General features: G+C 42.2%; 8 protein-coding genes and 1 pseudogene across 29 annotated transcripts in view; 6 read left to right on the forward strand and 3 right to left on the reverse strand.

Annotated features, from left to right (window-relative positions):
- Window positions 1–5,120: 5,120 nt before the first annotated feature.
- On the reverse strand, window positions 5,121–9,241 carry LOC113035730 (uncharacterized). The gene is made up of 2 exons (XM_026191375.1): window positions 8,900–9,241; window positions 5,121–8,679 (listed from the first exon to the last, which is right to left on the reverse strand). The coding sequence occupies exon 2, from the start codon at window positions 8,007–8,009 to the stop codon at window positions 5,121–5,123; it is 2,889 nt and encodes a 962-aa protein (XP_026047160.1). The 5' UTR covers window positions 8,010–8,679; window positions 8,900–9,241.
- A 333-nt stretch (window positions 9,242–9,574) lies between these two features.
- Window positions 9,575–20,593, forward strand: LOC113035903 (von Willebrand factor A domain-containing protein 5A-like; annotated as a pseudogene).
- A 3,886-nt stretch (window positions 20,594–24,479) lies between these two features.
- LOC113036018 (von Willebrand factor A domain-containing protein 5A-like) lies at window positions 24,480–49,168 on the forward strand. 5 transcript variants are annotated; one of them, XM_026192006.1, is made up of 36 exons: window positions 24,480–24,634; window positions 24,718–24,898; window positions 29,581–29,714; window positions 30,112–30,169; window positions 30,542–30,744; window positions 30,834–31,056; window positions 32,218–32,384; window positions 32,457–32,571; window positions 32,692–32,864; window positions 32,954–33,042; window positions 33,135–33,279; window positions 33,525–33,604; window positions 33,695–33,809; window positions 33,935–34,093; window positions 36,114–36,217; window positions 36,995–37,215; window positions 38,561–38,611; window positions 39,951–39,998; window positions 40,232–40,434; window positions 40,524–40,746; window positions 41,908–42,074; window positions 42,147–42,261; window positions 42,410–42,582; window positions 42,670–42,758; window positions 42,845–42,989; window positions 43,621–43,700; window positions 44,098–44,212; window positions 44,340–44,498; window positions 44,612–44,715; window positions 45,010–45,218; window positions 46,054–46,110; window positions 46,828–46,857; window positions 47,538–47,573; window positions 48,013–48,158; window positions 48,365–48,488; window positions 48,582–49,168. In XM_026192006.1, the coding sequence occupies exons 4-36, from the start codon at window positions 30,130–30,132 to the stop codon at window positions 48,659–48,661; spliced, it is 4,188 nt and encodes a 1,395-aa protein (XP_026047791.1). In that variant the 5' UTR covers window positions 24,480–24,634; window positions 24,718–24,898; window positions 29,581–29,714; window positions 30,112–30,129; the 3' UTR covers window positions 48,662–49,168. The 5 variants fall into 5 exon arrangements, with proteins under 5 accessions (XP_026047791.1, XP_026047793.1, XP_026047795.1 ...); XM_026192008.1 differs by having other exon boundaries at window positions 24,480–24,589; XM_026192010.1 differs by having other exon boundaries at window positions 24,480–24,898; window positions 30,122–30,169.
- A 4,648-nt stretch (window positions 49,169–53,816) lies between these two features.
- On the forward strand, window positions 53,817–157,007 carry rap1gap2a (RAP1 GTPase activating protein 2a). 8 transcript variants are annotated; one of them, XM_026191323.1, is made up of 24 exons: window positions 53,817–53,944; window positions 70,767–70,802; window positions 127,453–127,537; window positions 133,703–133,738; window positions 136,168–136,200; window positions 136,863–136,895; window positions 137,022–137,243; window positions 137,347–137,450; window positions 141,995–142,073; window positions 142,449–142,502; window positions 143,309–143,392; window positions 143,503–143,603; window positions 144,121–144,250; window positions 145,818–145,973; window positions 146,069–146,140; window positions 147,514–147,600; window positions 147,784–147,924; window positions 148,926–149,075; window positions 149,228–149,340; window positions 149,425–149,523; window positions 149,647–149,767; window positions 154,363–154,465; window positions 154,609–154,682; window positions 155,027–157,007. In XM_026191323.1, exons 1-24 carry the CDS (start codon window positions 53,826–53,828, stop codon window positions 155,033–155,035), a joined length of 2,241 nt encoding a protein of 746 aa, XP_026047108.1. In that variant the 5' UTR covers window positions 53,817–53,825; the 3' UTR covers window positions 155,036–157,007. The 8 variants fall into 8 exon arrangements, with proteins under 8 accessions (XP_026047108.1, XP_026047110.1, XP_026047115.1 ...); XM_026191330.1 differs by lacking the exon at window positions 53,817–53,944 and adding an exon at window positions 54,629–54,652; XM_026191326.1 differs by lacking the exon at window positions 53,817–53,944 and adding an exon at window positions 66,902–67,074.
- Window positions 157,008–158,847: 1,840 nt separating this feature from the next.
- LOC113035697 (uncharacterized) lies at window positions 158,848–160,854 on the reverse strand. Of its 2 annotated transcripts, none has more exons than XM_026191332.1 (5): window positions 160,473–160,854; window positions 159,605–159,946; window positions 159,264–159,497; window positions 159,134–159,162; window positions 158,848–159,008 (listed from the first exon to the last, which is right to left on the reverse strand). In XM_026191332.1, exons 1-5 carry the CDS (start codon window positions 160,522–160,524, stop codon window positions 158,901–158,903), a joined length of 765 nt encoding a protein of 254 aa, XP_026047117.1. In that variant the 5' UTR covers window positions 160,525–160,854; the 3' UTR covers window positions 158,848–158,900. The 2 variants fall into 2 exon arrangements, with proteins under 2 accessions (XP_026047117.1, XP_026047116.1); XM_026191331.1 differs by having other exon boundaries at window positions 159,264–159,509.
- Window positions 160,855–161,735: 881 nt separating this feature from the next.
- On the forward strand, window positions 161,736–183,799 carry blmh (bleomycin hydrolase). Its single transcript, XM_026192463.1, has 13 exons — window positions 161,736–161,876; window positions 162,225–162,389; window positions 164,431–164,628; window positions 168,013–168,122; window positions 168,800–168,941; window positions 169,193–169,281; window positions 169,398–169,490; window positions 176,166–176,321; window positions 176,428–176,586; window positions 176,680–176,747; window positions 177,505–177,622; window positions 177,909–177,975; window positions 183,493–183,799. The coding sequence occupies exons 2-13, from the start codon at window positions 162,380–162,382 to the stop codon at window positions 183,639–183,641; spliced, it is 1,359 nt and encodes a 452-aa protein (XP_026048248.1). The 5' UTR covers window positions 161,736–161,876; window positions 162,225–162,379; the 3' UTR covers window positions 183,642–183,799.
- Window positions 183,800–186,944: 3,145 nt separating this feature from the next.
- slc6a4a (solute carrier family 6 member 4a) lies at window positions 186,945–210,526 on the forward strand. Of its 5 annotated transcripts, none has more exons than XM_026192712.1 (15): window positions 186,945–186,993; window positions 189,463–189,549; window positions 197,089–198,004; window positions 199,166–199,300; window positions 199,760–199,982; window positions 201,109–201,247; window positions 204,447–204,581; window positions 204,736–204,839; window positions 205,078–205,205; window positions 205,355–205,467; window positions 206,539–206,670; window positions 207,081–207,180; window positions 207,391–207,491; window positions 207,694–207,861; window positions 208,804–210,526. In XM_026192712.1, the coding sequence occupies exons 3-15, from the start codon at window positions 197,533–197,535 to the stop codon at window positions 208,876–208,878; spliced, it is 2,025 nt and encodes a 674-aa protein (XP_026048497.1). In that variant the 5' UTR covers window positions 186,945–186,993; window positions 189,463–189,549; window positions 197,089–197,532; the 3' UTR covers window positions 208,879–210,526. The 5 variants fall into 5 exon arrangements, with proteins under 5 accessions (XP_026048497.1, XP_026048495.1, XP_026048496.1 ...); XM_026192710.1 differs by having other exon boundaries at window positions 186,971–187,100; window positions 189,402–189,549; XM_026192711.1 differs by having other exon boundaries at window positions 186,971–187,100.
- Window positions 210,527–220,958: 10,432 nt separating this feature from the next.
- On the forward strand, window positions 220,959–252,462 carry ssh2a (slingshot protein phosphatase 2a). 2 transcript variants are annotated; one of them, XM_026192429.1, is made up of 15 exons: window positions 220,959–221,157; window positions 223,680–223,723; window positions 242,625–242,737; window positions 243,100–243,164; window positions 243,661–243,782; window positions 244,016–244,081; window positions 244,211–244,276; window positions 244,727–244,921; window positions 246,815–246,908; window positions 247,903–248,031; window positions 248,188–248,234; window positions 248,379–248,525; window positions 248,672–248,872; window positions 248,955–249,831; window positions 250,296–252,462. In XM_026192429.1, exons 1-15 carry the CDS (start codon window positions 221,095–221,097, stop codon window positions 251,925–251,927), a joined length of 3,861 nt encoding a protein of 1,286 aa, XP_026048214.1. In that variant the 5' UTR covers window positions 220,959–221,094; the 3' UTR covers window positions 251,928–252,462. The 2 variants fall into 2 exon arrangements, with proteins under 2 accessions (XP_026048214.1, XP_026048213.1); XM_026192428.1 differs by lacking the exons at window positions 220,959–221,157; window positions 223,680–223,723 and adding an exon at window positions 235,420–236,062.
- The window catches only part of ankrd13b (ankyrin repeat domain 13B), a 50,288-nt gene continuing 14,125 nt past the window's right edge, over window positions 252,196–288,358 (reverse strand). For 3 of the 5 annotated variants that reach the window (XM_026192436.1, XM_026192435.1, XM_026192434.1), the window contains 14 exons: window positions 274,142–274,277; window positions 273,057–273,181; window positions 272,107–272,155; window positions 271,726–271,869; window positions 270,687–270,927; window positions 268,096–268,162; window positions 267,272–267,353; window positions 264,460–264,524; window positions 263,429–263,565; window positions 262,386–262,543; window positions 261,939–262,127; window positions 259,829–259,992; window positions 257,566–257,642; window positions 252,196–255,556 (listed from right to left, as the gene is read on the reverse strand). In XM_026192436.1, the coding sequence (XP_026048221.1) occupies window positions 255,355–255,556; window positions 257,566–257,642; window positions 259,829–259,992; window positions 261,939–262,127; window positions 262,386–262,543; window positions 263,429–263,565; window positions 264,460–264,524; window positions 267,272–267,353; window positions 268,096–268,162; window positions 270,687–270,927; window positions 271,726–271,869; window positions 272,107–272,155; window positions 273,057–273,181; window positions 274,142–274,277 (1,836 nt within the window). In that variant the 3' untranslated portion in view covers window positions 252,196–255,354. The remainder of the gene's footprint in view (window positions 255,557–257,565; window positions 257,643–259,828; window positions 259,993–261,938; window positions 262,128–262,385; window positions 262,544–263,428; window positions 263,566–264,459; window positions 264,525–267,271; window positions 267,354–268,095; window positions 268,163–270,686; window positions 270,928–271,725; window positions 271,870–272,106; window positions 272,156–273,056; window positions 273,182–274,141; window positions 274,278–288,358) is intronic. The other 2 variants (XM_026192438.1, XM_026192439.1) reach the window with 2 other exon arrangements.

Below are 288,358 nucleotides of genomic sequence, written 5' to 3' on the forward strand. Positions count from 1 at the left end.
TGTGCCGTTCTCGGCTGCATCAGTAACACTCGAGCTCCCGGCTAGCTATCGAGCTGGTGGGTAGCAGACGTCTCCGAAAACGTCGAAGCACTTTTGCAAATATGCGATATCTTGATAAACCGAGCAGATATTTGATGTTTACACAGCTACTTTCTCGCCTGAAAATATGTTAAAAGTTTATTTTGTGACCCAGAAAGATTAGTATGAGTAATTTTAAAACTTAGTAGCGGCCGCCATTGTTGGAAACTGGAGTTTGGCTGGGCCACGCTATGAATTCTGGGATATGGTAGGCCATGAAGGACACACCTGACCCATCCTTCAAATTCGGGGAAAAGGAGGAGGCATTTGTAGGCTGCATTCGGAGGAGTCTACGAATTTGGACAGCCTTCGGTGCGTCGCTGTGACGTAATCGGTCTACAAATGCGTCCTCAGGAGGATGCAGCCCATGAATTTGGACACGACAATATTCTCTCCTGTGCTATCCGGTTGTTCAGTCTGACGTCACTAGCCGTGTCTGGGTCTAAACTCCGCTGCAATAAAAGTGATTTGATTTGATTTGATTTGATATATCAAACGATCACTATGGCATTACTGAGAGTTGAAAAACTGTCTAAAGTCTTTCATCTTTAATAAAATGATCAGCGTTCTGCTCTACCAGGTGTAACAATTGAGTTTAACATCCAGGCATCCATGAAAACGGAATTTATGACATTTAACGGAGTTAGAAGTTAGCAGGGAGTTAGCTCGCTAGCTTCTATCTAAATACAATATAGCATGTCCTGACTGCGGGGTTTTGGAAACAAATTAAAACGTACAGCTCTGTTATCACTTCCAGCATAAATGAAGACAGAAAACTAAACAGCAGTGACGTTTGTAGGGTTACTGAAGTTGGGCTAGCTGGTATATAATGATGTGCTACGTGACCGCTAGTGACACAGCTATGTTAGCATAATATAAACAAGCTAACTTTTTTTCCACTCGATAAAAGTTACCGTGAGTGTTCTCGGTGGTCAGGAAAAAATGTAATTGCATGGCAGGATGCTGTAAAAGGACCAAACTTCAGCCAGGAGAACAACTGAGATAATCCATCCACAATACGAGGTTCGTCATTCATATACTGCTGCATGGGCTGGGCTGTAGTTACATCCTAAGGTTTTAAAAACTGAGCTTAAATAAATGATTAGTGGTAATTGTAGCTGCCCACTTGGAATTACCACTCGTGACGCAGAGAGCTTCGACTGATGCAACTTTATTCTCTCCTCTTTAAACCACCGACAATATGGCACCGTGAAAACTATAAAGATGCACAAACAAATACCATTAAACATTTACGTAAAAAGTGCAGAAATGTTCACATTTTACCATAGAAAATTATTTTGATTAACTCAAATAGTGACATTGACATAAATCAATAGTTTTTAAACTACTTATGTTACAGCATTTAATAAAATGAATTAACAACAACCATTCTGTCTCTTAAATACATAAACAATCATTTGCAATCATTAACCAACCTCTTTCTGCTTCCAAGGGTGCTAATCATGCTGAATCAGCTAGCCAACCTCCTCCATGCACATCTCTTAGCCAGTCTTTCCACACCACAAACAAATGACATGCATACACAATAAAAACGAATTCAACCACATTGAGTAAACTTTCAAAGTTATAGCATGTGACAGATAAATAAAACACATAGTTTTGCATGAGTACCCTCAAAAACAAATGCTTTTACTCACTCTGAAGCAACGTGTTTGCGTCGCCTCACCGAGAACAGAACAGGAAGTCTGACACAATAAAAGAGGAAGTGCTAAGGTACTCTTCAAAATAAAAGTGCAAAGTAAAGTGGCTTTGCCGGCATTTACACTCCCACCAAATCCTGATACAATGAACGAACAAATTCACAAAGCAAGTGAGTTGTACAGGATTTCTTATACTAATAAATGACTGAATTGAACTATCAGAGTTATACAGGTAAGTATACTTAATGGATTAAGGTAGTGTATAAACATAACTAGTATTGCCTTAACATATTTTGTTTTATTTAATTCTCAAGGAGTAGTACTAGTTTTTGGATTGGTCTCTCAATTACTGAAGGTTTAGAAGGGGCATCTTGCTTTCTTTGAGGCTTTCTCTCCCCAACTCGTACTTTGACTCAAGCCATCATGGTCTTGAAAGGTCTCCACAACTCGACCTAGCTGCCAATGGTTTCGTGGGAGGTTGTCGTCCTTGATAACAACGATATCATTGACCTTGAGGTTACGCCGAGGTAAGTGCCATTTTTGCCTTGTTGATATGTTGAGCAGATACTCTCTTTTCCAGCGGTCCCAGAACTGTTCAATAAGATATTGGACTCTTCTCCATCTTTTTGTAGCATACACATCTTCCTTCACGAACACTCCGGGGGTGGAAGAGCAACCTTTGTTTTCATCATGATGAGATGATTCGGCGTTAAAGGTTCCAGTGCATGAGGATCATTGATTCCATCAACTGATAACGGGCGACTGTTGACAATAGCCATGGCTTCATATAGCAGCGTTCTGAGGGAGGCATCATCAAGCCAACCTGGGCACTGTGCGAAGGTAGCATTCAACACATTCCTAACCGTTCTTATTTGCCTTTCCCAGACACCTCCTGCATGGCTGGCAGAAGGGGCGTTGAAGACAAATTCGCACTGTTTTTCAGATAAGAAGGTCTCCAATTGCTTGGCGTCGCATTGCTTAAGTGCTTCCTTGAATTCGTTCCTAGCACCAACAAAGTTGGAACCTTGGTCGCAAGGCTTGGTTGTAATTGTTGGACAGCTCCTCTAAGGCTGATGAAGCATCTCAATGCATTGATGAAAGAGTCTGTTGACAAATCTTCAAGCATCTCAATATGGACAGCTCTTGAATACAGACACGTGAAAATCAGACCATATCTTTTGTGCTCTTTGCGTGCTGTCTTCACAATGAACGGGCCAAAGCAGTCCATGCCGCTAAATGTGAAGGGTGCTGAGGCTTCAAGACGTTCTTTAGGGAGTTCAGCCATTCGTTGGCTCTCTGTAGGTCGTCGAAGTTTCCTGCAAAGCACACAGGTGTGTATCATTTTGGCCACCAGCTTGCTCCCACCAATGACCCAGAATCCATTTGCTCTAAGCTCCATTTGTGTCTGGCTTCGACCTTGATGGCATGTCTTAGCATGGTAGTGGGACACAATGAGCTTGGTTATATGACTGTTGCTTGGTAAGATGAGTGGGTGCTTCACTTTGTGGCAAAGAGACGACCACTTTAATCTCCCACCAACACGCAAGAGTCCATCAGACCAGATGGGGTCAAGACTGAAGAGAGAGCTTGAGTTTGGAAGGTCCCTTTTGGCTTGAAGCGTTTTTATTTCATGAGGGAAGGCGTGCTGCTGTAAGATCTTTATCACTGCTTCAGCAGCCTTCTCACGCTCCTCGATCGTTGCATGTTCAGTATGCCTTTGTTGAGACCTCAGTCTTTTGATTCTTGCAACCACCTTTATGAGTTTTGTCCAAGATGAAAACTGATTCAGGCGATCGAGAATATCATTGAAGGTACTGATGTCAGTTGCGAGCACCTGAATTGTCTTGACTTCGGGATCACCAACAAGTAACTCAGCTGGAGTGCTGGGTGTTAGACGTAACTTACGTTCCCAGAGAAACTTTGGTCCTTGCAGCCAGTTTGTAGAGTGGATGTCTGAAACATGAAGCCCTCTGGATGCATGATCTGCTGGGTTTTCTGAGGTGTCCACATAATACCATTGATTGGGATTGCTGTTGTCTCTAATGAGTTGAACACGGTTTGCAACAAATATGTGGAACCTGCGAGCGTCATTGTTGATGTAACCAAGGACCACTTGGGAATCGGTCCAGAAGAATTCATCATCAATTTTCATGTCAAGCTCAGCCTTTAAGCTCAGCGGTGGTTTACTTTTGCAGAAACCACCGCCGCTGCGAGTTCAAGCCTCGGGATTCTTGTGACCTTTGAGGGTGCCACCCTTGCTTTTCCCATCACAAGGCTGCAGTGAACCTCATCCTTGTCATTTTTATATCTCAGGTAAGAACATGCACCATATCCTACGCAGCTGGCGTCCGAAAAATGGTGTAGCTCTACTCTGACAATATTTTGGAAGTCGTGTGGGTGGTAACATCTTGGAATTGAGATCTCATTCAACTTGAAAAGACCATTTATCCATTTCTCCCACCGTGGCTTCACATCTTCTGGGAGTGGGTCGTCCCATCCAATGCCTCTGTGACAAAGCTCTTGTAGGATATGTTTTCCACTTAGGCTGAATGGAGCGATAAATCCAAGTGGATCGTAGAGTGAGGCAATGACAGACAAACAACCACGGCGGGTTGAAGACTGATCTTTCAGGCTGGTGTTGAAGATGAAGGTGTCTTCCTTTATCGACCACTGAATGCCAAGAGCACGTTCTGAAGGGGATGGGTCAAACCCATGAGGTTCAATGGTTGCTGCTCTTTCAGAAGGGTCTAAGTTGGAGAGAGCAGCTTCTTCATTTGAGTTGAATTTGTGAAGGCGCAGGCCTCCTTTTCTGCACAACTCTTGTGACTGAATGATCAGTTCTTTGGCTTCCTCAACTGATGAAACGCTGGCTAATCCATCATCAACGTAGAAGTTTTTCTCCACAAAGGCTGATGCTAGAGGATAGTCGGTTTGATGTTGTCGTGCAAGATGCTTTAAACCGAAATTGGCGCATCCTGGAGATGATGCAGCTCCAAACAGATGAACTGCCATTCTGTACTCCTGAGGTTCTTTCTCCAAATCACCTTCTTTCCACCAGAGGAATTTCAGATAGTTTCTGGATTCAGGGGTGACAACGAATTGATAGAACATTCTTTCAATGTCGCAGATTACGGCCACGGCTTCTTTCCGAAATCTGCAAAGCACTCCAACCAGAGGGTTGATGAGATCAGGTCCAGTTAATAGGGTATCATTTAGAGAGACACCATGGGATTTGGCGGAACAATCAAAAACAACTCTTAGTTTGTCCGGCTTCCTGGGGTGATAGATTCCATGATGTGGCAGGTACCACTCGGTCTGCCCCTGAGATGCTATAGGAGCAGGCTCTGCATCACCCCTGTTGATGGTTTCTTCCATGAATGTTCAGTACTGATTGTAGTATTGTTTGTTGGCCTTTAGTTTTTTCTTGAGACACTGTAGACGTACTGTGGCTAACCTCTTGTTGTTTGGCAGGTTGGGTGGGCTGTTCCCTTTGAAAGGGAGAGGCATTTCGTAATGTCCGTCTTCCCTTTGTGTGATGTGATTACTGAGGAACTGTATGAAATGGACATCTTCTTGGGACACATATTTGTTCTCATAGGTTCTCTCAGCAAAATCTGATTCCAGGGCTTTTAGAACATCTGTCGCTGATGGAACAGGCAACTCTTTTACTGTGAGCCGATGCACAAAGCTCTGGTTTCCTTGTCTGTCTAGGTGGGGATTTGATGAGCCAATTATACTCCATCCTAGTTCTGACCTTTGTGCGAAGGGTTCATGCTTGTCACCTATGATGACTTCAAGAGGAGCCAGCGCAGATGGACAGTCATATCCAATCAGGAGCCCTACATCACAATCTTGGAGAGGCGGCAACTTATTTGCCAAGCTTCTGAGATGAGGCCACAGTAATGCTGTTTCCTTCGTTGGGATGTACGACTTATCAACTGGGATAAAGTCGCGGCTATAAGCCTGTTGTAGTTGGATACAACTCTCAGAGTGGAGTCCTCTAACTTGTAAACTATGAACACTCTTACTCGAGATGACTGTGTCAATAGCCGTCATTGTACTGAGTTTCAGTTTTACTGGTTGGACATCCACATTCAGCTTATCAAGTATGTCGTCCAAGACAAATGTTGAGTCACTTTGTGTGTCTAACAATGCATAGGTGAGTATTTCTCTGTGTGGCTCTTGTACAGAAGACACAAAGACTGGGACAATACTTGAGGTAGCCGAAATGCGTTGTGTTGATGTATGAGACATGACCTTGTGTGTTTCCTGGCTTGCAGGTTCTTCTGTGGGAGCGGAACTATTTGTTACTGCTTCTGCAGGGCTTTGCTTCCTGTTTTCGTGCAGGCAGGTTGGATGACGACGTTCACAAATGTTGCACGTGTGTCGCCTTTTGCAATCTTTGGTGATATGACCTTTTCTTAAACATCCAAAGCAGAGCTGGTTTTCATGGATGAATGCCTTTTTATCTTCAACACTCTTAGCTGCGAAGATGAGACACTTTGAGATTCCATGAGTTTCACTTTTACAAACAGAACAAGGTGATTTTGGTTTACTAATGTTTGTGTCTTGTTTCTCTTGAGCGGAACTCTTTGGTTGCCTGTTTGTGTTGAAGACTTTGGCTCTCTTTGGGATTCGATCATCTACAGGTCTGAAATTCATAAACAGTGGAGAAGCTATCGGTTTGCAAGCTATCCGTGCTTCTCTACTCAGGAAGTCTGTGAAGCATGCAAGATTTGGATAGGTGCCAGATTCGTCAAGTTCATCTACAACAATTCGACTCCACTTGCGCACGATCCATTCTGGCAGTTTTTTGAGCAATTTGTGATTTTCTTCACAATCGTTTAGGATAGCTAGTCCTTTGACATGTGGGATTGCTTCAGAGCATCCTTTGAGGAAATCGCCAAACTCTCGTAGTGCTAGTGGGTCATTTGCGCTGATTTTTGGCCATCTCGTGAGTTTATCACGAAATGCTTTCTGTATAATGAATGGGTTCCCATATCTGTCCTCTAAGACTTTCCATGCTCCCTTGTATGCATTTTCTGAATCTTGGTAAAAGAAACCTACCGCTTTGCGTGCTTCTCCTGCGAGATAATTTTTCAGATAAAACATCTTCTCGCTTGCTGGAAGGGGTTTTCGGTCAATCAGATTAATGAATGACATTTTCCAATCGGTAAACTGCAAAGGGTGCCCACTGAATGTGGCAGGCTCAGGGACTGGCAAGCGATTCATACTTAATGAGCTAGCGATTGCTTGTGCTAAGCTGACAGACTCCTGGGTCATTGTCATTTCTGGAATTGCTTTGTGGGGTTGGAATGATGCGGCATTTGGATTCAGCTGAGGTTCAATTTGCCTTCTGTAGCAAGCAGAGCTAATTTTACTATCAATTTCCCCATTGTGGTTCTCAAACCCTTCAAGGCTGTTGTACGCTTTCACGCGAGCTATTGCTATAGCAACTTCTTTGTCTGCTTGTAACTGCTGTAGTTTTGCTCTTTCTTGTTCCAACTGTTGTTGCATTTCCACCTCTTTTAGTTTAATTTCTGACAACATTTTTGCCTCTTTGAGTTTCCATTCACTTTCTAACTTGTGAAGATGTGCTTGCTGTGCTTGAATTTCTTCCATAGCCTTTGATTGCTCCAGCTTGGCAGCAAGTTCTGCTTCTGCATCTACTCTACTGTTGCGGGTACAGGATGAGCCAGAGTGACGGCTCAATTGCTCTGACAACTCTATAGAGCTTGCAGTTTCCGTTATGCTGTCGCCAAAAACAGACCTATATTCGTTCTTGCTTAACACTTCTCTTACTCTTTCTTTCTCAAGATGGTTATTATATTCCTCATGAACAGTCTTTAGACGGTCACTTATGAGGTTACATACCTCCTTTGTTAGTGTAACACAGGCGTCCATTTTGTTGACAATGTCAGGTGTGGTGTTACTGTTACGCAGGATAGGTTCATACTGTGAACTTACAGCGTCGTGCTTTGCTTCAATATTTTGCTGCAGTTTATTGAGGTCTTCTGCTGAGCAGAGGGATTTTAGTTTTGTTCTAGTTTCCCTTGCTACGAGCTTCCAAGAGTCATAAGTCTTGTTGAATGATTTTTCACGCTTTCTGATATCATGCTTTTGCATCTCTAGGCCTTTCTCTGTTAATTTTCTCTCACGTGAGCTAGATTTGCATGGTGCGTTTGTAGGGTTGCCTGTTTCTTCTTCTGATGAGCTGGATTCGCATGGTGTCCTTGTGGGGTTGTCTGTTTGCTCTTCTGGTAGTGACATTTTGTTTCCGTAGCTGCCTTAAGTTGATTGTAGCTTTGATTGCCTTACTGCCTGACTATACTTTAAAGCTGTAGTTAATCTTTACCACAGAGTAACGCTGTGTCAAACATTTACTGATTATGGACATTCAAAGGTATGTTTAGCGTAAGACAGCAACAACAAATGTTCATAAATTAGCTAATGAGCTTCACCTTTTAAACCTTTTCATAAACAGACATCCTGTGAATTATTATTCCACAAAAAACACATTTCGCTCACCAAGAAACATTAACCAGATTCAGGAATATTATGTGTTGGCAGTCCATGAATTAATTTGGCCTCGTAACATTATATAAAGACTTTCTAGTTATGCGTTAAGCTTGTGCATGTGTGTAAGCAGTCCCATGTTTCTTCTTGGTAGTCAATGTCTCTTTTAGTATCTGGAGTCTTGAGCTTTAGTATGCTGTTCTTTCTAACCTTGCGAGTGGAATCAGCTGGCTGGTAACAGGTTGGTAGCTGGATCTCTGATGAAATGGTGTCAGGATCTCTGCAGGGATGGCAGGTCTCTTGCAGTCAAAGAGTTTTCACTGTAGCTGCCCACTTGGAATTACCACTCGTGATGCAGAGAGCTTCGACTGATGCAACTTTATTCTCTCCTCTTTAAATCACCGACAATATGGCACCGTGAAAACTATAAAGATGCACAAACAAATACCATTAAACATTTACGTAAAAAGTGCAGAAATGTTCACATTTTACCATAGAAAATTATTTTGATTAACTCAAATAGTGACATTGACATAAATCAATAGTTTTTAAACTACTTATGTTACAGCATTTAATAAAATGAATTAACAACAACCATTCTGTCTCTTAAATACATAAACAATCATTTGCAATCATTAACCAACCTCTTTCTGCTTCCAAGGGTGCTAATCATGCTGAATCAGCTAGCCAACCTCCTCCATGCACATCTCTTAGCCAGTCTTTCCACACCACAAACAAATGACATGCATACACAATAAAAATGAATTCAACCACATTGAGTAAACTTTCAAAGTTATAGCATGTGACAGATAAATAAAACACATAGTTTTGCATGAGTACCCTCAAAAACAAACGCTTTTACTCACTCTGAAGCAACATGTTTGCGTCGCCTCACCGAGAACAGAACAGGAAGTCTGACACAATAAAAGAGGAAGTGCTAAGGTACTCTTCAAAATAAAAGTGCAAAGTAAAGTGGCTTTGCCGGCATTTACAGTAATAAAAGCCGAGGGAGGTCAACAGTGATCACTGACTGTTTTAGGAGCTTTTTGAGATCAAATAGAAGAAAATACATAACATTAAACGTGTTAACAACACAAAAGCCATATTAAACGCAGACTACTTTAGACCCGGAAGTAGGATTCGTCACATCATCACTGAACAACCGGATTGCCGCCCCTCCCCCCTCTTCCCAGCGCAAAGCACAAGGGTCGCATGCGGAGGGAAGTGGAAATAAGTGCCATAGAGAGGGTGAGAGAAGGAAGAAAAAAAACAGGACTCCCAATAAGGACCCGGCTCGCGTCGTTCACTTCAAAGAATCGGCTCTTATAGCCGTTTCGTTCGCGACCGACACATCACTACGCCACTGGGTGCTCTCGTACAAGAAAATCGAGCATACCCGGTAGCAGTCTTGTTTCAGTTAGGTCAGTGTTGTTAGCGAAAACATTACGTGTTTTAACACCATTCTTCACGTATTTAGAGGAGGGGGCTGCAGTAAAACTGTACCGGAAACATCAGTACATTCTTTGAGGTAAGTCTGTCCGTTATTACAGCAGCTGGACTGACAGGAAAACCTGAAAGCTTATCGCTGTCATGTGGGTGCTGTCACACAGAATCATGCACGGTTTATGTGTGTCTACAGTCATGCAGTGGAGAAAGTCCACAGGATTATACAACAGACGGCATGTTTAATGTGAAAGTGAAAGTCACGGTCAGAGGGACGCTTGGCTGGTTATAATAATAAACAAGACTGCAACAAAACCCGAGGCCTCTACAAAAAACTCTGATTAATGCGTCAGCGAGCTGTTCCCGATAGTGACTCTCCTTTTAGCTGCTTACATCACCAAAGTAACTTGTACTCAAAACATAAATCGGTCAGGAGCAATTTGTGTTACGAGTTTCGGTTAAAAATCGACCAGAAGCGCCATGTTTACAGTGATTCCTTTATTTGATGAAGGTTTATTTTAGGCACAGAGCCTAAAAAAGAAAGTAGTTAACGGAGAACGTTTATTCCCACGGTCGACATACCCGTTCTCTCTGACTGCGGCTATATGTTTTGAATGTTCCGTATTTGTAAAGTGTAAAAGTTTCAGTATTAAGTGTTCTTGTTTTACAGGTAAGATAATGGATTGCTGTGGTCTGCTAACTCTTCAGAAGGAACCAGGTACTGATGGAAAAGAAGTTAATTAAAACAACTTCAAATGTAGATTTTGTTGTTGTTGTAATGGCACATAATAATACCCTGATGTATGGTTTGTATTTATTCTAATATTATTTTTCTATCAGTTCCTCTGAAGAGCATTGAGGTGGAGCTGGAGGTGAGGGACCATGTGGCTACAGTGGTCTCCACTCTGAACTATGAGAACAAGGAGGACAAACCATTAGAGGCTGTTTTTGTCTTCCCTCTGCCTGGAGATGCTGCTGTCTGTCATTTCAGCGCTCAGATTGGACAGACGCAGATTGTAGCTGAGGTGAAGGAGAAACAGAAGGTGAGCTGGACAGTAAATATAACCTGATTATAAGTGAGCTTCAAAATAAACGCAGTGAATGTCACTGACATGTGTCACCTGTGCTTCAGGCTCGTGAGGAGTATGATGATGCTCTGAGCTCCGGTCAGCAGGCCTTCCTATTGGAGGAGAGTGATGAGAGTCCAGATATATTCTCTCTGCGTGTGGGCAGTCTGCCTCCAGCAGAGAGCGCCTCCATCAGGTTGGAGTACGTCACTGAGCTGGCTGTGCAGGCTGATGATGGTCTGAGGTTCTGTCTGCCTGGTGTGCTCAACCCTCGATACCAACCTCAGGGTAGGACAACTTCAGAATACTTGGACCAGAAATGCTTAAACTATATCAGTCAAAGTCTTGAACCACCTTCCAACCTTCACACCACTGACAGAACACAAAAAAAACCATCTTCCAACTTTGCCAGTTACTGTAAGATGTGAACACAGAACCAGATATGAAACTGTTGCCACATACAGGAAAACACATACAGTGCGAAAAATCTGGAAGATAATTAGGTCAAGTTTCAACTTGATTTTCTGCAAGAAAAAGGATTCACTTCTCATCACATTGTGATTACCAAATATAAAAAGCTGTGAAAAGGAAATGTTCCAGTCCAGTGAAAAGCTTTAGTGCATCCTCAGAGAAATTACAAAAAGCCCAAAAGCTGTATCTCAGACTCTACAGGCCTCAGCTAGCATATCAAATGTTAGATTTCGAGGTATTAGAATAAGACTGAACAAGTGTGGCTTATTTTTTAGGGGTTGCAGGAGAAAACTTCTTTTCTCAAAAAGACATTGGCAGCATGTTTTCAAAGTTGCACCTGAACCAATCACAAGACTTCTTGAAAGATGCCCTTCTGACAAACAAACCCAAAACTGGAGATATTTGACCGTAATGCATAGCGTCACAATCAGAGAAAACCAACCCCAACGTATCAGCACAAACACCTCATAAAACCTTGTTGGGACTGGTGTGTTTATATGGAGTTTCCCTTATTTTTTCCAAAAGTTAGATAGTAAACAGGTTTATATACTTAACACTATTTAATTCTCGCTGACATTAAATTTTATATCACCCTAACAGATTTTTTGTTTTTTCTGAAGAAGGAATAGGCAAAAAATGATGTTTGTGTTTTGTTACCGATATGGTTCATTATTCCATCCGTAGGTCATAAAAGTCAAGTTATTCCTTTTCTGTCACTTTTTCATTGTTTTGAATTAAAACAGCTGTAAAGTAGTTTTGTTTTTCCTGAGCAAAATGCTTTCCTCATTTTATCTGTACTACCATGTGAACCAGAGAGTCTTTACAGCCTAAATTATTTGATTATATTATACCTCATTAATTACAGCATATTTTACCTGATGCTGTGTGCAGGTAGTGAAGGTGCAGGTGTCCAGGTGACTTCTGTTCCAGCCTCTCTGGTGCCCTACAGTCTGTCTTTTTCTGCCCGAGTGTCCTCTCCTCGTCCAATCTCTAAAGTAGAGTCCAACTGTTCCCTGGACCCTCTGCAGTACCTCAACACTGATCAAACCCAGGCCACGGTAGGTAGAGTGCTGATGTGTCTGCTGTGTGTGGTTGTTACGTGTTACTGATGAATAAATATGAATGTGTTTGTGGTGTGCAGGTCAAGCTGGCTGCAGGACACAAGTTTGACAGAGATGTTGAACTGCTGATTTATTACAAAGACGCCCACCAGCCCACTGCTGTGGTGGAGGCAGGACAGGCCTCTGCTGAGCCGGGTGAGAGCAAATGAGAGAAGTCATTAGTTTGCAAATAAAAACTATTGTTCTTCTTCAACCTAAAAGTTAATTGTGTTGGAGCTATTATGAAATGTAAACTTGACATTTTTCTGTCCTTTTCATGTGTTTCAGGCTCTCTGATGGGTGATCCAGTGGTGATGGTGAGTCTGTACCCTGAGTTCCCCCAGTCTGTGATGTCTTCAACGGCTTCATGTGGAGAGTTTGTGTTCTTAGTGGATCGATCTGGAAGTATGGACTGTGCTACGAATAACACTGAGCAGCAGGAAACTCGGATCAGCAGTGCCAAGGTATTTATGATGTGGTGTTAGTGTTACAAAATATTTCCTTAAATTGTTCCTCTCACACAGTGGCCTCACCATCTTTTCTCTCTTCCCTGAAGGACACTCTGCTGCTCCTGTTGAAGAGCTTACCAATGGGCTGCTATTTCAACATTTACAGTTTTGGGTCCAGTTATGAACACATCTTCCCGTGAGTTATATTCATATGATCTCAGTGATATCACTTTTCTGTCACTTTTTACTGTAAATGTGTCATGCGTTGTAGTAGGACTCAGGCGCAGAGCAGAGTTCAGTGGAAACAACGTTTATTTAAGTCACCAGGTGCAGATATATACAGTGAGGTGATAGTGGGGGTCCTGGGTCCAAAAGGGAAGTCCGGGAAGGGAATCACATACACGCTAGCTCCTCTTCTTTACAAAGGTTCAAACAACGGGTTGGTCACAGGTCCGGGGAAACTGTGCACAGGAGAGAGTGAGGTTACGCAGAGATCACAGCAAGTTCACAGAGCTTAAAGATACAAGGCTGAGGTTCACTGACTTGTCTAGCACAATCATCCAGCGATAAGGCTGTCTGCGTCCTGGCCTTAAGAGTCCAACCCATAATTAGAGCCTGACGAGAAGCAGGTTTGTGTGCCAAGGGCGGGAGCCTGCAGTGAGCTCCATCCTGACGGGGAGGAGAGAGGAGAATGTAAACAAAAACACATGTGGCCTTGTGGAGCCGGCCGGGCAGACATGGGGACCATGACAAAATGTGTGATAAGATATCTTCCCTGCTGTTAGTCAACATGTTGCCTTTGGATGATTCTGCAAAACTCCAGGTTATGTTTGATCTCACTTGTGTGTTTGTCATGGCAGTAAGAGTGTAGAGTATGGTGAGAAGACCATGGAGGAGGCTCTGAAGAAAGTTGAGCAGATGAAGGCTGATCTTGGAGGAACAGAAATCCTGGAGCCCCTCAAACATATTTACAGCCAGCCCTGCATTCCCACTCAGCCTAGACAGGTAACACACACACACACACACACACACACACACACACACACACACACACACACACACACACACACACACACCTTGATGTCATCCTTTTGTCCTTCCTTTTTTCTCATTCATTACTCCAACATGTAAGTTGACCATGAACCAAGCCCTGTATCAGTCGTAACATATCTCATATAATCTGCTAATTATACATGAGTTGATCTGTTGAGTGGTTCCTACTGTTCCTCTCACTCTTGCTTAAAGCTTCTTCTTTTCTTTTTTTTACTGGTTAAAACAGTTTACTGACCGCATACTTGATTACATATCAGAGAGTTGTGTTTCAGGCCGTGTAGATGAAAAACTGTGTGTAAACTCTCCTCTCCAGCTGTTTGTCTTTACTGATGGAGAGGTGGGGAACACCAAAGAAGTGATCGATCTGGTGAAGAAGAATTCAGGCTCCCACAGGTAAAACAAGAAAAAGATGATGACATGTGCCGTGTACCATGCCTGTGTGTTTTAAAAACAGCTGTTGTATTGCAGGTGTTTCTCTTTTGGGATTGGGGAAGGGGCCAGCTCTGCTCTCATTAATGGGATGGCCAAGGAAGGAGGAGGTCACGCTCAGTTCATCACAGGGACTGACAGGATGCAACCAAAAGTAAGACAATGACTCATAACAATTACAGTAAAAAAAAAAATTGTGTTTTTAGTTTGTTTTATTTGTTTTTAGTTTGGATGGAAGATATGATTTTGGTTTTTATACTCATCAGGTGATGCAGTCGCTGCGATTTGCTCTGCAGCCAGCTGTGGAAGATGTTTCTGTTACATGGGATTTACCAAAGGGATCAACTGTCACCGTCCTCTCTCCACCAATCACAACCATTTTCCAGGGTAAAAGGTCACTGATTTATGCACAGCTTACTGGACAGGTAGGAACAGCATCTTCTCACAGTGAACAATCTCTGTGTTTATGCTTGTCATGTTTTGAAATAAAATGAAATTGGTTTGACACTGTAATTCTGTGTCAGAGCTCAGAGGCAGCAGAGGGCTGTGTGACGGTGAAGTACAGCCTGGCAGGTCATCCCTCTGAGAACCAGCTGCACTTCAGTCTCAGACCTGCAGAGGACACTGGGTAAATGAGCTGTTAATCCACTGGTACAATTACATATTTACTTTACAAAAGTTTACTTTTTATGTCTGTATGATCTAAAAAATATTGGTCATTGTGACCATGTCACCATACCAATATTTTCTCTTGTCTGTAGCTTAATAGTCCACAGGTTAGCTGCTCGGACTCTTATTTGCTTGCTAGAGATGGAAGCAGAAAACAATGAGGAAAAAGAAGAAGTAAAGAAGAAGGTGGTGCAGCTGAGTGTCCAATCAGGAGTGAGCAGTTCTTTCACTGCTTTCATTGCTGTCAATAAAGACAACAACAAGGAGATTCAAGGACCTCTTCTGCACCGAGATATTCCAAGTAACAAGAATAATTAGCAATCCTATCTACTTCATATTGTTCTTGGGGCATTCTTATCTTATCTTATCTTATCTTATCTTATCTTATCTTATCTTATCTTATCTTATCTTATCTTATTAGTGGCTGGTCTAATGGGATTTGCTGCTACCCCTTGCTGTCTAAGAGCTAATATTTCCAGTTTTTCACCTGGTGAGTACAAGGTTTGTTACCTTTGCAAACACAGTGTGAGTACTTCTACAAACACAGGTGTGTGTTTGTGTGTGTGTGAAAAAGAATAATTAGTTATAAGAACAAATTGGAGACTATTAAATACATATGACTCAAACCACTTCAATGCACTTTTTTAAATACCTTTTGTATACAATAATACAAACAAAATGAGAGAACTTCGACAATCATACGACCCCTATGAGCAAGCGCTTTGGTGACTGGGAGGAAAAACTCCCTTTTAAAAGTAAAAGTGCGCACGCACACGCTGACACACAAAATATATAAAGAATTCACCTATTGCCCCTGCGGAGAGTCTGTCCTTCAAGCTCACATCCTCTTCCAGAGGCCTGGGAGCTTGAAAGTAACGTATTTTTCAGACCATTAGGCGAACTGGATTATAAGATGCATTAAGCACTGAAGTTTGGTCCGTTTTCAGCGTCCTGTCATTTGACTGCATTTGTCCCTAACCCTCACTTTAACTTTTATCAAGTAGACAAAAGTTAGTGTTCATCCTCCAGCTTCACTGTGTTTATGTTATGCTAACATAGCTGTGTCGCTAGCAATCACTTAGCACATCATTATCTACCAGCTAGTCCAACTTCAGTAACCGTACAAAAGTTATTGCTGTTTAGTTTTCTGTCTTCATTTATGTTGGAACTGATAGCAAAGCTGTACGTTTTAATTTTTTCAGAAATTTCATGAATTCTGTTTTCATGGATGCCTGGGTGTTAAACTTAATTGTTACACCTGGAAAAGCAGCAACGCTGATCATTTTATTAAGAATGAAAGCGTTCAGGCAGTTTTTAGCTCTCAGTGATGCTGCAATCTTCGTTTGACTTTGGGACCTGAAGCGGACAGAGTTTTGGACCCAGATTACTCCGCGAGGCTCCTGAGTAGGCAGCCGTAATACTCCGACAATCCATCAAGCAGTGCGGCTTTGTAGGTTACCAATGTCGCACGAAGACATTTTTGACTGATTTTTGAGCCGTGTACAATCAGTTCAAGGTCGGTAAGCACAACCAGAATTCATACATAAGGCACACTGCCGATTTTTGAGAGAAATTAAAAGATTTTAAGTGCGCGTTAGATTGCGGAAAATACGGTAAAGTTCACTGGATGAAGCGTTTTCAGTGGGAGTAATGTTTGATCACTCATCCAAGTGACTTCTTCAGTCTGGGGTGGGTTTTTGTTTTCTGGTAGTTAGTTTTGGGATTGCTGACACAGACCGAGTTAGTCTGAGTTATATAACGTCAGATGATTTGCTCATGCTGACAAATTCTCGTCAGACAAGTAAAATGAGATCCCACATCAGTTAAGTTTCTACTAAATTTTGCATGCAATGAAAGAAAAATGTTTACTTGTGTTTTCATTGGGAGTAGAATTATAAGTGTGTGTGCTCACTGTTGCATTTCGTTTGAAAAAGCAGGTCTCGATTACTATTGTGCAATGGATGACTCTGAAGGTATTTGTTTTGACTTCTTTGCTTTAAATGGACACACTTGAATATGTAGTGATTCTTTTCCAAGTGTAATTTTGATTTTTCTACTATTAATTTTAACTTTCAAAATTTTAAAATACAGAGGTTTACATTTTGTTAAGTGTTGAGCATGCTACTACATTCAGTGTGCAATGAGGGGAAAAATGTATTGATTTTGATTACAACTTCCAGTGTGTGTGCTCAGTGTTGAATTTCCTTTGAAAAAGCAGATTATGAGGTGGATTATGGAAACCCTCTAGAATTCGAAGACACGTCCTGTTACAGAGGTATCTGTTTTGACTTCTTTGCTTTAGATAGACACGTTTATCTTTAGTTGGACATCAAAAGTCATCTAGACCTTAATATCTTTAAGACATTCCTGTAGTTTAATTAGTTTGTGTATTTGTTGTGACTTCTTTGCTTTAAGTGATTCTTTTCCAAGTGTAATTTCGATTTTTCTACTATTAATTTTAACTTTCAAAATTTTAATAAAGAAGCATTTACATTTAGTTTTAATTAAATGTTAAGCATGCTACTGCATTTAGTCTGCAATGAAGGTAAATGTTTTAATTTTGATTACAACTTCAAGTGTGTGTGCTCAGTGTTGAATTTCCTTTGAAAAAGCAGATTCTGATGTGGATTTTGGAAACCTTCCAGAATTCGAAGACGAGTGCTATTACGAAGGTATCTGTTTTGACTTCTTTGTTTTAGATAGACACGTTTATCTTTAGTTGGACATCAAAAGTCATCTAGACCTTAATATCTTTAAGACATTCCTGTAGTTTAATTCGTTTTAATTCGTTTTGTATCATCTGGTTTCATGGGCTGAGAGTCATCTGCAAAGCAATGCAAAAGAGTTCAGTGTTTTCTAATAATACTGCCTAAACAGGTGTAACATAAGAAGTATTGGTCCTAGTACAGAACCTGGTGAAATTTATAAAATACCTTTTGTATACAGTAATACAAAAAAGAGAGAAATCCAACAACAATATGACCCCCTATGAGCAAGCGCTTTGGTGACTGTGGGAAGGAAAAACTCCCTCCTGGCTGCAACAGGTTGGGATGAGGGTAGGAAGACAGGACAAAGACACACTGTGGAAGAGAGCCAGAGAGGAAGAATAATGCAGAGAGGTGTATAAACACATAGGGAGTGAAGAAGGTGACTGAAGAAGAATTACTCAATGCATCATGGGAATCTCCCGGCAGTCTAGACATAATGCAGCATAAATAAGGAAGGAATTAGGGTCACCTGATCCAGCCCTATCTATATGCTTTATCAAGAAGGGACATTTTTAATAGGGCTGGGTATCGTCACTGATTTCTAGAATCGATTCAATTCCGATTCACAAGGTCCCGAATCGATACGATCCACGATTTGATTTGATTCGATTCAATTCGATTTGAATCTGGGAAATTTTGACAGTCAGAAATATTATAATTCAGATCAGTAGATTTACATATTTTTGTATCTATAAAAAGGAAGCTGACACACGCAAGACTTTATCAAAGGTGTGAGCATCACAGCAGATGCCTTTGTGTCAAAGTAGCTGAACATAAAAACAGAAAAACATGAAGGTGATTTTCCTGGCCTGGGATTTTATGAACATATTCTGCAGTACATCAAAAACAAAAGAAAACCATTAATCAACATATAAACGTTACCTCTGACGTTACAGCAGTTTTATTAGAGACACGGCTAAGCGTTTTGCATTTTGCACAATTTTAGAAAGTTTAAATTTGTTCAGTATTGAACGGCAGAAATTAGGTTTTCTCTTCGGAAGTATGTAAAAGAAAAAAAAACCAGCGACCCAGTGCGCTGTAAACAACAGTAGACTTGTGCGTAACAAGCAAGCGAATGATGCAGAAAACAGATTTTTAGACGGGACAGTTCTTGAAGAGAGAGAGAGAGAGAGAGCTGTGCATGAAGTGTGGTGGAAGCAAAACAGCAAAAGTCAGAGGAAATTCATGACGATGTTTTCGTGAAGCTTAGTTTGGATCTTCTTTTGCTGCTGGTTCGGTCAATATTGTTTGGAGAGAGATAAAACTAACAGCTTTAGAATCAGCACAAAAAGGGCGTAAACACAAAGCGCGGACCCGCCGAAACATCAGAATCAGCGAGCTGTCGGCTTTCAGCCCCGACCGTGTCCGTGCCGTCAGGTGAGAAAGGCGACATCTCACTGATTCTGATCCGCGGGTCCACGCTGTGTGTTTACGTCTTTGTGCAGAATCCGTGTTCCTGCTCTCATTTACTGTCTTAGCTGTTTGGTGGTTGTTGAAATTTTCAGGTTTCACCAGAGATTCTGGCATTTCGGGCAAAATAAATTTATATTAAAAAATCGATTCAGGATTTTAATGAATCGATTTCACGTTATCCAAGCCAGAATCAATTTTAATCGATAAATCGATTATAAAAACCCACCCCTAGTTTTTAACATAGTCTTAAAAGTACAGAGGGTGTCTGTCACCCAAATCCAAACTGGGAGCTGGTTCCACAGGAGTTAAACACAAGAACAGCTCAGTCAGAGAGCGGCTGATACGATACTATAAAGTCTTTAATATAAGGTGGAGCTCGATTATTCAACACCTTGTATGTGAGGAAAAAAAGATTGCAACATGTGGATGCTAACCGAATCAATGGAACTATTTTCTTAATTAACTAAACTCTTTTTCTAAAATATTGCTCTGTTAATTCCCCCCAATTAAGATGATTTTATTAACTAAATAGAAGGAGAGTGATCAGCATAAAAAACTTTATGAATGTACTTGTATTTAAATTTCCCCTTTAGCACTGCCGGATGAAGAATTTCCACCTGCTAAGAAGCCACCCAGAGACCCTTTGCTACAGTTAGTCTCCCTCCAGAAGGCGTCTGGCTGCTGGCTGCTTGATCCAGCTCTGGCTGCTGCACTGGGAAAGACCAACGAGGAGGTGGAAAAGTCAAAGCCTGAAAAGGTGGGCTATTAAATAAATAATAACACAGTAATAGTGGGTGTTTGTAACGTATTCATTAAAATGATTTCAAAATTGAATTTTCAAAATTACACACTCATGTTAACGAACATCTGCATGCTGCCTCACTTAATTTAATATTTAACTACATGACTTCTGATTCTATACGCTAGGCCAGCAGTGAAGTGTGGGCCACCATTCTGGCTCTGATCTGGCTTCATGGTTTCAAGATGGATGCAAAGGATGAGTGGGAGCTTCTGGCTGCAAAGGCTGTGTCATGGCTCAGTGCGCAAAAAGGTAGTAAACACAAAAATAAGCATTCAGTTTGTGATGGCTATACTGAGTTGCTACAGTCGTTAAGATTAATGCTAACTGGTTATTTTGTTTTGTGTGTTCCTTTTTTTTCCAGCACCGTCTGTGACAGAGTGTGTGGAAGCCGGAAATATATTGTTGGGCTGCAGTGTGCAAAAAACTGCCCTTGGCCTCTGAGGTTTTTATAAACTAACAACTTCTTTATGATTCATACACAGAAGCAGATTTACTTCATACTTCATCCACATTAATCTTTGCATCGTCCAACTTTATTATCTAATGTGCCTTATTTTATGCTGCATGTGTCCAAAGTCAGCTTTGTAAGAGTACCAGAGATTATTGCTTTTCTATTCTAACTTTAATGTTGCTGTTTGCTTGAAAGCATCAAATATTAAACAAATAACAACACACATGAGTTTGGACCCATCATTCCTTCTAATGAGTCACCATGAAAAAAATAAATAATTAAATTTTAAAATATTTAAAAAGACCAACACACCTGGCCAGTTCTGTCTTTCAACACATTTTTTAATCATGGTTGAGGAAAATATGCAGCTTAAATTCAAAGTCATAGTGAAGCAAAATTCTTCCTTATTCCAATGCATATCTTTCATTTTTTAATTCATGTCATGTAAGTAAACAGCTGGACATAATTTCCACTAACAAATGAGACCTCATCATCAGCCATGTCTCACAGCGAGTGAAATCAAGGCCAGCAGAGGGAATGCATAGCTAGATTTGTTCTGCAGTCATGAGCCATCCATCACATACTCTTAATACAACCACAAACAAACTATAACTTGTTCATCTGAGTAATGGCTGCTACAACAAAGCTATTTTTAAACCTCCATGTTTTACATTTTGAAACCAGGAACCTTTGCCCAGAAGGTAGAAACTGAAACTCACTATGCAACAGGTGTGAGCCATCAAGACAAATCAAACCAGCAAACTGCTGTAACGGTCTGGTGTACAGGGATGCTCGGCTCAGCTGTGGATCAGCCTGCTCAACCACTTAACAATTTGATCGAGTGAGTTTCTGTTTTTTACATTTAAGTATCCAACCAATGACCTTAAATAAAGATCAAACGGATTCAATGAAAGCGCACTAAACTAAACTCATCACGGTTGTATCAATGTGGAAATGAGATCAGAACATGGTTTCTTAACGGAGGGCTGCAGGCCTGGACTGGGACAAAAAAATCAGCCCTGATATTTTAGGTCCAGGCGTTACCATGTTCAGTCCAAAGTGAAAAAAACAAAAAACAGATGTGACACGTGTAATGTGATCATCAGAGAATATGATTTTTATAAAACATTTATTATTACTTTATAAAGTTTTTCTTACACTGTGCTTAGCTCCTTGATGAATGTGTAATCACATGTCTTTGATAAATAAAATATTTAATCTTGGATTTGTGTAATTTGTGGCTATTGAATAAAAGTTAGTCATGTATCCACTGATAAAAACAGATGGCTGAAAGAAATGTTTGATGTAAAAAGGAAACACAGTGTTGTGCTGTTGAACTGTGAGTTTCTAAATTACCAATGTTTAAATGCCGAGAGGAGACTAGCAGCCCTGAGTCTGCATGTAAAACATTAAACTCCATAGCAGTGATACCTGTTCTTACACAGGTATGCCTATTCTTTCTTATGGGACTTTACTGTCCCAATGAAACAAGAAGATCTTGTTTTAAAGTACATTTTTTGCCATCCCGTAATCTCAAGAATGTTTATGTTAGATTCTGTTTTTAATCAGGTTGTGATCTTAGAGTCAATCTCATAGCACTCGGCCTGTGCTTCAAGGATTCTGATAGTTAGTATGACTCCGGGGTTTTGACTCATTTAAGTCGGTGTTTTGCTGGGAGGAGAGAAGAGAGGCATGTAAGACTGCAAGTCTGCTTCTTGATCCCAACTCTGGATAGTCATGTTTTTAATATGTGTTTAATAAATTGTATTTAGAAATAAATTTCTAGAAATGAGAGCGGCTCCATCTAAGGAATGTTGTCTCTCCTAACAAGACCGGGTTTCCTCTGGAAAGTTTCCCAATTATCTATGAAGCCCACATCGTTTTTTGGACACCACTCAGACAGCCAGCAAGGAGAACACGCGGCTAAATATGTCACTCCTGGTCTGACTGGGGAGGGGACCGGTGAAAACTACAGACTCCAATATTGTTTCCAAAGTTACACACCGATTCAATATTCATTTTGGTGACCTCCAATTGACGTAACTGGGTATCATTACTGCCGATGTGAATTATAATTGTACTGAATTTATGTCACGATCCTGGGTCTTATGACCCAGTGTTTTGAGTTTAGTTTATTTGGATGTTTATATAATTAAGCTCATGAGTTTTTCTAGTTCTTTGTTATTAGATTCCCCTTGTGTCTTCCAACCCCTGTTAAGTCTCCCTTGCCCTTCAGTGTTTCTAGTTTTGCTTCCCTTTCCGTCCAACCTGATTACTTCCAGCTGTGCTCTCCTTCTGTCTCTCATTCCCTCGTTATCCCTCAGTGTATTTAAGCCCTGTGTTTCTCTTTGTCAGTGTCATAGTCCCCCTCACGGCTGTGTTTCCTTGTGTGTCAGTTTATCCATGTCCCAGTTTAATTTAGTTTACCATGCCATTCTGCAATAAAGCAGCTTTTTGAATTTAATTTTGTTGTCGTGAGTTTTGCGTTTGGGTCCTTCTCCTGCCTGTACACAGCTGAAACATGACAATTTACGTTTACCCTTAGCCAGCAGTTTTAAATTTTCCTCAATGTCACCTTCTCCGGCCCCTGGAAGATAATTGACCATGGTTGCTGGTGTCTCTAACTTCTAATGTCTCAGAACAGAATCGCCAATTAAAGAAGTATAAAAGTTACGTTTCCTCAGTTAGAATACACAATTTAATCAATTGGTAATGGAGTAATGCTTAGTTAAAAAGCTGAGTTAAATAAATGTGTGGTGAATAATTGTTTAAATTATGTATCTTCAGTTGCTGCAACTCTGTTATTAGTACATTCAAATGATGATGAATTACCATCACCAACTGGTAGAATATGGAGATGAAGCTCATCAGCTATTATTTGAAATAAAAACTCTCAAAGTTTTGATTTTAAACAGAAAAAAAGAATCACTGCTTAACCTTCAATGTTTTTAGGTTTTTACTTCCCATCTCTGCTGATATCAGATATCTGATGTCCACAAAATAATAATATAAAAAGAACATCTGACATCAAGTCAGTATCTGATTGGTGCTCTTATAAAAACCTTTCCCTAAATATTAAAAAACCAAAAGTAGTCATTGCTTTCAGGCGACAGAGAGGGGCGCTCAGGCCACTGGAATCTGGAGGTGAGGAGGATGAGGGGGTGCTTGCTTTATATTTCTGGGAGTTGCCATCAATGAGGTCCTTAAATGGACAACGAATGGTGCTCCTATTATAAAACAGGCACAACAGGGACTTTATTTCCTCAGAATACTGAAGAAGCCCCACCTGTCTGCAAATCTATTAGAGCATTTCTACTCTCAATATAAAGCATCCTGCTCAGCAGCAGACAGCGAAACTCTCTAGAGGGTGATAAAAACTGCTCAGGACTTCACTGGCCAGCCTCTGCCGCCTCTGGAGGACATCCACTGGTCTCTTCCCTCTGGCCCCCTCTAGGCAAACGGCACAGGTTACTGAATTCACCCACTGTACCGACTTCCACAGTCGCTAGAGGCCGGGGATGAAGCCTGCCTATTTGCCTGACGCGCTGTCAACTTTACGCAATAATGCGAGAGGTGGAATTGTTTGTTTGTTTATTAAAGTGCTTTGAGAGTTTACAGAGTAATGTCATCGGCTCCTGATTCAGACTCTTACAACGTCACAGGCTCTAATGTAACAAGGCGAAACATGTTGTGCAGCGGTCAACAAAAAGTACGGCTACCCAGCCCTCCTCTCTGTCAAAATCAAAACCAGTGAATGACAGACTGACAACGCCCATTTATGTCACCGCTAGCACCCACGTGACTCCCATAACAACCAAACAAATAAAAACCCAGTGATCATCAAAATTACAGGCTGTAATCAGCTGATCTGTTGCTCTTTGTGGATGCACACAACTGAATTCAACAAGATGTAAGCAGATATTTCATAAGTTGTCCTAACTGTTTTTCATCTCTATACACTGACAGTACACTGTTTATGGTGTCTTTAGATTAGACAATATACAGTTGGAATTCAAAGAATGAACGTCAGCATCATCAGCTTAATGTCATGGTCGGACGGTCCTGCTTGTGTGTGTGTCTCCCTCTCCTCCCCTCCCCCCCTACTCCAGGTCTGGCCACGCCTCCGGGAGAGAATGGCCGACCCCTGACCGGGAAGCGTCTCCGCTCGGCTGCCAACACACCACCCAGCTGCTGCTAATCTTTCCTCGCTTGGGCTGAGGTATTTACCAGACGGCAGTCGACGCTGGATTGTACTTGAAGCTTGGTAGTTTAGTGTGCTCGCAATTCTGTGACTTAGCATAGTCAGGCTAGCCTTCTCATCAGATGTTGTTGTTGCTCGTCCATCAGGTGGAGAAGTACAGAGCGGAGAAAAGGGCTCGCTGGTTTTATCACTCGGGAGGAGAAACACACACGGAAGGAGCACACACGGATTTTCACTGAAGAGTAGTGATTAGTGGTGGGCAGATCGATCCAAATATCGATTATATCGATACCAAGTTGGCATCGGTATCGAATCAATACTAGGCTGGTGAGATCGATTCTTTACTTTTAAGTTCCGCTCTTGTTTGTAATGCTGTGCTTTTAGCAAAGGTCGCTGGACTTGCTGCTCCTGTGTCAGCGCAGAGCAGACGCACTTTGCTCCCTCTTCCCCCTCTTGTGTTGACATGTTGCGCTGTCACTTGACGTGACTTAGACAAGTTGGGGGTTGTTAAGTTGTTTACATATTATTTATATTTTTATCAGCTGTTATTGTTGTTGAGAATTTTAATTGTAAATTTTGTATTATAGTTTCCCAGCAGTACTTGTTTTGATTTGTTTACTGGTTTGCACAATTTATTGTAAATTGTTTATTAAAAAAATAAAAATAAAATGAGTAAACCGCCACGGCAGACCTGATGGCATTTTCATGCTTCACAGCATGATTTATTCTTACAATAATCACATGGCTGCTGTAACAGTACATTCTGCTCCAGCTCTCCTGCTGCCAGCTGTACACATCACAATCAACAACAACACAGAACACAGCACAGGTTTTAAGCCGGCGAGGCATGATTGTAGATGCCGTGCAAGTGAGTCCATCTCAGAACGTACCCCGCCATATACCCCCTTTGCCCCTGAGACAGAGCCTAACCTACTCGCCCCCTCCGCGAGCAGGCGAGGGAATCGGCCCGGACCATCGGCGCCCCAGGTAGCCACCCATGTGGCAAACAGCAGCGGGGCAGCAGGCATGGAAGTGAGCCGGGGCTCACAGGCAGCTGAGCAGGTGGTCGGCGCGCAGTACCACGCAGCGTGCCGGCCTCTGTTGGAAGAGAGGCTGGACCGGACAGCACGCTGCCCTCGGATGTGGCAGGACCCCCCCGCACCTCCGTCTCCAGCTTGGCAGGTCCCGCCAGCCTCCAGCTCACCCCGAACCGGTCCTTCCCGTGCGCTGTCCACCGTTACAATAATCACACGATTTCTCTAACAGTACATTAGTACAACGGCTGCAGCTCGCCAGCTGTACACATCACTAACAACAATACAAGCAGAGCACAGGTTTTAAGCCAGCCAGGCGTGATTATAGACGCGGTACAGGTGAGTCCATCTCACCTGCAGTGGCATCGCAGAGCAGCCACAATAAGAAAGCATTTTCTATTTAATTATAAACTTTATCCTAATTATGTCCTGGGTTTTAACTATTTAATAATAAAAAATGAACCATCACAAAAAACACTTAAGGTTATAAAAATTAATTGAGACTTAGCAATTCAATGACGTATCCACCTTATTTATTGAAAAGTATCGGTATCGGCATTGATATCGGCAATACTGGCCCGCATTTACTTGGTATCGGATTGATACCAAAATATGCAGTATCGCACACCACTGGTAGTGATGTGCGGATCGATCCTGAAATATCAATTCCTCCGATACCAGTAATTTATGTTCTATAATCGATTCTCACATTAAAATATCGATATTTTAGTAATTTAGAGTAAATTTGTAGTTTATCATTAACAGGAACACAGTGGAAAGAAACTATAACATTCGGATTGTCTACATTCAGAGGAACTACTTCCTCTTCCGCCTTTCATAGTCATGTGCGAAATATGGCTGTATAAATGTCTCGCAGCCCCTTGGCGTGCGCACTCACAACAATGGCTGAGCGTAATTGTGCGGACGTATTTTACCTCCACAAACAGCTGAGATGTGGTTTGCGATACATGTGGCAAAAAAAGTGCTCCAAGAGTGAGGTGTTGTGGCCATACTAGGGAGGCATTCAAAAGGGCTGTTGGGGGGTGATAAATACATTTTACAGGGTTTATTGATCGGATAAAATACGTTAAATGTCACCATTATTATTGGCCGGCCCGGAAACAGCGGGGGTGTCCAAATTCAGAGGCTGCTTCCACCTGAGGACCCGACCTTGGCGGTCTAAAGAAAGTAGTAGGGTAGTACGTCACAAGCTCCCTCGGTGGAGTGAAACTCTGCCGTCTGCTCCTGGCTATCTAATATATAACCGGGCACTGGCGTAAACTCTTCTGTTTAATTATTGTTTGATGTTTATTCAGCTGTGTGAAAACCCTGGAGGAACCCTCCCGAGGGATTAATGAAGTTAAATTTAATTTAATCTAATCTAATAACTTTAATCTCAGCCAAACCGATTTAGTCACGAACAAATAAAACACTGAAAAAGCCAAACAATAACATTTTGAAGTTATCAAAGTGACTTATATATCATGTTTAACCCGAGTAGTGAAAGACCGTATCAGTATCATCGATACCACCCTGAATATTACTTGGTATCGGATCGGAAAGGAAATCAGTGGTATCGCACATCACTAACTCATGTGCACCACCTTCGGGAATTGGGAGAAAATCACCTTTGGACAATTGCCCTTCTTTGTTTAAGACTGTATTTGAGCACTGTAAATAAACGCACTGTCTGCTTTGTATCCAGAGTTCTGCGCTTGAGTCCATGCTTTCCATTAGCCGTGACACTTAAATTCAAATTCAGTTCTGCTACAGTTAATATAACCCTTTGACCACGAGGACCTTTTGAGGTCTAATCAGGACATTTTCACACGCATCTTAGTAAATAAGTTACCGTGTTCTGGAGTTGATATAGAAGCCCTCATAACAATTATTGTTATTAGATTGGACAAAATCCAAGATAAATTAAAGCTTATCCATGAAATTCTTGATGTCTGCTGTACAATCATTCGATCCTCGAAAAAGAAATGTGCAAACAAATCATAAAAGGTCGCAAATTATCATGACGTTCATGTCTGTGATAAGTGTATGCAGCTTTCTGATGTTTTTGTGTTTTTTCTGTTTAATTTGATTTCCTTTAATTTGTTGATTTACGCTACCGGTGATGTGTGGGCCACTATTCTGGCTCTGATCCGGCTTCATGGCTTCAAGAGCTTCTGGCTGTGAAGGCTGCCTCATGGGTCCGTGCTCAGAATGGTAGAAACCATGATAATAGCTGATAAAGTGTGTTTATTTTAACAATATGCCATGGCTACGATCAGCTGTTTTTCCACATGCTTTCTTGTAATAACTGTGTTTTTAGCACTGTGTGTGACAGAGTGTGTTGAAGCTGGAAAAGTCCTGTTGGGTTACAGCATCAAAAGAGAAACTCTGGGGCTCTGAGGGTTTGGTTTACTGACTTCATACTAGGGCTGGGAGATATGGCATGAAATCCATATCGTGATATAATTTGAAGCACGTGTGGTAACGATATATATATCCCGATATATTGTTTTCTTCTGTATAACGTATTTTCCACACTATAAGGCACACTTAAAATCCTTTAATTTTCTCAAAAATCGAGTGTGCCTTATGTATGAATTCTGGTTGTGCTTACTGACCTGGAACCGATTTGGGCGTGCAGAAATCTGTTCAAAAATGTTTTGATGGATTGTCAGAGCATTACGGCTGCCGTAGTGAGGAGCTTCGCGGAGTAATCTGGGTCCAAAACTCCGTCCCTTCAGGTCCCAAAGTCAAACGAACATTGAGAGTTAAAAATGGTCTAAATTCTTTCATCTTTAATAAAATCATCAGCGTTGTTGCTTTACTAGGTGTAAAAATTAAGTTTAACAACCAGGCATCCATGAAAACAGAAGTTATTAAATTTAACGGAGTTAGAAGTTAACAGGAAGTTAGCTTGCTAGTTTCCACCTAAACATGACACACCATGTTCTGACTGAGAGATTTTTTAAACTAATTAAAACATACAGCTCTGCTACCACTTCTGACATAAATGAAGACAGAAAACTAAACATCAGTGGCGTTTGCAGGGTTACTGAAGTTGGACTACCTGGTATATAATGTTGTGCTACGTGATTGCTAGCGACACAGCTATGTTAGCATAACATTAGCACAGTGAAGCTGGATGATGAACGCCAACTTTTTTTCTACTCGATAAAAGTTAACGTGAGGGATTCTGGTGGTTAGGGACAAATGCAATCGCAAAGCAGGATGCTATACACGGGGCAAACGTCAGTCAGGAGAACAACTGAGATTATTCATCCACAATACAAGGTAGTTATTAATGTACTGCAACAATATGGGAATAGAACAGCTACGAGAGAATTCAACATTAATGAATCAATGTTACGGAGGTGAAGCAGAGTTTTTGGCTTTCCCAATATTTCAAAAGTGCTTCATCTCTTTGCTATGACTGTCTCCCGGCTTAATTTGCAGATGATAACGGTTGTAGCCGCTGTGACGCTTTCGACCAAAACAGGCGCAGCTTGATGACATCATCAATATGCGCTATGGCGATACAGCGGTATAGTCAAAATCTCTACCGTTGGCCAAATTTATATCGTTTGTATCTTATATCGTTTATATCGCCCACCCCTACTTCATACTGCTTTAAATTTAGTGTTGTGCCATAAAATCCATCCTGATTTAATTACTTTTTAATTTCATGTTTTTGGTTTCTGATTTTTGTGTTTATTGTAAACTGGTATTTGGTAATTGTAACAAATTAGGGTTTTTCATGCAGTGCATAAAAAACTTCGTGGAAAACACAGTGACTTTTTCTAACACCGCACTGTGTTGCTGTTATGTGGCTGTTGCTTCCTCTCTGCTCACTGACGTTAATTGATATTAACTGCGCTGGTGAGCAGCAGCTGGTAGATGCACTTGATTGCTTCGGCTGGCTGCTGAAGCCTCGCCCACCTGACTGTCCCAGCCCTCAGAACTGTGTTTTTTCCACAGCTGTCTGCAGAGCACAAGTGGACATCTCTGTCTTCGGCTGGACCTTTTACTGCGACTGTTTTAGAAACGAGTGCGTTTACGTCACAAACAGCAGGAGGAAAGTATTTGCTGGACCAACGTCAGTGTTTTAAGAGGTAGGAATTTATTCCATGTGTTTTATGAAGGTTAAGATGACGCATCAGAATCTTTGATCGAAATTAGCCTTCTTCATAGATCGTAGTGTCTCCACATGGTGGGTCTTTTCCATTTTATTGCCCGTCAGAGTAATATCTGAAAAAAAAAAGAGAGATTTTATTTGCCCACACAACAACAAAAATATCTTTCAAAGTTTTTTTCAAGTTATAATATTTCCATTTATATCTTTAAGGATGATTGCTTTTCTTTGTTTTTATTCTGATATTTTGAAAATGACCTCAGGTTAAGTCTTTCAGATATATCTTAATCACTTTATGTTGTATTCAGGCTGGCTATATTTTAATGAAAGTTACGTGTCAGTATAACGATCATGTTCAAATTAAATCTCTGATTTAGCTGTGAATAGGTACAAAGATGGTGTTCTGTGGTCTACGCAGTGTCCAGATGGAACCAGGTAAAACATCACTTAATAAATACAATTTCATAGGAGATTGGGGGGGGGGGACGGCTGTAGCTCAGGAGGTAGAGCAGGTTGCTTACCAATTTGGAGGTTCGACCCCCGTCTGTTGCAGTCTGCATGCCAAATATCCTTGGGCCATGTACCAACCCCAAGTTGCTTTCTGATGCATCTATTGGCGCATGATTGCCTGTGCACTTCCATAGAAAGAGTATAGAAAAAAGTGCTTGTGCAAATGGGTGAATGAGACAAGTTGTGTAAAGTGCTTTGAGATAGAGTAGAAAAGTGCTGTATAAGAACCAGTCCATTTAACTGGTTTGACCAAGTTAAGATGTGTTGTAAATTTGGATGTTTCTGTTTGACTGTCAGTTCCTCTGAAGAGCATTGAGGTGGAGCTGGAGGTGAGGGACCATGTGGCTACAGTGGTCTCCACTCTGAACTATGAGAACAAGGAGGACAAACCATTAGAGGCTGTTTTTGTCTTCCCTCTGCCTGGAGATGCTGCTGTCTGTCATTTCAGTGCTCAGATTGGACAGACGCAGATTGTAGCTGAGGTGAAGGAGAAACAGAAGGTGAGCTGGACAGTAAATATAACCTGATTATAAGTGAGCTTCAAAATAAACACAGTGAATGTCACTGACATGTGTCACCTGTGCTTCAGGCTCGTGAATTGTATGATGATGCTCTGAGCTCCGGTCAGCAGGTCTGCCTATTGACAGAGAGTGATGAGAGTCCAGATATATTCTCTCTGTGTGTGGGCAGTCTGCCTCCAGGAGAGAGCGCCTCCATCAGGTTGGAGTACGTCACTGAGCTGGCTGTGCAGGCTGATGATGGTCTGAGGTTCTGTCTGCCTGCTGTGCTCAACCCTCGATACCAACCTCAGGGTAGGACAACTGTAGCTTTTCTTTTGATCCTGCTTGCCTTTTGTGTTGTTCTCTGTCAAGATAACCTTTGTTGCCACTGATTTTCAGTCCACCTCTTGTGTAAATTCGTATGCCTCGAACCCTTTTTCCCTTTTATAAGAATGGCTTCTTGATAGCCACCCTCCTTTTGAGAGCGTTTCTGATGAAGCTTCAATGAACAGTAAATGGATCAACTAAAGACCCAGATCCATCCCTCGGGTCCTGTTAGCTGTTCGCTGGATCTTTTTCCTATTTCTTAAGGACATGACTTTCAAATCATTATGTGCTGTAGATAGTTTGTTAGGCCTGGCACTTCTTCACCTGTCTAGTTTCCACAATGTTTTAAGGACACACTGCACAGCTTACCCAGATATGTCAAGTTTTTATCTAATAGCACTTTGGCAATCATCTTATTGGTGCCAAAATATTATTTTATAAATGTCAAAGTGTTATTTTTTTACTTTTTCATGGTTTCAGCTAAAGAAATGGGAACAACTGATGTGTACTTGCAACAGGCTGCCTAAAGATACAGTTTAAAATTGTGTCCACTTTGCTAAGTTGTCTGTTATGTGTAGACACAACACTGGTTCCTCCCTTGAGTTGGGTGCCCATGAAAAAGGCACCTAACATAATATGTACACAAGCTTTTATTACTGCACCTTCTCATACCTGGGTTTACGTCCCCCTTATGTAAATGTGTATATGAGGGAGATTTACAGAGAACATTAAAAGTCAACATCCAAATATATGGCCCTGCAGATGATACTTAGCTTTATCTATTGTTGAAGCCAGATGGCAAACAACAATTGAACTAAATTATGCTGAAAAACTAGTTCATGCATTTATTACTGCAGCGAGAGTACTGACTGGGCCTAGAAAAAGAGAACATATTTATCCCATACTGGCTTCTCCTAATTGGTTCACTGTCAAATCCAGAATCAAATTTATAATTCTTTTACTCTCATGTGACTTTTGTTTCACTGTGATTTGGTACTATACAAATAAAACTGAAGTGAAATGTATTAAAATCAAATAACAATAGAAAGAAAACCAGAACATGAGGTTCAATTAATTTTTCTGTGAACCTTGAAGTTGATACTGTAACAAAAGATTTACTTCTAATCAGTCTGATACTGTGTACAGGTAGTGCAGGTGCAGGTTTCCAGGTAACTTCTGTTCCAGCCTCTCTGGAGCCCTACAGTCTGTCTTTTTCTGCCCGAGTGTCCTCTCCTCGTCCAATCTCTAAAGTAGAGTCCAACTGTTTCCTGGACCCTCTGCAGTACCTCAACACCGATCAAACCCAGGCCACGGTAGGTAGAGTGCTGATGTGTCTGTGTTACTTGTTACTGATGAATAAATATGAATGTGTTTGTGGTGTGCAGGTCAAGCTGGCTGCAGGACACAAGTTTGACAGAGATGTTGAACTGCTGATTTATTACAAAGACGCCCACCAGCCCACTGCTGTGGTGGAGGCAGGACAGGCCTCTGCTGAGCCGGGTGAGTGAAAGTTTTTAGTTTGCAAATACACATTTCATTATCCTTACTTTTTAACAAACAGTTTATGTGTTGGAATAAAAAGCATTTATGTAATTTTCTTTTTCTGTCTCTCATTTTCAGGCTCTCTGATGGGTGATCCAGTGGTGATGGTGAGTCTGTACCCTGAGTTCCCCCAGTCTGTGATGTCTTCAATGGCTCCATGTGGAGAGTTTGTGTTCTTAGTGGATCGATCTGGAAGTATGGGATTTAAGAACCACGGATTTCCTCGCCAGACTCGCATCCACGGTGCCAAGGTATTCATAATAAGTTTACTCTGAAATCTTTAATTTCATGATGTGCCTCTCACACAGTGGCCTCACCATCTTTTCCCTCTTCCCTTAAGGACACTCTACTGCTGCTGTTGAAGAGTTTACCAATTGGCTGCTATTTCAACATTTACAGTTTCGGGTCCAAATATGAACACATCTTCCCGTGAGTCTCTGCCTCACATCAGTCAGCCCAACAAAAGTCTGTTTTTGATACGAAGTACATGTACTTGTGTATTGGTGTTTGTGTAATGACAGTAAGAGTGTGGAGTACAGCCAGAAGACCATGGAGGAGGCTCTGAAGAAAATAAAGAAGATGAAGGCTAATCTTGGAGGAACAAAGATCCTGAAGCCCCTCAAATATATTTACAGCCAGGCCTGCATTCCCAATCAGCCCAGACAGGTAACACAGACATATACACTGACATTACACTGACTATTAATGCACTTTTTTTTTTAAACGCCCAGCTTGAACAGTTATACAAAGTTAGTGTAGTGTCCAGGAAACAGTTCTGCTCTTTTGTTTGCTTGTTTATTGTGTATTACCATGAAAGTATTTTTGTTTTTGAAACTTAACTCAGCTCTCAGAACTAGTTGTGTGTTTCTGGGTCTGATGTTATGTCCTTATGTGCCAACTCTCCTCTCCAGCTGTTTGTCTTTACTGATGGACAGGTGGGAAACACCAAAGAAGTGATCGATCTGGTGAAGAAGAATTCAGATTCTCACAGGTGAAACTACAAAAAAACTGTTATATCTACACAATTACCAGAATGTCCAACATGTCCTCTGTGTACTCAGCAAAAGCTGTTGTATTGCAGGTGTTTCTCTTTTGGGATTGGGGAAGGGGCCAGCTCTGCTCTCATCAATGGGATGGCCAAGGAAGGAGGAGGTCACGCTCAGTTCATCACAGGGACTGACAGGATGCAACCAAAAGTAAGACAATAAGTCATAATAATTGTCATCATAAAAAGACAACATGATGTTATTATTAGGACAGAATGATTAAAAAAAAAACCCCATAAATGTATATTTTTTTTTCTAATTCTTGTTGTTGTCAGGTGATGCAGTCGCTACGATTTGCTCTGCAGCCAGCTGTGGTCGACATCTCAGTCACATGGGATTTACCAAAGGAAGTGTCTGTCACTGTCCTCTCTCCACCAATCACAACACTTTTCCAGGGTCAGAGGTCACTGATTTATGCCCAGCTCACTGGACAGGTAGGAGCAGCAGCCTCTCATTAGGGGTGCAACGATACTCGTATCGATATTGAACCGTTCGATACAGTGCTTTCGGTTCGGTAAGCATATGTATCGAACAATACAAAATTTTTAATTTATTTTATCAACTTTCCTTCTGACGATGCTGTCTGTGTTGAGCGCTCAGTGAATCTGCACTCGACTGCTCCGCCTAGGCTGCACTGTCGAGTGCAGATCCACTGAGCGCAGGGCAAGCTAGCCAGACAGAGGTTAAGCTCTCGTTGCAACATGGCAAATTGAACCTCCCCCACCCTCATTCAGATCTGGCGTTTGGAACTATTTTGGTTTTCATGTGAAGTATGACCCTGAAGACAGTATGTTGGATGTGCCAGGCAATGCTCAATTACATGGGTGGGAACTACTGCGTTAGCGCAGTTAGCTCGTTAACGTGTTGGCCGTCCAGCCCCACACACGGGGCGATCCGCGGTAGCTCGTTAACGGAGATTTGCCGTGTTGTGGCGTTAACTTCATTTCAGATTAACACTGACAACACTAGTGTGAACACAATGAATATGACTGCACATTTCCTTCCGACATCATCCTAGTGCAAAGACAAGTGGAAGCAGACAAAAACAACAAGCACGCATGCTACAGACTTTACCAGAGTCATTTAGACAGCCGTTAGCACAGGATTCTCCTTATGGGACCTGATATCTTTAATATGCTGCTGAGAATATAGCCCAGAAGAAGCGGATAGTATAGCTTTTATTTTGGAAAGAGCCATTTCTCTGTAATAAACTCTCTTTTCCAAAGATGAGTGATTCCTCAATCAGATACAGGGCTTGCAATATCGCTAGCCCGACGTCCCGGGGCTAGCGATTTTCCCAGTCGGGCTACCAAAATCTATCTCTGCCCTGCCCGTCGGCCTATCGTAGGAAGGAAAAATATATGTCAATGCTTTTGCATTCTTTCAGAAATGTAGCTGGGTAATTATGTCATTGGCATCGGTGAGCCACTGTCAATATGTGACATATTGAAGTCGCGTTTGAATTTGCGCTTGTTTTGTGCTTTCACTTTGCAATCGCGCGAACTGTGTATAGAGAGCGACAGTACTGATTGGTGAGTGATGATAATTTGCGCACCAATTCCTCTGACATTGTCTTATCAATCGTTAGCTTACTATGCAAACATGACAAGTGAAATCTCCCGCAGCAAGCTTAAACATGTGAGAGGTTGATCGCGCAGAGAATCGCTGACCGTTATGTGTGTGTGTGTGTGTGTGTGTGTGTGTGTGTGTGTGTGTGTGTGTGTGTGTAAAAGCAGCAGGATATATATTTTAGTTCTGCTGAGCCAAATAAGACAGGTCAGGGTGAAGAAGTGACAGCCAAAGAAAAGCTTACCACAAAACGGAAAAGTTATGACAAATCAGACTATAAGGCAAAAAGAAAGTGCAGCTTTATGGTTTCATGGACAAAATAATTTCTGTGGCTGCAATATGACGAGCTAAATAACCAGGGCTGCACATAAGTGGTCCGCAGGTGCGCATTCGCTGTCAAAATAAAAAACGTGCACAAGATAATAAGTTGCAATGCGTGTTTGCGTACATAAGATTTTCTGGAGGAGGACAGACGTTTGTTTAGAACTCTTAAAGATGTCGAAGAAGCTCCTTTAAGCAATTACTGTGATGTTCCTCCACCTCCAATGAAATGTCAGGAGTCCGAACTACAAAAGAAGCGCGTATTCTCGGAAAAGTAGTTGCAGGAGGTGAGCTGGCTTCAAACAAATGATGAACGCACAAAGAAGTGGTGCAGAATGTGCTGTGAAAATTTAATAAATGACAAATTAAAAAGGCATGAACATTTTTTTTTTTTTTTTTTTTTTTTTTTTTTTTTTGTATCGAAAAAAATATCGAACCGTGACACCAAAGTATCGAACCGAACCGTGAATTTTGTGTATCGTTGCACCCCTACCTCTCATGTTGTTGTTTAGGTATTTGATGACAGTAATTAACGTGACTTCTAACACTGTAATTCTGTGTCAGAGCTCAGAGGCAGCAGAGGGCTGTGTGACGCTGAAGTACAGCCTGGCAGGTCATCCCTCTGAGAACCAGCTGCACTTCAGTCTCAGACCTGCAGAGGACACTGGGTAAATGAGTTCATATCTAGTGTCAGAATTAGATATGAAAACAGAATAAAGCATTATGCATATGTCAACGTGACTGCATTTGCTTTTAACTCAGAGCACAAGAGCACCTAACTACTACATGTATTTTTGTAGGATAAAGAAAAAAAGTTAATTTCATGTCAGATTTCTATGGAAGCCCGTTTCCGCCACTAAAAAAAAAAAAAAAAAAGGATCCATAACTCGAAATTTCGAGTTATTTTCTCGAAATTTCGAGTTAGCGCTGCCAATCAGTAATCTACGTGAATGACGTCATTTCCATGTTACCCGGAAGCTGAAGCCCTCAGCTACAAATGCTACAGCTAAGCTACCGGTATTACATCCAGTCGTGAATGCACAGATTGCTGAGTGTTTTCAGCCTGGCTTCACAAATGATGAAATCCCTGTGTTATTAGCTGAATCACATGGTGTTACTATCAGCAAACATACTTTAATTTGTTGGGATCCGTTTTTGAGTGCGCGGTCCTGCGCCATATGCTTCCGGGTAACAAGAAAGCGACCTCATTCACGTATATTTTTGATTGGCAGAGCTAACTCGAAATTTCGAGAAAATAACTCGAAATTTCGAGTTATGGATACTAGCTTTTTTTTTTTTTTTTTTTTTTTAGTGGCGGAAACGGGCTTCCATAGATTTCTGTTCATTAATAAGTTGCATTAAATATATCATTTTTGAATTTATTTTGGCAAGATGAAAGTGTAAGAAGAATCCCAGCTGTACTTCTTCTTTCTCCCTGTTTGCAGATTAACAGTCCACATGTTGGCTGCTCGAACTCTGATTCGCTCCCTCGAGATGGAAGCAAGAGACAACAAAGGAGAGCGTGATGAGGAAATGAAGAAGAAGGTGGAGGAGTTGAGTATCCAGTCAGGAGTGAGCAGTGCCTTTACTGCCTTTATTGCTGTTAGTAAAAGCAGTGGTGAGGCGATACAAGGACCCCTGATAAGCATAGAATGTCGAGCAAACCGTGAGTATTCACATTTATATTTTCTGTATTCTGAAACACTGAATGTTGTTTTGCTTGTCCTTTCAAGCCCTACTTTATTAACACAACATGAGCTCAGAAGGATGTACTGTGAAACATGATTATTAGCACCATATTTTGACCTCTGAGTTGGAGTTTTCATTGCCAGGAAGGTAGATTTCTTTTTACCTTGTTCATTCACAGTGGTAACTTATGCCGAACACTTAATTGGTCTTGAGCAAGTTATATTGAGAGTTTCAGTTCAAAATCACTCTTTAAAATATGCAAAATGTAGGCCTCTACTTACGAGATGAGTTTTACACATGTAGTCTGCAGAGCTGTATCTTACTAACACAGCTGAAGGAAGGTATGCATGAAGTCACAGCAGCACAAAATGTGCAGTGCATGCACATGGCCCCAGTAGTGCTCGCTGGAAGCAACAATAAGGTTGCCAAAGTCTTGTGAGAGCTCATTTGTTTTACCCATCACGAGATGTTTCTTGTGTGACACATTGGTAATGAGACACCTTTCCAGAGGCCATCAGTTGGGACTGAAGCAACTGATATTAATTTGCACTAAGTGTCAGAACTGCTTTTTAATTACTGATAGATATTCTTCTTTCCATGCCCTTTTGCTCTTCCCTTTCTTCATGCGTTTTTCCCCTGTGTCATTTCTCATTTTTACACAGAATTTATGGACACGTTTGGCTTGATTTCTTAGTATTTTTGGATTGGATGAGTTGTTAATGATTTTTGGTTAGAGCTTCATGTCAGTAGCACCTTTAAAAATACATTAACTTGGAAAATTGGTGACATGTTTAATACTTATTTTAGCCACTGTGTGTATGTGAGAGAAAAAGACTCTTCACCACCACCTGGTGGTTGCAGGAAATTATGAGCAATTATTTTGTGGAAAAGTAAAATAGAATCAAAGGCTTTACACTGCTGCGTCTCCATTTCAGACCCATTAGTTACATTTGTAAGTGTGAAAATATGACTATATACTATAGAAAGTTCAAATGGTTATTTTCGGTGACTTAGTGGAAAACGGATAAAACATCTGAGGTACTGCAAACATCAAATAAGGATATACTGAAATGAATACGTTTCATGATTTGGATAATGCAAAAAATGATATTCAGGGATTTTTTTTTTTTTTACATTTTGAAACATATTATTTTATATTTTGCATCTTTTTCCCGATTTTAACTCTCTTTTACAAAATTGTTATGGCTTTATGATTGAATTAAGATTTTTTTTTTTTTTTTTTTTGCTACAGCTTGTCTGTAAATACACTTCAAAGACACTGTTTTTAAATCATGATTATAACTTTGTCTTGTGTCACACAGTTTTATTCCTTCGCCAATACAGTTTTTCAGATTCCTGTGAGATCAGTAAAGGTAAGTAGTTTTACTGGAGCATGTGCAAACATAAACTGAAAAATAGTGTATAAGACAAAACAGAGTTCGTGCCACCTTTATTCTTCAGCGGAGCCTGAACTCCCTTAGAAGCTTTCTTGTAATTTCTTTATTTATTTAAAATTCAGGAATAGTTCTCCGCCTGGCTTGACTAACCAACAAGCAAATAGCATTCCTGGGAAAATGGTCGGGTACTAGGATTTATTTCTACAAGCATTCTGGAAAACTATTGCTTAATGCCACAAAGTCTGTCTTCTTTAAAGCCAATTTTTCAATTAGTCATTTTTTTAACCAATAAATTGGCACTTTTGAAGTTCCTCCACGGGTATAGCGGTTAAAACATATTCTCGGCGAGAAAGTGGTTGCTTGTTTAATTCCAGACAGACATAAATTCTACATTTGGGTTTCACCAGGAAGGACATTTGCAGAATAAGCCCTTAAGGAAAGGTAGTAGCTGGAATAAGATTTTAGTTAGCACTGTTTTTGGATTGTGTGTTTCTTTGAGTTTCTGTCTTAGTTTTTGCTATTTTCCATAGATTTTATTAATGACAGGTAGTATTTTGTTACTTCCCTGTCTTCTCTGCATTTAGTCTAACTTTAAAAAAAAAATTGATCATCTTTAAGTTTCAACACTTTCTTGTCACTTGTCAGTAATTTTGATCATTTTTATGAATTATGGGATAGTATTACTACCTTTCATTTAATTGATTGTAGTCCAATGTTTCCTCCAATATACCAGCTTCTGTCTTCCATACAGAAGGAAGTATAGTATGGAATTCCCTGTTTATCCAGCCTCATAAACCCCACCCTTGAGATTTTGTTGCTTTTTTTATTCTAAAACCTGACCTTTTAAAACCTACTGAGAATATTTTGACCAGTCATTGAATTTAACCAAAATTCTGATACTAAGTAAAATTGAAAATAATAATAATTTTGATATATTTTCCAACCATAAAATGGAAGAAATTGTGCTACTCTTTGAACTAGATAAATACAAGTTTTTATTTATTTATAGACTGTGACTCAGAGGGGATTGTGCAGGGACTGTCTACAAAGTGCAAGGTTGAAAAGAGAGAGAGATATTTTAATCTAACTAATACAATAGTTTTGTTTTTTTTTTTTTTTTAAATAACTTCCTGCTCTTCTGTAGGTTATATCACAAACTTTAGTTCAGGTGTTTTGTAAAAAGACCTGAGATTGCATCCTTTAGCCGTGTCATATTCACTTTCTGTATTCATTCTCTCAGTTTGCCTTTGTATGACATTAATGTGTAAATGTATCAGTTCCAGTAAACTAAAATCTATGATTTGTCTGTATATAGGTACAAATACAGGATCCTGTGGTCTGATAACTGCCCAGAAGGACCCAGGTAAAAAAAAAAAAAAACATCCGCTCCTGCATCTCTGATGGCATGAAGGTGGATTCAGTTGCATCAGAAAACAAAAAATACTATAAAGGCCCAGAATTGTTGAAACACTAAAGAAGTTAGAAAAGTAGGGAAAAAAAGTGGAAGAAGTATTGACTTAGACCCTACCTCTTTCATAATTCATTCATAATGTACCATCTGTAAGTTTGGATGTTTTGATTCTGTTTGTCTGTCAGTTCCTCCGAAGAGCATTGAGGTGGAGCTGGAGGTGAGGGACCATGTGGCTACAGTGGTCTCCACTCTGAACTATGAGAACAAGGAGGACAAACCATTAGAGGCTGTTTTTGTCTTCCCTCTGCCTGGAGATGCTGCTGTCTGTCATTTCAGTGCTCAGATTGGACAGACGCAGATTGTAGCTGAGGTGAAGGAGAAACAGAAGGTGAGCTGGACAGTAAATATAACCTGATTATAAGTGAGCTTCAAAATAAACACAGTGAATGTCACTGACATGTGTCACCTGTGCTTCAGGCTCGTGAGGAGTATGATGATGCTCTGAGCTCCGGTCAGCAGGCCTTCCTATTGGAGGAGAGTGATGAGAGTCCAGATATATTCTCTCTGCGTGTGGGCAGTCTGCCTCCAGGAGAGAGCGCCTCCATCAGGTTGGAGTACGTCACTGAGCTGGCTGTGCAGGCTGATGATGGTCTGAGGTTCTGTCTGCCTGCTGTGCTCAACCCTCGATACCAACCTCAGGGTAGGACAACTGTAGCTTTTCTTTTGATCCTGCTTGCCTTTTGTGTTGTTCTCTGTCAAGATAACCTTTGTTGCCACTGATTTTCAGTCCACCTCTTGTGTAAATTCGTATGCCTCGAACCCTTTTTCCCTTTTATAAGAATGGCTTCTTGATAGCCACCCTCCTTTTGAGAGCGTTTCTGATGAAGCTTCAATGAACAGTAAATGGATCAACTAAAGACCCAGATCCATCCCTCGGGTCCTGTTAGCTGTTCGCTGGATCTTTTTCCTATTTCTTAAGGACATGACTTTCAAATCATTATGTGCTGTAGATAGTTTGTTAGGCCTGGCACTTCTTCACCTGTCTAGTTTCCACAATGTTTTAAGGACACACTGCACAGCTTACCCAGATATGTCAAGTTTTTATCTAATAGCACTTTGGCAATCATCTTATTGGTGCCAAAATATTATTTTATAAATGTCAAAGTGTTATTTTTTTACTTTTTCATGGTTTCAGCTAAAGAAATGGGAACAACTGATGTGTACTTGCAACAGGCTGCCTAAAGATACAGTTTAAAATTGTGTCCACTTTGCTAAGTTGTCTGTTATGTGTAGACACAACACTGGTTCCTCCCTTGAGTTGGGTGCCCATGAAAAAGGCACCTAACATAATATGTACACAAGCTTTTATTACTGCACCTTCTCATACCTGGGTTTACGTCCCCCTTATGTAAATGTGTATATGAGGGAGATTTACAGAGAACATTAAAAGTCAACATCCAAATATATGGCCCTGCAGATGATACTTAGCTTTATCTATTGTTGAAGCCAGATGGCAAACAACAATTGAACTAAATTATGCTGAAAAACTAGTTCATGCATTTATTACTGCAGCGAGAGTACTGACTGGGCCTAGAAAAAGAGAACATATTTATCCCATACTGGCTTCTCCTAATTGGTTCACTGTCAAATCCAGAATCAAATTTATAATTCTTTTACTCTCATGTGACTTTTGTTTCACTGTGATTTGGTACTATACAAATAAAACTGAAGTGAAATGTATTAAAATCAAATAACAATAGAAAGAAAACCAGAACATGAGGTTCAATTAATTTTTCTGTGAACCTTGAAGTTGATACTGTAACAAAAGATTTACTTCTAATCAGTCTGATACTGTGTGCAGGTAGTGAAGGTGCAGGTTTCCAGGTAACTTCTGTTCCAGCCTCTCTGGAGCCCTACAGTCTGTCTTTTTCTGCCCGAGTGTCCTCTCCTCGTCCAGTCTCTAAAGTAGAGTCCAACTGTTCCCTGGACCCTCTGCAGTACCTCAACACCGATCAAACCCAGGCCACGGTAGGTAGAGTGCTGATGTGTCTGTGTTACTTCTTACTGATGAATAAATATGAATGTGTTTGTGGTGTGCAGGTCAAGCTGGCTGCAGGACACAAGTTTGACAGAGATGTTGAACTGCTGATTTATTACAAAGACGCCCACCAGCCCACTGCTGTGGTGGAGGCAGGACAGGCCTCTGCTGAGCCGGGTGAGTTGTTGGTTTGCACATTTTTATTTGCAAACTAACAACTGATGATTTAAAAACGTGTCCTCTTTCTTCCGGTGGGAGATAACAGTGTTTAAATATATTGTAAAATATAAAGTTTACATTCTTTTCCCCTTTTCATGTGTTTCAGGCTCTCTGATGGGTGATCCAATGGTGATGGTGAGTCTGTACCCTGAGTTCCCCCAGTCTGTGATGTCTTCAACGGCTTCATGTGGAGAGTTTGTGTTCTTAATGGATCGATCTGGAAGTATGGGATTTAGGATCAAAAGAAGGAGTCTTCAGACTTGCATCCACAGTGCAAAGGTAGTCATCATGTGTGACTCATGAAGTCTTTAATCTCTAGTGTCCCTCTCACAGTGGCTTTCTCCATCTTTTTCGTCTTCTGTGAAGGACACTCTGCTCCTCCTGTTGAAGAGTTTACCAATGGGCTGCTATTTCAACATTTACAGTTTTGGGTCCAGATATGAACACATCTTCCCGTGAGTAACTCCTTCACCCAACAGAAGTCTTCTTGTTTTTGCTAAGAAATACACGTGCTTGTGTATTGGTGTTTGTGTAATGACAGTAAGAGTGTGGAGTACAGCCGGCAGACCATGGAGGAGGCTCTGAAGAAAGTAAAGAAGATGAAGGCTGATCTTGGAGAAACAGAGATCCTGGAGCCCCTCAAACATATTTACAGCCAGCCCTGCATTCTCAATCAGCCTAGACAGGTAACACACACACACACACGCACACACGAGATTTAGGAGCTCACCCCAATCTTAATTACAACTAATAGTTGCATAAAGGTACTCTTGGAACATATATTTACCTAAAAATCTAAAGAGATAAGCTATGGTGACTTACTTCCTTTCCCTGTATTGGGCCTGTACAACTTCACATGACTGTTTTACCTTACCAACAAATACAGAAACAGATGGATGGGTGTTTTTGTTCTTTTTGAACTATTTTCACATTTGGCTGAATAAGGTACACAAATTTAGTGTAGTGGCCCAACAAACTGGAGAGTATAAGGACATCTGCATAGAGCCGCACATTTACTTTCTGATAAGAAAATATATGTCACACCATCCTAAATGGATCGCCATTGTTACACAAGCAGTATGTAATTTGGATTGACACACAATTTGCAGTAATACCGTATTACCACGTAATTCTAGATACTGTTTTTAAAAGCTTGTCAGGACCATTATTGTTCAGGTAACTGGTCTTCATACTAACTGTGCATTGTTTGTTACTCCTAAACCATTTGTGTTTCTAAAACAAAGAACCAAAAATGGCTCTAAACACAAACTGTTTTACTGTTTTACATCTGTTTTATGGTGAAACTCTTCTTTCTAGCTGTTTGTCTTAACTCGCGGATGGGTGAAGAACGGCAAAGAAGTGATAGATCTGGTGAAGAAGAATTCAAGTTCTCACAGGTGAAAACACAAAACATAACTACAAAATTGTGCAAAAGTCTTGATCCATCCCTCTTTTCTTAGTATTTTGCTTTTAAGGAGGCAGATTTTCTTTTCTTTTCTTTTCTTTTTTTTTGTTTGTTTTTTTTGTTTGTTTTTTTGCCATATTTAAGGTGGTCTTGGGGAATAGTCTTTCTAAAGGTCTTTAATTTGAACATGGTTGTGGCTGTTTTTGTTTAAGCCACATGACATTGACTTATGAGTCATTCAAGCATAAAAAGGCACTTGACTTAATATTTTATGAAATATAACAAAATGAGGGACGGCTTAAGGCTTTTGTGTGGTACCAGATATCTGCAGAATTCCCAGAATGTGCTAAAAGTTGTCTCTGTATCTAATGGAAACTGTTGTATTGCAGGTGTTTCTCTTTTGGGACAGGAGAAAACACCAGCTATATTTTCATTAATAAGATATCCAAGGAAGGAGGAGGTCACGCTCAGTTCATCACTGCGACTGACAAGATACAACCAAAAGTAAGACATTAAACACAATCAAAGTCAAATTAAACAAAACCACAGCAAATACTTATTTAATCAGAGAGTGTGATTCCAGTCATTAAAAAAAACAGCTCCTAACTCTTTGTTTTGAATTATTATTCAGGTGATGCAATCACTGCAATTTGCTCTGCAGCCATCTGTGATTGACATCTCAGTCACATGGGATTTACCAAAGGAAGTGTCTGTCACTGTCCTCACTCCACCAATCACATTCATTCTCCAGGGTCAGAGGTCACTGATTTATGCCCAGCTCACTGGACAGGTAGGAGCAGCATCTTCTCACAGTGAAAGATGTCTGTTGTGTTTTGAAATCTGATTAACAGTGATGTTCATGTGAAGATGTAGTTGGTTTCTAACACTGTAATTCTGTGTCAGAGCTCAGAGGCAGCAGAGGGCTGTGTGACGGTGAAGTACAGCCTGGCAGGTCATCCCTCTGAGAACCAGCTGCACTTCAGTCTCAGACCTGCAGAGGACACTGGGTAAATGAGCTGTTAGTCTGGTGGTACAATTAGTAGTATTAGCTTATACATTTGGTCAGGAGCAGTTATAAATTTTTTATTAGAGTAGAAATAAGTTCAGATTCAAAACTAATGATTCAATAGATTTGTGCATTCAATTTTAGCATGCACAGATTATACTAAGATTTGTTTGTATGCATTGTTTGTGGATGGAGCTAGCTGTGAGTATGTCATTGTTGTCATGTTATTAAACATTATTAGGATGATAGTGTAAGAAGAATCCCAGCTGTACTTCTTCCTTCGCCCTGTTTGCAGATTAACAGTCCACATGTTGGCTGCTCGAACTCTGATTCGCTCCCTCGAGATGGAAGCAAGAGAAAACAAAGGAGAGCGTGATGAGGAAATGAAGAAGAAGGTGGAGGAGTTGAGTATTCAGTCAGGAGTGAGCAGTGCCTTTACTGCCTTTATTGCTGTTAGTAAAAGCAGTGGTGAGGCGATACAAGGACCCCTGATACCACCACCCAGTGAGTGTTAGCACTGATATTTGATTTATTCTGAAATAGTGAATGTTCAAAGTTCTGCTGAGGTTTTTTTCTTTCAAGTCCTACTTTGTGAGCACAGGGCTGTACTAAGAAGTGTCATTAATGGCTCAGCAAAATATGTTGACATTTGAGTTTTCAGTGTCATGAAGATGGCTCGCTTTTTATCTGATTACATCACCATGGTAACTTGTGCTTAACACCTGCCCTGTCTAGAGCGAGTTACATCGTCTTAAAGCACAGAATTTTTGCCTGATTCTTTCACAACCCCGAAGTTGGGACGCTCTTTAAATTGTAAATAAACACAGAGACCAATTATATACAATTTAGAAAACATATCAAATGTTAATAAGAAAGAGGTAACTAAATAAAACAATAATAATAATTAAGTATTTTGGAATTTGATATCAGCTACACATCACAAAAAATTGAGACGGGGGAAACAAAACGCTGCAAAAATACATTTAAAAAGAAACAGCTGCAGGAATATTTTGCAACGACTTAGGTTAACTAGCAACAGGCCAGTAACATGTTTTAAACATTTATGTTCAGCACATCTAGTCTAATGTCCTATATAAATAAAATTGCCATTATCATTAGTGTCTAGAAATTGCTAGAAGACAAAGAATTTTTATTAAATTATCGGTATCATTTTTTTTTTGTTAGTGGTATTATTGCTTTTGTTGCCCTTTTGCATCTTTCTCCCTTTATTGTGACTTTATTTTATCTCGTTCTGTCCTCTTCTGGTGTTTGCGCTTCTGTTTGAAGCACTTTTTTAAAATGATGATGATAAAGATGATGATTGTTTTGTGTGACACAGCTTTAAAACAGTGTAATTTGGTGGATTCCTGTGAGAGTCAGCCAAGCATCAGTAAGGGTAAGTACTGTTACTTTTTGACACACACACACACACACACTTGCAACGACCTTGAGATTTTCCACAAATTTCACTCAATAGATTTTTTTATTTTATTTTTTTTTACCTTTTCTGAGAAGTGCCACAAATTTCCAGCTACACCCACATTGTAAGAGTCTCAAATGGTAAAGGCAAACATTCTGTGTACATGTTCAGTTTCTTAAAGCAGGATTGATGGTCCTGCAAATGTGTCTATTCCTGTACATATTAGTGTTTGAGAGGGCGAGGGGTTTCTCTCCAGACGCCTTCTCACACTGTCCACCAATATCTTGACGGCACATTGCTGGAAGAAAATGATGTAATCTTGTACTGAATACTGATTGGTTGATAAGTGGGCTGGAATAAAGATGGGAGAGACAGTTGAGTTTGCTGGAAACAGGAGAACTGTGAAAAAACTAATTTTAAAGTTAAAAAATTACGGCTGGCTGATGGACAAAAACAGAACAAGCAAGAGTGGCACACAGACCGGTTGTACCGCACACTTTGTGCGTTGCCTCCATTTGGAAACACAGCTTACTGCAGGCAGATGGGCAGTCCCTGATGTGGAGCAGACAGTGCATACGTTACCTCTGCTGGACATAAATCCCACTTAACATATAACTGATCCTTAGCCAAGCTCCATCAATGTAATGTTAAGGATGTAAAGTAACAGAAATTTTATGGTTTTTATCTCTGCAGGGATCTCTGTAACGGAGAAACTGAGATCAGGTAAAGGATTTACTCTTCCGAGATATTGAATCTCTGTGTACACACACACACACACACACACACACTTTCCAAGCTGAGTTCTGTGTATCCGGGTCTGAATTGGAATTTGTTATTCATGCCTTTTATTTAATTAAGGTTATTATAATTGTTCACTTCTCCTAAGTTCCTCTCTGGAACATCAGCAGATCGTTCAGGATGCCGCTGTGAGGCTTCTTACTAAGTATTCACACTTTATTGCATCAACTTCAGATTGCACTTTAAGATTCTGGTTTTGACTTTTAGAGCTTTTTAGAGCTCTGCATTGACAAGCACCAGCATAAATCAATGAAATTTCCCAAAAGATGGAAAATAAACCAAAAGCTAACCCAAACAAACCACACATATGCATACTGGGAATAGGAGAGGTCTAATTTTAACATCAACCCAACAAGTGTGCGTCCTCTGAGGATCTGTCTCTCACATCCTGCCCACTCATCACACTTACATTCTTGTCATTAAAGCTACCCTACCTTCCAAAAAAGAAAATTATTGTTATTACCAAAATTATTCACACATGTAAACTTCCAAAAGGTTATTTTAGACTTTTTTCTTTTGACTGAACTAAAAGTGAATCACACATTTTTCACATAGAAGTAAAAATACATCTTCATGGTTTGCCTGAAATTTTTCCCCATCAACAGCCTTCGGCTGCATTAACTGCTCACCTCAGAGGAAGGGTAAGTCAACAAGTGACACGTTTACTTTTTTTTTTCTCTTATTTTTGCTAGTACACATGTCAAAAACTCTATGAAATACAAGACACATACATGTGTCTGTCTGTAACAATAACCTACAGTATGTGCACTTATTTTGTGCTTTTAATGTTTTCTTGAACTGTTCTTTTTCTGGAGTTGCATGATTTTGTACAGAATACATCTTTAGTGCCTTAAAAACTAAGACATGGGTCCACAGGTTTTTAATCTAATCCACGCAGGGTCAAAATTATGCATGCGGGTCCATATTTATACACATCTGCCACTAATATTTAATGTGCATGTTGCACCTTGACTACACACTCTTTGTAGCCATCAACAAGCTTCTGGCATATTTCTGCTGCTCTTCTTGGCCAGGCCCAAAATTACCATGATATTCATGTATGTAACTTTCTTATCACAGCCACAGAGTCTGAGCTGTCAGTCAAAGACCCTTTGCTGCAGCTGGTTTCCCTGCTGGAAGCCTCTGGATGCTGGTTATTGAAGCCAGCTTTGGCCTCTGTGCTGGGGAAGACCAGCAAGGAGGTGGCAAACCTGAAACCTGCATCGGTGGGTAATCATCACGTATTCAGTCATAGATGTTTAAGCAGCAGTGCATTAGTAGTATTACACAGCAGCAAAAGTCTGGCAGACAAAAATAATGTATTTATTAATTTATTTAATTTTTACTCCTTTACTCCAGCTAATCATATCTAAGTGTAAGGGCAATAGCCTGCAATCTCAACATATGCACTGCTTTTAATTTGTGGAGTTAGGCCAGCAGTGAAGTGTGGGCCACCATTCTGGCTCTGATCTGGCTTCATGGTTTCAAGATGGATGCAAAGGACGAGTGGGAGCTTCTGGCTATGAAGGCTGCCTCGTGGCTCCGTGCTCAGAATGGTAATAAGACTAATAAATATTGAACTGCTGTTTTCTTTTTTGTGTTTTTGTTTTACAGTGTGTTCTGTTTGTGCTTAATCACTTTATTTTCAGCGACGTGTGTGACAGAGTGTGTGGAGGCCGGTAATGCGCTGCTGGGTTGCAGAGTAACGAAAGATGCTTTGGGGCTCTGAAGTTGCTCCTCCTTCAGAATTCAACTTTATGTATTGCATATTATCAGTGTTCACTAGAACCACAGACGGTAACATTTCAATGAGCAGCAGGGGGTGACTCCTCTGGTTGCAGAAAGAAGTCTTTGTATGCCTACGGGTAAACATCTTTGTTGTTTGCGGTATAAGTTTACACTTTCATAGAGGGGTTTGTCTTTCTGAATGCGGCATGATGTTCATTCACTAAATTCTGTTCCTGATTAGAATCAAAAAGGAGAAAATCACCTTGTGATGTGCCGTGTTTCTGCCAGTGGTGGAAACACTCAGCTCGATGCTTCACAACAGAACAACTAATCCCTAATGTAATGGTTGCTACAGTTTATGCATACAAACCAAAACATTCTGCACAATTGGTTTTTATTTTATTTTCTCCAATTGTCCCTGAGAGGCATGTGAATGAGTGATCAGCTATATCTCATCTATTCAGTTCAGTTTTATTTCTATAGCGCCAAATCACAACAGCAGTCATCTCAAAGCACTTTACATTGTGGGGTAAACGCCCTACAATAATACAGAGAAAACAGTCTTTGAGACGCTTTGTGCTTTCTGTGACACTCGCCTGCGATGCTTAGCTGAACCAATTATCAGTTCATGCACTTAAATATAAGGGCAACACTAATTGTTAGAGCATGTGTTAGCTTTTCCTGTGTTGATATAGTAATAAAGATAAATGTCTGATCTCTAATTGATGGCTTCTCTGGACGTGTTGATGTCTGTTGTATTTATCTTATCTTTCATTATTCTGTGGTTGTTCATCAGTGTGCGCATGTGAATTTGTAACTGAGTTTACTGTGCATTTGATAAAGATCCTCAACCTAAATGTAGTCTTTTTTTCTCTCATTGATAAACCTGTAACCTGTATGCCAATCAAGGAACCACATCTGCATTTTAGCGAGGCTAGAACATGTTTTAAGTGCTGTGTGGATTCACAGCTGGTGGAAGCTATTTTGCATATGCAGGTTGTTAAGGCATACCTGACTACTATTACACTTTTAATCACCATTTTATCATCATCATGATCAATCAATCACATCTCTGACTGGAGTAGGCGACGCTCACAGGGATCGTTTTGTGTAGCACAAGATTTTTATATAGGCGCAAACCAAGGCTGAAGCAGAAAAGCTTAACAGAGCTAGTTGATAAGCACTGTCGTGACACCTGTTATCTACAGGTGGGATTTTAGGTTTTGTTAAGCCAGCTACCACAAACAAAGCCTGGATGGTGCAACATATTTATAAATTTCCCCAATAGTATATCCTCAGGGTTAAATCACAACTCTTGCTCAGTGTTCTCTGGGATGGGCTCCAGCGTCCTCACAAGAAAACCGATGGGCGGATATAGCCAATTAAATACATCTACAACATCTTTAATACTCAAATATTGGCAAATATTGTTTTCTATTTTTATTTTTCCTACTATAGAGGCTTGTTTTTTCTGATGTCTGTTCTTTGTCCTAATATGTGTGGCTGGGAAGGGACTGTATGTTATCCCCCTGTCATTTATAATGAGTATTATCCACATTACTCCAGTCACTGAACTGAGATGATACTCCATGTTGTTTTACGTTATCATCTATACAACCTGGTTTTACCTGAAAAGCTTAACATTTTAATGACTTAAACCCTATTTTAAATGTGTCTTTGAAAACTGTGCCTGCTTCTTTAGTTATTATACTGAATACTGAATATAATGTACAAAGATATAATACTACAATACAAATAATACTTGTATTCTGGTTCTTAATTTGAATACCATGAAGACAAAAGAGCAGGAGCTTATCTTCTTCTTACACATCTTGTTTCTGTCCCACTTCACTCTTCCTCTCTTTGCATGTAACCTAATTTATGGCTGTATGACCTTTAGGATTAACATGCTCTTTTAATGCACTAGACCTTTGTGCTGCTTGTGATGACAGGTGCTCCTGTCTCCTATTTACAGGACTCAAACCCAGGCATTAATCTGGTATTACACATTACAAGGTCTTAAAGAGATCACTTTCAGTGACAAGATGATATTATCTGGCTTTGTCCAGAAACCCCCCAAAATCTGACATGGAATAGTTTCTGCATATCCTCAAGCAAGTGTATTGTGAGCTGTAGTAGAAAAAGATTTGTCCAAGTGAAAAGAATAAGAAAATTATAGAGCGAATATGATTGGGTTAGCTTTGTTTTGTAAAAAAAAAAAACATTTTAAAAATATGAGGCTTTCAAATGAAAGTGTTCCTATGCTGTCATTTCCCAAATTGCTGTAAATGTATTCATTCATTCTCAGCCATTTGCTTAACATGTTTCAATGGATTAAAATAAAATATAAATGCACCATATTGGATGGGCTATGGAAAAATGTGTGCTGATGGGGTAAACCAGAGGTAAAGAACCCGCTGCACCAAAAATCTATTGTGATTGTTTTGATTGCAAGAGGATCATCACAGTTTCCTCTAGTTTCTTGCACAAATTGTCCCAAAATAGTAGCTCAGTGGTCATACAGCTTCAGAAAGTGTGACGGTTTCAAAAACAAGTTATACCTCAGCCCTGCAGCCAACATGTTTAACAAGGTGCAACTCTTACTTTGAAGGCCAAAGATCTCAACTTCAGTTTGTGTTGCTCCTTTTACATTTGCACTACAGCTTGGAGAGCAGCTAGCCAGTGTTTGCAGACGAGTTTTCCACTTTAATTTAAACTACTCGCCCCAATATGCTAGCGGTAAATAAGCAATCACAAAGGGCGGTGGTTAGTCACAGGTCTCTGGACCTTTGTGACTGGGGCTTTAGCAATCATTTTCTGTTTTTGTTATAAAGGACGTATTAATTTAAATCAAGTGGTTACATTGAGCAAGAGCTTTCAGCTTCCACTTGCAACCTGTGAGGTAAGCTGTAAAAGCTTTGGCCACTGTTGTAGTATTATTGCACTATTGCCTGCTGTCAGGTAATACTAATTTTTACTTCTAACAAGTGGCTGATGGTCATTGACTGTGTGACTGTAATCTTATTCACTTGTTCCATGATTGTCACATGTTCAAACTGGCACGGACAGGCAAGTTAAAGTCACGTGGTTGGCGGTCACGTGTCTCAGAGAGACAAAGACAGAGAGAGTGTCAGCAGCATATATATGTCTGACTATATAATTGGACAAGAAGCTCCTGGCATGTGCCATAACCTCACCCTGACAAGACTCAGACATTTTGCTTGTTAGCAAAGCTCACAAAGACAGATTTAGGCCTTTGGGGGTGGGGGGACTTGTTACTGTGGCAGACAGCATGCAACACTGATACCTGCTGTCATATACCAACAGCAGCCAAAGCTCTTCCATCTTCCATCACAGAACATTTTCCCTCATGCATGTATGTAATGGCAGTAAAGTGAACCATGCAGTAACGCCATGTTCCATGTTAAACTTAAGAGAGCTGAAATTAGTTTGTTTATATTTCCCACCATTTAAAAAAAAAAAAAAAAAGAGGAACAAACAGCATCACTGCAACTACTTTCTGTTTGCATAATGCGCACAGTGTTGGTTACAGTGGGCCATAACAGCTAATCTTATCACAACCTTTGGCAGACCTCCAGCCAACACTTTCTAAACTGGTTTCCAAGGCAACCCCAACGAGCAGGACCAATTAGAACTGACAAAGGATCCGCAAGCATTAAACTGCCTGGAGATTAAAGGGAGAGACGGCAAACTCAACAAATGATAGGTGGGGTATGTCTTTATGATGTGTGTGGTGGGTAATAGGGGAGCACAGTGACTTCAGAAGCACCTGTAGGCTCACTTGTGTCTGCTTCAGTCTTTCCATTCCCCCCAATGGCAAGCTGTGGGGGTGAATTTAATTAAACCAATTTCAATCCTTCCTTCTCCCTATTTGGTTTCTTTCTCTGTAGGACTGCTGGGTGTTCATGTGTCAGTAGGGCTGCAGGCAGGAAACCAGATCAATAAGAAATACTTTAGAGAGATCAGTGTGTGGTTATTTTTTTTTGCTTTTTTTGCTTTTTTGTTTAGGGCCATCAGTCGAACACTGTGGCCTCTGAGCTGCACATCAATCACAAACCATGCTGTTTGTGCAGGGAGGTTTGTGTGCGTTTGAGATTGATTTGACAGCCTTTGTACTTCAGCAGGGGATCAACTTTACTGAATAACTGACACCCATGATCGCCTGGTGTTGGTAGGTTGTTGGATTTCTGTGTCTATTGGGGTTCAAATGCGTGTCACACTTCTAAATCGATGACCTTTCCTTTAAACCCTTTTAGTGCGCGCCTGTTTAAGAGTTTTATTCACGGAAACAGTAACCATGTGTTCGAAATCGAAAGTAAGTGTTTAATGTAAAAATGTCAGCTCAGTGCACTCACAGACCGTGTGAGAATCATTGACATCAGCCCGACACTCCCTGGTTTGTGATGTCCCTTTAAAATAAATTGAAATCTTATCTTAGCATTTTTTCTATTGCCACATTGGTTTGTAAAACCAAAGTAAGGGATGGATGTGACTGACCACACGCACAATGTGTCCACTAGTCAATCATGTTGTCACAGTCTGGCGGAGGACTGTATGTATTGTGTAGCGTGGACCCAAAACGCAGACATGAAGGAACTTGGACCAAAACTTGACTATCAACAAAAAGCAAGCCGTTTAATATGGCTGATAAGAAAGTACAAAAACAAAAGGCAGATGCACACAAGAAATACCCTAACTAGAACTAAACTGGGAAAACTAAATGCTAAACACAAAAGGTAAAGAACAAAACCTTGAACATTGCAAAAAAAACCCTAAACATGGAAAATCCTGGAAACAATTCATATCCTTTTCCAACAACTATTTCTTTGATCCTGTGGTCCATCCTTTCTGCCTTTGCCAAAACAAACATTTGCCTTAATTTTATTTTCAGCTCGAGTTTCTCTTCCGCTTTTTTGTTTATTTATATATTTTTGTACCTTTTCTTAATAAGATTGGAGGAGATTGGGTGTAGTCCTCTCCATGGTAACGCTGTTTCCCATTCTTGCACTCACTGTCGCTGTCTCTCATCACATAATTCTGCCCTACCCTGTGCTTTATCGCTGCGCCCTCTCCCTATATGCGCTCTCCCCTTACCCTCCCCTTCTCTCTCTCTCTCGCTCCTTGTCTCCCTTTCTCTCTCACATATGCACACACACATACACTCAACCTCTCCTCTGGTCCACTGGTCTCCTGCTAATGCTGCACCGTCCACTGACTGCGAGATGTTCAGTCCAGCTTGTAAAGGCTCTGCAGGGGAGCCGAGGTAAGGCTTTCACCCTCGTCTCTTCTGGAGCTGAGATGTTACTGCTGCTGTTGTTGGCTGCTGACAACTGCTGAGAGCCAAATGCCTGATGGGAAGAGCATTAGTGTGTGCGTGTTTGTGTGTGTGCTGATTTGTGTGAGAACTCACCAGCTGGAGTAACGGGCTTTTTGTTTGTTTTTAGGTTAGGTCTGGCACTTGTGATCTGCATACACGCACACAGCAAAGGAAAGTGATCTTACTTCCTTTGATATTCATTTATTTGTGGTCTTTTTTATGTCTTCTTAAACTTAGGAGTATGTTGTTGTCTGCATGCATGCAGGGAGTCCGCTGAGAAAGAGCCTTTGGAAATCTGATGGCACGCAGATATTCTTCCCTCCAATGCAGCAACAGTGCTGCAATGTCTTTTTATGGTGGTGCACTCTCTGGCGGTTTATGACACCATGTTGTGTTTATGTGTGTGTGTGTGCGTGTTTGGGGGATGGTGAGTGGGGTATGAAGTTCTGCATATGTGAGTGGGTGGACAAGAACAGTGCTTCTTAATATTTTCATAAATTCATCTCACTAACATTCATGCCACAGGAGGAAATCCAAGGCAAGCGATAGACGCTCAGTCATTCAAACACTCTTTTATGAGTAGAAGAAGAGGAAAATAGGAGCACCTGAATCATTTCTGAGATGTTACTTTCTGACCTGTGTGTCAGCCAACAGGTACGAGTCTTAATGTACTCATGAATTTTCCAACAATGTGCTGGTGGGAACTCATTTGTGCTCATGTGTGTATCACGGTGTATGTGTCCGAGTGTAATATGGAAATGTGATACCTGCTGAATGCAGTGCTAAAGGAGAAATGCAATAATAATATTAAAACCATTACTCTTTGTCCCTAAGAAGCACTGCTTGTTTATAACATTAGGCTCTCAAAACCTTTCAAGACATCTCACAAGCATTGTGCTGTAATAGTAAGGAAGGAGTAGATATGCAAGCGTCATCTGATGAAGAAATGTGACGCATTTCTGTTGTTCCTGCAGGATACTTTGTGAGGTGCAAGATATTATGTGCCTTTTGCGTGCTGCTCAGATGGAGGGGGTGGGGGGGTCCTCTGGTGAGATGCTCTGTCCTGCTAGATTTCACTATCACCATGATGGCACTCTGGGAAAAAAGTTATGGCAGTTAAATGTGTCAGATGTGGACTTACAGTAGATGAGGGTTTTTTTCCATGATGTTTTGCTGCTGAAGGGTATGTCTTTAAAAAAAAATAATTTTTTTAAATTTCACATCCCTGAGTGAAAGCAGAGACACCAGTGCCCAACACACAAAAGCTCCTTGGTTCGAGAGGGCACAAATCCCTGCCATGGTTTTGTCGGTAAAGGCGTCTGGTGTAAAAAAAAAAAAAAAATCTGCCAAAACTAATGTGTGGATCCATCTGCTGTGGGGACCCCTTGTGAATAAGGGAACAGCTGAAAGACGCTTTGGCAGCAGTGACACCGTCACAGTGTTGCTTTGGCCAAACAGTAATCCAAACCTTATTTTTAAAAAAAACACAGAAGAGAAAAGCAGCAAATATTTTATTTCTTCACGTTTTTGTTTATTTAATGATTACAGTTCTACTTCTGTGTATACTTTAATCTGTACTCATTTAGTGTACTACCTTCTGATTCAAGTTGGGTGGCCAAGATTCATACCCCCAGCTCCTCTGACTGGATAAACAGTTAAGACGATGGATGGATGGATGGATGGATGGATGGATGGATGGATGGATGGATGGATGGATGGATGGATGGATGGCCCAAATCTACAGTTACTGTATGAAGATTTGGGCCATGAAGAATTATAGGACCACTGGGTAATGCATTTTTGTCATGTGCCTTCAGCTGAACCCCTCCACCCCCAGCCCACTCCAGTTATGAATGGTCAGTGATGGCAGACTTTGGGATATTAATAGCTCTGGAGCTTCAGAATCGTCACATCAACCAAAAAGAGACTCTTGACACAGCAGTCCCAGACTAAAGCGCTTTACAAATCACAGTTCTGCTGTGTCAAGTGGACGACTGGTCCTGCTGGCAGCATTTCACACAATCTGCTGATGATTCAGTTCAAAATGCATGATGGCTAATCTGTACCTCTCAGGTGGAGTGAATCCAGGATTTGTCCCATTTTCTTAGAGCAAACACACCCTGCACACGGTGCATGCAGACGAGCTTACAGTGAGTCAGTGTCAGTCCTTTACATTTAGGAGTTTTTTTAACCTTCTTTTAAAACAGTGTTCAGTGTGAATAGTTACTGCGTTTTGTTCATCTGTTTTAATCCCACTGGATTTAAAAGGGTTTATTTATCATGTTGCCTGTCTCATATCTTTTGTCCCCGTATTATCTTGAGCAGTCCACTTGACGGCTGTTAAAAAATCAACCAACACCACTCAGAGACTTTCTTCTATCCTCACATAATTCCTGTCCTATTGTCTCTCATCTCCTCCTTCCTCTGCCCGTCATCATCACATCTATGAATCCCTCAATCTATCAACATTTCACATTCCTCTCTCCCTTTCTCCCTTCTCTCTTTTTTCCCAAAAGCTTTGGAAATACCAAGATTTCTGCACTGATTACTCACCATGTGTACGGATCTTCACCCGGGTCACAGCCATCGATAGTCTCACTAAACCAGGGGTGGGCAACTCCAGGCCTCGAGTGCCAGTGTCCTGCAGGTTTTAGATGTCCTTGATCCAACACAGCTGATTTAAATGGCTAAATTACCTCTTCAACATGTCTTGAAGTTCTCCAGAGGCCTGGTAATGACCTTATCATTTGATTCAGGTGTGTTGACCCAGTGTGAGATCTAAAACCTGCAGGATACCGGCACTCGAGGCCTGGAGTTGCCTACCCCTGCACTAAACTAACACATATTCATCCCCATTTTTTTTTTTATTAGAACACTTGAGTAATAACCCTCATTGCAACCTGTAAGAAGTCAACTTGAATTCTTGAACTGAATAATTGATAGACCCTTGTTTAGCAGCACAGTATATAGTTTCCTGTGGCGGTTTTTTGAGATTTGCCAATTTTTTCACCCTTTCTTCCAAGATGTTCCTAAGTTTCATTTACTTTTTTGGTTTTTTTATATCTCTTTTAACCATTTGGTGGTGTCCTCTTTGTGTGTTATGGGGAATTTTTCCTTACTGACCACAATACATTTAACCCCCAACCATGATGATCCCTCCACCACGCTTCACATTGTTCACATTGCCCTTTCCCCTCAAACGTGGTGCATACATTCTCACCAAAAAGATCACATTTTGGCTCATCAGCATTTTCCAGAGAGGTCTTTAGCACACATCTGATATTCTCTATGTTTTGTTTTGTTTTGTTTTCCACTGAAGAGTAGTTTTTGCTTAGTTGTCTTTCCATTAGCACTATTTTTATCGAGCGTTTTAAACGAGTTACATTGATAAGAGTTTTCACCTTCTGTAATATTTGTAGGATGTGTTCCTCAGCAGAGTAACAACAGTCCAGGGTTCCTTCCATTTGTACACATTTTGTTCACTTTTTGTTCTTTTTTTGTTCTAGAAATCTTTTTGTAGCTTTTTCCAACTTTGTGCATTGTTGTAATGCATCATCTACCCAGACTCAGACATTAACCAGACTTTGTGTGCATTTATTTATAGCGAGGGGCGATCTCATCTCCCTAGCTTTTAGAGAAGTTGTTGGCACAAAGATTCCCTTTTATTAGCATGAGTTCAAATTCAAGTCCAGCTATGTTATTTTTTTTAATAGAAAATGGTTTTATAAAATTGAGGCTTAGATGAAGATCAGACCGAAGTTGATCAAAAAACTTGTGATTCCAAAAAGTGTTTCGAGACTGAATTTTGCACCTTTGCTCCACTCGAACTCAGTTGTATTTTACTATTTTTCCATCGTGCTTTGGTTACAGTTGAGAATTATTTAGCCCTCAGTAAAGAACGATTACATTCTTCCTGTTTATTCCCTTACCTTCTTTGCTGATGAGATCAGCGCACACTTTAATACAGAAACACATGAGTCATCAGTTGCAGAGGGGATTTGCGTTAAACTTCCTCAGCCTGTGTTTGTATTTGTGTGTTCCCATTTAGTGGAAAATGAAATGCTGTGAGGAAATTGCCATGTTCTTACAGCACACCTGATTAAATTGCTTTTTTGTAGGCTGAGCAATTGCACTTGCCCCTGGTTGGTGTCTGGTTGTGTTTGCAGAGCCTTGTGTGTTTGGCATCAGGGACAGAAACGGGAAGTATGTGAATAAGTGGATTTTCTTTTTTCTGGTCAATGTTGCCGAATAATGGGATTAAAGAAAGGAATGATAGCACTGTGTCACCCGTGGGTGGAGGAGGCGCAGCACGTGCGCACATGTCACAGCTTATTAATTTGAGTGCATGAATGTGTGCATGTGTCGAAATTTATGAATGCATGAATGTGCGCCTGTGTGCACATGCGATGCCTGCTGTTTATGGATGTGCGCTCTCATCTCTCAGTGTGGGTGAATTGGAAGAGTGGGTGGATGGGTGGGCTCGCTGTCATTTTTACTAAAATCCACTAACAAAGCGATGAACCATGGGGGGCAAAAATGGGAAAATAAAAATAGAATAGAAGAAAAAAGGAAGGTTTATTGCGCAGAGACCGACTCAAGAAGGAAATGAAAAATATATCTACCTTCTGCATATTTCTTCAATAACAGTTCATATTGAGGGGGTTCCTAATGATCAAATAAAGTTTGTTAGATTTTTATCATATATTCAATAAAGTATGTTATCTTGGGTTCTAAATAAATTCTGTTAGGTAATAAAGTGCATTGAGTTCTATTACTCACCTCATCTGTTTTAGGCAAACACACATCTCCACAGAGGATCCAAAATGTGGAATAATGTTTCAGTCCCATCAAACAATATTTAGTACCTCAGTCACTAGTGCTATTCATTTCACAGTGCTTAGTTCAAAATAAAATAGCATAAGAATAATTTTAATAAGACTTTTATGTACACTGAGTTGGACCCCATTTCACCTTCAGGAATCCCTTAATTCTTTATAGATTTAAGAAGTTGCTGGAAAATTCTCTAGAGGTTTTGGTTCATATTGACGTAATAGCATCATATAGTTTCTGCCCATTTCTGCAGATCTGTCAGCTGAATATTCATAATCCAAACCTGTTTCACCATATCCCAAAGATCCTCTGTTGAATTGAGCCCTGGTGTCTGTATTGGCCCATTTAAAGTACAGTGAGCTCATTATCATGTTCCAGAAACCAGTTTGAAGTGGTTTGAGCTTTGGGGCTACACTGTGACTGTAAAGGGACAAACATGGTCAGCAGCAATACTAAAGTGTGCCAAGAAACTATCCCCCACCATTAAAAGCCTAGTTATAGTTGTAGAAGAAAATCCCAGTAGATCAACACTTCCTGAAATACTGAGACCAGCTTGTCTGTCACAAACAGCGATTCAGCATTCAGAGTGACTTAAAATCATCTTTCTTAATGACAGTTTGAACATAAGCCTTGATCATGGCAACATGCATATATTCACTATCCACCATGTGTTTGGCTGATTAGATGTTTGCATCAATGAGCAGTTGAACAGGTATACCTACAGTAATAAAGTGGCCGGTGAGTTTAAATGTGTTTTTAAAGCTCGCTAAAACCTTTAAAGGACATCAGCCGAATACAGAAACTCATCACTAGAAAACAGCTGTGCAGTACCAGCTGTGTGCATGTGATATTCAAAGACCAATATCCTATGAAAGAAATCCTATGACACATTCATATATTCTCTGGTAGTCGATCAATAGGCAGCTTTGGTTCTTCTGTGCTCTGTGTGCGTTCTAACAGATGGTGATTAATGTGAATGAGGCAGGAGCCATTAAGCAGAGCATCAGCTCTGTTACTAAATCAGCAACCCTCTGGTAAAACCTCATAAGACTAAGTAACCTATTAGTGGCACAGAATGGGAGGCCGGTTGGGAGGAGGAAGAGAGAGGTAGACGAAGAAAAGCGAAAGGTCTCTCGTGTCTGTCTGTGTATCTCCCCCTTGGGAATCTATCTAATGACTAAATACCTCATTACATGGCTGTGAGAGAGATGAAAGAGAGGAGAAGCGACACAGAAGGAATAAAGATGGAAATGTTGCGTCTCTTGTGCTGTCCCGCTGCCACCAGCTGCCGGGAAGAATTGCTACTGAGAAAGACACGAGGTACTAAAGTGAAATAAACAAAACTCAATTGATGGAAGAGAGAGAGAAAAAACAGAAATTGAATTTATAAAGTCTGAGATAAAAAAATTATGAGACATAAATATGCATTACTTTCACACATACAACACAAACATACTCAGTGACCACTGTGCTGTTTATGTTACAGTTTTTCTGACTGCTACAAATCCAAATGCCGTTTTCTGAATCCAGTGCTGGGTCGTTAATTAATTTATCGCCCTTTTGGCAATTTACACAATTACAATCACTGCTAACACAAAACAAAACAACATTGTTCACACTTGTATACATTTTTTTGAGAATAACAGCATAAGCATAGGTGACACCATAGACTGTATATAAAAGATGGTTGTACCTGCTGAAATGTTACCTATCGGTTTTGCAGCCTCAGCATTAGTGTTTTGGTCAGTACCATGTTATTTGTCATTTATTTATTAATTTGGGAGCCGGATGTGACAACAATTAGGTGATGGGGAAGTACTGTCAGCTAACGCTAGCAACTTTGGTTAGCAAACTATATAAATAAACTGTACAGCTTCAAAGCAAAGACACAAAAATCTGCTACTTAATAAAAGGCTAGAAATTTGCTAACCGAACATGACTAAGAAGTCTAGTTCGATGACTCGAATTGGTAGATGAAGCCTGTAAATCAAAGTAACCACATCACTATCCAGACTGATTGATGAGTTATTTAAAAGTCACCGCCTGTTGCTGGTGTTATGAAGAGTGAAGTTACAATGCTGTGAAAAAACACTTACCTCTTTCATGATTTCTTAGATTTTTGCATATTTTTTGTATTTGAGTAAATACAAAATGATGATACATGATTTCATTTTCTTAAGGAAGCAATGAGTAGCTTCCCCCTTAAGCCTGATAACTGGTTGTACCACCCTTGGCAGCATGAACTACAAATTAAGTGTTTGTGGAGAAATGTTGGTGCTAATTCAGCCACACTGCAGGGTTTTCAAGCATGAACAGCCTGTTTAAGGTCATGCCAAAGCATCCCAATCAGATCTAAGCCCAGACTTTGACCAGGCCACTCCAAAACCTTCATTTTGTTTATTTTGAGTCATTCAAAGGTGGACTTGTTGGTGTGTTTCAAATCATTGCATAGAACATATGCCTATAGATCATTATAATTTCATGTACCAGGTTGTAAATATAAAGGTTTTTTTAGTACTATAAAGTTAGACGTTTTGAAGTCTTGTGGTCTACGGGATTGATGCATTAGTACCATGTTTTTAACTGGCTACAAACATCTGAGAGGCAGAGAAAACTCGTTACAGTGAAAGGAGATTTTTTTCTTCTTATTCCTTTCAAAATCCAAAATGTCCCACACACATTTTTACTGACTGGTGTTTGTAATGAATACTTATACTTAAGTCTTATATATACAGAAAAGGGATGTTTTGATGGGATTATTTTGGTTTTGCCAGCAAAGGGGTTTTATATTGTCTTGTATTGAAACAGTCCTATGAGAAGAAAATATTGTATGAAAATTTTTTTTTTTGCAAACAGTTATGAGATAATGGATGCTTTCAAGAAATGGGTGCTTGAAACTGTGAAAACCAAAAAACATGTATGAAGTAAAGACGGTCTTCCTTTCCCCAAAATACATTTTATTGCAGCAGTAAAGTTCAGTTTTAAAATATGTCAATTTACAGGATTGCCGTAGCTTTAAAGGATTAATCATATTGATGCTAGGTTCAGCATCAAGTGTTCTTTCTTTATTATTTCTCACCTTGCTATCGACAACTAACACACAACATTGTAAATGCAAAAAAACAAAACAAAACACACACCCTCTTATCTGTCATGCAAAAAGCTCTGCTTTTTAGGTTGTTTCATCAGCATCATGTTAACAGAAGAGTGTTAGGAAGATGCTATGAACAGCAAACCTGTGCTGGAATAGTGTTGTGACATTAGACACTGATAAAGGATATTTATAAGATTGCAAATGACTCATGGCCTGTTACACAGATGGCCCACTGGTCTAGCTACACAGTCAGATCAGGCTTTACAGTTTCATGAGCAACAAAGAAAATGCAGGATGTGTTATACCTATGTATATTAAGCTAGTCTTTTATATGGCACAAAGTCCTGCTAGAAACAAGTCTTGCAACTTGGCAGCTATCTTGGAAAAAATCCCGAACATTTGAAGATTTGAGAGCTGAAGTCCTTGCTATAGAAATGAATGGAGATGGTAGGAGTCATCTCTTCAATGTCAGGGTCATAAATTGCATTTATATTAAACTGCCAACAAAATCTAAGTTTAAAAAAACGTACACAAAAAACAAAACAATAAATCTCTCCTTTTTCCAAAGGTTTAAATCACTTTTTACCACTGAACCATATTTCTACTGTGCATATCCAAAGTTTTACAACAATACATTACATTACAATCCATTTAAAGTGGTGTAGTTTATCATAATCTGATTTATATTTTCCAAACATTATATACACTTGATGTGTGTGTATGTGCTTCCTAGGAGGCAAAAGGAGTTCTCCAGGCCTTAGCTAAGTTTTAATTAATACATTGATAATTTATATATTTCTGAGCAAAATATAAAAACGAGGGATGGCTCAAGACTTCAGTACAGTGCTGTACATACAAATTTTGTACATAATCATTTCATGTAGCAACCACTAACATTAATTTCAAATATTTTTTATATGTTTTTATATTTTCGTCATGGGAGCATTGAACAAATGCCATGCTAGTTCATGTTTCTCTACATGATTATTGCAGCAACAAGGAGATATGCCGCCATACAGCTGATACAGTCGTGAACCTTCACTCTGCAGTCATCAGTGCATAAGTGTGATTGGCTAATGTTTCCCATTTTAGCTACCGATGTCACACAGGGATGGGACAATCGCCATCCTTAGCATGCCTCATGTCTCAGGTAGACCACAATTGTCTGAGTGCTATGTCTTCTCTATATAGGAAAATGTCTCTGGCACAACACAGTGCCATCGTCAGTCTTTATTGCTCACACACTGCGTACAATAAAAGAGTTTGAACAAATTAATGGAGTTTAACAGTTACCATGCACTTGGTGTTGTTTGTCAGTTGCGAACACTGTGGCGACCTGATGACATCAGCCAACTGGTTACTGTCGGGTGATGTCACCCAGCCCACTTACAAACATCTGTGGTGTTGTGAATGCACATTTCAGATCTCAAGGATAAAATGAGTGTGTTGCAGAGGAAATATGAGTGTCATAAATATCAGAATTCCCCAGTTTTTATAAAACTGAACTTGCAGTTTGCTCTTTCTCAGGCTAACGTTAAACTGGGCACGGTGAAATACCTACAGAATAGACAGATATTGAGTCATCGGGTATTAGATTTAACAAATGAAGCTGTGCGACACTAAACAAAGAGAAGATGATCCTCTGACTTAAATCTGCCAGCAAGTAGTCATACATGCAGCACACATGCAGTTACTTTAGCTCCAGATGACGCTTTATTAAAGCTATTTTTACCAAGAGAAACATGCTTATATTTTTGTGATCCTGTTTGCAGGGTGTGTACTTCACACAACCGCAAAATTGTGTCATCACTATAGTGACAGCTTTTCATGTTCATGTTGTAGTTTTGGCCAAGCAGTTAAGACCTGCAGCAAAGGTCTTGTCACTGGCTTGTACTTTATTTTTTACTTGTCCCTATTTTTTATCTTTTGTTCTTTAGGTTTTCCGATCATTCAGTAATCTTATTTTCTAACCTGCTATGGCATCATTCTTTTATTTACATATTTTAGGACTATCAATAGAAATGGGGGGAAATTTTAAATTGGTGTTAAAAGTTGTTAGTTTGCATTTGTTCAGGAGGGTTGATTTATCCTGTTTCATCCACAAAAATGTTTTGAAAGTAACATCTGGCTCCTCGGCTGCTGCGTCACCAGCTGCTGTCTAACTGCTCCCCTGTGCTGTTAGGTGCCCACTCATTTATACAGAACATGGATTCCTGATGTGTCATAAAACTTTGTGTGTGTGTGTGTAGCATAAAGACATGCCTCTGTTTTTTGTGCGACACAGTAATTTGCAGCATTTATTGAGCTTGATCTTTCATGATACTGGATACAAAAGACCAAAATTTTCAGAACCTTTAAGGTTTGAGAATCAAAGTATTTTTTCTTTGTCAGTCTGATATTTGCATTTTCTTCTTGCTGCTGTTGTGTTCATGGTTTCTCACATCTCTAAACCACTAGAGGGAGAGTGACTGACAATCTTAAAAGAGACTGAAAGCATGCTGATAATTGAGAATTTAATTGTGAAAGCATTAAGCCATCACATTCAACAGACTTCTAAAGTGCTTGTTTGGTTTCTTGTTCTCACTGGATATGTTATGAAGTGACTGGAAATGAAAGTAGCTCTCTTTGAATACAGAAGGACGTGTTGCCTATTTCAATGTGAAAAGAATAACTGAAACCATTCTTTTCAATTCAACAGAAAAGCCTTGGGGGGAAAATTGCATTTGAAATGATACTATGTCTGTTTGAATGGGTTTTATGTCATTACTTGTATTTATGGCATGCTTTGTGACAGCTTCACTAGTATGGCAGCCACAGCGTGGCTGGATTAGCTACTGTTGAAGACAGCATCTTGTCAGACCACGGCCTGTGAAATTAGAAAGCTGCTATTCAGTTTATTGTTAAGCTGGAACTGAAATAACCTCTTTATTATTTTACTTGTTCCAAATGGTAATTATTCCCCAGCTCCTTATCACCATATCATTATCTATACGTGAACTTTCATTAATGTTCCTGTTGCTGCAAAAAATGTCCATAGTGTAACTTCAGTTGACAAAGGTATGGGGGTTGTCTTTACTAACTGTTACTTAGCCCCATTTGGGATTTACATTTATTTATTTATATATTTTTTACAACTCGTTATTTCAGCCTTTTCTTTTATTTGCAAAACAGGCTCCTTACTTTAGAGAGTTATTATTTGACATCAACACTAAACCATATTTAAACTTTTAAACCTACATAACGTGACCGTCGCTACTGCTTATTTTACATGAAGAGGAAAGACACAAAGAATAAAAATCTAATAATAATAATGATGATGGGTTTACGCATCATTTATAGCGCTATACTCAGGTGTTACAGCGGACCGATGTTAGTAAGGTGTGGTACTTTAGCATCTAGCTAGCACCCACACAGTGCGTCAGCTAGCTAGCTAAAGGTACAGCTACTCTATTTTCCAAGGAGAGAGAAAAGTGTGCGATAACTGCACTCAGAGATGGAAAAAGATGTAAGAAAGACAGAATAGAAGACTAATTTTATAGGTAAGGAGTGGCATTTAATAGACTGGTCATTTAAAGCTTACATGAGATATTGTGCTATAATGTTAAGTTGTGGTAAGTTTGTTTTTTCAACTTTGAGACGTCCTGCAAAACAAATTGAAGTATGTTAACTTTGCTTTAGTCACCTGTCGCATGAAAATAGTGGGCAGTTTAATGCAGGCGAAAAGGGTTGGCGTTTGCAGTACTGTGGTGAAATTTACTCCATAAGGGGCAGTAAACCTCAGAGCAGCTGCCTACACACAAAGATCACTCTTGGGTTCCCCCACCTTTAAAATCCCACTTTAACCCCTGACTATATTAATTTTGCTGTGAGACTCTGTCTCCACACCTACAATGTAGGCAAATAGACCTAGATTCTTTTAAGTGTTTTTCTCTGATCGTGGTCTGCATAACAGAGTTCACTCATCAGAATTAGAATGGCCATATTCTAGTCTATTACTACTATTATATTATAATATTAAAATGGCCCAAGGTTAACTTTCCTTAAAAATAGCTGGTAAAAATGTTGTTTAAGTAGCTGCTTTTGATTTTACACTGCTAGTATATTTAACAGCCTGGACCTCTGCAGATCACAAACACACTGCACATTGAAATTGAACTGTTGAAAAACTGAGGGCTTGTAAATTCTGAGAGTGTCAACTCTGGAGTGAGAAGAAAGGGCGTCAGGAAGGACACTCCCTTTGGCCACAACATGAGAGGTTTCGCTGCAGTCTTTCTGCACAACTGTTGGGCTCTTTTTTTCTTTCCTTCAGAGAAGTGTCAATGCTATGTAGTGCAACAAAAATAATCCAGTTTGACTCCTCTGTTGAGCAACTGGCATATTTTCCATTCAACACAGATTCCTCTGATACACTTCTAATAGATTAGAAATAGGAATGACGCAATAGAAATATAGCTTTTTGCAGCGTTAACCTGAAGTTTCCACAATCCACATCAAAATGCTCGATCAACTTATCAACTTTGCTTATTCAGGGACATTTTTGCATGTGTGAGGGTAAACAAAAAAAGGGGGCAGTGCAGGCAGTTATTGCATTTCCTGTTGGACAGCATGTAAGCAAGAATACAACATACATGTGTTTTGGTTGTGGTTACTGAGATAGAGCTCGATGCATGTGTAGCCCTTTACACGTGTGTTTGTGTGGGAAACAAACCAGTGGTTGTGGCCCCTCCTCATTTGGCTCCTCCCCTACCCTGCTGAAATATGTGTACCTGTATCTCTCAGTGTGTCAGATTTGAGCGCGGGTTTGACAGACTGTGAACCGATGTTTCAGGAAAGTTGTTGACGGGTCAAGTGGCAAATTGGACAACAGCAGCTGTGGAGAGGCAGGTGAAAAAGAGCAGGGAGAGAGAAGGGAAGGCAAACAGAGGGGGAGAGGGTGAGAGAGGGAGTGAGACAGAGAGCCTGGGTCAGACAGAGACAGACAAAGTGCAAGTATACAGAGAGTGTGTGTGTATATATATATACACACTCCCATAGAGGAAGACTGTCAGCAGAGCACACAGTTCCCAGAGGAGAGAGGCAAAAGAGACTGCTGAGAAGGTCAGACTGACAAAATGCTGAGGAGGAGAAGTGTGTCATTTGGTGGATTTGGATGGTATGTATGCGTTTTCATTCAATGCTCACGTGTGTTTAGGAAAGTTTGCATTGTGCATGTCCATGCTCATATTTGTGCCCATTTACATGCAGTTCTACACTGTGTTTGAATCATTCCCATTGTGCTTTATAATCAGCTGTAGAGTGTGCCAGTTGTTGTTACTGTACAGTGTGCGAATGGGTGGAGTAGAAATGTAAACTTTTTTTATGAAAAGGAAGGATGGGTGGAGGGCTTAGCCTGCTCCTCTGTGTCACACCTCTAACACTTAGTCCTCTGTTTGTCTGTGTTTGTGCGTGTGTGTGTGTGTGTGTGTGTGTGTGTGTGTGTGTGTGTGTGTGTGTCTGTGTGTGATCATTTACAGTTTCACTCTGTGTTGTCTCTGTTGAGGGAGGGATTATATTCAACAGCCGACTTTGTTTCTGCCTGCTGGCAGTTGTGGTTGTTGTTGCTGCTGTGCTGGTAAAGGGACGCAGCTTGTTCTGGTAATGCTCTCCTACTGTATTGGCAGAGGGAAGTTCCCATGATGCAGCGTTAAAGAAGCTGCCAGCAAGCCCATTTAGCACTGAATGCTGTGACACACTCGGATGGAGTGTTTTTGTGCGTTTGGCTCCCTTGCTGCTAGTCATTCTGACACTGAAGCACATCTTCAGAGCACTTAACCTTCCCAGCTGGGCTGATGCAGCATAGGCCAGACAGGCTGCGATAACCTCGAACAGACAGAGCTGAGGAGCAGCAGCAGCAGCAGCTTTGCGTGCAATATGTTGTGTTTTGCAGAAAAAAAAAGCTGGACAAAAAAAAAAAAAGATTTCAGGTACACTAATTTTTAAAAAGAATGTCACAAGTCAATGGTGATTGCGAGAAAATAGAATTAAGTGGTCAGAAGGTTTAGATAAACCACAACTGCTTTAGTTTTGACTGATAATTGGTTACGGGTCCAAGTGCAATTCAAGTACAGTGCAGTCTCATGTACACTATGATAATTCCTCTGCTAGTTAAAATATCCTCTAATGTCTCTCTGTGATACTTCTCTGTTAGAGATCCAGTCTTTTTAATCCTTGGGAAAAAAAATATTTCCCTAAAAGAAAAGTTGTATCAGCATTTTCTTAAATTCTTAAACCAAACAATAATTCCACGTGTTAAAGCTCATGGAATAATGTCTCTAATTTTCTTCTTTTGAATGCTCAGTGTGAGATGAAGGGATATGTTAAGGGGGATTATTTTTCTTTTCTTTTGGATTGCTGTTAGAAATGTACAAGATTGAGTTTTGTATGCTGCTAAGATTAGGCAGGTGTGACGGGAAAATACACTTCTCACAGGTCTGATGATAATGAACTTGCAGCATCCGGTGAAATTCTTGTACATTGTCAGCTGTAAACAAAGAACATCAGCATATAAGTATTTAGATATTGTACAAATTGATTCTTCCGAGAAGTTGAACCCTCTTCATTTTGGGTGTGAGCTTAAATGTAACCGCATCCAGATGCAAACTGACAACATACTACTGTAAAGTTCCTTAAAATGCTGTTTACAGTGTTTTGCTTTTGAGCAGTTTCAAAATCTTAGTCACATTAGGTTTACCTTCTATCTGTAGTATTTAATTATCAGTTCATCTAGTCACAAATTTGAACATTTTTTGGTTCATCACAGGCGCAGATATGGATAAATGGAAGCTGTTTGAACATCTGCTAATCGGCACATTAGTAAATGTAAAATCAAATGTAGAGGTGAGGAGGACGCTGAGCTTACTGTTACCAAACAATGGTGACCATCTGTGACTTTCTTTGGATAAGAAAAATGTACTCACTGGCCACTTTGTTAGGTACACATATTCAACTGCTTGTTAGCATAAATAGCTAAGCAGCCAATCCCATGGCAGTAACTAAGTGCGTTTAGACATGTATACGTGGACATGATGATTGAGCATCAGAATGAGGAGGGTGAGGTGATTTAAGTCAGTTCTATGGGCCTTGCTAATGTAAAGTTCACAGGAGATTGGTCAAATTGCTTTAAGCTAATAGGAATGCAACAATCACTCAAATAACTACTATTAACAAACATAGTATGCAGAAGAGCATACTTCGCTCAGGCTCACTAAAACGGGATGATGTAAGATTGGAAAAAAAAAACAATCGATCTAATGATTATTTTTTGTGGATGCAGGGTCTGAATTTTTCCTAAACAACATGAAAGCATGGATCACTCCTGCCTTGTATCAGCATATAAGCCTGGTAGTGGCGCTGTAACAGTGTGGGGGATATATTCTTGCCACACTTTGATCCTCTTAGTACCATCTGTGCATGCAACAGCCTACCTGAGTAGCCTGAGCAGCCTACCTGCTGACCTTTATGACCACAGTGTACCCACTGTATCTTCTGTTGGCTATTTCCAGCAGAATAACACACTATGTCACAAAACTCAAACTGTATCAAACCGGTTTCTTGAACATGAGAATACTCACTGTACTCAAATGACCTCCACAGTCACCAGATCTCAATCCGAGCTCAATGGAGCATTTTTGGAATGTGGTGCAACAAGAGATTCACATCATGGATGTGTAGCTAGCAAATCTGCAGCAACTGTGTGATGATGTCATGTCTGTATGGACCAAAAATTGTGACGGGTGTTTCAAGCACCTTGTTAAATATGTACCACAAAAAGAAATTCTGGAGGCCAGAGGAGGTCTAAACCCAACGCTAGCAAGCTACACCTAATAAAGTGGCTGGTGAGCATATATAGTGGTCTGGTGATGAGATTTTGCTCTCATAATATGTTTTAACAAACATATATTATCATTTCCCCTTACCTGTAATAAATTGTATGATTTGGTGGATTATTGAGCCATAATATAGATGGTGTGTATTTTCAGCTGCTGCTCTGTTACAGTATGACTGAGGGTAATTCATCTGTCACAGCACAGTCATAAAGTCCAATAGTTGTTTTAGGAACATGATGAACTAACTGCAGCTAAATAAGAAGCTTTCTGTTCTGACATTTGAATATCAGCTTTTTTGTTGCATGACGGTGAAACATCACAAGAGCTTACAGTATTTATCTCTGATCTGATGCTGCTGTAATGCTGCACTGTTATTGATATCAAATAAGTGGTAAAACATTCAAATGATATTTAAAATGTCTCTGCTAGGCACTGCGTAGATTGCGGTAAGGCATGCATTTGCTGATAAGAACACACAAAATAAACCTTAAGTTAAGACTCTTGACATATTTATAGTTTCCTTTATGGAAAAGCCTCAAATGACTCGCACGAGAACAGCAGCACCAAAAATGAAATGTTGTGAATTGTTTGTAGTGTGGCCAGTGTGCAGTGAAGCACTGAGACGTCGATCAGTTTGCAGAGAGGTAACTTCGTTAAACGAGGCTGTCTGTCATAGGCTCTGGTCTATGCCAGTTGCTTACACTCACACTGCCGCAGCTATTAAGGCAAATAGAAGCAACCACAATTTTAATGACCCTTTCTTTTTTTAAAGCCACAGAAGCACAGGGGCCCCGTGGAGACATAAATCTCACTCCTAACCGTCTTTATCTGCCTGCCTTCCTGTGCTTATGTCCTTAGTAAATTAGGAGCAATTAGACTAAAGAATTGAATTGCTGCTTGGAGCAATTTGTATCAGAGACATGATCAATAATAATTTCCTCTTTATGTGTGTGTCTGCCTTCTCTTGCTTCTTTTCCAGGATTGACAAGTCCACTCTGTCTGCACTGAAAGCACGGTAAGTGTTTTTTTGTTGTTGTTCTTGTTATTTTTAGAGGTTTTAGAGGGAGGATGACATAAAGCAAAGGGCCTGGGCCGCTCTGGTGTGGTCTATTCCTTTGACAGCCTACATGAGCACTCTGGGTCATTTTGGAAATCTTATTCTCTCTTCTGAACCCAATCGCCCAATCACCACAACTTCCAGATAATATTCAGAAATGTGTCCGTCAAGCACAAAGCCATGTTTTCTGCAAACACGCTGAGACTGAGCTGAAGACCTTTAAAACATTGGATAAACATATTGTCCATCACACTGATGGACTTTAAAGTCTCAGCAGAGCTATGAATCTTTTTTTTAGACACATAAAAATTCAGTATACACCTCTTTACACAAATCTCCAACTCCCGGTCCGAGTGACAGATTTTCTAAATTGATTCCTGTCATTCACTCTCATTTACTTTCTCTTCACTGCCAGCTTGCACATGTTGGCAGGTCATACCCGTACAAGGAGGAAGTTTCTCATGCAGATACCTGTACTGCCAAGTACTCGAGTGAGTTCTAGGTAAATTCTGTGGTTGCACTGTGGCTCCCAGGTGTGACTGCAGTTTTTGAATACTATGTACTGGCATAAGCAGCGTACTCTGGGTTTTTCCATAAGGGTTTGTTTGGGCTGTACGATCTAAAAATAAGTAATTAAATCCAGCTTATAGCTCATTGCACAACGAATACAGACATTTGAGACACATGCTAGAATTATTAAAGGCATTATATTAACCTTTATTAAAGCCTTTAAGATAAATTTAAGATGTATTAAGGTTTTTTGAGATTCTTCAAGCACACTGGTGAAGGATGATACTAGGAAGAACCACTGCCTTTAAGAGGCATGGTAATTAATTGGCTGCCACCATCGTCCATCTACTGAGGGACTGAGATGTTCTCTGTGTGGATTTGGATTGCTGAATGTGGGTTGTAGCATTTAAATGTGGTCTAAATCTCACCAGGTGCATGAAATTTCTTTGCATGTACTGTAACAGACCTTTATTTTTCTCTAACAAGGACCTATCATGCAGCTCTCTGACCATTTGCTTTGTTTTTGTGTGGCTGAGTTGAGCTAAGATGGTGTTGTTAACTCTTAGATTGGATGTCTTAATTTTATTAATAAGAACTGACAGCATTCAACAAACAGTTATTAATTCCGGTTCATGTTTCACACCTCTGCAAGGAGAAGACAGAAGCTGTCTCCTGTGGATTTAAATGTGGGCAGTGACTTTGCAAATTTAGAGGAACAATGTTGTGAAAATTACACAGTGCTGTGAACTTTTGAGGTGTAGAATTACTGCTTCTGCTTTTACCTTTTTTCATTCGGGGCATGGGCAGAGAATGTGATGATGTGAATGCCATTTGCACAGTTGTGTACTTTATTCATGTGGCAATCTTTGAGGGTATGTGAAGCTTCTCTGTGTTGAAACAAACCACCGGCAAGCCTTGCTACAGGAAGTTGCCTTAGTGAGGACAGATGATGGGTTTTTGTGTGTGTCAACTCTATCTTTATCTATACCCCAAAGCCATCATATTTAAGCACATACACCATTTCTCTTTACCAAAGGAACCACACACTCTACTTTTCTTACCAACGTCTCTCTCTTTTCTCCATAGGTGCCGTGATGGCACCATCTGTTTAATCATGCCAGATGGATAGCCTTAGAGAACTGAGCATATTTTAGATATCTAAGCATGACTTTTGTTATTCTTGGTGGTGGCCAGACCTTGTCTGCATAGTCAGACATGACAAAATAAAACCCCTCCATGTCATGCTAATGATTCTGCATCTTCAAAGAAAAACGAACAAAGCATGTTGGAATCGCAGAATCGAGGATTAGAAGTTTGGATTTAACAAAATATCTGCAACACGCTGATTTGAACTGGAAACAAGTAGCCTGATAGCAGTGGCACATAGATATTTTTTCTATTCATGTTTTTCTCTGTTTTACAAACCCGAGTTCTGGGTTTATATGAACTTATGTGAAAAAAATTATTATTAGGATGCATTATAAGAATGGTTTGCATGAACAGTACTTGAAATGGTGGAATAGGGCTCCAGATGCTGCTATGGTAAAACCTTAATCATTTTGTTGTTCTAAACAGGAAAGTGAAAGCAGGTTAGCGCGTAACATGTAAAGTAGGGCTCCTCTTTTATCTGTTCTCTCACATACAAACAGCTGTGCACACTTTCAGTGTCTCCTGCATGGCCAGGTGTCATTAGATCATCTACTCTGTAGTGGGTCTGAATATCAATGAGTGAGTCGTGACTTCTGCTGGAGCTCCTGGTCTGCCCGAATGATGAATAAAACCAACCTGTGTGCGTGTGTGTTTGATCCAGGCGTTAGATGTAAGAAAACAGTGCAGAAGCAGGAACTGTAGGACTGGAAATAAAGGAGAAGACAGTCTGTACAAAAGACATTATGCAGTATCTCGATGATTTGTTGATGGGGACGGAGGTGTAGATGAATTGATGCAAGTGAGTTCATTACTCATGTGATCCTGGTGAATCATATCATTACAGGTCACAAGAAATGTGAGAGTTACTAGCATCCATCTACCTATTATCTTCCACTTATTCAATGCAGGTTGCCGGGCAGGGCTGGACATTATCCCAGCTGTCATAGGGCAAACGATGGGGTGCTGCCTCGACAGGTCACCAGGTCTGATCCACTGTTGCTGTTTTAATGCAAACAGCATCTTCCTGAAATTCCCCTTTAATTTATACTTTGAGGACGTGGACATTATTCATACATTGAATTCCTAATTCATGACTTTCAGGATATTCCTGAAAGTTGGTTTGCAAAACTTCTGTAATTAAAAAAATGAAAATGAAAAACCAAACCACATGCAGCGATATACAGTACAGGAGAGTAAAGCCACAAGGGGGGAGGAGAGAAAACAAGAGAATGGAGGCCAAAGGAGCAAAAACATCAGTTGGATTGCACACTTCAAAGTTTGCAGCAGGTGTGAGGGCTTTATTTTGTTCTCCTCTCCCCTTTCCGTCCCGTCTGCCCTTGGTTCAGAGTGTGCTATTTATTCCTCTGTTGCTCAAGCTCTTTCTCCCCATGTCTCATCTCTCCTCTGTCATTAATCCCGGTCTCCCTCTGCCTCTTCTTTGCTCACGGATGCTACAAAGGATCTCTCCTCCTTCACCGTACAGCCGTCACCTCATTAATACCTGTATAATCAAGCCAGTGTTTGTGTGTGCGTGTGTGTGCACACATGTGCGTGTGTGTGTGTGTGTGAGGGAGAGCAAACACATGCATCTGTTTTGTCTTCAAGTGGTGCTGAGGGTGAGTGAATATCACAAGTGGACAAACAGGGATAATAGAGGAGAGAGAGGACGAAAAGGGGGCAAGGTTGCACCTGATCGGCTTCTTAATACTGTGTGACGATGCCGCGCAAGCTGTGGTGAGTAAGCAGTCTTTTTCTCTCGTGGGTCTATTTTTCCTTATTACATTCTTAAATCAGATTTTTTTTCTTATATTAGCTCGCACTTTGTTGCGTAACACCTGAGATCTTATGACACCAGTGGAGTAGTTTCTCCTCCTTCCGAGAAGTTATTAAAGTCTGAAAAGCAGATTTCTGATTCGATTGCTATGAATAAGTTCATATTGCTTTTTTTGTCCGCTTAAGGTGCTCTGAGGTATCTGTTGGCCTAGTGAGAGCATCTCTCTTGTGTTGTCAGAGTATCTAATGGGGATCTAAACAGGAAATAGTGCACACACGGTGAAAACAAGCAGCTCTTGCCGTGTCTGCGAGTCTACTCAACTTCACATGGGTTGAAGTAAAGTAGCGTGGACTGCACTGAATCTAGTTTAAAGGGGAAGTTGATAAAAGCAGCACAGATCAGAGTGTATTGGAGCAGACTGTAATAAAACAGTGTCACTTCAGGATATTTGACGCAGCAGTCATAGAGCTGTTCATCGCATGATACGGATCAGATGATTGCTTTGGTCTGCATGAGGTGGATACCCAGGATGTGAAATCAGTCTAAAGGATTGATCTTTCTGTGTCTATTAGTGAAGCTCTGTGTCACAGTCATGGCTCCCGGCTTTCTCTTGTAAGACGCTTCAGCAACAGACGCTTCCACAGTGCAGTAAACCAAAACAAATGACTTGGATATCTTGTTTAACGTGGTTAACCACAGATTGTTTTATTGGCTTGTTTTGTTTTTTTCCTTAACAGCCGGCTGTCTGCTCGGCTTCTACTGTTGTTAGCATGCATGCGTGTGTTTGCGCAGAGGTCACAGCCACTTGCTGCTAATTATACATTGTTATATGTTATTTCCATTCATTCTCTGCTCCGTCTAAGTGGAGCAGCTGCTTGAATCCGAAAGCGCCTCCCAGCTCAGATGGATGGCTTATAGTGGATGGGATATGGATAAAGCTGTGATGTTCTCCAAGACTGTAACTAAACTGCACTTGTACATTTTTTAATATAATGTAGTTATTTTGCAAATATGAAAAAAGTTTACTTTATTGTCCACCCGGATTATTGTCCAGACTGAGAGGCAGTTTTAGTGGCACAATGAAGGCCGACGGGCTCAAGAGAGAAGAGGAAATATGAAAGAGGTCTTTTCAAAAGAGGGGACACGATAAAATGAAAAAAGCCCCTTCCCTTGTCGTTGTCTAACCTAGTTTTTTGGGGCCAGGTGTAAATGTTATCTGGTGGCCAGCATCATGGAAAAGAGCAAATGGGCGGCTGCTGCCGCTGCTGCTATTTCTGGAGCCTGGCATTTAATCTATCTCTCGGTGTACCTTCTATATTGCGGGGAACGACGGCGAGTTGTAGCTATCGAACAAACAGGAGACTGAATGTCCGCTGGTATTATATTTACTTTAGGTGACGGCTTATTAAAGCTCGAGGCTTTGCTCGGCAGCACGAAGAGAAGAAGCAGTGATTAGTCACAGGGAGGCTGTATACAGCCTTAATGAGCTGTCAACTTTATTGTGTTTTTCCTTATTGGAAGTCCTTGTTGATGCAGTGTACACAGATACAGTCTGCTACATAATTTAATATAAGCCTGCAATCACTGGCAGGGGGGGGAAAAGCAAAGAGCACGAATGAAGGACAGAAGTTCACTCAGTTAATATCTAATGCACAGCTGCCCACAGTGACTGTGACCTTCAGCTGGGGTTAATCTGGGAACCAGAGTTCAATATACGCAAGCTGACTGAGGTCAGGTGGTTCAGTTTCAGTTCGCTTCTTTTGGCAGCGCAGCTTCGGGCCTTGCCTGTGTGTTTTGTTTCCCTCTGCCTCAGACCGTGTGAAAAAAGGTTAGAGAAAGCAACCACACAGTTGCGGATGCGTTAGCAGCAGTATGATGTGGGAAGTGGTCGGACTCCACCCGTTCTCGTGCACTCAACAAAGGATGTCGCACTTCCTCTCATATCACACCTCCGGTTTCAGTGAAGCTACGCCATACGAAACCATTTACACGCTTTTTATGTGTGCCATCTAATTTTTCTAATGAAAATAACTGACAGCATCCACTTCTATTAAAAATCATTTAGATTTGATTGTTAAAAGTTTTGCTTGGCGTCCTACTCTTTTATATACTTACCCACCTATTTAGAGCTCTTGATATCTTTGTGCAGAAATGTGGACCAAGATTCATTCTCTCCTGTGGCCACAAGAGGGAGCCGAGTCCATGTGATTGTCACAAACTGACTCCTACAGCAGTGAGCAAAAATCTGTGCACTGCAATGAAAGCAGCTGAAGTGAAGTAAAAGATCCACTGGGTGGAACAGTTTCTCTATTAGATCAGTGCCGATGGCCGTCCCACCTGTTAACGTGTACCTGTTGAAAGTACTACTCAAAATGATATAAGAATAAATTATGTAGGTAAACCAATAAAGGCAATGCAAGCTAACCCACTAAAGTCATACTTAACAAATTGGTGTTTTTATTTTGCTTCTGCTTAAATATTTAGACGTATAAATTTATGTAACACATTATCAACATTAAAAAGGCACAATTCTGCATGATGGTCTCATCAGTTAAATTTCTCCTGATATAAACATGAAGTCCAGCAGGCTCATATCTGTACCACTGCAAGACAAAACCACAGCCATATTGTCTTCAACAGCCTATAGGGAGCCGTGGCTGTTGCCATGGCAGCAAGAACTGATGATCAGCTGATGGTCCAGCATGGCTCATTACCATGGTGACGAGCCTGGGTTGTCTCACCTTGCGACCGGACTTCATCGGCAACACATAAGAATACAACCTGCAGAAAGATGCCGTGACTTGTAATACGAGCGATCACCTACACTCGAAGTTTTGTTTTATTCATGAATTTGCTTATTGTTATTAAAAGTTAATAAAATGCTGGAGGTTTATGTATATTTCCAGTCCCATGGCATATTGTATTCGAGTCACCTCAATACATATGTTTTTTTTTGTTACAATAGACACTTTTTGATTTTTAAATGATGTAAAAAAGTACAAGTAATCTGTATATGAAACATCTTGTGTTTTACTGACCCAATGTCCTATTTTAGTTTTTTCTTCCCAAGCTCTAGTTTCCTTATATTTACACTTAATCTGCATTTGCTAAAATAAGCGCTTCATCACATTCGCCTGCTGTCTTACACATGGTTTAAGGCGGTATCAGTGAGAAACGATACACACAGTGAACATATGGAAACAGGACGTGTTAGCTGCTCTTAGCTACAGCAGCAGCAGGGAGGGGAGTAGTGTGGGTTCCCTGAAACACAATCACACCCCTGTGTAGTAGTACTGAGTTACTCTCAAAGTGGTCAACACTAGACTGCACCTCTGAGACGATCATTAAATCACCAGAGCGGCATTCATCAGATGTTGCGTTTCTGGTTACTGGGGCAATCTAAGTCAAGCACTTAGTCCCCTTTAAGTTCTTTATTAAGTCACCAGCAACAGAACTCTCTCTCTCTCTCTCTGACTCTGTTACATCACCCTTCACTATATTTACCAGCTGATTGCTGGATGTTTTTTTCTCCTTCCTGCTGTTAAGTGCCAGGTTTTAAGTATTCTAAGAACAGTGAGAGGGAACTATTAAGAAATCAGCAAAAAATGAAGAAACCAAAGCTGAAATATTTGTAAATTGTGGGGATATGTACAGTACATATAGCCATGTGAGCTATTCTTAATCCCAATGAGCTGGTCATGTTATAGCATATTTACATACACTAATCATAACTACACAAAAAACATAGCCAACTTCTTTCTGTTTGTTCTTCGTGTGCTCTTGTTTTACTTTCTATAATGGCTGACAGCAAATGAAACTCTAGCCTGAAGGCTTTACTGACACAGGTTTTCTTTTGATTATTAACAAGCAAGGAGTAAAAACAAATTGCTGTCTGCTTGTTTTCCTCTGTCCTCTCTCGCTGTCTCTTAAATGTTTTGTCACCGCATGTGCTCTGCTGCTTGTTAAAGCGACAGTTTTGTTACTCTAAAGTCCCCCAGACAGCCAGCTGCCTCTTTGCTTTTGACAAATATTTACTTCTTGCCTTCTCCCTGATAGTACACGCGCGCGCGCACACACACACACACACACACACACACACACACACACACACACACACACACACACACACACACACACACACACACAAAGTAGCTGATAGCGCACCATCTGGCCTGAGTGCGGGCTGTTAAGGGCTCATAAAAGTAGACCCTCACCTATTTAGAGCCATAAGGGCTCCCCGGGCAGGTACACAGCACACACACAGACACACACGCGCACATACACACACACATTTCTTCTGCATACATGTGCCCACGCACATTCACATTCAATATTCACATCCACTGGGGATGTAGGAGGTGAGACAGGTAGGAGGTGAGAGCATCAAAGGATGTACCTGGTCCTGTTCTGAGAATGTCTTCATAACTACTGGCCTCGCTGACTTGCTTTGAGGATAAACAGAGATTGATTCAGCAAACTTCCAAACTGACCTTACAGTTACATCTGAGTCAGTCCTGATACAGATGCACAGCTGCTAGCTTTGTGCGTGCTTGTTTTTTTCATCACATGAAAGTGACTTAAAATTATCACTAATTATGTAATGTGAGGCTCATACCTCATTTTTACCTCACAACCAGTGGTTGTCAGATGACTTTAGAGCGGTCTCTAGGCCTGTGTATCTTAATCTTACAAGATTTTACCAACAAGTTTGCGTTATGTTGTTAGCAGTGACATTAAGAGATGTTTCTTCATTCAGAGTAAAATGAGATCTTTGAGCAATATTGAGAGATTTGTTACACAACAAGAATTAATGTTTAGAGAAAAACTAACACATATGTGACTTTGGTAGTTTTTCGCAACCAAAAATTGCTAGCCAAAAAACTCAGACTGCTCTAAACGAACAGTTTCAGACAGTTTTTCCTATTCTTTGTTATAATATAGTAGTTATTTGCTTTTTTGCAAATGACAACCCCTCCCTTATTTAGGTCTCTTCCTGTTAGTTGGGAGTTCTTCTTTCCCACTGTTGCCAAGTGTTGCTCATCGTAAGAAAGTCGATTAAAAGGCGGTTGCCTTAAACCAGCGTTTCCCAACCTTTTGAACCACGGCACATTATTCATATAAGAACAATCACACGACACACCACCAAACAAAAATGTCACAAAAACCATATTGATAATTTTTCCCCGCACACCAGCTATAGCAGAATTGGCTCGGTTTGTCCCCAGTATACCCTTTTTCCTTTCTCCTGACCACTGCTCATGCTAGGGCCTTCATCTGGGTCGGAATTTTCTCCAGGACCCAGGTCAGATTGATTACATTTTGTTTTCAAATATCTATCTATTGCTGTTACGCACTGCATCGTCCCAGAGCATGAGTATTGTGTATTTTATTCTTCATCTTCTCTTTTACTGGCAGTTGGCAACCCATTTAATTAGAGCAGGTAGTTCTACTCCCCTCTAGTGGAAGAGAAGGTAATTGTTCTGCCCGTTACTCACTTACTCGCTCAGAGTACTAATCAGGTGGAACCAGCTAATCTTCCACGGCACACCTGATCATTTCTCACAGCACACCTATGTGCCTTAAACAGAGAAAGTTAGATACAGCAAGGGGCTTCACCAAGACCCAGTGCAAGCTAAATATACAATATACTCCATGTAAGTACTGTAAGTACTACTTTAAGTATGTTAGGAAAAAGTGACCTGCTGTAAATCAAATAATTTGAATAGTCGTTAATAACATACATTTTTGAGGAAACCAATAAAAACTTACAAGAATATGTCCACATTTTTAAGTGATAGGTGTTGGTATGTGTTATGTACTCTCTCGCTCTGTCTTGTTTCTCCAGGAGTCATTGGCTGGCACCGTTGCCATTAGAAACAAACTCAGAATAATTTTTTTTCTTTTTTAGGATTTTGTCTGTTGTCGATTTTTGTACACAAACACTTAAGACCTACATACTGGCAAATTACAGTCCATCTCCTCAGTCTTTCAAAGCAAGCAGAGTGATGCTGTGGAAAGCGTAGAAAATGAAAAAGGGAATAAGCGAAAGGATGGAGATGGACTTTGGGTTGTCTGGAGGAGTGAAAGATGGATCAAGGGCGATAAAGAGAGCAAGGAGACAATAATAGAGCAGGGGAGACAGATCCTTTCTGAGACCGAACAAATAGAAAAGAGAGGAGAAAGTTCGACCTTCCTTCCTTCCTTCCTTCCTTCCTTCCTTCATTTCTGGCACAGCTGTCCACCCTGCATAGAGGAGATGCTCTTAACATCTGAACGAGTAAAGACTGAAGAGAAAAGTAATAAGAACTGAAGGATGGAGGGACTGAAAAACAAGATAGCTTCTCTCTCGGGAACAATGAGCTGTGAACAGTGAAAAAGGAAAGCGCAGAAATAACAAAGAGGAAAAAATGAAGGAGCAGTGGGGCTGTGAAAGATCCAGTTTTTTCCCCTCTCTGTCTCCTAAAGTTCGACCTCTGTTAGTAAAAGTCTGTGTGCGAGAAGCTGCACGTGTCAGTTGCTTCTCTCTGCCCCTGTGAGGTCATCCGCGAGCGTCCATATGAAAGCTCTTGACAGATGGTTCAGCGCTTGGGCGCTGATGTTCATGTGATTCAGAAGCTTATTTAGAGGATTTAGTGAAACTGTTAACTTTTTATTTTTCAGTGTAAGACCATCTCTTAATCTTCCATGAGTATCAGTGACTCATCATGGTGGCTCAGCGTGAGGTTTGCATATTCTCTCTTTCCTTCTGCGGGTTTCCTCTGGGAGCTCAGGTTTTTAGCACCAAATAGGGGAGGTTATGTTCTCCTTTCAAATGCCCTTCACCAAGCCACTGGCTTTTATTCAGCTCTACGTTTTATATGCAGACGCATAAAAAACGAGCACACCCAACTTCCCTCCAACCGTGTCCATTTTGTACATACATCAGAGGCAGGGAACACGACCCTGTCAGAGCCGAGCTCAAATGCAATTGTCTTTCAAAGGAATAATTCATCTCCATATGAGCAACCTGCTGATACCCTCAGCTTAGCCTTGCTTGTTCGGCCCACACATTGTTAGGTAATGGCTTGTGTTGATAGATCTTTGCAATTTACCTCAGGTCACTACAAAATCACATCACGTGCACCAAGTGACAGCTATTTGTGCAACATGACTGGGAGAAAACATTTAAAGCAAGCAGATGGTGAAACCATTAAAACGGTTTATCAAGTCTTACCCTCTTTTGTTACTGTGCTATATCGATCCCGTTTTCTATTCTCACATGGTAATAATAATAATCCTATTTTTGAAATAATAGATTCTTGTAGCTGTTGTAGCTGCAGCAAAATGTCAGTAGACTATGCCTCTATTGACAAATGCTATTAATAGTGAGGTATAAAGCAGTTCTTTTCAGGATGGAAAAGCTAGAATCAGTGCAATTATGGAACGCCAGGACTGCCATAATGAATTAATTAAATACACCATTAAATAATTAATTAAATGTGGCAATAATTAATTAAAATTGGAATTAATTAATTAAATAAATAGTTATGACACATGTAATTAATTAATTATTGACACATTTAATTAATTATTTATGTATTTCACATTTTAATTAATTATTGACACATTTAAGTAATTAATTATTGACACATTTAATTAATTATTTAATGATATATTTATTTATTTCATTTTGGCAGTCCTAACGCCTGGCTCTCATCATGAAATAATTTTATCTGTCAGCCTCACCCATCAAACTCAGAGGGCGGGGTTAACGCTGATCGAGTCAAAACCATTGCTTTGGCCTGGTGGCCATTGTTTCTAGCACACAACAACCGGCATGTTGAAACTAACAGAACTGAGCTTTGAAAAACCCTGTTTGTGTGTCACCAAATACCGTTTTAATATTTTTTTAGCCGAGAATGTAGTGGTTTAATCTTCATGTGTCTGGTCGGTTTGTCAAGATACAGCCTCTTTGCAAAAGTGTTTCGATGATTTCGGAGATGTCTGCCCAGTCTCACGGCAAAGCGTGGGATAGACCCGCTCGCCTCGCAAGCAATCCCACCGACAAAGCGCAGGCCCCGGTACACAGCTGTAGTAACCCCCGCTGACTTCTTTTACTGAGGTTATATTTATCGATGTTTTATTTCCTGATGTTCTTATGTGTCCTACGTGTTTCAGTCGCCAATTCTGAATTATAACTAACATTAAAAACATGTTTAAGGAGGAGAGAGCAAATAAATCTGTTTAACATCTGATCTTTGGGTTTTTGTTCAGTAATCAGCATGACCTGTGTATAAACACATAAAAGAGATAACGTTGGTGTTTCCGTCATGTAGTAACTGCTGGCTTTAACTGTACAAAGGTTGTTCGACACTATGAAACACATACAGACTTCATGATGTTCGGCTAATATTTTTATTGTGAATATTAATCATGCTGACCTCGCTCTGTACACCACGCAGCGAGGTCAGCATATCCACGATATCCTCAGCTCCATGAGTTAACACAAAGTTTCCCAGCTGACTAACTGCCAACTATTCCAGAGACGTGAAAATATACAGCATAAAGAAAAGTGTAAGAGACTCAGCAGCAGATTAGAATAACAGTTATACATTTAATAAATCACCAAATGAATCCAAGAAACGAGCAAACCTGTTCCGACAATTTGAATTTGTATTCCCTCAGCTGCAGACTCGCTGCTGTTTAAATGTTTGAAAAGGAAGATTAGATATAAAAAACGTCAAACATAGACTCAGTCTGCCTTCACATTTGATATGAGGCCAGCACGTATAGTGGCCTCAGCAGGCTATTACTGAAATACACGTGCTATATCATAAACTATGATATAAACAGGGAGGTCCTATTAACATGTTTAGTTTTAAAGGACACCTTCCTGCCTTTAGTCTCATTCATGAGCAGTATTAGTTTTCTTCTAACATCCAGAAGTCTGCACAATGTGTTTCATAGTTTGTAACAAGCCTTTGACAGGTAAACATAACATGACCGAAAAAGAAAAAAAAAAGAAAAAAAAAAAGAGAGAGAGTGTTGACATAAGAAGAGAAAATTCTCTCAATTATGGAGACAGACAAATGGTTCATTTATGTTTGATGTGTGTTTATTCCTCCCTAAATATCGTCGGTGAAGTTTGCCATGCACGTCAGATTTTCCTGCGCATTTTTATACCTCTGCCAACAGAGAGAGAGAAAAAAAAAAAAAAAAAAAAAAATCACATTCTAACAGACAGCTGGTGCTTAGAATACAGTTGAATAACTATTAAAAAACAGATATTTAGATGATAGTTCAGTCTAACACATGTGCCAGTGAACCATTAAACGTCTGTGAAACTATGCAGTTATGAAACGTAACTTTAACCTCAGCCAAACCGATTTGCTCAGTTGTAAATAAAACAGCGAAGTAAACGTGACCCGACAGAGAGAACCTGAGTGAATGAAGTCCAGCGTTTAACCACTGAGAGCTAAAACTCAGCTGAGGTTTGAAAGCTGTGTGCCGGTGATTGGACATCAGCCGCTGATAAAGCTGTTCGCCTATAAAGTGCTGTGGCATGAATAAGGCACGGCGGGACCACGGAGCGACGTTCAGAGCCAACTTTATTTGATTCACGTCACACCACCACCAACCCCTGAGTCCGTGTTTTAACACGGCGGGCGTGATTGCGGATGCCGTGCAGGTGCGTCCGCACGGCCCCGCAGACCACGCCCCACCACATACCCCCATCGCCCGATTGAGGCCGGGGAGCAATCTGGCCGAACTGGGGCGAGACTCGGCCCCTACACATCGGCGCCCCAGCCCCTGACCAAGCGACGGGGACGCGTCCGTTCTGGTGGCCGCCCGCGCATCCAGCGGCAACGGCGAAGCTGGTCCGGAGGTCGGCCGCGTAGCAAGCGGACACGGCCCCACAGGCATGGCCGTGCGCTCCTGCACACAGGCGGCTGGGCAGACGTCAGGCGCGCAGAATCGACTGGTGGCAGCGAGGCTGGACTAGCCAGCCCGCCGATCCCCGGCCTAGCGGGGCTGTCCCGCTCCTCTGCCTCCAACTCCGGCTGCACAGGCTGCCCTGGAGCAGGGACCTCCGTCTCCCCGCACAGCTGCTCCGCCACCGCCTCCGCCACTCCCGTTTGGAGCGGCTCCCCGCACTGCGCCTCCGCCCCCAGCAGGCACAGCCCCTCGCCCACCTCTGGGTGGAGCGACTCCTCTGCCTCCGGCAGGTGTAGACCCTCGCCCGCCTCGTCCTCGGCCTCCGATTGGAGCGGCTCCTCCACCGCTCCCGGCAGGAGCAGCCCTTCACCCGGCTGCTCCTCCTCCTCCGGCAGGCTCGGACCCCCGCGTGGCTCGTCCACCACCTCCGGCTGCCGAGGTGACCCACACGGCTCCTCCACCGCTTCACTGTCCTCGGGACACACTTGTGGGGGTGGCGCCCAGGCCCAGAGTAGCGCTGCCAGCTCTGCCATCTTCCCCAGGTGGCGTTCGCTCTCCTTCCGCAGCTCTTCCTGTTGGCGACGCACCTCCGCCGCCTGCTTCCGCTGGGTGGCCGCTATTTCGGCCACCCTCTCGGCCAGCTCTTTCCTTTCCTGGCTCTGATAGGTACCCGCCATGCCGCCTCCTGGGTTTCGGCACCAATGTGGCATGAATAAGGCACGGCGGGACCACGGAGCGACGTTCAGAGCCAACTTTATTTGATTCACGTCACACCACACCACCACCAACCCCTGAGTCCCCGTCTTTTAACACGGCGGGCGTGATTGCGGATGCCGTGCAGGTGCGTCCGCACGGCCCCGCAGACCACGCCCCACCACAAGTGCTCTGTAAGGAAACGAGCTCCAGCAGCTCTGCGCTCGGGGAAAACACTATATTTACTTATCTTGTGCAGAAAAATGCGCTGACATTGCGTTATATCGAGCACCGGCTGCCCAGTTAAATTGTGACTATCACCAGGTAACGTAGGCGTGTTTCTTGAATTAGCAGCAGGTGTTAAACAGCTGACAGATGAGGAGGAGGATGCATGCAGGTAAACTGAGGGTCTGTTGAGCTGATCGCTGGTTTCGTGAGAAAAATGTCAGCTCGTTCTTTATGTTACAGAAGCACAGAGACACAAGACCAGGCGGAAAGAGACAATCGTTCGGTGAAAATGAGAATCTGCGAATGCAACATGTGGAACACGGAGAGTGGAATATGTAAACAAACCGGTTAACGTAACCCCTTGGGTGCACTCTGCATGCTAACTGTTAGCAGAGCTAGTGAAATCTCTGAAAACATCTGAGCACTTTTGCAAACATGTTCTATGTTGACAACCTGACCAGACATACGTCGCGACATTCGCGGCTAAAACACTGTTAAAAGTGTAGCTGGTGACAGAAAAACGGGGTATTTTAAAACTACACCACCACCATTGCTGCCTGTGATTTGATCTGCATTCTGGGATAACTGGCTGCCCCAAGTCTACACAAGCAATCGATTTTCTAGGATCGACCTGTTTTGACTTACTTTGCACGGCAACCAATCAAATGTTAGAGAAGCTGCATGGGCAGCGTCAACCCCGCCCCCTGAGTTTGATGGGTGAGGCTGACAGATAAAATTATTTCATGACGAGAGCCAGGCGTCAGGACTGCCAAAATGAAATAAATAAATATATCATTAAATAATTAATTAAATGTGTCAATAATTAATGAAATGTGTCAATAATTAATTAAAATGTGAAATACATAAATAATTAATTAAATATGTCAATAATTAATTAATTAAATGTGTCAATAATTAATTAAAATGTGAAATACATAAATAATTAATTAAATGTGTCAATAATTAATTAATTACATGTGTCATAACTATTTATTTAATTAATTAATTCCAATTTTAATTAATTATTGCCACATTTAATTAATTATTTAATGGTGTATTTAATTAATTCATTATGGCAGTCCTGGCGTTCCATAGTGAGCAGCCGTTCTAACCCCTGCACCAGTGCACCAATATGCCTAAATATGTTTTTGTAGAGAAAATGAAAAAAAAAAAAGCCTCGAAAAATGGGGATCGTGTATAAAAATGGCTGTAATTTCCAAACAGTTAACAGAAAATTCTGTAAAACCCTTTGAATTAATGCTGAAAGTCTTCAACTCGATTGCTTGAGTTAAAATCCGCAAAGTGTTGTTGTACAGATGCAAAATTTGTGTCTTTGTCCAATAACTTATGCACTCACTAAATGTTTATTGTAAAAAGGCTTCAATAATGGATGATAAATGGTGACCACTTTAACTGACAGGCTGATGGCGACACAGACGGCTATAGCCGGCAGCAGCTTGTCGGGCTTCATCTCAGCTAATTGGAGTCACTGACCTCGATCTCTCAAAGGTGTTTGTGGTCTTGGCGCCTTTGGAGCAATTATATTGGAATTATATGGTTCCTATGCAGTTAATTATATTAAAGGCTATCAAAGAAGTCTGTGCTGCTGTTTTGATGATAGAATTTCTGGTATCTTATTAGTATGTTACTTAGCACTAATTAGCATGTGTGTGTGAGGCAGCCGGTGTTTGAAATACATGCTTTCATTGGGCTTAAAGCTTTCCTTTTTGATAACACTTACAGTTAGGCCTGGATCAGGCATCTCTTAGTGATCCTGCTATAGTTGGGAGATGTCCCATGATGCAATTTGTCTCTATTTCACCCCTTTTTATTGTCATTGCATTTATAAGCCTTTTGCCATAGTTTGTGTTTCAGTTTATATTTCTCTCAGGCTGGTTTTGCTAGACGGTTCTTCCTGTTAAAAGGGAGTTCTTCCTTCCCACAGTTGCCAAGTGCTGCCCGTAGGGTGTTGCTTGATTGTTTAAGTTCACTCTTCAGTACTGTAAGATGCTGAGTGGTGCTGGTGGCACCACAGTGGGTTTGTCCATCTTTTATACACAATCTGCACCCTCATAGTGAGGGAGAAGGAGCATAGGTTACAGACAGTGAGATTATAACAGAGGAAGAGCGAACAAAAGTTTCTGAAGCTTCAGATAATAAAAGGAAAGCCTGTGTTCAGAAGAAAGATGACAGTCATAAAATGGAAGGTGGGAACAAACAGATTACCTTTGGTGTGGCTTTTTCCTTTTAGAGGGATACATTATGCGTTATCATCTCCTGCGTTGGTGCAATTACTCTTACTGCTAGAAGGGGAAAGACAGACAAGATCTGCACTGCGGGTTTCACATATAGTGCAAGTGCAGAATACAGTGACAAACTGTATTACACATTGTTTGTGACTGCATTTGTTTCTCTCTCACTTTTCTTCCTTGATGAGTTCTTCCTCTCGTGCCCCTTCAATGTCTATTTCCCAAGGTGCATATCTAAACGCATGCATGTGTATTTCTGTGTATTTCGCGTGGGGCAACCAGCTGTCAGCCGAAATCCCATTCAACCAAGCAAACTGAGAAAGCAGGAAATTGATTTACCTCTCTGATGTTACGCATGACATTATGGTCCCAGGGGACATGGAGAGAAACAAAGGGATAAAAGAGTTCCACAAACCTCGACTGAGCAGTGCTTTATAGAGGAGATGAACAGAGGAAGGAGAGGGCGTAATTAAACTAAAGATGCTCGTTTTTTCCTGTTGTGTCACATGATGCAGCATCTTCGAAATTCTTGCATTTGCCCACCTATGTTTTCACACCTATCAGAAATCCATTTGCTGTCATCCCAGCGATTACGTTTCAAAAATGCAAGTAGTTTATGCATATGCAAGAGAGAAGAAAACATCACCCGAAGCCAAATTACAGACACATCGCAAGCAGAGATAAACAATCAAGCTTCAAATAGCCCAGAGTGTGTGAAAATAATTGTCTGATGACATTTCTGTTTCGGTGAAATGACAGCACGGAGCAGAGAGCTAGTCAAGGCCAGTGTGCTTGGTGATTAACAAAGGACTGTCTGTGATTTGACACTGTAATCAGCGCTCACAAAGGGACAGATATATCTCTTATTCAGCACGGCCCTGCATCACTCATCCTATTTCTCTCCTCCGACTCTGTTCTCTCACTTGCATTTTCTCTCTGCCCTCTGCTCATTTATCTTCTTGTTTGCAGTCTGTCTTTGATTTCCTTCCTCAATCTTGTTTCCTCATGTGTTTTTAGGCCTTTTTTCACGCATTCTTCTCAGTGTTGGATTTTCTTTTACTCTTCCTGCCACAGTTTATTTTGTATTTGTTTCTCTAGGTTTTGTCTGCAGCATCTGTGTCTCAGTGATGATTTGAATGAGTCTTTTGTCATTTTTTGGAGCGAGAAACAGAAGCAGAAGCAGCCTGGCGGCTATAACATACTCCAGTATGTTACAGCTGGAGTAGGGAGGACATGTAGGCATGCACTTTGTCCTGGCCAAACAAGTTGTAATCCACAACTGGCATGAGGTGCTGACAATTTCTAATAATCTGGAGAGAGTCGTCCCCTCGGCCCTGTGCGGGGTGTTCTCTGCCTGTCTCTCTTGATGCACGCTCTTTGGCTCTAGCACCCGTGACCCTAAAATGGATAAGTGGTTTAGAAAATGAATAGATAGGAGGATAGATGCAATCACATCCTCTCCATCCTCCCTAACCTCCAAATTTTTATAAGACTGTGCAGATGCAGGGTGGTGTTTCTCTACACAGCTGTTACTGATTCACTTATGTCGAATCAGTGATTTTCCATGAAGAGATGTGTGACTGCATGATAAAGTCTGAGGTCCAGGGTCAATTTGGCATGAAATTGTTTTTTCTTCTTCTTTTTTTAAAATTTCCCCTCAAACAAAAGCTTTTCCAGTTTTTCTTGGTGTCCTTAAAAACTTGACTTGAGTCCTAAATAATCTCTGTAACTTTGAAAATCCATTACTAGGTAGCAAGTACTTCTTAAATCTATTTGTTAGGAGGCATTCACTCCAAAAAATTAAAATTAAAAATATCCCATCCATTCATCCATCCATCCATCCATCCTCTTCCACTTATCCTTGTTAGAGTCACAGCCCACATAGCAAAATTGGTATGGCCCAGATCTGGCCCACACAATGTGCTTACACATGGCCCACATACCGCAAAGAATGATGGCCCTTTGGTGGCCCAGATACACTGGTGGTCCTGTGCTGGCCCATGTGTGGATTACCTCTGGCAAACTTGATCTGGCCACCAAAGGGCCGTCATTTTTTGCAGTATGTGGGCCATGTGTAAGTTGTGTGCAGCCATAGGCCAGTTGTAGACACACTGCTGGCCCTGTGTTGGCCCAGAACAGTTTCAGCTCTGACCCCAGACGTCAGCCTAATGGGTACCTTAGTCAAGCCATGTAATAACAACATGTGCCGAAACATAATAGTGCAAAAATAACATGGCGAAACTCTGTTCAGACAGTGAATGGACTGATTCTTAAATAACACTTTACTACTCTTCCAGATTACTCAGAGTGCTCTATACAACATGCCGCATTCACACTTTCTCTAAACTGAGTGCTCCCTAACTACATTCATACACATTCACACTCTTGACATGCAGACTGGAGGAGCCAGGGATCGAACCACTAACCTTCCGATCAGTAGGTGACCTGCTCCACCTCCTGAGCTACAGCCACCCTCTGGCAAAGATGAGTAAACCATCACTAGGTTTAGGATAAAGTGTACACTCACAAACCTGTCAAACCTGTATTTGAAACATTGGCTACCATAGCAGTATAGTATTGCAACATGGCATTTGGGTCTTCTAACTAAAATAGGAAAATATGAACATAAATGATGCCATCATTGCCAGACCTGGCCCATACACCCTGCCATGACACTGGTCAGTCAGAAGGGCCAGCTTGATGCCGGATCTGGGCCAGACCTGTTTTCTGTGGACCTGGGTCAAATATATCAAACTACCATCGAGCCAGATATGGCATGCCATCACATAGACAGTGCCATCTATGCCAGGCTTGGCCCATATCTGGATGGCATATGTCTTATCATGCCAGAAGTCAGCCAGCAGTGCCAGCTTGATCCGGGCCAGACCTGCTCGCTATGTGGGAGGGGGGCTGGAGCCTATCCCAGCTACCATAGGGCGAGAGGTGGGCTACACCCTGGACATGTTGCCAGTCTATCGCAAGGCTAACACATAGAGACAGACAGCCATTTGCACTCACATTCACACCTATGGGCAATTTAGAATGACCAATTAACCTAACATAAATATCCCAGCATAAATTTTAATTGAAAGCGGACGTTACTGCCATGATCTTTTTTTCTGGATAACCCTCAATCCTCAGTATGCTTCTTCACTTTTATCCATTACATAATGTGCCAGGTTTGGATTCTGCTCTGCTCGGAGTGTAACAGTGACATTTTTCTTGTCTCTGTATGATCACCTTCACTTTGGGGATGACAGTAATCGAGAGTGGAGCCCAGGTTTGCTGCTTCATCCCGTATAAATTCTCCTCTCCTGCCTGGTGCTGACAGAATCCAGCCATGATGCTGTCCATGCTCTGGCTAGGTTATCCGTGTCACAGCCTATCTGCAGACCAGACCAATAGTCCTCATGATGGATCATCCATCAGCCGCCACTTTGGACGCTGTGGGGACAAGAGGGCAGTTTGAAATAGCTGTCTGGGCTGTTGTCCTGCAGTATGAATGATTGTATATGTGTCTAAGTGTGTTTGTGTGTGTGTGTGTGTGTGTAGGGGGACCTTGAAAATGTCTTCTCTTCTTTATTCTGCTCTGAATCGCACAGAACTATTCACAGGTTCTGCTGCTACTTTTTCACACAAGACACACACGCACGCGCTCATGCACACACACATACGCACACTCAAAGACAGCTTTATCGCTATTTCCTCTTTAGTTTATTACCCTTATTTCCCACAGGTAGGTGCCAGGGGAAGTATACCGCTGTTTGTGTGTGTCGACAATCACCCTCTGACAAAGTTGCGCAGTGCAAACAATCCTGTCATTATCAGCAATGTAGAAACACTCTTTACAACAGTGCTGGATATCTGTGTGTCACCAGTCTTGTCGACATGTCTGCTGCACATATTAATGTTCAGTTTGAGATGAAATTACAATCAGGATGGGACCAAAACACGATTGAGTCATCCCATTCGAATTCAGCAAAACTAACAAGTCAGTACACTGAGAGCAGTCAAGCTTAAATTAAAGCAATAACACAACAATTTCTTGCAAATTGCCTTTGCTTCAGTCTATTTCCCACTGAAATAGGGCAACTGTAATGTTTTCCAGTTACTTGATGAAAGCTTCGACAGTTATTGCTTTAAACACCTTACGGTTAATGAGTGTTGTTTTGTTTTAGCAGAATATGCCACAAGTAAGACCTTTGCATTGTGCTTTGTTTGCAGACACTTTAAAATAGAGCCTACAGCAATTTATTATGTACACTTTTGTGGTACTGCTGTACTGTACTGTACTATTACAGATTGTAACAACACTAATGATATCAGCATGGGAACATTATGGGAACAGTGTATACTGTAGGAATATTGTATATAACCTTCTGCTCAGCAATCTCGTAATCCAAAGATTTACATGTTGATTGCTGATCGGAAAATTCTTTCTTTATGTGTAAAGCATACAGACTTTCTTTCTCTGAAATGTTATATATATATGTGTAATTAACATTATTTGCATGCCATTATCAGCTCATATTAGCCATTTGCCAATCTACAGTTATTGTAATTTATAACTGCCATTAAATTACATTACAAAAAATCACCCTTCAACTATGTCATGATGTTGCATAGTGTCCAACTGCTGACGACACACATATTTAACACACCAAAAAATGTAACCAGGTAAATAATTGGCTTTCATACAGCAAATGTTAAGGAATCTGCCTCTGTTTAGTCCAGCGATGTCAAACGTATCATTAGTCACATACAGCTGATTATGGTCTTAAGTGGTCTGGAGCAGTGAATCTCCTCTGCCGGTGAGTGTAAAGAAGTTTAACTACACATTAATCCCTGATATATTTTAATATAAGGAAAAATTGCCATTTCAACAGTAGATCTAGCTTTTCCACATGATAAAAAAAAGTTCTTTTTTACTGTGAACCCACTGTAAAACTCATACACTTCATTTTTAAAGTAGATGGTAAAAAAACAGGAACTTTCTGCTATTTATTTGTTTATCTAGTACTTATTTTACTTTAGTGTTGTATGATTTGCCATGGGAGAGATCTTTATCAGTAGGAAAAGGTGTAAAACCTATCAAACTAAAGTTAAAAGTCTCAAATTTATGTCCTCTTTTGCTTGCTCCGAAAATGTCCAGTGAGTCAGATCTGAATGTTTAGCGGGCCGATTTTGTATGTTTACAGTACATTGGCGTAACATGTTTTTACTTCACCAAATATTCCCATTGGTGTTAAAGATCAGTTGGGCTTTAATAAAATAGTGACTTGGGTATCAATCACCAATGCTGAATTTCAAACCATTGGTAAACTAGTCTTCATGCATTTCCCTTTGAACTTCTTTCTGCAGTGATGAGTCAAAATATTACAGGCCAGACATTATATGATAATGGCCTTTCCACAGTAAAAGGTTCATAACAGGCTACAAATAAAAGCAACATTTAAACACAGAAAGACATAGTTATTTCTTGCACATTGCCTCCCTGATCACTCACCTAAAACGCGAGATGGCTACACCAACTCCAGTTGGGATAAAATGCAGTTCTTCCACAGTTAGACAGGATGCAAAGCACTTGATTGAAGCATAAAATGTAATGCTCCAAGGTTTTACATTTTTTAAAGCAATATAATTAGATATTTGCATCATTTTGCGGCTATGGGTGTTTGACTGGCCTCGGTCTGGTACAGACATATAAAGCAACAACTTGTACAGTGTAAAAACAGCTAACAGCAATGATCTCATATTCTCTCTGCCGTTTTTAGAGGTTTGTGTGTGTGTGTGTGTGTGTGTGTGTGTGTGTGTGTGTGTGTGTGTGTGTGTGTGTGTGTGTGTGTGTGTGTGTGTGTTTGCACGCGCTGACCATCATACAGTAGACTTTCTATCTCCACCTTCTCTCTCCCTCTTTTCTCCTCCTTCTCCATCTGTCGCCCCGTGACAAACACATGGTGTCTTATTTGGTCAACTCAGCAAGGCCCCCAGCTCTGTGGGCTAGTTGCAAATACACGTGCACACACACACACAAAGAAGCACACACGTGCTGGCTCTCCACCATCTCTCATGCATTGTTGTGCATGAGAGATGGCATAGAGGCATAGAGCCTGCCTCACAAAAATGAGGCAGGCTCTATGAAGAGGTTTATGCGTCACTGGGGCACATCATTTCTAAGCGTGGAGGTCAAAGGAAAAAAAAAAGACAAAACAGAATGATAACCCTTAGTAATGGTATTTTAGGGAGCAGACTGTGGTTCATTCAGTTGAAGCTGTCAGCAGGTTCATACTGTGCGCCCTGAAATTGTGCCAGAGTATTAATATAGCCCACTGAGACGTGAAGAAACGAGACAACAGAGCAAAGGAAGAGAAGACTGGAAGAGAAGAAGGCATAAATACTGTTAATTGTGGGCAGAGAAGGTGAAATAGACCTACAAGGATAAAACTTGGCCCTGGCTTTTTATGAACATCATATTTTGGTTCCAGTCTATCACCTTCCACTGCTGCGCAGACATCTGTGTGGGATGTAAAACACCTTTGTGAACAACAGAAGTTCTTGTCTTTGAAGAGATTCAAAGGCAAGGAGACTGCTTAAAAGGCGTGGGAGTCAAAGCTTTTCCTTGAGATCTTCACAAAGCGATAATCAAATCACTTCCTCTCTGAATAGAACTTGCAGCATTTTAACACTTTTTTGATAAGTTAATTTTTAAATTCTTCTGGTGAAGCTTCCAAGCCCCTATAATTCATTCTAAATATCTGAACTTAAATTGGGAATTAAAAACAAAAACAAAAACGCAAAAATAAAAAAATCATCAGTTGACATTAGCAGTTATAGATTTAGTAACATAAACAGATTGTGCGTGCTGGAACTCTTGGTGAGTGTTAAGCCGATAATGGCATGTACAGTGATAGCAGCGTGTAAGAGTTGCACATGCCTGAGTCAGCTAGGGGCAGGGTAATCACAGTAGCGACTGTACAGTGTGGTTGTGTGACATGATGATGTGCTTGTGGAGCGATACAGTCATTATGCTGCCATGCGTGCTCCCGTCAGTCGGCTTGTGTTCTACTGTTTCATCCAAACAGCTTTTAATGCATGCGTTAAGTGCACTTTGAACAGCACTTGAAATGCAGAGTGCGTGTATGCACCTGGGCACCAAAGGTCTGCTGAAGAGCTATCCAGATGTTAGGACAAATAACTCTTCATTACTGAGAGAAACAAAGAATAAATCAAAGTGACGGGCGATGCGTCACTGCTGGCGTATGAAAACTCCACGAACACAACAACCAACTGATCTGATCAGGGTTGGACAGAACATAAACGAAGACGGTCTGAAACCCCTGTGTTATTTGGGCCCTAATAAAAAAGGGAAAAAGTGTGTTCGTGATCGGCAGTGGCGGCACAGAGGACCACGCCCATCTTATACAGCCTATTTCATTAACCTGCATATATAATTTTCTGTTATATATACATATTACAAAGTTTGAAAACATGATAAGTGCTCAGTTCACTTATAATAGTCTAGTTAAAATTCTCATTTCTTCTTGTAGTGTCGTAAACACCAGCACCGAGTTGGAGTTTATTGCCTCTTTCATACATTTTCTGTTTTGTGTCCCATTATAAAAGACACTTGTTTTCCTTTGTCTTTCCATTTGCCAGTTTAAGTCGCATTAACCACTCGAGCTTTCTGCATTGCTTAACGCCATGTATAGCACTGTATGCGGGTGCACGTTTGGTTGCGTCTGTCTGTGTCTGTGCGTGACACTGTTAATTTATGTGTTTGATAACAGCATTTTCCCTCCCTGTGTGAAGTAATAACTCATCTCTGCTCCGTTGTCTGCGAAGTACAGACAGCAGGCTGTAGTAAACTTATCTTAAAGTAATAATCCAACACGTTCTGTGGTTTATTTCGCTGCTGTGTAGCTGATATGACACAACAGTGATTCATGAAGCTTTCACGTTTAGAAACAGCTGTCAAACTGGTCTGGGAAAATCCTTTATCAGCAGTTGATGATTCATTTTATGTTGCCTGCAGAGGAAATGGGTAGTTTGCATGAGAGGCTACAGCTGCCAGACAAATACGAAAGCCACCCAGAGACACTTAGATTTTATTAACAGAAACCCAAGACAAAAGGAGCAAATTAACCGGACAGAGCAAGGCAAGCGTGCTGAGAGAAACACAACGTCTCTGTCAGCTTGCTGTCTCCTTTTTTTTTTTCCTGTTCTGTGGCTTGAAGGCTCCCCAGATTTAAGTTTCTCAACATTTTGTGTGGCAATATTTTATCCATACAAGCCCATATGGAAAAGAAATAGAAAAAACGTATAAAACACTTGCATCAGATTTGGCCTACTTCATATAGTGAATCATATAAGGCTTATATGATTTACTCATGAAAGTGGTCACTTTCATATATTGTTTTAATTATATCTTTTCCATATGGGAGGACACCAAATATTGCTATTTTATTAGATACATTAAAATAATTGGGGAATATTGCAAACAAGAAGGCTCGTCTCATGCATCCTGAGATATTGTTAGCCAAGCAAGGGTGAGGGTGTTGCACATTCATGACCACTCGATTGCAAACCGACTGCACAGGTCATGAGCAGTTATGCATGGTGTTCTTTTCAGTAAACTTTAATCAAATAGAATAAAAAGTGTTTTCATTAAGGACTATGTTTAGTGCAGTACTAATGCATATTTAAGCTTTAGTAAATCTTTACAGCAGCAGCACAGTGTGTGTGTTTATCATAATAATGGAACATAGCTGTGGTGTGCTTCATTCATGTGTAACGGATTATGACAACAATGGAGCTGAAGAATGGGATAAAAATAGGCTTGACTGAATGGGCACTTTTGTTACTAAGATTTAGTCATTGTTAGATTTTGTCATTTAAAGAGATTTGTTGACAGTTTGAATGTCAGGATATCGCAATACTAAGAATTTCATTCCAGTGAGTTCACACTGAGAGTCCACACTAGTGCTTCTAATTTTAGCTGTTTAGTAAATACAAGAGGATGACAATGACCTGACGGCAAGCACCCCGGTGTCAGTGAGAAATGATATGTGAGCAGAACAGAATGAGGAATCTAATTCTATAAATCAGTTGACTGTTTTGTGAGCACGTTTATTGGAAACACCTTCACAAATCAAGTGGACCTATTGAGGTCAGCTAAAAATAATCTTCATTTATTGTTAGGGATGGGTATCGAAAACCGGTTCTTGTTGAGAACCGGTTCCCAGTGTTTCAATTTCTTGGAATTGTTTGCCATTTTTGCAAACATTCCGTTGCGGAGCGTCATTTACCTGGCAGGAAACATGGCGGCTCAGACGCTCAAAAGTTTGATTATACTTTACGAGAACGGATGACAACAGGGCAACTTGCAATACTTGCAAAGTAGATATTTCATTTAAGGGAGGAAACACTACGAATATGCAAAAGCATTTGCTCACAAAACACGTGATAACCTTAAATGAATGTCGTGTTTTTAATTCCGCTCCGGACTCGTGAATCTCAACCCAGCAGCAGCGGTAACGTTTGCACGTCCTCTCCCGTTAATGCGGCAGGTAAATAATCAACTAACAGTGCATATTATGTTAGCGCGATCTGCCTTATTACAAAACCGGCCATTACTGTGCATTTAGGTGACCATGATGAGAGAGAGAGACAGAGTCTGGCTGGCTCAGATGCTGGCAGTTCTCGCTGCAGTCTACCGGTAGCGCCTCCTTTCAGGCCAGGATAGACGAATGTCACCGAGCAGTGACTAAGTTTGTGGTCAAAGGCTTGCACCTATTTGCCACAGCAGATGCCCCCAATTTTCGGTAAGTGAATGTGTTTAATTGTAGGCAGGGACATTACTGGATATTCTTGTGTAATTGCTACTGAATAATTTATAATTTATATACTTTGTTATTGCTACAGAAGAATATTTATTTTATTATTTTACATTTACAATTTTTTTTCCCGGGGACCCTGTGACACTCCATTGAAGAGCCGTAGGCTGGATCTCTTAAGATCTCACTGTTGGGTTTGTAAGGCCATGTTACTCCTAAATTTCTATCTTGTTCAAAGAGAAGATATAAAACAAAGTTCTAAGCTAATCGACCTTAGTGTTCTCCTTTTTTTAAAAGAATCAAGAAGGGAATCAATAAAGAATCGAATCGTTAAACAGAATCGAAAATGGAATCGGAATTGTGAAAATTATAGGGGTGGGTATCTTATCAATACCCACCCCTATTTATTGTATACTGGGTGTTGTTTCAGTCCCTTTAAAACTATTTTAGCTTTTGATGTTAAATAACCACCAGCTGGTGGTCTTTTCTCCATGTCTAGCCATAGTTGAAAACTGTTACATCTCAAATGCCCTCATTACACTTTCTCACAAGATAATGTATTGTTTTCTACTTTCTCATTATTCATTAAAGTCATATTTTTACGTTTTTTGCTAAAAATAATGAAAAGATGAAAAAAAAAAAACTCACACACATCAGTGGTGCTTCAAACTTGTGACCTCATATGTCTGGGTCAAATACTTTATCCTACTGACGTACCTGCTTTTACATTGAGTGATGGCATTCTTGAGTTTGTTGAAGGGCTGACATTGTGGCCAGAAAGGGAACTTGTAACAGTCCAATGCATTAAGTTGCACGTGGAACAGAAGTAGATGTTTTAAATCATAAACAACTTAAAAAAAACAGGCTCTGTAATGCTGGTCTGTGGAGAAGACGTCACTGTGGATGTCTGTTCACAGCCGTGTACTAACAATATTAGTTTTTGTTATTTAAAAGAACAAATATAAATTAATTTAATTCCTCTCTTGTAATAATCTTGATACAATGTTAACAGTTGTCACCAGTGAAATGACACCAGGGATTCAGCCATGTTTCACGCAGCGAAGCTAAGTGGAATGATTTTGTCCTCCATCCTTTTTATTAATTTATTATTCAATAAGGTGCACGGGCGTTCAAATACACTGCAATTAGAAAAAGCTTCCAAGAGCACACAACAAAACACACATTACCTAGCATCTTTTTCTCTCTCACAACATTGAAGAATCCTCTGATTATTTTAATTGGGGGTTGTTGTGTTTTTTCTTTTTCATTTTGCTTGTGTTTTGTGTGCTTTTGCAGTTTTTTTGTTGCTGGTATTTTCTTAAGTTGTAGTGCATTAGACCTCTCTGGAGCATACCCTAGATGTCACTGAGTCAGAGATGGGCTACACCCTGAACCTGTTGCCAGTCTATTGCAGGGCTAAAACAGAGAAACAACCAATCACACTCAAATTCACACCTAAAGCCAGTTTAAAGTCAGCAATTAAGCTAAAATGCATGCTGGATGGAACCCATTCAAGCAAAGGAAAAATATGAAAACTGCACACAGAGAGGGCCCCAGCTGCCCAGTGCTTTCAGATCTTCACTTCTTCTTGCTGTGAGGCAACAGTTTACCCTTATGCTGCCCTCAGTACAATTTCTCCAGGGGGGAATGAACAAACAAAATATTTTGCTGATGCTGTCCTGTCATCTAATAAGAAAAAAGCCCGCTTTAAGATTTGTGTTCATCTATTTGTATTCAAATGTTATGTCATGTCCGTAACTTGTGTGCACAGTTCTGTTTCCATCGGCATATGTCACCATAATAATAGTGCACTCTAGTTCTTTGATATAAAAAAAAAAATCTTTGGTCCAAATACTGAATTGTGGAAAGCATTATCATGAGGGAGCGCACACACGCAGAGAGGAGATAAAAGGAAGGTGTGATATGAAGTGAGACTAAATGGCAGTGACTAAAAGCCATGAATGAGAGGCTTAGATTCTGAGATGATGCAGGAAATCGGTTACAGATTACTGATTATCTAAAGTGAACATCACCAGTGATCATTTATCCTGCTTCAATGACCACATTTTAATTATTTACTGTAAAATTGAATGTGCTTTTTAAGAAGTGTGTGTGTGTGCGTGTGTGTGTGCATATGTGTGCAGTGTTATCAGTTTAAAGGTTTAAATAGATTTCAATTCTTGAATTCTCCAAATATTTCTTTATTAGAGTTGGTAACTGTAATATTATAATCGATTAAAGTTTACTGTGCAGGATAGTTCAGTAAAAGAAATGGGAGTGAGGGAAGGGGGAGGGGAAAGAGGGATTTGTGTGGAAGGAAAAAAAGGAAGAAAAAAAAGGGTTAATGGAAAATAACACCAACAAGAGGGAAAGTGAGAGAGAGAGTGATAGTGTGATAGATACTGAAGAGATGAGAGCTACAGGAAGAGAAGCGGTGCTGTTGCTAAGGCGAGAAGTCCCCTAAACAGTGACAAAAATGGGGGGAGCAGGCTTCAGACCACCAGCACCTCCTGCATGAAAACGGACTCAGTGAAAATTTGGGGGCACTAAAATAAAATTTAAAAATTAAAAAAAAGAGGAAATTGTAGGACAGAAAAATTAGATCAAGCAGTTGATAAATGAAACCAGACAATACATGCAGAGCAGATGCATCCATTAGCTGTGCCCACTTACCCTAATAGGGGGCTGGAGCCAGTCCCAGCTGACACAGGTCAGAAAGCAGGGAACACATTTTGGACAGGTCATTAGTATGTGTATATATAGAGAGTCACCAATTAACCTGTCTTTGGGCTGTGGAAAGAAACCAGGGCACATGGAAGAAACCCAAGCAGGCACGGGCTCAGACTGAAAAAAATCTTTGTTTAATTTCATTACAGCGAATCTGAGCGTCAGTAAAACGACACCACCACATTAAAAGAAGAGTTCCTTTCAGCAAGGCCAACCCTTTATTTTGTCTCCGCGCTTTGCCTTTCCGCCAAGTTTCACAAAAGTTTGATTGGGAAACGGACAGAAGTGAAAATATGCCTCAGCTCTCGGCTTTTGTGGGAATTATGGTGATGCTTGGCAATACAAAGACACATTCAATAGCAATCAAAGCAGCTTAAAAAGCCTTAACTACTATATATAAATGCTCAACACCCTGCTTTGTTTTGTGAAAGGGTTTGACAGTCGTTGCAGAACCTGGATCTATCCGCTTATCTCTGAAATACGCAGCATAATCAGAGCTGGCATCTTTTTTTAAAATCCCATCAAATAAATTCTCCATATTTTCTCTACATGAGGTTGTGGATGACCTTAAAGATAGTGAGTCACGGCGTTTCTCTGGATTTACTCATTTCACTTATATGACAACGTGACAGACATCCCAGAGTTAAGCTCTTATTTATGGCACGTTTGGCATTTCCATTTCAGCTCCGGCGTTTCTTCATAAACAGCAGACACCTCTGCCTGGCCCAGACAGGCAGGAGTCACTACATGGTGGAGATGAATCTGCCAAGATACTATTTCATGCATGACATGCATGATATGGACAGCAAAAAGTGATATACCAATATGGTGTGGAACAGAGCGTGTTGGAACAGGGGATTTAACTGAAAAGGAAAGTAGAGGGAGAAAACAACATCTGTGTGTGTGTGTGTGTGTGTGTGTGTGTGTGTGTGTGTGTGTGTGTGTGTGTGTGTGTGTGTGTGTGTGTGTGTGTGTGTGTGTGTGTGTGTGTGGATAAACTAGTTACTCAGCAGCTGTGAAGGTCATTTTCTGCAGTAACCTTCTAGTTGGGTCAAGCATTTTGTTTTAAGTGTGTGTACGTGTGTGTTTGGCCTTGTGGGTGCAGCCTATTAGACGAGCTGCCACGGTATAGTTTTGTTTATTACAAAAGGCATTTTAGAGTTGAGTGTGTGTTTGTATGTGTGTGTGTCCTGCAATAGAATGAGCAGCAAAGTGAGATGACGTTGCTGGACTGGCATCTGTTTGTCTGTGGGACACTTGAGGAGCTGTGAAGTGACAGGAAAGGCTGCCTGGCGCCATTAAGAGACACACGCAAGCATGTGTGCAAGTTTCTGGGTGTGTAGTAAGCAAACACCCAGAGCAAGGGTTTGTAACTTTACATGTAGATGTTTACATTGATTTTCTTGTGCTGTTTCAAAACCATCATGTTGTTTCATTGCAGAGCCCCAACAAGGCTTCTGTTTTACATCCAAAATTAAAATTTGTTGATTTTATGACAATTTTCTTGTGCCCCTAAAAGGGAATAAGAATTTCATTTATTGTGGGGAGAAGGAGCAAAACACATTAGGTTTGATACAGAAACGGTTAACTGAATGAACTGCCCATGAAAGATATGTAAACTGTATATACTGTCAGTGTATACAGATAATGTAAGTATAAAAGATAGGCTACTGTGACAAGAAGAGCATTTCTCCCATCTCGTTTGCCAAGAACTGAATGTGGAATGGAGGGGCGGGTCTGACTGAAACCGCATACTCATTGGCTAATGACTTATGATTGACAACATTGTGCCACAGATAATCCTCTGTTTTTGAACATGGTATGACAACGATTTACAAAACAGACTTAATATTTTTTTTTATTCAGTGTGACTCACAGTCAGTGACTGAGTCCATGAAGCCATAAGGCAGAGGTTCCCAAAGTGTGGGGCCCGCCCCATAGGGGGGGTGCAAAGCCATTGCAGGGGGGGGGGCGCGGTATGAAAAGAAAAAAAAGAACGCTGCTAGCATAATGGCCAGGTTATTGACAGGGCTGCCACACAAACGCAAAGCAGGAGAAGAAGCATTGCCAAATATGTTTCCAAACCAACTTCCTTCCAAGCCAAATACTAGAAAATATGGTGAAGCATCTTCCCTTTGACTTCACCTGCACAAGTGCCAAGGTAGGTCTCCCCTGCATAATTGGTTTTCCCTGCATCAAGAGCACGTGCTGGGCTCTCCAAGTCACTGACAAACAGTATCCCACATTCTTGATTTTGAACATTTTGGAGACGTTAGCTCTTTATACAGTAAAGTTACAGTAATAATAATGGATTAGATTTATATAGCGCTTTTCAAGGCACCCAAAGCGCTTCCACTATTTTAAATATAATTCCACTATTCATTCACACACTGGTGGAGGCAAGCTACAGTTGTAGCCACAGCTGCTCTGGGGCGGACTGACAGAAGCGAGGTTGCCATATTGCGCCATCGGCCCCTCTGGCCAACACCAGTAGGCGGTAGGGTAAAGTGTCTTGCCCAAGGACACAACGACCAGGACAGAGAGGCCGGGGATCGAACCGGTGACCTTCCCGTTACAGATGCGCTTCCCAACCCCCTGTTCCATGGTCGCCCACAGTGGGATGCAAATAATATCAGGCTGATCCTGCCACAATTTGTTCACTCGGTTCAAATCACGGACAAACAGTATCCCACAGTTGTTTATGTCTTTGAACCCATTTTGCACAGAGAAGCATTTTTTTTAAATGTATTGACAGCAATGTTGAATATTATTACATGAAAAAAACAACTACACGTAAAATAATCACACCGTGACGCCTCTGCCTTTGTAAATGGAGGGACAGTAGCTGCGTCCGTGTATGTAAGCATGTAAAACCTGAAGATAGCCAGATTAACAGTATTTTGTCTCTATCTGCCATTCTGCAATTCATCTCATGTAAACAATAACGTGGCGCACAGTGTGACATAAAAAAGGCACAAACCTTTGATGAACTCTGTATTCTTTGTCCACACGTAAATGCAAAAAAGGAGTTTCCGGTGATTCAAAACTCCGTTTACATGTGGACAAAAGGCCCAAACGCATAGAAACAGCTGCGTTTTCAAAAATACCCATGTAGGTGTGCACGTAGCGTAAAAGAGTTAGTAGTGTATTTTATTACTACCTGTAATTTATTGCAATGTACTTGTATCTGCTTAATTGTTTACTAAATGATTGAGGTGTGAAATAAACTGGGGGGCTGTTTAGGTGGTGGGGGGCGAAACAAAGGGGGGCCTAGCAAAAAAGGTTAGGGAACCACTGTAATAAGGTATGTGTGAGAGAGATCAAGGTCAAGACTTCTTTTGAACGGCAACTCTTTTTGCCGCCATAGCTATCGCCACCTGGTGGCATTCAGATAGAGTGCAAGTTTTAAGTCACGTTTACGTATATATATTTATATATACATTTTTAAAAAGGGTGTAACCATCTTTATCTCTGCTGTAAAAAGGAGCATTCTAGCATTGGAGCTAGTGGGGAGGCACTTGATTTTAATGCAAGTCTCAAATGGCCATTCAGGAAGTTGTACAGTAGCTATTGGCTTTCAGCAACGGCTGGTTGCCTCTTTAAACAAAACAAAACAAACAAACAAAAAAAGATACTCAACAAAATTATTTTCCAAACTGTGATGATCGTGGTTATTGCCTTGCAAGAAACACATACCATTCGGAATAGTAAAAGGAAAATCAAAAACAATTAACGTCATAATGAGTTGCTGCTGGAAACACAGAGTTAAAACACAAACTATCCACCCTCACGCTCAGAGAATGGCAGTTATACCTCAGCGTATGGCTCGGGAACAATGTCGCACCTGTGGATGAGGGCGTGTGTGCTCGACAAAAGGAAGAAAATGGGGCTGAAAGGGTGCGATAGCGGGTGTGTGTGTTTGTAAGTGAATAGATACAGGTGTCTCATTTCCTCTTCTTGATGACGCACAATAGGGAAAAGGCCAAGCGCCTACATGTATGTGCGCATGTACCGCATGTGTTTTTAACAGTTTGTCTCTCGGGGATGTTTGACAGTCCGGTTGAGGTGTGGGCTTGTTTGTGCGGCACCACATGGGAGCTGGGAAAATCCTCAGGTGTCTTTGTGCATTGGAGTCATGATCGCAGATTGTGTCAATCAAAAGCGCTGAACTACGGTTTTTGGCAGCAAATTTCTGAAATGACCTTAACTCAAATCAAATCAAATCTACCCGGTCTTTCCTCGGATGGGTGTGAAGGGGTGGGGAGGCTGCGGCCTCAGGGGTCCTCGGGCAGGTCCTCTGGCAGCTGTCTGGTTGCTATGGCACTGATCTCCCTCTCACAAACACACACACACACAGGAAAAGCAATGTATGAAGAGAAAAGGGGCTGAGGGGAGGGCTTCAGTTTAACTGCCGTGTTTATTGCTGCTATTCCCTGGCTGATGTCAAACAATTACTGAAGCATCTTATCTGCTCAAACCTCTTTGCTTTTTTCTTCTTTGTTTCTTGCATTTCTCTAATTGCCTTTGTGTAAGAGGAGCCTGGGACAGTCTATTTCAGCTACACAACAACATTCATCTTTTTAATATTATCGCCACTCTGACCCAGACATGCTGCAGCAGATGTGCAGTATGAATTGTTTTTCTGCTGCATCAGGCTGCGGCTTGTGTGCCTACGTCCTTGTCTGTCTACAAAGTTTTATCTACGCTGCTGTGTGAACACGTGACTGTGCCATTAAGCCCACAGTATTTGTTTTGAGGAATGAAAACAGAAAACGTAATTACCTCATTATTTCCTTATATTTGTTGTTTCACTTCAACTTAAAATACTCCTGCTTTCACGTCTCTGCTTTTAGATTTGTGTCTAAACACAGTCATGAATGATGGAACTAAAGGGAGAGCGATTAACCGGCAAAGTTTAAGGAAGTAAAACAGGTAAAAACGTCCTTTTGAAAAGGAATTAATAAGCTACTGAAAGTGATGCAGCTACTCAAACATTCACTCACTCGCTGTCAGTCAGCTGGTTAGTTCATAGAGGAAGAAGAACAGGTGGCCAAAGATGGAAAGGGAACATTTTGGATCGATATATTCTGGGAAGATGACTGATTTGGTGGTGTTTACTGAAGTGAGACAACTGAGAGGGAACTGGCTCTGGCTAAAGCCGGGGAGAACAGCGGAGTAAGTGTTCACTGGAAGGATGGCAGGCGAGCGTGCAGTTTTTTAGTTCTCCAAGAGGTGTATTGGAGAAAATAGATAGCAGAAAAGCTTAACTGGAGGAAAAGAACAAGAAATGCAGTGTGAAAAATATGTGTTATGTATTTCCACATGAGTGCAAGGGGAAAAAAGCATGTAGAATTTCTTAAAATTGCCCTTTTTTTCTTTCATGAGGTCTCAATGAATCTCCCCTTCATTTTCTTGAGACTACATTTCAATTTGGATGCCCTTGGCAACAGCACAGCAGGCAATAGGATGATAAGGCTGTTTGAATTGAGATTTCACACTGAGACAAAGAGTTAGTGACTGAGTGTGTACTCAGGGGTGGGTGGGTGGCTGTGGGAGTACATGCCTGTGTCTAGAAAGGAAATCATAAAATCAAGCACAAAATAGGACAAGGTCAGGAAGATTGATATAAAATTATTAACAAGGTAGAAACAAGGACAGGGAGCGATAGAGAGAGGAATACAGTGGAGGAGGAGGAGGAAAAGGAGAGAAGGCGGTACCTTGTGTTCCCCAGCCTATCAGATTGTGGAAGGTGGGGCCTGGATGACAGGAAGGAGGGAGCAGAGGAGCAGCAGACAGAGAAGGAGAAGAAGAAGAGCACGTTAGAGAAAGAAGGGAGAGGTGGGAAGGTAGAGGTAGGCAGACGGGGAGATGCGGTGCTACAGTGAGCGTGTCCGTGAGCCTGCAAGTCTTCATCCTATCACCAGCGACCACAGTCTGCTATGGAGCTGTGATGTACAGATTCACTGCAGGAGCAGGGAATGCAGATAGGAGTTCACCTTGAGCTGGAGTCCGGCAGTGCCACTCTGGACCTTTGGGATTACAAAAAAACATTTGCTGAAGAAGAACAGCTGAGGTTTCATCAGACTTGACAGGCTGCCAGATTCTTTAACTTTGGGATTACTGGTCCAGACTCCCAGCAGAAGGTCTCACTGCAGAGACAGAGGCCAGAATTCAAACAGGTTCTCATTTTGGAGACTCACCTTCTGTCCGCAAGCCGGACATCATACAGAAGAGGCTGTCGCATCCATTGATCAAACTGGATCCCCGCAAAGCCACCACCAAGCAGGTCCTGCACGCCAGGAAGCCTGAAGGCAGCCTGACCTTGGACCAGCTATCACCCGAACCCCTGCTGGCACCACCAGAAACGTCCGGCATGTCTCAGACCGGAGGACGGCTTCACAACAAAAAAGCTGGCATCCGGGCCGCCGTGATCCTCATCGGACTCCTTCACAAGTCTCGCAAAGTCAAGGAGAAGGAGCGGGAGAGAGAGGAAAGCGAAGGGTGGGTGAAGTTTGTACATTAAGCAAGGGTGGCGTGCTGGGTAGGTAATTCTGTGGACAGGCGGGCAGTCCGCAGTGCAGTGTCAAGCTGGGTTTGTGTGGGAAAACTTTATTAAGTCTGTAATGTCTTTGTTATTCCAGAGCCACAGGGCACTTTGAGCTCTGTATGGTTGAGTGCAGTTTTATTATAGGTTCATTTTGTCAAGTGTGTCCTTGTGTGTGAGTGTGTTTTTAGCGTCTTGTTGACTGTGCTCACGCTTGTATCTGGGTCAGTTTGAATGACGGGAAGGAGAGAGAAAGGTTGTGAGGAGTTTAGGTGAACGGAGGTGTGCTTGGAGTGCTTTTCAAGAGGGGCTCCGAGAATAAAAGCTTCCCTGCAAAGGGAGAGGAACATGGACAAAAGGAGGTTGAGGTCTGGATATAGAAAGACTCTCTATATCCAGACCTTAGGAGTTACTGCTGTACACACACAAGCATTAGTGGGCACTTGTTGATGTCTGTTATATATCTGTCTCAATGCTTTAGCATGGGGGCAGCATAGGCACACATTTTTAGGCTGACAGGCTGAGGAGTTCAGTAGGTAAGCTGCACCACAATTTCATGCTTTCCTTTAAGAAAGGCTTTTGAAACCCTGCTTCCTTAAAAAAACGCCCATCCAAAAGCATCCCCATGTGTGTGGAGGGGGTTTCCCCACATGCTGTGTTGAAGACTGATCATCTTACTGCTAACACTACCTCGGTTGAGTGCAGTCAATAAGACCCCTGAGAATGTTCCACCTGCTAACAAAAAGTGTTTGAGGTTGTCTGGGTCGAGACCGCCCCCACCCCGGCAGAGGGGAGCTAACATCAGCAGCCGTGCTCCCGCAGTTTAACTGGAATCTGAAGAGATGGCTGGAGATTGGAGTTCGCCTGTTCAATATTGTCTTGGTGCAAGGTGTGTGTGTGTGTGTGTGTGTGTGTGTGTGTGTGTGTGTGTGTGTGTGTGTGTGTGTGTGTGTGTGTGTGTGTGTGTGTGTGTGTGTGTAAAGATCAGATATGCAGCACAAGATGCACTTTGCTATTTTGTTGTAATGGTCTGGCCCAAAATAGGCTGTATTAAAATAGACTGTACTCTGCAAATGCTTCAAAAGTTTATGTGACCTCTCTCTCCCGCTCTCTCTCACTCACTGTAATTTAGTTTAACATTAAGTATAAAATTAACTCTGAGCAGCAAGACTGGATTAGCAAAAATGCAAATCTGGCCTCAGAAATCCTGGACACAGAAATTGTAATGTTATCTAGACTATTATCTAATAATGATATGATAAGTGGTGGGGTTCCTATACACAATGACTCCAACAGTTATATTTTTGCCCCAAGGGATCTTTCATTGATCAGTCCAGCCATGCCTGGAGTAATGATTGCCTGCACTGTTACACAGATATACACAGGCAAGCGCACAAATACACTTTTGTTTTCATTTGTTTTTGCACATTTCTCATGTGCTTCCAAAATGATTTATGATTTTGATTCTGTGTTGGGTTTTTCTTTTGCCCTTTAGCCAAATGAAAACAGTAAAACCATATCTGGACAGTGGAAATAGCCGCAAGCCACAACACAGTCCCACTGCTAGTACTTCCATTACTGTGACTGTGTCACATAATGATCTAGGCACAATTGCCAACAATTTTTAAGGTGTCTTATTCCAAGTGTTGGTTATTACGTGCATGATTGCATCCATTCAGACTTCTCATACTACTATTTCTCTCAGCTGTACTTGAGCCATTGTAATTTCAGTGGCCTTAAAGCAAGGATGTTCTAACTATTAATACAAGGAAAAGTGAAAATATAAAAAAGGTGACTGATTACTGTTATTAGAGCTGAACATTTCTAACTACATAATAATAGGTGAGATTGCTTAGGCTGCTGGAAAAGAGTAACTTATTGGGGATTTTTTTACATTTACACTGCTTCACTCTTCAGCAAAGAATTAAAAGTACATATATATATTTGATCCAGTTTTCTAATTTTCATTAATACAACACATATGAAAAGAGCTTGTGCTCTATGCCTGTCTCCAAAGCATTTCTTTATTTCTGCTCTTATAGAGTCATTCTCTGTACTTGGTCCCCATTAAGCTGAACAGCATGAGTTCTGCTGCTTGTATTTGAATATTTATTTTACTGGCGATACATTAATGTCCTTTACAGCTCATTTATCTCTAGCTGCACACCTGCTTTGTATTTGTGTGTACATGTTTGTGTACGCACTGTCCGTCCCAGTGAACCCTCATATGCATCATCATTCAAGCTATTGAAAACACTTATAATACAAACTGATGTGCAGTTCTGGTGAAATTTCCCCAGTGCTCCAGTCTGTTCGTATGTGTCTGTGTGTCCGTGTTAGTATGAGCAACAGCATCATGCGTGATGCTAGAGTGCTTATTTAGGCCTAATCCATAATCACAGTATGCGGCTTCCTGTTCAAACTGTGTTGCCCCCTCTAACACAATTGAAAATATATACACTGTGCCTGTCTGTATGTTGATATATTTACTCAAAATGCTTTTTCTGATGATTAAAAATGCATGCAGAGGTTCACTGTGTATAACTTATTCACTGATAATCAATAATTACTACTGTCTATAACTACAAGTATGTCTTTCCTGCAGATATTTTTCTCTTGGGGTTTTCTAAAGGTGAAAAGGAAAACTTTATTTTGCATCTACTATTCAAATCTTTCAAGGATGTTAAAAATTCTCTTGCATATTTCAGTTTACAAGGTTAGCCTGACTCATCACAGTAACCTTAGCATCTTCCTGTCATTTGTGCTTCTTTATTAGCACTTTATCTGGCAAATCTGTTTTATTTTCATCTGTAAGTAAATTAAAGCAAGTCTCTTAAAAGTTGTTACCTGTAAAATCATTATTACTGTGGGAAAAATCTTCATGTATGGTCAAATGTATTGGGCCACACCTCTTAATCTTTCAATTCAAGCGTTTGTAGTCCCACTGCCACAGGTGTGTAAAATCACACTCTTAGCTATGTGGCCTGCTTTTACAAATAAGTATTTTCATGAAATGTCTTTCCTCCTACTCTACATATTCCACAATCAACTGGAAGTGATTAAAAGTGGTTTTCAGAAATATACTTAAATATGCTTACATACATATCTAATAATACTCTTAGTATTATTACAAAGGTGACGTCTGGGAACAACAGCAACTCTGTCATGAAATGCCAGAACATGTAAAGTTACACTGCAGGTTCACCGAGTGCCTAAAAGTCTGCAACGCTCTGCTGATTGACTAACTGCAGAGCTCCAAACTTTCTCTGGCATTAACATCAGCAGAAGAACTGTGTACCAGGAGCTTCATGTATGGATTTGCATGGCCAAGCAGTTCCTATAGGAGTAATGTGTAATGTGTTGTTTATATAGTGTACAGGTATCATTGATTTTGACATACTGTACTACACTAACAGTAACAGCAAATTAACACTGTCAGATTTGATTTCAACACTATTAAAGTGTCTACATGGGTCCACACCAGAGCGTGTTAATTTAACTATTTTTGGAGTGTTAACTCTGATTTAGTGTTAAATACTAAATCTGTCTAAAGCTGACAATGTAACACTTATTAACACTAAGTGTTAAGAGTTTATATATCAACTCTGATAGAGTATTTTATTTTAACTATATATGAGTTATTTTCTAATCATTCTAAAAATTGTAATTTTTACTTTTCTGAACTTTTAGAAATTCCTTGGGAAACAAACATTTATTAAAAAGAGGCAATGTTTTTCTGAAAAACATTTATTTTTGAACTGTGCACCACAATTTCAAAACATTTTCTAAAACATGTAACAATATGGAACAATGTACATGCTCTCGCTTTCATTAGAATATTGTTTATCAAAGGGTCTGACGTAGGTAAGCTGGTCAAAGCAAATAACGGCAATACAATATGCACGTCCTCCATTCATCACTTTGTTTAACTTTAACATACTCCTGCACTCCCCCATATTCCACCTCTGCAAGCAGGTGGAAATTCAAAAATTAAATGAGTTATGCAGTAATTAATTGCACAAATAGTCTGGTAAACAATTGCAACACTGTAAAAAAAAGAATAATTTTGAGCCTAACTTGTGTAAAGTATTTTCCCAAAATACAATCCTAGATACGAATCCATTGCCCATATTTAAACACAGTATTCTACCCAGAACACGTTTGTTAAAATGGTGCTCTCTTAAACAACTGAAGAACACAGACAATAGTTAATGCCGAAATAAATTTAAAACCTGTCTTTTTAATTTTTACCTAAATCATATGCTCAAAACTCTGAAGGGATCTAAATGTTAGCCTAGAACCCAGTCAGCACATCTGCTACTGCCGTTTGCTAGATAGTTTTCAGGCTTCATGTAGCGCCATAATTTTATGCCAACAGTTCACAGACTAAAAATTGTTTTAGGTGTATTTGAGTTAGCAAAAAATTGGACTGAATATTCATATGCAAGCTTTTTTTTAAGGCTATAGTATTTGCCCGCAAACAATAAATTCCAGCGAGCTAAAACAGATGCTATCTCCGAGCAACGTGGCTAATGCCTTACACACTTTTGTCTCAACTCAAAGGAGCCACAGAAGTAAAAAGCTAATAATAATGACTAAAACAATCTCAGAAAAAAATGACTTACCAAGTGTGGCAAACAACTCTGGAGAGCAACATGCTCTGAAATGGCTTTGCTTCAGCTTTGGTTGGAACCTGTGATGCTGGGGGCGGAGCCTGTGAATTTACACTATAAGTGTCATAACCCCTTTAGGGGGTCAAGAGTTAACATTTCCATTGTAACACCTCCAGAGTTGATATCGAAACACTAATTTTTAACACTTGATTTTAACTAATATTATTTTCAGAGTTACATTAAAATAGTCTGACTCTACTTTGAGTAAAATTAACTCTACTTTTGCGTGAAGTCTGCTAACACCAAAACATTTAACACTTTTGAATTTGCTGTGAATTCGCTGAGAACGTCAAGTCTAGTGAGGTGATCGAGAGCGCCTTCCGAGCCCTCAGCGCTGAAAACAAACCCTACGTCACTAAAGAGGAGCTCTACCAGAACCTGACTAAAGAGCAGGCAGACTACTGTCTGTCACACATGAAGCCCTACCTCGACAGCAAGGGCCGCGAGCTGCCGTCAGCTTTCGACTTTGTCGAATTCACTCGCTCGCTCTTTGTCAACTGATCCTTTCCCTTAAAATCCAGAGAAGTTAGAGGGTTGCCTTTGATTTTATGTACATTAGTAATATACAGTTTTTAATATGTGAGAATTAATGTTGTTTTTGGTAGATTTTGATGCCAAACTCGTGGTTTCCTGTTTGTTTCCACCTCCCTTGGAAAGTTATGCCAAAAAGCTGCAGTTTCCTGTTTAGTCTTCTGCACAAAGTTATATTGTACTATTAATATTTTCATCTGATTCTAAACAAGAAAGCAAATACGCATACTTCTCAAAATGTCAGGCTACTCCTTTGTCTACGAAAAGGGTAATACATGCACATTGATTCCAACACAATTATTAAAAATGACAATTCAGCCCCAGTTGGATCGTTCTCATGTCAAAATGTCAGGCTGGTAAGCTCCTTAAACAACAGGTATGGATAACCATCTAATCTGCACAGGGTCTTAAACAACTGAGAGAAATTCAACAATAAAAGCCTAGTCAATCATTACTCTAGTCTTATCATTCCTCATAAACCTTCATCTGCATCTCAGATTCCTTCTAGTTTAAACTGTTGATTCAGCCAGCATATCAGAGTGGCTGGAAACACTCTCCCTCAAAAATCCAGTCTCTTTACAGATCCTCACAAGGTTTTTCTCACCTTACATATATTATTTATAATAACAACTGTCACAGGAATGATGAGGACAGACACACAACAAAATGTGCTGATGAGTCGGTTATTAGTCAGCCCACAAGGACTGGGTGGAATAAGATTGCCGGCCTGTGGAGGAGGATTTTGTGTCGTGGCGCAACAAGTTCTACATTCTGTCCAATCTTGCAGAAAGTAAGGACACGAGTACTGACTCCACTCAGCTGTCTTCTGCGAAGCAGCTGAAACAGTCACTATACTTAGGCCTTGGTGTTGGAAGGAATTGTTTTAAGATCACCAAGGTTTCTCAAACAGCAACCCTTCATTCTTTTATCCTTCAACGGTTTGACGTGTACTTCTTTACAGGGACAGCCAAGACCAGACTGTTTTTTAGCATAATAAAAGGCAGTAGGTAGGGTCAGTCAAGGACACTTAGAACAAGTAGGTCCATAAATTAACCATGAAAGTCTTTCCTTCAGATTCATTCTCGAGAGAAGCTGGGAGGGGGTAGGGGTGTCATTTTCAGGATGAGCACGAACATTTTAAACATTTTCATATACATTTACCTCCTGACCTCTAAGTCTAGGAGGTTTCACATGTGCCAGATTTGTGTTTTAAAATGGTTTTATTGCCGTTGCTTCTGTTGCCATCGCCACTGTTTTTAATAATTTGTTATGGTCTTGCAGTTTTCTGTGATTATCCCAGATGTACGACTTGTTTCGGTGTATTAAACCCTTGTATTTCCCTTTGGACTCAGAAGGTTTAATTTGATTTGAAGTATCTCAACACTTGTTGTCCCTTAAGAGAAAATCTCATCAAACACTGCTGAGTGGCCGGGATCCTTCTGTTTGAGGGTCCTTGATATGGACAGCAAAAACTAACTTAAGAGCTGTGTCTCTTTGAAGAGCATGATACACTTTAAAATGGCTATGTTGCTGTTTAACAAGCATCCTGTATTGTCTCATCAAGTCTAGCTGTGTCCTGCAGGGCCATGTGGTGGTTGAAGATTTTTATGATAGAGCAAAATAAATCATGCTATCAGTTGGTAACAGATTACAAACATCATGAAAAACCTTCCTGGTTTCCCAGTGAAAACCCAGTTTGCAAACCAGTAAGCCAGAAGAAGAAAATTAGAGATACCCCTACACAAAACACAAGACATCTCAAAAACCAGATGACGCAGAAGGATTTTTTACACCTAAAGGTCACATTAAATGTTTCCAAAACTCCTGTATTTCCTGTTGCTCCACCTGGCAAGCTTCCTCTTTTTGTGCAACACTTATAAAGTATACAATAATAAAGTAGGATTACTCCCTTAAAAAAACAAAAAATGTAGTTTTTGAAAAAACAAAAACATTTTCAGAGAAGGATACACAAGAGCAGGTAGCCCATTTAGACAGTTGCCAATTTTGCTCACTGAAATTTCTACATGGCAGCTACTATTAGCCCTTACACTCCCTGACTACTTTTCTAGATAAACCCATACCTGATCAGCCAATCACGGGGCAGCAACTCAGAGGAGAATGGCCCGCTCCATACTCATAGGGGGGAAACAGCAATTGAGATAACCACTCATTACAACTAAGGTATGCAGAAGAGCATCTTTTCTGAATCTCTGCATAATAACATGCTGAACCTCGAAGCAGACGAGCTACAGCAGCAGAAGACCACAGTGGATGGGACTCCTGTCAGCTAAGAACAGGAAATTGAGGTTACAGTTACTGTAGGAGCTCAACAAAGTTGGACGAAAGCAAATTTGAAAAATATTACCTGGTCTGATAATTGCAAATTTATGCTGCAAGATTTGGACAGTAAGGTCAGAATTTGGCAATCACAACATTCAGGTGCCTGCATGTGTCAGAGGTTGTGTGTGGAGGCGTGGAAGAGATGACCCAAACGCTGGACTCACGGTGCAGAAATGAAGAGGATTTATTGGAGGGTGAGTGAACAAAGCAGGACAGATGGAGTGACTGGCTGGCTGAAAGACTGGAAGAATGGCTGGCTGACTAACTGAACATACAGACGGAGGGACGACATCAACATCAACATCAATGACACGACAGAGAACTGGTGAAACCGAGGAACTTAAATACACAGGTTGAATGATGACAATGATTGGAAACAGGTGAGTACAGGGCTGAACATAATCTGACTAATGACACGGGAGACAAGCTGACACGGGAAAAAACAGGAAGTGAGAACATTAATGTGGCGAACCAAACTGAACATGAACAAACTGAAATCACTGGGTCAACGACCCAGGAACCCTGACAGTACCCCCCTCTTCAAAGGCCGGCACCCGACGGCCAAAAGAGAAAGAAAAAAAAAAAACCAGAACAGGGTGGGCGGAGGGGGCCCAGGACGGAGGGACGGAGTCCACACCAAGACAGTTCAGGGGGCCGACCGTGCGGACGGCAACGGCGACAGCACTGGTCTGGTGGCCTAGCCAGCGGTCTAGAAAATGGCCGTTTAGCTCCAGACCCAAACGAGGCTGGGCCAGGCGAGGCTGAAGGCACGGAGGCTGGGCCAGGCGAGGCTGAAGGCTCTGAGGCTGAAGGCTCTGAGGCTGAAGGCTCTGAGGCTGCAGCAGACGAAGGCTCTGAGGCTGCAGCAGACGAAGGCTCTGAGGCTGCAGCAGACGAAGGCTCTGAGGCTGCAGCAGACGAAGGCTCTGAGGCTGCAGCAGACGAAGGCTCTGAGGCTGCAGCAGACGACGGCTCTGAGGCTGCAGCAGACGACGGCTCTGAGGCTGCAGCAGACGACGGCTCTGAGGCAGAGGCCGGGCCGGGCGTGGGTGCAGCTGAGGCAGAGGCCGGGCCGGGCGTGGGTGCAGCTGAGGCAGAGGCCGGGCCGGGCGTGGGTGCAGCTGAGGCAGAGGCCTGACCGGGCGATGCAGGCGCGGAGGCCTCTGGCCGGAGACAGGCAGGGCCAGTAGGCGCGGAGGCCCCTGGCTGAGGAGCGGCCGGGCCAGCGGGTGCGGAAACCCCTGGCTGAGGAGCGGCCGGGCCAGCGGGTGCGGAAACCCCTGGCTGAGGAGCGGCCGGGCCAGCCGGTGCGGAAACCCCTGGCTGAGAAGCAGGAAGGCTCACAGCTGGCTCTGGGTGCTGTGGCTGCAGGTCCGGGAACTGGACGGGATGGTGGACAGGTGACTGGGAAACAGGAGGCGACTGGACTACAGGGCACTGGGCGGCAGGCTGGACTACAGAAGAGTGGAGGACAGGTGGAGACTGGACTACAGGTGACTGGAGGGCAGGAGCAGACTGAGCTACAGGTGAGTGGAGGGCAGGAGCAGACTGAACTGCAGGTGACTGGAGGGCAGGAGGAGACTGAACTGCAGGTGAGGGGACTGACTGGAGTGGAAGCTGAACAGCAGGTGCGGGAACTGACTGGAGTGGAGGCTGAACAGCAGGTGAGGGAACTGACTGGAGTGGAGACGCTAAGGGATGAACAGGGGTAGGTGAGGCTGCTGGCTGAGCTACAGATTGAGCTAGTGACGGAGATAAAATTACGGCTTGGGCTAGTAAGGCTGGTGCCTGGGCAGGGGACAGTTCAGCTAATCTAACTAGGGATAGTGCGAGGGCGTGAAAGGCTGGGTCAGGAGGTGGATGAAGTGGTGACGTAGCAGGTGAACCGGTTAGCTCTTCCAAGTCTCTAGGGAGGTCAGGCTGGGTTCTGGCTGCCCTCAGCCTGGGCGCTGGGACGGGCACGGAAGGCGGCTGGACACCAGTCACCCCCACCTGAGAAACAGAAGCGGGTGTGGAGTTAGACCGGGTCGCAGCTGCCCTCCTCCTGGGAGCTGGCACTGGTGTGGGCGTAGACTGGGCCCCCATGCTGGTGGGAAATGGCTCAATAATGGGTGTGGAAATAGTGACGGTGTGTGTGTTACTGGCAGGTGTATGGGAGAATGTTCAGGTTTTCCTGCCACCACTATCTACAGTCTTTGGAGGAGCAGAGCAGAAAAACTCTTCCCAGTCCACTTCCTCCTCTAGGAGGGAAACGTCCCATGAATCAAAGACGGGTTTATTATTGGGTTGAAGTGGAGAGTCAAACGAGGGTGGAAAACAGTCGCTGGAACTCACCACCGGGAATTGCTGAAAATAGTCCATTTTATGGTGGCGTGTGCGCCGCTTTCTCCGGGAAGAGGAAGCGGCCGGGATAAACAGCTGAGCCTCTGGCACGGTAGCCTCCGTCGAGCCGAGGTGGGAGGCGTAGCCGTTGTGCCGTGGCGATGGTGGAGGTCCGGCGAATGAGGCGGCAGGTGTGTGAGCGAGGAGCGGAGCGGCGAGAGAGGGAGCGGCCGCAACGCGGCGTGAAACGTCCACTCTCCGCGGCAAATGCTCCAGTGCAGGTGAGGCAGCAGGTGGGGGAACGCGGCGTCTCTGAGGCCCGCCCAGAGCCAAGCGAGTGCCCTCGAAGACGTGCTCTCGCTCCGCGAAGAGCCGCTGTCTCTCCTTGAGTTTTTCCGCCCAAATGGAGAGCGCTGCGTCCTGCCGCTCGAAGAGGTCCGAGTCCGCTGGGTCCACATCGTGTCTTCGTGGCACGGGTCGTGTCATTCTGTCAGAGGTTGTGTGTGGAGGCGTGGAAGAGATGACCCAAACGCTGGACTCACGGTGCAGAAATGAAGAGGATTTATTGGAGGGTGAGTGAACAAAGCAGGACAGATGGAGTGACTGGCTGGCTGAAAGACTGGAAGAATGGCTGGCTGACTAACTGAACATACAGACGGAGGGACGACATCAACATCAACATCAATGACACGACAGAGAACTGGTGAAACCGAGGAACTTAAATACACAGGTTGAATGATGACAATGATTGGAAACAGGTGAGTACAGGGCTGAACATAATCTGACTAATGACACGGGAGACAAGCTGACACGGGAAAAAACAGGAAGTGAGAACATTAATGTGGCGAACCAGGAACCCAGGAACCCTGACAGTATGTTGTGATTGCCTACACCAGGGCTGCCCAATCCCAGTCCTCAAGAGCTACTATCCTGCAGCTTTTAGATGCATCCCTACTCCAACACAGCTGAATCAAATGGTTTGATTACCTCTTCAGCATGCCATCATGTTTGGCAAAGGGCTGATAACACGCCATTCATTTGATTCGGGTGTGTGGGAACAAGGATGCATCTAAAAGCTGCAGGACGGTAGCTCTCGAGGACCGGGATTGGGCACCCCTGGCCTACACTGTCGCCAGATCTTAATCCAGTGGAGCACCATTGGTTGTGTAGGAACCTGAGATTTACATAATGTATTTGCAGCCATAAAATCTGCAATAACTGCCTGATGCTGTCATATCAGTATGGATCCCACTCTGTGAGGAATGTTTCCAGCAGCTTGTTGAATCTGTGTCATGAAAACGTAGCACAGTTCTAAAGCCAAAATGTGGTCCAGTAGGGTCCTAACACGTGTAACAGATGGTGAGGGTAGCTAACTAGTCAAGCTAACTCTCAGTATTAACCGTCTTTTTTTCTACAACTTGATGAATTTATTGTTCTATGAAAATAGACTTGAAACAAAAGTAAAAGCCCCTTAGAATTAATGGAAACATTTGCTCTTTTAGTGCACTGAAGAACAAGGAAATTAGGGCTAACAATCTGACCTTATATTTTCTGTCTTTTTCAACCTAACATTACTTCATTTTATTCTGTGCACATACACAAAAGACTCTTGTTACACAGGTTTAAAGTATATGTTCTGCAAATTTAGTTAGGCTTTAAAATATTCATTTGCTCCAGGTTTCTAGCTCCAGGTGTTTAGCTCAATTCCATTTTTCAATTTAATTCCATTTCATTTATATAGCCCCAAATAACCACAGTCACCTCAAGGTCCTTTGTATTGTAAACTAATGTAAGGTTCTCCTTCCAGTGAGACCTACTGGAACCATTAAAATTCATTCCTTGCAGTTCTGCTCATAGGGTTTTGTAAAAGTAAATGAAAACAAATGGCCATGCAGTTTGTTTAAATGTTCAGTTTTGCTCCTATAGAGAGAAACCTTATTTTCCTAGCTAAAGTTGTTCGAATGATGTCATGCATTTAAAATGTTCAGTGAGATTTCTTTGTTTTCTTTTTTTTTTATTATGACTTTGCAGAAAAGAAAATCTGAGACTTCTTATAGGTGTTCAGCGTAGCCAGTGGGAGATTTTAAACATTTTTGCTAACAGAAAGAAATCCTCAATAAGAGATTAAGTGCAGTTACTGTTTAAAACTACAGTCTCTCATGCTGCTTTTCTTGACAACCTTACAAAGTTTTTCCTTCTGCCGCAGCTCCTTCCCTCTGCTCGCTGTCAAACTCTCCTCCTCCCGCTGTTTAACATTTCCGCTTTTATTCACTGACTCACTCGTGTTTCCATTCGTCCTTCTCGCAGTGTTTTTCTTCGCTATCCGCAAATTAATCCCCTTTTTAAACAGCGTTTAACTCTTCTTTGTGAATACCAGCTGAGTGGCTTTCTGTTTTTTTTGGGAGGGGTTGCATTCAACAAGCTGATTTTTGTTAAAAATAATGTTTAGGACCATTGTGCTCAACTAATGACACTACACAAAGACTAATTAGCTCTAAGGAGGTATACCTAAACTTTGCCATTATTATACATTAGTGTGAGATTTTTTGGGGTGAATGAAAAAAGCAATATGCTTCATATTGCTTGAACAAATTGTGTGAACATATACTGTGTGTGTATGACAGACAACCTTGTCTTTGAGTGTAATGGATGAGACGCTATTGTCTCTAACAAGTACCCAGGGACCCACCCAAGACAGCCCTATTTACCCAGCTCTGCACAGGGGATTGAGAGAGCTATTTTTAGTCTGCAGATTCATTTATTCTCGCTCTCCATTCCTCACTCTTTGGCCTTCTCTCTTTCAGCGATCTGTCTGGTATTCATTCATTCTGCGTCTCTGCCTCTCTGTCTTCATATCTTTCCATTTTTCTCCAGGACCTTTCTTCTCTGGTGTGGTTATCAACTACTCTGACGTGGTGGAGTTAGCGGAGAAGAGACATATTCAATGTCATCCGACAGATGCTTAACTCAGGTTTTTTTTTTACTCAAGTCAGTGACACTGGGTGAGATTGGGCAATGATAAAGAGGAAGTGCCCCCCCACATCACAAAATAAATAGGATAAGGCAGGATTTGAGGCATTTCGATTGATATGACATTGATAGCGATTGATACCAGGTACCTGTGTTTTTCACTGCAATGCAGTGCTGTGCAAGAGAACAAATAATCATAATATTAATTTTAAAAAAACTCTTGCTTCCTTAAATCAAAAGTTTTGATAATAAACCTCATGCAGATCATCTGAATAATAAAAAGAAAGAAGTCTCATTAATGCACTTCCTGTGCCTCAGATGAATGCACTGATACATGTATGTGACAGAAGTGTGATTAAAATGACAAAAATTAAAAAGAATAAAAGACAGACAGGTGAATCTTTCTAGGGATGCATCGTTAGATAACACCAGGGGATGTACCAGTGCTGCAAAAATAAAAGCAATTACAAAGAGCACTGACAGGACACCTTCTCTGAACCCATGTGGAATGACATTTCATTCAGCGAGGGAGTTTGCATTACATATTCTTACTGAAATTGTGCTGATATTCAGGTGTTTGCTGGATCGAATGGCCGCAGGCTAATGAACTCACAAAATACGTCATCACCTCACAGACCGGTGACTATGAGCATTGCTGGGATATCCAAACAAAGTGTAATTAACTGCACGAAGCACGGCCGAAGAAAAAGAAGCAAACGCGTTTCAGCCCGTGGCCTTTATCAGTGTCACTCTGCTGCTGGGAGGTAAATACACATAAATGTCTAACGGTTTCCTGGCAGCACTGGTGCAGTGAGCCAGAGAACAACACTGACATTTCAGAGGCTAAAGCTACAATATGTAACCTTTTTACTGGCGTGTAGTGTTTTCTTTTGGTGTTAAGATGGTTAATTCCGTGTCGAGCAACAAAGCGTGCTTGTGTGTCTGACACACTGGTTTATTGCACATCTTTTATCTTAGAAGTCAGAGTTCTCGTCACTACCTCTGGCTTCAGCATATTAAATGGCACAGTTACAGTCAGTCAAAAGACGTTTTGGTTGTTTTTTTTTTCCAGGGTAGCAGACTTATGGCGGCATATTAAACACAACTTTCCTTGACAGGACGATCATAATTTCCCAGGGTGAGAGTCAGCAGCCTTCGAGAGGGCAAGACCTTCACTGGCATGTGTTTAATCTGATGCTTGGGTTAAATGCAGAAATAATTAGGAGAGAGAACCAAAGAGTCAAGTTAAAAAGGAGAAAGATGAGCAGAAGCCAAGGAGAGTCTTGGAGAATGAAGACCATAGCTTGATAAAAGCTTTGAAAGAGTATCTCTGAAAGCATAGGTGGTATAAATGGAAGATGGCTGAAAGCTCTTACAGATTAATTTCACTTCAAGGTTGACATTTTTTCTCTATCATCCACTTCATATATACCCTGTTCTTTAATGTGTGAAAACTACAACAAAATATTTGCTTAAAAAAGTTGTATATTATAGTTACCAACCACTTTGTTAGATAAACCTGTTCAACTGCACATTAATGTATGTACGGTCGGCAAGGTCTGTCATCTCGGTTGTGGGCAAAAGACCTGCAACTGACAAATAACTTGACAGAAACACAGTGCATTGTAGACATATTCAGAGAGAAATAGTCTGCTTCAAACTGATACAAAGGCAACAGTAAATCAAATAGCTACTCTTTACAAGACCATGGCGATGCCATTCCTGTCACCTACGAGCAGAAAACTGAGGCTACAATTACACTAAGAGCTCAAGAAAGTTGGAGAACAGCAGATTAGAAAAGGGTTACTTGGTTTGATGAATCACAATTTATGCCCTATCCACATAAACCATCTCTATCGTTTACACAAAATGATCTAAAAGGAGAAAATATCCAGTGGGCAATGAAAGTGCCTTGCTGATATCAGAGGTCAGAGGACAATGGCTAGACTGTTGACTGTACTCAAATAATGGTTACACCCAGTGTACGCAGAAGAGCTTTTTTGAATGTACAACGTATCAAACCTACAGCTGCAGAAGGCCACACCCGGTGCCACTCCTGTCACCCAAGAACAGAAAACTAAGGCTACAATTCGCACAGACACATTAAAGTTGGAGAATAATAATAAAACATTGCTTGGTCTAATGACTCATAATTTCTGCTGGGATGTTCAGATGGTAGGGCCAGAATTTGGCATATACAACATGAAAGCATGGATCCATCCTTCTTTGTACGACCGGTTCAGGCTGGTGGTGGATCTGATTGTGTGAGGGATATTTACCTGACACACTTTGGACCTGTTAGTACTAACTGAACATTGTTTAAATTCCACAGCCTATCTGGGTATTGTTGATGACCATACCAGATCATCTTTTTATAACCACAGTGTACCCATCATCTGATGGCTGCTTCCAACAGTATGATGCACAATGTCACAAAGCTGAAATCATGTCAAACTGGTTTCTTGAACATTACAATGAGTTCTCTTTACTAAAATAACCCGCAGAGCCACCAGATCTCAGTTCAATAGATCACCTTTGGGATGTGGTTGACTGGGAGATTTGCATAAAGGATGGATCTCAAAAGAATCTTTCCAGCACTATGAAGAGTTAAGGCACCTATGAAGGCCAAACAGATCCAACCCTATACCAGCAAGGTGTACCCAATAAATTGGCTGGTGTATGTAAACTGTCACTATGGTTTAGTCTATGAAATGCAAAGGCAACTGTCTCTACTTTTACAGCAAACTGTCTTTCCTTTAGAGCCAGAGAGCTTCCAGCTTGTGTGTTTGAATATTTTAGTGCCGTTGGGTGAGAGTTCCAGTCTGTCACAAAAACAAGTTGTGAGGGTGATAATGACAGAGTGCATCTTCAGGTGTGTGTTTGCTGTTAAAACAGGGTCTGGAGAGTGTCACACATACACATAGAGGCACACGCGAACACCGAATCCATTTACTTTCTTGTACTCTATCAGCAGAACGGCTAAATGAAAAGGTTATTTACTTCCGCTGCTCCCTCCAGTGCACCAACTCTGTAGATGAAGGAGCCATTATTTTTGAACAAATTTATCTGTTGATTTAGAAATGCAGCAGCGTTTCTTTTTTTGGGATACAAGACATGCCGCTCCCTCCTCCCCTCCTTTCACCCCCCTCTCGCTATCTGTCTCCCCCTCTTATTGATAATGAGAATGTTTCAGGTTGTCTGGCTGGACGGTCTAATCTCCTGCCGGCTGCCAAATTTGTATCTATTCATGTCGCAGTAAGACAGAGAGGGCGAGGCATGATGTTCCCGCAGGAAGCAGCCGGTGACTTGGGCTGCAGTTGCCTCATAATTACTTCTCTCCTGACCTCTACACATATCCGTGCATATCTGGGATGCCTGAAGTCTTCATGGCAAACAGCTGACTAAGCCGTGCATCCATTTCTTAAATCTATATGTGGAGTAGACTTTTGGGACAGCTAATATGGGAAACTAGATTAAACACACAATGGAAAACGTAAGAGTTTTCATCCATACATGCACCCTTTTTCAAGGCTACACTTAGCTTGTTTGCAAATCTAAATTCTAGGCTCCATTCATAAAATACCATCATGGCTTCTTTAGGATCCATTCATGACTTCCTTACTTAACTACAGAGTATATGAGTCAAAAGGAATCACGTTGTCTGTATGTCACCTGTCAATATCAGCCAACATAAGTACTGATCAGGGCTGGAGCTGCCAGGTCTAATATGTGACATTGCAGCAGATTGTGCTGTGTGGTGTAATTCCTTATTACAGGCCTACTCCAATATACATGGTTGATGGATTCTTGTGTACCCTGCCCCCCCCCCCCCCCCCCCTCTATAATCAACCATCTTTCTTCCTTTTTTGTGTCCAATTACAGTTGTATTAACCCCATTACACGAACCATCAGTCATGTAATTGTCCAATCAGCACGAAGATCAGGCTCCTTATCAGGTTTCCTAACAAATATTAAGACCAACTGGAAACAGTACAGATTCATGAGCCCTTGGGAGAGGGCTCCATACCAGAGACCTGCACTTCACCCTCTTCCCGGTCCTTCTGTGTCTGTCCGCTGTTCTTTATTTTTATCATTTCAGCTCTCTCCATCGTCCTGATTTCCTCTTTTCATTTCCTTATCTCCTTACTAGCATCAGTCAGTCATGTAAAGATGTTGTCCCCCCTTTTTTTTTGTTCCCCAAACACTCTTTTGTGTCCTGGATAGCTCTCCCGTTGACCCGCTTTCCAAATCTAATCTCGAGGGTTTAATCAATAACAGAGATGTATTAAAGCCTTTTTTCTTTTATGGGCCTTTCATTCAGCCTCTGTCACAAACACACACACATGCACACACACACACACACATGCACGCGTCACTGACATCGTCATTAGATAAACATGATGACTGTGTAGATGTAATTACTGTTGAATTAGCCATAATTAGCACCAGCTAAATCCAAGAAGGATTATAGGCACGCACTGCTGTACAAGAATGGTACAGCTTGTACTAGTTTTGATGTAAATGTAGAGCACAGCATGTCCTATTTTTCTTTGCGAGTTTACAACCTCTTAATCTTAGCTCCAGGTGACAGAGGGCCGAGTTAAGTTACAGTGCACCTAATTCATCCAACAATCACCTTTTTTTGTTTTGCAGTTTAAACAACCACTTTATTGTTGTGGATAGATGAATGGCTATTTCACATGTGACTATCCAGTTCTTGGAAGAGTACCCAGACCTCACAGACCCACACAGCTGTTCCTCCCCAGCAGTATTAAAAGAATCTAACAGTGTGGCAGTCACTGCCCATTTGCTCACTCAGAAATGAATGCTGCACATTATCCATGCTAGCTCAGAGCCAGAGGAATGATTGCAATTTGACCCTGTGATCTCACCTATAACAGCCTGTGTGCTTACTTGATAATGTTGTTTCCCTTTCCTTAAACGTTTATCCAAGTGATAGGCAGGAACCTGTCTTAGCTGATACAGGGTGAAAGGTGAGATACACCAAAGCAGGTCAGCGGTCTTTCACAAGGCTAACACAAAGAGACCACACACTGTCACGCTGCCGATTTAGAACCGCCAGTTAATCCAACATGTATATTTTAGACGGTGCGAGGAAGAAGCACAGCCGCACATGCAAACCTATGCAAAGAAAATTCACATTCTAAGCAATACTGCTTGCAAAGCCTTGTGACAGGCCCGCATTTTGTTTTTTTAACCACACTGTAGTTTTTACTCTTTCTTTTTCTTACCAGACAATTATTCAGGTATTTAGTTTTTCTTTGACCACAGTTCTTGTTAATTAAAAAAGTGCCTATTCCCAGAATTCTCATCTTGTGTTTATCTTTGCATCTGAGTCACAAAGTTGAATACACAGCAATATTTCCAAAACCTACCAGGGCCTTTAAAAAGTGCCCTAGTTTCTGAAGGAATAACTAGAAATCTCAAAGATTCTTCTTTCAGATTTCCATCCATTGCTTTACAAGATTACATGTTAAATAAAAGTTTCAGTTTTACTGTCTTCCTCATGACAAAGTCAGAGGCTCCGGAGCAGACTTGACAGCTGATAACTGGTACCAATGCATAATGCTTCCTTTTCTTATATATCTCCATTTTTATCATTTTGTAATTTCTTCCAGTGCCACTGGAGTCTGTGGCAGCCCACAGAACTGTATAAAAAGCCACATTGACTGGGGACTATGAGGACCTCAGTTCTTTTCACCAGGCTTTATATCTGTCTCTTGGACCAAATGTTAAACTTTTATATTTGTTGAATCAAGTCAAGTTCAAAGACTCCAAATATCAGTTTTAAATTGTACGTATCATCTGGCATATTAGGCTAGGAAGGGGAATTCTCATACCTAGCCTTATCATTTTATTAACGCATTCACTTTCTCAGGCAAGAAGTGAACTCATATCTCCGAAACTCTTTAACATATCTAAATATAGTTTTATAGGAGCCGCAAAAAATGACCACTAGAGGGCAGTGCACTGATCAAGAACCAGCTCCCAGTTGAAGGAGACAGACAACCTCTCTACTTTTAAGATTAGGCCTAAACCTTTCCTTTTTGATAGAGCATATTGTTAGGGCTGGATCGAGTGACCATGAATCCTCCTTTAGTTACACTAGGCATAGGCTCCTGGCACTTCCCATGATGCACTGAGTGTGTCTTCTTCACTCACCTCTTTACAATATAAAGTCATCACTGACGCGTCCAGTGCCGCCTCCTCTCCCCCTGCCTCCATGCACACACGATTCCTTCTCATATTTCCTTCTCTGAGCCACTAGTGTTAACATACATAATCCACCTTAATTTAATTAACTTTAATTGGCTCTAATGAACTTAAACAGAAAGGGAGATCAAAGACAAGGTTCACCCGTTCGCAGTGAGTGCAGATAGGAGGTGTTGTCATAACAACACGATACATATCTACCACTGGAGGAAATTACTAAATGATACCTCCTTGATGGGCACTTTGTGGTCGCAGGCTGACCCTCACTTTGATGATTTGTCAGGAAGCCAACGTTCCTAAAAATAACAAGCAAGCTATTATGTGGTGAGATGTAATTTTAATGTATTATCCAGACTTTCATTCACAAACTCTGACCTTCACACCTCTATTGCTGGTATTAGGTCTAGCTTATAGGGTGGAGCTCTCCTCTAAGGAGTCTGCTGAACAACTGTGTGTTATTCTGTTTTCATAGAGGCTGATTTTAATAGCGCCTTCCTAGAGTATGACACGCCACATTTTCATCCAAACTTTCTATTCACACGTTGTCCCACGCACAGATATTCTCTATGACCTTCCTAATTTATTTCTTTGCTTCCTTCTTTCTGCTGTCCCAATGTGTCCTCTCCCTTCCTGGGCGGTAGCTATCTGATGTGATGCAATCACAGTTTTATTGCCTCAAAGACACAGCCCAGGCTGCAAGGACAACAGCTTCACATCTTTCCCTGCTTTTCTTGCGGACACAAATTCCCTCCATCCCTGCGCACAGGTGTAAATGTAAGGGACAGAAAGATAGGTGCCACTGTGCTGTAGAGACACACAGCAGGGGTTTACACAGAGACCTTAGTCTGGACAAGCTTTTCCTTTTCACAGGTCAGTGGGGGGAAAAGGCAACAGTGTCCTTCCCTGAGAACAAAGAGAGAGAACAATGAACAATGTCTAAGAAAATGATGGGTGGTTGTTTTTTTTTAAGTCCTTATAAACTCCTCCAGTCTGTATTTCCTTACGACTGACATTCACACATCATCTGCCGACTGTAAGCTAACATACTACATACGCAGGGTGAACACAGCGCTGCGTTGTGTGATCACCGTGCCTGTGGAAAGAATTGGGCTTTTCATGTGTCCTGAAGAACAAGTAGGGCTATGTCTGGGTGTGTCCCAAAATATGGCTAATGGAGATGTGGCTGTGATTTTGCATCTTTTCTTTTTTTTTGTAATGTGAGCCTCATAAAAAAATGTGTGTCATCTGCCAACATCAAGGTGCACTGCTGGTTTAACTACAGAAAAGAAAGGAGTAGGACTATTTCTCCATTACATGACCACTTGACACTGCTGCATGAAAGGATGGAGGAGCTACGATAGCTCCATCTAACGAACAAAAGGGAGGGGGCATAGTCATTTCACGTTAAAAAAAAAAGCTAGACATATGCATTTATTGTGTTCCATTGTCTTTTTTGGACTCTAATCTCTCTCCAGAGGAAATAGAGGTAGAAATCGAACTGTGTGGAAAGCGGCTATGCTCACCGCTACACCACCAACTTGATCTTGATCTTAAATTCAACATGAGAGATGTTCATCTCAAACCGTCACGACTGAAGCTGCTGCTAATCCTCCAGCTGTCCATCAGTGACAGCTCAGTCTTGAACGTCTGGGATCATTAATGTGTGCTCGTGTGATACACAGAAACACATGAATCATCACGTAGTCTTCCAGCCCCAGATGACTTTTTTTTTCAGGTTCTGTGTGACAGAGAACTTTGAAATATTGCTTATTTCAAACAGTTTAGCTTGAAAATTGTTTATTACTACTATTATATCATGGTGGACGGTGTTTAAACAGCAGAAACACCTTTAAATGTGTTCCAGAAAAACAAAAAAGATTTAGTATTTATTCTTCGTTTTTTCTTCTTCTCTCCAGGAAACAGGAGCTGCTGAACATCTCCAACGTCCCTTTGGGAGAATGTCCCCCATCACCACCCCGCACTGCACCGCCCAGCATGAAGGTATGAGCAGCTAGACACACCTACGCATGTTTGCTAATGGTGGGATATGATATTTGTCTACATGTGTTAAATCAGCTGACTGCGATTGTCCTCAGTGTGAAATCCCTTTAACAAGCATGCAATTCAGAGACAGTGACAAACACCACTGTCACAAAAGTTCAAGAGAACATATTTGTGGACGTAAATAAAGCACGGTGTTAGTTCGGGCAGGCCAAAGCCAAGCGAAGCTACAATCCCGGCAAATCAGCTGATCTCAGTGCCAGTCCCCATCAGCTCATGGCTCAGCTGATTCTGGCTCTCTCTTGCAAATTATTGCAGATGAAAATAGCAGTTTTCCTACCGTTGTCCTGGCTAAATGTCAGGCGAATACAGGCTATTATGCTTTTACAACATCTGCTATCTATGCCACAAATTAAAACCTATAATTTTTTAAAGATTCAAATCAGGTTCATTATTTATATCTATTATTATATATTATATCTATTATTGCTCTCAGAGAACACAAACATGCTGATGTCATTGTGTGAACTCAGTCGCATGCCCATTTTGCTGTGACGGTTCCTCCAGGCGTGGAGTACTGTAATCCTTCTTTTTCCAATGTCTGCTTGCCATTAAAAAAAGGGATTACGTCTGGAGGCAAGCGGAATAAGAGCCTGAGATACAATGAATGCTCATCTGTGCCGCTAAATCTTGGCTTTATATTTTGTCTCGAAATTTTACAGGAAAGTGAAGGATGCGTTCTACAAGACATCCAGTAAAAGGAAATGTCTATTCATTTGAGTGTGCACTTTACCTTGGCTCCTGTTACTTTGACTGGCACTTGGAAATTTCCGTATATGACAGCACGAAGCGGTTTTCGAGGACCTGATCTCACTTTTCTTCCATGCTTGTCATTGTTTTGAGCTTCCTTTTGCAGATAAAACGTTTTGTTGTTAAAAATGAATTGTGATGTAAATTGAATCATGGTCTACTACAGTGGGACCCCATTGGGACCACAGTGGGAACCAAAGTGAAAAACAAAAATATGAGAACGTAGCTAAACTACAGATCTTGTAGATGATCATCTTCCTCAGGTGCTGTTACACTGACTCATGTGGTGTGAGGTATGATGTTGTCAGACACTCTCTCTGCACTACTCTCACACTAAAGCTGAAGATCTTTCTTTCTTTTTTCCTTCAGCATGACAAAAAGAAAGAATACATTCTGTATGGAGGGAGATTAGCATGGTGAGGAAGTAGCTGATGGCTCCTGGTCAGGATAGCAACCTCAAAGCAAGCCATCATTACTGAGTCCTCTGAATGGGAGTTTGTCCACGGTGAGAGAGGAATGATTGAACTGAATTATGCTCTCAGAGGAATCATATGTGAGAGAAATTATGGAAGAAATATAACTCAAGACAGAAGGCATCAATTACCTTCTTGATGTGTGGCTGATTTCTTGTAATTATCAAACAGCAGCCTCCAATTTTGCTGTGAGCTAGAATGGCCTAATGGCGAGATACTCATCATCAGTCACACTGGCAGTGAACGTATGAAACATATAATTTTTTATAATTGCAGTTTACGGCAAATCCGTGCCTTTTGTGTAGAAACATTTGTCTCCTTTCTCAGATCGCAAAGCACATGTTGATAAAATCCGTTTTGTCAGCACCGTGTCGGCGCTAATCCTGCTTTTATCCATTTTTGTTTTTTAATTGTTAGATAGGTGCTCTCGTAAGAAGCTCTTTACGTGGTTAGGAAAAGCGTTTAAGGTTATAGGCGTCAGAGGACAGCTCACGAGCAAACGTGTTAAGGCAGCAGCGGCGGGAAAACTGTGTTTGCTCAAGTGATGCGTTTAAGTGCAAATCGGAGGTACTTCTGGTTTGTTGAGTATTTCCATTTCTGCTGCTTTACAGTCAAAAGCCACTCACAAGCTTATATAACGTGTGTGATGTGAGTATTTTGAAATCCAGATCCAAAATGCTGAATGTTATAAACAAATAACCCCTTCTTGATCATCTGTAAATATAATATTATTCTGACATACATGCACACCAGCCACTTCATTAGGTAAACCTTGCCATTCTTTTTGACTTCTGAACTCCCTTAAACCGTGGAGGCACAGATTCAACGGTGTGCTGCACATCCGTGAAGTGAATCTCCCATTAAACCACATCCCAAAGCTGCTCTGGTGGATTGAGATTCGGTGACTGTCTAGGTCGTTTGAGAACAGTGAACTCCTTGTTTTAGTTTTGTGACATGTTCTCTTATCCTGCTTGGAGCAGCCATCAAAACATGGGCACACTGTGGTCAGCAACAATGCTCAGACAGGCTGTTGTGTTCAAACCATGCTGGAGCTAAGGAGACCAGAGTATGCCAAGGAACAAGTGGTTATCTGAGTTTTTCTTGCTTTCCTATCAGCTGAAAGCAGTCGGACCCATTCTGCTCTGAACTCTGACGTTAACGAGGCATTTTCATCCAGAGAACCACCGCTCACTTGGCATTTTCTCTTTTTTCATACCATTCTCTGTAAACCCCAGAGATGGTTGTGTGGGAAAATCCCAGCAGATCAGCATTTTCTGAAATACCCAGATCAGCCTGTCTGGCACCAACAACCATTACCTTTCTTTCTCCGTCTGATGCTCAGTTTGAACTTAAGCAGGCCATTTTGACCACAAATACATGCCTAAGTGCATGTGGTTGCTGCTATCTCGTTGGCCGATTAGATATTTGCTATAACAAGACAAAACGTTCTCACTCCCAAAGCGTAACATATTACCCTATGTGACAAATAGCCGGGAAGTTACGCTTTCGGCCACCCAACACATTCCTATGTTACGCATTCGGAAACAGGAGGAATCATGAGAACCATTTGGACTGAATCTACACATGTACATTTATTTAGTTTCTCCTCATGAATTGCTTTGCAAAACACTATCTAACACGATTAAGGTTGTGGTAAAGGTTAGGGTTAGGGTTAGGACTGGAATACACTGCTGGAGCGTGTGTTACCGCCGGGAGCGTCATTCTATTGGATTCCATCCACAATCAGGCGCATATCATAGGGACACGGCAGGTTACCTTTCGCCCCTGGGACGCCTCGGGATGTGACAAATCGTCGGCATGTTACGCGTCGGGAATGAGAATGCTCTGAACAAGAAGTTGAACAGGTATACCTAACAAAGTGGCCCATGATCAATTTATAAGTTAGCATACTAAGTAGTTATGTATTTGGTGGTTTAACTCTAATTTATCCACACCATTGTACAGCAGTAGACTGGCTTAGGGAGTGTATGCTAAAACAGAGACTGTATAGTTTGTGCCTGGAATTTCTTCCTTACAGGTGATCTAATGTTTGTATTTGTACAATACTTTATTCAGGCACTTCCTTTTTGACATTAATAATGTGTATGGATGCTGATAGTCAACAGTCTTCAAAGAGAGCAACACCAAACTTGGCAATACCTTGGATGACTTACAGTGTGTGTGTGTGTATGTACTTGTTTAGGCATCTTTGAGAGGACAGAAAATTGGCATGTCACTATACTTGTGAGGACCAACAGTCTTATAAGGACAAAATGCCTGTCCATACAAGTTTTAAGGCATTTTTGAGGCTCAAAATAAGGTTTTAGTGTCAGATTTACAATTGTGTTATTGTTAGGTTTAGGGTAAGGCTAAGCGTGTGTGTGTGTGTGTGTGTGTGTGTGTGTGTGTGTGTGTGTGTGTGTGTGTGTGTGTGTGTGTGTGTGTGTGTGTGTGTGTGTGTCAGACACATAAACAAGGGCATGACCTGTTTTGCTTTGACAAACAATTCAGTTTGCTGCCTTACTTGATTTTCCTGTTTAAGCTTTAGTGGCCATGTTTGAAGGCAAAACAGACATTATAAATGTGTGGGAGAGGGAAGAGCTCTTCTAAAATGTAGAAGGAAGGGTAAGAATAAGAGGAAGGCAGGGACACTTAAAGACTCAAATGTTTTGGTTGCCCTTCTCAAGGTAAGTCTGCACTGGTTACCATGCAAGTCCCAGCAGTTTGATGTGTAATGGGGAGTTTTTTCAACTTGGCGCGCAAGTTTATGATGAATGAATGTAGGTTAGTAAGTTTCTACTCATACCAACTTATCATTTCAAAATCAAAGCAAGTGAACTTTAACTGAAGCTATCAGACATGTGTTCAAACTTTACTGTTATTGCCGCTAAGTTAATCAGTTACCTCGTCTTGCAGCTAATATTTGTTTATATTGTGACTTCAGAAATAGGCGCATGTCACATCGAGTCAAACTTCAGGTCCTCAAGTCACTGCAGGAGAAACAACCGCAGAGGCGCTTAGTGTTATGAGTGAGGTAGCGGCATCCTCTGCACCCTCTTAAACTTTCTACAGTTTTGTGCCTTCTTAATAGCTGCTTTACACCCACGTGTGCAACATTTTGCAACCAGAGAGCTAAAATATCACATTTACACATGCGTGTCAGTTCAGCTGCGTGCCATTGGGCCACAAGTGTGACAAAGCCGAGCAATGCTGAGAGGGTTTTTTTTGGGGAGGGGGTTAACAACGCGTTCTCAACTCTCAACGGTTGGATTTCATGTACACCTGATAGCTGAGAGGTCAGGGCTTTTAGTTTCGGTCCATCCCTTCACCCAAAAAGGCTGTGCATCTAATTAATGACTATTCAAATAGAAATGCCATGCAAATGCTGCAGATGTAATGTTCTGATATTTGGAAAAGAATAAAAATATATTTATGAGAGAAAGCAGAAGAAGAATGTGAGCAAGTTCAGTTCCTGTTTACTTTTTTTGTGCTTTGTCATCATTTCTGTCAGTGTCTGGGTGGTTGTGTTCATGATTAGCGTGAGTATGTGTGAATTCTAGCTACCAGTGAGTCTGCCAGTCATTGAGTCAGTCAGGCAGACTGACAGGCTGATCGTGGCAGCCTCCACAGGTTGCCATGGGAAATAAGATATCCAGATGTCACCGGGCTAACACAGAAAGAGTGAACGAGTGCGAGCAGGAGAGAAAAGGCAAGAAAAACTAAGAGAGAAAAAGGCTAATAAAAGAAAAGAGGAAATGACTGAGTAATAAGAGAGTATAGGGGACAGATTAGGAGAATGACACACTGAGATTAGAGAGCAACGGTGAGAAAAGGGAAGTAGGCATGTAGAGATATGTTTTAGACTGACAGTGGAACAGAAAGGCAGATATGGCTTCCTTGTCTTTGGACTTGTCTGGACACCATTGGAGGCTCAACATGCTGTCTGCACTCCCAAGAGCCCATTGGGACGCTGCAAAGGTGATCTGCTACAGCGTGTCTTTTTAGCTGCCCTGGGCACTGCTCAATGTAGCAAAAACTCCTTCACATGTGCCAGCATGACTCTAGCTGTCAAATATAATTAAAGTAGGCATTACACGACTTTGTTTGTTTTTGCAGAAGCAGTTTAAAAAGGAAGCACAACACTGCAGTTATAGAGTTGATGATGAGAGGCGCTCAACTTCTGTCTGTGTTTAAACCAGTTTTTTTTAATGGCAAGGTTAATTTGGGGTCAGAGATCAGTATCTCCTGTGATGTGAGTCAAAGCGCTGATGCGCTCACACACACTTGTTACCTAAAACTGTCCATGCATTGCTTTGCACGCTATATATGTGTCAAAATCTGAGCATAAGGCCATTATCACCCTTGCAGCTTGTTAATGTGGCAAGGCGGAGACCCCGTGGGAACAGGGCGGTGTGTGTGTGTGTGTGTGTGTGTGTGTGTGTGTGTGTGTGTGTGTGTGTGTGTGTGTGTGTGTGTGTGTGTGTGTGTGAATGCACTTAAGGAAGCTGGTTTGTGTGTTATGTAGTATGTGTTGCTCTTTGAGGAAGTGGTTTTTTATCAGTGTGTGAGCGCGTGTGGGTGTGAAAGACTGACCCAGCCCTCTGTGACGCTGCAGAGCTGATCCCGTGGAGGGGAGGGAGCGGCACAATCTACTCTTGCAGATGAATGTTATCAGTGTGAGGGCTTTAAATGCAGACGTTTAGGTTGAGCATTGAGTGTCAAAACACTTGTGTGAGGTGTAAATTGAAGCCAGCCAAAGGGCGATGATTGAACTGCTGCCGGCTAAATGGTGTCAGTAGCTTGTCGCCCTCTGACAGTCAGAGTTTAACTCTCTTTCAGCTTGTTTTAGATACTTTGTAATCTATTTCTGTCTCTGTTCCAGTCTGCAGAGTTCTTCGACATGCTGGAAAAGATGCAGGTATGACGAAATTTTCATTCCTCTGAATGCCATTTCCTTCTCTGCTGCTGTCCCTCTATCATTTCCTTATTTCAGTATCTCTATTTCCTCCATTCTTTCCCTATCTTCAGCCAGCACTACTGAGCTATAGTAGAGAGGGTTTTTTTGCCATAAAAAGGTTCCTCCTATCACCTTGTTTTTCTTTGACCAAAATCAGCTTTAACATATACTTGAATAGGGCTCACGCTGATGATTTAATCACTGAAAGTCGGCGCTGCGTGTGTCTTAGATTGGATAATAGGCATGCAGGCGGCAGTGAACAGCCACACAAAGATCTGGACTGGCATGACTATTTTCTCCTTCTCTGTGTGGAATACATTGATTTTATTTTTGTTCTGAACAAAGGCTGTCTCTCTCTGTGTGTTCGACCACTTTGTGCCCTCCACAGGGCCCTAAGGGTGCAGGCTTTGAGTTGTCTGACGACAGATGGGGTTGGGCGAGGGGGGTTAAAAAGGGTGAGGAGGAAGAGAAGTAAGGTAGGAAAGAAAACATACCAAAAAGGGAGCATATGACCATAGGAAGATTCAGACAGAGATAATTGCTCATGCGGGTTTATTATTAGATGTCCAAGACGTGAATTATTAGGTGGTCATACTGGGAACCGTTAATAGGTTAAAAATAGAAAGCCCCATACTTTTAAGTCATTAGACTTTCTTCGCTCAGGATCCAAGAGGTGTGAACTGACCTGCAGCTGAAAGTTAAGGAATGCCAGTTTTATCCAGTGACCCCTGAATGCACCATATTAAATACCAGAAAAGCTCCCGCCAACAAAATTATAACATTTCCATTTGTTTCTTTTAAACTTTCTTTGAGACTGCTGATGATTTGTGTTTATTTTTTTCCTTCTATTGTCAACGAATCCTTTAAAAAGACCAAAACAAACAATTCTTTGCATCCAAAGCCTGAAATATGATATTCCCCCACACTGTGGGACTCTACTGGCGCTCAAAAACTCAATGAGCATTGACTGACTTGCCGGCCTCTGTAGTTCATTTTAGGTCAGTCTCATGTGCGCAGCCTTTTCTGATTATTGCAGTGAGTATTATTCACTGTACCACATACGAATTGATCCACTGTTGAAAATATTCTTTACAGTATCAGTAACAGCAAGTAAGACTGCTGTGTGGTCTATTTACAGTTAGAGAAACACAGCATCGTGTAAGAGACTGAGTCAAAAACAATGTAAAATAGCATCTGTGTTTAGAATAGAAGTAAACAGAAATAGCTAAGAGGAGACAAGGTGTGAGATGGTAAGTCAGCGTGAGGGAGAACCTGATTGAGGACATCACTGGAGTTATTTAGAAAGTGTAACTAGAGGATGACGACCCCCTAAGCAGCCTGATGATCAAAGAGTCACACACGTATGCAGAGTGAAACTGGCAGCTCGTCGGTCTTTGCTGAAGCTCAGCTTGCATTGACCTTCTCGTCTGGGCTCTGAACGTTTGGAATCAGGCTTTCAAAGTGTGTTCCTGATGATGAAGGTCACTTTTTTCTTTTTTTTTGCTCCCCATCTCCGGTCCACTCCCTCCTTTCCTGTTCTTTTGTCAGCTTCACCAATTTTCACCCCTCTCTCTGCTTCCTCTGCCTTTGGCTTTTCTGTATGACCAAAAATCGAAGCCTCTGAAGACTCTTTCTGATCAGTGTCGTACTGTTGACACTGACTCCCTGCTGACTGCAACAGCTGCTCCATCAGTATGCACTCAGACAGACATAAACCACTACAGATTAGACTTAGAAGTGTGTGCAAACACTTGTATGTGTGTGTGTGTCGGGGTTGCATTTGCACTCTTCAAATGAATTCTGCCTGACTCTTGGTATGATTGGTGGCAGTATAAGCGATGGCGGTGGCGTGGTGGTGGTGTGTATGCTAAGAGCTGTGAATCTGCACACATGCATTTATTTCCTCACTCTTATTCTCAGTCATGTAGATGAGCTGTTCCACTGGGCCTGTAGCATAATTGGCCAATTTACTGTGTGTACTAGATTGGCTTTTCGTAGCTGCATATATTTGCACTGCGCTGCATACTATGAAAAAAAAGGCTTCGGCCTGCGCCTCAGCGTTTCTGTGTTCCAACAAATGATAATAACAAGTGAAGAAAGGAACACTTAGTGTGTGGAAGCTGGATTCAGAGAGGGGATGACTAAGTGACTGCATTACCTGTGTGCGCTCGTGCATGTGTGTGTGTTTGTGTTTGCAAGAGAGTATATTAGCACGTATGACTCACTCTGTTTTCACCTGTCAGCAGATGAGACAGTCTGAAGTCTGAAAACAAGAATGTTTCTGCACCCTTTTGGAACATTGCACAAATAAACTGAACTTGTATTTTTTTAAATTCTTTTTTGACCTCTTGTGCTTTTCCACTCTTATGCTGCGATTGGACTTTAATAAGGTCCCTAAAGCTGAAGAGACCAAAAAATGGAAGGTGTGACTCGATACACACTTGTTGATATCTTCTCTGTGGGTCTCATTAGTGTGTCTGTGTGTGTCACCATTTATTCTGCATGCTGTGCTTCATTGCTGCACTGCTTTGCTCTGTGGTCGGACTCCTCGCCGCGAAGGAATTCTCAACACCCCGTGAATGTTTTTCAGACTTTTCTCAGGGCTTTCAAAGTGCAAAAATCCATAACCCCCTGATCAGATTGATTATAAGTTGAATGAACTCCAGCTGTCAATTGATCCTCTCCGGCCTGCCAGAGTTGCTGGCTCCTGCTGCCTCAGAATATAAATGACTGGCTGCCCGGAGCCCTGCACCACCAACAATGCAGACAGGCCTCAGCAGTATTTTAGAGGTCACACTGGAGCTGGGCTAGCAGTGCCAAAGGCACACAGCTCTAAAATCTCAGGGGCCACTGAATCAAACACACTCCCTCGCTGATGTTTGCTGATGACTTTGCATTTTGCGTTGCATCATCGCCCCGACGTTTATTTAGTATCGTGAGCTGCGCTCCCCTTTCGCACCTGTGTTTGTGGATGTGCTTGGATCTGTTTCACCGTCGCAAAAGTCAGTGAAGTTCATACAAGTTAAAAGTGTTACTGATGGTGTGTGCATATGTGTATGTATGTCTGTCCTCTTTTCTTTTACAGGATGACTATATCCCCTACCCACGGATAGAAGATGTGAGTCATTTCTAGCTCATCTTTCACTCAGCCATAATGCAAAACATTTGCAACCTTTGGCAAAACATGAAAAGCACACACTTTTTTAGTTGGTTATGTTTTATGTTGGTTTATGTTACACGCAAGGTCCTAGAGAAAGGTGGTCCATACCCCCAGGTAATCCTGCCCCAGTTCGGGGGTTATTGGATTGAAGATGTGGAGGCACCGGCAGGAACTCCATCTTCCTCAGAATCTAGTTTCTGTGAGGAGGAAGACGGAGGAGAGGGCATGAGCCCCGGTGGGGGGCACAGCTACCGTCTGGAGTGCAACAGCACAGCCCGTGCCTACCGCAAACACTTCCTGGGCAAGGTTAGTGCAGTCATGTCAGTTTGTACCAAGCAGTGCGAGTCTTTAAAGTCTAAACTGCACCTTTCTCCCTCGCTTACCTCCTTCTCTGTATCCATACACCCAGGAGCACATGAACTACTATTGCACCAGCAGCAGCATAGGCAACCTCATCATGTCCCTGAAACACGAAGAGGCTGAGGGACAGGAGTTCCTGCGCATCATGCTCAGGTACAATCAGGCAAAGGCAGCAACAGTAGCTTCACTTCACATATTATAAGTTCAGGATTTAAAGTCTGATGTGGTTTTCCTTCATGTTCCTGTTAGTGATGGGCTAAACCAAAAATACCTGCCATAGCGTGCTAATAAGAGCGAAAGGAGGATGAATGAAAACCTGTCCTGGCCTAGTGCCAGTTCATTCAGATTCTTCTAAAACAAATGTTGTGGCAAAAATCAATCCATCCACACGACCCAAATGCCATTCTCAAACATTTGCGCTACATTTTTGTGACATTTCTGTCTGAACCACAGTCAAGCTCCAATTAATTATTCGACAAACCTAAAACCCCAAAGAAACACAAACACTGTTGGCATGGCTAAAACACACTAATAACCCAGGCCTCCATTCTGTTTTATTGCAGCTCTGTGCACTCCATGTTTGCCAAATTTCATATGATTTTGTTGCTCTGTGATGAATGTTATTTGCTATTATCACAGTTGGTGACATTTTGATTAACGGGCGAGCAAAACAAATAGGGTGAGGGACCAGACAAAGAGCGATTCATAAGACCCTTATGAAAAGGAAACCGAGGGAACAGTTTACCCTGCCCGGGATAGGGTTACCGGGGCCTCGCCCTGGAGCCAGGCCCGGGGAGGGTGCCCGAGGGCGAGCGTCTGGTGGCCGGGCCTTAGTCCATGGGGCCCGGCCGGGCACAGCCCGAAGAGGAGACATGGGCCCATCCTCCCGCAGGCCCACCACCTGCAGGAGGCGCCATAGGGGTCGGGTGCATTGTGTGCCGGGTGGCGGTCAGGAGCGGAGGCCCTGGCGGACTGACCCCCGGCTGCCAAGACTGGCAATAGGGACATGGAATGTCACCTCTCTGGTGGGGAAGGAGCCTGAGTTAGTGCGTGAGGTTGAGAGGTACCGGCTAGATATAGTCGGGCTCACCTTTACACATGGCTTGGGCTCTGGAACCAGTCTCCTGGAGAGGGGCTGGACTCTGTCTCAGTCTGGAGTTGCCCTTGGTGAGAGGCGGCGGGCTGGGGTGGGTATCCTAATATCCCCTCGGCTTGCTGCCGGTACATTGGGGTTTTTCCCGGTGGACGAGAGGATTTGTTCCCTGCGCCTTAGGGTGGCAGTTCAGAGTACCCAGCCTTCTTAGAGTCCCTGGGGGGGGGGGGGGGGTGCTGGAGGGTGCTCCACCTGGAGACTCTGTTGTCCTGCTGGGAGACTTCAATGCTCACGTGGGTAACGACAGCGAGACCTGGAGGGGCGTGATTGGGAGGAACGGCCTCCCTGATCTGAACCCGAGCGGTGCTCTGTTATTGGACTTCTGTGCTAATCACAGTTTGGCCATAACGAACACCCTGTTCGAACATAAGAGTGTCCATAAGTGCACGTGGCACCAGGACGCTCTAGGCCGTAGGTCGATGATCGATTTTGTAATCGTATCAGCAGACCTGCGACCATATGTTCTGGACACTCGGGTAAAGAGAGGGGCTGAGCTGTCAACTGATCACCACCTGGTGGTGAGTTGGATCAGGTGGCGGGGGAAGACGCTGGACAGACCTGGTGCACCTAAACGCGTAGTGAGGGTGTGCTGGGAACGTCTAGCAGAGGCCCCAGTCCGCGAGATCTTCAACGCACACCTCCGGCAGAGCTTCAACAGCATTCCGAGGGAGACTGGGGACATTGAGTCCGAATGGACCATGTTCAGCGTCTCCATTGCCGAAGCTGCTGCATTGAGCTGCGGCCGCAAGGTGGTTGGTGCCTGCCGTGGTGGTAATCCCCGAACCAAATGGTGGACACCAGAGGTGAAGGGAGCCACTAGGCTGAAGAAGGAGTCCTATCGGGCTTGGTTAGCCTGTGGGACTCCGGAGGCAGCCGACAGGTATCGACAGGCCAAGCGGAATGCGGCTCGGGCAGTGGCTGAAGCAAAAACTCGGGTGTGGGAGGAGTTCGGAGAGGCGATGGAAAAAGACTTTCGGACTGCCTCGAAGAGATTCTGGCAAACCGTCAGACGTCTCAGGAGGGGAAAGCGGTGCTCTACCTGCACTGTGTATAGTGCTGGCGGAGCGCTGCTGACGTCGACTGAGAAAATTGTCAGGCAGTGGAAGGAATACTTCGAGGACCTCCTTAATCCCACTGACACGTCTTCCGAGGAGGAAGCAGAGTCTGGGGATGAGGGGAATGACCCGCCAATTTCCGGGGGCGAGGTCACTGAGGCAGTTAAACAACTCCTTGGTGGCAGAGCCCCTGGTGTTGATGAGATTCGCCCCGAGTTCCTGAAGGCTCTGGACGTTGTAGGGCTGTCCTGGTTGACACGCCTCTGCAATGTTGCGTGGAGATCAGGGGCAGTACCTGTGGACTGGCAGACCGGGGTGGTGGTCCCCATCTTTAAGAAAGGGGACCGGAGGGTGTGTTCCAACTACAGGGGGATCACACTCCTCAGCCTCCCTGGGAAAGTCTATGCCAGGGTGCTGGAAAGGAGAGTTCGTCCATTAGTCGAACCTCGGATACAGGAGGAACAATGCGGTTTTCGTCCTGGTCGCGGAACACTCGACCAGCTCTTTATCCTCTCCGGGATACTTGAGGGTGCATGGGAGTTTGCCCAACCAGTCTACATGTGTTTTGTGGACTTGGAGAAGGCATTCGACCGTGTCCCTCGGGGTGTCCTGTGGGAGGTGTTGCGGGAATATGGGGTGTCTGGCCCATTGCTACGGGCCATTCGATCCCTATACAACCGTTGCAAGAGCTTGGTTCGCATTGCCGGCAATAAGTCGGACTCGTTCCCGGTGGGTGATGGGCTCCGCCAGGGCTGCCCTTTGTCTCCGGTTCTGTTCATAATTTTTATGGACAGGATTTCTAGGCGCAGCCAAGTGGCGGAGGGCTTTCGCTTTGGTGGCCTCAGAATCTCATCTCTGATTTTTGCAGATGATGTGGTTCTGTTGGCTTCATCGGGTGAGGGCCTCCAGCTCGCACTGGAACGGTTTGCAGCCGAGTGTGAAGCAGCGGGAATGAGGATCAGCACCTCCAAATCTGAGGCCATGGTTCTCAGCCGGAAAAGGGTGGAGTGCCCACTCCGGGTCGGGGATGAGTTCCTGCCCCAAGTGGAGGAGTTCAAGTATCTCGGGGTCTTGTTCGCGAGTGATGGGAGAAGGGAGCCGGAGATCGACAGACGGATTGGGGCTGCAGCTGCAGTAATGCGGACGCTGCACCGGTCCGTCGTGGTGAAGAGGGAGCTGAGTGTAAAAGCGAAGCTCTCAATTTACCGGTCGATCTACGTCCCTACCCTCACCTATGGCCACGAGCTGTGGGTAGTGACCGAAAGAACGAGATCGCGGATACAAGCGGCAGAAATGAGCTTCCTCCGAAGGGTGGCTGGCCTCTCCCTTAGAGATAGGGTGAGAAGTTCGGCCATCCGGGAGGGGCTCAGAGTAGAGCAGCTGCTGCTCCACATCGAAAGGAGCCAGCTGAGGTGGTTCGGGCATCTGGCAAGGATGCCCCCTGGGCGCCTCCTGGGTGAGGTGTTCCAGGCATGTCCCACCGGGAGGAGGCCCCGGGGCAGACCCAGGACACGCTGGAGAGATTATATCTCTCGGCTGTCCTGGGAACGCCTTGGTATTCCCCCGGATAAGCTGGAGGAGGTGGCTGGGGAGAGGGAGGTCTGGGCCTCTTTGCTTAGGCTGCTGCCCCCGCGACCCGGCCCCGGACAAAGCGGATGAGGATGGATGGATGGATGGACAAAACAAATAGCATAATGCTTTGTTGTTACGTAGCCATTGTGGGTGTTGCACAGAGAACTGTAGCCAGGTGATTGCTAATCTTCTCTATGACAGATGACTGTGATAATGCTAGTGTTATGAGCAGCACTGCTACATTTAGAGTCAATGAGCCCAGTGACTTTATTTTTTCTTCAATTCGAAATTGGTTAAAATGATTAGTTCACATTTCCTCATATTCTTCCTTAAATTTCACCGGGACAGTGAACTACATGGACACTAGGAGTTAACTAGAAATCTCTTTGATGGAACAAATTCTTGAATGGTCCTATAAGTCCTTTTACATTCAGCCCATTTTGAGTGGGCGGGGCCAGTAAAATTCCCATTTCTGTCAGTGTAAGAACTTTAACTGCCCATTTAATCCCCATTGGGTTTAAAGTGCAACAAACAATTGTGTAAAATAAGAGAAAAAGTTACGCAGCTCCCTGCCCAGACTGTACTGTAATTATAAAATAAAGTTTTTGTTCATTCACATTTTGCATTTTTTTTTAACTGTGGGACCACTGTAAAAAATTGACATGTTAATTTTTTATTTTTTTTTAATCTGTCACACAATTACTTTAGTGTCCTATGAAATGCCATAGATGAGTTCTTAATCAGTAGGAAAACTTATGAAAACACAGTTAAAAGTCCAAAATGTATGCCCTCCAATACATTTTCCAAAGCCATCCAATGGGCCGGATCAGAGTCTTTGCCAGCCCGATTTTAGTCCACGGGCCTTATGTTTGACATCCCTTCTCTATGTGGATGACCAATTTATATTCTTCTTGCAGGTCGAGGACCAAAACAGTTCACGATAGGATCTCTTTAGCAGGGATCAACCAGCTGCCCAGCGTACCACAGATTGCCAAGGTAAGATAGAGCTCACAGGTACACCAGGTTTAAAGGCAGACAGTCTCCATGCACATATAGCAACATCAAAACATAATGGCACATATTCAGGGAGGTATGGTGAACACCTGAGCGTGAGGGAGAAGGAAAGACTTTCGTAATCACATGTATTATTTCAGAATAGCACTTCTCACAAGTAATAACTGGACAAAAATTGCATTAAAGAAGTCAAGGTAACAGGAAAAAATGTTGAAGTGGAATTGTTCCCTTCCTGTTATATTTCTTTTTGCTCTCTGACATGTGACTGATTATTATTATCTCTAAGACATTTTCTGGTACATTGGATTAGTGCTCCTTTACAGTAATCCTTCTTCTCTATGTTTTTTCATCTGTTAGGTCTTTTGTGATGATGCCACAGGGCTGAAGTTCAACCCCGTCCTGTACCCACGGGTGAGTTCATCCTCAGTTCCTGCACTGCAACCATCATCACACCCAGTGTGACCTGAGCTCCTCCGTCCAAGGCAAATATTCATTCAAGCTGAAACGGGGTAGCTTTTCCAGTCCCTTACGTCTCCTGAGACACAAAGGGGGGCAGTATAGCTGAAAGGACATTTAATTATAGCTGCCACAACTTTACACCAACGTTCATAAATAACTTTTCATGAATTTTCATATCTATAAATATTTGATGGCTTTTATTTAAAGCCCGTGGCTTTTGTAGACATTTGAGCTTTAATTATTTTTTGCCAGCATCACCTGCCTGTCCCTACACATTGGATTTCATTAACTTTTCAACCTCCTAAAATTTTATCCACAAAAACACGTCCTTCTTGTCACATTTTACCCCCTACTTCCTGCCTCTCTAACATCTGCCCTGCGCAGTAAGCATATTAGTCAAGAAACGATTGATGATACCGCAACTCTCTAAAATGAATTTGATGGATCTGTTCCTCCTCCTCCTCCTCCTCCTCCTGTGAGCCTGATGGAGGAGTGTGATGGAGCATGCTTTCAGCCTGTGCCTCAGGGAAGGAAAAAAACCATCTGTGTCTCCGTATGCAAGAGACAGCAACAGGATCACTGCCCTCGCTGGGGGCCGCTATACAGTTTGTTGCATGACAGCCTTACATAACATGGACCCAATAAAACCGGCCCTGGAGACGTGTTATAGAGAAGGAAAACACTTCTTTTTTTAAAAGTGTACAACTTATAATCATAGGAAGAAAGTACGACTTTTCCTCTGTTTTGTTTACGTACAGGGATCCCAGTTAATAGTGGCTTACGATGAACATGAGGTGAACAACACGTTCAAATTCGGAGTCATCTACCAGAAGTTTGGACAGGTGAGCTATTTTAATTATCTTCCGCTTACTTTACATGTACCCTTTTATCTCATCTATCTTTCTCTTGTCTGTCCTTCACTTTATTTGCACGTATGTGTTTTCCTCCTCAGACATCAGAAGAGGAGCTATTTGGAAACAATGAGGAGACGCCAGCTTTCAAGGAGTTTCTCAGTATCTTAGGAGACACGGTTGAACTGCAAGATTTTAAAGGGTGAGGGTAGTAAAATGCAGTTCACTGGCATAAAACTTGTAGAATAATGTGAGAGAAAGTGGCAGGAAGAAAGGATTCAGTCAAATTTAAATGCAAAGAAACGAGTGAGTCTAAAAGAAGGAACCTTGGGCTTATTACAGTGAAGAACATGGCGAGCTTTAATTACTGTAACCTTGGAGCAATTTGTCCTGCTGTTTTGGACTCAGCATGCAACGTGGGTAAACTGCTTAGTGCAACAGATTTGTGCAAAGAAAGTGCCACATGGACAGGTAATCAGAGCTTTGTTTATTGTAAGGTAGGGGGGTGGGGGGTGCCGCAAGCTTTCTCCTATAGGGTTACACTTGTTGCTTTTACATAAGGAGACTATAAATTGTAGCTGACACATCACATTTGAATGACACTGGAGCCAGTTAGGCTTAAAATGTGATGACGGGATGTGTAAAATGCATGAAACAGAACCTTGTAAGTGAAGGCTGGAGGCTGCACAGAGAACATGAGCGCTCTGATCCTGTGACAGGTTCCGTGGTGGGCTGGACGTGTCCCATGGACAGACGGGGTCTGAATCTGTCTACACCGTCTTCAGACAGAGGGAGATTATGTTCCACGTGTCAACTAAGCTTCCCTTCACCGAGGGTGATGTTCAGCAGGTACCACGGCTTAATTCTGCCTTTATTATTGTTATACTGAATGCATGTGTGGATTTAGCTGCCAAATGGGGCACTTGAGCCCAGAAATATCAATATTAAATTGCTTTTATTCAAAGGCACTGAATTCAGATTTGATCCCTTGTTGGAAGAATGGTTGAGTTAAATGCACTAGATCATCTCACAGCTATTAAAGAGGACTTTAAAAGGAGCACATTCTTGCTTTTATGCCTCTGGTGCTGATGGTGTATCTGATATTCAGGTGTTGGTGTTGTTCCTGGATCATCATATGATTAATGTTGATCCAGGTTTACTATTGCAAGTGATCAATCACATAGTTATTATGTTTTAGTCCTGCGACACAGAAAAGAACCTGCGGATGTCCACTCAGGAAAAAATCCAACAAAGGGAGCGTTTCGAGCCATCGTTGGGTTGGGGGTTAGGATTCAATCGTGGTTAGGGTTAAAGGATCATCTGGTGCTGATCTGAAGTTAATACTTGAACAAAGTTGACCTTTCTTGTGTCATCTATATCTTTCAGCTGGTTTCAAAAACTAAATAAAATGTTCTTTGGCTTCTTATGAAAAAACAAAGAAAAAAATAAAGGCGGATCAGTTACAAAACTTTTAAAATCCATTCATAAAAGGAGTAAAAGAGCGACTAGGTGGCCTAAAATGCTGTAGGCGTGCATTAAATCACTTATTAGCAAATCGTCACCCCAGTATAGTATATACCATATAATAGCTTAAATGCTACAGAGACTTTTGCTTTTAGTGTCTGCAGTGAGCTCTCAGTTTTGTGCTGAATCTCATTTTTCTGCAAACATGTTCTATTCTAAAGTTTTCAGTGTACAGGAAGTAGAAGGGAAAAAAATATGAGTAGCCAAAGATGAACAGCTTCATCAACGAGTGACCTTCAGTGTTCTTCAGACTCTGACAGCAGCATCCGCACTAAATTACAGTGGGGGCATGACTTGGGTACACACATAACTGCATGTATTCTAAGACACATGTCAAATCTTGTCTGGCACTTGGTGGACGAGGTGTGAAAATAGCAGATGCACAACCAAAATCTGCACACAGTGTTAAACCACTGACCTTTCTGGCCTTTCTATCATGCAAATGTATTATTTTAATGAACTCTAAACAATAAAATCTCCCCTCTGTTTCAGAGGAGAATTTTCATGAAGACTTTATGGACTTGCTATCAATGTAGCACGCTCCTCTCATTCTAATCCAGCACTGAGATAAGGCTGATGGGCCTTGCACTGGCAGTTATTAAATCTTGTGTTAAGATCTTTTCTTTTTAAACCTTCATTGTAGTCTTAAAGTGCTCGGTGACAATGAGCTTTGCCATCCTAATAAAAAACTAAATTGCTCTTATATAAGCCATCGCTGAGGGTTTGATGTGAAGTCTCTAAAATCCTCCCGAGAACCATATGACCCCTTCTTGAATTCAGGGGCTCATGCAGTGTAGAACTAGAAGCCATATCCCGAGCTCTTATTTTTAAAGTGTTCAAAAATAAACACATAGCAAAAACTGGTGACCCGAGGTAATTATTTCCTCCTCAGCTCCAAAGAAAAAGGCACATAGGAAATGACATTGTCGCCATCGTTTTCCAAGAAGAGCCCACACCGTTTGTTCCGGACATGATCGCCTCCAACTTCCTGCACGCCTACGTCCTGGTGCAGGCAGAGAACCCCTGCACAGAGCACACGACATACAAGGTACAAACAGGAAAATACTTCCTCTCCTTCCATGTGTGCTGTAGTGGGCCGGTGGCCACAGTAACATGTGGCTGTTACTTGTTTTATGCTGACAGGTGTCTGTTACGGCGAGGGAAGATGTACCTTCATTTGGACCTCCCCTTCCAAACCCAGCCATCTTCAAGAAGGTGAGCGGCAGATGTGATCTCAGTATGAAAAGAAGCGCCACCAAGGCAGCTCGCTGTCTGGGCAGTATTTACTTTTAAGGGAATAATATTATATTTTCTATATATTGACTTTGTTTTCTTTGTTTTTTAAGAGGTTTGAGTGCAGTAAAAATCAGATAAGGGTCACAGGGCAGTAGATAATGGATAATAGGTACGATTTGCAAATAACTTGTCATAATGAATTAGAGCTTATTATATTATATATAATATTATACTACAGTATATTTCTAACTAAGCATGTCATTTGTTTTCACTTGAGACAAAGGGAAATGTGAGGTCAGAGGTCAAATGTGGCCACATTATATTTAAAAAATGATATTTAGAATTCCCCATATACTAGAATCATTTACCAAATGTTGCTAATACAAACAAAGGATGTATTTTGCAAATATAAGCACAGTTTTAAAGGTAAAAGTCATTTTATGAATGTTTGACCTTATTTGACCATAAAGAAGAGGTCAAACGGTACTTTCTATATCATTGCAGGACACACAAAAAATAGTTTTAAGGCTTTTTGTCATTTTTTGGTCAATAAATCATTGTAGACCTTGGTGGACTTCAAGGTCTCTACACCCCCAGTTTTTATCAGAGTTCCTTGAAAACCTTTTGAGCTGTTTACAGACAGAATAACACACACACACGCAAACACTACCAAAAACACACCAGGCAGAGTCAACTTTTTGACCTTGACTCCAATGACTTGTGCTGACGAAAAGCTAAAGTTCACTGAAATGAACTGATATCCTTCGCTGGCAGCCAGTCACTCAATATGAAGAAGAAGAGTAGTGCTTTTGGCAGGAAATGATACGCTGACCTGCAGCACGGATTGCCTTTCAGTAAAAGGTATCTGCAGCATGTGAAAATACACTTTTTAGATTTCCAGCAGAGAGTTGGTTAGGAGATTGATGCCAATCTTAAAGTAGGTAAGAAGCTGTAGACTTCCTGTTCATGGAGAAAATGTCCAAAGGTAATATAATAAGAAAATACAGTCACAGGTATTCAGTATCTCTACAAAGTTATTGCTTAGTGAAGGATGAAAGATTTATTTCAGGATTCTGTCACAAAAGCAAAAGTCCAATGCAGAAAAAAATTAGAGACACTGGTTTCAGCATTCAGTCGATAATAAAGCTGCTCACTGCAGAATAAGAGGATGAAAAGGGGGAATTTGAGGCAGATGGGATTTTTAAATCATTTACGCTCATGATCACCACAGCACAATGAGCTGAGGCACTGTTGTCTGTATATCGTTAAGGTCACCTTTTCCTTTCCTCATTGTCACCCTCCCCATTCCTTGTTGCTCATCAACTTCCCTCCTCGCCTCTGTCGCTCTCTAGGGCCCAGAGTTTCGAGACTTCCTGCTGACAAAGCTGATCAATGCTGAAAACGCCTGCTACAAATCTGACAAATTCGCCAAACTGGAGGTGACACACGCGCGCACAGCTACACCAAAACACCGCAGCATGCCTTCGTTCCGCTCTGCCGATTCATCCCTAATCATTTTCCCGATGCGTTCCTGCTTGTGTGTGTGTGTGTGTGTGTGTGTGTGTGTGTGTGTGTGTGTGTGTGTGTGTGTGTGTGTGTGTGTGTGTGTGAACCGATTTCAGGGGCGAACACGAGCCGCGCTGCTGGACAATCTCCACGACGAGCTGCACAGACAGAGTCAAAGCGCGCTTGGTCTGGGCCAGGTCGGAGAGGAGGACAAGCTTGAGAACGGGGGACACGGAGGCCTGCTGGAGTCCTTCAAGGTGAACATGAGCCTAGACAAAAAGTACATCGTTCAATCCTTTCTCAGCTCTGTGACATTTATTTAATCACCGTCATTACAGCACAAGAGTGCCAGGTTTGCTCGCTGTAGGTCAGCGAAATGTCACAGGTCTGCAAGATGACTTGAGGCGTTAAACCATTGTTATCACAGACGCTCCTGGATTTCTCAGTGCTCGAGAATTTTGACCTTATACTCACAGTGTGTGTGCGTGTGTGTGTGTGTGTATTCAGTGTGAGCATGTGAACATGCAAAACGCTGCGGCGCTAAATCTGTATGAGACTGTGCCTTTCTCTTTATGAATTTCTCCTCTGCTTCCTCTCACCAGCCACCTAAATCTCTCTAGCCCATCACACCGCCATTGCACGTGCTCACTGAAGGCTGGAGTGTCTTTAAAAGGACCGTCTTGAATGTGTGTCTCTGTTTGTCGCCACGAAAATGTGTAACCAATGTAATCATTTGATTCTATCGCTCTTCGCAGGCGTTGTGGACGGCGGCTTTGCAGTTTGTGCAGTCGGTCCCAGGGGGCGCTCTTATTGTTGCTGTCGTGGCGGTTGCTGTGTATTACCTTTCTGTGTCACTGTAAATGCACGTGGGGGAATTATATGATGATAAATAAAGACGATCTCATATGATGTTGTTTGTGTGTGTGTGAATTTGAGCTGGTCATAGCTGAGGCAGATAGCAAAGGTGGGAAAAGTATCGACATTTGATTTGAATGTTACCGACCGGAAGTTATCATAAACTCCTTTTACATCAATGAACCAATGATATAAATAATGAGTGTAACACAGTTACAGTACTCTTTCTTCTCTAACTCACTTTCTCTTCTTCTTGGACAACTGCGCCCCCTTGTGGTCACCTTCTTGACACTGCCTCCCCCCAACTTCATTATTTCACACAGTTTCCATTACTTGCTTCTACTCCTTAACCTCCTCCTCTCCCTCATCATGAGCTCATCTCTCTTTTCTCCTGCTTCTCCAGAGAGCCATGCGGGTCAGAAGCCACTCCATGGAGACTATGGTAGGGTCTCACCGTCACAGAAGCCCCGGTGTAGGAGGTGGTGTTCCAGCCAGCCTCAGTGGTGGAGGTCTGCCGCAGAGCACCAGCGAATGCACAAAGAGCACCTTCACTGTGAGTTCACTTCAGCAAGATGTGACTTGAGCTAAAAGCTTTGGTTCTTGTTCATTTACTCATCCATATTTAATGTTGGAGGATTTTTGGGGAACATTTTTAAAGTGCTGCAATACTAAGAGAAGCCAAATTCTTTATTCTGTTATCCGCAGCCTCCTGTACTGTCAGCCAAGTCTCCCCTGAAGAGCCCTGTGAAACGGCGCTCGGGTCTCTTCCCCCGTCTCCACTCCAGCACAGAAACTTCTTCAGACAAACACACGCGTGGGTAGGTTAAAGGTCCCTGCATTCAGAAGTTACAGTCTTTTTAAACAGCTACCTTTTGACTTACGGATTTGCTTTTTGTATGCAGCGACCAAAAGTTTGCAGAGAGCTGCCTGCTGTCCCAGGACGTGAAATCAGAGACGTCATCCAATCCGAGCTCACCTGAGATCTGTCCCAACAAAGAAAGGTGAGACCCAAGCTGATTTTATCTAAAGAATACTTTAATACTTTAACATTACTGCTTAATGTTTGCTTTTTCACGTCAGTACAAATTTTACTCATGGTTGCTCCTCTGTGTTCTCCTCAACAGGCCATTTGTCAAGCTGAAGGAGTGCGGCGGCGGCAGGCAGAACATTTCTCGTTCTTCTTCCAGCACCAGCAGCTTCAGCAGCACCACGGGAGAAACAGAAGCTCTGGAAGAACTGGAGATGGTGAGCCCAAACTTTTATTCATTCATTTGAAACGAACGAACGAAAGAAAATGTGTTGTGCTGTTGAGAGTTACATTTTTAAAGTATAAGAACATTGAAGAGATGGTGCAGAAAGCTGCATCTGGTCTGAAGGAAAAATCGCACAAACTTGGAAGAGTTGGTCGGATTTGTGCAAGATGCATTAGGTGGCAATGGACAAATACAAACATACAGATGGTTACACCCTCGTGCAGCAAAGAGGATGCATGTTGAAGCACAAGACACAATAAGACAGCTGATCAAGTTGTTTTGCTAAGTCATCTACACAAGGCAGAGGAAGAATAGCAGCCTACGACATCATCTCAAAATAGTATTTCAAGTTTAATCTCGAAATTTTGACTTATTTTTTTTTCTTAATGTGGCCCTAATATTCTGTCGTATCTGTACGGAGTCAGAACCAAAGGTTTGAAGTTGTTGGTGGTGTCAGTGTCGTGGATGAAATAGTCTATAATTACTAAGAACTGCTTCGTAGTAAGCGCATGTCAATTATGATGATTGCAGCTCTACTTGATCGCCTTGTATCAGATAAAACCGCTTCAAGGTGTTATTTTATGTTACCTGAGAAACGCTGTGAGATTGTTCCTCAGTGTTTGGCAGGAGATCAGCTTGCACAGATGATCCCTACGCAGTAGAAACTCTCAGAGAGAGATAGAGACACGGCTTAAATGCCAGAGAAAACTGTTAAAGTAATCGTTAAGTGCCTGATGCAGCAGTAAAGTACACCAGCGGGCATCACAAGGGAGAATCTGATAGGCTGGATGGGAAGAAAAACGCAGTCTTTATTAGCTAATAGAGAGACTTGAAGCAGCAGATTAAAACTATTTGTAAAGTTTGTAGGGCTCAGTTCTTGTTTTTTTGTTATTTTACTTTTTTAAGTCCATTAGTTTTTACAACCTTTGGAACTATGTGAATTAGCATTTGTAGAGTCTTTATGCTACATTTAGCTCGTTAGCTAGCATACTAGCTAGCTAGCACACACACACACGCACACATACATATACACTCAACAAAAATATAAACGCAACACCTTTGTTACTGCTCCCATTCCCCATGGGATGGACGTAGAGACTTAAAATTCATTCCAGATACACAATATAACCATCCCTCCCAAACAGTGGTCACAAATCAGTCCAAATGTGTGGTAGTGGGCACATCTGCTATATTGAGATAATCCATCCCACCTCACAGGTGTGCCACATCAGGATGCCGATCTGACATCATGAGTAGTGCACAGGTGTACCTCAGACTGCCCACAACAAAAGGCCACCCTGGAATGTGCAGTTTTGTCTCACAGCAAAATGCCACAGATGCCACAAGCAATGAGGGAGCGTGCAATTGGCATGCTGACAGCAGGAATGTCAACCAGATCTGTCGCCCGTGCATTGAATGTTCATTTCTCAACCATAAGCCGTCTCCACAGGCGTTTCAGAGAATATGGCAGCACATCCAACCGGCCTCACAACCGCAGACCTCGTGTAACCACACCAGCCCAGGACCTCCACATCCAGCAGGTTCACCTCCAAGATCGTCTGAGACCAGCCACCCAGACAGCTGCTGGAACAATTGGTTTGCACAACCAAACAATTTCTGCACAAACTGTCAGAAACCGTCTCAGGGACGCTCAACTGCATGCCCGTCGTCCTCATCGGGGTCTTGACCTGACTCCAGCTCGTCGCCGTAACAGACTTGTGTGGGCAAATGCTCACATTCGATGGCGTCTGGCACGTTGGAGAGGTGTGCGCTTCACGGATGAATCATGGTTCACATTGTTCAGGGCAGATGGCAGCTGAGAATGTCCCAGTTCTTGCATGGCCAGCATACTCACCGGACATGTCACCCATTGAGCATGTTCGGGATGTGCTTGACCGGCGTATACGACAGCGTGTACCAGTTCCCACGAATATCCAACAACCTCGCACAGCCATTGAAGTGGAGTGGACCAACATTCCACAGGCCACAATTGACAATCTGATAGACTCCATGCGACGATGTGTTGCACTGCACGAGGCAAATGGTGGTCACACCAGATACTGACCGGTTCTGGGTCCCCAGACCCCCAATAGCGCAAAAAACTGCACATTCCAGGGTGGCCTTTTGTTGTGGGCAGTCTGAGGTACACCTGTGCACTACTCATGATGTCAGATCAGCATCCTGATGTGGCACACCTGTGAGGTGGGATGGATTATCTCAATATGGCAGATGTGCCCACTACCACACATTTGGACTGATTTGTGACCACTTTTTGGGAGGGATGGTTATATTGTGTATCTGGAATGAATTTTAAGTCTCTACGTCCATCCCATGGGGAATGGGAGCAGTAACAAAGGTGTTGCGTTTATATTTTTGTTGAGTGTATATATATATAGATATATATATTAGAGATGGACCGATCCGATATTACGTATCGGTATCGGTCCGATACTGACCTAAATTACTGGATCGGATATCTGAGAAAAATAAAAAATGTAATCCGATCCATTAAATATCAGGAAAGCACCTCACAAAACTTGCAACACGCCGTAACTCACCTCAGAACGTTAGCACGTCGGAGCAGTATGCATCACGTGATAGAGCGGCTGTGGCATGCGGGACCTGTCGGTGGTCTGGATAGCATTTGGAGCTTCGCTAGCAACCCGGCATTTCATCTCCGACAAAGTTATCCCCGAGAGAAGTAAAGCAAGTGTGTAAGTCCATCTCTGAATGTTTGTAAAGCATTCCTGTGTTAAGCTTAACAAACGACTGCCTCTTCTTGCTGCTACTTCAATCATGAAACTGCTTAACGATCGGCTGATCGGCTTTTCTGTCGGGAGTACGTCTCTCTTGTTTGCTTTTGGCCCACTTTGCACCAGAAAGAGGAAACCAGCGGCTGAACAACAGCAGCACGTTTAAGCTCTATAAGCTGTTGTTAGAATTTATTTAATATTACTTTCTACTCGAGGATCTTTTTCTACGTAGCTGACGGCTGGTAACTGTGCAGGGGCGGATCTAGCAAAGTTTAGCCAGGGGGGCCGATAGGGCATGAACAGGGAAAAGGGGGCACAAAGACATACTTTTCTTTCTTATTCTCATTTAAAATGTCTAGCTTTTAATAAATAATTATCTGACAGCCAAAGTTTTAATTTGATGCAAAATGAATAGAAGTCCATTACTGTATATAGTAACTATTAGGTCTAATATATATATATATAAACCCTAGTAAGCTATAGTACTTTTTCCTTTGTGAAGGTACCATCTGTGCAGTCTGCAATTTTGTTGAAGAAAGATGTTGAATCTATTTAATATTTCTTGAAAAATAATTGATTTCTGTGCATTTTTTTTTCCACACTGCATCAAATTAAGGTTGATTACGTCGATTAAGCATCATGAGGTGGAGCGTGAGGGGTGGTTCCCTATTTTTTATTTATTTATTTATTTTTGTTGTTGCTGGGAGTTGGAACCCTATTAGTTAGGTTGCTTAATATATATGCTAAGTACTCTTTAAAATACCAGAATAGGGAGGATGGTGTAGGTTTAAGTTTATTAGATTGATCAGTATTGCTGAACTATGAAATATTTTTTTTGGATACAGGTATAACAGAATAGCTTTAGTGTAGTTGTTGTTTTAAACTTGAGTATGAACTTATACAAAATGCAGCAAGATATTTTAAAAACAGTTTTGTTGATTAAAAAACACTATATCGGATTCATATCGGTATCGGCAGATATCCAAATTTATGATATCGGTATCGGTATCGGACATAAAAAAGTGGTATCGTGCCATCTCTAATATATATAGATATAGATATATATAGATATAGATATATATATAGATATAGATATATATATATATATAGATATAGATATATATAGAGATATAGATATATATAGATATAGATATATATATAGATATAGATATATATAGATATAGATATATATATATTTCAAAACCTTTACCCCTAAAAAACTTCTAGGAGAGCTATTATGCTAATCTACTTTGAAAGCGCTCTGAGTGCTCAGATAGAATAGAAAAGCGCTATATAAGAACAAGTCCATTTACCATGTTAACCTATGCACTGTCTCTCTAAAGCATTTTTTTCTGCTTTGGTGTGTTTATGATGTCTGCGAGAGTCGTGCTCACCTCAGTTTGTGTTTTTCTTGTGTCTGTGTGGGTTCTCTCCAACTACTCCACCCAAAAGCGTGTAGCTACTGGGGTTAGGTTGATGATTCTAAACTGACTGAAGGTGTGAATTGTTGTCTGTGTTAGCTAGCAAAACTATTTTTAACTATGAAGAATGCAGATTGACTCTAGTAGAATGCGGGAATCAAAATATTGAGTTAGAAATAAACTTAAGACACTACATCACCTATTTTAATCTAACCCATTTTATGATCATTTCTCCCTCCAAGCCAGCTCTACCCAACTCCTTGCAATGTTTCCCACTTTGCTGAGGGCCAAGTTAAATTCAACTTCAGCAAAATTCTGCTCCCTCGTTTCAGAGAACCTCTTTTAGCCCCCCACCCCCGTACGTCTGTGTCCATATTTAACTTTCGTCCTCCCGCTTTCTCTCCTTCCCTCAGGCCAGCCATCCACCCATAGCTTCTTCCTCTGCCTTCAGCCCCGCACTCAACATAGAAAGCCAAGGGTCCTGCACCCCTGTCATCATGTGCCGCAGTCCAACAGGTAAGCCTAAATTCACGACGCATTTGTGGACTAGCTTTTAGTCCAGTTTGAACAGAATGATACGCCAGAGGTGGATGAGTTCATTTTCTAATGAGCATTTCCTTTGTTTCCTTTCCGTCTCCTCCCTTTTTTTCCTTCCACAGATGGAAAAACTAAGACTTCACCGAGGTCAAACTTGAAGTTCCGCTTTGACAAAATGAGCCACTCATCCACGACTGTAAGTCTGATACTTGAACACTGCCTTGTTAAGGTTTTTCAGTAGGATATTTCCAACTTTTTGAGACAGAAGCTCCATAAAACTTTTAAAGAGAGAAAGTTCGACATTGAAATTAAGATAATTATGGCAGAACGCTGGCAGCGATGCCAAAAAGTCCCCTGGTGTGTGTGTGTCTGTCTGTTTTTTAACACTTTGTCTATCTTATAGACATCTCATTATCTCTGGAACTCTGTAATGTGACTGAAACACTCAAGCTGATGTTGGGTAATAAACCCGGACTGAAAGACGTGTGCTGAACGCTCTCTCCTCTTTTGTTTTTTTTTGTTCCCTCTTTTCTCTTTCAGTCTGAGTAGCTTTGAGTGGAACGGAAAAACCCCAACCTTGCACAATGAAGGGACAGCGCCTGCTGACAGAGCTGCAAAAAAATAAAACAACGACAACAAAATAAAAAAGTCACAACAACAACCACAAAATCACTGTAGAACTACTTCCCAATGCCAAGGATAACCTGAGAAGGTTACCGAGTCCCCCGCACACTAGAATCTAACTGAAACTACTGTGAGTATATAGGGAGGAGAAGCAGCTGACATTTTGGCTTTTGTTTCTAACCAGTCTTTAGCTACAGATTAGTCGATGCTCGCTGCACCGTTGCTCATCCACCTTTCATGAGGGTCTTTGGCGTGGCTGTGATACTGTGAGTTCAAGCCGAGCTCGGCTTTTTTTCCTCAAGCGTCTTGTTTGATAGAGAGAAACACGATGACCTCCTAGAAGAATTGTGACACGAGTTTATGGCCGAACTGTTAACCTTTATCTCACTGACTGTTGAGTGCCCAGTGGAGGAAGAAAAAAAGAAATCATTAGCCATCAGGATGTATTTGCCTTCGCCCTTGAACAGACGAAAACTGCGCACAGAAGACTCGCAGTAGCAAGACCTCGGAGGCGCCGCGGCTTGGAGTCTTCTCCACTGTGCTCTCTGAGCTTGTTCTTTGCATAATGTAAATGCTTTTTTCAGAGAACAAGTTTTGATTTCGCCGAGGCTTTTTGCAATCCCGCTAGCTGCTGCATTGTGTCTACTGCACTATAAACGTGACGTGTCTCCTCCTAGGACAGCATTTCTGTATCCGTAGGGGCAACTTCATAGACTTGAACTCAAGAGCAGGGTGGGGGGCGGGGGGGGGAGGGGAGGGGCACTGCCAACACATTTTGCCACAAGCTTCTTTTAGCCAAAGCTGCGCCTTACAATCTATCACACACATAGAAAAAGCCCTTTTCGCCGCTGACACGTTCTTTCTCAGCCTCCGTCTCGTCTCTGTGCGTCTCACTATGTGAGAGGACGGGGATCTGGTTACAGCACAGTTGTGGGTAGCCGAGCTACACCCACATTTGCTCAAAATAGATGTTGCACTCAGTGAAAACATTTCACCTTCTGATACCTCCCATTGAAACTCGCTAGCTCGGTGTATCGGCGTGTACGTACGGCAGCTCTTTAGGACATCTCCAGGGTTTTTCCCAGGATGTGAGCTGATGAGGATGACTTGAAAAATATGAAGTTCAGGTTATAACGAACCACCTATGAAGTTACAAAAAACACTTTGAATGTAAACTATGAGCCTTTAAAAAAAGGACTTAGCTGTTGCAAAAATATAAGTAAAAACTGCAAAGTTGGTGCTCGCAGGCACAGAAGGACCACGGGTCTAATCTTCAACTGACATTAGCCTGGAAAAGAAGCATAAAAACACACACATTCGCTTCCAGTGTGACCAAAAACAATCAAGCTGGTGTGTGTTAATGTCGGTGTAATCTTACTGTGTAGGGAACAGTTCCTGTAGTTTAGGCTGGCCTAAGAGTGTAAAAGGTTTAATAGCTAGTTTCACCCAAATTACAAACGCCCTCTGTGATTTACATGTAGGTCACCTTTTAACTTGCCAGGAAGCTGTTCTAACTTGAGTAGTACCTTTCTAATTTATCAAGACTAGAGGCAGGCGTGTTGCCAAACACACGCTGCCCTCGGTCGGTGATTACCTCGAGTAAGGGAAGCAGGGATAGAAATCCTCTGGGGAAGTTCAGATGTCATATAGTTTGTAGCAGGTGTCGCCTAAAAAAAAAAAGCCCTGCAGCCTTTCCTTTGTTAATACGCTTAAGTTATTAAACTTTTTTTGCATCGATGTCATGTAAAAATTGTTACTGCAGAGTACGCTAATTAATGGTGAAATGATTAAAGGAAATGTATTAAGTTAAAAGATGTCTAAACATGTATATGTATATTTGGTTATGTAATGTGCCATTGAGAATTTATTCTAAAATAAAATGTTGTATTTTGTGTCATATTTGTGTTGTTTCAGGTTTTCTGTTGTTTTGTGTTTTTTAATGCAATCTCTCCACACGGGTGCTTTTCTTGTCTATACTTTAATGTGTAATATATTTGAACATGTGAGGGAAGTTTGTTTCACATTTTGTTGAAACTGCAGCGCCATCACATTATTCTGACAGCAGTTAATGTGGTCACATTTTTAACAATACAAACCAGAAGATCTGTGAAATCGTCTCACAGAGCAGAGTCTGCTTACTGTAGCGCCTCAGGGTGGTACAGCTGGGCGATGCAGTATCTCCTTATTATATGTAACATTACATGAAAGTGATCCTTTTTTAAAGTGGCTCTTTTTCTGGTTCCTACCTAAAGTAGTCCCATACAGTCCTGTGGAAAAGTAAGTCCACACTGTTATTAAATAGCTTCCAAAATAAACTTTAGCAGCTGTTTTTAGTCTCTTACATCCTTTTGGATGAATTGTGGCCCACTCTTCTTTACAATGTTTCTTCAGTTCATTGAGGTTTGTTTATGCACAGCTCTCTTAAGATCCCGTCGCAGCATATCAGTCGGGTTGAGGTCTGGACTTTGACCAGGTCGTTGCAACACATCAATTTTTCTCTTTCTCAGCTGTTCTGTTGTAGATTTGCTGCTTTGCTTGGAATTATTGTCCTGCTGCATGACCCAGGTGCAGCACAACTTTAGCTGTCATATTGATGTCCTCACATTTGACTCTACAATATTTTGGTATTCAGGAGAGTTAACGATTGACTTACTGACTCCAAGGTTCCCAGGTCCTGTATCTGCAAAACAAGCCAAAAACATCACCCCTCCACCACCGTGCTTGAGCTAGTATAAGGTGTTTGTGCTGATATGCTGTGTTTGGTCTTTCCTAAACATGGTGCGGTACATTACAGCCAAACAGCTGCACTTTGGTCTCATCTGTCCAAAGAACATTGTTCCAGAAGTCCTCAGATTTATTCAGATGCAATTTCATAAACCTAAGTTGTGCTACTATGTTCTTTTTAGAGAGAATACGTTTTCTTGTCTTAAAACATCCAAAAAAGCCATGCTCATCTGTTTTTGTTCATTTTTATCCACATCTAACCCAACCCGCTGATTCTGTTATGTAGATCTTCCCGGCAGCAGCAATTGCTTCTTTAAGAACATTGCTGATGTCTTCCCTCCTTGGCAAAGTGTTCACACACACCTGAATGCTCCAGATCTCCAAACTGCCCAAACCTCGGCTCTCATCGAGGCGTTCACACCTGGTCATCAGTTTATCAGATGCATTTGATCAACTGCACCTGGCTGCTACTTACTCTTTTAATTCCTATGGAAGCAGCAAAGGTCTTAGTTTTTCATAGGACTGCACAGAGTCCCGAGAAAACCTTACAGGACTATACATGTGTTTTGGTTTTTTAGAAGGAAGCTGCATCTGTGGTGAGAGGCTCCTGCTCAGTATGACAGTATGGTAGGAGATAATAAGCACAGGCGTTTCCCTCTCTCCTCCTGTCCTGTGTTACTAGCTAGCTGCTGGCTTGTTTCGGTCAGGTGATGTGGCTGGCGGTTGTAATTTGGCAGGAAGAGTAGTTCCTACATGAAACTGCTCAGTACAGGGAGATTCATCTGTAACTAGCACCTCACACCCTCCCCCCACAAAAAAGTCTAGATGGAAAAATAGCAAATATGGGCCAGAGGGAAAAACTTGTGTTTGATTCTGTGGTAAACTGTCACTTTAAAGACTTCACGAAATGCAGAGTATCAAGCTTGTATCAAAGATGCAGTTTGCATCAAAACAAAAACAAAAAAACACGAGAAGTGGCAGCTACCACGTTCAGTGTTTCGTAAAGACATATATATGAAAGGATATAACTTTATGATTTAATTCATAAAAATAATGCATAACTCCATTAGTGGTTGTCAAATCTCAGGGATGAGTAGACAGTTGCAGAATGGGCAGGCTGTCTCGTGGCTCCCTGCTGCTTCAGTGCACCTTCTGAAATCACTGCATACATCACCTGTAGCATTGTGAAAAGTAAGGGGTGGGGGGGGGGGGGGGGGGGGGGGCACAGTTTAGGAGATGCAAGCCTGTCAGTGAGTTCCCAATGTTCAGGGACTGTATTGAAACAGTACGTTCACTTACTTCTGGCTTCCTCTTGACTTTAGGTGGAACTGCAAAAAACAAAAAAAAGAAGAAAAGACAGCATGGTAAAAATTGCCGTTCTGAGTATTGCCTCATAACAGGTTAACAAAAGGAAACACACAGGATATACCTTTGGGAGGGGGTGTTTTGCATTTCTGTGGTACCGGGCATCGAGGTGGAGGTTGTGGAGCCGAGATGGTTTGTTGGGCTGCATATGGAACTTCATATATGACCTCTGCCCTGGGAAGTGGCTGTGGTTTGACCTCTGAGCTCAGACAGCGAGCCAATTCCAGGATGATGGGAAGGCAGAGTAATGCACAAGCACAGATCAAAACCCTGTGCAGGAGTTTCCTTGGAGAGGGACCTGTGACGAGAGCTATATGATGAGGAGGATACATGACAAGCAGTAAGACCTGCTGGCCAAAATGCAGATGCACTGTGATGCACTTCATTATATGTCATTCTCTGTACCTGCAGTAATGTTCACGTGCGTGCGATGTCCATTTTCATTTATACCTATATCCCAAACAACCATGCATCCATAGGAACCTTCATCCGACTGGTTGACACTCTGGATGTTTAAGAATAGCTTTGTCTGACTGGCTGAAATTGTCTTGTTGGTCAAATGGTGTCTCTCGCTTTCCTTCACAGGCTTCCTAACATCATATGTTGAATTTTCCCACATCCAGGCACCGGTCCAGTTGTTTCCACAGTGCTGAACTACACAGGACAATGACAAGATGCCCCCTTCTGGCACATAATACATCTCGCGTTTTGCCAAAATACTAAGCTGGCATTCTTCAGCACAGAGACCTAAAAGAAGGAATTTAGATTTAAGTCACTGTAGCGGAACATGAATGTGTAGCCAAGGAAACTCGTGCAGTTTGGTGCTCCTTTGTCCCAATCTGGTTAGATTATAACCACTAAAACACATTAATAATCAGCGAACATAAACACACACGCACATGTTTTTGTTTAACTTGGTACATCTGCTAATTTCCATATGCAGTGAAACACACGTCATTCAGAATAAAATACGCATATGGCGGCCACATTTAAAAGGCACGGAGCTTAACAAACATGTCAAAGAACTAGACGCACGCAGTACGCTTTGGCATGACCGTGATTACCACAGCTTTTAAGGCAAACACATGGCAAATGGCATCTTATTATAGAATACTGAAGATGGAGAGTTCACACGAGTGCTTTAACAAAACAACCCCCCCCCCCCCCCCCCCCCAGAAAAAAACAACAAAAAAAACAAAACTTAAGGCAAGAAGAGAGACTTTCTTTTATGTAATGAGAACTTTGGTCAGAGTTTCAAAAGGAGATCACTTACCAGAATGGAAGACATAGACGAAGCTGATGACACCGAGGAGATAGGTATACATGTCTGACTGTAAAGATGTGTTTAACGGTGTTTTTGTCTGCCGTTCATCACTTCCCCTAAGAGAGTTTGTGCTTACATTTTACGGCTGATTCTTAAATGCTGCCACACTTTCTGGAAATCAGAGTGGGCTCACGGTATTTCACTTTCTTTTACTCAGTAATTATGTTGTATTTCCTTTCTCCTGCTGTTGTTCCAATCCGGTCAGAGATGAAGGAAGTGAACACTTACCCACACATGCAGGCACAAGCACACACACGCAAAACCGAAATACGGGAAGCAGTGATCTCATGAACAGGAATATAAAATTTCCTGCAGGAAAGGGGCTGGCTTCAGAGAACTATAACATGAAGAGACAAAAGAGAACAGAAACCAGCAAATCCTTCTCCTTCTCATTTCTGTGCAGGTCTTGATTAACATTTTAGTCCAGAGACCTTGATTAAGGCATAGATGGCTGATTATGTGGTTATTTGGAGTTTACAGATCTCTGACAGCTGAAGCTGAATAGCTCACTAGCTCGGTGGTTTTCAAACTTTGGCATCTCCCACTTCAGAAGCCAAACAAGCACGACTCCTACTAGAAATAAATAATTAAAAAAGAAAACATTGAATATTTTACAGAAATTAACGGTTTGGGTAGCGTATAATTGATGTATATGATAGAAAGGGGTTAATAGTGTAAGACAAGCTTGCAGAAATAACTTTTCCACAAATACACTATACTCTGTCACGGGTGGGCTTCACAGGTGGCACCAAATATTAGGAACGACCCACTTGCATTGGCTGCATAGTTTACCGCTGTTACTATGGCGAAAGTGCTTGTGTTCTCTTTATTTCAGAAAATAGCCTGGGGAAAGTTTTTTACGATTGCGTTTCTGTTGTACTATTAACGCGCAGGTAGGGATTTTCCACTCGGAGTACAACTGCAAGCCCATTCTCAGCGTACAACAAATCTTCAAAGTAAACGCTTTGGTTACCTTTGAAGGGAATATACTCGCATGTAAGCGATTAAAGCACATACAGTCCCCATTTCCTGCTAAGTCCTATGTGACGCTTGTGTCGCTAAAAAAGTGCTGCACGTGATCTTATTTTGAAAACCGGACGTTTCGTATGCGGTAAATCTTTCAGTTTTAACTTTTGGGAGCGCTTGTTTATCTTCCGCAGTGCTGTGCAGGAAATACAGAGGAAGTGAGAAGGATGCTTCCTTTTGGAAAGAAACTAAAAAAAAAAAAAAAAAACTACAGACGCCAGTAGTGAGCGTTATTACTTTAGTTTAATTTTGCCTGCATTTATAGCTGAGGTTATTATTCATGCGATTTAGCTGAGAAACCCACAGAGGCTGAAAATGCTGGCTAAAGTTGAGTATATCTAATGTTGTCCCTTTCTCTGTAACATGATTTGCATACATGGGCAAAAAGTGTTCACACTGAACAATTACTCCTTTGTAAGCTACTAGCAGGAAATGTTGACTAATTAGGAAAACAGTGTAAAAATATTTGTTTTATTTCCTTACTTTGTTACAGATAACAGCTTTTTAATTTTAAGCTAAATTTTGAGTAGAACTACACTAAACTAAGTTAGATTTTATATTCTTGAATAAATAAAGAGTAAAATGCGTGCAGTAGAGATGTAAATGTGAGCAGGGAAAGGGACTGTGCCCTTATAAAGTATGTGAATCGTCTTCATGAGCTAATGTTGTCTGCAGTTTTCAAACCCCGCCCAGCCGCCACGTCAAAGACTTAGCCAGGAGTCCATAAACGAGCGCACCCCGTGGTCACACTGACAGACTGTCGGTGAGATAAACAAAGAGCCGGCGACTTTCCTGGACAACAGTTGACGCTCCTCAAGCTTCTCGGCAACATGGAAACTGGTAGGTTAAATGTCACTGTGTCCCCTCTCAGTGTTTGTGGCTGCCTGGATGAGTGGAGCTTGCATTTGGTTGCAGGAGAATGACAGCTGACCGAGCTAACCCGTTAGCATTCACTGCGTTAGCATGCCAGCCTGCTAGCACGACTTTATGCCGTCCATCCCTCTGTGAGCTAGGTTGACAGTTCACCCCCCGACGGGTTATGGGGTTGTCAGCACGGTGCCAACATCACAATCTTAAATACATTAATCTTGCTCCTCTGCTCAGGCGTCAGGAACTCTTTCCAGGAACGGGATTTATTAGCCAGAGAGTAGCTAGCTCGTCTTGGAAATGCCACAGTGACTCTTTAAAGTCGTGGCCATTCATGGAAGTGAGAGTTCTGTTTGGGGAACCCTGCTTTTTACCAGAAAAGAGAATAGTTTCATTTATTTTTCAGTAGATCTCAATAACCACCCCAATCAGCCGAGGAATACTCCCTACTTTGTTTTACAACTCTTTTTATGCTCATGGGCAAAGGTTGACTTTTGAACTTGAACCTAAGGTCTGTGTTAGCCAGCTGCCCTGATTTACACAGCAACATTTAACAATAAAAAATACGTTGAAATTAAACAAATTAAAAACATTAAGAATTTCAATATTGTCTTTTTTTTTATTGTGAAGCTGACAGCAACAATGACCACCTCCTAAGCCTGTTTCCTTTTTTTTAAAGTCTGTATTCCAGCTCTATGGAGCAGTGATAATAAAGTGCTTGGCTAATGTAAAGCCAGCTGTAAGAGCACTGGTGTGTAAATTTGCAAGTCACCCTGGCTGCCTGTGCTTGGCCCCTTTCCATAGAAAGCCACCCTGATCTCTGTCCTCACCATTCATGCACTCAGTTGTTGGCTAAAAGCCTGGCCAACTAACTTTGTTTGGGCTGAGTCTTTCCCGTTTCTTCACACACACGTGCACACACTCCTATCAGATATCTATTTAAATAAGATGCTGGCTTTTACTATTACATGCTGACCCTTTGACACATGTCCTCCTCATCTATCCATACTGATCAGTGTCATAACTTTTAGCTGTTGTGGCTTAAGGAAAACCGTGTTGCGCTGACAGATGACTGAGGCCGCACTCCCAGAATACTCTTTGCCTTAGGCTGGCTTCTACATTTTTTTTCTCCCATTTTTCTTTTTTTGATAACGCAGCAGCTAATGAGATTTGACACTGTCCTAATCTGCAATGGTCAGTGCATTTGAGCTTTGTGTTGATGGAAAATAACAGAATGCAGCTGAGCAAGAGATTTGAACTCGAGGCAGCATGCATGACTAGGCAATGTCCCTCTCAATGTTTAATTGCTCTATGCTGTTATTTGACGGAATAAAACACACACACACACACACACTAGTGCCAGTTTGATTCTGTATGTGTGCACACGCACACCCCTTCTTACCCACATCCAGTGGGACTGGACGGGCTTTCCAGTGCATTCCTCTCACAGATGGAGCCAGATGAGTGATCCCAGCAGCCAGCTCTGACCAGCCCTCAGCTCCCTGGGGCAACTTGTAGTAGTGCTACTACAAAGCTTTCTTCATTTTAGTCCTCTTTTGCTGGTACTGCCTCTCCATGTACCCAGAATATTCTTTATTCTTTATCAGAGGGCTAATCTTAATCGTATAGGGTACCTTTTATAGATTTCAATGTAACCTCTGTGTGGACTGTGGAGATAAGAAGTGATGCACCAGGCGGTTATGTTCAATAAAGCATATGGTCTTAGTTTATGACTATCGATCTGGTATTAGAGGCATCTTTCTGACATCTGAGTGCATGAGTACTCAAAAGATAGCTCTTAAGTGGGAAGTGTGCATGTTTAAACCGCACAGTTGAGTCATGGGAATTGGAGCGGTAGGAAATTCCACTTTTGGATGCAGACAATCTGTCTGAATGTCTAGCCATATTAGCTTTTCTATAATGTGCTAACTTTAGTTGTCCTCCCTCTCCATCCCTTCCTATTTTTTTCCTCTTCCCCATCACACTCCCTGTTTCCCACTTCTTGTTCCTAAAGGTTTGAGTCAAGAGAAGGTAGCAACCTTTGTTAAGCGGATGCGGTCTGAGCCGCGTTATCTGCTGGCCCAGAATGTGTCAACCTGCATCGACCCGTTGGAGGTTTGTCTTCACCGGCAGACTGTACAGGATACTGTGCACATCTTCCAGCACTCTATCCCCACAGAGGGCAAGCCCATCACCAACCAGAAAAACTCAGGTAGGACATGATGTAATACAGTTGCATACACATGTACTCTGCACAAGATGCATGTTTAAAGTGTTTGTATTAGCAGGGCTGAATGGCTTGGGTAAGGTGTTCCTGAAATGCCATGTTTCAGGGGGGACTGGCCATCGCCCAAAAGGATTCAAGTTTCCAGCCACGTGCCCTTCACAGTGCCAGGTCGATGCCAAAAGTGATTTTTGAAATTAGGGTTGTTCAGAAATCAGTTTTGATTTATATCATTAAGGAACTCATTAGCCTGGAAAGCTTTAGAGTGTTTGCTGAAGAACCCCGTCCTCATAGCAAAAAATGGCGGGAGTTATGAGGTGCTAACTACGGCACCCCTGTGCCACCCATGTGCCATTTATCCAAAACTAGTCAATGATCAGCCAGGGGCCGCCTGATGCTTTATGCTCTTCTTTATGTGTCGGGGTGCCACTTATTGTCTGTTTCATTTAGAAATCATTCCCATTTTTAGTTTTCATTGTCATCTTTGAATCCGCCGCCAGTCATAGATGCTCAAAATGTTTACACCTTGTTTGATGGTGATAAATAAACTTCTATGTGCAAAATATTTAGCAGTAACTTAAAACAGTTTGTTTTATGTGTTTATTTTTAATATCAAGAACGACGTGGATCATTTCTACATTTGCATTTGGGTGTATTATTCTGTACCTGTCAGTCAACCCAAACAGCTGCTTAATAGAGCAGGGCGATATGGCCAAAAATATTTATCACGATATATATTTGAAAATTTGCAATAACGATATAACTGACGATATAATTGATGCGAGACAAAATACAACTCCACAACATTACTAGCGCAAAAAGACAACCTTCCATTTATTTTCACTTAAACAAGAAGCTGGTTTTTATGTACATTAAAGCTTTATAAAAATGTAACAGTGCAAATGCAAATTCCTTGCTGAAAGTTTAACCAAAAGGCATTTCCAGTAGAAATGGGCTGACATATCCTGAGCATAACCATGTATAATATCCACTGAAGTTAAAAAGAGGTGCTTTGCAACATTAAACTGCAGTGTGCAGTACGCATTTTTCGGACCATGAGGTGCACAGGATTATAAGGCACATTAAGCGAAACAAAGCAGTCAGATAAATCAAACTTTATTAAACTCATTCTTCTTGCTTCCTCCACTTCTGTACCATTGATTCATTAATGTTGAATTCTCTGGCAGCTGCTCTGTTCCCATGTTGTTGCAGTATATTAATGACTAACCTCGTATTGTGGATGGATTATCTCAGTTGTTCTCCTGACTGAAGTTTGGTCCGTTTACAGCATCCTGCCATGCGATTGCATTTGTCTCTAACCATGAGGAACCTTCACGTTAACTTTTATAAGTGGAAAAGTGTTAGTGTTCGTCCTCCAGCTTCACTGTTTATGTTATGCTAAGATAGCTGTGTCGCTAGCGATCACGTAGCACATCCTTATATACCAGCTAGCCCAACTTCAGTAACCCTACAAACGTCACTGCTGTTTAGTTTCCTGTCTTCATTTATGTTGGAAGTGATAGCAGAGCTGTACGTTTGATTTTTTTCAGAAATCTCTCAGTCAGAACATGCTATATCATGCTTAGGTAACTAGCGAAACTAGCGAGCTAACTTCCGCTAGCTTGCTGCTAACTTCTAACTCCGTTAAATGTAATACATTTTGTTTTCATGGATGCCTGGAAGTTAAACTTCATAGTTACAGCTGGTAAAGCAGCAATGCTGATCGTTTTATTAAAGATGAAAGAATTTAGACAGTTTTTAACTCTTAGTGCAGCGTTCGTTTGACCTGAAGAGGGGGGTTTAGGACCCAGATTACTCCCAGATTTAAGAGCATCTTAGTCCGACAAATACGACAATAACGACGGCCGCTTGCATGTTCTGCAAAAAAAAAGTGCTTTGTCGTGTATCTGACGGACAAACACCAAACCAGTTCCACATCACTGAAGTTGTACCATTTTTACAAACCAATTCTGGTTCATCTGTTTCACTCAACAATCGGCCATGTGCGTATGAAAACAAAGGCACTGCGCATGCGCGTTTTACTTATATTCTATCGCGATATTTCATTTTCCTATCATTGTCTAACATTATACCGGTATTACCGTGAACGGTATAATATGGCCCAGCCCTACTGCTTAACACACTGAATTTAGTAATGTTGTATATTTGTCCTCACAGCAACATTTTACAGTTCAAACCGTTGACAGTTGGCGCACACCGGTTAGTGATGTCATTTCTGAAGCAAATAACACTTTATTTTTCCTAACATATAATTTGATTGCAGTTGTACATGACAAACGATGAATAGACATGGCTGGATATTTGATTAATTATTGCCAGGAGTGGGAATCACAGTCTTAACTCAAGATATGACAGTAATACGTAGCCGATGATAATAATAATGCTATGATTACACAGTGATTCTGTAATAGTCAAAACATTACAGCTGATTCTTTACGGTATCGGTGTATTGTGACACAATTATCTGTGATATTTACTCAGATAAAAAACAGATTTTCTATGGCAACCTCTAAAGGGGGCAGATGAAAGAAGAGGGTTTGACCTGTCGTTTAGCTGGACTGGAAGCAGCATTACTTTTTATTTCCTTATATTGTCAGAGGGAGTGTGTAATGTGGAATATATACTGTATATTAATCATTGCTGTGGTTTCTCTGCATGTATGTAAAGTACGCCACACTCCCTCTTTCAGAGCTTCTGTCATAATTTATAGTTTTTGCATGAAATGTAAAATTTGCATTGTGTTTACATATTTTTCTCACTGAAATAACAAGTTTATTTTCCCCTTTTTAGCATGTTTCACTTGCACAGTTTGGCATTAACCTCTGGTGGGTCAGCTGACACATCTTTGGGTTGGCTTGTTCTACTATGTGGATTTCAGCACCTCACAGCCTTCATGAGAGATCCAGCTGGAATGACTCATGTGTTGGTGGGGATGGTGTGGGCTACCAAAGTTAGTCTTGCCTCAAAAATAGATTAAATAAGAAAGAAATTAAAGCCACATTAAAAGAGAAGGCTGCTGTTTAGAAACGGATGAAGCCGTGTATCAGCCCCTGTTGACAGCCATTGCTGCCCTTTAATTTCAGCATTCAGCAAATTGAAAACCTTAAATTTCCACCCAATTATTAATTAATGAACCACCCAATCGGTCTCAGCTGCAGAAATCCTGGTCCACTACAGCCCTGTTATTCATTGAAGGGAAGGGATCTAATTAAACAAGCGATCCTAGTCTTTCAGGGTTTTTGTGATACTTGTTATCATCACAAGCGCACAAGGATGGCTTTATATTGCTGTTTGCGCATTAAGCCTTTACTAACCTGCATATTTCTAAATCTGTTTTCTCTTAATCACTAGGGAGATGTTGGATCTTCTCGTGCCTCAACGTCATGCGACTGCCCTTCATGAAAAAGTTTAACATAGAAGAGTTTGAGTTTAGTCAGTCCTATCTATTTTTCTGGGACAAGGTAAGACACACAGTAACACCACATATTGGTTATGGTTGTGGGCTTTTTCACTCCTTTACTATTATTATTATTTTGGTACATTTCGGTGATGTAACATTCTGGTAAATGGATGGTTTTTGTTGTTTTGGAGTTGGGACACTGCGTGTGCATGCATGTGCCACTGGTGTGGTGTTATTATGCTGCACCTTTTCTACTATACAGTCATTGTCCCACCTAAAACCCCCTTTTGTGCGTTGTTGTCAGTGCTCCACCCGGACCAACGTCACGGTGACTCCTTGTTGATTTTTTTTTTTTTTTAAATGCCGTCATCGCTCTCTTTTAAACTGTGTGTATTTTTAGCAGGCCCATCATAAACACACCCCTTCTTTGTGGCAGGTGCCAGATATGGGAGCTTCAGCTACTGTGGTATTAGTAGTAAACAAAGAAACAGTAAAACTCTCCTTAAGTTATCAGCTATTGCATTAGATTTTTAACTAATTTCAATAAAGTCTTAAATGAAAACTAATTTTAACAAATTACAGTTGATGACAGTAGCTCTTTAAATATGTAATAAGTCTAATGATAGCTGAACGATGCCTCTCTGGTACCTTTTTTTTTCTTCTTCTTTGGTTTTGTTTCAAGTCTCATGTGGTCGACTGTCTACTTTGACAGTCTCTGTTTTTGTTGTTATCTCTCAGATCGAGCGTTGTTACTACTTCCTTCAAGCCTGTGTGGAGACGGCACAGAGGAAGGAGCCAGTGGATGGACGCCTGGTCCAGTTTCTTCTCTCCAATCCAACAAATGATGGAGGGCAGTGGGACATGCTGGTCAATCTCATTGGTTAGTTCTTATCATTGCACAGTGGTTCATGTTAAGTTCATTGAATAACCTGTTCAATGAACTTAACATTGAATAGGTTAAAAATAATATATTAATTTTAATATATAAAATTAACTAGAATAGTGATCCCCAGTTAATTTCATACTGGAAAGTGAGCTTCATTGGATTTAAAATCTCTGGCCTGTTATTGTCTTAAAAATAATATTATTTTTATTATTTAATTAAGTTTTTTAATGTTGTGCTGTCTACAGAGAAGTATGGCGTCATTCCAAAGAAATGCTTCCCAGAGTCACACAGCTCAGAGGCCTCACGCAGAATGAATGACATCCTCAATCATAAGGTACTTTTGCACACTTCCTTCAGTTCAAAGCAAACGGAGCTCACATATGTGTCCAGCTAGAAGTCTCATAATGCCAATGAGCCCATCCTGACTGTTTACCTCATGATGTGTTGCAGCTGAGAGAATACTGCCTAAGACTGAGGAACATGGTGGCCAGCGATGCCAGTAAAGGCGAACTGTCTGAAGCTATGGACAGCATGATAGAGGAGGTGAGACTGAAATCGCATGTGCAGTTTCTTTGTTTGCTTGTGTTTTTCTCAGAGCACTGAAAACTTTTATAGGATCACAGTTTGTGCTTGAACGAAGGAACTTCTGAATAAACGTGGGACCTCTAGAGCCAGGCAACTGCTCTAGAGGTCCCACGTTTATTCAGAAGTTCCTTCGTTCCTCAAAGTGTGCTACTTCCCAAAAATTCAGGAACTCTAAGGGCTGAGTTCACCTGGCTGAATGCCCAGGCTCTTTGCTAGGTGGCAGCGTCATATACCCTCTCAGCTACCCCAATACCTCCAAAAATAATTTTTCAGGTAAAAATAAAAAATACAAATGGTTAACCAATAGAAGAGTGTGTGAAAAGCCATTGTGAGTTCTCAGGTACATTTTACTGACGAGTTGTGTGTAAGCTCCGGTTCCAGTCTACAGCTCTAATTTTTTCTTTTCACTCAGTGTTATTTCTTCTTATTAATTGATCAAGCTTCATTCATCAGCAGATTTAAAGACATGGGTTTGAGGGGGTTCTCATCTTTAGTTGATCAGAGTTGTGACAGGTGGACAGATTTGATGGCTGCAGCAGTGGAAATAAAAGCAGAAGGGTGTAAAAGAGAGCAGAAGTTGGTAGTTCTGTTGTAGTTTTAGAAACGGGAAGTAAGACCTGCAGAGACACAGAAGTGTCGAAAGCGAATGGAAAATGTGCAGCTCTTGTAACATTGTTCCACTTTTACCAGAAGAGGGAGCTGTCAAATAATACATAACTGAGATGCTCAGAGCAGGCTATATGTATTCAGTGTGTCTATGAACAATTATTGTTAGATTAAACATTACCTGGTGATGTGTTCAATTTCTATATGAAGTTGTCAGCAACTTTTAATTTATTACAAAGCAATAGTTCCAGTTTGTGACATCTAGTATGTAGGTATCAAAATTTCCCAAGTCCAATAAGAGAATTTGAGATTTTTAAATTCCAATGATAAATAATTGGTTTTATAGAAATGCATTTATAATATCCCAGCGCTATAGTTAAACATCAGTGCACGTTGCAGAGACATGCATTTGCAGACAAGGTAAAGGGAGAACACAATACTCTGTCAGCGGTCCCCAACCCCCGGGCCTCGGACCGGTACCGGTCCGTGAGTCGTTTGGTACCGGGCCGCGAGAGTTGAGGCTCAGGTGTGAAATGTATGGTTTTTAATCGGTTTTCAGCGTTACTTTGTTATCGTTTTTATCGTTAACTCGGTTTTCCTGGGTCTTTTCACGTGTGTTATGAATAAATCTTCTAATTTTACTAATTTTATTTTGTTGTATTTATCCGCGACACTTTAAAGGCTGGTTCGTGAAAATATTGTCGGGCATAAACCGGTCCGTGGCGCCAAAAAGGTTGGGGACCGCTGCTGTATGTTTAAAAAAAGTAAACAAAAACAAATGCATTTCTGTTGGCTCCAGGCTCATAACACTGACAACATCTTGTTTATAAATGATTAAGGAAAGGTTTCCTTTAAATAGAACCAGACAAATGTTGGCATTTGTCTGCCGATGCATGATGACTTTTGTTTTTCTTACAGTGCTCATTCACGTTTGACTTTTTGTAAAGGCAGTAAATGCATCTTGGGCCTTTTTTTTTTTTTTTTTTTTTTTTTCTCTCTAATGTGCAGACAGTGTTTTGACCTACATTTTGTGTTTGTGTCCATTCACCTGCACACTACCTCTCATGTGACAAAGTTGCTGATAGTGATCTTGTTTATGGAACAGTCCGACGTCTAATGCTGGACAGTGATGCTGGTTTACCTCAAAGAGACAATACAATAAAAGGTGTGCAGGCACATGTAAACAAACACATGCAACACGTCATGAGCATAACACGTGTTTAAGGGGGACTACATGTGGTACACAGTGTGCTTGCGTGTGTGCTTTCTGAACACTGGGCAAGTTGCACTATGTAGGTGTGAAGCCTTATTCACGGCTCTTGTGTATGTGGGTGGGTCAATCGATCAATCAGTCAAGCTTCCGTTGAGACAATTGGGTCCGGTTAAGCAGCTTTTGTTGTCAGCTGTTAGGTCGTTTTGTGCTGCTGGCTGTTTGCTTGTTTAAACAGTCGCTCGTGGATGCCCAGCCATCAACACAAAGACATGTACATCCACCAACACATGCTGTGCAAGAGTAAAGATGGAGGACCGGGTGGGAGGACAGAGGTTTGTCAGCATGTTTGTATGTACACCTGGAAGTGTTTTGTTTTGTGAGGCACCGCACTCATTTCTTTTTATTTATTTTTTACAAAATGGAACCAAATTATTCTGATCGCAGTTCATAATGGGATGCTCCCAGCAAATGCAATAAGGGAATAAATGTTAAATTTCTTTAAACTTTTATTCTGTGAATGGGGTTATACCATAGTTTCTGTATTTGATCATAAGTCTTCTCCATGGTTTGCTGAGATTAGTAATGAGTTTTGCTTTCACCATCATAACAGACATTTGTTTGGATGGTTTACTTGAAGTGTTGAGGTGTCTTTTTATTTATTTATTGCTTATCAGACGAAATTGTATAATGATTCTTATATCTATCCATCCATCCATCCACGTGTCCAGTTCATTGATTATGTTTAAACGATTAGTCAACTAATAACTTTTAACGTCATTGGGTCAGCACATGGGTTAGCACTCGCAGAAAGAAGGTCCTGGGTTCGTATCCGCCACCTGGCTGAGGCCTTTCTGTATGTAGGTATGAGGGCATGTTGTCCATGGGTTCTCTCAGAGTACTCTGGCTTGTCCTACAGTCCATTCACCATTAGCCCTGGGACAGATTGGCACCCTGTCAAGGGTCTACCCTGCCTCTGCCTCGTGACAGCTGGGATTGGCCTCATCCCCATGTTGCTGTAGCTTTAACAACATTCCTAAATAGTAACTCTGTAAATTAGGATCAAGATGTCAAACCTTCAATGACAGACATTTTACCAGAGGCTTTGCAGCCAGTTCACAATACCACCATCCAAGCCAATAGTGAGCCCAAGTTCATGCAGGACAGGCAGGCTTTAAGAAACCTGTGTTTAAGATTAAAAATTCATTGTTTATTTCATCTCGTTTAGAACCAAAACAGTGTTTGTGGACACAAGAACCCTGTGTACCTCCAGACTTCTGTCTGAAAACACAGTGTTACTGCTGCATGTTCATGTGGATTTACATCCATGTGTGCACACGTGTTTCTCAGGATTAAAGTGCCAGTCCTACTTGGGTGCATGTGGAAGTGATGCTGTCCACCCGCCAAACGTGGCAGCTGCGCTTGTGCCCTGGTCTTCATCACCAAGCCCCACACACAGTCCCGTGACAGAAACCCTGGGTCGCTGCTTCTGCTTCCACTTACTGTACCTGGGGTGTGCTTGATTTGAACGAATCTCTTTGCGTGTGAAGAATCAAGTCTTGTGTGTGCGTGTTAACACTGCTCAGGCACATTGACTCAAACCACATAACATTTATTTAAGAACCTTGGCAAAAGAGCCTTAACCCACTTCATAATGCACCTGCAGAAACGGCGTTCAAATCACCACTGTGCGCTGACAGTTTGTCGTTATTGCTGCTAGGATTCCTGTGTCCATACATGCGTTGTTGAGGCAGCCTTCTTCTTTCATGCTCTCTCAGATGTGCATCGGGGTTTCTCTTCTGTCACTTGTGTGGACAAGTAGACAGTACAAAGGCACAATCACTGGAAACTATACATGCACATGCAGCACTTCACACACATGAAACATACACAGATGGTATTCCTCACGCCACCACCGTACCCTTTCCATGCTCCATTGCGTCATGGAATCAGAAACACCATGTGCGGCTCTGCTCTTGGCTCTGAATACAGAGAGAGATTCTTAAGACAAGTCTAATTTACGAGACAGCCATCAACTCGCAGAGGAACCCTCTTACCACAGCTCACACACCCTGCGCTGCAGGCTGTTGGCTCAGTTGATTTGTTGTTCGATGTGGGTGGGTTCCTACATATGTCTTTGTTACCGGCTGCAGTCGTTGCAGCCTCAGAATAGCCACTTTAGAGTTGTCCACCCACATTTCTTGAATTTTTTTTTTTTTCATGCACAATTGCAGGAATTTAACAATGCCCACATGTGTTGCATGTTTACAAAACATGGAAGTTTAATCAAAACCTCACTCATTTTTATCCAAACTGTTTGCATGGTGTCATTTGCTTACACTCACAAGTCCAGCTTCTAGACAATGGTTATAAATTTATGTCAGAGTAACAACGAGGTGCATGGTTTTCCTCAATTCGGCAAATTGTGCCAATCCAAGAACATTTTCAACCATCAAATGTATGTTTTAACCCTTTACTCCATAAAGATGACTTTTGACGCCCTCCTCTGTATTGTTAACGAAGAGATTTGACACTTGGATGTAAATGTATATCCATAAAGACATGGTTTCTATTCAATGACCATTAGAATAGGGATACGGATTAGCACCAGTAAAGCTGATCACTCTCACTAATTTCTGATGCACACTCATTCATTTTGTTCTGAAAGCAGGCCTGATATGACCGAAACCGCTCAGTTTGTTTTTAAAGCAGAAACAAGGATTGCAAGTTAAATCTGTTGCTATAGCATGTTACAAATGTGGAAGTATTGACGGCTAAATTAATTTTTTGTGGTTTTTGTACCAACTTTTGTGAATTATTCTTAAACTGCAATGATATTAAATGTGTAAATTGCTTTTTAATCACTTCTTTCAGCTTTTGTGTACGTTTTACTAATTCGAGCCAACTCGGGCCAGTGTCTTCAACACTGGAGCGCAGATGCTATCAAGCATTAGCCAGGGTTAGCCCCAATAGCGTGCATTCGGCTCATTGTTTGTACCAAGACATGCAAACTCACTATGTCACAGAATGGAGACAGACCTGAGGTGGGTCTTCCGCTACAGACTGAGCTGAAAAGAAAGCCGCATGTTGACAAACTCCATCATAATCACTTACAACAGCTGGTTCCTGAAACCTGTTAACAGTTCAGATGTTTAGAATATTAAGATATGAATGACATGGCTGTTGAAGTTAGAATCTAAACACGGATGGAGCCCTGCAGATTTTTATGAACAACGCATGTTGGGTTTAGGAAAGAATCGAGGGGCTTTGGCTCGGATCATTGTAAACTGTCTCAAAATAGGAATTTACAAATCTTTAGACAGTTTAACTCACTGAAGTGGTTTCTGAGAGTCAAATTAGAAAAAGCTTGCAACTTGGAGTTGTGGAAATTAATTTCAAACCTACTCTGACATTATCAAATCAGACACATTACATTGAGATGTGAAAGAGAGAGCCCAATATTTTGCAAACTTGCTATTCTGTATCCCCCCCACCTGTCCCTCTTTCCCCATCACTCATGCATGTCAGTCACTGAGGCAGCAGGTGTTTCTATATTGATCCTGTTCTCATGTCATTGTCGCTGTTTATTCTCTTGACTAAGGTCTCCTCTCCTCACAGTCGCTTTACTTACATTGCCAGGTCCGATGAGAATGTACAAGGCTGGTGTTAAGGGCGACACTTGCTGTATGTGTCAGGGCATCAGAAAGAAGAAAACTGTAAAGCAAGTGGAAATGTTTCAATTTGTCAGGAGAGATTAAATGCAGGAACCGGAGGAAAAGGGAGTAGAGCCCGACGGGTGTTTTTTAAGACCTAGCGAGTGGATGGACACCCTGGTGTGTCCTCCTGCCCACAGAGCAGTCTAAATAAAGTGGCTGAATTGGGTAGTTCGGAGGTGTGGGGAGCTTAAGCAGATGCTTTTGTTGACTCAGCGCAAGTGTGTATTTTTGTGTGTGTCTGTATTTTTGTGACTTTACACATTTCTGTAACAAAGAGGGGATTGGTTTGTTTGTTTAAGACTGGCCTGAATTTATGCCTTTTTTCCACTATGTGACCATTTCTGGAGTGGGGCTCCTACATTCTACTTTATATAATGGGATATTTAAAATGTGTGTAAAGGTCAGGAAAGCGCTGCCACAGGAGCTAGGTTTCCTTTAGTCCTTTAACACACACACTGAAGCGATACATTGCCAAGGCAATGTGTCACTGTCTAGTGGCCCTCTTTTTATCTGCGGCGAATAATGGTCTCGATACAATGATTAATTTCTCAGTCCCGTATTAATCATATTTCATAGGAAAAGTATGTGCTCAGTCTTGGGAAAAGAACAGAGGATGGGAGTATTGAAAAGCTTAAGGGGGAAATTCCAGCGATAGCTATATCAGGGGTTAGGAGGGCCAGATTGACAGACGGCCCAGTCCAAACAACCTGATTTAGCCCACAAGAACTCACTCTGAACTTCTGCACTGAAGGAAGACGCACATGGCGGAAGGGCAAAGGGGTGTGTGTGCTGCAAATGGAAAAGAATGGAAGCGCAGCAGTGGGAAAATGCAGGGATAATTGGAAGAGGTCTTGGTACTCATCAAGGGTATGCAGGGATGGACAACAGATGTTTGCAAATTAGGAATATTGAATATACAGGCTCAAGTGAAAGCGGTGGCTCCCTCCGTCTCTGTAGTTGAGGTGAATTGGTAGGAATCTCTGCTTGCCTTATTAAAATGTAGAGTTTGCTGAAATGTGCCATGTTTGCTTTAAACTGTCTACAAATGCTAAATAGACTTTAAAGCCAAACCTTTATCTAAACTGTCTTTGTGCTGTGCAGGTTTTCCGAGTGGCCAGTGTTTGTCTAGGCAGCCCTCCTGAGACCATCTGTTGGGAGTACAGGGACAAGGATAAGAACTTCAATCGCATGGGACCACTCACTCCTCAGGAGTTCTACAGGAAGCATGTGAAACCCCTATACAACATTCAGGACAAAGTAAGTGACCCCCTTGGACACCACAGATGGAGAGCCTGTAGGTTTCTATGGTCTTTGTGTAGCTGTAGAAACTCTGATCTTGTGTGGTTATTTCCTCTATCCCCAGGTCTGCCTTGTAAATGACCCTCGACCCCAGAATCCTTATGGAAAACTGTACAGTGTCGAGTTCTTGGGTAACATGGTTGGTGGTCGCAGCACTCTGTACAACAACCAGCCCATCCAGCTACTGAAAAAAGCTGCAGCTGAGTCCATAAAGGATGGAGAGGTACGTTGGCACAAGTGGGCACAACTCCAGGCACAGATGTGTGCACAACTGTGATTATTGTTTTGGTTTTTTTTTTCTTTCCACCCATCTTAGGCTGTGTGGTTCGGTTGTGACGTTGGGAAACATTTCCACAGCAAGCTGGGCATTAATGACATGAATGTGTGAGTATAACTGAAGGATGTCCAGTGTACAGTATATGAACAAATCTCCAACAAGTGTTGAAGTAGGGATTTATCTTAAGATAAACTTTGGCATACCAAACAAAGAAACTGGATTTTTCTCCCTTCTCTTACACTTAAGGATTAGAGGAACAGCGGGAAAATCTGTTTTGCTCACTTGACTGTGGTAAAGGTATCTTTAAAAAGCCTTAACAACAAAGGGAGCTATTTTTATCTGTGCCACATCTTCATTTGACTGGACCAGACAACATCTGCCTTTTTGAGGTGTCCGTCTCCCCACGCAGGAAAAGTGCCCATCTTTGCCCTTCAGGTGCAGCAGCAGCAGCATCTGTGTCTGAGTTGCTGGCGCCAGGCTTAAATTTGCCCGCTGAACCAAACCAGCATGGTGCCGAATGTCTGGTTTCATCTCCACTGAAGCTCATCTTTCACACAGATCTCTTCTTGTAACAGTACATTATAACTGGAATGAGGCTGAGGCTTAATGTGGCCTCATTTCTAGACAGACATGCTCAAAGTGGAAATGAAACAGCGGGCTGCCTTTTTAGCTGCAAAATCCCAGCTTATGAAGGCAGCGTGTTTTGTGGCTTTTTATGGTCATTACATCTCTTCCCACTGTTCCTGTCAGAAACAGATTTTATTATTGTTAAAACATGACAAATCACAAATGCAGTAAACCATTTCTTGTCATAAGTGTGTAGAGGAGCTGGAGTTATCACATGATTTTGTGCATTTCATACAGGTTCAACCATGAGCTTGTGTTTGGGGTTTCAGTGAAGAACCTTTCAAAGGCAGAGAGACTGATATATGGCGACTCTCTCATGACCCATGCAATGATTCTCACCGCTGTCACAGACAAGGTACACTCACACAATCATGCAGTACAGGTATGTGACTGTTTGGTACACTCGTGTGTACATGCAGTACTTATACAAACTGTCCAGCGAGAACACACACACTCAGAATTTCCCAAGGTTTATTGTATGAAAGTCTTGCCGTGTGTTTACGCTGCTTTAATCCGCTGCAGTTTTTTTTGTAGTGCTGTCAATTCCCCCCTTTTTAAGTAACCCCAGCTGTCAGGACACTTTCTTTCCTCTTGTCTCACTGTTATCTCCCATTGTCTCTTGTTCTCCTTCTGTCTCTCAGGATGGAAAAGAAGGCTATGAAAAGTGGAGGGTGGAAAACTCCTGGGGTGACGACCGTGGCAACAAAGGTAACACGAAACCCTCTTGCTGCAGAGCAGAAGCCTGATTTCTTTGATGTGACGCTGATTGTCAGATGTCAGCCTCTGGTCGGGTGATTAAACTGTCATCTTCCTGTTTGTGTTCCTTAAATTAAAAACAGGGTCTTGAACTTGTAATTGGTTATGTTCCTCTTCACCACAACAGAAACGCAGGGGGCCTTTATTTAAAAAAAATAAAAATAATAAGAGTTATGAAATTTACAGATCTTAAGTTTGACACAGATTATGCATGCTTATTCAAAAAAGGAATTTCTGCTATTGGCTTCTGTCTCATAATTGTGTGCAAATATCTGCACTTCTGCAGGGCAGGTTATAGCAGAGGAAATAAGGAATGTTAGATAAAGCAACACAGCTCACAGGCAACAGTTTAATCTTTCTCTTTGGACTCGAGTCAGGAATGTCAGGCCCTTTGTTGGTCAGCGCTGAATATTTAGGGGCCAAACTATCAGCTAAAGCTAGCTTGACTGTATGTGTGCTTCTCAGGCACAGCTATCAAAAATAGTAATTTCCCAAACATAGGAAATTTCTCATTATTGTCTCAGTATCTACTAATATTAAGTAACGCATAAAATACAGAATTTGACTCGCCAAATGTGGAGAACAGTCTCCTTGGACAGACTTACTATGCTCAAACATCCAGCAGGCTGACTTATCTGTCAGATAATTTTTTTTTACATAAATCTCCAAACACCAGCATAATTTTAATGCATTTTAATATACAGTGCCATGTATAACTAATGTCCATTAGTCTTAGGGGGGCTGTGACCTATCCCAGCTGTCGTAGGGTGAGAGGCAGGGTACACCCTGGACAGGTTGCCAGTCTGTTGCAGGGATACCAGATAGACACAGACTACGTCCACAGTAGCCCGGACAGATTTGAAAACGGCCCGCATCCACACTAGCACATGACTAAAATGCGTTAGAAAGTCTCCGTGGGCCAATTTAGTTACCAGTTAACATAACGCCACTAACTGCATGTCTTTGCACTGTGTGAGGAAGCCAGAGTGCCCATGCAAAACATGGGGAGAACATGCAAACTCCACACAGAAAGACGCTGGCCTAGTGGTGGAATTGAACTCAGGACTTTCTTGCTGTGAGGCAACAGTGCTGAATACAGGCCCAGCAGTTAGGCATCCAATTGGAAATGGGATGAAATATCCATACCAGCACATGTGATTATAAAGCACATTTTAATGTGCTTTATAAAGTTATTAGAGCTAAAGGTAAACGTTAAAAATAGCTTCTATGCGTCTCTCTAAGGTCTGAAATGTTTCAAAGTGTGTTTTGGTCCTCAGCTGTTGACATGGAGACCTTTTGATTGTCTAACACACCAGAAGCGTACAAAGAATTTCAACTTTTGAACCACGGTTTATTTTTTAGTGGTCTAGTTGTTTTTTGTTTTATTTTTAAACCACATATTAGATTTAATTTTGATAACCTGAGTCAGTCATGGAAAACTGTAGGGTGTCTGTCATTAAGTAGGTTTGGCTTCCTTTATGCAACAGCCCTCCCAACACAACAGGTCCTCCACACCACTGCCCCAGATGACTGTTGCTATGCCCACTATTTTATTTATTTATTTTCCTAATCTTCCTCTGATCTTCTCTGCCTTACCGCCCTGTTACTGAGCTTAGGCTTCCACTCCAAATGATGGGAGAGTATTTAAGGTCAGTGGTGGATCGTCTCATGACACACACACACACAGACATACAGTACAAGATGTACACATAACGAGACGCACACTTACTCTCAATATTTGCTTGAACCCACAAACCTTAGTGACTGTTGAGAAAACATGTGAAAACCCCTCAGTCAAATGAAGTGTTTTTCATGCATATCTTATTCCATAAACACCAGCAGATGAGGGGAGGCCAGGGCCCCCAGCCCCTCCACAGCCAAATTAATAAAGTTTTTCTTGTGAAAAGAAAAGTCTGAGAAGTGGAGTTCACTGGGTAATCTGGAGGCTATGTTTGTTTGACAAAAGCTGAGGGGAGAAAAGAAGGGAAGTAGATGTGGAGGCAATTTGGGGAAAATGACAAAGAACTGAAGAAATTAAAGAATAGTGAACAAAAGAAGGAAGCCAAGAAAGAAAGTGCTCGTAAGATTTATAAGACTTGATGTCTCCCTTTAGTCTTTTAATATTTCTTCTAACCATAAAAGGATCTCTCAGGAGAGTTTTAACTTTCCGTTTCCTCCATCTTTAATCCTTCAAACAGACGTTGTTATGACTCTGCTCACTTTACAACTCGAACTTTTTACACCGTTTAAGAGTAATATTTTGTCTCAATCGCTGAGAGTTTAATATGGGTTTAAGGATTCTGTAGATTTGTTATTTTCACCCAAACGGTTATCTGCTCTTTCGTCCTGTAAAGGAAACTAACATTTTAAATTTATAAAACTGCTTTTTACACTATGAAAGAGCCCAAGTGTTTAAATAAATAAACAAATAAATATAATTTTAATATCCATTGATCCATTTATTCTTTTCCACTTGATCATTAATTTATGCTGCAGAAGCTGAAATGACCTTGTTGAGTCTACACAAGTGGCTGACTCCACTGCACACATTTATACTCGTGCACTGCTCTGCAATTTCACCACCAAAGTTTCTCTCTTTTGAGTCGACCCATAGAAATATGCATTGGAAGAAATGACAGTTCTGAATGGTCGGTCATTGCAGGCTGTGCCGTCGTGGCTTGTATGGCTACAAGTAATATGGGTACAGCTGCAGTGTGATTACTCAGGTGGTGAACTCGTGATGGTCAGAAAGTCGAGTGTGGAAGGCTGTACATTTGTGACCCTCAAGTAGGTTTTTCTACAGCAGCTATTTTAAGTGTTGTAAATGTCATTAGCAGACGTTCACATCATTATTAATCTAATAAGTAACAAGTGTTTACCCACTGTGTCAGGTTAAAAAGTTGTAAATGTTCAAAAATGTGGCAGCTAGCAGGACAAAATGCAGCATTAGTCATGCTGATAAGGAAAACGGCTAGCTGTTTTGTTTGGTTTTTAAAAAATAAACCATGAAATGAAAGCGAATACACTGTGTATATAGTGTTAGTCATGCTTTTAGGCATTTTGCAGTTTATTTCAGTAGTTAGATTTTGCAAAACGGGATAAAAATGGCTATTTTCAAATGTCTAAATCATTGTCACATCACCTTTTCTCTTTTGCAATATGGATTAAAATCACAGATCCTCTGGGCCAGATTGCGTACTTCAGAATAGCTGAATAGGTGGCTCGCTTACACTATACCCATCTGGTCTGAGACAGGACACTCAGCCTATCCCAAAAAACAAATAACACCCAACATTCACACACACACTATGCCACCCAACACGCGGGTTCCAGGAAGCTCACATCAATACACACATGGTTACTGCAGTGAGAACCAGGCAGTATGCCATGTGAGATTTGCGTACTTGGAAGAACACGGATACACAGCACACACGCCACCCCGATACATTGTTTTGAACTGTGCACGTTCTTGCGGTTACCCTGACGTCTTTGATAAGTCAACTTGACAGTTGGAGGGATGCTCAATTCCGAACACACGAGAAAGGGTGGGGGGGGAAGGAAAAAAGGAAGAGCTGGAGCAAAAAGGTGGTATGAGGAAGGGGGGGAAAGAAAAGTAAATGAACTTTGAGTTCAGTGTTTCCAGTTCTAATCCAGCTTCCCATATGGGCCAGTTCAGCGCTAGGTCTGAGCTGCTCTGGTTTCACCGAGCTTCTAGCCTCTTTTATTTATGCGGAAGACGCACACAGACATCTTTGATTTTAATTAATCGTTTCAGTATGGGGCTAGATTCTCATCCAGAAAGTGATCAGGTTATTCCAGCATCCTTTCAGTGTAAGCTCAAGGTAAACTCACAGGAATCTGAACTCATTCATGTTGACCTTGTACGGCTGCACACAGGGACACAGGGAGAGGGAAGCAGACATTGTTTGGTTTTATCAGGGTGTGCATGCAGAGCTGATAGCTAAAGTGCAGAATGCATGCCGTACTGAAGGGTGGGATAGTGTGAACTATAACGGGCGGGGGTCCTTCGTGTCTGCAAAAAGCTCTTTTGCCTGTTGAACAATAGTTTAAAACTAAAGAGCACTTAGCAGGATTTCAAACATGCATGCATCAACAAAGTGTGCTGGACCATTCTGTTGAATTCTTCTTCCTCTCTACTCCTCCCCTTGCAATGAAAGAAGCATAACCGCATTATCGCTAGATTAATAAAATAAGCTTTGTATGAGTCTGTGTAGTGCTGTCTACCTGTGAGAATTATTTGGAAATAAGTGGACCCCCGAAAAAGCTAGTATTTGAAGAATTTTACAGCAGCTACTTTATACTAAAACATTTGGTGTGTTCCCATATTCATAAAAATCTTTTTAAAGTCTATATCAGATTGTGATATTGGCACAAGAGATGTTGATAAATAATGCTAACTGGCCTCATTTCCTGAGTTCTGCTAAACAATTTCCATTATCATGCAAGTTTTCCATTTCAATGAGAGAGTAGGCTTCTTATCCAGCTCGGTCTGGGTGTAGCTGCTGCTGCTATTGACAGATGTTGGGAGCTGGATGAACGTGCCATTGTAAAGCTTTCTGATGTGTTCAGCCGGCGCCTTTGGTGCTAAACACAAGAGCTGAAGGAACATTCTACCACGCACGAGTTGGCCTATTATTTTTATGATATTCCTTTATGGAAAAAAAACATTTTTCATTGTTTGTGTTTTGGCCGAATTCTTCATTTTCTATTAAATCGATATACTGAAAGATAAATGTTTCAACATGGGACTGGACTCAGAAGGACTGAAGATTCTGGACGGCAAAATTGTTAATTTAACTGTGGAAATGATCTCATCATCAAATGTATAAGAGACGATAGACAATAATGGGAAGCAGTTGTACATCTTTGTTTTTTTTAAAGCATAAAAATCTAGATTTCAAAGAAAACTGATTCTAAAGAATTGCATAGCATCTTAATAACGATGACCAAAATCGATAGGCCTCACTTCTGTATTTAAAAACCTAGACAGGATTCATGCCAGTGATCAAAATCAGTCCTGAGATGTGTTTTCATGCTTGTGTTGAGATACTTTGGTTTTCTAAAATACATTGTGTGTGGGTTTTTGTTTGTTTGTTTGTTTGTTTGTTTGTTTGTTTGTTGCTTTTCAGACACCTGTTTCTACCACAAAATATGCAAACCTTCTAGTGAATTTCAAACCTGAAGTTTGGGTGCTGTGACTCTCGTTGTCTGGTTTCACAGACAATTTTGCCATTTTAAACAGTTAAAGCCTTTTTCTATGTGAAAATTGTTTAGGTCTAGGGTTTAACTTTACCTATTATATTGATCTAATTCTTGACCAGAACCTGACGGACATTTGTTCCTTGTTTTGGTAATTTATTGAAAAGAGTCAGTCTTCTGAGTACTTGAATCACAAGGAGAATCCAAGCAGCTGACCTGATGTCTTCTTGTCTCCCTCTGTCTCTGTAGGTTACCTGATAATGACGGATGACTGGTTCTCTGAGTATGTTTACGAGGTGGTGGTAGACAAGAGGTTCCTGACCGATGATGTCCTGGAAGTGATGCAACAGGATCCCATCGTACTTCCTGCCTGGGACCCGATGGGATCCCTGGCATAGCTAGAGAAATCTAGGTTTTAGCCCCACCCTCTGGTCAATTTGACTCCGCCCTATTCCTCAGCTGCTTTTACCTCTCCAACATTTCCCCAACACCTCCTTCTAAAACGGCCTGTACTTCTAGAAAAAATAATAAAGATTTTGTTTTCTTTTTTACCAGACTGCCTTTGTCTTTTGTCTATTTTTTCTTTCTTTCTCAGACTGCTGGAGGTTTATTCTGTTGCTTACACACTGCATGTATCTGCAATCTCAGCTCTGGACTTAATTAGTTGATTAGCTGCTGACAAATATTGTACATGGCCGTTAAGTTGTTTGAATGTTTTTAATTGAAGTTTATGTATTCCATTTTTGTGTGCATGTGTTTCACCAGGACAAAACAGCAGTTCATAGTTAAGTGCTGGAAGTAACACACTAGTAACGCAATCATATCATAACCTCCCGTCCCTGCAATCAGCACAGTGTAAACCAGCCCCTGAATAGCAAACAGCAGTCCAGATTTTTTTTGGACAGCGACGCAGTTTTCAGATGCAGTTGAAGTTTGAGAGACTGAACAAAAATGTTGTATTAACCCTTTGAGAAGTACAGCCAACTCGATGTGAAATTCCTATTTTTTTTTTTTTTTTTTTTTTTTTAAGGGACAGAGAATTAACTGATAACCAAAAATGTTAATTTGTAACACTTGGAAAATCCTTTGCCGGAAGAAAAACCCACGGACCTACCAAAAGAGCAGGTGTCCTCCTTTGCCATGCTTCACCAGGGCTTTGCTGCAGCCATCTGTAGAGGTGGGTAGATCAACGTCAACACCAGTATTGGTATTGACGACAATACAAGCAGGACAGACAATAGGAACCATGCTTTGTTTCTAAGTTCAAGATGTAGCCCACTGATTTGTGTTAAATAAATTAATTGTAGGAATGAAGAAACGTACCTCCAAACATGCACTGTGAAAAATGTCTGAAATGTTTTGTATTGACTGTCACGTCTATTTTATTTATAGCCTACAGCACATTTAAACAAAGTCAACACAAAGTGCTTTAGAGGTGCATTTACGTTCCAGGTCTCCAAAAAACCCAGTTCAAAAATGCAATTAAATTTGAAAGCTGCATTTTGTTGTGTTAACTAATTATAGTGGAAAATAAAAATCCCAGTTATCCAGGAGTCATTAAAAGGTGCACAATAGCTACATTGATGATTAGTCATCTCATAAATCATGAAACGCCGTCCTCTCCCAAATAACCTGCTTTTATAAGTTAATAGCGTCTGTGTCTGGCCCTGTGTTTACTTGCCAGCTGAATGATAGGAAGATTTGCAGTATCGCACATCACTAGCTGTCTGCAGTTTGGGGTTTTTTTTTTGTTGGGGATTTTCTCCTTTTTTTGTTTTGCACAAAAAGCACTTTTGCTGATCTTTAGCCGCCTCCTTTCTTTTCCTTTTTTTTCCCTCTCCGCCAAGCTGGTGCTGGTTGAGCTTAGTTCCATGTGTCAAAACAGTGCTGTTCCACAGCTTTTCTGCAGGTTTGTTTCCTTTTGTTGCAATGCCTGTTGTGCCCTTTTTCTTCTTGAGGCTGATAGTTGATTTGCACTTTGTGCTGAACCATCTGTACCTGCTCTCATAAAATCTACCCTTTATGGCCAAACCTCCTTATTTGTTTATACATATATATCCAATTCACCAGTGTAGTTTATCCTTTAAAAAATGGTGGATTTGTTCCTGCTATCTTGTTTTGCTTTTTGCAGCCTTTATACACTTTGTGAGGAGAAGGGAAGATCTATAGCAATCCAAACCTTACTGAATATCGGGCTCCTAAAATCAGAGCTTCAAAATAACATTTAACATGTTTTTCTTGTTTTTTTATAAGATACCAAACACTTTCTATGATCCAGAATGTATATTTACTTGTATTTAGTTCTTGAAGTTCCAATGCAGAGGCATGCTGGATATTACTCTATATCTGCAGTTCTCAGACACTGGGCGATAATGTCTTATTTAGAAAACTGGTAATTGGGATGTGGTAATTGTGAAAAGTTTGCATCTGGATCAGGGTGATTTCATCCAGGATGAAAAAAAACCCCAAACTGCAGATAAGTAAGACGCATTAGCTAGTCTTAGATTGCACAATGTAGGATTTCCTAATCTAGATCACTGATAAACCAAACTGTTTGAACAACGGGTCCAAGGAAAAACTGCTGGGATGGAGAACACAGACTGACTGAAGGTGCGTAACTGGTACATGAGTGTATTTACTGTGATGCATGTCTGGTTCGGATGAAGCCTTTTATTTTTGCTGCAGGGTCAATAACTCTAGCTGTTGCCACTTCTGCATTTTTCCCTGTCACACTGCACTGCTCACTGGAGACAAATGAGCAGAAGAATAACAATCCTTGAAATATTCACACAAAGGTTAAGCGTGAACTGTTACTCCTACATCCTCCCACCGATCAGTTTACATTTCTTTAATTTATTTTCACTTCTAATAGTTTTATTCCACCCACCCCTTGCCCCCCGCCCTGTCCTGTGTCTGGCACTCCATTTTTCTGGCCTTCACCTGCAGATTATATTTCTTTATAACTATTTCACTTCTACTTACCCCCCTCAGTTTTCTTCCATCTGTCTCAGTCATTTCTGCCAGATGCCTGCAGGTTGACTTGACCCCCACCCAACACACACACACACACACACACACACACACACACACACACACACACACACACACACACACCACCATTAAGTCAGATGTGAATTATGGCAACATCTGAGTAGTTTTTGAAATCTGTACACTACAGGAGCTAGATATATCATGTAGGATTTAACCGCTGCCTGTTTATAACAGTCAGCGAATGGCCAAGCACATTTTTCCCTAGAAATCACCCCTCAGAGGAATGGCATTTTATCTGGGTTTAATTTAGAGAGGTGTGTAAATCTTAGCTGGTAAATCTCCTGGTTTCACAATATGTTCACGAGGGGAGGGCAGAGTAATTATTATTATAGCGATTCGTCTCTGTGTTTCACAGAACTGAAGCTGGGAAGACAGAACTGGCATTAGAAATCATTATTTTCTATCAGTCAGTGTCTGGATTACATTTCCAATGACATTTTCTGGCCTACGACACATTTATACATGCAGCGGGCCTACATTACATTATTGCAGTACCCTATGCAGAGGTATTTGAATGCAGAACTGATTTTTCGTGAGAAAGAAGAAGTGGTTAAGTGTGACAGTAAATAGACCCCCTTGTATCAAAGTGTTTTGTTTTTTTTTTATTTTGTTTTAAAGTGAAGCATTTTTCATTGGTTAATCTGGGCGTCGGGACATCAAACAGCCTATCACGAATCAGCAGGCTTCAAGGTTCAACAGGTAACTTGTTTTATCTCCTGGAGAAGAGTACTGTAGCTTTTGATGGGAGATATTGATAGTAAAAGATTTCAACACTCAGCACAACAGTTTTATGAAGACAAATTAAGGTTTGTGTAATTTTCAATGTAGACTTTGCGTTTATAATAGTGGGTTATCATCCAAAGGCGGATTTTTTTTATTATCTTATAGCTTATATTGTCACACCTATGCTAACGAGCTAGCTGTTATTGTTCTTGTGTGAACTAGTCAAATGACCGCAGTAAATTAAGCGCTAAAACTGTTGTTTATTGTTGCGACACATAAACCAGCTGAGTATTTCAGAGGGGTCACAAGAGGGTTCGTTTGCAAACTTGGCCATTGCTTTCAACTTTTGAACTCAGTGTTAGTTATTTCCTCCTTTCATGTATTACAGCGAAAGTGTTACTGTTGTCGAGTTGGGTGGATTTTATTAGCAGGAAACGCACTGTAGATATCTCTGACGTCATAGCTTGTTGATAAGTAACACACCTGTGTGTCTCAGTGGTGGATCTATTCCCTACTCCAGCGTGTTGAAGTATCCTTGGGCAAAATAGTGAAGCCCAGAAGCAGCATCGGATATGTTTGCTCAAGCGCTTAGATATAGAGAAAAAATGCTGGTATGAGAGTGCGTGATAGGCTACAACATCCTTTGAATGCTCAGAGAAGAAACGCTCCAACTCTAAGTACCAGTCCATTTACCTTTAACAGTAAATGCACGATTACTTAGACACACTGCTCAAAAAAGTGAAAGGAACACATAAAGTCTGAATGTGGGAAAGAAATCATGCTGGTTATCTATACTGATATCAACTGGGTAATGTTTTAGGCATGAGAGCATGTCTCATCATTTATTGGAAATGAAAATTATCGCCCTACAGAGAGCTGAATTCAAAGACACCCTGAAAATCAAAGTGAAAAAATGGCAGGCTAGTCCTTTGCACCAGTGTAGGGTCTGACAATGACTCCAGGAAAAACACCCCAGTGTGTAATGGCAGTCAGAGTGCATACAAGTACTATAAGACTGGTATTTGTATAGTTTTTGTAGAAAAACTCTTTTTATATAAGCATCAGAATATTTACTATTAATGGTAAATGGACCTGCCCGAGTACTTTCAATACAGAGTGGTGTATTCCACTTACTATTAGTGTTAAATGGACTGGTATGTACATAAAACCAGTCCTTCAGACGTACCAGTAAGTACTATAAGACATGTACTTAAATGGTTAAGCAGAAAAGCTTTAACTATATTAGTACCAGTCAATTTACCATAAACAGTATATGATAAATGGAATGAATTAAATAAACCAGCGAGTTTGTGTGAAGTGAAGTGAGGAGCTGCTTTTATCCTAAAAGCTGTAGTTCATGTCAGGACATTTCTCTTTTTGTTTGCTCTACATTTTCTACAGTGTCTTCTAGGTTTCTTTGTAAAGACATGAGCTAAGAGCCTACCTCTAAACAAGTAATCTAAGGATTTTTTTTAACTTTCTGTTTTTGCGCTGTTGAGGTTAATGGCCATTTGATGTCAGTGCTTTCCTCTTTTGCAACCTTTTGCCTCTCTCGAAAGTTTTCTTCTCGTACGGTGTGTTACAAAGCAAGCCTGTGAACTTATGAACCTGTGCAGCCAGGCTTAAAAGTCCTGACATCAAAATTAGTCTTATGATAGTTTCCACATACAGCCGTTTGTGTCTGACAGGAAGAATTAGCCCATCGCTGAACCATACAGGAATGGTCATCGCACAACCGGTCTCATTACTGCCTCGCATTTCTTCAACAGTGTGTGTGTTTGCACGCCTGTGTGTGGTTTGCATGCCGTGAGGATTAACCTAGAACTTCAGCTGATGCTGATTGGAATGACGTTCAACACCGGCCTTTAACAAGAAGGAGAGTTTGTGTGTGTGAGAGTTGGTGAGGCAGAAGGAACGAGGACACAGTGATTATAATTTAATATCAACATGTCTGTGACTGTTTTCCCTCTCTGCTCAGGATGCCTCCTTTTATCTCTTTCATTTCATGTCTGTCACACACAATAAAGGCCATGTAGACTGACTGTACTACTGTACCTGGCACTGGTCCATTTGGCAGGATAGGTTGCAGGTGGCCATAAATGGGTTAGTTAGACCAGGGCACAGACAGCCTGGGACATTAAAAAAATCTCTCTCTCACACTCACTTCATAATGTTGGTGTTTCATCATGTTGCTTTTTTTTTCTTTTTACATATGCAGCATAATTAATGTACACGTGCTCCTCTCTCATTCCTCTTTGACCCTTATAAATATGCACCAAGGAGTGCTGGATTAGGGTCAAGTATCCTTTTCTAAATCTCAGCGTGTGTGTTTGGGTGTGAGCGGCGGACATTTGCATGCTCGAGTGTTTGTGTCTTAAATCCAGGCGGAGCAGAACGCGGCCCGCTGTAAGCCCAGGCATGTGTGATTTGTGTGATTGGGTTTAGACGGCGTTGGTCGGCGGCGACGTCTTGGGGGTCCAGATGACCGGATGCTCCACGGGCAACGCGCGCTGTCCTGCTAACAATATCAAGGTAAGACTACTCTGCCTGGACTCCTCACCAGCAGGTTCATCATATGCGATTTACTGTAATCAGTCCTCAGCTGTAAATTCATATCCAGCGAGTGTGTGAGATCTTTACATAGGCCTGGTGCATGTGTGTAACTGTTCAGCAACACCAGGAGGGATTTAGGAGATGAGGTGTTTTTTGTATTTTTATGTAAGCGTTGGATGGGAGTAGTTTAATTTCCTTTTGGGGCCTCTGATATCAAGGGTTCATCCTCATCTCTGTTATTAATCTCTTTTATGTGGATTTGTACTTTTCAAAGCTGCCAGATTTGTGACAAACTTTCAGTTTTTGGAGTAATGAATATGGAAGTAATTATCAGTAATGGGTTCATATTTCAACGAAAAGTGCGATGCACGCCAAATCAAAGCTTCTCGATGATTTTTAGCACCTCTTGCATTCTTCTCTATTTTATGCTCTCAATCTTTGTGGCAGGTGTTTTGTAATACAGAATAAAGAATGATGTGGCTGTAACCTCTCCGATGGTAATGTGTGGCGTTGTTCAACAGGTCAGCTCTCGCTGCTCCCTCGAGGACATTAAGCTGCTCAGTTTTGAGAAAATCCCCAAATAATTAACACAAACATCAACTGCCCACAGATTATAACTGCCAAGTTTTAGTTGAATCTCACTGTTGTGGTTTCAAGGGAAATAGGAATAAGTGCTGCTTGCAGATTGCTGGGTTTCAACATCCTTTCATAGCAGTAAAGAATATCTAGGGTGGATAGCCTTTAGCCTAATAATCGCTAATCAAATAAATAATGAGGCGGTCGTTTTTTTTCAGCCTTCCTGGAAAATATCTGCAACATCTCAAAGATGCTGTGTTCAATGTCACCAGGACATTTCTAAGGAGAGTCTTATTATGAACTGAACTTCATTTATTTAACCCATTGTACAAATATATATATTTCACCATCATAAACCAGAAAATAATGAGAATATATTTTTTGTCTCTTTTAGTTCCATTGCTAGCATTTATGCCCCAGACTGTTTCAGACTGTATTTTCGTGTTTATTTTAATAGTATAACTTCATAATGCTTGTAGCAGAATTTGCTGTTATTACCTAGCTGGTAATCTGTCCTTGGACACCTGTAGGACTGCCTTTTGTTTTAATGGCTGTGCCGCTTAACCAAGGGGAGCTTATGTCACCACTTGAGGTCGAAGTAAGAGGTCAAGCTCCTAAGCTGTGCTGGCAAAGTGTTTATTTGGCAGGAAGTGTTGGTCGTCTAGTAGTCAATAGAGCCTTTGTTTCCTAGTGGCAACATTTATCTTTGTCTTATAAACATGATATTATTATTTATTATCTTACTTCATTTGTGAAACTAAATCACACTGAAGACTCAGTTAGGAAAGTGTGAGGAAGTGACAGAGTTTGTAACCTGTGTCCCAGCTGGAATTTAACCTGTGGCATTGTGACTACAGGCTGTGATGCACCATTCCAAGGGCCGCTTTTGTACTTTTCACCTTTATATTATTTTCTTTAAACACAGTTCTTTAAAACACACAAAAAACCCTTACACATTTAAAGTTTAGACATGGGTCATAGCATTTGAAAGCCTCTGTGTGTCACTGTAAGACATTGTTTCCACTGACGTATCAATGTCATTAAATTGCTGTATTAATTGATGCTTTTGGCACAGCTGACTAAAAGTATAGTTGATGTCTTGACCTGATCGTATTGTCAGCAAGCACTTCGTTTTCATCGTAGCACAGCAACAAGTATTTAGATGGACTGTTATTGGCCAAAATTTAGGTTGAGCAGTCCGACTACATTTCTGTGTTTTGAAACTTGTATTAGAGCTTATGAGGAGGGTTAGGAGTATTAAGTTAAAAGCACATATATGTATAATCACTCTGTGATTTCAAGAGAGAGCACAATAATAAGGTTATGATTTTCTTATGAAAATGTGTCTGCTGTTGAAAAAGCTGCAGTTCTGTCCGTTTTTATATTTGAAGAGGTGTCACTGAAGGGCTAAATCCAAATTTCTCACTCGCTGTACCAGTGTTCTTTGTGCTTGTGTCTGACGTATTCTGCTTAACGCGTAATCTCTCGGCTCCTAGATTACCACTTGTTACTTTATTGGATGACTTGGATTGCGATTTCCAAATTAAACTCAAACACAGAGGAGGTCAGAGGTTCAGACCAGGATAGAAAATGTGTTGATGCAGCCAAAAAGCAGACAAATCAAGCCAGGGGGTTGTGAATTAAACTGGTTTCTTTGTTTTGTAATAAGAAGAAGAAGTACAACAAAAATGAAAGCAAAGCCCAGTCACCCCTATAAACACTGAAACCTTAAAGGAAGGAAAGCCACTTAATTTGTGTTTGCACATCTGCTTATCAGGTCGCACATCAATCTGGAAAATAAAAAACCTGTTTTTCTCCTGGGAGTATGATTACAAAAGGTCCCACATTCTAGTTAAATTGTTTGTGCAGCACTGAAGGTTTTTGCCTCCCATTCCTGCCTGCACTGTTTATTTTTCAGTTAGCCAGGACTGAAGTTGGTGTGATGTCAGGAACCTATGAGAAACTATGGCTACTCTCACAGAGCTTAAAAAAAACATAAAACGGTACAAACAAAAGGACTTCATTAAGATTCATGAATTATTTTTTAGTGTTTTTGTCTCTTATTCAATGGAAAAATAATGTTGAAAAAGCAAATTTCTTCAAAGCCCAAATAATAAGTTTCTCTGACATTTTCTTTCTCATCTTTTTGTCTTATCTTTTTTATTTTTACAAACTTAAACTATTCTTTTTGGTTAAGTAAACACCAAATCGAAAGTATAATTTCCCCCCTTTCTTTCTGTGCTATCGTCTACTTTTACCCTTTATTACTGCAACATCTTCTGTCAGGAAGTAACAGGCTTTGTTATGCATATTAATACTGAGCTGTGCTATGTTATTTTCATTATGTACAGCTATCAGATTGTGTTTTATTTGCCTTCATGTCAAATCTGCAAAACTGTGACACCACGTGTTCAGTGGGTTTCTGGGTTGATGCAAGACAAATGTTACGAATAACTGTCCTAAATATAATATTTATTTTAACCCGTGTCTCTCAACTTAGATTATTTTGGAAGATCTTTTATTGTGCCAAATATACTACGAAGAGATAATGCTTAAAATATGCACTATAACTGACAGATGGATAATATACATCAATATTTAAGCTAGGTTGATATACAGCAGGGTATTGGCTTCTCACAAATCAGTGAGTAGCACATTGGTCCTAAGTTCAAATCTCCTGTCCAGCTTTATCTGCCTGTTGCTGTGTGGGTTCTCTTCACAGTCCAAAGACATGCACATTAGGTTGATTGGTGACTCTGAATTGGCCATATGTGGATGGTTGTCTGTCTGTGATAGACTGGTGACCTGTCCGGGCTGCTTTCTGCCTTTTGTCCTATGATAGCTGGGATGGGCTCCAGCCCAACCTGATGTGAGCCAGATAGTGGCACTAGTCCACAGTGCAAAAATATAGTCAAAGGTAATTTTGTCTTTACCTAGCTATTCATTTCTAATAAATTAAGTTAGTCAGAAAAACTGGCTGTTGGGTCCAATCTGATTGTTCATTTCTGTCAGGTATGTTCCATTCAGATTAAAAGCTGGAAGGTTGGCTAATAGTGTTGACTGTGTTCTACAGTCTAGAGTCCAAAATTATTCAGGAAACCCCCTGAGAGTTGCCAAAGCATACTGCACATTATTTTTACTCAAACATTCCTGTCGTCTAAGGTCCAGACTATAGGCTGTTAGAAGCTGGCACAGAGCCCAAAAGCTTTGAGTTGTTTTAGAGTAAGAGATACTCTGAGACCCTCTTTGGGATTCTTGGGGAAAAAATCAAAAAACAAAACCTACTTATTAACTTACATATGGTTCACCAGGAGTGGAGACTTTGCTTTATCATATAATTATTTATTTAACACTTAAATAACACATATTGCTCAACCTCAGCTGTGTGAGTGCAGATATGGTTTATACAGCATGGGTGTGCGTGAGAAAGTGTTTGTGCATGCTTGTGCTTGTGTCTGTCTGCACTGCGTGTGAACATGACAGTGGTGGTAATGTTTAACCAAGATGGGACTTTTAATGCATTTCTTACAATCCCAACTTTTATTTTATTTAATATCAAAAATAAAAGCATATTTAAAAATTTGTTAAAGATAAATAAGTTCTCAGATGGTTTCATTCAAATAACAGAGAAACAACAAACTAAAATATTAATTATTTCTGACGATAACATAACTTTGTTTTTTTTATTCTTTACTTAATCATCTTATAAGCCCTCAGATTTATGTGCCCCCGTCCACCCACACACCACCCAGGCAGGCTGGAAATGCACTTACATGTTGACATAACAGTATTGCAGAGCCAATATTTTTTTATTTTATATATAAGATGTGTTACTGAACACCGGTTGTTATGGGGTCTGCTAGTTTCTGTTTCTCACAACCTAACTTGATATGTAAAGCAGCTTTAATGAGAGTATTTAATACTTTTGAACTGTTGCTCAAGTAAACAAAAATGCTTAAGTTGCAGCAACAACCTGGGGGAGTATAGGTACAGAGAACACAGTTGGACTACCACAGCCTTGCACCAAGTACAGTAAGCAAGATGATTCAGCTGCTCAGAGACTCGGAGCAGCAAGCAGTGTTTAAGTGAAGCTTTTAATTCCAAAGATTGCTAATGCACTTTAAACACACAGAAGTCAGCTTGTGAATGAATCAAATATAGCATTCGACGGAAAGACAGTATCTTGTAAAATGTATATGAGATCAACTGTGCAGTCAAATTGGTTGGAAAACCTGTATGTATGCAACCGGGGTCAGAGCAGCAAAGACTGCATTTCTGCAGAGCAGGTGCACATTAGAAACTTTAGTAAAAAACTAGAAGACATTTTAGATTGACAAAATCTAAAAGTAAAAGTGGAAAGAGGGGGAGTAAAAGCACTGCAGCACAGCAGTGCTTTACCAGTGTAGTATGTTGGTGGTGGTGGTGGTGGTGGTGGTGTGTGTGTGTGTGTGTGTGTGTGTGTGTGTGTGTTTGCAAGTAAGACGTACCCTGACACAGAGCCCCACAATGCCAGAAGAACTACTCGAGGGTAGGACTTCCCCTGTCTGCACAGTGTGGCTGTGTTTGTGCTTTAATGACAGTTCTGCCATGACCATACCATGTTGGATCTGTGCTCCAGTTCATCATTTCTGTTTGTACTATCAGTGTATCAAAGCAAAAACTTGATACTGTGATGTGCAGGTCTGTGCTCGCCTAATGATTCTTTATTATCTTCTGTCTGATTGCATGCATCCATGTATCCATCTGTGCATACATCTGCACGGCTGTGCTTCTCTGAACCAGGCATGTGTGGAAGTGTGTGTGTGTGTGTGTGTGTGGAAGTGTGGTTGGTTGTGGAGTGAGTGAGAGAGAGGGACAACAAGGGAGGGAGAGAGAAAGAGAGAGAGAAAAATGAGAGAGGTTTGAGAGCTCAATGGGCAAACGCGGTGTCCTGATGTGCTAGGGCACGCTGTTTCTCTAGCAAGTTTTTGCCATTCCACGGGATTCTTTAAGTTTTGGGTAGAAGTTCTTGCTGCCGCTCTTCACATACGATTCAAGCGCCACATGTTCTTCTTGACCTCTTCTGTTGTCTCTAAAGGTAACGTATGCATGCGGGTTGAGTACAACCTACAACTTTAGATTTTTGGTTTGATTTGTAGTGCTTTTACTTCAAAAGTTAGTAAGATTGCTGCAGAGAGTGTTTTTGGTTTTAATTTGGGTTGTTTTATAATGTCTCATTAGTATTTTTCTCACATCTCGTATTCTTTCAGTCTATCGTTGCTGAAATCTTGATGTTGTCATCTTACCGTCTCTTTCTTTATTAAAAATGATGGCAAGAGATTAAATAATTTCCTGTTGAGATCAGTGAATTTAAAGTTTGCACCACTGTATCAGTCTGTAGTGTTGATTTGTCTTTAACAATGGGTCTTCATGTATTTTTCATTATTATTTGTTTTTTTTGGGGGGGGGGGATTCCCTGGTGATGAAGTTTGTCTGCACATAGAGTCCAGACAATAGCATTATATTGAGACCTTTCCCATTGTTTTCCTTCACTTATTGTGAGATTGTGTGACAGCTGATACATTTTGTTGTCTTTATGAGGTAAGTGTAGCTGAGGAGAATTTTTTATTTTTTTTGTCTCATTTTATTCTCACGTCTTTGATGTCATGGTAGGTCAAAAACAGATTTTCCATCACGTTTTTTTAAATCGAGCAACACGCAGTACTTCTTTAACACTGGTGAGGATTCACATGGAAGTTATTGTGATGAAAAAATTTGGGGCTTTTTCGCTAGAAATTAAAAGTGTGGTTTGCAAGAGGAGAAGAAAAAAGTTTGAGTGGAGAGGAAGCGATCCATTGTTTCCCTTTTGTGCTCGAGTCCATGTAGTTGACGGCGTCCTTTGTTGTGTGGTAGTCAGATGTCGGTGAGGAATGAATGTCGTGCCGTGTACAACTGCTGGACACTCGTTGTTCATTAAGGTAATGGCATTCCATGTAAATTGTGTCTTCCCACATTTTACAGTTCATTACTAATTGGGCTAACACTATAAACAAACGAATCCACTTTTGAACAGATGTCATAGTTTGACCCATCGCTCATGTGAAAGCATCTTGGATTATTCGAATCGGAATTTAATTTCTATTGCAAAACAAAAAAAAGAACAAAAAAAACAGCTTTAGGAAATGTGAGCTTTATGATGTGGTTTATGATGAATTCATAGAACTGTTTGCGCCTTGAGATTGAATTACATGTTTAGTTTTATTTGCCCGAGTTCTGTTTTGCATGAGTAAATTAAAAAAAATAGAATTTGCATTCGAAAAAAGATAAAAAGTTGGTTCTCATGCTGCGCAAGTCTTGTTTTTCAGCTTAACCTTTATTTTCTTGTAAAACTGCTAAACATATTTCAGCGCCACAGCAACCAAAGAACAACCTGTTGAGCTTTGCCCAGTGTTTGTTGTTGCTATGAAAATTAGAGAGCATCTTTTCTAGCGCATGTCCACAGATGCTCTTTTGTTTTTCTTTTTTTTCTTCCCCCTTTTTTTGTGTGCATTTCCTGCCTTCAAATGTGCTGCTGGCGCTGGTATTTAGATTCTCTAATTTCTTCCCAGTTTACTTTGGTCAGATAAGCATCAAAACACGTTATGCAACTGATAGCGTAAAATGAGAAACAGAAGTAGAAGGCTCCGGTAAGTGAATCGACATGTCGCAGCAGAAACCCCTCAGTTTCCTCTGTTCCTAGGATTTATCCTCTTATTCATTATCATGTAAAAAAAGACTCTGTCCTGTTTTGTTTTGGGGTTTGTTTTTTTTTTACAGCCATTTTCATTTTTATTGTCTCATCCAGAAAAAGCAAACTGCCCTGAGGACTGCTCTGTTTTTATTTAGGTTTACTGCAAAGTAATTAAAAAAAGATCAGCTCTTATCCTGTGATTTACCCGTGTGTTTCCCCTCTGTGTGTTGCAGTTTGCACCATCACTGTGGGCCTCAGAGGACGAGCTGTTTGTGGAATAGATCCAAGATTCTTGTAACTTTTCTGCTAGCCACATCCTGTTCAAACACATCTCTCTCCTCTCGTATACCCTCCTCTGTCTGTCCTGCAGCCCGCTCTTATTCCCTCTTGCTCAACAGACCCTTACACATTTCAGTCCTCTCCCCACATACACACCCCCTCAATCTGGCCCCTTTCTCTTCTTTTAGCTTTCATTTCCCGTTCCTTATCTCCTTTACCTGCATGAGAAGGACAGTCTTCCCCAGTCTTGTCCCAAACTCTCACTACACCCCTCTCCTAATGCTTCTTTTCCACTAATGGGCACCATATCAGAGAGCAGCACCACATTCCCTTCATTGTCACTGAGAACCTCTCTCCACCCCTAACTACCTTGCCAACACGAATATCAACACAATCCAATGGAGACAAAAGATATGATGATGACGAGCATGCTGACAATGGACAAAGGGGAGAATGAGGGAGAGAGGGACAAGGAGAGAGAGGACATGGGGGGAGAAGATGATGGGACACAGCGTGAAAATGGCAGACTTATGCTTGCTGATGGGCTTGCAGACAGAGGTCCCAAGAGCATGACATCTGGCTCTGGCCAGCAGGTGTCCAATGGCTTCACAACATCCACCCCTCAGAGCCCCAGGGAGAGCCCAGGAACTGCAGCTTGCGCTGCGGGTACAGCCTCAGGACCCGGAGGCGGTACTGGATCCTCAGCACCTCTGGGAGGCCTAAGGACTCTGATGGTCCAGCAAACAAGCTTGGACAGGCCCAGAGAAACCTGGAGCAAGAAGATGGACTTCCTTCTGTCTGTGATTGGCTACGCCGTGGACCTGGGAAATGTCTGGCGCTTCCCATACATCTGCTACCAAAACGGAGGAGGTGAGGAAGCAAAACATGTTTGGAGGGGAGAAACGTGTCGAAGGGGGAAGAATGAGACATAAAGTGTGGTGGAATGGAGAGAGAGATGACACGTCAGATCCCAAGCTAAAGCAAACAGGATTTGAAGGATTAGACAGAAGAAAAGGCTCTTTCATACTCACTGCTGTGTATTCTGTAATTCACATTATGTGTTTTATATGTGACAGCTGAAGTCGGTCGACTGCTCTCGAGCTTTGCCGTTATTAAAGACTGAGTTAGATTAGGATGATTTGTGGTACTTCCCAATAAATGCTTTAATAGCTTACAAGGAGTGCCCCAATTAACAAAGTTGTGTATGGATAAATGCTTTGATGTAGCTTATTTCTTGCGCAATCGGAGGTACAAAAAGGTATGTCTTCACAAAGTCCACGCTTGTGTCTGCCCTGCTCTTTCTCTAGCCGATCCTGGCGGCAAACACAACCTCTTTTTATTGAATTTGCAATAATAAAGCCTTTGCAATTTCCTGTGTTCTGTGTGTGAGTGTGTGTGCCTCACAGAGCGAGGCAGAGATGAAGACTCGGGACACACTTGATAGAGGCAACAGTATTAATTGTGTTTTTTTCAGTGTCTTTCTCCTTGCTTAATAACCTGTCTCGCAGGCAGCTGCTCAATCAGCCCTTATCTTTGCTTTCATGTCACAAAGAGGCACAAGCACCGTCCCGTCCACACACACAAATGCAACACGTGCACATGGAAATAAGTTTACAATCAGATAGCAAGAAGGAAAGAGCGATGTGTTATCAAACACCCCGCAAAAGCCGAAGAGTCTGAGATCTGGCTGCCGTCCTGATGTTCTTCTGCTCATCTGTGTTAGGCCTTTAATTTTATTACTTTCATATTTTAGAACAAAGCCAACATCAACGTCGAGATCCTTTATGATAGGATTTTAGCAAAAATAACTCCAGAAAGCATAATAAATACAGAAGTGTTGTTTTTGAATAGATTGAGCTATATAAATAATAAGCTTTGGCACCTGTTAGGATTTTTACAGTGTTCTTAAATGGTGTGTGAAAGAGCTCAGTTTCTCTTGAGTGTAGTTGGCTTCTTACTGTTTTCCCACAACATGTGTTCATTGTCACGCATTTATTCTCCCTCCCAAATTTCTCCAACGTCTCTGTCCAGGTGCCTTTTTGCTGCCCTACCTGTTGATGGCAGTGTTCGGAGGGGTGCCTCTGTTTTACATGGAGCTAGCGCTCGGTCAGTTTCATCGCAGTGGCTGCATCTCCATCTGGAAACACATCTGTCCCATCTTCAAAGGTAACAGCGAGGGGTGTACAGAGAGAGAACCGATTATAGGGAGAAAGTCAAAAGCAACAGCTTGGACGAAACGTGGAAGAAGATAACTTTAGAGGGACAGAAAAGTTAGAGGTAGGAAAACAAAAAAAAAAAGACGAAGAAGGAGTTTCAAATCATCCAAGTCCAAGAGACAGCTCATTTAACCTCCCTGCCCCCCCCCCCTTGAAGAGCATCCCTAGTTTCCTGTACCTCTAGTGAGATGTTCTGACTCTCTGTTATGGAAATTGTCACATTTTAATGCCAAATGCCAGATGCTCAGAAATTTGATAGTATGTAAACTGTCGTTGTTTGGAAATGTCACACACTCACCCAAAGGGAACCTGAATTAGCTTGAAAAAATAACCCACTGATGTCTGTGAGTGATGTAAGCAGTGAGTGATCTGGTGTTACTTATGTATTTATTTGCTTCAACTCACCCAGGGATAGGCTTTGCCATCTGTATCATAGCCCTCTACGTAGCCTTCTACTACAACACCATCATGGCCTGGGCCTTGTACTACCTACTGTCATCTTTCCGGCCCACTTTGCCTTGGTCCACCTGCACCAACCCCTGGAATACAGCCAACTGTAACCGCTACATGTCCTCAGACCACAACGTGTCCTGGTCCAACACCTCTACGTCCCCTGCCGAGGAGTTCTATACGTAAGTGCATGTAAGTCAGATGTAGTGGCATAGGGGGAGCTCTACGCAGGAGGGAGACGTCAGGTGAAGAAAGGGAGGATGACTTCAATTCCAGGGTTGGTTCTGGTGTGTGGGACAGATTCCCCACCATCATCCCCTAAAAACCCACTTCCCTTACTGGTGGTGAAAACAGTGCAGGGAGAATTCATTAGTATTTCGGAGTACGAATGACTGATTGGAGATTCTTTATGAGTGCATAAGTAATACAGAAGTATGAACCGCTCCTTTAGGAGCAGGTGAGAGAGTTTTTTAAGTACTGGATTATGGAAAAATATAAAGTATCAGAGAAAAGTAATGCTTGGTATTAGCCAGTAATAAAATATAAGTCCTCCAAGAGTTAACCAGGTTTTAATGTGCTGTTTTTGCAGCGATTAAGTCAGGGTCTTTTGAAAAACAATGTCCCTGTTATTCTTGACTGTTCTGGGTCTGTGCAGTCAACGGGCTCAGTCTTATCAGCACAGCGTCCGACTGCTGAGACAGATTCAGGGTTGACGCAGAGTTGACTTTTCCTAACGCAGGTTTAAAAGTAACAGATTCCACAACTCAGTCTGGCGCCAGAATTTCCTGTTTTTTTTAGCACAATTCATGTCTCAGTTTTTTCATTTGAGCTCCTGGTGCTTAACCTGTGCCCACACACTGACCTTACAGTTTGTTTCTGACTTCTTCTTTTTTTAGCTTTTAAGAAAGTTGCGATAAAGTTTGTCTAAACCCTTTTGAATAGTAATAGTCTTGTCTTACGTACTGATGGTTTTCTTTCTTTTCTCGCTGGTCCGCTCATATCACATTTCCTTCTTTCCGTGCTCTTTCCTTTTCCTCTGCTTTCCTTAATGTTCCAACATTCCCTTGTCTCCAATCCCATATTGTTTTTGTCTTTTATCCATTACTTCTGCATAATATGCCCTTCCCTTCCTGCTTGCTCTCCTCCTCTTCCACTTCCTACACTTCTTCACCTCTACTCAGTTACTTTTTAGCTCCTGTCCTCTCGTGTCGATTCATCTGCATAAAATGTCTTCCTTGTCTCTCCTCTTTGCATTTCATTCAACCTCAACTTTCAACACAAACGCCCTTTCTTGTTTTCTCCTTCCAGCCGGCAGGTGTTGCAGGTCCATCTCTCCCCAGGTCTGCACGAGTTGGGCTCTATCAGCTGGCAACTGGCTTTATGTCTGCTCTTCATCTTCACCATTGTTTACTTCAGCATCTGGAAAGGAGTCAAGACGTCTGGAAAGGTAGCTGAAGGGGTGCCTGCATGGCTGATGGGGGGTGTCAGTTAGAGCAGATGGATGGATTGATAGATGGAGACATATGGACAGAGGAAAAAAAACAGCAGTTATCCTGTCCTCTCTTTACCCTCATTATATTCATCATCGAGTGTGGAAAAGTTGATTAGAAAGGAATGAATATCAGAACCTAGCTAAGGCAATATAAGACCATTTTTAGACATAAAGTTCGTGCCCTTATGTTCAGATAAAGGAGTAAAACAGACTGGTAGAAATAGATTTATACTGTAAATCCTACATTTTTATTTTTTATTTAACCTTTACTTATACAGGTAGTCCCATTAAGACCCAGTGTCTCATTTACAAGAGAGACCTGCTCCAGACAAACATGTTAAAATTGCAACAATAATATTTTAAAAAAGAAGCTAAATATGTCTAATGTGCACAGTCATATTAAAAACAAGTTTGAAATCTGAAAGTGAAATCAATTGAGAGAACTTCAAATCCTTCTGCAATGTATTGCATGAAGACGGGACAGAAAAGGAGAATGCCTTCTTCGCAAGCTCTGTACGAACTGATGGAACGGTGAATGTGATGTCCGGAGACCCCAGTCTAAACTGTTTACGTAACATGTACTCTGATAGGGCAGTAAACTAGAAATAGATTCATAGATAAAATGATACCAATGAACATCCTTGCGTAAGACCAATGAGGACCAGTACAGTGGTGTTTTAAAGGTTTACAATCAGTCATAAATCTTAGTGCTCCATGATAGACAGAATCCAAAAGATGAAGAGTGAGCAGAGGCATTCATATAAATTATGCCACCATAATCCAGGAAGGGTAAAAAAGTGGCAGCAACAAGCCTTTTCCTTGCCATGAAAGAGAAACATGATCTGTTTCTGAAAAAGAACCTCAGTTTCTTTAATAGATGGTCAATGTGTGGCTTGAAGAAAAGATTTTCATCAATCACACTAGCTAGGTATTTGTATGAGGCCACAGTTTCAATAGAAATGGCTTGAGCAGATAGAGAATGAAGTACTGCCGGCACCCTCTTTCTGTTTGAGAACAACATGACTAAGTCTGAGCTGACCCAGCTGAGACTGAATACTATCAAAAGCTAGATGTAATTGTTTGAAAACCATGTCAATGGTACGAGCACAGCGATAAATAATTGTATCGTCTGCATAAAAACGAACAGATGCATCTAGATTCTGTGCAACACGGTTGACATAAATAGTAAATAATATAGGCCCCCGGACAGAACCCTGCGGCACTCCATTAGTGACATTTAAAAAAACTGGAAGATTGAGCTGCACACACTGCTTACGGTCCAAAAGATAATTGGAGAACCAGTCAAATGCTCGGACTGAAAGGCTTATTTCCAGTAATCTCTGACCTAAAATACCATGGTCAACAGTGTCGAAAGCCTTTGATAGATCAATAAAAAGAGCTGCACAGTAGTTCTTGGCTCAGCTATGATATTTGCTGCCACGCGCAAGAAGAAGGGACAAAGACTGTCAGGACCGGCCAATTTTTTGTGCCGCGGCTCTTCAAAGCCTTACATACCTTTTCTACCATGAAAGGTGTAAAGAAAAGAGTGTTAGTAACCGATCTGCTAGCAAAGTTGTATGCAGGAGGTTTACCATCAGATACTGTGCTAAACAAAGAACAAGAAGCAACAAAGTGTTTGTTTAAAAAATTGAGCATTTCAGTTTTGTCTGACACAGGAATGAAGTCAATAATTAAGTGAAGAGGTAGCTCTGAGGAATGAGAGCTGGCAGGGAGAGACTTTATAGTTTGCCAAAACCTCCTAGGGTCGTTTATACTGTCAGTGGTTAAAGTCAGAAAGTACGCTTCCTGATGGAGGCAGTAAACTGATTACGCAGCTGACAAAAACATAGCCAATCATCATCGGATCCGGATTTTCTCGCAGCTGCCCAGGCCTGCTTTCTCTCATGTAGGAGGCCAGCCAGTTCCGAATTGAACCAGGGCCTGACCTGGCAAAAGGGGCATGTTTGTCCACAAAATAGATAAAACTCTCTTGGAAATATTTCCAAGCTAAATTTCCAATGTCAGTCATTGTAATACGACCCCAGTTAAAACTGAATAAATCGTGAAGAAAAGCTTGCTTTTGGTGTTTCTCCCAGCACCAGCTATGCAGTGATCACTCAGGTCCTTGGCAAAAACTGCCAATGTGGAAAACTTCTGTGGCACATTGTATAAATAAAGGGTCTATAAGAGAAGATTTATCTGGGGATTTGGAATTAAGGTGCATGGGGCTTTGAATAAATGGAATTAGACTTAAAAACAAGCAGTGTGCCTTAAAATAAACAGAAACAGAAGAAAGCCAGCCCCAATTAAAATCACCTACCAGAATGATTTCATTTAAATTCAATTCAGATAAAAGTTGAACCAGAGAAGGTTAGGTGCTGGGGTAAGCAGATGGAAGCCGATAGCAGCCAACAACTATCATGGAGTGATAGAACAGATTAATAGTTAAGGTCAAGATTTTAATTGCTTAGGTGCCTTTTCTGGAACGGTCAACTGCTACGTCTTTATCCAGTATAGCTTTGGATAGCCAAGTCACAGAAACAACATTATATCAGCACCAGTTGAAGGGGCCCAGATTCTGAACATATCCATCTTAGGAAGCACTCTATGCTGGTGTCTAATCTGCTGGTGTTTCACATACAGCCAGAAGCCCAGGGTTAGGTTGAAAACCAGATAATAATCATCTCCAGTGCAGATGTCACACAGCCTATAACCACTAGTCATGAGTCTAAGCGGTTTAGTTTGCTGCTAGCATGTCCTCCAGGACTTCATTCTAGGGCAAAACAGGGCCAGGTGCAAAGCCCCTGCAATGGCCAGGAAGGGTGACAGCTGCCCAAAGAGCATAGCATCAGATCCGATCGACAGGACACTGAATATTGCCTGAAGGTGCAGGCCCTAGCGGCAACCAGCGGTCACTAGCGATCTAGCGAGTCAAACCCCGGGGATCCTGGGCAGCAGCAGCTGGCCCGCTAGCTGCTGTCAGCTGTAGCTCACTCGTCCGCTGCTGTCAGCAGTGTGTCTAATGCTGTCTAATGCTATCTATTGTACAGTAACGTAGTCAGTGAACGCAGAGTGGACCACAGAAACACTTTTTTAAGCATATAAAGGTTTATTAAAATTAGAGTAAAAAAAGGTTCTTTGCTTTCTGTATTAGGTAGTTTGGGTGACTGCTACCTTTCCCTATTTGGTCCTCCTGATCTTGCTCATCCGTGGGGCCACCCTGCCCGGGGCCTGGAGGGGTGTCGTCTTCTATCTCAAACCTGACTGGGAGAAGCTGCTTTCCACTACTGTGAGTCTGTTGGTTCAGTGTGACAAGGTCCATCATCAACATATGTAGCGAGCTCAGATCCTGCCCTCTTTCTCTTATTCCTCAATCATTTCTAAACGCGTGTCCTTCACTCCCATCATTATTTGTCATCACTTTACCTCTCACTCTCTCAAAGGTCTGGATTGATGCAGCAGCTCAGATCTTCTTCTCTCTGGGTCCAGGATTTGGCGTGCTCCTTGCCTTTGCCAGCTACAACCCGTTTCACAACAACTGCTACAAGTAAAAACTTTTGTTAATGAGTTCATAAATCAGTGACGTCTGTTTGCTTAATGTCAAAATGCTACTCTGTGTTTACTGAAGTTCAGCAGAAATGTTTCATCTCTCAAATCCTTTATTTAACATATGTCACCATGAATATTGACATATCTTTATTGATGAAATTACCAGAAGGTTAAATCCTTTGCGTAGGCGCTTTAACTTTGTCATCTTTCTGCTAAACACTTGTTTCCTCTATCAGAGATGCGTTGGTCACCAGCTCGGTTAACTGTCTGACGAGCTTTCTGTCTGGCTTTGTCATCTTTACTGTGCTGGGCTACATGGCTGAGATGAGGCAACAGAATGTGGACGCTGTGGCAAAGGATGCAGGTCGGGCCCCGCACCAACACACTGCAAGAAGTTCTTTCTCCAAACTGAAGTTGTTGGAAATTTATTCAGAATAAACGACTGAATCTCCGATGTTTGTTGGTGGAAGTTTGGATGGCATATAAATACCAGGTCTCACTTTTTTTCTCTAGGTCCCAGTCTGTTGTTCATCATTTATGCAGAAGCCATAGCAAACATGCCTGCTGCCACCTTCTTTGCCATCATCTTCTTCCTCATGATCATCATGTTGGGTCTGGATAGCACGGTTAGTTTTCCGATGACTCATTTTAGTATTAAAGTCAGTCAACATTCTTTAAGGTTTGCTCCTCGCATTTAGGGGCGATCGTGGCTCAAGAGTTGGGAGGTCACCTTATAATCGGAAAGTTGCCGGTTCGACCCCCGGCTTGGACAGTCTCGGTCATTGTGTTCTTGGGCAAGACACTTCACCCGTTTGCTTACTCATGGTGGTCAGAGGGCCCGGTGGCGCCAGTGTCCGGCAGCTCTGCCTCTGTCAGTGCGCCCCAGGGTGGCTGTGGCTACAATGTAGCTTACCATCACCAGTGTGTGATTGGATGGGTGGATGACTGGTTGTGTAAAGCGCTTTGAGGTCTTTAGGGACTATTAAAGCGCTATACAAATACAGGCCATTTACTATTTAATCTAAAATATTCACTTGTTGCCTAACTCCCAGTTCTTGGGGATGTTTCATATTTGTCTTCTTATAAAAGGGAATGCCTCTTTTTCTTTGACTGTGATTTCACAGTTGTGCTCATTTCTCCTTCAACGCACTGGGCATTATTTGTCCTCTGTGTTCAATTTTGAATAACATTCAGTGAAAACAAAGTGATAGGAGTTTCATATCACTATTGTGTGATGGTCTCGTCTCCATAAACCTTTGTTTATCTGCTCGGAGGCAGCCAGGTGGAGAGATCCGTAAGCTCTTATCACGAGCTGATAATCACTGTAGAACCTTCAACGGGGATGCTATGCTGTTTGATTTTATGACTGAGGATATTACTGCAAAATATGTCGGTGTACATGACCTCGAGTTGGAGCAGTTCAACACCAAGTCCAGAAGCAAAGCTGTGTATCTTTGCAGCATTTGCAAGATGAGACAAACAGCACATAACACAGATGTGAAATTTTCACATACATGACATATAGCTGCCCTAACTTTCTTTTCCTTCTGCCCCATCTTAGTAAGTAAGTTTATTTATATAGTGCTTTTTAAGATAAAACCCGTCAGAATGTGCTTTACAAAGGTATTGAAAACATGGTCAAATAAACACACCTGACCTTATTTTCCTCATCTTGATGTTTTTCTTTTTGACCCCAGTTTGCAGGCTTGGAAGGAGTAATCACAGCTATGCTAGATGAGTTCCCTCATTTGCTGGTTAAGAGACGAGAGTGGTTCGTCTTTGGCCTCGTGTGTGTGTGTTACCTTGGAGCTCTCTCTACACTTACATATGTAAGTATATTTGGGAATAATCACATTACTGTCAAAAGAGAATGCAAGTTACCAACAAAAGATTTCATTATTCAGTCTCCATAATTTCCCAAATTCACTCAGTATATATCATAAGATTATAAAAACTTGCTCACACTGGTAAAATAAGCTTGAATTTTGCTGCTCTGTTTTTATGCAGCGTATTGTGTCGCAGTTACCAATCTGCTGAAAATCAGATTAGAGCAGCCTCAGTAATCCATGTATCTCCAGCCCTCATTAAAGTAAGACAGTGACCACCACAGATTTCTGCTCAATTAAACACTCATTGTCTTAGGCTTGGCAGACGAACACTGTTTCACAAGTTGCATAAGTCATTCATAGAAAATGTTTCCGAAATAACTCTCCTCCTGTTCGTCCGTGTCGTGTCTCAGGGAGGAGCGTACGTAGTGAAGCTGTTTGAGGAGTACGCTACGGGCCCTGCAGTCATCACTGTGGTGCTGCTGGAAGTCATTGCGGTGTCCTGGTTCTACGGTGAGTGGTGATTTTTGTGGCGATGGTGGAAATTTGTGACTTTAATGAGAATCGCAGTGTGAATAAGTGATAAAAATACAGTGTAAAGTATAGTTCTGAGCGTCATTTGTGGCACAGCTGCCTTGTCAGTTCACATAGAAGAAATGAGACAAATGTTCGCTGTTGATATTTGGCTCTGAGGTGTTTCGTGTGTCTGTGTGCGTTCTGCAGGCACCAACCGTTTCTGTAATGACGTGCAGGTCATGCTTGGTTTTTACCCGGGTTGTTTCTGGAGGGTCTGCTGGGTGGCCATCTGCCCCTGCTTTCTGCTGGTCAGTGTCATGCACAGCATTTGCACACTTACACTAAGTTGTATTAGTTGCTGGAATTAGCAGTTTGAAGAGTAAGCCCTTGCAGGTAAAATAGTTTTAGCAGCTGTCATTTGCTTTTTAGCTGACATGCCCGGTGGTCAGATTTACCTTTTATATTTCATTCTTTTATTATGTCTGATCTCTGATTTGTTCCCTTTCTCAGTTCATCATCATCAGCTTCTTGGCCTTCCCTCCAGAGGTCAGGTTGTTTGAGTACCAATACCCACCATGGACCACTGTCCTGGGCTACTGCATCGGGGTGTCGTCATTCATCTGTGTGCCCGCCTACATGGTCTACTACCTGCTCAATGCTAAGGGCACATTCAAACAGGTGCAGAATTTCTGAATTCTCTCCTAACTCTGTTTTTCTCCATCTATCCCGTCTCCTCTCCTGACCAACTGATATTTCTGGAACAACAAAGGATTGCTTCTGGCCCTTTTCTTTTCCATGCGCTGCCAGGTTTTACTCTCTCCTGTGAACACATGACTGGAGATCAAAGGAACAAGGTGGAGGCCCGGGCCAGAGATTAGCAAGAAAAAAAGCAAATAGAATAGGCGACCAAACACGCGCGCACACACACACCCTGCAGCGGATGTGTAGCCTGTCACGTTGCTGTAACTGAAAGGTGACCGGACGCCGTCCGTCAGCAGCGCTGCAGCATCAAAAAACAAATCAGTCATCAAATTGCGTTCACCAGACACATACCAGGTGTTTTGCATAACACCTTGTAATGCACATTATGCATTGTGAATGCAGAGCGAATGCAAAAGTCTGCATCGTTATCGTCATCACTGATATTAAAATCTTGTTAAACCCTGTGTGAGGGGTTGACAGAAGGGAGGAGGACATCAAAGAGGCCGCTAGACAGACCTTCTGTGCCTGTCGCCCTGTATTGACTCTGCTGCCAGAGCGCACAATGACACCGACACAGATCGACAATCACAAGTCATGTTTTTGTGTACATGTGAACGGAGATGGCGAGCGTGTAAGTGAAACGTGACAAAACAGGTGGCTGTGTTTTATCAGTAATCGAAGGTGTTTTGTGTTCTTCTACATTGTTTCAGAACAAAACAATATGACAAATATGCTCTTTTTAAGATCTTAATTCAAGCAGTGTATATTTTACCAATAGATACTTCTTGATGTTTTTTTTGGCAGGGTAACTAATAATGATACCATTGTCACTACTAAAACTGCTCTGTTTACTCTATATGTCACTATGTCATATATGTCTTTTTTCTTCTCTGTCTCTTTTTTACTCTTTATCCACAGCGTCTGTTAAAAAGCATCACTCCAGTGCCCAGTGGGGACAGCCACAGAGATTTTATTGTCACAAATGCAGTCTGACCAAACCCTGACCAAAAGAAAGGTGCAACTCTACCTACCTGGAGTGCCCTCTTCTGGACATACTGCAAAACTACAGGACAAGGGGGCTACCTTTCACCGTCTTTGCCTCTTTTCGTGCATCTCCTACACTCGTTCCAACCAAGATGTAGAAATTTGAACGGAGTTAGATGAAGCCAGGCGTTAGTTGATATGTCTAGCTTGGTTCAGATCGGATCCTTGTGCGGTTTTTTGTTTTTTCTTCTCAGTTTTGCAGAATCTCTGTGGCCACCTTCTCATTTCTGTCCCACCTAAAAGGGGTCACCAGAGTCACTCAGTGACCAGGTTTTTCTTCAGGTCACCCAGCTCTAACAGTAATTTTATATAATAAGTGATAAGTATGACACAATTTCTTTGATGTAGACAGTAAAACATGAACCCAAACAGGAGATACTGTACAATGAACTCAGTCAGCAAAGGCCAGATAAATACATTACAGTCCACTCTGCTCTGACTGTTAATGGTTTTATTTTTATTTAATGCTGTTAAGTTATGCATTCTAATATGTAGCAAAATTCAGGTATCTTTTACATCTGTTACTGAAGCCAAATATATGATATCTGTTCTGTTCTTGTTTCTAAAGCCGTTTCAATATTGTCGTGGTTTTGTTGTGTTAACTGTCAGCCTGTGTTTATTTGGTGGCATCTTGGCGGAAGGACAGATCTGCAATGAGGTTCCTACACTGTGAAACACTGTCTGGTAGTGGTATGGATGTGTACGTTTGTGACTGTGTGTGGTCATGTAAAAGAGAGACTGTTATAATAACCAGTGGAAAGTAACCACTTGTATTCATTCTTGTAACTGCAATATAACACAAGTTTATTTTACAATGTAGCAGTACTGTCGTTGCATCTTTCACCACACATTACCAGACTCAGTGCCGATGGTCTTTGTTTAATTACACTCACGCTCTGCGCTCTGCCGTCATACTGCGCAACTGTCAGTAAGAGAAGCCAAATATGGATCAGAGCTAATACCATCACCAGTATCACAGTCTGAAAGTCAGCGTTACTGCCATTTACTTTCTACCAAAAAATCTGTGTGCCTGTGTGTGTGTGCGTGCATGCATGCTCCAGAGAGTATCTGTGTGTATGTAGGAGCAGGAGTTAAAAATATGGCGAGTACTGTACATGTACATGTGTATTTACTAGTCAGTCTGGTATTAATGTAATCCTGTGAATGCCTGTCTCCTCCTCATTCTCCCGTTGACGTGCGAATGTGTGCGCGTGTGTATGTGTGTGCGCACGTGTGTGTGTACACCTCAGGTAGTATGTTGTACGGGTTAGAGGTGTTCAGCCCCTTTATGTGTGCATGCAGTGGTGTGTATGTGTCCTGTGCTACAAATGTGTGTGTGCGTGTGGGTGGGTGTCTGTGACGTGCTCCTGTTGTCTTGTTAAATGCCAAAACATCTTATGAAGAAATTAAACTCCCTCTTGCCTCGCTCTCTCGTACCTCTCAAGCTTATCTGCGATCCTTGTATGTCAATAAAAGACTATTGAGACTACAACTGTATAGAATAAAGATATATATATATATATAAATATATATATACAAATAAATATATGGGAAATAACAGATAATAAAGATATATGGAATTAAACAATGAACTCTGTCATCTTGTTATCTGTAAGTTTTTGTGTTTGTCCATTCTTGTTCACAATTTGATGGATTCAAGCAATCAGGAAGTGCAGAGTGTGTAATGATCTTTCGTCCCAATAACTTAAATTTTTATCTGTATAACTTCATCTCTGCGGAGGAAATTTGGTCCGGTCTTCTTCATAGTGTTTCGTCGGCTGATTGAGGTTTGCAGGCATTTGTTTGTACCCAGTTCTCTTTAGATCCTGCCACACCATTTCAATAAGGTTCATGTCTGGACTTTGTGCCTTTGCAACACCTTGATAGTTTGGGATCAGATGGTTTCACATTTGTCTCTAAAATTTTTGTATACAGTACCCAGCATAAATGAGTACACCCCCTTCAAAAAGTATGAATTTAATCAGTAGCTCAATAAACAAACAAACAATTTCCAAAAATTTCACAAGGCTGAGTTTTATTGAACACTTGTTTAACTCCATAACATGAAATTAAGGTTAATAATATAACTTAGATCACAAAATCTTCAGTTTTACTACATCTAGTATTTTGTATGACCACCGTTTTGTTTTTTTAAGGACAGCACCAAATCTTCTAGGCATGGAATGAACAAGTTGTGACATATTGCAACATCTATCTTTTTCCATTCTTCCAGCATCACTCGCTGGATGGCGAGTGATGCTCAATTTTTCGCTTCAGAATTCTCCACAGGTCAGATCAGGAGACATACTTGGCCATTCAATCACCTTCACCCTGTTCTTCCTCAGAAATGCAACAGTAGCTTTAGATGTGTGTTTTGGATCATTGTCGTGTTGGAAAAGTGCACAATGACCAAGTGCACAGAGTGATGGCAGCATCTTCTTCTGCAGAATAGAGCAGCACATTGTTGAGTTCATGATACCATCGATGAAATGCAGCTTCCCAATGCCAGCAGCACTCATGCAACCCCACATAAGGACACTGCCACCACCATGTTTCACTGTAGGCACCATGCTTTAAAATACCCTTTAAAATCCTCACCTTTATGATGCCATACAGTTTTAAAACCATTAGTTCCAAAAACAGTGATCTTTGTCTCATCACTTCAGTCACATCAATGAATCATGAGACTCACCTGTGGTTAAATGCCTGTTAATTCGAATTTTGTAGTTTTAGGTGTGGCTTTTCTCCTAAGACTATAACTGGGGTGTACTCATTTATGCTGAGCACTGTATGTGCCAGATACCACCACCACTTTTGTCCTGTCACCCAGGGGACAGTCAAGGGCGAACAGATAAGGTTAAGAACTCATGCTCAAAAAAACAATTCAAACTCCAGAACATAAATCAAACTAAAGAAATCAGACTTATCGGCAGAAGCATAACACAACAGAAGAAGATATTAACAGACACTCTGACAAAGACTGAAGGAAGACTAAGGCTGTAGATATACCACACGAGGCAATCTGAGAAACTGGAAACACCAGGACCACAAAACACATCTGAACTTAATCAAGGTAAGGAGACGGGGAACAAAATGATAGACAAAGCACAAGCGGCACATGCTCATCTAAGTATAACAGAGGCAACTAAAATAGAAATATCTAACATAAAAATAGCAACTTGACACAGGAGGGAGAGCAAAGGGAGTAACTTCACAAAGAAATTGTGTCCAAGGCTGGAAATCTCACAGGAACTAAAGGAAACACTTGGACCAATTAACATTAAACCAAATAACAACCACAAATTTAAAAATAAGCCCAGAGAACCCACAGAGGAGGACATTGTTCCAGAAATCTTGTGGTTTGTTCAAAACCTAGGCCATGCTGCCACTTTCTTTTTAGAGACAAAAGCCTTTCTCCTGATATCCCTGTGTTGGTGTTGTTTCTATATCATTATAACAATGTTGATATAGAAACAACACCAACACAAGATCAGCTTTGCAACTGACCAATGATGTTGTCTGAGCATTCAGTTAGCACTAGCCTAGAAGCCAGCTAATGCTATTAACGATCATGAGTAAATTAAATTGGGTTAACAGCAAACCCAACTTGATAATATATTTATTATATTGTATAACTTAATAAAGAAAACAGTTGAACTTCTGACCATTTGTACTACAAGAGAGTTTTGTGTTTTAAGATGATGCAGGAACCACACCAAGACGGGAATATCAGATATATCTTCTCCTGGTAAGCCTTCCAAGAAAGTCATACTTTTCAGTCTTTGTTGGTGTATAATTGGGGTGACTTTGCAGGGGGCTCCACTCCTTGGAAGAGTTTGGGTATCTGTGCTAAAATACATGTAAGTGCTCTAGGCTGAGAAAAATAAAAGATTTGATTATCTTATGAGATTCCTCTGTGTGTCGCTCTCTGATGACAGTCTGTTCGGGTAACAGCTCAGATACAGTGTAGTAATATTTTGTGAAAAATGATATGTAGTCTTAAAGGTATAAGCATCAAAGCCCTCTGCAAGTCATCTGTTGCCGTGGGCTGTCCCAACCTGTCAGGATATTCCGAGTTTGTCTATCAAACTGTGTGCATCTGTGTGTACAATTACACAGAAGGTAATAGTTTCTTGTCATCACTGATTAATCCTGTAACTGAAATCTGCTATCAGCAGCATTAGCTAACAGTCTTGTGTTCACAGAGAGACACACACTGACATGAACAATAGAATATGAGGAGACACGCGTGCGTATGATTCCTGCAATGCTGAGATGTTGATCTGAAGCTCACCCATCTGAGCTGTGAATATGCATCAGATGAGCAGTTCTATAAATGTATAATAGTTCTGTTTGATTCTGAAAATTTTGGTAAACTTCAAGTAAAATACAAGGCCAATACCAATGCTTTTAAAGTATAAATGCAGCTTGTATAGGAGGGAGCGGAGTCTCCTGATTTATCAGATGAATGATCATTAATTTGTAAACTGAACGGATATGGACTGATAAGAATTTAGTGATTCTGATTCTCACTTCCAATGATCAATTATCAGTTTTCATTGGGTCCTCATTGGCCACCACAGCAGCATATCAAAGACATTTTTGCATATTAATGTGCGGTCAAATGTTTGTGGAGGTATTTCCCCTCTTTGTTGTGATCAGTGCCGGGGTGGTTATTACACAGAACACTTTTCTTAAAGGTAATGCACTAAATTACTGAATTACTCCCAGAAAAAAGTAATTCATGACGCTGCTCTTTCCATTAATTTTGCATTTCTCCATAAAATGACTTGGAACACATTGTCTCAAAATTACTGTTTAACAACATGAACCGGAGGTTACAGTTCCTACCTTAGAAACATGAACAAGTAGAAATGGAGGCTGCAGCCTGACTCCATTTGTTACATGTTGAAGTTCACGGTCTGGCTGTCGGGCTGGGGTCGGCATTCACTCTGGGCGCTTGTTAGCTTAGCATTAGCATCCTGTCTGCCCAGGTGCTTGCAAAGAGCCAAAGTTGTGTTCGCAACAAATGTGTTTTTTTCTGCCCTGGTCAAGTTTGCACTTTACCATTATTCTTTTGTTCTTTTGGCGAATACAAATTAAAGCTAATGTGCATATGTGCTCTACAAGAACTTCAATTCCTGTTGCTAAATGTAACAAAACACCATTTCATGTATTTTGAAAGTGTTATTTTTCAGAGCTGGGATGTAAATGTTCGTGTTTGATGTTGCTTTTTCCTTCCTAAAGAATAATTTCTTCAACACAGTTCAGTGGACTTCATACTGAACTTAGAGGATGGAAACAATCGATCGATCCTATGAAGCTAGTATTGATCCGATACCAGCATCAGCGTTGGTATTGATACTATGGAAAATAAATTTTTTTAAATTATTTTGGTAAGCAGTTTTTCTCATTTTCCATACATCAGCTGCTCCATCTGACAAGCTTGAAATGAACTTTAAAATTGACTTAAAAAGAAAATAAAAAAAATTGCACCTCCCTGGTAGTGGGTCCACATGCTAAAAGCTGCGCGCCAGGCTTTCCTCCTGTATGTGCGATGGTGTGCACTTTATTGTGGCAATTTCCTCTGAGCTCCCTCCGCCCCGGCTGATGGACACATCCTGTGTTCTTTGTCTCACCTTATCGCTGCAGATCTATATTAAACAGCGCAGCACAGCCAGCATACCCCGCTGTACCTGTCATCTCAGCATCTGCTGAGCTGCCTGTCTGCCAGCCTCCCTCACTATCAGGTGTCTATCAAGACCTCCAGCTCATTTCATCTCTTTCCCAGCACTCGTATCTTCCTGTTTTTCTCTTTCTTATATGAATTTGGGCCGAGCGAGCCTGGGCCAGTGCTCTGTGTCTGGGCTGCTGTCACTTTGAGAACTCCCTCACAGGATTTGATTTGCAACCTAACGCTTAGTCGCAGTGGCTTTCCACTTCTTACAGAGTAGCTGAATTTGACATATCTTTCAACTCTCCCCTCAGTCATCTTTTTTTCAGAGGGTGACTCTTCTTTTCCCTGACAAATAATCCTGGCATTTACCTCTCTAACACACTCGGTCGGTCCTCTCCCTGTCTCTCCGGTTTTTTCTTCTTTTACGCAGCCTCTCCGCTGATTCTCCGATACCGTCGGTGCCTCTGAAGAACAGGAAATGAAACTCTTTTTTTCCCTCCAATCTGTCGCTCCCACCCTTTATCACACAGACACCTTGATTCCCTGCAATGACCGTCTCTCCCTCCTCTAATGAACTCATTTTGCACGAATGGAGAATACCATCTTATCTCCACACAGTGGGTCCTCTTTCACTTTCTCTCTCTCTCTCTCTCTCTGACACACTTTCTCTATCTGTCTCTCTTTTCTCCATTTCTCACTTTTCCTGTGTGCTTAGTTCATATAATTGTTGCCAAGATACACCGAGAGGTCCTTGATCTGTTGTCTTCTCATTATAGATTAGGAGATGAGGGAGACAGAGACCGAGCAGGGGAAGCGATGCTTAATAGACTCTCTGAAATGCATCCATTATGCAAAATAGCCTTAAACAGAATGGGAAAACATTTTACCTAATGTTGAGTGCCTCTGAGGTGGCTGCAGCAGGGAATTGACTCTATATAAATAAAAGTTGTCCAGCTTATACAAGAAAACTCAAATTTTTAGCATGCATTACATGTATTACAACGGACATCAGGTGTTCCTCCTGCACTGCTATTCTGCATGGAGAAGTATATGGAAGAAATCCATAGGATCAGAGTCCAAAGAACTTGAAACTGTCCTATCATACACAAGGAAATCAACACATGAGGACTGCAACAAACACTAGGAAATCACTGGAAGGTTGGTAAGGGATTGCAGGCTTGATACTGACGCTTTGAGCTTACAAAATGCAGATGTTTCAGAGCACTGCTCAGAAGTGTGGTTCAAAACACCCACTTCATGCGACCATGGCTAATTGAGGTCTTGGTGAGTTTCACCCCAGAAGGCTTACCTGCTGCTTCAAGGTTTGACTGACAGAGAGTGTAGAAAAAAAAACTAATGACACTGCAGACTCACAGGAAGCTTTAGAGTCATGAGCAGCAGCATAAGCAGGAGAGTTAACAATCACTAAAGTTTGTGTGAACTTTTTGACAGGCAAGTTGGTGTAAGCCATCATACCCACGGTGCAATTGCTGATGGCACAGAAGAGGTCAGAACATACCCGAATGATGCATTTGTTCTAGAGACACATGATCCACTTGTTTCTTGGCATGAACGATGGGTTGTATATCCACATTATTATATCTTGGCAATAAATAAATAAATATTGCCAAAGGTATTTGCTTGTCTGGCTTTACACAGATATAAACTTAAGAGACATTCTTAACATAGGGAATGTGTTTATGGGATTTTTTCCATTCTTCCAGAAGCATATTTGTGAGGTCAGACACCAATGATGAACAAGAAGGCTAACATGCGCCTCAGCATCTGCTGATCTCGCTCTGTGATTTTCCGTGGACTCCCACTTTGTGGATGAGTTGCTGTTGATCCCAATCACTTCCTCTCACAACTGACTGTGGAATATTTAGTAGTTAGGATTTTTTATAACTGGACTTGTTGCACAGGTAGCTCCTATCACAGTACCATGCTGGACCCGTGACCATGGAAGAGACTGGAACACCTAAATTCAGTGATTTGGAACGGTGAATGAATACTTGTCAGTATGTGACTGGGGTAAGAGCAGCTATTGTTTGGCACTGGTTTCCTACGTACCAGTGTGGGAGGGGAGTCAGAGAGATGTTTGTCATTGTGTCAGGATAATTGCACAAAAATAACCAAGATGCATTTCTTGGGAATGAGTGGTAGTAACATGTTTTCTCTCACAAAAGAACGTTTCCTAAAGAGAGCCCCATCAAAAAGTTTAGACTCTCAAAATTATTATCCACTGTTATATGTGCTGAAGAAATAATATTTATTTATATATCCAACAAAGGGACCATGTTTGTCACAAAAATCCACAGCAGAGAAAAGTGGAAATAAAGGAACACTGGAATTAAAAGTAATTTTAAAAAAAGTTAAGAAGAAAAAAACATACAAATTTGACAAATTACCAAAAAGAGGAGGGGAAATTCATGAAAGTGCATTGAATAAAAGCAGACCTGGTGCTAACTAAACACCTGTGTAAGTAGGTATGTCTATAGGTGGCTTTAAAAGGCAGAAAAAACAAAACAAAACTGGAGAGATGTATAATGTAAATAAATGTTTCATTTATATGGCACCTTTCAAGACAAAGATAGCAACGTGCTTTGCAACAAAAATACATTGTGGCTGAAAGAGAGAGGCACTAATTTATTTGTCATCATCTGAGGTAATGATCAGTCCTTGATAAATTAAATCACATTATTTGAAAGAACAATGTCATATAAGTTGGATATCCTCCAGAGAACCGAGGAAAAAGAATCTTGCCATTGAACCTTTTTTGTGATTTTCTTCTTCTCTGGAGCTAAAACACTTGAGATATCAATGGAAAGCCTAGGATGTCCCCTATCTAATACATCAGATAGAGGTGTAAGTATACATTAGAAAGCAACAAAAGGGGCCTCAAAACAGAGTCTTGTGGAACACCACCCAGTAGGGCCAGCTAGGTTTCAGTACAGGCTATCAGAAAGATCCCCCATAAGAAACCATCATAAGAGCAGTTTCTGTGGATTGTCTTTTTCAAAACACAGACTGAGTTTTAAAGTATTTATATATATTTAAATGCAGCAGCAAGTTCTAAGCACACAACTCTATCCAGATGTGTCGAAAAAAAGCAACTTTGATATATGGACATGTCCGTAGACAGTGAAGAATTAACAGTGCAGGGCTAATAGCTGGCAAGAACTGTAGTAATAAAGACTGGTATTACATCCAGATGGCTGAAGGATTGCTTTGTTCTAGTGATCATCACTCTAAAATCTTGAAAGCTGATCAGTTGAAAGTAATCCAGAACAATAAGAGATGGAGGTGAGATGGAGGTCTACTGGAATGTCACATGCGCCAAGTCATTATCTTATCAAAAAAAACAAAAACAAAAAAACCCAAAAAACAACTTATTAGACATGGCAGAGAGAAAGGGCGAGTTGTTTTATTATTATTAATACCATCACATAAAATCTTTGGATTTCTTTCTGAAAAGGAGCTTATGTTTGCAAAGTGAGCAGTCTGGGCCTCCTTTAATGATGCATTGGCAGACTCTAAAAGATCTCTAAGCTCCATCAAAATGTCAAAAGCCCAAAGACCAGGTTCATTAAATGTTTTTAATAAAATGCTGTTGCTTATGATTAAAGATTTTTTTCATCTGACTTTTAAGAATGCATTATGACTCCTGCTCTTGCTAATAGGTCTTGCATATACATGTATGTATATATGTATATATATATACACACTCTAATTTAATTCTAATTTAAAAATTGTCATTGTAATAAATTAATACATAAATAATAAATTAAAAAGGTTTTAATTTTATTTTATAAGAGCAATTCTTGATCAACTATGTATGTCCGCTGTTTTTAATAGGGTCATATCCCCCCCTGTTGGTTTAAAAGTATCATGACATTAGTTGTTTGTTTTTTTAAAGGAACTGGGATTAGGGATGGAGGTGCGATAGATGGGCTCTCTTGCACTAGAGGAGGGTGTGGGGCTTTATGGTGGAAGAAAATGTGTAGCTATACAATGCACACTCAAAAAAGAAGAAACAAAAGATTGAAAGAAAAAAGATTCTTGGGGGTCTTAGATACTTAGATACTTGGTTAAAACTGAATGTACACTAATCAAGTAAGTTTCATTTGACTAGATTCCAATAAATGTAACATTTAACATTGTAATTGTGTAACAAAATGACATGGAAACGTACATGTAATCAACTCAACTTAAAAACGTGTTTTTAAATCTAAATGAATGAGACAGAACATAAACTTGTAATAACGTAAAAATTCACATTGAACGCAGAAATCATCTATATTGTGTCATCATTTTGTCCCTTTAGTATCCATACAATCTACCACACACACATAACCTATTGTGCACAAACACACACACACACACACACACACACACACACACACACACACACACACACACACACACACACACACACACACACACACTGATCTGTCATCCAATCTCTCTTGGAGATCAGCACCCTAATTACAAGGAGGAGTGTCTTCAGTCCCATTGTCTTTATCTTTACACTAAGTCCCTGAAGTAGAATCATCCTCTCCTCTAATCCTAATCTTGTTTGCTGCTGCACACTCACTTTCTCAACATCTTTGCCTGTTGTGTAACCTGTCTCTGAAGGGTCTGTTTTAAGGGTTTTTTCCCCCGTGTTTCCTCATCTTTTGCCTTCTGTGATTCTGTCTTCAGCTTTCTCAGTTACCTTGCTGTCATAATTGTGGTTGCAGGGAATTTGTTCTCAGGGCAAATGACACATGTGCACACAAACAAATACACTGAACTAGGATATTGCCATAAAACTGAAAACAAATAGAGGTAGATTTATATGCACAGCTGCTCTCTCTGTCTCTCTCTCTCTCACACACACACACACACACACACACACACACACACACACACACACACACACACACACACACACACACACACACACACACACACACACACAATATGTGTAAAGCCTAATGGGCTACACCCAACACTGCAGGGCTGACTATGAAGATGGGGGGATGTGAGAAGCAGAAGTCATCAGTCACTTTGTCACTTCTTTATTTGCAATCATTTCAATTATGTTTTCTCTGCTTTTTATATTCACTTTCCATTTTCTTTCATCCTCTTAGCATTTTAACTAATTTCCTTTTCTGCTCATCAACCACATTTCCCCCCAAGCTTCTTGGTTATTTTAAGGCCTTTTTTGTCTCTTTCTCCTGTGCTTCTGAAGTCAATATAATTGGATGATTGGGGAAAAGAAAGGAGGAGAAAGGACAGAGGAGGGGAGTATGAGACGAGGGTGAAGTAGAGGAAGCGATGACCCAAATAATGCAATGAAGTGAATCCGAATGAGCCTCCTGTCCTCACAGAGACCTCAGCTTCACACCCACACAGCTACCCATCCACCCAGGCCTCCCCCTGTCTAATACCAACACCTGCTCCACGCCTGCACATCCACTGCTAGTGAGTAAAATCCGAATGGGTTGTCTAAATTTGTGTTCCCAGGTATCCTTCTGCTGAAATTCAGAAATGTGTAACAACAATTCCAAGAAGCACTGAAGCTGTTATCTTCTGACACTTTATGTTAGTTTTAATTTCTCACACATCTGTGCTCCTTCTGTAACCTGTCTTTCTGAGCTCACCCTCCTTTCACCATCATCCTTCATAAATGTGCCTCCCTCGGTTTTGCACTCTCTCTCGCAGGAGGTATGTAGTGTGACAGGAGAAAAATTGTGTAAGCACGGAGAGTAAGGTCAGGTCCTCTGGAGCAGAACCCATAGGAGCAGATGAGCACAGACGATTAAATATGTGACAATACAATGCCTTACTAGATACTAAACTCTACTGATTAGGTAAGAGTATTTGTATTTTAGGTGAATATATTAAACTTGACCATATTTATACTTTTTTTTTTAAATTCAGTGTAAATTATCGTTTTTTAGTGACCTTAGGATAAATTGAAGTGTATTTATCAACCAGCCAGTAGCCCGTTTGACAGCTGTTTAACAGGACGCATGCGCATAGCACCGGCGAGGGATGCTGACGTGTAAAGTGCACAGATGTTGGGCATGCCTCTGTAGGAAATTTAGAAATCTCCTGTCAAAATAAAAGTAGACAAAATTAGACTCTTTGAAGAGGGGCGAATTAATTGGTATCTAAAAATACTCTTATCAAAAAAATATCACATTAGTAATTCGACGTCTTAGGAGTGCACCCTCAGCTGTCGGCTCTCCAGTAAATAGCCAAATGCTGTGTTTGTTTTTCCTCAGTTGCTATAAGTTTCTGGATACAACTTTTCGTTTGAAAAACTAAATGTTACAAAACTTTCATTATTGTTTGCGACTTGACACAAGCGGTGCAACTAAGCAACCTCCGTTGAAATAACCTCGGGAGCACGGTGCACTGTAGTGTCTGCCCAAAATAATGTCCGGTATCCCGTCGTTTCACTCTCCGAGGTGACCGAGGTCTGAGCAGCTGCAGTCGGGATGGCACTGGTTACTGTCCAGCGGTCTCCGACACCGAGCACTACCTCCAGCCCCTGCGTGTCTGTGAGTATCTGTAAACTGGTTTGACGTTTTGCCTCACTTTCGGCTGGTGTGACACGGTGAGCCTACCGTTAGCCCAGTTTGTACTCAACCTACATGGGTGGCTAACTTTACTAGCCGCTAGCCCCATACTGTAAGCCTAAAGGAAGCTCTTACTTTGAGATGAAGAGATGGAGGTTTGAGTTTTAAGCTATTTAGCCAAACACAGGCCACTATCCCAGCTTCATATTAAATGTGAAAAGTTGTTTTTTTTCTTTCTTTCTTTGAAACTAGCAGGAACAAAGCTAGCAGGTAGAGCTTATGTTTGCTAACTCACTTCCTCCCGGAGAACCCAAAGTCGTCTCAGATCAACTGAACTACAAAAACACAACATACATACATAGATAGACAGACAAACAGACAGATGTTTTTTTTAATCAGTTTGAAGTGTTTGTAAAAGTCATCATTATGTTTGTGTATTCTGTGGTGTAAAACGTAGGATAGGATTGCAGTCCGGAGAACAAGACAGCTTCAACGGATCACTGGTTAGTAGAGTGACAGACAGTAAGGGGCCGGGAAGCGGGTTAGTGTGGCAGGCATGTCAGAGCCGGCAGGAAGGCAGTCCTCTTATCCCCTCTGACAAGCCTGAGGTTTCCAGCGTCTGGCTTCAAGCGCTTGAGTGCAGGGTGACGGCGTGGCTGCAGTAGATAAGACCTATGCCTTGTGCAAAGTACTGTTTGTGAGGACAGATGTTGACTGCTCTGGTAGGCTGTTTTCTGAGAAAGAAAAGAAGACAAATACCGACAAGGACTTCTGATTATCACAATGCGTTGCAGAGTTTACATGCGATTGAAGAAAATGTGCAGCCTGGTGGAGAATCACATGGACAGCTGTGCAAATTCTTTTGAATAGATCAGGAGTAAATATATGGTCAGTAAACATCCCGGTGCTGATGCTGGTGGGGAAATTTGTCATCAAGACAAAATGATTTAAAAGCATCTTTAGGCTTATTATTAATGGTTACTAACATTTGCATGGGATGCTGCTTGGCAGAGTTTGGACGCCCTAATAAAGTCCAGCCTTTGCTGAACCAAACAGATGGTTCACACGACTTATTGCTGTTAGTGAATTTATGACCAGGCAGCAAAAGAGTCGCAGGCTGAGGCTACCAGCTGCTTGTCATGAGACCTGCTTCTGATGGGAAGTAGCCTTGTGAGGACTCTTGTGAGATGTGTGCTGCTGAGAGGGCAGAAACCTGAGAAAAGGGGCAGCATTGTATGGGGAGAGAACTGGCAATAAAACTCCTATGAAGGAACTCAGCAGCCATGAGGCTTGCAGCTTGGATGCCACCGCACCATAATAGTTAGAATATTTCCCTGTATGCTTGCCCTCTAAACGTCTGATCCACACAGGATCAAATAAAGGTTTAAGATTGACCCTGTGGTAATACAGAAAGCATTACTTCCACACATCCCAGCAGGGAATAGCCTCCCCACTGTGGCAGTACACAGTAATCTGCCTAGCAGCACTATGAATTCCCAATTCTCATTGGCTATGCAACCACTCCCTACACATCCATGCAAAGGAACGATAACCACAGAGATCCGCACGTAGCCTCCTTCTTACCTTATGTTGTTTTAAACACAAATACGCAGCGTCTACACTAATCAGGAATATGTGGGCTTGCTTTGCGGTGGGAGCCCTGGTTTCACATTTGCCTTTGAAATCTGCTGAGCAAGCCATTGTGTCAGAGGTGTGTGTGTACGTGCAGTATGCATCTGTGCACTCCTTTTTCACCCAAGAAACAATATTTTTGCCTTGGAGGCAGGCCGATAAGCTGTTGATGTAGAGAGCACCATTCAGCCAGATGCTTCTTTAGGCTTAATCGCATCTGTGGTTGTGGACACCAAGAAGAAAATGACAATGCTCTGGCCTGCAGCCGCCTGCTCTTCCTTCTCTTACCCGCCTGTCACCATCTTCCATTATCAATCTTGAAGTAACATCTTATTATCGTTCGGTCTGGGCGTGTCTGTGCACACTGCATGTCTGTATTGGCCTGGGTAGTGGCCCAGGATTGACAGATTGATGCCAAAGAGAAAGTTCCCTCAGTTTGTGAGGGATTACTGAAAAAAGGCTGGGATTAAAAACACGTGCATGTGCGTGTGGCAAACTGTGCTGGTTCCAGTGGTGGGGGAGGATGACTGCATGCGTTTTGGGAAGAGAGCACCCGAGGGTGTGGGGAGTATCGGGGGCATGGTCACTCAGTGTGTTTCGGCCTTTATCCCTGGTCTCTGCTCTGAGCCTCACTTGAAGTAGTGGCCCTGTCTTGTGCGTGAAGTCATAGATGAAGAGCTTTACATGGAAGCCCTCACTGCCACCCACTGTAGTGCTCCTATAATGTACAGTTAATAAAATGTGACGCACTCCCATTGGTTGTGAAATAATCTTTGTTCTTCCTGAAATACAAGCATCTCTTGTCAGAAAAAGGTGATGAAAGAGTTAAATAAATATTCTGCTTTCTTTAACAATATTGTTTGCCTCTGCAGGAGTCGGGCAGTGGCGAGGATGACCGTCGCTTCCATCTCAGGAGGTGAGACCACCCCTCTGTCTTATGTTTCTTGTTTCCTTAAACAACCCTTTACTTTCAAATGCTGCCATTAGCAGGATCCACGCAAACTGCATCTCAGACCACTAGGGGGAGACTGTACATCAGTATTATTCAATTTTACCTCTAAGTGCTTAAGCACATTTTATGTTGTCAGTTTATAAGACATTAATATAGCTGTCACATTATTATTATTATTGTTTTTGTTGTTGTTGTCATTATTTTAAGGCAACACTATTCAAAGACCAGAATTCCCATGTGTAAGAGCATTAGAAAAAGTTGCCGTATCTTTCTAGTCACAGCATAATCAAAGGAAATGTATCAATTGGAATCGGATGAAAATGTGTTCCTGTTTATTCCTAAATGTTCCTCGCACACGGTCCCTGCATTGTAGTGCCAAATTTCCTCTGCTTTAAACAGCGAACAGTAAGCTGCTAAGACAACAAGTCGTTCATTCTAAATTTGGAAGTTACTTATATATTTACATTGTGTAACACAGAGCGTTTTGATATGGCAAAAATAGTTCCTTTCTGTTTGGCGTAAACAAATGGCGGCTTTGTGAGAACTTTATATCAATATTTGGCCGTCCCTGTCATATTGCAGGCTGCGGTTAATTTGAGGCTTTCTGCCCGAGGGTTGTGGTCTAGCTGATTTGCTTTTGACGTGTGCATCTGTGTCTTCATAAAAGACGAGGACGTCACAGCTGTTATTGTTTTTTTGTTTCCATGACTCGGGTGGCTCTGTCATTATCCTGCAACCTGGGCCAAGGCCCTGTTCACAATTGAAATGAAATTCTCTTTAGCGAGGAGAGCCTGAAAGCTTGCACTTTGTTATGTTTGTGTCTGGCTTGCTACTAGCTGCCATTCAACACAGACATTTTCTCTCCATTGTGGGAAAGGCTACGCAAAGATACCGCACTCACTTCAAATGTTCTCCCTGCGTTACATTCTGAGACACTAGTGCACAGTCATTAAAGAGGAAGTGGAACATCAAAGCATGTGCAGCCTTTCCGTCTTTAATGGACTTTGTAAAGGGCTTTTGTAGACTAATCTAAACTTTGAAGTGCAATCTAAGTAGCATGTCTTTGTCGTTTAACTTTCTGTGTCAAGCTTTTATCAGGTGTAACTCATATTTTTACGTTGCCTCTTGTCACTGCTGTAGCTACTGTGTAATTCAGCAGGTAAAGATGCAGTGCAGCTAAACTCCACATATATAGTCCAGCTGTGTTGAGCTCAGCCTGAGACAGAGAGTTCAGTCAGTGCAGATTAAAGGGCTGGTCTGATTGTCCTGTTTGGAGGCATGACAGAAATGCCAGATAATGACAGATTTCTGCAGGAGTCGTGTCACAGGAGGAAAAAAGAAAACAACAAAACACTGCCTGCCTGCCAGTCCGTGTTAGTGTTTCCTCATCTTTGAATAGCAGTGCTAAGAAGCAGTCCAGTGAGCCTGAGCTTCTCCACTTCTCTATTTTCTCTTTCTTTATTTTTGCACTTTGACCATGGCCCAGAATCACTATGATTTCATTCAAGTTAATCTAAGGATGCTAAGCACAGTCGGGCCTATTTATTACTAGGACGGGAGACTGAGCTCAGTTGGTAGAGCTCAGGTGGTCTGCCAGTCGGAGCGTTGGTGGAACGATCCCTGGCTCCTACAGTCCATGTGTCCAAGTGTCCTTGGGCATACTGAACCCCAAACTGCATCCATCATTTACCATCTTGGTTCATTCTGGTGGAGTGACATTTATTCAGATGCTAACTCTGACTAGATGAATGTTTATTTAAAACCCTTTGAACATAGTTGTGTACGTGCCGCACTACATCTGGATTGCACCGCAACTTGCTCATAGACAAACACTTTGTCAGGCCCAATATAAAAAAATATAAAAAAAAATTAAAAAATATTTGGCGTTTGGCATGTATAATGCGAACTTGGAACAGAGTGGAATTCATCCAAATGTGGAACATGCAAAAAAAGGGGGTGGGGGGGTTGTCAGATATATTTGAAAGCTGAAAAACGGTGACATCATTCCTACAGTAAACACACCCCGATAGTGACCGCGAGGACATGTGGTCCCGATTATTTGTTAGGTAATACCTCAAAGCAGAGGTGAAGTCATAGGCATTGATGAGCGTGCACACACACATTTATGCGGGTGCAGCCAAGGACCTTGCTAAGGGACGCCCAACGTGTATTAACCAAGAGCAGAGGTCCAATTAACTGTGCACTCCCCAACCTACGTATGCCTTCACACAGCCGCATGGGCCAGTAACATTGCACTGGAGCCGTTCAAACTGAGGAAGGCTTTGGCCTTTTGTACTGCAGTAATATTTTTCTCTCCATCATCGTTTTCTTGTGCTTCTCCAGAGTTTTTGTCTTCTCCTTTTCGCTGTATACCGACTCCCACACTGTATCTCTCACTCTCATATTCTCTTTCTCTCTCAGTCAACATCTTTTTCACACAGACAGATGCAAACAGCTATCTCTGCCCATTGCACCACACCAATGAAGGATAACTGCTGCAGTGTAATAATGAATCTCTGCCACACACTGTTGCCTCAGGACTGACACTGACTGTCAAGGACAGTGTTAGAAAAACTGTCTTTATTTTCCTACCCAAAGCCATCATTTGGCTTTTTTTCCTCTTTTTTTTTTTCTTTCCTCTAAGTAAATCTGTTAGTGCTCGAATAAATGTTGGTAAATGTGTTTTACTGTGGCTGCTGCACAAAAGAGATCATTTGCAGGGATATGTGAGTAACTCAGTGTTTGGTCAAATTAGTTTTTAAAGATCCCTGCATTTAATGGTTTAATATTTGTTCACTTTAACCCTGTTCTACAACATTATCCATTACAGTGTTGTGTACTGTTCAGCACAGAGATTGATATGGGATAGGGATATTAACTTGGATGTTTCCTGCTTCATTAATCTTGTCTAATCTTGTAGCTGTCCCACAAAATGCTAAGGTGCACAAGCTGGATTCGTTCCTTTAAACCACAAAGGCATACCCGCAATCACTTCTCCTTCTCCTGCCTATTTGGTTTGCTGTTCACAAAGTGCCACAATGTATCAGCAAAAATGCCACCTTAGTTAGCTCTGTGTCAATGTATTGTATCTACTGTAGTGAGAAAGCAGGCCGAGGATGAGAAAAGCTTGTGTGAAGAAAGGACCTGTTGTTTAGCAGCCCTCCTCCTGACCTTGTCTGTCTATTGTGTCCATGCTGTACAACATTTCCTTTTTACTGAGTGCAAAACGGGTCATTGTATTGCCGTGTTGGCTGTTTGTTTGCAGTACAGCTCCAAAAAGAAAAAAGGGTAGACTGCTTCATCAAATGTAAATAAAAGTACAATAGAGTGATTTGGAAATGATTTACATGTAATTGAAAATATTATCTATTATATTACTGGGCAACAGGCCGGGAGCGCAGAAAGGCCAGTTTAGCACACAGGCATAAGTACTACAGAGCCTTGCTGTGGTAATGCATGTTAAAATAATCACGGCCTTTAATGGAGGAGGAGTGGCACAATAGGTTTCTCCAAAATTGTATTGTTTATAATTAATGCTGCCTTGACCATTGAAATCCCTTGCGTTGTATAACTCTTTTGTTGCCTGTTCATGTTGTAGATTTATAGAGAACTCTGAAACAGGTGCACACAAGCAGAGCAGGTTCATCAGGCCTGCTCTTAGAATGAGAAGGGCGAGGTGCAGTAATCAACACCAAGCCAACGGCATGCTCTTTAAACACCAACTTCTCATGTGGAAACAAGTTTATAAGCTGTTATATGTCATTTATACCCTGCACCTGCCTTCTGTCTTTCTACAGCACACCTGCTGTTTAAACATTGAGTGCTTGATTAGTGACTACATGGGCGTATGTGTTCCCACCGCCACTAAGAAACTGCAGTGCACAGTTTGTACTTCCAGTATTTCGCCCATGGAAGTTCTGCCTTGTGGGACAATAAGCATTTCATGCACAATATCTGACAATTTTATAATGCAGAAAATGGAAATCATGGTTCATCAATGCAAGTTTTGTAATTTAGCTGAATTATGCAATTGCAAATTGGAAATATTAGAGTCACTGGAACAACAGGAAAACTATTCGGGTCCTGGTAAGTTTTCTTTTTGAAAACTATATTTTGTGACTTATTCATTAAGAGAAACTAATTCTCGGGAAAGAAATTCATACTGGATTAGCTATAACCTCAGTGGAAAAAAATCTGTGATGTCCACACAGCATGCAGTTAATTCCACAGAAGAGCCAAGGGTTACAGTCATTGTGTGCAACATATTTAATTTGATTTTAATTTCAATTCAGTTTTATTTATATAGTGTCAAATCACAACAGTCTTCTCAAGGCAGTCTATATTGTCTGGTAAAGACCAAACAATAATAGAGCGAGAACACCAACAATCAAACCACCCACTATGAGCAAGCACTAAGCAACAGTGAGAAGGAAAAGCTCCCTTTTAACAAGAAGAAACATCGGGCAAAATCAGGCTCATTTATACTGTTGGAAAGTCTGCTTCTTTTCCCTTAATCGGTGCCCTATTTGTAAAGAAAATGCATTTGTAGGTTGAGCAGCAGAGTTGAGTATGTGAGTTGTGCCCATGAAAAACTTGATCTGGTCTCGGACTGAACTCTATTATCCAAGATGACAACAATTGCCAATTGGGTGTACTGTTCGTGCCAGAGTGACCAACACAACCACACTGTCTGACTTGCGACAAATACTGGTTGACAAATGTTATAACATCCCACAGCAGTGACCCAAGTTGGTAACCAACATGAGATGAGGAACCAGGTTGTTGTGGATCTGTATGGCTCTTCCACATGTTATTGAGGCCCCTGTTTGATAATTGAATAAATTGTTAAATTTGCAATATGTCTTGTTTATTCAGACTTCATCCAATTCAATAAATGACACCACACAAGAGTCTATGGCAGAGTAAGCTGTTTAGCATTGGCTGAGAAGATTTGGCAAGTTTTTCATCAACTTAACCCACACACTGAACTCTGCTCCTCAACCCACAAATGCATTTTCTTACAAATGTGGCATTATTTAAAGGAAATAACAAGCTTTCCACTGGTATAAAATTTATTGCCAAGACGCATTGTTACAACTAAGAAACAATCAACCAAACACACATTCCCTTACTTTTTCTGACAAGTTTAAATATATAACATACATAACATATGTCACTGAGTAATGCAAGATATAACAATACAGATATAACAGTTTTGCAGTTATATTTGCAGAAATACGTTCTGGGCTAACTTCACTTACACACCTATTTTCAGCTTGTCCTTATCTAAAGTATACTTTTGGTTTACTGTTCAATATCTTTTGCTAATAGAGCCTTATTTGTCTTTCTTACATGACTGTTCAGAGCTTTAGAGCCATTTCTCCAAAGCTAAGCGCTTGTACAGCTGACTGGGCTAAGTCTTCAGCAAACATTTGAACTTTAGGCATTGTAGGTCATGATGTTCTTCAGTTTGTTTTCAACTTGAAATTCCCTTTTAAGTGATAAAGGAAGACGTAGCTGGGAAACAGTTGTGCAACTTGTTCACATCTCAACTAAACACCACAGCATGGTCTCAGGTTACCATCCCAGAGACAAATAGGTTTCCACTGGGTGCTGGTAAATTTGATGACACTAAACAGAACCACATGACAAGAGCACTTGAGCACACAACCTGCCCTGTGATGCAAGAGCAGTCAGTGGGACACGTAGGTGAAGCAAAGTATAGTTTGAGGACTGGAGTGCTGCTGTGTTTGTTTCATATGTGATTTAATCAGAGTTATCGGCACGTACACACTCTGGCAACTGGTTTGTTGTCTGTTTCCCTGCGTTGTAGCATTGCCGTTGGATCTATGCAAATTAGGGTTGTAGTTTTATTTTAGCTCACTTATTATGACATAAGTTTACATTCACTGTCATGAGTTCAGCTTTATTAACAGTCATTCGCTACTTGCAAAAGTACGATTATACGTTTGTTTTTGGAGATTTTTTATAAGATAAGTAAGAGTACTTCATAAAACAATGACAATAACATGTCATAATCATTTCAGAGAAGGGGATAATAAAATGGCACACAGTTTAAGGAGAGCAACTCTAGCTCATTAAATTGTTCGCGGACCTAGAACATACACCAATCAGCCACAACATCCCAGCTCCCGATGCTGTAGCAGGAAAGCTAAGGCTGCCTATAGGAGGAGGATTGAAGATCACTTTGCTGACAACGACCCCAGAAAAATGTGGCAGGGGATCAATCACATTACCAACTACAGAAGCAATAACCAGGCAACATCTAGGACTGATGCCTCACTGGCTGAGGATCTAAACCGTTTCTTCGCCCGCTTTGAGACGACCAAGCCCTCAGCTGCCACACCACTTCCACCCGCCCCCAGCACTGGCACACTAACACTTAGGGAGCACCAAGTGAGGTGTGTTCTAAGGTCAGTGAATCCCAGGAAGGCGGCAGGTCCTGATGGAATACATGGAAAGGTTCTCAGAGCATGTGCTGACGAACTGACCGGAGTCTTCACTAAAATCTTCAACCTTTCCTTGTCATCAAACACCGTCCCGCCCTGCCTCAAAACCTCCACCATCATCCCCATCGCCAAGAAGACAGCTGTGGCCAGCCCAAATGACTACAGGCCTGTTGCACTTACGCCTGTAGTGATGAAGTGCTTTGAGAGACTGGTCTGTCAAGCACATCAGGGCCGGTCTGCCTCCCACTCTGGACCCCCACCAATTTGCCTACAGGACAAATCGTTCCACCGAGGACGCTATCACCATAGCACTCCACACTGCGCTGAGTCACCTGGAGCACCGAGGAAGCTATGTGAGAATGCTCTTTCTGGACTTCAGCTCAGCATTCAATCATATCATCCCGGAGATCCTGGTCCAGAAACTGTCTCACCTGGGACTCTCCACCCCCATCTGCCTCTGGATCAAGGACTTCCTGACAAATAGACCACAGTCTGTCAGACTCGGCCCCCACCGGTCCAGCACCATCACACTCAGCACCGGGTCTCTACAAGGATGTGTTTTGAGTCCCCTCCTGTTTACGCTCTACACATCCGACTGCTCCCCTACCCATCTCTCAAACACCATCATAAAGTTCGCGGATGACACCACGGTGGTTGGACTCATCTCAAGGGGGGATGAGTCGGACTACAGAGATGAGGTCAACAGACTGACTGAGTGGTGTTCAGTTAACAACCTCCAACTGAACACCATGAAAACTAAAGAACTTATCTTGGACTTCAGGAAGGGCAGAGCAGACCCGGCCCCACTTTACATTCACGGGAGCTGTGTGGAGAGGGTACACTCCATGAGGTTTCTGGGCGTGCAGATATCTGATGACCTCTCCTGGACTGCAAATACTACAGCGGTGGTTAAAAAGGCCCAGCAGCGTCTCCACTTTCTGAGAGTGCTCAGGAGGAACAACCTGGAGGAGAGGCTGCTGGTGACATTTTACAGAGCCACCATAGAGAGCATCCTAACGTACGGCATAACAACATGGTATGCAGGGTGCTCAGCTGCAGACAGGAAAGTACTGCAGAGGGTCATCAACACAGCCCAGAAGATCACTGGCTGCTCTCTGCCCAGCCTGGAGGTCACTGCAAACTCTCGGTACCTCAGCAGAGCTGGCAATATCATCAAGGACCACTCTCACCCCAGCAACCAACTGTTTGAACTATTACCGTCAGGCCGACGGTACAGGTCACATAAAACCAGGACAAACAGATTCAGGGATAGCTTCTTTCCCAGAGCTATCACCGTAGTAAATAAGCACAAAAACAATTGAACCTATTCCATACCGTCACTGTCATTATATTATGCTGCTATTCATACTGTCATTATATTAATGCTGCTATCCTGTATATATTGTACATACTATTGTTTGAGTACTTACGATTGTTTTTTTTGTACTTTTTATATTTTACATCTATATTTATTATTGAAACTTGCACCAAGGGAGTGGCACTCCAATTTCGTTGTACTCTGTACAATGACAATAAAGGCTATTCTATTCTATTCTATTCCCAATCTTGCCACTGAAGGTGTCATTTCATAGCATAGCATCAGAACATTTAAATAAGTTGTGAGGTTGGACATCTGTGGGTCAGACCTATTTTTCCAGCCCTTCCTAGAAAAATCTGGGACATTTTGGAAACCAAGTCAACAACTTGGATTGGATTTAAGAAATTACGAGAGCGTCACAAGGAGTGGACTGAGGCTGGTATTAGTATTGCATCAAGAGCTTCTAGGCACAGGCGTAGTCAGGAAACGGGCTACAATTGTCACATTCTTAATATCAAGTTACTCCTAAACTAGAGACAACAGCAGAATCATCTTACTTGGGCTAAGGAGAAAAATAACTGAAGTGTTGGTCCTCTTTGAGATAAATTTTGAATTACATTTGGAAATCAAGGTTTTACGCTTTGGAAGAAGACTGGAGAAGCACACAATTCAAAATGTGTCAAGTCAAACCTGCAGTCTGTGATGATTTGGGGTCGTCATGGTTGTTTCATAGCCCATATAGGTGTCTACCAGGGGATTTTAGAGCACTTTGTACTCCCATCTGATAGAGAATTGCCATTTTCCTTTTTGAAGAGGACTTAGCACCTGCACACAGTGCCAAAAATAGCCATGTTATTACTGTGGTTGATTAACCAGCTAACTCACCTGACCTGAACCCCAGAGTATCTATAAGTTAAGATGCCAAAAGGAAGATGACAAATACCTTACCCCAAAATATTGATGATCTGAAGGCTGCTGTCAAGCCAACCTTGGTCTCAGTAATGCCTCAGCAGTGTAATAAGCTTATCACCTCCATGCCACAGCGCATTGCTGAAGCAATTCTTGGTAAAGGGCACCCAAATAAATACTGAGTATATAAATAAATATATATATCGAAGTTATAAACACTTTTGAATTGAGCTTTGAAAATATTCTAATAGTTTGTGAACGGATGTGCCAGTCCGATAGCTGGATCAGACATTGGTCTGATAGGCCCAGAAAGTAGGGCTGCTCGATTATGGCAAAAATGATAATCACGATTATTTTCACTGAAATTGAGATCGCGATTATTTGACGATATTTATTTAACCCTTTAAGACCTACTATAGAACCAAGTCCGCCAGAGCTTATATATTTTTTTTTACATGTTGTAGTGCCATTTGTGGGAGCATTTCAAGTTGCTAAATAACTGTTATAGCCCATATTTTAATAATATGTATGCATTAAGTCCATAGTAACTACATTAATTGCAAAAAAGTGCAATAAACTACAAAAAAATTTATATCGTTTTTGTTTTGTTTTTTTACATATATTTCTACTTGGAGAAATTTAAGAGGTTTATCCCTCAAAACTTTAAATACAAAAAAGTTGCAAAAAATAGTTTACAACAACAGGAAATTTATTTTGAGTGTCTTCATAGTTTTATTTTGGAGATACACCAATTTTATATACTGCAGGAAAAACAAAAAAAACAATCCTATGATGCAAATTTGCAAAGAAAACAGCAGGTGCATCAAAACAAACTATTTCCAGCAGTGCAATTTGAGTTCTAAGCATCCCAGAAACTATTCAGAAAAGTCAAACATGACCAGTATAGGCTTTTAAGGCCTACAAGTAAAAAACTACATTTTCGGCCAGGAAATGGCGGACATGCGACAGTTCGCGCTGACGTCTGTTTCACTGTGGGAAGTGTTACGAACAGCTGATCGGATTGGCAAAGCGTGTTTCTGGAATATTATGTTTTTGTTCCTGCAAGTGCTTTTTATGCAATTTTTACAAAGCTATATGTGGAACGAAACCGTGACCGAGGACAAGCTGATGGCATAAGATGTAAGTACAACTCCTCCGGTTTCATATGCAAAACAAATTATTGCGCTAGCTTATGCGGTTCGGGTTCTACAGGGATTTAAAAATAGTTACACAAAACGGAGCATGCTGCTCTGACCGGCTTTAAAGGGTTAACAATGACTTTAGAAAATAATATAAAATAGTGTGCAACACCACTGAAGTTTTTTTTTTACCTCTCTTTTCAACCAACGGCAGTCACTCTCCTCTCCAAATAACTTCTGCTTAGCTTTCCGAGCTTCCCTCGGGTCCTCTTAATCAGCGGTCTCCAACCTTTTTTGCGCCACGGACCGGTTTATGCCCGACAATATTTTCACGGACCGGCCTTTAAGGTGTCGCGGATAAATGAGGGAGGGGCTAATAATCGGCTCTGTCATTTTTAATGATCGTTGAAAGCCCAGATCGTAATCGTGATTAAAATTCGATTAATTGAGCAGCCCTACCAGAAAGTCTTCTCAACTCAGTGATAATGTGCCGCACTATGGTACAGTCAATGCAGTTCAGCAGTGTGAATCTAACAACAGTGGCACAACAGTTTTGTACCTGACACTGGTACACCAACAGCTTCTATTTTTATGTTTACACAAGTTTTGTACTTAACTGCAAAATCTGAAATGAACTGGATTAGGCTAATTTCAGATACTGGATTTCAGATTTTCATGATCTATAAGCCATAATCATAAAATTTAAAACAAAGATTTCACTTAATGTTCAGTGAATATAGAATATATGAACTTTTACCTTTTTGAATTAAATCCCCCCCCCTTTTCCCAAATATTCTCATTTTTTAAAGATTCACTAGTACATCCAACAAAGTTTCCAGGTGCTACTGTTACAGGTTAGTCAGTGTTTTCTGCTTTAACAGGATGTAAGAACTACAGGCTGGAAAGTTTGTGATTGCTTAGCCAAAGGTGTATTGTGTAACAGTATTCTTAATAGTGCCCTATTTTCAGACTTCCTACCGATAACTGCACTACTTTGGAAACACTCAAAACAAAAATCCAGCCCTCTGTAAACACAGTATGACTCTTCTCCATTGTGTAGAGGTAGAGGTCATTTACTACAGATGTTTTAGTTTAGAATTTAAGGCACTTGGCACACGTTGGTGTGACTGCAGCAGCAGGGGGGTGCGCTGTGGTTTTACCTTGTTTTTCAGATTGTTTGCAGCTTACATAGGACCCAGCATGCTGGCGCGTCAACTGAACATAAAACTTTAAAAGGCTATAAAATAAACCTTAAGCCTGTGCCCACCTCACAGCATGGAGTACCTCAGCTGATACTTGATACCCTCAGACCAGCTTCATGGGAACAGTCACTGCTCACCCAGACTTTCTTGACAAGGCAGGCTCCACTTTACCTAGATACTACAGGCTCACTGCTACAGCAGCTCAGCCCAGATAACTTCAGCCTGTTTCTCATTTATCTGCTCCTTATGTAACCCAGCCACATGGTTTGTGTGTTGGGAGGGAAGTTTGGAGAGGAGACAAGTCTTCACAGTGAGCTGACTGCAGAACCAAAAGCCCATGCGAGTTTTATTCCCTCTATTACATTAGCTTGTTAATGAATAGATCCTCTATTGACCCTGTTGTGCCGGGACAACTAATCAGCTGCTGGGCCTCACTTGACTCTGGCAACTTTAACATACTAGGCTTATTAAATGCACCACTCCGTGTTTAATCTATTATGGATGCGGCATTAAGTAATTCCCAACTTCTAACCAAACACTGAAGCAGTATCTTCAGCCAGTCAAAGCAGCCAAAAACCTGCGGAGTAGAGAACTGGTTTACTTTCAAAAGCGTCGATGCAGAGGTGCTGCTAGTGCCGTCAGTCCCACTTCCCTCTTGCCCTCATTGGCTTCCCCATATTTCCCAAAAACACGTGGCTCCAGCTCCTCCCTGCTATGACTTCTCCAGCAAGAGTTTGACCCAAGTCATACGCCTCAGTACTGTACATGGTAAAGGATATTACCTCTTGTGGCAGGGATGAATATGTTTTTAGAAAACGCTGCGGTGATCCTCTTTTAAAATGGCTTTTGCTTTCTTGGGGAAATACTGGACAGTGATACGCTGCTGACGGGGGCAGGAACACGGCGTGCTAGCTTCAATCTTCCTGCCTTATTTATTGTAACAGAACTACGATTTGGAAACGTCTTATTTGTGTGTGAAATATTTAGAGGAATATTTCCTCACTTTTTGTCGAATCGCGCCGTAAAATCCTCCCACGGAAGACTGTTTGCGATGACTGTGGGAGAGGAGTAAAAGTTCTCCATCGGACTTTAAAAACACCTGCCGCTCTCTGCTCCCTCCGCGCTGCCCTCGACGGCATGACCCTCGGCACGGTGGCCGGTTCCGACTGCTCGTCGCCGGTCAGCTTATGCTCCTGCTGCGGGGCAAAGATGGTACCCTACTTCAGCGACGACGCGGTGGTGTCAAAAAATGAGATCAACCAGCTGTAAGTTGCACAAGAGTGGCATGCTGTGAACAGTAGTGACAGTGGGCTGTTTCGTATTGAATAAACAATTAGACGACATAGTGTGTGTGTGTGTGTGTGTGTGTGAGAGAGAGAGTGAGACTAAAAACAATAAGTAGGTGGGACTGCGACACAGAGTAAAGCTGCCGTTAAGTAACAGGGTCTCCATTCAAATTTCTCCAGCACAACTTCAACTCCAACGTGGAAGTAGACTGTGGGCGTACTGTCTGAAACTCGAGTGTGCTAATAAAGATTTAAAATACACACCAGATTGTCACCATTATTTCATCTTGTAGCAATTTTATCATTTACCACAATACTCGGTGTTCTAGTGAATTGATGCAATATGTGGGTTTTGTAATATCAGGGTTGATGAATGCATTTCCTGGTGACGTATCAGGGTCTTACTCATCACAGTACTCCCTTTTTGACCTTACTAAGACATAAGTGCTCTTCAGCCTGTGTGAATCATCCAACCTGTTTCCAGGTGTGGACATGGAATTAAGCAAGGGATTCCTCTTTAGGTATACTTAGTGGAGAGAAATGGGGGGAAGGAAGGGGTCACCCGATTGCCATAATAAGAGATTTATGTGGCAGGGGGCATGTTGGTATTTAGTATCATGACTGAAATAGAAATAAGAGCTTTTGAGGAAGATGAGTTAAATAAAGTGGAGAAAGAAGAAACTGTAAATTTTTTTGTTTTCTTTACTTTTGGCTATAATATGTGACAAGTTAAACTTTTATGTTTGAGGTCAGTGGCTTAATGTGTCTTAATATTATTAAGGAAAAGACTCAAACTGACCCGTATCCACCTGGATCCTGACAGTTAATTTAAGCAATAAGCATCTGAATGTGACTTTTAAAATAATCCCAAACAGTTAGGACTGTTGTGTGTCTGGTAAACCAATAATAGTACTGCACAACTGGCTGCTCATCAGAATTTTTTATAAGCTGTCCATATATCCTGTTCTGTATTAGAACTTCTAATACAGAACTGTCGGTGAAAATTATTCTTGGAGCTAAGTTTAATTGAGCTGCATTTTAAAGAGGTGCAATTTCACAATTTGTGTATATTTTCTAAGTTCACTATTTTGTATGTGTTGAGAAAAACACAGATTTTAAAATTACATGGTCTAATATTTACATTTAGCATATAACTGCAACATTATTTTTTCGTTTGTTTTTTTTAAAGACTCGAAAGGACTTGAAATTCAAAGTTTCAGACTTGTGACTTGACTCGGACTTTTACACCAGTGACTTGAGACTCGACTCTGACTTGCCTGACATTACTTGAGACTTGACTTGAGACTTGAGGATAAAGACTTGAGACTTACTTGAGACTTGCAAAACAATGACTTGGTCCCACCTCTGATTAGAACTAATGCCCTTTGTTGAGATGTCAGTGATGGATGATTACTTTATCATCCAGTGGTCTTATCTGTTATCTCTCTGTGCCTGCAGACATCAAGGCAAAGTTGGGTGAAGGCTTGGTTTTGCCTGAGAGATGTAAAAGGATTTAGCTGACTTGTACATGTGGTGAAGACGAGTCTGCTCTTCAGGACAGATCAAAGGCCTACTGTGTTCCAGTATTTCTAAACTCATGTGGTGCTGTCTCAGATAATCTCAACAAATTTGGGGAAGAGGGGGAAAAAGAAAATCAATGCAAAACTTCTTCAAAACTACTTAAACTAGATTAAAAGCTTATGTAATCAGCATTAACCAATTTGTATTTAGTTCCAGTGTCGGGCTGTTTTCATGGAGTCAGCGAGCGCATGAGAACGGGCCCTCTATTATGGTTTTCAGGAAAGTCAAGGGCAAAGTGTGTGTCTTGATTGCATTGTTTTTTAGTTGGTTTACACGTGACAGTGTAGCAAAGTTATTGAGTAAACTGAACGTTTAGCTTTTATTAGAGCTGCACCCACTCGTTAAGGAAATAGTTTTTCTTTCTTTCTTTTTTTTCTGTGAGTTTGCACAAGGTTGGTTTATGGGAAGAAGTTACTCTGAGACAGGCACACAGTGCTTACTGGCAGTCGCGTGTCTGGTAAACAGCAGCAGATGTGGGAATCTTTCTGACTTCCTGGCTTTGTTTGAAATACAGCATGATGCTAGTGGCTTGTTGTGATCAGCAGTTTTTTGTAGTGCCCAAAGATGGTTTCGAGCCCTTATCACGACACAGGGGACGTGCTTTCATTTTTTTCTGTTTGTGTGCACACATACATGTCTGTTTATGTCAGACAAATGCTGATTTTTAACCAGGTTTCTGCACGTAATTACAGGCTTTGAGGCTGTCACTGGACTTTAAGTGTTGCCTGAGGATAAACGACACCTGGAACACTGTTGTTGTGCCATCAGTTTTTAAAAGATACTGGTAAACCCTCTCCTCCACTTTTATCCGTGTTTGTGTTTTGTACACATTGTCCAAAGCAAACGGATGGGACTGAAACGTGACAAAGATGTTTTGTTTGAGCGTTTGCGGAAGAGACTATCAGCTGAACAGTGATACAGGCACCTGGTTATAGGTCCTTACCTGGGCTGTGTGTGGGCGATTTGCCTTTAACGTTAAGTAGGTTTCTCGAAGTTTGTATAATTAGCTTAAGTAAATCGCCTGATATCAGACAAAACAGATGATCCTGTTTGTTGCCAAGTTTCTATTAGTGCTTAATTGTGTCCAGGTACAACCACTGCTCATCTATATTTTGCCTCGGCCACATTAAAAAAAGATTTCTTTCTGTAACTGTAAGTGTAAAATGTAGTCCGGATCCTTCTGAGAATAGCCTCGAGTGCCTGACTCAGGTATGTTCATTTCCAGCACTCATACCTTTGTCTATCAGATTACCAAAGAAACAGTAGTGAAACTTGTGGTACTTAATTGCACGCTTGCAGAAGCCAGGGGAAAAGGGCAGCAAGCCGACTGTACTAGCAAAACAAAAGTCTATGTTTAGTTTGACCCGAATTTTGTCTCTTCATCGGTCCTGACCTCTTCTGCTCCAGAGGCCCTCATCTGCTATTTGAGTTTCCATGTTTGTCCAACAGTCTGTTTAGCATCGAGCAGACTTTGTGGAAATGCACTTTGATTAAAATTACAATCAAAAACATGTAACCTCTTGAGATTTCGTGTGACACGGGCCTTCAGCCAGACTTGAATGAGGACGTTGAGGTTTGTGGGTCTGCTAGCTCACCGTGACACTACACGAACATAACTTCTCCCTTTGGTCTTCTGTCTGTCATTTTTTTTCTGCATGTTCATGGCTTATGCTTCCAGGCATCAGGGCCCACGTGCACCTGCAGACATGTGGACACACATAAACATACACAGCAGCTAATTCCCTGCCTTTCTCATGGGCTGTATCCGTCTCTGTTGTAAACTCCTAAAGCCTTAGGAGGACCTGCCCTCCACAGAGCAGACCCTATATTTATCCCACTCTCCTCCTGAGAGTGACTAATATGGGCACAGGCTGGAGGAGGGGGTCAGTCAGCTATCTGCCCACTATGTGGATTGGTCCTTACATAGTGATGATTGTGTCTGTGGCTGTTGCCCTAACATGTACCTACAGCTTTGCTTTAGCCCAAAAGCCTGGGATGGCTTAATGCCAAAAGATGACCCACCCTGCTCTCAGCTACACGCTCTGACCGGGTCTTCTTTCTTTACCTCCCATCTTTCACAGTCCACTTGGCTCTGTGGAGCCCAATTTAACTGAACTCGTTGCCCTCTTTCCATTTCCCCCTTTGCTGTGTCCTCATGTTTGTAGAGCGCTGGCCTTTAAATCAGCCTGAAAGTGCATATTTTCAACTGTCTTGGCAATTTCTTATCTTTCTCTCATACACTCCTACAGACTGCAGTGTTATCGGTCTGACGGTGCCATATCACATTACTAATTTATCATTTAAAATGAGTTCGGCTTAAAGGCAGCTGCATAACATGAGTTGACCATTCTAATTTAATGAGAGGCTTGAAGTGATTCAAAGATTTACCCATTAGATTCAAAGCAGATGTGTGTGATGGTGCAGAAATTAAGAATTATGTCCCTAATGACTCTATAGTGTGCCCTATTAATTAATGAATTGAAAATTTTGTCTATAAAATATCAGAAATCAAGAAAAATGTCCAGATAAAACTGTTCACAGCTCAAGGACATTAATCTTGTTTAGTAAAATGTCAAATTAGAGAAGCTTGAACTGGTGAATGCTCATTATTTATTTATTTGTTTATTTCCAAAAACTCTTCTTTTTAAACAAAATAATCAATCTCTTGATCATTCGATGCAACCCTGGTGAGATTCCTCTGGGTGATGATATTCTGTGCTTCTAACTGGCTTTACTCGTTTGTATTCATCCAGCACTAGCCTGAGTACAGTATTACAGCAGCACACGCAAGCTTCAGTGTGAACCCTCTGCAGCGTCAAAGAGAAGCTTCTATGTACAGTTCATCGACTGCTGAGACTTTTAAAGGACTACTGTATTTTTAGAAGCTGTATATGAGAGTCATTCACAGCCCCCCACCTTTCAAAGCATGGGGCTTACATTACTCTCTCTGTGTGTCTGTGCGCAGGAATACAAGTGCGCGTTTGCTCGCACGCGCGTGACCCTCCACACCAGGTTCTCGGGAAGAGTAGCAGTGTTGCATTACATGACATTGTACAGTAGCGCTGCTGTACACAGTCATTTCCAAGTACAGCACAGCACATAGGAAACTCACAAGTGTAAGTGGGGCATGATGCAGCAGGAACTGAGGAGAATGACAGAAACTTAAAAGTAGGACAAAGTTGTGTGAAATGCAGAAAACAGAAAAAAAGAGGGGGGGGGGAGTAAGAGGAAACAGCTGGTTCAAGGGTGGGTGGGTTATGGGAAATGAGCCCAGCACAAGTCAGTCTTTTTTTGTTTTTTTTCCTCTGCGTTGTCTCCTGATTCTCCATATCTATGGTCTCAGCAAAACTCAGGAAGGGCAGTTGGATGGCGGGGAGGATAGAGAGATGAAGTTACAGACAAGAGGGGGGATGACAGGAAGACTAAATGACAGACAGCACTGGACTTTTTTTGCTGTTTTGAGTGTGAAACTGTAGAACTTGATGAACTCCAAGTTGGGTTCATTGAGTGTAAGCCTGCTGCTAAAGCTAAAATATGCTCGCGGCACACTAGGGTAGCATCAAAATAAACATATCAGTCAAATACCTGATTGTTTGACCTCAGAGATTTGATGTCATCACCTCACATTCATTAATCCCAGTGATCTTTATCGCGTCAGTTCCTTGTTTTAGCTGCCAGCTAAAAGCCGCCCTTGTTTTGAGCAGAACAGGTTGGACGACTGCTTGGAAGAGTGTTTCCTCTACTAACTATTTGTATCTGCAGTGGTTTTGTTTTTGTTTTTTTTCTATTTCTTTTTTGAACTGATGTTTATTTACTGCATCTTTTAAAAAAAGTCAGAAAAGGATCTTCCTTAAGAATGTGTTTAACTTTTAAGACTCACGTTTTGCTGATTAGGATCATTGTGGCTGCACGCACATCTGTTTCTACACCGGCTGCATTCTTGCCAGCTTGACTTGTGGTGTCATTTTTGGCAAAACCTGCAAAGTGAATACAGCCGATGTGTTTTTGTTATAATGATGCATTTCTCCTTGGGCTGGAAGAGTTACTTAATTATATATTAATTATATTTGTTAAGAGCATAATTTTCATAGCAGCAGTACTTTTCTTTTTTCTTTTCTTTCTCTCTGTATCCACTCATGAAACACTAGCAGCCGAGCGCCCGGCTGGCCAAGTGGTAGACTTCTCGCTTAGCATCATTAAAGTTATGCTTTAATGATCGCATGGTTATCATTAGCTGCTGCAGGAGTAGATGTTTTAACTTGTTTTCTAGCTATCTTGTGAGGTTAGTGTACCTCCGTACACTAAACATACACCTGGTCAATCATACATGCAAGCACGGCACTTTAACTGGTATCCAGTTAAAACATTGGCCTCAGTTTATAATGCATCTTCCTCCTCAATGCAGTGACCTCAGTCACAGTTAATAAGATTAAGTGTCTCAAAGGGAGCAAAAAGCCCGTTTAACTAGGCCTGCTTTGGATTGAAGTATTGTGCGCTGGCCAACTCTTATCGCAGCTAAAACATTGTGTAGGAGGGGGACTCGTTCCATCTTCCCTCTCGGACCCCCGGTCCCCCTCAGTTCCCCCTATCCCTCCCTCCTGGCAGCTGTTAGTGTGAGTAAGTCTTGTGTGTGTAATCCAGCTGTGTGGAGGACCAGAGAACATTGTGTTCTGAGTTCACATCGGGGCTTGGATGTTGTTTTGTTCGCATCGGTCTGTGAGCTCTGATCTGGGGAGCCTGCAGACCAGAGGCGAGCTGAATGGGGCATTGTGACGGCGACACAAGGGCACGACAACGCTCTACTAGTCCGTGTCCCCGTCTTGTGCCTGTTATGGGCATCCGGGGTCGGCATGTGGAAGGAAGCAATTTCAAATTAAGTTACGCAAAAAAATACCAGTTATGATTAGATAAGTTTGCTTTTTAGGCTTCTATTCATGCTTCATTTTCTCTTCTCTTCCAGTATCAGTGAGAGCTTCCTCACAGTTAAAGGTGCAGCCCTCTTCCTTCCCAGGGGTAACAGTCCCACGCAGAACTCCGCACCTCGAATCAGCCAGCGCAGGAACAAACACACAGGTAAACCCTCATACTTACAGCGCCCACACAAACAGCAGCTGCACCATCTCCCAAAACTTCCTCTTACTCCCTTTTTCACCCCAAACCTCACAAATGAACTCTGTGGAAAAACTTGAGATTAAAGAGCACAGTATGTCTTCAAATGGACATTCCTCTACAGCATCATGGGTCACGGCTGGCGTTAATTTCTGTCAAGCTGTTTCACAACAGAGCAGATAAGCTCAGCAGTGGTGAGCTTGTTTGCTGGATAGGAAAAAAAAACCCCAAAAACATCTTAATAAGTCACAGACAAAACGGATCCACACGGGAAATGACACTTTCTATCTGATGTCGTCTCATACTTTGAAAATGTTTTTGTCCAGGTGACCTCCAGAAGCATCTTCAGACCATGTTCACTGTGCTGCGCCCAGAAGACACAATCAGACTGGTTAGTAACAAGCACACATAAATAAATATAATTACAAAGGTCAGTTGTGTGTGGTCCTGTGATCAGAGAGCATATTCCAGAGCATCTGATTAAGGTCTTAAGAACTGAAACATGGATTGACTTTTGAAAACATAAACAGTTATGAGGCAAAGGAAGTCTCAGCTCTTCCAGCTGTGCCAACAACAACACCCTCACATGAACCTTGCAGAACTCTAAGTGTACTATAAGTGTGCTCGCCTTTCCCCTGATGTCCCTGCTGCATGTTTAATGAAAAGGGCTTATGAGAGAGGGATTTTTAAAAAAAGGACTGGTTAAAACCACCTTAGGTTGTCCCTGCATATCTCATATTCACTATCCAGAGTTTTAAATGCCAGTCTTGTGGTATAAAGTATCTATAGGCCCTTGAATGATAAAGGGTTGATTTCCAGGGCTGTAAAGAGTCAAAGACATTACACAGGTGATTCTACAGTTTGCCCCTGTCCTTCTTTTCTTGCAGGCTGTGCGTCTGGAGAGCGCCTGCCCTCAGGTAACCCGCTACATGGTGGTGGTTTCCACCAATGGTAGACAGGACATAGAGGAGAGCATCGTGCTCGGCATGGACTTTGTCTCCTCTGATAGGTACACCTTCTCCGTCTTATTGTAGTTTTATAATAACTCAAGAATTTATGTTTTTGCTATGCAGATTTCTTTTTTCTTCTTGAATTGGATCGTCCTCATACTGTAACTGTGGTGTAGTTGACACAGTCAGAGAAATTCAATAAATCAGTGAAAGTTTTTTCAGCTAAAGGATAAAGTAAGCAAACCAGTGCATCTTGTTTCACTGTCTTTACCTTGTCGATCTTCTCTGGCAGCTGCTGCACGGTGGGTCTGGTTCTCCCTCTCTGGAGCGACACTATGATCCACTTGGATGGAGATGGGTAAGACGCCACACCTACTCCCTGCTTCCTCTTACTGCTCCCTGGGGCAGCTGCCCGACTGCTCTGATGACTTTGTTTACTTGTTTGTGAGCTTTGTGTTTTCTAACCTGTCTCTTTGCATCTCCACAGTGGCTTTAGTGTGTCGACAGTCAACAGGGTTCACGTCTTCAAACCAGTGTCTGTCCAGGCCATGTGGTGAGCAACCTTTATTTATTCCACCAGAATGACAGCCGTGTGAAGCTGTTGGCCTGCAAACAATGTGTCCATTGTGCTCCACCCTTAACTTTGACCTCCAGACTGTTTTTTCCTCACTTTTTCTTATCTTTTCATTTGTTGTCTTATCATGTTTTTGCTTTCAATCCCTCTCACGTGTCAGAACCGCCTCTTCATATCTTTATTTTGTTGTCCCCGACTGACTTCCTCCTTTGAGTATGATCGTGTTATGCCTCTTTATAGCTTCAACCTATGCCCTGTTGTTTAGTTCTCACATGTTTTTATTCATTCTTCACACATCCATCCTTTTTATTTTCACTCTCACATAACTTTTACTCTTTATAAGTCCAAATTCCTTTCTGCACTTTTCATTCCTCCCAGTGACATTTGCTCATGTGAAAAATCTCCTTGCTTTCAACTGTCTGCCCTCAGGTCAGCCCTCCAGTCGCTCCACAAAGCTTGCGAGGTGGCTCGCTGCCACAACTACTACCCAGGCAGCCTGTTCCTGACCTGGGTCAGCTACTACCAGAGCAGAGTCTCATCCAGCCAGTTGTGTATCAACGAATGGAACGCCATGCAGGATGTCGAATCGCACCGTGCCAATTCACCCGTCCTCTTCACAGACCTGTGAGTAGATTAGGATGGCCACATTAAGGAAAGGGTTTTTCAGAGAAGCACTGCAAACCACTTTGAGAATTGTGTGGCATAAACCCTGCGCCTGATGTGCACACATGCACATGACATAGACTAGAGGGTAAACACGCTGCTCCCCAGAAATTCACAGCAGTAACTGCTCACACAGTCGTACACAGTTTCATCACAAATTCACCTTCACCGTGGCTGTTTCTGTGAAAAGTTAAAAATATGTTGCAGTCGCATCTTCCTAACAGCATTGCCTAACAAGCATAACAAGTGTTGCTACATCCCCAAACTAAAATATTGCAGTCTGCAGATCCATGGACTCTGGAATGAGGCCACGTGCCCTCTCTAACCTTCCAGGAGAGGCAAAAACAACAGACCAAAACAAAAGCCTGAAGCGCTGATGTTTACAAAGGTGCCTAATCATTAACGTGTTCACAACATGATGAATAATGCTGCCTTATCAACATATTTACATGGAAACATAATAAAATACAAGCAGTGACTTCAATAGATTTGTCTTCACTGATACCAGGGAAATTCCCCTCCCTGCTCCTTCGTCACATGCTCTGCTACCTATTTAGACTGTCTGCCTCTCTCCCCTCACGCACACACACACACACACACACTCTCTCTTTGGGGGTCTTCTGGAGTCTAAAATAGCCAAGGCTTTAGCTGTCTTGATTTACTTATGGAAAAGTAGAGTCCAGATAAACTCATAGGTAAGTAGAGTCGCAGAAAAACAGACAGGAGCAGGTGGTGAGCACAAAGACGGGGGCTACTTGAGGAAATAATGAGGAACAGTTCGGGCAGAAAAAAAGCCACTTCAAACCATACGTTTAAACACTTCGCACACACAGACACGCACAGTCTCTCTCGGAATGATTTGGCTCTGCCCCTTACAGCCAAACACAGAAAGTTCCTGTTGGTTTTCCCGGACAGGGAGGCTGCTAAAGCCTCGTGACATGTCAGTGTTTGTTGACATGGCTTTCCCCCGCCCCAACACTAAAAATAATCTTATCTACCTGCAAGCAATTCAGGGAAGCTGCGTAAAATTTCCATTATTCATTTACTCATTAGCTCCGGTCCTTATGTCGTCATTTGCCCTCGTGTAGTCTGTGTTTTTGCCTGACTAGGCTTCCCTCCCTCAGGCCGTCTGCAGACAAGTGGAGGCTTGTTGTGAGGTAAAAGTGTTACTGCATGTCAGTAAATAACCCGTGTCAGTTTTTGTTGTTGTTGTTTTCTCACTCAACCCTCGTTCCACTCAACTCGTTCTCATGAGGTCAGGGAAATGTTCAGGGTTGAGCTAAACAAGCCCCCCTCCTACCTCATTTCCAACACAGATGATGCTTTCATCTGTGCAGTGTCACACACCTGTGGTCACTGTACTTCCCCTTTTTGTAGCTGCTGACCCACACTGCTGTGTGCTGATGTCCGGAATCAGTTTGAAGCAAAAAACAAAAGAAAAAATGTTAGAAGAAGTCGTTCACAGACAAACTGAGCTCTTCTCTCCAGAGAGGCAATTAGGCCACTTGTTGGTATCGTCGGTGTGACGTCGGAAAGGCCCCCAGCCAGAACACTTAGGAACACAGCGCGGCACAACAAGAAGCAGATCCTACAAGGGGACTTTGTCTAATTCTGAGAAACTGGAGAGGGGAACAGAAAATCTGAGAGCACAAACTCAAACGGGAGCACAAAACAAAGCCGTAGTTCTCTGGTGGAAGTAATGTCATTGAGACTTGCGTAAAAGTGAACATGAATGTAATGCAGCTGTGAAGGTGGCTCTCTTCAAAGTGAATTTTTTTATTTATTTATTTTTTTTACTTTGGCCAAGTGTTAAAGTTGTTTTTAAATGGAGGTCTTTGTGTGTTTTATGTGCAGGCCCACAGAAAGGGAGCGCACAGAACGGCTGATCAAGACGCGCCTCAGAGAGATAATGATGCAGAAGGACCTGGAGAACGTCACCTCAAAGGAGGTGAGGGGACAGTGAAATTTACATTTGGTGCTTAGATGTAGGTGTTAACTATAGACTGCACATTAAAGGTGGATATAGTCACCATGACATCTCTCATGGCTTGTGAAGTGAACAGATGGCCTTGTGTAGATGGCCTCCTTCTCTCCTCTTTCAAACCAGCTGTCTACACAACGTAAACATTGGCGTCCTCAGTCATGTGTCATTTGTCCGTTTTCAATTTAATTAAGTTTTATTTATATAGCAACCAATCACAACAACAGTCGCCTCAAGGCTCTTTATATTTTAAGGTGGACCCTACAGTAATACATACAGAGAAAAACTAACAATCATATGACCCCCAATGAGCAAGCACTTCTGACAACAGTGGGAAGAAAAAACTCCCTTTTAACAGGAAGAAACTTCCGGCAGAACCAGGCTCGGGGAGGGGCAGGGCCATCTGCTGCGACCGGATGGCGAGTGAGGGGAGAAAGACAGGATAAAAGGACATACTGTAGAAGAGAGAGGATTCAGGGTCACCTGAATCCTAACCACCTAACCAATTGCTTTAGCAAAAAGGAACGTTTTAAGCCTAATCTTAAAAGTAGAGATGGTGTCTGTCTCCCAAATCCAAACTGGAAACTGGTTTCAGGAGAGGGGCCTTTCTGTGCAAAGTAACTTAAATTTAAATTAGAATTGAAACTAGACACTGGGGCTATACACTCATCACTAAAGTGTTTACAGAGGTCATAAATCAAGAGCGACAGGGTCATTTTCTGAAAAGCTTGATTCAGACTTCCTTTTGCAGCCCAGATGTCTCCTCACGATGGTCGTGAGAAAGAATGCATGTTTACGCCACTGGCTTCACTTTTCAGACGCAGAGGCTGCAGTCATCTTTTATGTACAGTCTGTGGTTTTATTACTTGTAAAGATGTACTTATGCCCTGATTTTCTGCGTTTCCCTGCTGCTGTTATCAGCTGTCATCAGACCATTTATTGTTTGCCTGAACTTTCACAGATCCGAACAGAGCTGGAGATCCAGATGGTGTGCAACCTGAGGGAGTTTAAAGAGTTCATAGACAATGAGATGATTGTGATCCTGGGACAGATGGACAGCCCCACGGAAATATTTGATCACGTCTTCCTGGTGAGACAATTGGGCTTTGATTCCATTAGCCTGTGAAGGTTTGTCATGTCAGACTTGAGGTTCAGTAAAAAGCTGCATCTAACCTTGTTTTGTCTTTCTAATTGTAAATAAAAACTTAGCGCGTGCTGTTAATGACTGGACCTGTGTTGTTTATAGGGTTCAGAGTGGAACGCTTCTAACCTGGAGGAGCTGCAGAACAGTGGGTAAGAGATCAGTCACTTAAGCTAAGATTAAAATTGATGTATTAAATAAATTTTCTCGTTAAAGTCGATTGAAACGAGTAGCTCGTTTATCATCGTCACATCCATGAGATCACACTGACACGCCTCCTCCCGTCTCTCCTCCAGAGTGCGCTACATCCTGAATGTGACCCGGGAAATCGACAACTTTTTTCCAGGAATGTTTGAATACCACAACATCAGAGTGTACGACGAGGAGGCCACCAACCTGTTGGAGTACTGGAACGACACGTACAAGTTCATCACCAAAGCCAAGTAGGCTTCTACACACACACACACACACACACACACACACACACACACACACACACACACACACACACACACACACACACAGTTTAAGCTCCTCTTTCTCACTAGTTCATGTGCTTCAACCCTGCCTCTTTCCCTTCCCACTTTAGGAAAGCCGGTGCCAAGTGTCTGGTTCACTGTAAGATGGGCGTGAGCCGCTCTGCTTCCACAGTGATAGCCTACGCTATGAAGGAGTATGGCTGGAACCTGGACACCGCCTTTGACTATGTGAAGGAAAGACGGGCCGTCACCAAGCCGAACCCTTCCTTCATGAAGCAGCTGGAGGAGTATCAGGGAATTCTGCTGGCAAGGTGTGCTCTCATGCAGAAACATGTACAGTTCCTTAGAAGGAATTTGGAGCTAACGAACTCTTCTCTCCCTCTTGTTCTTCAGCAAACAGAGGCATAATAAGCTATGGCGTTCCCACAGTGACAGCGACCTATCAGATCGCCTGGACTCGAAGCCTTCATCTCCCTCCTTGAACCGCGCTGACTCTCACAATAACAACACCTCCTCCCCGTCTGTGCATCACTTCCTGGGTGTGGCCGTGCTGCAGGCGCTCTACCCCGAGCCCGAAGACTCGCACGCGCTCTCCAACGGAGTGTGTGACTCGCTGGTTCAGGAGGTCAGATCAGATTGCGCAGACCCCCGCCTGCTTCCCCTCCCCAGACCCCGAGCAGCCACCGTGGTCCCAGAGGAAAAGCAGGGCAGCTCGGCGAGCGTGGCCATCACTGTGCCCGTCGCTCTTCCACTTCCACCACCATCGCTCCACATCCTACCTCCCACCCCTGAACTGCAGCGCGCTCACAGGGACACTCCCACACATCTGTCCTGCTCAGTGGGCAAACCAGAGGAGCTGTTCCTCATCTTACCCGACAGAAGCAGTTCAGAGGAAGTCTCTCCTCTCACTCTGGGATCCACTGACTCGGACATGATCAACCAATCATTGTCTGATTTAACGAACAACAGCCACACTCCGCTCAGCCCTGCGACTCCCACTTCCTCGCCTCCGATCTCGGCTTTCGCTCCCAGCGACGACAACAACAACAACCCGAGCGAGTTGGATACCCGCGGTGAGGCAGACGGGTCATCGACCCACAGCACGGACAGCATCGACTTCTTCAGCGCCCGGGAGAAGTTTCTGGGGCTGGCCAAAGATGGCCGACATCGGACGCTTTCAGAGCAGGCACAGCAAAGGACGTCTCTGTCAACTGACAGAGAAACAGAGGTCAGCGAAGACGAGGAGGAGCAGAGGAATGAGATGAGTCAGGTAAGGTTTCATTCAGCTGCTTCTTTCTGTTCATTTTTATTTATTTATTTTTTTTAATAGCATCTCAGTTGTACGACCACTTTTCAGAGTGACCTTTGTCATCATCATCAGCTGTAAAGAGAAAAATTTAAAAATTTCGGTCAAATCCTTTGATTTAGGAGATTTAAATGAACTTTGAATAGTATCCACGGTTTTATTTTAAAGTTTTAATCAGAGGGAAGTAAACTGGAATCTGAGTGAATGTGAGGACTGTGTGGTAGCAGATAGATTGAGCTGATCACAGTGACACCTGCTGGACAATGAGAGAATAATCAAGACCAAACCTCCTCCTATAACGAGTTGTCAGTAGTATTATGTGGATTATAAAAGAGTGTAAACAGGACTGAGCTAATAAGTCATTGCTTGGAATAAAAGCCTCACAATGGCTGTGCTAATAAAGTCTGTATCCTCTCTTTGTCTCTCAGGAGTCTGATGACAGCTCTGACAAAACCAGTCCTGACCGGATTCATCACACTCACCACGACAACGGAATATCAGTCCGCCATATTGTCACTGAGATCGAAGCCATATCACACCCCGCCGCATCTCTTCAGACTCCTTCCTCCTCCTCATCTTCTCCACTCCCTCCATCCTCTCACAGTCCTCAGGTCATCCGACCGGAACATCAGGAAGAGGGGGAGTCTTCTGAAGTCACGCACACCTCTTCGACTCCACCTTCACACCCCCAGCCTCCCACCACACTGTTGTGCGACTGGCCGGCGGGCTCCGTGCGGCGGGCCACCAAGCAGCTGGAGCAGAAGCTGAAGCAGGAACTGGAGATGGTGGCATGTCAGCGGTCTCCGCTGCATTCGCCCAGCAGCGAACAACCTCCTGTCATACTGTCCGTATCCTCCGAACACGTGCTGCTCCACTCCCCCATGCATGCTGCAGAACAAAGGATCACTCAGGGAGAGAACATGGCTGTTTCTGCTAATGCTACGTCCAAAGATGAAGAGAAGCACACGGGGTCACACAAAAGACCCGATTTCTCAGGCACAAGCGACCTCCAAGACCTTTCATGTTCCCCAAAGTCAGATATCAGCCACGTCTCTGGTGCTATACCTGTCAGTGCGCACACATCCACAGATAGCCACACAGTGACATCATCACTGGCCTCTGCTGAGCAGTTATCAGCATCATCTCAAGATACCTCAGCCCAGTCTCTCGGACGGGGCCAGCTCCATAGCCAAAACCTGCAGGACTGTTCGAACCTAATGACTCTGGATGGCGTGACGCTGCAGGAGTCGGACACGGATGAAAGCTCTCGGGTCAGGCAAGAGGGCTGCGGCCCCGTCTGCGCTGCCCAGAAGAGGCTGGCCCGAGGCAGCCAGGAGCTGGAGAAGATTCAGCAGACGCTGAGAGAGCTGCAGGCTTTTCTTCACGAGGGCATCACCCTCGAGACGGCAGACAGTCGAGGACAAGAACTGGGGCAGCCTCAGGGGCCAAGAGACGCCATGGACACAGACCCAGAAAGTTATAAAGGGGTGAGTTTTGAAGAGAGCCCTCCAGCTCTGAAAGTGGGGCAGCAGCTCCTAGAGAAGCAGGAGCAGAGGAGTTTGTTGGAGCCAACAGAGTGGCACAGAGCCACAGAGCTAGAGGCGCGCATCCGCCAGGCGGGGCTCACCCCCCCGTCTCTCATGAAGAGATCGGCCTCCTTGGCTAAACTGGACTGTCTGGAGCTGTCGGCTCATGACCTCAGCAGCTTGGACCTGAGGACGCACAACAGAGCAACACTGTCGCACTCGCCTGACTCGCCCTCGTCGCCCCAGTCTCACCCGGACGACACATGGAAGAAGCAGAAAGTGCTGGCTCAGAGGCCGTGCTCTGAAAGAACAGGTTCGTGCAGTGATGACACATCCCCTCCACCCCTCGGCCTCTCCCCCTCCACCAGAGGGGAAAGAGGAGAACGGGAGGAGTCAGAGAACAGCAGCAGTAGCAACAGCACGGTCCCTGCATCCCGTCAGCCGGGGAGAGGACACTCGTCAAGACGTTCTCGCAAAGCTTCCGCTGAGAAGAAGCAGCAGCGAGCCGTCACTCTGCTATACAACACCATGTAACCTCAGATCAGCAAGACTGGAACACATGCGACTGAAGCTGCGCTTATGTGTGTGAAAGAGACCGCATGATGTGTATGAATGTCAGCTGTAACCCCCTGTGTGTGTTCTCTGGTGTTATGTGTATAGTATGCAAGACATGAATGATGAGCATATATTTGCATGGAAACCACTGGATGTTTGTATGAACTGGAGTTCAGGTTCGTCTGTACAGTGTCATGAATGTCCAAACTAAGACTGAACGGTGCTCATGCACTCATTTATATCAGTGTCCCCTTTTTTTTTTTTTTAAGTGTGACCCTCGCTGCCTGTTCAGAGTTTCTAAAACTCCAACCAGAGGGGCTTTTGTTTCTCAAACCATGCACTTTACTGTTTAGATGACTCTTTTTCTTTTTAAAAAAAATTTGAGACGTGTTTCTTACCCCGGGGAGGATTGTTGTTTTGCACTGTTCTCAGTAGACTTGTCTCTGTGGTTTTGTTTTCAAAGCTGGCAGACATGTCTTTATTCAGATTTTTAATTAAACCAGGACAAAGCTGATATGTTGTTTTTGTTTTTTATTATTATTATTATTATTATTATTACTTAATTGCTTTAGCAGTAAATAAAGGTGGTGAGTTTGTTTTAACGGTAGTGACTCCTTAGTTTTTCTGTTTTTAGCCACTCCCATGTAAGGCAAAGAAATGAGGCCAGCTTTTAAATATACCGCCACCTGCTGGACAGGCTGATCCACACACTAAAACTGGATTTCATGACATTGGGTATTGCCACTACCAAGCTTCTCTTTTCGAATGACTGAAAAGCACATCCTTAATAGAAATACATTTTACCTCTCGTTTTTAACTACAACTAACCGATCTTTTAAGCACGTCGGTGCCAACTCCAGTGGGAAATGATCTCCATCAGTGTTCAGCGCAGCTTATTTCAGGCTGACATTTTACCTACTGTTTCATGTGGGTAATTAAATACTGAGATGTAGGCCACCGGAGCCCCTGCTGAGAGACCCACACACAGACACGAGGCACAGACTGACATTAAAGGACTGAATCTGCTTTTAAAAAAAGAGAGGCTGGAGATAACTAAGACATCAAAACTCACAGGCTCCATATATGAAGACCAAAAGACTCTTTGGTGGTTTAAGTGAATCAAGAGGAAAAGCTGAGATCCCCTGACGTTTTCACCAATTAAATCCACCTCAGCAGACAGAGCAGAAGGATTTTCAAATAAAATATGTGTGTGTGTGTGTTTATCATGAGGAGAGGGAATAAAAATCAGTGGAGCAGAAGAGGAGAAAGGCTGAGATTGGCATCCTTCCTCTTTGCATACTGATGCTCTGAACGCGACTTATATCAGCAGCTCTTTGCAAATTCGTTTCACATAGGCTTGCAGCTCGGTACCTTCCACAGTCCTGGTATTTTTCATAATGCGCACTGCTGGTTCGTCCTTTTTTTCTCTGTCCTGAGTGCTGTTTCTTGGAGGTTTTACAGCCTCTAATCTGCTCCCCTTTTTTTCTCCCTTGTAAGCCTAAAATAACTTCAGCCAAACAAAAAAAACAAAAAAAAAAACAACCCAGTTGGATCAGACTTCTTCAGCTCTGGGAATCCATGTCACAGGGACGATGATGAAGGTGGCAGCTGCTAAAAACGGATGAGCTCTCTCTGGTGCTGACAGACGCCGCAGCATTCCCCAATCTCGTGTGAAATAAATTGCTTTTGTCACTGTCCTCCACTGGAGAGGACCACGGAAACGAACTTAACAGTGGAAGAACTGTAGCGCGCGTGTGTGTGGTTTGGGGGGTGGTGAAGGGATTTACAGAGCATTTGAAAGGCTTAAGGAAAAAAAAAATCAAATAACACATTTCTACATTGCTCTCCAAAAAAAAAAGATTTTCCTTTATTTAAATCATGTCAATTCACTTCCCAGCATACGTCATGAAAACACCGTGCTTTTTTTAACGTTTTGCAACATTTTTTCAAAAAGTAAAAAACAAAAGGAGCATTTTTTTAACTTCTTAACCCAACCGGGAAAGCTTAGAACCATGAATTACAGAAGGAAAAGAGAAGGTGGTATCCTCAGTTTGTGCTGATGCTGAAAGTTTTACATTTCTCACTTAATTAAAAAAAAAAAAAAAACAGAGCATAAGGTGTCCCTGCTCTCATCATCCTCCACACAAAAACAAAACAAGTCCCTCAGAGCTCATCTACATTTGCACCCTGCCAATTTCTAAGAAAAAATTTGAGGGGTGATTTTACACTGGATTTTAGTTTTCAGCTTTTAAAAAAACTTTTGCTCAGTGAAACTTGCCGTAGGTCACAAAAGACCCCCACCCCTTTCATTGGGTGCAGACCATGCTGAAATATTATAATGCACAGAAACACACTCACAAAAAAACAAAAACAAACAACCATCAGCTCATGTAAGGTGAGAAAAAGCAAATTTACAGAGAAAACTCTTCTCTAACCCACGATCCACATACAAACCTTTATTCCTGTTACTGTTTTTATTAATAAATGCTCTACTTCACATACAGTATAGTTAGTACACACCTAGTGTTCATCTGGGAGTCTCATCATTACTGTGCTCCTTGCAAAGCCCGGCGTCAGGGTTTAAAACTAGACCCCGGCCTGGGTTTCTTTTTTTGTTTTAAACTTTGTGCTCAAACTCAAACATCCATTAACAGTCATATATGTGCTTCACCCACAAGTACAGTACATCTGGATTTTGTGCAAATCAAAAAAAAAAAAGAGAAGAAGAAGAAACACATTAGTCCATCATTTTAAAAATTTTCATTAAAAACTGAGGAAGTCTGATTATTTATCGGCCTTCAAATGAGGAAGGCGTTCTCCACGCCGCTGCGCTCTTCGATGCAGTCAGAACTGAAAACCACACGCGCTCAGTGGTGACGGGAGCGTGGGGTGAGTGTGCATTAGGTGCTGGAGCAGTGAGTTGGCCTGACACACTACATTTAGGGGAACTGTTTAGTTGACCTTATTGACCTTCTGTGCGTTGAGCTGGTTTGTTTTAAACGCACACACACACACGCACAGACAAACACGCACCCTTGCAAAACACCCCCCAAGAAATCATTAATTCGAGACGGAGTTCCTGTTAAACTGTACCGGATGTGTCGTTGGTTGTAAACTGGCACTTGTTGAGAAAGTGCCAATGTGGCAGAAGAGAGACCAGGCGTGCGTCCGTCTCTGGCTTTGTGAAGCCGGGCAGACGCAACCACCTCATGGCTTCATGGGAAAAGGGTCTGGCTGAGGCGAGGGGAGGGACGGCCAGGTCAGATGTTACCTCTAAGATGGTTTTCTTTTTAAATTTCCAAGATTTTAAGCGGACACCTGCCCTTTTCCACCCACCTCCCCTCAGTCCAAACCCCCCACCCTGGCAGGACCGCCTGGTTCAGAGGGAGGGTGTGGGGTGAGGGGCTCATTTCTCCATGAGTGACAGCTGGATGATGCGCTGCAGCTCCTCCTCCTCCTGCTGCTGCCGAAGCTCTGCCTCCTGCTGCTCCCGGGCTGAGATCTCCATGGCGATACGCAGCTGCTCGTCATAGCTGCAGGTGGTCGGCTTCTTCTTGGAGGGGGTGGAGCAAAGGCTGGTGGGGGGGCGGGGCTTGTGCTGGGGGGTGCTGCGTACAGGGGCGAGGAAACACGGGTTTAAAAACCTCCTCAGTGGGCACACAGTAGGCATCATTCATAATAAGGATAAGTCAGTAATGGTTTCACTGTGAGTCAATGCATGAATAATGAATGAGGTCTGGGTTGCCAGGTTATGAGAATCTCCTCTGATTGCTGTTTATCTTTCCATCGTGACACTTTGCTTTGTCTTTTAATCTAACGCTTCACCGGACCTTAAACCTGGATCTGTCTCGTCCTGATTCCATTTATTACCGTCTGTCATTCTGCAGATTTGATGAACGGTGGGAGAAAGCTATTATCGACTCAAATTAGCTGCAGACTACATTGTGGAGTCTTAGTAAACGCTTTATTTAAAAACAAGGTGCGACAAAGGCTTCAGAAGAGACACAGCGAGACATGCGTTCCCATAACTGTGCTCGGTTCTATCACGAAATACTAAAAAAAACCAAAACTGTTTTTACCACAGACTGTATATAAAAGATGGACACAGAAACCCTGGAGTCAAGCATTTAAGCTGTCACTGTCTTTTTTTTCCCCAGCTAAGTCATTCTGAGGACACTACACACAATAGCCAAGCATTTCTCTCTGCAACCCCAATGCCAAAAAAATGCATCAAATAAAATACAATTTGGGACTCTGACGTGAAAATCTCAAAGACACTAACTTTATTTATAGTGGAACACAGAAAAGATGCCAAACGGTTAAACATTTTACTGCTTTAGAAAAGTATTAGCTCATGTGGGACTTGATGCCCCACAGCAACACATCTCAAAAACGTTAAGTGATGCTAAAAAAAAACAGCTGGAGGGACATTTTGCAACTAATTAGTTTAACTGGGTAGAAAAAGACAGGCAGCGTTTCTCATGAGTAAAGACGTTCACCAATTTGCCAAAATTCTGGATAAGGCAGAAAAGCAGTACTGGCCCATGATTTTGGGCCCTCGGGCAGCACTGCATTTAGAAATCAAACTTATGCTTAAGTTCATCAAGGACGATCCGCCTGCTTTCCTGGGTGTCTGACTGCTGGTCTGTTATTTACATCACTTCCTCTTTCCCACGCTGTCAAACTCGATGCTGACAGCACTGCTCTAGTGATCAGTCCTGCTTCCACTGAGCCAATCTGCCTCCACTCTGCTGAGATGTTAGCTTATTTTTCCATATCTAACATATTTTCTGTGTTCTACAGTAATATTTGGGTTTATGAGATTGCATTCTGTTCTTATTTTTACAGCTTTGCAACTTTCTCTTGGTGTCGGTCTATAGGTCCAACACTTTCCCCTCAGGTTAGAACTTTGGCTCGAGTAAACACTGCTATGGCAAGACTTGGGGAGGAGGCAGTGACGAAGAGGATAGGACAGTCTGTGAATCCAACCAGCCATCTGCAAACAGGGAATGCACCCAGAGAGAAACACTGTCTAAAGATAACAGAGGCTAAAGTCAACTACAGCACTGTCAACTGAGAAAGCAGGAAACTCTCTCAACTCTCTCATCCTCCCACCAACACCCCCTCTCTGCAAACACACACACACACACACACACACACACACACACACACACACACACACACACACACACACACTGGAGCTCAGATAGCAGATAGGAGAGGGGGAGAATAGCAGGATGGATAAGAGAATAGAGCAAGGAATGGGACAGGAATACAGGATGTGAGTCAAGTATGGGAGGAAAGAACCACAGGAAAAAAAAATTCACAGAGGAGTGCGAGACACTGAAGATTAACAACACATAAGAGAGCTGAGAGGAAGTCAGAGACAATGCGGTGGAGGGATGGCAGGATATAATCGCCTTCATCCTGGCACTCAAGGAGATTTATGCGGGGGCTTTTTTCCCCTCGCTGCTGACAACGAAAGTCCCGCTCTCTTTCATTCACTGACGCTTTTATCAGACTTTCTAACAAAGTCCCCAATAACAAAGAGCTTTAACTCAAACACGTGGGAGTCATTAAAAATCCCCCAAAATAAAACAAAGGCTTTCATTCTGACCTCTCGACACGACTCGGGTCGCAGGACAGAGGGTGAGTCCCCGGCTTGCTGTTGGTCAGCGCCTCCCAGATGGTCACCTGGGCACACAAAAGAGAAGGCGGCACAGGAAGTCAGTGAAGGAGCGCTGCAGGAAGCGGTGCATGCAAAACAAACGCATCCTCGTTCCCTGTAGGCAGCTTCCTGTTAACGTATGGTAGAGACGGAGCCAGCGGCCTTGGTCGTAAACTAAATGATCGATCCTGGCTGCGGTCCTACTCAAGTCCACGTACAGTTTTAATGCTACCAGTGATTAATAAAGATGAGAAGCACTTGTTAAATATAGACGTTCAAGTTTCAAATTCAGCTTCACACTGTCACAGAAATATATGGAAGCTGTGAACAAAAGCTGTTTTTTAGAAGATGACAGGATACCGTGTAAGCTAGATTTGTACAGCAGTTAAATCTGTAAAACACAGCGTGTCGGCGGGACGATCCTTTAACACCTGTCCTGCTTTGGTATTAGAGCAGTAATTAAAAGTGTCACCTTTCTCGGCGGCGCAGCGGTGGAAGCGCTCGGTACGGCTGCTGGAGACGAGAGCACAAACTGCAGCACAAAGCCTAAGCTGCAACCGTGCCCTTGCCTCCTCTGCTCCTTCCCCTTGTGTATTTCAGCTAAGAAAACTCAGAGGATGTTCTCTGACCTGTCTCACAGAGCCTATTTATACCTCACTTTCTGTAACGTCTGGAAGAAGGCCAAGGGCTATCAGGACCGAGGATCTCTGGGATTTTAAACAGCGCCGATCCTCAGGCAGCGTGTGCCACACATCAGAGCCAATTTATTCTACTTACTGATTTTACTTCAGCACTGATTGTTTTTTTATTTTCAAAACAGCTCACTTTTTCCCTCCTTCACTGCGTATATTTGTCTGGTCTTGCTTGACTTATGGTTAAATTTATTGCTGCCATTTGCGCCGTATAATTTAAAAGCAGGGAGAATACTTTCCACATTTGCTCCCTGTGCCTGCTCATAGAAATATACACACAGATATGTCATACTCCGCTGCCATTAATTACAGTAACGCGTCAGCACCATATTAGTATGGGAAAGCCGCATCTCCACTGTCTACTGTTTAAACAGACACAGAATTTGTGTGTGACATATCAGATTTAACATGTTTGGAACACATAACGAGACACATTGCAAAACATCAGTTTGGCGAGGTGCATCTCTGCAGCAGAGATGCACCTCAGAGGCTGCTAAAGATATACATGCACACAAGTGCTTCTTAATGCAAATGTCTCATCAGCCGATTACATGGCCGCGACTGAATTTGGGCAGACCCGGCCGAGATGATCCTCTGAAGTTTAAATTGAGCATTAGAATGAGGAAGAACGATGATTTAAGGAACTTTAAATGTGTCATTGTTGATGGTGCGAGACATGCTGGTCTAAGCGTGTCAGAAACTGCTCATCTGCTGGGATTTTCCCACAAAAACATCTCTGCTGTTTAAAGAGAATGGTCTGAGATTTGGGTAAAAATGCCTCGTTTATGGCCTGACTGCTTTGAGCTAGCTGATTGAACGGCACCAAAGGCCACAGAAGAGCATCTCTGAACACACAGTACTGGACAACAATGGTTCCAGCTACTCCTGGTGCAAAGGTGTAGGGTACACTTTTTGAGCCTTTAGTACAATTTGGGCAACCCAATGACAGAAAAGAATAAGAATTTATGGTACATGAATTTGAGCGTCCCATATGAATCAAAAATTGAACTGTTTTGTATAAATTAATAAATTATGAACTTCATAACGTGCAACTGCACTGCCTAAACATCATCCAAGTCATCCATTAGCTAGTCTGTGGGCTTGATTAAAACAGAACTACGTTCAGCTCATCCACAGTGTAGCATTCCCAGTATGCTGACACAGGTTCATTCACTATGTGTAGGCTACAATCAGCTGCTCTTTATAGGATGCGGGGAATACACCCAACCTTTACAGCACCATCAAAAATGATGAAGTGTAACATTAACCTTAGCTTCCAACCTGATGATGACCGCCAACTGTCATAAAAGCCAGCTAGACTGAGAGTCTTCAGTAGAAATAGGAACCCTGCTGTAGTCTTTTTAAACGACTATGCTATCTGGATCATTGCTAACTGTGCATGTGTAGCCTGAGCAAAACATATGAAGCAGTTTGATTTAGCTAATAGCCAGTTAAGCACTGATTTAAGCTCCCCGCAGAAGAGAAAAGATGATCTCGCAGGAGTTTCACATTGAAGCCACCTGATCGTATTCGGAGCCAGCCTCCAGAAGGCTCTGCTGTATGGCAAACTGCAGCAGATCCTCCTCCTCCTCCCTCATGCTGTCTCTCTGTTTGCCTCCTAGCATGGTGTATCCAGGTGGGGCCTCAAACACACACGGGGGAATCTCACTGGCTCGACAGGACACTGCAGCACACGGGGGGGAAGGCAAAGGGCAAGAGATGGGAAGGAGTGTTATCTGGCAGTAAAGGAGGCTAAAGGAGAGGAGCGGAAAAATACAAGAGGTTTTTTTTCCTGAGTAAAAGAAAGCACGAGGAGACTTAAACCCTTGAATTAACAGATATTGCACAAATTTACAAGTGTCAGCCTGTCACTCAGCAGAAGTTTGGGAGAAAGCAGACAAATCTGGCAGGAAACACTTCATATTTGCAGATTTACATGTGTCACCTATTGAGGCAAAACCTCAGTCTATTGACCCAAAGCCTGTAATAAAGTGTACTTTTGCACCTGACTATTTTCAGAGACATTAGCCACTAAATACTCACCAATGAATCATTCAAACTCAAAAACTCAAAGTATGAATCCGTGTTGTGTCTCACATAACAGTCAATAAGAACTAATTTTATATTGTAACATTAGACACTTTGTTACTAGGAGACTGGTCTCAGTGGTCGTAAGTGGGAAGAAAAGGCTGAGGTAAATTACACTTAGCATCAGTGGCAACGGGTCTTATGGAGTGATGAACCCAGATTTGAAATGTTTGCTTCAAATCATCATCAGTATGTCTGAAGAAGATCAAGAAAGAGGTACAGCCATCTGTAAAACATGATGTCATCATCTGGAGATTCATTTAAGTGGTGTTGGGATTCTTTCAAAAAGCATTTGATTGGCATAGCTTCATTTTTTTCAGCATGAAGGTCCCAAACACATTTCCAATGCAGTAAATACCTGGATAGAAAAACACACAATGTTGATCGTGCACTGGCGTCCCAAAGCCCAGACCTCAACATTACTGAGAGAGTGTGGGATCATCTTCACAGAAAAGAGCTTTAAATGTCCGACAAGAAGCCTGGAGAAGTATTCCTGAAGACTATGTGAAGAAACCTTCCTAAGAGAGTTCAGGCTGTGTTGAAGAATAAAGGTGATCACAGCAAATATTGACTTTGAAGCTCGTTGGAATTGTAAAAACTCTGTTATTTTTGTGCACGTGTCCATGCAAATCGCTGCACCTACTTCCCATTTTCCTAGAAACATATCAAGACATGAGGATTGCCTCAAGACATTTGCACAGTAATGTGTATTAGCTGAAATTTCCAAAGTGTATAATTAGAGTATTTGTAATTAACACCCAGCAAACACTGGTTAGTCAGAGGTGTTGTATCCCATTGCCAGAAATAGCAAAGTAAAGGCAGGCGGTTTCTATGTCAGATGCATTGGACTGGATGTTTTTTTAGGTTCAAAGTCAGGAGTGTGGCTGTATTAGTCACCACTGCTGTTTGCCTTACGCAGCAGCAGTATAACTGATAGATGCAGCTTCTGGGTTGGAACAATGAAGCCAATGCATACACGCCTGAAAACCTGCACTCTATCTAAAGGCCACCAGATGGCAACAGCTGTGGTTGCAAAAAAACCCAAAAACGTCCACTACTATAGAAGTCTGGGCGAAAACAGCTTCGTGCCCTGACCACTGCAAACACTTTCCTGATGAGTTTATGGGCTCAGTCACTAACTAAAAACTAAACGCTCATCTGGAAGACATCTAAAGGAGACTCCAGAGAATTACGTCATGGTAGTTACATCCAGTTTATATGCTGTCCAATAAAGCTACAGACATTAACGTAAAATATGTCTCTATGCAGATAAACCAATGACTACAGTTTGTTATGATCTTCAAATCTGATAACTTGCTGCAGGATTACATGTCCCACGCAGGGGTGTGTCTAAAAGGGGGCATGTGGTGTACTCGGCTCAATTTAGTTCAACGATTTGGTGACAATATTTTGCAGACTTACATTATTAACACAAAATATACATATAATAAATTACACTGATGTTTAAAAAGAATATAACATTTTTTTGTGGAGCGGTAAAAGAAAAAGCTTCTACAGACATTCTACAGCTGAGGCGCTTACTGGTGGAACTAGAGCTGGAGACGCTGGACGAGTCGCTGCCCGGAGAAGGGGTGTCTGTCCTCGGGGTGTCCCTCTGTCTTTCGCCCTCCACCACCACTTCGTTGTCAGCACGGACACCGGCTCCCTCCTCACAGCCATTCAGGTTACTAAAGGTGATCCTGGCATTCAGGATGTGGTAGAGAGGGATCTCTGTAAGGAGAGGAGAGAAATTTCACCCCCATCCTCCAATAACACACATGTCCTTTATATCAGTTATTCAGTTTTTATGATTGATACATCTTATAAGTAATTTGGTCATTTCTTTACACCCTTTCTCTGCATGTCTTAACTTTCCATTAATCTGTGTGTCCATTTTCCAACCTTTCCATAACTGCGCCCTCCCCCTTTATTTAAACAGCACACATCTTAGCCCCCTCCCATCATGCGTCTCAATCTCACAGTGCTCACCAATCTTGACAGGGAAGCCAGGCGGCAAACGCAGAGTGATGAAGTCACGCAGCTTAGCGAACAGGGCGTTCGAGATCGCCATGAGATCGATGATAGGCACCACTTGTTCTGCCAGGGAAAGAGGGTGGGACTCACACAGCCACAACTTAGCTTTAAACCTGGGAACGAGCACACGTATGGGAAAAGAAAGAAGGCAGGAAGAAAGAGTTAATTAATAAATATCAGCAAATACATTTCTGACTAAAGCATAATTGAAGCAATTTATGCTCTTGCTCAGACAGTTAAATGTTTGCCCGGAGGAAGCTGCACAAAGACATTGATCACATCAGCTAACAGTGGCTGTCCACAAGCTGCTGAGTCGTTCTCAAACCGAGGCCGATCGATTCTCATATTCTAATTTGTCCAATGAATGAACACAAGATTGAGAGGCAGCTCTACAACCTCAGACCCGTCGTCCTCCTGATGTCCAGCAACTTTTCATTACCCGCTTGAAGAACGATGGTACTGGAAATGTCCGAAAGACCCAAAACACAGAGCAACAACCCCGATTTATGGGCAGCGGAATAACATCAGCTATGTTACAAAAAACACCTGAACACTCAGATCATTCTTTTATTTGCTTTTACTTTCCTCACTGAGTTCATATTTTCACTTCTTTTGCTTTTTGCTCCCTGAGTGACACAGAAAGCGTTCTTTCATTTCTTTTTTGTTTTGTTCCATTTGTTAATACGCTGGAGCGAAGATGATGTGCCATGAGTCATCGAGCCAGAGCTGAGTGATCGACTGCAGAAACCCACTAATTGCTCGACTCTCCACCAGCTTTGTAAAAACCTGAGTGTTTGTCTGCCGCTGTCATCTGGCTGCCTTTCACCTCAGAAGCTCGGCGGTCAGCTGCTGCGGACGGCCGATTTTCCTCTGGGCTCTTCTCTGTCCATCATTTTGTCAGCTCTGACAACGACTCTGCGACTCAGGGCGACTGTGCTCTACGCATGGCTGAATGTTTGGTTTGTTTTTTTGTTTCTTTTTCCGTGGGCACGTGTCACCTCTGCGTCTTGGTTGTGAGCTGGCACGGGTGGCCGATATCCCTCTGAGTGGTCGTCGAGCTGGGGTTGAAGTATTCCTCGGCGGTCAGCGCAGCGGGGTTTGTCACCACGGGGGACGACATCTGGGTCACCAGAGCCTGGGCAAAGTGAGGAGTGAATAACATGAATTTACAAAAAAAAAGATCCAGCTATAACATGTCTCCGTATTAAAGATAGTGAAGCTTTTACAGCTGTAGAAAAACGACTCTGTTCGCAGGGATGCAAAGGACTATTAATCAATACCAGAGGCTTTTCAGACTCACTTTCTCTGCTATTCTCTACTCTGTAGAGATTTCAAGGCTTTCCTTTTACCTACTGGCATTTTTTAACAACTCTTTGAAAAATTGATAAAGCGGTTTCTTATTTTACTATTCATCATTACAGCGGTTGGCTCGCTGCATTAATAACTATCTCGGTGTGACGCATGACTAAACCTGTCAAAAGTAGGAACAGCCATTCCTGCTACGGGCAAACAAAGAGTTGTGAAACAGAAGAAGTTTACGGTTTGGCAAAATAGCCGATTTTGCTTTGCGGGTCTTTGCAGTGCTAAGCTACAAGCTCAGGATACATTCATTGTCTGTGCACCAATTTTATCTGTTGCCCAAAAGAACTTAATGGGAAATTCAATTTTTTTGGTGTGTGTGTGGATGATGGTGTGCAGAGGCGACAGGGAGGGGAAGCGAGTGAAGAGCCAGAATACAGAAATAGGAGAAGCAGGGAGGTATGAGTCATTGGTGCTCGGCAGCAGAAACAAATTAAAAAAACATAATCAATATCTGAGAGCGGTTTGGAGCCTCTGCTGTTGACACGGTCGACTCGACAGTCGGGATTCATACACTGCCTGACCATCCAAAGAGGAGGCGATCGAGTTGGGGGCGGGGTAACGCTAACACGAGAAGGTAGGAAATGTCCCTGAAAACAGCGATGACAGTCACAGCGCCGATTGCCGTTCATGTTTCACGTGACGGTGTTCAAATCGAGTGTGTGCTCACCCCGTTATTAGGCCCCATGTGCTGTTCTGCAATCCCGAGGAAGTTCTGCAGTGGAGTCTTCCCACCTGCTCAGACACACAGCGGCAGCAACAAGTAAAAAAAGAAATGCACTTATATAATCACAGCACATCCATACAAACTACATGCTGTCCTGTTTGTTTTACACATTTACTTCAGATTACTGCACAGCCCTCTGTGTGGGCTCATTTATCGCCGCTGCAACTGTCCACAGTGTCATTTTGCTCTATAATGCTCTGCTCAGGATGCCTTATTGCATTACATGAAGCTTTTTGTAATGCACTCTTATCTACGAGGAGCCAGCATGAACCAAGGCAAGCCAGCTTAGGTGGTCTAGCCTAAATATCAGCAGATCTCACAGCAGAACCTGATACGTGAGTAATTACGGACTACAGCTGGACAACGAGAAGCCCTCAATCTCAACATTGTTCTTACTTTTCCTACTTCCACCTCTTGACTTGACCTTTTCCTGCTCTGAGGCTCTCTCACCCTGCTTTGCTATAGTTCATTAAATCATAGACATATTTCCCCCCCTCAGAAAAAAGTTCAATTCTTTATCTCATCCATGTAAGATGCCAGTTGAATAGCACTTCTTCAAGACGACGATTTTAGTGCTCCAATAAAAAAGAGAGCGAGGGCATCACTTTTGGAGATATGTCACCGTCATTATTCTGGGAAACAGGCACAGCAGTAATGGGAGAAAAAAAAAAATCACATTTGTCACACAAATCAAAAGATAATACAAGAATCTTGAGAATATTTGAGGTCTTAACGGCCAATTCCTGCTACGGGACCACATGAGGCATTCGCTCATCACCCAAAATCCAGTCTAAGACATTCAACATGCTTGTCAAACTTTAAAGCACATTTATTGTAGATGCCTGTGTTCCCTTTTCCCCACTCTATTGTCATCTCAGACCGGCCCTGTCAGCATGTGGGGTGAAGTGGAATCATCTTTTTTTGGCTTAGGAAGGTTCCTAACTGGGTGAAATGACCTGGTGTCCAAATGACACCCACTTCTATATACTGGCACCTAATTTAGCTGTTTCCTGCAGAGTCTCAACACTGGCATCTTACAATGGATTTAGAAAAGTTGTTGATTATCATCCCAAACCATAGACTGGGTCAAAATAATTTGTTTTCCTCTGAGAGTGTGTTTGCAGCCCACACACTGTCAGTGAGCTTGTTCACGCTGCACTTTGGGTAGGAGTGGCACTTATTTCCACATCACCTGGACTTGCAAATGAGGTCACTTCACTTTCGGTGGTGGTGACTAAGAAAACCCTCCCCTATCTTGAGCTGCATCGTTTCCATGACATCACGATGTGCTCCTAGACATCACACAGGTGGAAACTTGTCCCTCTCCTGACTAACTATTGAGGAAACAGTGCTTCAAAAATGATGAGTGACGCACCAAATAACCTTTTCAGTTATCCATACACAGGCAACTTTTTATGATTACATGGGTTTAAAAAATTGTTCTATTATTTTACATTTGATTTACATAGTACTAAATCACAACATAAGTTACCTCAAGGGGCTTCGTATGTAAGGCAAAGAGCCCAGAATAATACAGAGGAAACCCCAACAATCAGATGACTCCCTATAAGCAAGTGCTTGATGACAGTGAGGAGGAAAAACTCACTTTTAACAGGACAACACCTCTGAGGGCTCTGCTTCCCATTCTACCCCAGAAACAACACAAGCCAGCAGTCTGAGAGTTAAGTGCTCTACTGGGGCGATGTGGTACTTGGAGGCCTTTAAGATATGGTGTGTCCTTGTATGTAAATGGACTTCGCATACAGACAAATGAGGATAAAGATTTGGCTTCACATCAAACTTCTTTCTTAAACAATGAGAATAAACAACTAAATAAGGTGGAAACATCTAAATTAATTCTGATTCTAATGGTTCAAGTCCCGTCTACTTTCAAAAGCTGTATATTGCAAAATACCAAAAGTGAAATCTGCAATCATAAAACTCCAGGATCATTCCTAAAATTAGACATCGAGGGGTTTAAAAGATCCACAGTGGAGAAACTCAAAAGCTGCTTTTCATTTAGATCTGAGCACCCAAAAAAAAAAAAAGTGAGCAGCTTGATAGTGTGTGGTTTGGACGTGGTGGTGCGGTTTGTCTTTATCAAACCAGAAACTGAATAAGTACTAAAAGCAGAGCAAAGGTCCATCACTATATTGTGGTTTTTAAAGCACTGATCTACATTTCAGCCTTTGGTCATCTAATCTGTCTACAGCTGCTGATGATACAGTGTGTGCCTCTCCTAGGATATATAGGAGCACTTAAAGGTTTGTTTTTTAAATTCTTAACAGCGTTAACAAAATGATGAAAAGTAGCTCGAGGAAATGGGCAAATGGACCGAGTCACTCATTCAGGAGTCAGTGTAGCGTCTCTGAGAACACTTTCCTCGTGCATATTAGCAGAGCGCAGATGGGGATTGTGACCTGGGAGAGAGGAGCTCTCTCAGAAGAGCGTGTGATGGTTGATCCTGGCTGACAGCGACGGTCCAGGGAGAGAGGGAAACCTGCTAATCCTGTTTGATTTATGATGTGAACCAGAAAATGAGACGGAGCCACCGAGAGAACTTTATGGGCTGTTAGCCGCAGCCTCGGGGTGATCTCATCGAGCTCAGGTGAGAGGGATTAGTCATCGGTGACTCTTCTATCGGACGTGTTTCGGCACTTGGACTGCGGGTTACAACGGCGCGGAGGACGTAATGGAGAGATTCAGCTGTAGGGGAACAAAAAAGGCGTGACGACATCCTGATGAAGTGACTTACCTTTTATCTTGTTCTTGTTCTGGTCTGACAGATGGTCGGTTCTGGTCCTGGTAATCAGCTCAACATTGGATGCTGCATACACCTGAAAGAGGAAGACACATAACTCCTTTTTTCTGTTCACGCACACTTTACCACCTCATAGCTGTAGCAATAATTCCAAAAACAACTTGTCACCATACAAGCTATAAAGCAAAACCAAAACCCTTAAAGCCGCGATTTTTGTGCACCCTAGTTGCTAGTCTGCAGTCCGACTAGTCCACAGCAAAATGCAGGAATTCCTCAACAGTGACCATAAAAATCAGGCGCTGATTAAATATTGAGCAGGCTGCTGATACTGAGTTTACACTGACTACACACGACTGAAATAAAGAACTAAAAGCTTCCAGGGGTAGAGCAGTTCTGTATGCGTTGTCTGTTTATGTTTGCGACTCTAAATCAATGAAGCAGAAAATAGACAGCAGTATTTTACTGTAGAGCCCATCTGAAGGGCTTTTAAACCCACCGGTGACAGATGGCCCGGTAGTCTGACACTTGCCACCCATTGATCCCTCGAGGGGGACAAAGAAAACAAATGGGGTCAAGGTAACATGGTAATGTATTTTTTTTTTTTTACTTGATTTGAGAGGCCATCTGGTCTTTTAGGTGCTGCTGAATCTTGATCGATGGGTTTTTTTTAAAGCATGAAACAACTCTGGATTTTATTCATTCAGGAAATGAAATCCTTCAAGTTAAGTGAACTTTCATGGAATATCAAACTGAATATCAAATATCAAACGGTGGCTGGGCTTTCTCTGGACAGTGCGAGAGATAAGCGAGCCGCTTACCTTTGCTTCATATCCATTCACCGTCTCGGTCTTCTCGCTCCTCCATCCCAGGATGCCCGTCTTGTTCCTGCAACACAGTTTCAGCACATCCCAGGTCATCTCTCTCACGTCTCAAAGCCATAATAAAGCAAGTTCGGTTCCATCTAAGCTCAAGGACACAGTACCCAGGAGAGCTTCCTCTCCTGGGTACTGTGAGAGGAGAGGAAGCTCAAAAAAACCAAGTTTTCTCACAAGAGGAATCCTGAAGACGCTGGCCTTGTTTGTCACCAGTGAAGACGAGCAGTTCAGTGTGCAATTAGCAAACCTGCCAGAAGTCAGCGAGCAATATTGCATCTTCGTGATTTATTCGTGCCACTAAATTCCTCAAAGCTCAAAAACTCACTTTTCAAGGCTGGTTAATCCAATCATTTCAGCTCTTAAGTTTATTAGTGAAACAATATCAGATTTATTTATTTTTTTATTTTATCAGTGACATTTGGGAGAATTCTCCTAAGGGTTGTTACTCAAAAAGCTGTCACGCCTGTCTCCCATCCTACTTTGTTTAGATTTTCGTCAACAACAACTGTACGGGCTGTTTGGAAATTTGCTCCTCTGTGGATAAGCTGTTATAATTATCAAAAGATTTAGTTTAATGGAAAATACTGGCAATCTCACAAGCCTGAACTGTACTTTGCAAAATGTTAGCATGCTAAATAGTATAAACAAGGCCAGAACTACTAAAAAAACAAACTAGCATTGTTCTGTTTAAGTGATACATCACAGACTAACTTGCAGCCTGTTGCATTTTTGTAAATGATTGTTGGCCAAACAGACCCCAAGAGGACCGGCGCTAAACACGAATGCAAACGACTGCCAAGGCATACGATAATCTTCCATCCACTTCTCAAGGTAGTTTATCTTATATATACACCGAAGTAACGGAAAAATATGTCTTTCAAGCTAATATACACTACAGTCCTTTTATGTCCCTTGGCAAGTGGCACATGAATTTGTCTCAATCAGGGAAAGTCTGTAGCCTAAGCATACCGTTTCCTCTGCTAGCCAGCTGTCAAGGTCCTTGTCATGGGTTCCCAAAACTTTGAATCCAACTTTTAAAACAGTAAAACTGCAGCGCTGTATTTTTTGTGTGCAAAGTTGCGTAGAGACGTAATAACTCCAGAGCTTTGAGGTGTCCCTGTCTAGGATGCTTGACGAAGCGGTTTGCTGTAAAGCATCCCAAATACATTACTGGACAGGAATGCTGACGGAGCAAAATGCACAGAGGTGACACCGAGGTGCAAGTCTGACAGTGAGATAATTACCCCACCCCAACCTCTCCTCGCTCAATTCTTGGAGTCATTCGTCTCTCTGCCTTCTTTCTCACTTTTAATCTGTTAACATTCACTTCCTGCCGCCGCTGCCTTTCCATCACTCGCCTATCTATCACCGTCTTCCTCTTTTTCCCCTCCTGCCACAAAAAAAGATCAAATATCTCTTTCTTCTGGCTTCTGTATTGTGCTTTCCCGCCCACAGCCTTGCTACCCGTTCATCTTTCCCTCCATTTTTCTTATTGTGTGCCTTCCCCTCATACCTCCACGTCCCAGCGTTAGTTCTGTCCCTCGCTCTCATTCCTTTTTTGTTTCATCTCTTTACATTTTCTCTTCTCCATCCCTCTCTGTCCAAACAAAACTCCCTCTTCCGTTACCCCCGTCCTTTCCTCATCAGTCTTATCTCTCCAACCAACCAGAATAGGATGAATTTTGTCCTCCATGACCCCCCCTGCCTCCCGCCTGCTCGGTCCACTCTTCTCTCCACCTTATGTCCGGCCTGTCTCTTGTCCAAGTCTTTTTGTCTTTTCCCACCACTGCATTTTACTTGTTTTACAGGCGCCCCCAGCTCGATTCAGGCAGCCAGAAGCTAATTTGTTCCTTCACATCAAGCGTAGTCCTGCAAATTTATTTGGGCACTTTTTGCCTTTTGAGGTTACACAGAGACAGAAAGGATGAAGAAGCGAGTAGTTAAATTAAAATACAATGATTACTATTGACCCAGTGTGACTGCAACTGGATTACAAGACAGCTGCTGCTATTTGAACATTGTTTTTACTTCTTTCAAAAGCTCTACAGTCTTACTTTAAACTACAGCGGGATTTTAGAATAACTATTTTAATGCACTTTTTTGATAGGAACACATTCCCAGATTTTTGGATACAATATTCCAAAAATATGTGCTCTTCAATGAAATTTAACAGTTTGTTCTATGCGACTTTTTCTTGTGTCCATTTCCTCCCACTGCTGCAGCTTTGGTTTGTATTTTCCTACACTTTGTGAAATGCATTTTGACAGCCACCAGAGAACGTGCCTGAACTCGTTCCACTCAGCTGTGGGTTGCAGTGTAGGAGGCAGCAACAGAGAAACGCTGACAGAAATTCAACTCTAACAACAAAAGAGTGATTTTTCTCCACTGGGGAAAAAACAAAACAAAGCAAAAAAAAAAAAAAAGAACAGCAGATTAATGGAGCAAGTCCTGTGGCTGAGCTAAAGCTATTTATTAGCTTTGATTTTTCACATCCTGTATATTTTTGTTCAGTACATAGCAGTATTTTTTCTGACCTCTCGAACGCGATGTTGCGGGTGTCCAGCTGCGTGGTCACCACTGGGGCAGACAGCCGGGCCGCTACCTGCTCGTCAGTGGGCTGCATTACTCCCAGAAGGCCCAACCCAGCTGTGGTGCTGCTGCAGGCACCACCCTTCCCCCTGCCCGGCGAGAGCGCTGTGAGGGATGACACGCACAAGGTCTCACGGAACACCAGCTGCCTGTCGTGGTCGACCTCCATCACCTCTGCGCTGGAGTCTGAGAGAAAGACAGGGAGAGAAGGGAAGAGAAAAGTTGAGAGCTTTTCAGTGAGGTGAGAAAGTCCACAAATCTGTGATGCTTAGACAGACAGACAGACAGACAGATACCTGCCTGATACCAAGTCAATACAGGGCCAGTATTGCTGATACCAATACCAATATCAATACTGATACTTATAACTTATAAAGGGAGCTCATGAAGGGGAGACCAGTGTGTCATGATTTATGAGCTAAATCATCATCAACAGTTCAGTGAGCTACGTACTGAACTTGGAGGATAGAAATAAGTATCAATCCTACTGTGCTACATACCATTACCAACGCTGGTAAACACACGATCGATTATTGGATCGATCCCCCATCTCTACTTCCCACTACGGGAGATTTAAAGGATACATATTGGAGATAAATTTAGGAAACACAGTTATCGTCTTGGTTTATGAGAATCATTTGAAATCAATACCAGCTTCATGCCTTTGTGATCAATAAAGCCACAGGAAGCAGCGAGTTGGCTTAGCTTAGCACAAAAACAGGAGGAAACAGCTAGCTTTGCGCTCTACTCATTTTGATATTAAACCGTGTTTGTTTCACTTGTGCAAATAATTCTCAGCAAAAACGCAACGAAAGAAAAATGCTAATTGAATTGTGCTTTTGTTGTTCTCACGTCGCCCAGTTTCATCTGTCTTTCACCTCCATTTTTAAATATCAGCACTAGTCAGTGTGGTTTTCTTTGAATGCATTTTGACACACTGCGTGCACCTCACACAGAGCGAGCCAGTCGAGCTCAAACTCTCACCCTGTCCCTTGAAAATGAAGCTCCGGTTTCCTCTCTGCCAGGTCATCTGTTCAAATCCCATCAGGGTGGTGTCAACACGGAGACACTGACCACTCTTCCAAACTCTGTATGTGTCACTGGGGCAGATGCGAGACACCAGGGGCACTAAGGACGAATACAGACACTCTTTGACTCAAACCATGCTGAGCTAGGTCTCAGTTTTCTTTTTTGCATTTGAATTTTTTAAATTTAAGCCATTCTAACCTACACATACAATACAAATGCTTTTCTGACATGCAACTGAAAACAGGTGTCTTTAGCCTAAGAGGCAGATAAAATTAATAGATCTGACTGGTTGGTACTGGCTTTTACTGGATCACTGGACACAAGGACTGGACTCACCCCAGCTGGTAAACTCCCATTTCATCTCCACATAGAAGTCTTGGGCCTGCTTAGGGTGGAGGAGGAGAGCAGAGACAGACAGAGAAAGGAATAAAAATGAGAAAACACTGAGCATCGATAAAGAGGAAGATACGGAGGGAGAGTTGTGGAGAGTGATGAAGTTAAAGATTAACAGACAGAGGGAGGAGAATACCGATGTGCAGGAGGAGAGAAAAAAAGAAGTAAAGCAAATAAATGCAGCAGGGATGTCTGTGCCAAAGATGATGGGACTGGAAACTGGAAATGTCTGCATATGTGTGTGTGTGTGTTAATAATAGAAGTGATGGATGGAGGGATGGAGAGGACAATAATGTGGGTGAGAGCAGCGGCAGATGAAGAAGGATGAGATGTGTGTAACGCTCGCGGGTTCGTGTGCGAGTGCATTTGAGTGCCAGTGCTCCTTGCTGTTTTCACAGTGTGAGGGTGTTGTGTGTATCAGGGAGCCGGCAGGAGCAGATACACAGGAAGTCAGACAGTTTGGAGGCACATCCCTGCATCGCTGTCACTGTTTTGTGCAACAGCTCCAACACAATCTGCTGCTGCAGGCTTCTAACCATTAACCTCCTGTACGGGCAGCCTCGGCATGTCCATCACTGCTTTTTTGCCTTCAAACAGGGCAATCCTGAGGTCCTTAGGGAACAGCTATGAGTCAGATTAGAGGGAGAGAGCGCTTTGCAACATGGAGACATATCCTTTGAGTGTATCGCCCTTGTTAAAGAAAGCTATTAATACCTTCAGAAAGGATCTCGTGGGAAAAGCAAATTTGCATGTAAATTTGAAAAAGACTTATTTACATTTCAAATGCATTTATAGCTTCCATATTTATCACCCACATGGCTTGCACACTTATTTCATGAACCTGTGCACTACAGCGCGTGTGTGTGCTTATGGGTGCTTGTGTGAAATCGCACTTGGCGCAGTCGCTCCAGCAGGACGGGGATGCCCGCCAGTCTCTTGGCAGTCCTCTGGTAGTCACGGTAACGAAGCACGAGACGCACCAGCTCCGGATCTCTGGTACTCACCGCCTCCTGAAGAACTGAGAGGGAGAGTAAAACAGAACCAGTCACTCAGGCTTCATCTAAAATTTATGTACATGAACAATTTAAAGGGGGCAGTGAGAACTGCCAAAACTGAAGTGGGCCAAAGGAGAAGCTGGAACCACCAATTACTGCGTCTCACCCATCATTGATCAGCTGTCCTTACACTTGAACAGCACACTTTGTGAGTTGAACTATCACACACACGCTATATTATCTGGTGTGTGTATTTGTGTGACATTTTAAAGATGCAACGATCACACAGGCATGATGCTTGTTTGGTTAGCGTGCTGATATAACGTCTTCCTTTGTTTCACACAGCCAGGCAAATAATGCAATGGAGAACTGCTCTTGGTAGCATTAGTTTCACATTTACAACTAGAAGAGCAGCTCTATTTTCTGGCCTAATGTAAAAAAAAAGAAGAAGAAGCAGTTTTACTAGTGTGGTATGCGTGAAACTTACTCTTGACAGGGCTACCACTGTGAGGGTAAGTGAGCAGGTAAAGGTAAACAAAATATATGAGATATATATGACTCAGTATTTTTCAACTATTGATTCATTGAAATAACTTAGATTCAGTGCACTGCACTTAAATCATCAACGTCAGGGGAGAAAAGCCACAAAAAAGAGAGGAGATGACAGCAAAAACAAGAAACTTAAGGTGAGATCATATTTTGGGCACAAATGGAAAAATAAAAGTTACAAAAAAGAACTGATTTCAAACTCCATTATCTTCCCACTGCAAGAGCACAAAACCAAATTTTAAATGTGCCAGCAGAGATGAGATTTTGGTTTTCATTTTCCAAACAAAAAAGGTGTACAAAGATGTACGATAAAATGTATTATAAGGTCACTAAGTTTCCAAAATGTACCACCACCCTCCAGATACAGCTTATGCATGCTGTGCACTGCTCGCATTACCACAAATAAACTCCACACAGCATGTGCACTCACTCACCTGTCCATCCGTTGCGGTTCTCCTTGCTAACGTCAGCGCCGTGCTGCAGCAGGACCCTGGCGCAGTCCAGGTGGCCCAGCGTGACAGCGAGGTGAAGAGGAGTACGACCGCGAGGGTCCAGAGACTCTAAATCGGTCTGGATGCAAAAATAGAAGGCGGAGGAAGATGTTAAAATCCTAAATGTATAAATTAAGAAGGATCTATTTGAGTAGGAATTGGGGTTACTTGTGTATCAATGTAATGCTCTTGTGGCTCAGATAGAGGAGTGGCAACAGAAAAACATATAATAGAGACACAACTGTGCCGGTAGCAGCAGAAAGATGCGGGGAGAGACAGGTGCTAATTGATCTGTCACCACTCCTACATGGCTGGGCACTACACTTCTGTACTCCACTTATTTTCTGGGCTGGATGTGTTGGGTTTGGGTAAACATAGAGTGTACTACCTGCTTTGTTAAACAGGCCTCTGGACACACAAACACAGCCACAAACACACGTATCACACAACATTTTATGTGTTATACTGTCTGCTGCTCCTGAACACTTGAAAAATAAAGTTTCAGAGAGTGTTCCAGTATGAGTCTTGGTGAAAAAAAAAAACATGTGGGCAGGTAACAGAAATAAGCGTCTCTTTTCAACCTGCTGTGCAATTAAGCAAAAATATATAACCTACAGCCTCTTTGTCACCAAAAATACACTTTTTTTTTCTTAGTAAGCTTTTACAGCTTGAGGCTACACTTCAGCTCTCAGCTCTCCACTCTGAATTTAGAAGCATGTCAACAAGGCCTCATTAGGCAGCCATACTACATTAGTGTTAATCTTTTCACATCAATCATACCAGTGCTTTGATACAGAAAATTAAAAGGCAGGAGGCTTTTAAAGCCCTCAAATGTGAAAAGTGTGGTAGAAAGCAACTGCCAGTTTTAGATGCTCACAAGGCTAGCTCGCTGCAGCCTCTGCTATTTGGTACAGCTTTCAAACAAACAAATAAAGTGTTCCTGGAGTAAGAAGTAGGAAGTGTTACCTGCTTTATCAAGTCCCGAAACAAGCCTTGTGCCTAAATACACCCATCTGTGTTCCGGGTGATAGGTTATTTACATCACTTCTCCTTCCCCTTTGGCTTAATCATTTTTTCCCTGCCTCCTTTGACTCAATCTGCCTCTCTTCTATCATTTTGTCTTTCAGACTGTCATTTGTTCAGCCCACCTCCTCCCCATCTTCTCATGCTGGCCATCCTCGTACAAGTCTTGACCACCAGAATCTAGACTCTATACTTTGATAAATCATGTTCAGTTCTTCCAAATGAGCTCTGCCTTTGAAATAATAATAATAAAAAAATCCCCACACATTTATGGCTTTCTTGACAAGTGTTAGGAGTAGAAAAGGTTACCCCTCAGCCTCCTGGAAGATGGTATCAGTTTAAAAATCCTTCATCGCTTTGTTCTCAAGTTTTAGCATTCACAAGATTTTCAGAATACTCGACCTCTGACCTTGGGGTCAAGGTCAGAGGTCAACTAGATGTGAAAAAACATTTAAATTAACTAAAATAAAAATAAAAAACAGAGTTTTGAAACAAAAAAATGAAAAGAGTTTGTGAACTTGAAAAAGTAATATGCTTAGTTTTAATATTTGTTAGTTTGGTAAAAGTAGCTACTACTCTGTGAGTAGATCGGGGTTGCCATTACTTATCTTTTGATAATGTGTGTGTGCTGGAGGTACACTAACAGGCCTGTCTAAGGGTATAAATGACATTAAGTAATAATAATAATAATAATAATACATTTTATTTAAATAGCGCCTTTCAAAGCACCCAAGGACACTGTACAACAGATAAAAACTGGAAATATACACAATGATAAAAATAGAAGATAAAAGTTAAAACATACAGAAATTTAAGAATAGGCAATTTTAAACAGATGAGTTTTGAGGGTGGACTTAAAAAGAGAGAATGAACTAATATTTCTGAGGTCCGGGGGTAGGGAATTCCAAAGTCGAGGGGCAGAGCAGCTAAAGGCCCTCCCTCCCATTGTGATCAGACGAGCAGAGGGAACAGAGAGAGAAAGAGAAGATGAAGATCTGAGGCAGCGGGATGGGAGCTTCATCTGTAATAAGTCAGAGAGGTACGGTGGAGAGAGAGAATGAATAGCCTTGAATGTATACAGAATTATTTTAAAATGGATGCGAAATTTGACCGGGAGCCAGTGAAGTTGCTTCAGGATTGGGGAGATGTGGTGGGTAGAAGAAGTCCTAGTAATAATACGGGCAGCAGAGTTCTGGACACGTTGGAGCTTGTTGATAGATTTTTGTGTAAGGCCAAATAATAATGAGTTGCAGTAGTCAATTCTAGAGATAACAAGATTATGGATGAGAATGGCAGTGGCGTGAGGTGTGAGGAAGGGGCGGAGGCGATTAATGTTACGGAGTTGGAAATATGCTGCACGTGTAATATTGTTGATATGTGAGTTAAAGGATAATGTGCTATCGAGAATGACACCCAAGCTTTTCACAGAGGGAGAGATAGGGACCAGCGAGTTATTGATGGTGAGAGAGAAATTGTTAATTCTGGATAGCAGTCGTTTAGTGCCAACCAGAAGAAGTTCCGATTTATTGCTGTTGAGTTTAAGAAAGTTGGAGGAGAACCAAGAATTAAGTTCAGCTAGACAGAGGATGAGTGGAGTCAGGTTTGGTAGAGAGATAGAGCTGGGTGTCATCGGCGTAGCAGTGGAACTGAATATTATATTTACGAAAAATATGTCCGTGTCATGGTCCTGCGACCATGACTCAGTGACTTTATGTTTATGTACTTATTGTTATTACTTTCATTATTATTCATGGGCTGTTTTGGGATGGTTTGTGTTTTGGGATTTTAGATACTGGGTTCTGGGTTTGTGCTCCCTCTGTTGGTCCCTGGTGTTAGTGTTCCCCTGTCTCATCAGGTTAATCAGGTCCAGCTGTTTCCCCCACCTGTGTGTGATTTCCCAGTGTCTCTTTGTGTATTTATAGCGTGTGATTTCCTCTGCTCCTCGTCGCGTCGTCTGTGTTCCTACCTGGTGTAATCCTCTGCGTGTTCTCCCTGCTGTTCTCCCTTCATGTTCAGGTTTGCCACTCCTCTGTGTAGTTTATCCCAGTTTAGTTTCGTCCTTAGTTCTGTTTGCCATCTCCACCTTGTGTTTGTTATTAACAATAAATCACCCTCACATCTGAATAAGTGCTGCATTTTGGGTCCTCCTTCCACTTTCCACACGGCCGCTGCCCCGGACCGTGACAGTACGACACGACCACAACATGGACCCAGCAGCGCTTAACCCGTCCAGGGAGCTACGGGAAAATCTAATCGATGCCACACAGGAGCTGATCGACCTGTGGCTGGAAAGCCCGGGTGGCACGTCCCAGCGGGCTATAGAGAGGCGGCTACAGCGTCTGGTGACCGGTCTCCCATGGCTTCTGGGCTCGCTTTGTTCGTGGGAGCGGGAGTTCCTCCTTTTGGACCTCGGACTTCACCCCCCGTCTGCTTTTACTTTCGAGCAGCCCGAGGCGGTGAGCGAGCGACATGTTCTGGCTTCCCCAGTTTCCGGGACTTTGTTTTCTGGGGCGATTCAGAGCGGGATGGGAGACTGTATGGATCGCTTACCCACCTTCGTGGTGACTGATCCTTCCCAAGTGGGCGTGTACAGACCCTCTGCAAGACTAACAGACTGTGTCTCTGCCACCCCTTCTGAGCCAGGACTTTATCGCCATTCTCCGGCTCAGTTCAGTGCTCGGCCACAAGCTCCCCAGTCAGTAGCTCAGCCGTTAGCCTCCCTGGGGGCGCAATTGCCTGTTCTGCCGCCGCTCCAGTTAGCCACTCAGCCACCACCATCACCGCTAGCATCGCTACAACCCACGGTTCCGGTAATAGCTGAATAACAGTTTTCACACTGTTTTTCCACCGCTGTTTCTAGGCAGGGAGATGAACTGTTACATTACGGACCTGTTCCTCAACAGCTGGCAACATTAGTGACTGTTACTCACTCCGGGGCTTCCCCAGAGGCGGGGTTACTACCCTCAGCTTACTCTGGACCCCTGGTGGCCAAGATGCCAGCTGTGAACTGCACCGGGCTGTCACTGCCTGAGCAGGGTCAGTGCTCTGCGCAGCTGCAGCCCTCCTTATGTGTGCCAGAGGCCCACGTGCCTACTGGTTTTGTTTCACATGTGCCAGAGGCCCGCGTGCCTACTGGTTTTGTTTCATGTGTGCCGGAGGCCCGCGTGCCTACTGGTCTTGTTTCGTGTGTGCCGGGGGCTGCGGTGCCCACTGGTTCTGCGGCTGTTTTCGCTGGGGGGCCCGAGGAGCCTGTCCAGCCTCCTGCTTCACTAGCTGGGGGGCCCAAGGAGCCCGTCCAGCCTCATGCCACACTGACTGCCACGTCGGCTGGGGGGCCCGAGGAGCCCGTCCGGCCTCCTGCTTCTTCGGCTGGGGGGCACGAGGAGCTCGTCCAGCCTCATGCCACACCTGCTGCCACGTCGGCTGGGGGGCCCGAGGATCCCGTCCGGCCACCTGTGGCTGCTTCTCCACCTGCGGCTGCTTCTCCACCTGTGGCTGCAGCGCCGCCTCCTGCAGTACCATCACCTGCAGCGCTACCACCTGCTACTGCCACGCCTCAGCCTGACGCTTCAGCCTCGCCTGATTCTGGTCCAGCTTCATCCTCACCTGGCCCAGCTTCAGCTACAGCTTCATCATCGCCTGGCCCGGCTTCATCCTCGCCTGGCCCGGCTTCATCCTCGCCTGGCCCGGCTTCATCCACGCCTGATTCTGGTCCAGCTTCATCCTCACCTGGCCCAGCTTCAGCTACAGCGTCAGCTTCGCCTGGCCCAGCTTCAGCTGCAGCTTCTTCATCGCCTGGCCCGGTTTCATCTTCGCCTGGCCCGGTTTCATCTTCGCCTGGCCCGGTTTCATCTTCGCCTGGTCCGGCTTTGTCTTCGTCTGGTCCGGCTTCCGTGTCTCCATCCTCGCCTGGTCCAGCCTTCGTGTCTGCATCCTCGCCCAGTCCAGCCTTCGTGTCTGCATCCTCGTCCGGTCCAGCCTTCGTGTCTGCATCCTCGTCTGGTCCAGCCTTCGTGTCTGCATCCTCGTCTGGTCCAGCCTTTGTGTCTGCATCATCATCTCCGCCTGCTGCGGTCCCGGCTTCCGTGCCCTCAGCCTCGCCTGGCCCAGCAGCTAAACGGCCGTTTTCTGGACCGCTGGCTAGGCTACTGACCGAGCGCCGTCGCCTGACTGGCCGCCGTTGCCTTCCGCACGGCCGGCCCCCGGACCGCCATCGCCTGTGTGGCCGCCGCTGCCTTCCGCACGGCCGGCCTCCTGAACTCTTTACGCGCCGCCGTTGCCTTCCGCAGGGCCGGCCTCCTGAACTCTTTACGCGCCGCCGTTGCCTTCCGCACGGCCGGCCTCCTGAACTCTTTGCGCGCCGCCGTTGCCTTCCGCACGGCCGGCCTCCTGAACTCTTTACGCGCCGCCGCTGCCTTCTTCGTGGACGGCCTCCTGAACTGTGCTTTGGACTCTGCTCCCCTGTGGGTTTTGTGTTCGTCTTTGTTTTGGGACTCTGGGGCCTCCGTCCGTGGTCGTGGTCCGGTCCCTCCGTCCTGGGCCCCCTGCCGCCCGCCCGGATCTGGTGGTGTGTTTCTGTGGCTGTCGGGGGCCAGCCCTTGAGGGGGGGGTACTGTCATGGTCCTGCGACCATGACTCAGTGACTTTATGTTTATGTACTTATTGTTATTACTTTCATTATTATTCATGGGCTGTTTTGGGATGGTTTGTGTTTTGGGATTTTAGATACTGGGTTCTGGGTTTGTGCTCCCTCTGTTGGTCCCTGGTGTTAGTGTTCCCCTGTCTCATCAGGTTAATCAGGTCCAGCTGTTTCCCCCACCTGTGTGTGATTTCCCAGTGTCTCTTTGTGTATTTATAGCGTGTGATTTCCTCTGCTCCTCGTCGCGTCGTCTGTGTTCCTACCTGGTGTAATCCTCTGCGTGTTCTCCCTGCTGTTCTCCCTTCATGTTCAGGTTTGCCACTCCTCTGTGTAGTTTATCCCAGTTTAGTTTCGTCCTTAGTTCTGTTTGCCATCTCCACCTTGTGTTTGTTATTAACAATAAATCACCCTCACATCTGAATAAGTGCTGCATTTTGGGTCCTCCTTCCACTTTCCACACGGCCGCTGCCCCGGACCGTGACAGTCCGAGTGGAAGAAGGTAGATGATGAAAAGAAGGGGCCCGAGGACAGATCCCTGGGGCACCCCAGTGGATAAAGGAGAAAGCTGAGAGGTGAAGGATTTTAATTGAATGAACTGAGTGCGGTCAGATAGGTATGATTTAAACCAGGCTAGTGGAGTGTGAGAGAGACCAATAGAAGCTAATCTGTTAAGGAGAATGGGATGAGAGATGGTGTCAAAAGCTGCACTCAGATCAAGAAGGATAAGGATGGAGAGGAGACCAGAATCAGCTGCTATAAGAAGGTCGTTTGTTATTTTTATAAGAGCAGTTTCAGTGCTATGTAGAGGACGAAAGCCAGACTGGAACTGTTCGTAAAGGTTATTATCAGTTAGGTGAAGATGGACTTGTGAAGCAACTATTTTTTTCAAGGATTTTTGAGAGAAATGGTAGATTGGAGATAGGACGAAAATTATTAAAGTTGTTGGGATCTAGACCAGTTTTTTTCAGAATTGGGGTAATAGCAGCAACTTTGAAGGAAGCAGGAACAGTTCCAGTGGTGAGTGAAGAGTGAATAATAGCAGATATGAGGGGAAGGAGAGGGAGTAAGCAGGCTTTGACGAGGACAGTGGGGATAGGATCGAGCTGGCAGGTAGAAGGCTTTGATTTATGGATGAGATCAGCAATATCAGCTAAGGATGGAAGTTGAAAAACAGAGAGGAAGTGAGAAGGGGGAGAAGTTAGGACAGAGAAGCTACATTGAGCATTAGGGTCCAGGTCTAAGTGTATTTTATGAATTTTATCAATAAAGAATAACATTAGAGCATCACAGAAGTTAGATGAATAGAGATGAGTGTATCATAATCCTGGTTTGTTGCTTGCAGCTGTAAGTAGGAGTCTTTCCTCTGAGTTTACTAAAAGCTGCAGCCTCTCAGTGTTACCTACAGGGTTTAGTATTTCCCACTGTTAAATATTTGCACATAATTTGCAAACGTGGAACATCCCACAGTGGTAAATCCCAAAGTTTTTATTTATCCACTTATTTATTTTTTACACCCAGGAAGGTAAGCTGTCACAAACACAGAGTTTTACATTTATATCTACTGCTCTGGAGGAAACTGTCCGTCCCTCTCATAGAACATCCCCCTTTTTTCTTACAGTGTTACTCCTTCAGCAGTTTTTACCGCACTGATCTTAGATCTGCCACCTAATTAAACAGAGCTGCTGATGCCCCATTTATCCACGGCCTTGGCAGATCCAAGGTCAGTTCAGGCAGTCTGCTGTGAGCTTGAATTTTAATTAAGGATTACTCTTGGACGTAAGAGCAGCATGTCTTGGAATCAGCACTTTCATAAAGACATTAAAGAGGCTATGAAAAAAAATCTTTCCAGGAATAAAAAAAAAAAAAATAGTGAGTGTTGTTGTTATGGTGTAATTATATGTAATAGTAATACTGTGACGCTGTGCAGATCAAACCTAGGATAGTTCAAGACACTTACTAATCTAGAGCAGTGGAAAGAGTAAATGTGTTCAAGGAAATTTTTTGAGCAATGAATGAGGAAGCTGCCATTGATACTGCACTTGATGGATGATGTCCGAATAGAATATGACACAAAGGAAGTCCAACACAGTCTAACTGCAGTTTCTGAGAAACGCACACTGTGAGCTTAGATGGGAAGTCAGTGGTTACATTAGCAATCAGTTACTGCGGCTCTCTGTTTGTCCTATTTGCAAGGGAAATGAAGAAAACCTGCAAACACAAATGTGGAGGGGCGGGGGAGATAGCAAGAGACACAAAGTCGCCAACAAGTAAAAAAAAAAAAAGACAAGTGTAATTACATGCTTTTAAAATGTTTTTGTTATGTGCTGGATTGAGTTTAGTAAAGCATAACTCAATAATAAGAATATGATACCATGGCTTCAGCCTGTTAATGGGTGGTCTATCTGCGCGATCTCTACATCTTTGCTTAACAGCTCTATGCGCTCTCCACAGCTCTTCCAAAAGCAACTCAGTAGAGAAAGAGTGGGAGATAAAGAGAAGGACACAAATAACGTGGGCAGAGAAATTTCTGTAGCAAGAGAAAGCCTGTCGGCAAAACTTTAACTAAGACAGGGGAGGACAGGGAGCAGGCTGAAGAGAAAGAAAGAGTAATGACGGCTCTCGCGAGTTACGGTGACACCAAACGAAGACGCGGGAGGAGGTGAGGACTGGAGAACAGGAGGGGAACGAGCGTTTGGAGGGAGACAACAACATGAGGGAGTCCCTCAGGAGCTGTGTAGGCTGGAGAATATAGGGAGCGTGCGAGGGGTGGATTATTACAGAAAAACATGGCGGAAAAAAGAGAGCAGTCAGCTTTGTTTTTGCGTGTGCTGAATAACGAACTGTGCATCATGCAAATGCAGCCATTTTCCATGCCGTGCATGTGTGTGCATGTCGAGCACAAGCACGGTGTTATGGGAAACTGTAGAGAGCTCGTGCAGCATAAACGTGAAGAGCAGTCAAAGTCACAGAACGGTCTGAAGTCAGGCTTCTGTCATGTAAACACAAAGAAGAAAGAGAAACAAAATAAAAGATGATTTGTGTGAAAACCAACCTCCTAAAATGGATTTTTTTTCTTTTTTTTGAAAGAAACCACACATATTTTTGTGAGCACATAAAATAGACAAAAAGTCAGAGACAAGAACCAGATGATGTTAGAGAAAATGAGATAAATGAAAGAAGGGAAGGGGGGTGGGGGCTACTAACGTCTTCATTTTGTTTTCATAAGACCCTTTTACTGTCTCACACCTGCTCTCCCTTTAAGTGTCCCTGTGTAATTTTGGTGATTATCAGTTTAAGCTTATTTTATAGCTCTACTTGATTTAATTTACTCTGGATACAACAGCTGAACAACAGCTGAAATGCAGCACAGAGGCAGAAAGAGAGACCAAGGGAGAGACGTGGGGGAGAAAGAAAGGGTGCTAATAAGGGAGAGGATAAACTGAAACATTTGGCAAGGTGGAAGGTGACAGAAACAGTGGTAAATAAAGTCAGGGAAGGATGCCAGTGGGGGTGATTACAGGCGAACAGGGGAATTTAGAAAGAGACAGGTCAGAGAGTGCAGGATGCAGCCAAAAAGCAGTGCACACAATACATAATAGGATTACAGAGAAACAGCAGGACAAAGCGCTGAACTTTCATGTAGATAATTCCTTTCTCCTAAGAGAGAAGAAGAATATATGCCCCTTAAGGCAATTTTGGCAGCCAAAGATAAGTTGGCCAAAGCCTCTGCTTTTGGCTGACACACACAGACGCACATTGGAGTGTCTCTGGCTCCTCCTCCAGGTGGCGGATACACATGAGGGTGGTCTACTCAAGGCTATTTGGGCTGAGCCCTTCCAGGCCCATGGGTAAAGGCTCAGGCACCAGGCTCACGCTGACTAACCACTCCTCCAAGTGTCTGTGCCATGATGAGGCTCTTATGCTCTGTGCCTCGATTCTTTTCCCCTAATAGAGGCCATCAGAATAGCAACTCACCTAGTTTTTCTTGGAGGTCCTGGGGTAGACCCAGGGCAGGTTAAAGAGATTACACCACTTGGCTGGATTGGATGGATGGATGGGTATATGTCCCCCTGTATATTGTCATTGGTCACCCATGCTGCTAAACTGATTTGTGGGACAAATTAAATTGAACTGAATTGGATAGATGGATAGGTGGATATGAAACTACACTCGAGCGCCCTCCTTTCCATTTGTTTTCCTATAGCACTTCTCTGTGATGCATTATACTAGGCACACAGTATTATGTGCAAAACCCATTATGTTGGTAATTGGAAGTAAGTCTGAGTGAGCGTGACAAATCCCTGCAATCAGAGCACATCAGCCTCTTAGTGTTTAATAGTTAACCTTATTGTTATTTTTGCACCTTATAAGTTAAGACTGAGAGCATAATAAACTTGCTGCCACACACATATTCTCACCAAAGGGTTTCTCTGCATCTTAACTGCTTGTTTTTTATCGACTTTCTAAAAGCCAAACATATATTTAAAAGGGCCATGCTCCCCCCATTACAGATCGACTGAAACAGCTTATCATCAGCTCTCCTTAATTTCTAAGTAACGCGAGCAACGCGACACTTAACCCCTGTCAAATCTTCGACACAACACGACTCAATATGTGAGACATTTGTTGTGATGACACCTTCAAGCGGTACGAGAAAACAGCGTCAGTGTCATACTGTAGCAGCAGAGATTTGCTGCAGCTCATTTGGCCCAATTTGCATCAGAAGTAGCAGAGATAGGAACAAATTGTGACAGACAGTGCTCGGAGTTAGCAGAGCAAACAGAGCTATAATTCAAACTGTGAGTTTAAAGTAATGATCGTGACAGTAGAAAACATCAGTGATAGAAGACAGGAGCCATACGTAGACAAGTAGCAGTGACACAAAGATATCCACTGAGTGAGTCCATACACAGACACAGACACACACACACAAAACTTGGAGCAACACTTAAGTCCACTTAGAGCTAATGTCCTCCCACGACGACATGCTGACCTGCAGACTTACTGACATACTTACTCATTCACATGTGAACAATGTTCAGCTGAAAAACAAAAGACGCACGCACGCACGCACGCACGCACACACGCACACACACACACACACACACACACACACACACACACACACACACACACACACAGTCTGAGCTAAATCATGATGAACAACATTTCCTCTCCCCATTTACAAACTAGGAATTCTCAAGAGAAAATAGTTGTTTACTACTAATGGGCTTTTCTTTCTTGAGTGCAAACACACAGACACACACACACACACACACACGCACACACACACACACACACACGCACACACACACACACACACACACACACACACACACACACACACACACACACACACACGCACACACAGGGCAGTCTAATTGCTCTTGTTTGACTTGTGTGATTCCGTAGTTACAGTAGGGACATTATGTCATCCCTACTAATCTCTGAGCTTCCACTCGTCATAACAAAATCACAATGGATGGTATATCGTGGTCATGTAAAGTTAGCGATGAAGGTGCTTGGCGCAAAAATTTCTCAGTTGACTAAAGGTAAGACTGTACTAAATAAGCTTTTCTAGTCCCTAAGGACCCCAAAGCACTTTACACAACCAGTCATCCACACACAGGTGATGGCAGCTACAGTGTAGCCACAGCCACCCTGGGGCACACTGACAGAGGCGAGGCTGCCGGACACTGGCGCCACCAGGCCCTCTGACCACCACCAGTAGGCAACGGGTGAAGTGTCTTGCCCAAGGACACAACAACCGAGACTATCCAAGCCAGGGCTTGAACCGGCAACCTTCCGATTACAAGGCGAACTCCCAACTCTTGAGCCACGATCGCCCGAGACAGTAAGCTGTCACAGTATGTTGACATGAAACATGAGTAGGAAGCCTTTACAGCGAGACAGCATGCATAATAAAGACACTGGAGCTAACTGACATGAAATGGAAATGCAGCCATATTTAAAGTGATTCGAACAACCTGTGGTTTCCCTGCCAAAAAGCTTTCTGTGAAAAGAGTCAGCAGCAGGACACTAAAGGCCAATCAGCTATCAATAATAAAGGCTTAAATGACTAAAATTAAAATGAAAACGTTTTCTCTTTTGAGGGCTAGCCAAACAAGCAAAGCAAATGTCAGCTTATAGAAATTCATTGAATCTGGAGGACAGAGGGGGTTTGTGAGGGGTGGAGAGTCTATAAATGGTGGAGGTAAGTGAGCAGTCAGCTTTATTTGTGTGTGCTGAAAAGTGAACGACGGAGTGTCCAAATGCAGCCATGTTCTGACGCAACTTTGCTTGGTTCATACGTTCACTGCTTTTCCTCTGTCGTGCTCTTCAAATATATAATTTCTGCACAACCAGGCCATGCTTTCTGTACTGTAGTAACACTAATGATCCTACCATCCCCATCATCCCATCCTTCCTGTCTACTTGCTCCCATTTTCCTTATTAGTTCTCTAGCATATATACCATTTTTACTTTGAGTCTTATTTTTGCTTCAGCTGCTTTTGTAAGCTGTTACAAAAGATCTGGTTTATCTAGCCTAGTCATGGTTTTCTGCCTCTGTCATCATCAGTCGGGAATGTAATGCCAAAATAAATATACAAGACTTCAAGGTAAAGGTAACATCTACTTTCTCAAATACTGAAACTTGACCTTAAACCTAAAACTTCCCCTATGACCTGTGACCTGTCGGTTATTACAAGGTTAAGATAAGTTGTCTACTGCCACATTCATGGTCACTTTTCCAGATACACCTAACCAGCATGGTCGCTGGTGCCAGACAGATGGATCTGAGAAAGTCATTAACTGTTGGTCTTTGGGGATTTTCCCACACAACCATCTCTAGGGTATACAGAGCTTCATGCCTCGTTGATACCAGAGGTCAGAGGTCAATGACCAGACTGGTTCGAACTGATAGGAAGACAACAGTAATTCAAATAACTTGTTATAACCAAAGTATACAGAAGAGCATCTCTACAGCCGCAGAAGACCACACTGTAGTGGATTTTTGTATGACATGTATACCTATATATCTAATGTGGTGGATTTGTACCTATATATCTATCTGAATATATATATACTGTAACTTTCATGTAGAGTTTTAGGCACACGGTGACACACACACACACACGCACACAATAAATGTTACATGGTATCAGAGATACTGAAAACAACATAATGAGATCACTGTCATGTACACACACACACTATAAACCTACACTGGAGTGTTTATTTTTATGTAATGCATTTAACTCATATATTTGATGTAGTTAGGTCAAGTATTATTCACATGAATATCACAAGATTATCACAAAAACTGTGCTATTTGCTGTACTAATGTGTGACATTTGACCATGTTGTGACCTATTTTCAGAAGGCAAAGCAATGGGTTAACCTAGGGGTGTCACTTTGGGCAGGGCCCTCAGCCAGAGCCCTGCCTGAACTCTGGCCCGTACTTGACCCTGCACCTGCTGTTCCTGGGCTCGTGGGAAAGTTACTCAGCAGCAGGAGGTGGGACTACTGGTACCTTTAAAAGGGGGCCTGGGAAAGCCCTCAGGGCTTTTTTCTGCTGTCTGTCCGTGGGGTTGGTCCCTACCTGCATGCGCTTACGGCGAACACCCTAGGGGAGCTTTGCTTTTCCTTCTGTTTTGCTGAGCTGCACTGTTCAATAAAACAGCTGCCATAGAACTTTGCTCCTCTCCTGTAATTTTTGTGTTTTTGACTTTAATTGAAATTGGAAAGCTGAGATCCACCTATTGCTAATCTGAAGAATTGCTCTCAATTGTGACCACCACAACACCGGGTGCCACTCTGTCAGCTAAAAACAGGAAATTGAGCCTACAGTTTGCACAGACTCACCAAAGTTGAACAAAAATGGGAAACAACTTGCCTGGTTTGATGACTCACGATTTCTGCTGCAACATTCTGATGGTAGGGTCTTAATTTGGTGTAAACATAATGTGGGGGATATTTTCTAATGAACACTTTGGGTCCATTAGTACCAAGTGAACATCATTTAAAAAAGAAACAGCCTATGTGAGGATTGTTGCTGAACATGCCCATCCCTTTATGATGACAGTATGCACCAAGTCACAAAGCTCAAATCATCTCAAACTGGTTTATCGAACATTACACTGAGTTCACTGTACCCAAGTATCACAGTCACCAGATCCCAGTCCAATAAAGCACCATTAGGAGATTCATATCATGGATGTGCTCCTTGCCAATGTGCAGGAACTGTGTCATGCTATCATCATAGTATAGACTATAGTTTCTGAGGAGGATTTCCATCACTTTGTTCAATCTATGTCACAAAGAATTAAGGTAGTTCTGAAGGAAAAAGAGGGCCACACCAGGTTTTTTACCGTACAGATGCGAAAGTTGTATCATAAAATAAAATGCAACCAAATAAAGATTACTGATTAATTGTCCATATCAGGTGTATCTTGAAAAATCTACTACTGCTGCTACCGAAGAAACACGCATGTGGT

Source organism: Astatotilapia calliptera, chromosome 14 (genome assembly GCF_900246225.1).
Source record: "Astatotilapia calliptera chromosome 14, fAstCal1.2, whole genome shotgun sequence".
NCBI lineage: Eukaryota > Metazoa > Chordata > Actinopteri > Cichliformes > Cichlidae > Astatotilapia > Astatotilapia calliptera.

Bases quoted from the DNA above. Each gene is read 5' to 3' on its own strand.
- LOC113035730 (XM_026191375.1), bottom strand. From the start codon at position 8,009: ATGTCACTACCAGAAGAGCAAACAGACAACCCCACAAGGACACCATGC.
- LOC113036018 (XM_026192010.1), top strand. From the start codon at position 30,130: ATGGTGTTCTGTGGTCTACGCAGTGTCCAGATGGAACCAG. The intron at 44,499-44,611 runs GTAGGAGCAGCA...ATTCTGTGTCAG, and splicing joins ATGCCCAGCTCACTGGACAG to AGCTCAGAGGCAGCAGAGGG. The intron at 48,489-48,581 runs GTAATAAGACTA...CTTTATTTTCAG, and splicing joins GTGGCTCCGTGCTCAGAATG to CGACGTGTGTGACAGAGTGT.
- rap1gap2a (XM_026191323.1), top strand. From the start codon at position 53,826: ATGCACACACACATACACTCAACCTCTCCTCTGGTCCACTGGTCTCCT. The intron at 142,074-142,448 runs GTAAGATAGAGC...TTCATCTGTTAG, and splicing joins GCGTACCACAGATTGCCAAG to GTCTTTTGTGATGATGCCAC. The intron at 143,393-143,502 runs GTGAGCTATTTT...TTTCCTCCTCAG, and splicing joins TCTACCAGAAGTTTGGACAG to ACATCAGAAGAGGAGCTATT.
- LOC113035697 (XM_026191331.1), bottom strand. From the start codon at position 160,524: ATGTATACCTATCTCCTCGGTGTCATCAGCTTCGTCTATGTCTTCCAT. The intron at 159,510-159,604 runs GTACAGAGAATG...CTCATCATATAG, and splicing joins GCACGTGAACATTACTGCAG to CTCTCGTCACAGGTCCCTCT. The intron at 159,009-159,133 runs GTAAGTGAACGT...ACAATGCTACAG, and splicing joins AAGTCAAGAGGAAGCCAGAA to GTGATGTATGCAGTGATTTC.
- blmh (XM_026192463.1), top strand. The intron at 169,282-169,397 runs GTACTTTTGCAC...GATGTGTTGCAG, and splicing joins ATGACATCCTCAATCATAAG to CTGAGAGAATACTGCCTAAG. The intron at 176,587-176,679 runs GTACGTTGGCAC...CACCCATCTTAG, and splicing joins AGTCCATAAAGGATGGAGAG to GCTGTGTGGTTCGGTTGTGA.
- slc6a4a (XM_026192712.1), top strand. From the start codon at position 197,533: ATGGAGACAAAAGATATGATGATGACGAGCATGCTGACAATGGACAAA. The intron at 204,582-204,735 runs GTGAGTCTGTTG...ACTCTCTCAAAG, and splicing joins AGAAGCTGCTTTCCACTACT to GTCTGGATTGATGCAGCAGC. The intron at 207,492-207,693 runs GTCAGTGTCATG...TCCCTTTCTCAG, and splicing joins TCTGCCCCTGCTTTCTGCTG to TTCATCATCATCAGCTTCTT.
- ssh2a (XM_026192428.1), top strand. From the start codon at position 235,935: ATGACCCTCGGCACGGTGGCCGGTTCCGACTGCTCGTCGCCGGTCAGC. The intron at 236,063-242,624 runs GTAAGTTGCACA...CTTCTCTTCCAG, and splicing joins AAAAATGAGATCAACCAGCT to TATCAGTGAGAGCTTCCTCA. The intron at 243,783-244,015 runs GTACACCTTCTC...CTTCTCTGGCAG, and splicing joins GACTTTGTCTCCTCTGATAG to CTGCTGCACGGTGGGTCTGG.